We start from the raw sequence: 288,358 nt of genomic DNA on the forward strand, positions 1-288,358 counted from the left end.
CAGAGAAATGTGTTCATGTTAGTGAGTCATCTTAATATGCCTTTAAACACGGTTTATTTTACACAGACGTTAAACATTTGAACGCTGCGTGCATATTGGTTGCATTAACTACTTTGACTATGCATATTTTACACTTGTGAATTAAGTGCAGGACCGCGGTCCACACAACCACCATCCCTGGGAACTGAGGAGCGAACGATCATCTGGTTTGTGCTTTACACCAATCACACATCGCAGTCTTATTACCTCTGATCTTTTGGGTGATGACGTTGAAATTAGACAAAATTAGCTCTAATTAGTATAGAACACACAACCCTGGTCACATCTGAAACGAAACCGTGAAATCACTTTGGCGCACAATTTTGAGGATACATGAAGGTTATGAAATTAGACCCTATTTCTGGAACAGTCACCGTGAAGATATTTAAAATGTTTTGTATAGATTTAAAGCCACGCTTCAAGACACTGAACTGAGAAAATCAGAAATTGTATGCCATTAAAATACTAAGTTAACATAAGTTGTTAGGGTTAGGCCTGTTGCAGCTGCAGGTGTTATTATCCATCCATAGAAACAGAGGGAGAGTCAGTGCATGACCTCCAGCGGTTGTTTTTAATCATGTTTATAATGCTAGAATTGCAGTGAATGTCCGATCTTAAAGATAACGATATGTATAATAGAGGAGTTTTGATGTGACCTATGTATCCCGACCACAGCAGCCCGTCAAGTTCTAGTCCAACACATGACCACTTCATCATTTTATCCTGTTTCACTGTTACATCATCTAAATATGCATAAGAATTCTTCCATTATGTCCAGAATCTTTTTTGTCTTTGACCAGAATTTATCTCTAATATGAAATGTTATTAATCCCTGGGAGTTTGAAGAATACCAACAAGGCTATTAACCTGATTTAGATATTGTGTAGATGCGTATTTAACACTACTTGTAAATGGAATCAAATGTTTAGGATTATTTCTGACATATTAATATCCATTCTAATTGTTATAGTAAGCAATTATATAATGTATTGAACAAAACTAAAATAGGCTTTATTTGTCATTTTTAAATTTTATTTAATCAGAGCATGGTCCACTGAGCAAGTTATTACTCGACTATATCTAGTGCTGTTGTTATTAGTTATGCTTCCATCATTCATGTTCTGTACCTCTGTCATCCTGATGGACGGATCCGTATCAGTCTTTTGGGGTAAATCTTCCTGCTGATGAGGGTTCTGGGACAGAGGATGTTTTATCGGTACAGATTACATGGGTACACATCTTAATTGTGTACAATTTATACAAAATAAATAGAATATAATTAATACAATTTAAAGGTGTGTCTTGTAAGTGCTTTTTTAAAACGCATTCTACAAGCAGTTGACCTAATTCAGACATTTTTTAATTGAAATAATTTCACATCAGTTTTGTTTTTCCTGTTGAAGATATTTTTTATCTTTATTACAACAGCCACAAAGCAGCTTTAGGAATATTAATAACTCGGCCCGAGAAGCAATTCAACGCTGAGAGACTGAAAAAGAGAGAATAACATGATGGGCGACCCCTTCTCTCCAGCTGCCAAACATGTTTTTACTACAAGGAATTGTGGGTAATCAAGTTGTTTTTTTATTCAATCTTCTGGCTGTGCCACGTCGGACCCGGTTCCCTCTAGAACCGGATGGACAAGAGGGAGGAGCCCTGAGAACCTTCAGTGGGAGGAGTTCAGTGATTCAAAGAAACAGCTTGCTTTCATGCTAAAAATACATCCTCCCAAACCGCTCATCAAAAAAAACATGTCAAATTCCCCTCAAACATTCAGACATTTGGGATAAAACAAACCGCAGAGAAGCTGGACTTAATCATTACACTTAGTCAATGAAGTCCACCTCTGATATGATCATCTGGCAGGAATTAGGACCAAAATAGAAAAACTTAAATAATTAAAGCTCAGCTTATGGCGGCTTCAGTCCATCCTTCAGGCAATAACTGCCTCAACCAATAGGATCCCTCCACAGTCATGGGCCAGTCCCAGGCAACAAGACGGGATCGCTTCATTTCAGTCCTTAACCCCAGTCAGATAGTGATCAGACCCTTTTATTACATTTTCAAATCTTTTTTATAAAAAACAAAAATTACAAAATAAAAACACCCGGTGACGTAGCAACATGTACATGCAAAATAAACACCAGAAACAAATGTCTGATTAAAATAGATCCAATCAAAGACGTTGGAAAACACAGAAGATATTATGAAAAACATTTTGTTAGATTACAGTGCACTTTGTGTAAAAAAAAAACAGAACACCACACACACAGAAGATGAAGGCAACGCCAGCCGCCCAATGGTGACGGGCTGCGAGGTACAGAAAAGGATGATTAGGGTAAGACGAGGGGGTTCAAAGAGGCGATAACTATTTACATTTGTGTATCTACAGGATTTGAAAGAGACCCAAAGACGGCTGTACACAAACCAAGTCCAGACGCTAAGCTCAAAAAACAGAAAGGAACCAATGGAGTAACCAACCCGACCCGACCGAAAGGAACGAGGGGTTCTGACAGGGCCTTCGTGAGACATTTAGAGGAAATGTAGATGTGTAAATATGGCCGAAAGGTGACACCCCCCCCCTTTTGTCGTCCCTTATAGCCCAATTCGAAGCAACACATACAGAAGTTTTGTCCCGTTTGTTGATGGCAATGATTCATCCCAACAGCCTGAAATGTCCCCCATGTTTTATAAATACAGAACAATTCCAAACCAGTGGTGTGACAGACAGACAACAGGAGGCAAGTCATCCACCAGAGGCACTGCGACTCTACCCTGTAGGGGGCGAAGGGGGAGCCAGAGTCCCCCAGACACCACTCACACCAACCTCACATTGTGCACAAAACAAAAACTCAAACCCATGACAATGTTTGGCAGGTGTCCTTTTTGATAACCGTCATGCGCCCCCCCCCCCAAAAGAGAAAGATAAGAGGATGTGAAAATATACAACTGTAAGCTGGTGATAGGTGTATTATACGGATCCCATAAGGGCTTCTTCTGTTAAACGCTGCAAACTCGTACTTCACTTCTGTCGGGATCCAGAAGAAAGAGTAAAGGAGGCTTTAACAACACAAATAATAAATACAAGGCGGTCCCAGACCCCTCAGCTAGTGCTACACAGCGTTTCTATTAAATAGAAATGGGAGATCATCAGTGTGCTGCACTGACAACACGTTTAAAAAAAGGAAAAGCCATGTTCAACTTTCCTGTAGAGGTCCCCCAAAAGCACAGATGTCTGGAAAAATATGTTCATTCAAGTTGATAAAATTGTTTTGCACTTTCTTCCTTTGATGTGTGTGTGAACGTGTCGCGTTAACAGGAATAAGCAGTCTCACAACTCCTCCTCCTCCTCCTCCTCTTCTTCTTCCCCTCTCGGAGGTAGCACCTCATTTTCACAACCAAAGAGACCAGAAGCGGGACCTGAAAACCGGAGCCAGAGAGCGCCAGAGGGACGGTTCAACGCGGTCGGTCTGGGGGGGCTACATAGCAGAGCGGATCGGAGGAGAACTGGAATGTGAGCTGCTGGGTCCAGCCTTCAAGGCGTGAGGGGTTTACTCACAACATGAGTGGAGGGAGACCTGGACTGGATATGAAAACAGAGACCAAAAGTGAAACACGGGGCAACAAGAAAAAGATAGAAGGAGCAATATCACGGCTCCTTGCGCGTCGTCAGGTCCTCGGATGGGGGACGGATGTAAGGGTAGCAACGAGGTCCGTGAAGGAAAAACCTTTCTGAAGTTGATGAAGATGCCTCCTGCATGGTGGTCTAACGATGGAGGTGTGCGTGTGTGTGTGTGTGTGTGTGTGTATGAGGACCGTGTGGTTGATCACCAGGCCTCTGTGTACCGAACATCAACGTCTTTCAGGTTGGGCAGTTTGGCCTGTAGAGAGAGACGCATTGTTGAAATATAATGACTGAATGAATATTTAAAAGTTATAAATGATTCTTCAAAGCACAGTGTAGACAGCAGACATCTTATTGCAGTATTATGCAAGGGACATGTTTGCAGTTGGCTTGAGTTGCCTCTCCGTTTTACCTTGAGGTCCTGGTATGTGTCCGCTGTGAGCTTGGTGCTGTTCATATTCAGACTGCACAGGCTCTTCATGGCTGAAAGAGGCAAAACGTCACATTATCTGTGATTAACAGATACACATAGAAACAACACGCTCCCTCTGAGCTGGTCTTGAATTCTTGAGAATGTTTTTCTTAAGAACATGTTTACCAGCATTGTTCAATGTCTGAATATACCTCTTTCTGAAATGCTGCGGTTTAGCAAATCTCACTTTGACCCCCCTCTTGAGCACAATGTGCTCTGATTGGTTAAATGTTCACCATCGCAGAGGTAGTTCAAAGACGCTCTATAATTAAGCGCAGCCACTTCCTGTTTCCATGTGGTCATTGCCTTGTGTGTTTGAAAAGTGGCAAAAAGACGTTACGCTGGTTCCGGGGTTTCATTTAGTGACAGCATATGCGTTCACATTTCCCATTCGGGGTACTAAATGTGCCACTTGTCTCCTAACGGGGGGGGCAGCGGCAAGACCAATGTGACACCGCAGATGAACGCTTCGCGAGCCCCAGTGGTGCGGTGTTGTACACGCATGACTTAGGAGGGTGAGTTGAATCATACTGCAGTGAAATGACGATTCATTTTGTGTGTGTTTCCTTACAGCTGAGAGCGAGCAGACCGGCGTCTGTGACCGGAGTCTCACACAGGTTCAAAACCTGAAGACAGGCCAGATGCTCGGACAACAACCGTAACCCTGCATCACCAAACTACAAGAGGGAAACAGAATGGAGATGCATCAGACATGAGACCTTTAGTAAATCACGACTGGTTACTAGTGTGTGTGTGTGTGTGTGTGTGTGTGTGTGTACCTGTGTGGACCAGAGGTTGAGCTGTTTGAGTGAGGGCAGCTTGATGAGCTGCTCGGCACAGGCACTGGTGACGTTGGTGAAGGCTAAGCTCAGATTCTCCAAGTTCCCAAAAGAACCTGAACTCAACAGACGGGCCAGGTCTGCATCCTAAATATTACATCGAAACATTCAATATTGAAATAGCAAATGCAAAGTATATTCTAATGGATGTTGGCCAGGAAAGAAAGGGTTGTGTGTGAGCTGTGTCTCACCGTGGACTTCGAGGGCAGAGTCAGTCGGGTGGGGCCTCCTTTCCTTTGCTGAGAAGGAGACAGACAGAAAACTAAAAGATGGACAGTATGGTGTGTGTGTGTGTGTGTGTGTGTGTGTGTGTGTGTGTGTGTGTGTGCATGCTGCATTCGTATCATATGCAGGAAATCACACTAGATGATCATCTAGAAAATCTAGATGGTACTAGGAACATGACTTTTAAGTCCATTCACTAAAACTGAATGGTCATAGTTATTAATAAGATGTCCTCGTAATAAGGTGCTATATGGAAATCATATGCACACAGACACGGGGCCTTTAAATGGCTGAAGGGGGGCTCAAAGAGACCTAACCCTGAGCATACAGGTACAGGTACTGGGGCAGTTTGAGAATGATTATTTGTTTCACATAAGTAGTTATGCTTGCAATATTTTACAAAACCAAAATACAGGGCTGAACATGAAAACGTCCCCTTTAAAACATTTGACACCAGAGTTACTCCATGTTCCAAAAGACCAACGCACGTCACTTTATTAATTTCACCGGTTCCAAATCTTGGAAAAACAGAAATGATGGATTCAACCCCTGAGTCGTGAGCCAAAAATGTATAAAAAAAACCCAGAAATAACCGATCACAGGAGCTACTTCATCAAGATATCCGCCAGCAGATATCTTCTGTGGGAAGTTGCTGCTTAGGAACTGTGGCTTGATAAGTAATGAGTACGTGGTGATTGGCTTCCTCCTGTAGACGCCTCACTGCGACAGGGTGAACAGAGATGGAACGAACTCGAACAAGACGTTCTTGGTTCAGGCTCTACGAGAACTGCAGGGGTACCAGAGAGGACAGCACTGCGTTCTCTTCAGACCTTGCTGTACCGTGTGTGTGTGTGTGTGTGTGTGTGTGTGTGTGTGTGTGTGTGTGTGTGTGTGTGTGTGTGTGTGTGTGTGTGTGTGTGTGTGTGTGTGTGTGTGTGTGTGTGTGTGTGTGTTGAGGGGGAGAACTCACCAGCTCTTTGAGCTCTCTCTGTCGGTCGCAGAGCTGCTCGTACATGCGGAGGCCCACCTGGGTGCTCTCCAGAGTGGAGATGATCTGCAGCTGGGTGTCTTTGTTCTCGATGATGTTGTACTCCAGCATCAGACACAAGATCTGCACACAGGAGCCGAAAAACACATACACACACACACACTCACTATGAAGCGCACTATGGGGGCCAAGCCAGAGAAACATGTGGAAGATGTCAGGTCACAAGTCGAAGCCCTAGAGACGTCACTGTGCTTCCATCATGACAGGAAGCCAGCCGGTGTAATTCATTTGAATCATTCTAATCCCACTGTGTAAGCAGAAGCACTACTGAGACCAGAGCAGCAACAATTATGTAATAAGGTTTTATTTTTCTACAGAACTGACAAGCTGCTGTCCAGTGAAATGTCATGGTTGGTTTCTGTCAGAGATGGGGACTCGAGTTTGAGACTCGGACTCGAGTGCGACTCGAGTCGCACACACGCGTGACTTCCGACTCGACTCGGACTCGAGCTTTGGGACTCGTGAACAATGTTTCATTTTAGGAAAAATCTGATGAGCTCGCTATACCGCTCCCTCCGTTACCTGCCTACGTAACACGTACATCAACATCTATTGCTGGCTGCGCGCGCGCGGCCACACACGAGAAAGACAGCAGCCGCTGCTGAGTGGCGCTGACGGGGGGGGGGGGGCTGGGGCCGAGGGTCCGACCGACGGTTCGCTGACGTCGGGACGTATGCGTTTACTCTGCGATCTCCTTAAACTGTCTCTGCTCTGCTCACTGAAGCAAAACAATATGTGGACAAGAGCAGCGAGTGTTGTCACCTACTGCTGCTAACACATCCCGTCAGACCAGGCTTATTTATTTATATCCGTTAATGAACTTTTCTCCTCTTGTTACCCTGGTAACCGCTGTCATTAGAAGGTTGCGTCGATTCTTACTGTGAAAATCTACGTACTTCCGGTTTAGCGGCTACGCTTCGTATTTTCATTTTATGGGAAAAACCACAAAAAAACATTAAGTAAAGAGTAAAGGAGGAGTTAAACGTTGTTGGTATGTTGTTGTTTTTTTACGGTAAAAGGGACGTTGATAAGAGATGGGGACTCGAGTTTGAGACTCGGACTCGAGTGCGACTCGAGTCGCAAACACACGCGTGACTTCGGACTCGAGCTTTGGGACTCGTGAGCATCTCTGGTTTCTGTTAATCAGGTGAAGCTCTCGTACTCTCTGACTTCCTGACCTTCTTGAGAAATTAATGGGAAGATGTATCTTATAAAATGTTTGCTGATGTGGCTGCAACCACACCCACTTCTGTTCCAACTTCTACTACCACTTCCTAAACACAACATATGTCTTCTCTGTACCTCCACCATCGTCTGGTTCCCACGCAGGGCCAGCAGCATGCAGGGACCCAGCTTGTTTTCAGCCAGCGACAGCAGGAACTTCTTGGTTTTGTAGCAGGAACCCATCAAGATATGGACCTGGAGGGGAGGATGATGGGCTATTAGCAGCCCACACACTGATAGCTGAGGTTGACTTTGTGTGTAGGCGTGCGCTCACCATGCTAGCAAACAGCTCTCCATCGTCATCACAGGCCACACCCCCCGGACTGTAAAGCTGGAACCAGCCGTCTTTACCTGAGCGCACGCTGAGTAAGCAGGAATGTACCTGGAAAACAAGCACGCATGTTTCTATTGGTCAGACGACTTTGCTTGAGGCTGAAGCGGTGGGGAAGATGCAGAAGTAAGACCCACCTCCTGCCTCGGGTCCTCAGCAAACCTCTGAATGACATATTTCAGTTCCCTGTTCCGACACAAAGCATTAAGGCAGACATTAGCTTGTTGTCACACTGCAATCGTACTGAATCAGAGCAGGAGGCTGTGTTGTGTTGTTACTTACTTTGTGAATTTGGCATGTGCAAGGGCCCTACATCAAGAGGAAGAGAGAGATGTGAGAGGTCAGAGCCACACACACACTCAATGCAAGCTACACTGCCGTACGGCTCAGATTTTGAGTGTGTACCTAGGTACCCTAACCCTCAAACCTAAATCAAGCTGAGGACAACATGTGACCATACAGTTCATGCTTCAATCCGTCCAGACCTCATTTCAGCACATGTACACAACACACAAGCGTGTGAACATCTAGTAATTGTTTGTTACATTTGATGACAGTGGAATCATGTAATTGATCACAAAAGGACAAAATAACCAGCAACCCTGTCGTTTGTAATCCCTCACATAGTTTTTCTTCTAGTTCCGGGGCTTCCTGGGAGCTTCATAGTGTGCATTGAATGATGATGCCCTGTTTTTTCTGGTTGTACTAATATACCAGGAGAAATAAGTAAGTGTAACAGCATGGCTCAAACTTCTTTATTTGGCACGCCTGGAAACTTTAATTTCCACTGTATTGAGGTTACTGCCACGGCTTTGAAACCTTCTAAACGTCAAGGTTAACATTTACTACAGTACCAGTAAAGACTTTGGACACAATTTCTCATTTTCTTTAATGAGAAGTGTGTCCAAACTATTAATTGTATGTGAGAACACTAAATAAGAAGGCTGCCATCCTCACAAAAAGAGTTGAAATCTACTCTAAACTTCACTTCCACCAATCCTGTTCTCCAGCAACAAGCCCATCAGAGGCAGCGTAGTCTCCCCACAATTGGGGGGCCATCATCAAAAAGTCGTCCTTGAAAAACTGTAAAATGGTCTAACAAAACTTTCAAAATGGTCTAACAAGAAGACATGAGTCAACCAGTTACCTAGCAACAGATTTACAGAGTGGGTTTCTGCATGTGTGTGCGGGAGCTTGTGTTAGTGATTGTGTGCCTCGTACACTGATAGAAGTCATTATTTCCTCAGCTGCAGGGGAGTATTGTTGTCTTTCTTAATGATGTCTGAAGACATGAACCCTGCAACAGTGGCGCAGGTGAGCAGCAGGTGTGTTTTCTTTAACAGCAGGAACAACAAGTTTCTGCCAGCCATCAGCCCGCTAATGAAGCTCCGGATCAGCTGGCCAATTAGGAAAAAGAACCCGGCGCTGCTTACTGCCAATTATGGCGGCTTCTCTGGGGAAAAAGAGGCACCGTTCCTGAGCCCTAGAGAAGTGTTCAGGTACCTCACAGACGTCAGAAGCCAGGCCCCAGCAGGACCTCTCCCGCCACGAGGAAAGAGTGATGTAAGGAAAAGGATGAAAGTGAGGAAGGAGGGGGATGAGGGGCCGGTGGATGCCGAAGGTTACAGTATGTGTTCATGGCTGCTGCTTTGAATCCGCATTTCTCTGGTTCAGCGCTTCGGCCTTCAGGAGACACTAAAACGCGTTAGAGACACTAGAACTAGTTTACCGCAACATGTCAGTCTTCTTCTCCTTTACCTGCTACACTCAGTACCTTACAGTGATTGTGCCCTGACTTCAACGCATCCAGAGCTGCTGTCCTGTCAATGTGCTCATGTCACTAACGCAGGCTGTGCACACATCTGGTGTGTGTTCCACAGGCTGGCTGAGGCTCCTAATCAACACACAAGACACACACACAATATCTAATGTGTATCTGGGTCAGGTATAAATAGCATTGTGAGATACAATGCAATCAGCCACATTATCTGATTGATTAATAAGAGAGCCTTCCACCCCCACCCCCAAAAAACACTGGGGCGCCCTTTCATTTTTCCCCTTGGGTGGAATTTCCAGGATTTTATTGACTGTTTTGAAGTACCGGACAAAGATCAACGTTATGCAATAGTATATATGCATTTACACATGAAGGCTTCTCTGGTGTTCTGAGGAGACCACTGCCGAAGAAACCGGCAAACCGACATAATTAGTGTGGCTAATTGGGCAGTTAGTGTTTGTCAAATACTTAATTACTTTCTTGGGGAGTACTTACAAACAAGACATATGATGAGATCATGCAATGGTTACATTATCCAGTAGTACATAATGATGGTAAAATTAGCTCTACCTCAACCAGCCACAACACTAAATATGAAGAAAGACACACATACAAAATCACACGTCAGCTCTCTACTGTGGGATGAAGTGATAATGTAACTCCTAAGGACACTGCTATTACTGGAGGTCTTTAGTACAGTAGTTTCTTGATACTTCTCCCACAGGGATTTCCAGTGGCCTGGAGGAGAGACCACTCGAAATGAGGTGTGTATCTATGGATACTCACTCCTTAGGGAAGGGGATGGGCTGCAGCAGGCTGGCCAGAGCAGGTCTCCAGTCATCGTAGTCCGACCTGACAGACATTGACGGTTGTGGAAAGAGAAGGAAAGCAAAGAGAGATGAAGTTAGTCAGTGTGCCAATGTAAAGAGGAGGGTGCAGCCCGGGAACACAAAGATAAAGGAGTAACACGAGCTGAGGTGACGCAGGCCGCAGCTGGAGCAGCATCACATTTCTGAAGGTTGAGTAACACAGGATTCATTACAAACACACGGACACAGCACCGCTTTCTAGGCCATCTTGTTTAGCTGTGTGTTTACACACACACACACACACACACACACACACACACACACACACACACACACACACACACACACACACACACACACACACACACACACACACGCACACACGCACACACGCACACACGTAACCGCTGCTCTATTTTCACATTGTGAAAACAGCACCCAGATCATACGGACATTATCTGTTCTTCAGTCCTACACTCAATGGTGACCTTCACTAACTTTGTCTCACGGTCTTTCCATTTCAAGCCCATTCTACACATATGTCTCATTACAAAAATGAATAATACATCTTTAATACAAGGAGCCAGTCACACTAGTTAGGTCTGTATTCTTCAATCCTTTAATGTACATCTGTCAGAACTGTGGCTGGGCAAACATTTAAGTGTTAGCTCACCTGCCTCAGCTTTCATTCTTATATTTCAAAGAAATATTTATTGAGTGCAGTTTTTTCAACACTGTTGCAAAACTGCACTCAATAAATATTTCTTTGAAATATAAGAATGAAAGCTGAGGCAGGTGAGCTAACACTTAAATGTTTGCTCAGTACTCATGGAGACAGGGCAAAAAACAAACAGCATGATTGAGAGCTCTTACCAACCCACGTTCTTTTTTTGGCATGAATCTACAAATTATTTGTAGAAAACGTTTAATTCCTAAAGAAAGTAGCATCCACGTGCAAAATGCATCATGCAGTGTGATTATGTCAATAGTCCAGAACAACTAACCCAACACAGGCTTTGCATGTTTACGTCACCCAAAGGCCACCGTAGTTCTCCAGCACGCTCGTACACGTGAGCCACCGAGGGCTATTGCCATACACTGGCTAACCCTACACCTAAAGTGGTGGTGTTATGGAATGGAGGGCCTCTGACGGAGAAGAATGGCTTCCCCACCAGTTTGGAACAAGTGAGTGGAGGGGTATTTATTGCATTGTCAGCAGCTATACAGCTGGATGTCACATGACAATGCAGGGGGAGCTAATGGTTCCTTGGTTCGTCTCTGTATAGCACCTGGATTTACTTCTCATCTGACCATGTTCCATTAAACCTTAAACTCACAGCATCTTGAGGATGAGAGCGAAGCAGCCCAGGACGCGGTCGGCCTGCGCTGGCAGCTGGATGGACAGGGTGTTGGCGGCCGGGCTGACCAGCAGGCAGTCGATGAGGTTGGGCTCGCTGTCCACCCCCGACGGCCCGCCCTTCCGCCTGGCGTTGGCTGAGTTATTATTACGCTCCAGCTCCACCAGAATCTCGCTGGAGGTGACGACGCAGGAGGGGGAGGAGAAGGGAATGGACGTAGCAGGGTTTGGAGGTCCGGGGGGAGGTGGCTGAGGGGGGCTGGGGTTGACGATGGTGTTAGGCGGCGGAGGCTCGGGGCGCAGCAGTCGGAGTGGCATCGGGGGTTTCCGTTCGTTCTGCTGTTGACACCCGTTTCGGATCTCCTTCAGGCTTGGGGAGTTGTCCCGACTGCAGGGGAGGGGGGGAAGAAAGGTAATCGGAAAAGACCCAAATCTTATACTCAACACAGGAGCGTCACAGTACAAAAGTAATGACAGTTGGATTGTGAGCAAGAGCAGTGTATGCACACGCTCTAAACGCGCTGCAGGACTCGGGGTACATTTGTGGTCAATTCGCGTGTATCGGAGAGGGGGCGTGGCGTACCACCCTGAAACAGATCAACTTTTCGCCATTGTTTTCCCTCCGCATCAACCCTGGAAACACAGCGACATGGTACTTGTTGTGGAAGTCCTACTCACGTCGGACCTTCAAACGGAGTCGTATTTTTGTACCAAATAGAATCTGTAGGCGCAGACAGCTCGGTGAATCTCACCAACTTCTACAGAAACTGCGTGTGGATGACTGCCGCTTACAGCGGTCCATGGTGCTAGCCGTTACCCCGTTTGATAGCTCGTTGGCTCGGATCGGGCACGGGACTTCACCGCCTCCGCATAATACTTCCATGACGAGACACCGTGTGCTCAAGCACAACCAAACGGCTCTTTTAGAGCCACGCACACGTTACAATGGAGCAAACGTTAATATGACTTAATATTTAGTATCGGTGTGTCGTTAAACAATACAATTATCCTACACTTTATTGGACTATATTCAGCGCTGATAGGCTATCGCGCCGCAGCGTCACGGCGCTTTGTCGCCATGGATAGAATATTTCAACTTTGGCGTTTGACGCGACTCGACGCTAGAAACGCGCTGCTCAACCGCAGATTCGCGTCACCGCATCTGTGCATTGACTTTGTATGTAATCCTGTCGCAAAAAACGCTGGCGACGCGTTCGGTGTGAACGTACCATAAGGAACAATAGAAGTGACTAAGTATCCAGGAAACGTCACCAGAGTCACTGTTCCTCCGTGTCCTCTCTGGGATGAAGCTAGCTAAGGAGATGACGCCAAGGAGTCAAGTTAACACATCTTCAAGTCAACAAAAAGGCCCCACGGAGCACACTGCAAAGAAACAGAATGCACTGCAACGGCGTCCAATAAAGTTTGTGGTTTTACTTCTACCAAACATTTGGTTTCTAATGCAGTGGATCCCACACCTTTTCTGGTCAGGGCCCCCGTTTTAGGGCTCATTCTAAGACCCCCCCCCCCTAAACAGTGCAAAAACTTGTTCACACATTCAACAGGAAGTCTATCATTCCATTCTTTCTGTGTTGCACCGTGTCTCTCCATCTCAATCTCTCCCTCTCTCTGCTGCGCTTGTCCGTACCCTGAGCCGCACTGGAAGACGTGGTCAGAACACACTGTGCTGTCCTGTGAAAACTTCAGTCCGTCAGAAATCGACCATCTTGTCGATACTGCCACAGGCTCTTTGAGAATGGCACTGGACGGTATTGCTCCCCTCAAAAGAAGAATGGCAACAAGAAGGAAGTTCGCCCCTTGGTATAACTCTCAAACCCGGAACTTAAAGCAAACTGTGCGGAAACTTGAGCGGTTATGGCGTTCCACCAAATCAGAAGGATCTAGGCTAACTTGGCAAGACAGCGTTAAAACATCTAAGAAGGCTCTCCGTAACGCAAGAGCATCTTATTACTCATCATTAATCGAGAAAAATTAAAACAACTCCAGGTTTCTCTTCAGCACTGTAGCCAGACTGACAGAGAGTCACAGCGCTGTCGAGCCGTGTATTCCTGTGGACGTCAGTAGTAACGACTTTATGAACTTCTTCAATAATAAGATTCTGACTATCAAAGAGAAAATTGATGGTTTCCTGCCCCCAAACGGAGCCGACCCGTCCTCGGATGTAGGATCCTTGGATGCAGCCGTGGGCCCTGATACCTACTTGAATGGTTTCTCTTCCATCAACCTTGATCAACTGACTTCTACAATTTTGAAATCCAACTGTTCCGATTCCAACTAAGCTGCTTAAGGAAGTTTTTCCGTTAATTAGAACATCCCTACTGGATATTATGAATCTGTCTTTGTTGACAGGACATGTACCACAGTCCTTAAAGGTAGCTGTAATTAAACCTCTTCTTAAGAAACCTACTCTAGCTTCAGAGGTGTTGGCTAACTACAGACCCATCTCTCATCTTCCCTTCCTCGCTAAGATCCTTGAGAAATATGTCACAAATCAATTATGTGACTTTCTACAAAACAATGCTTTGTTCGAGGATTTCCAGTCAGGATTTCGAATGCATCATAGCACAGAAACGGCACTGGTGAAAATTACAAATGATCTTCTACTTGCATCGGACCAAGGACTTGTCTCTTTTCTTGTATTGCTCGACCTCAGTGCTGCATTTGACACCATCGATCACCGTATCCTGCTGCAGAGACTGGAACACTTGATTGGCATCAAAGGAACGGCACTCAGCTGGTTTAAATCTTATTTATCGGATCGATCCCAGTTTGTGTTTGTGAACGGTGAATCATCGAGGACCACCAATGTTGGTCACGGAGTTCCACAAGGTTCTGTGCTTGGACCGATTCTATTTACCCTGTACATGCTTCCTTTGGGTGACGTTATCAGAAAAAACAGCATAAACTTCCATTGTTATGCAGACGATACTCAACTGTATCTATCGATCAAGCCAGAAGACACCAACCAACTTGTTAGACTTCATGATTGTCTTGGAGACATCAAAACTTGGATGACCTGCAACTTCCTGATGTTAAACTTGGAAAAAACAGAAGTTATCATGATAGGCCCAGAGCGCCTTCGAAGTCAGCTGTCACGTGATACAGTCTCTATGGATGGAATTGCTCTGGTATCCAACAGCACCATTAGAAATCTTGGAGTTCTCTTCGACCAGGATATGTCCATCAACTCTCATATAAAGAAGACTTCAAGGACTGCCTTTTTTCATCTATGTAATATATCGAAAATCAGGAACTTCCTGTCTCAAAGTGATGCAGAAAAACTAGTTCATGCATTTGTTACTTCTAGACTGGATTACTGTAATTCTTTGTTATCAGGCTGCTCTTGTAAATCACTTAAACCTCTCCAGCTGATTCAGAATGCTGCAGCACGTGTATTAACAAGAAGTAAGAAATGGGATCATATAACTCGTGTATTAACTTCTCTGCACTGGCTTCCTGTTTAATCAAGAATAGAATTTAAGGTACTTCTCCTCACCTACAAGGCACTTGCTGGTGAGGCACTGTCTTATCTTAAAGAGCTTGTTACACCGTACTGTCCTACAAGGCATCTGCGCTCCGTAGATGCTGGGCTACTTGTGGTTCCTAGAGTTTTAAAAAGTAGGATGGGGGCCAGAGCCTTTAATTATCAAGCTCCTCTTTTGTGGAACCAGCTTCCACTTTCAGTCCGGGGGGCAGACTCGGTCAGTTCATTTAAGATAAAGCTTAAAACGTTCCTCTTTGATATTGCTTATAGTTAGGGCTGGCTCAGGTTAGCCTAGACCAGCCCTTAGTTAAGCTGCTCTAGGCTTAGACTGCCGGGGGACTTCTTAGGACACACCGAGCCCCTCTCTCACGCTCACACTCTCACCTTCCACAATCATCCATGTTTTATTAATGTACATCACTAATTAAGCTTCTTTCCGGGAGTTTTTTGTGCTTTCTCGCCTAGAAGGTCTCCGTGGATCATAGTTTCGTGCGGACCCCGGTTCTGACTCCTGGCATGGCTCTGCTGACACCTGCTGCTGCCATCATCATTACTTTAAATACGATTCATATTACTGTCATCATAAACCAACATCTTTCTGCTCTCCCTCCCCACAGAAGCTTCTGTGGATGGTGGTTCGACCTGATGGTGGTTGTCCCTGCAGTGGTTCTGCTACTTGCAATTACTTGTATCATTTCTGTTAGAGAAATTTAATGTATTGTACATCTTTTACATTGTTGATTCTGTACACATGACATCCATTGCAGTCCGTCCATCCCGGGAGAGGGATCCCTCCTCTGACGTTCTCCCTAAGGTTTCTTCCCTTTTTTTCCCCATTGAAGGGTTTTTTCATATTTTGGGGAGTTTTTCCTGTGCCGATGTGAGGGTTTCGGGACAGAGGATGTTGCATGTGTACAGACTGTAAAGCCCTCTGAGGCAAATTTGTAATTTGCGATTTTGGGCTATACAAAATAAAATAAAATGAATTAAATTGAACACACGCATGTCAAGTCCTCATGTCTGTTTCGCTTTGGTTTTTATTTATATTCTTTTTATATTCTTCTTTTTTTTTATACGGTGGCTGTGTGTTAGGGTTGCTGATAAAGTCGCAAACCCTGTCAGCTCACAGCGCCCACCCTGTGGGCCGTGACCCCTATTTTGGGAAGCACTGCTCTAATGTACCATGGTATATTTAGATTTATAAACAAAAAAATAATTAATAATAGACAAAGATTTCTTTTTTTGACTCATAGTTGAACCCTGTAGATGTGAACTTTGATCTCAGGCTTACAAATGCCACAACATTACAGTACAGTATTTGGTTTGCGTCGCCGCTCGCATCTGCAGATTAGAGCTTATGCCGCGTATTCCATATTAGTCCTCCAAAATGTGGAAAATTAACAAACAAGGACGAAGAAATGACCCTCCAACCAAACCAGTCGATGGTGGCGGTCCTTCTCATAGCAGCTACCTGCATTAACACGTCGTAGTTCCTGTATTTTTCTCTTCTCCGCCATGACAGCCAAATAGACAGCTTTTTCAGGTTTTTTTAACCCACGGCTTACAGTATCTACTCACACGAACAACTTCAGCTCGTTTCCCTACTTCAGAGTTGCTGGATTAAACACATCAGCTTGGACTTTACGTTTGACTGAGGTTCAGTGGAAAGCAAATCATCCTTCAATCAGAGGATCAGCGCTTCGCTCCTCGGCTGCGCTAGTCCAAATAACGCTCAAGAGGCATTACCCTAAATAGCTCCTGTAACTGTGACCACACCCTGTGAATGTTTGTGCAGGACAGGTGTCTCTGTGTGTGGCAGCTCCTGTCATCAGTGTGAATGGTTGAATATGATGACAAAAGAGTTAAACAGCTTTAAGGGCTTAGAAGACTAGAAAAGAGAAATACACGTAACAGTCCATTTAACTTTCAGGGATCAAATTTCGCTAGCTAGCAAAGCAAGCTAACGTCTGCGTTGCTGACGGGACGCAATGTTTCACAAATGATTGACAAACTGCTTCTTTCTGGACTTGTTTCATGGCATAATTCAAAAAATCTTTCTTCCAGGCTCCTTATCTACGTTATAAGCCTTTCTGTGACTAATAAATTCAGGGAAAATGGATGCTGACTTAGAGCACTCGGTGCGTCACCCATCATGCATTCAACGCAGGGAGTGTGTAGCATTTGTTAGCTATCAGCAGTTATCCAAAAGTATCAATAGAAGTTTTTTCCATCAATATTGCAAGAAACAATCCAGAAAGCAATCCAGCTGTCTATGTGGACATACACAGACAGTTTATGTGTGTGTGTGAGTGTGTACTGACTGACCTGTTGATGAACTCCTCGTAACAGGAGTAAATGGCGGCGAGACACACTGCCACCAGGTTTGGCAGGACACGCGGGTGAGGGCATTGCCCTGTTGGCCCGTGCATGCTACAACACACATGGGTGCAGGTTAGATACCATGGGAATCGCCTAGGCTCAGCATCGGTCACAGCCCACCATCACCTCATGCTGCTTTCAGTATGAGTAATGCAGATTCTATGTGCCGGTAGGAGGCTTTCGTCCCTGAGACAAATGCAGTTTGCGATACATATGTAATATACCAGCAGCCATTAACGTGTCTACATGTGACCCAACAGGAAATTGACCATCTTGTGTGACGCATTCACTCAGATATGTGCTGTTGGGAGGGACGTGGTTGCACCTGTGGACAAACTTCTTGACGACCTCCATCCCTGCATTCAGCTCGTTGAGAGCCAGGATGTACTCTTGAGTGAAGAGACGCAGTCGAGGACACTTTCCAAAATCCTGTCAGGAAAACGAGAAGAGATTTAGACAGACATACACCAGATTTTCTACTTTGGTATGAAGATTTTTATAGTTTATTTTATCAATATTCTTATTCATTTTTAATAATTTATTGCTGGGATGAAGTAAGTATATTAATATTTATATATATATATATATATATATATATATATATATATGAATGATCAAATATATCAGAAAAACTGAAGGCATTTATTGACTTAAAGAATGTCGCAACTTAATCATAAACAACTTAAAACATGAAATTGTTGCATTTTCATTAAGAGGTTAAATGGCAACTAATTCCTAGTCTCATGACAGTAGGCTCTGTGCAGCTTTCAGACACAGCCGTTCTCACCATGTTGTGTTTGAGGATTCTCTGAACCACAGGAGTGAACACTTCAATCACCACCATGGACCGTGGGCGCTCTCGACAGTGCTGCAACACACATCCATGACCATCACCAGGAAGCACAGTCAAACGCTTCAAACCCTTTCTCCCCATAAATATTCAACTTTCTTCTACTTTGACACATGTGCTCACCTTACAGAAGAATTCACACAGATCAGGTGGTGGGTGGTTGTTTTCCAGAAGAGGAGCAATGGCCTGAACACACACAGAGACTGATGAATATTTCCATGTTCTATCTCTTAGTTATCCTGGCTGGGAGCCAACAGTATTGATGTGAGCTATCAACTGCTGGACATTTGTAGAATAAAGTCCACAGGCGTCGTCATAGTCCCACGATAACATTGTCATGGCCTTGAGATAACATCACAATAGCACCATGATATTGTTACCATAGCTCCACGATAACACCGCTTATAGCCCCATGTTAACACCGCTTATAGCCCCGTGATAACACCGCTTATAGCCCCGTGATAACACTGCTTATAGCCCCGTGATAACACCGCTTGTAGCCCTGTGATAACACCGCTTGTAGCCCCGTTGTCACGGCCACTGCGACAACGTTGTCACGGCCACTGCGACAACGTTGTCACGGCCACTGCGACAACGTTGTCACGGCCACTGCGACAACGTTGTCACGGCCACTGCGACAACGTTGTCACGGCCACTGCGACAACGTTGTCACGGCCACTGCGATAACGTTGTCACGGCCACCGCGATAACGTTGTCACGGCCACCGCGATAACGTTGTCACGGCCACCGCGATAACGTTGTCACGGCCACCGCGATAACGTCACGGCCACTGCCATAACGTTGTCACGGCCACAGCGATAACGTTGTCACGGCCACTGCAATAACGTTGTCACGGCCTCTGCGATAACGTTGTCACGGCCACTGCCATAACGTTGTCACAGGCACTGCGATAACGTTGTCACGTTAATAACAATCAAAAATAAGTGTTAAAGTTTTACAAAACAAATATATGAAGATGTCGGTCTTGATTTTAAAGATCAAACAAGCACGCCTAAAGCATCCAAATTGTTAACTTCAGGTTGACAATAATATCAATTCATAGTGAAAACTCACCACAATGATGTTCTCATGATCCTGAGTGCTGAGATTAGAGTTCTGTGGGGAAGACCAAGACAAAAAACTACTGACTAATGGGAGGATTTGAAAAAACATTTGAGCCATGTTTGGGTAGCGTTAGCTTAGGTCGCTACTTTGTACTGCGTCGTCATTTGAACTGACACAGTGCCACGTCAACATCATAGAGAGAACGCATTGTCCAGAAAACTGGGCCTTAGAGGAGATGGCTGCACATCAAAGCAAACATAAAGACAAATCCCTACACCCCAACCACAGCGTGAGGTTTCAGTCAGAAAAGGCAGGCAAAAGTTGAATTAGATGAAAGCACAATTCAAATCTTTAGATTTTTTATGAGCAATACTCGCTCTAAAAGCACTACTTTCAGTAATTCAAAGCTTTTATAAAAAAACAAATCAAATATTTCTTAGTAGGCTGACATTACTGGCCACATTATCATGAAGCAGGCTGTATATTCATACGGTCTTAAGACTCAGTTGAACAACTGCGATTGCTTCTTTTTAGTGTATAAACAATAACATATTGGAGAAAGTAATGGTCCGAATGTAAAATCAGAAGAAAATGGTAGCTATATTTCTGAAATGACTGTAGGGGAGCAAAGCTGTTATGTTTTCCTTAATTGCTGTAAGTATAAAGCAACATGAGTGTGCTATGCTAAATTGATAAATGAGTAGTTGGAAATCAGGTAAACAAACCCTGGACTATGTGGAAATGGCTTGAAGTTGATGGAAAATGATTGACGGAGGCCTGGCATAAGCACACAAACCACACCTACGACTTTCAACGTGAATGTTGATCCACACCCGTCGGTGCTCTTCAGAGGGGGCCAGTCCTTTCCACAACCCGACCAGAAACAAGAGCAGAGACATAACAGAGTCCCAGGGGTGAAAGAACCTCAACAAAAGGGCATGGGCTTTTACAGGGCCTTGGAGGGAACACAGAATAACAAAGTGCCCATTTGCCTTAGACTAATTGGTGAAATAGGGTTTATTATTTGTAGTGGAATTTGGATTTGACAAAATTATGGAGACAGATTTGTACGTGAAAAAGATCAAAGGGGACCTCCAAATTGATTATGAATTACTAAAAAGGAAAGGAAAGTTCAGATGTTTTCTAGCAATAAATGAATTGATTCACAGCAAAACAAAGAGTTCACCTATCTTACTGTAGCATTAATGACCACGGTATTATAGACATTAAATACTATGAGGTCCATCATTAATGATGTCACCTATCTTACTGTAGCATTAATGACCACGGTATTATAGACATTAAATACTATGAGGTTCATCACTAATGATGTCGACCCAACGACACTGACGAAACGCTCCTACACCTGTAGGCTACTGTGAAGGAATAAACTGTAACTGTTATAATATAATTAATAGAGTAAGACCATGTCAGGATATACTGAAACTACCTGACCTGCGAGTGCTGCAGGAATGAGTAAGCGCACTTACATTTCCGGTTAGATGTCTGAAATAACATTTGTGGTTTAGTATGACATGAAAAGATTGAAACCTTTTGTTTGACGGTTTACAATAGATCAGAAATCCCCTACTTGTGAATTTAGAATCTTTTGCGTGTCTTAACAAAGTCGGTTGCTAACTAAGAGTCTAAATAAGACAACAAAATGTCATCGCTAGTGAAGTCATGTGACCATGGCGGAGCTTTTGTTGATTAGATTCTCATTTCAAAGATTGTCCTGCTGGATTATCAGGACTCTGAGTAACATTCAGGCCATTCAGGCCATTCACACCAGAAACACATCTACAACCTTGCTCTCCACTTAGCAACAAGGGAACCAGCTTCCTTTCATGTGTTCAGCGCTTTGTTGGAGAACGAGTCTCTTACGTCAAGGCTCATACTAGAGCCCGAACAATTATTAAGCATATAGCGGGAATGGGAGTGTTTTCCCACCTCAGCCAGCAGGGTGGAGATGATGTGCAGAGGAGCCTGGTAGATGGACTCGTCCTGCAGCGGTGAGGTCAGAGCCATGTCCACCAGTGCCCTGATCTCCTTGAGCACCACGTCCCAGCGACTCGGGTTGTTCAGGACTTTGCGATACTTGTAGATCTTTTTCTGTATGAAAAAAACCATGCAACAGCGCCCAGTGACAACAGGGAAACATATGACCCATCATGACTGTTCCCTGCGATGTCCTGTAGCAGAAACTAAAGTGTGAATATTCTTCTTGTCTTTTCTCTGCTTCCCCTGACCACACATCAAGGGATTATTTAAAATGGTGGAGGGAAAACACATGGACAGAAAATGCTTGTCAAGAGTCGGAGCTATCATAATACCTGGGCATCGCTGTCTATATAAGCTGTCTTATGCCATGGATAGCTTTAGATTATTCCTTAATTCGTACAAGGGTGTACAAGTAACTTGGAGAAGATTTCTAATGGAATCTGCTATGAATTTTAACACGTGTGTAGAAAGGAACAATACAGGATACAATAAAGGACGGGGATGATTCAACAGATCCATTAATAAATAAGAAAAAAAGAGAAACCTTACCTTCCACTGCAGGGAGTGAAACCACTGGTCTCTTAGGTAGCTGTTTGCAGCCTGTAGCAACACACACAAACCCTTTGTTACATGTGATCTCCAGTGTTAAGAAGCTAACACAAGGATTCCATGTTATTTGCCAGCAAGGAACAACAACATCCTGAAAGTGGCGGCGTCCCGTTTTGGAAGTCAAGATTAATTTTTTACCCTGCAGCTAATGTGCATTTAGAGTAGCAGATTAGCAGATGACTAGTGGCAGGGCTTTTGACTCCAGAATGCAACGCTATACTTTTAACTACGATTGATTAGTCCCAATCTCTTTTGGCTCAAACTGGCCCTTGGTATCTTCTGTGAATGCTTAACATCAGGCATGAATAAAAAAGGCAAAACTGTACTGCCAGTCAAACAAATATACACTCACCGGCCACTTTATTAGGTACACCTGTCCAACTGCTCGTTAACACTTAATTTCTAAGCAGCCAATCACATGGCGGCAACTCAGTGCATTTAGGCATGTAGACATTGTCAAGACAATCTCCTGCAGTTCAAACCGAGCATCAGTATGGGGAAGAAAGGTGATTTGAGTGACTTTGAACGTGGCATGATTGTTGGTGCCAGAAGGGCTGGTCTGAGTATTTCAGAAACTGCTAATCTACTGGGATTTTCACGCACAACCATCTCTAGGGTTTACAGAGAATGGTCCGAAAAAGAAAAAACATCCAGTGAGCGGCAGTTCTGTGGGCGGAAATGCCTTGTTGATGCCAGAGGTCAGAGGAGAATGGCCAGACTGGTTCGAGCTGATAGAAGGGCAACAGTGACTCAAATAACCACCCGTTACAACCAAGGTGGGCATAAGAGCATCTTTGAACGCACAGTATGTCGAACTTTGAGGCAGATGGGCTACAGCAGCAGAAGACCACACCGGGTGCCACTCCTTTCAGCTAAGAACAGGAAACTGAGGCTACAATTTGCACAAGCTCATCGAAATTGGACAATAGAAGATTGGAAAAACGTTGCCTGGTCTGATGAGTCTCGATTTCTGCTGCGACATTCGGATGGTAGGGTCAGAATTTGGCGTCTACAACATGAAAGCATGGATCCATCCTGCCTTGTATCAACGGTCCAGGCTGGTGGTGGTGGTGTCATGGTGTGGGGAATATTTTCTTGGCACTCTTTGGGCCCCTTGGTACCAATTGAGCATCGTTGCAACGCCACAGCCTACCTGAGGATTGTTGCTGACCATGTCCATCCCTTTATGACCACAATGTACCCAACTTCTGATGGCTACTTTCAGCAGGATAATGCGCCATGTCATAAAGCTGGAATCATCTCAGACTGGTTTCTTGAACATGACAATGAGTTCGCTGTACTCAAATGGCCTCCACAATCACCAGATCTCAATCCAATAGAGCATCTTTGGGATGTGGTGGAACGGGAGATTCGCATCATGGATGTGCAGCCGACAAATCTGCGGCAACTGTGTGATGCCATCATGTCAATATGGACCAAACTCCCTGAGGAATGCTTCCAGCACCTTGTTGAATCTATGCCACGAAGAATTGAGGCAGTTCTGAAGGCAAAAGGGGGTCCAACCCGTTACTAGCATGGGGTACCTAATAAAGTGGCCGGTGAGTGTATATATACAACAGACATGGTGAACTTCGATGGAGACATTAAACTGCACTGATCAATATTTTATATTTACATGGGTCAATACATAATGAACCCTAAAAATACATTTTTGTAAACTGGGATAATAACACCAAACCCTAAAGGGAAACAATAGAAGTCGAATTCCAGGATAAATAAGCTTCCTTAGCTAATATTTATAAAGATGCTTGATGTGGACTGTGTGGAAATGGCTTGAAGTTGATGGAAAATGATTGACGGAGGCCTGGCATAAGCACACAAACCACACCTACGACTTTCAACGTGAATGTTGATCCACACCCGTCGGTGCTCTTCAGAGGGGGCCAGTCCTTTCCACAACCCGACCAGAAACAAGAGCAGAGACATAACAGAGTCCCAGGGGTGAAAGAACCTCAACAAAAGGGCATGGGCTTTTACAGGGCCTTGGAGGGAACACAGAATAACAAAGTGCCCATTTGCCTTAGACTAATTGGTGAAATAGGGTTTATTATTTGTAGTGGAATTTGGATTTGACAAAATTATGGAGACAGATTTGTACGTGAAAAAGATCAAAGGGGACCTCCAAATTGATTATGAATTACTAAAAAGGAAAGGAAAGTTCAGATGTTTTCTAGCAATAAATGAATTGATTCACAGCAAAACAAAGAGTTCACCTATCTTACTGTAGCATTAATGACCACGGTATTATAGACATTAAATACTATGAGGTCCATCATTAATGATGTCACCTATCTTACTGTAGCATTAATGACCACGGTATTATAGACATTAAATACTATGAGGTTCATCACTAATGATGTCGACCCAACGACACTGACGAAACGCTCCTACACCTGTAGGCTACTGTGAAGGAATAAACTGTAACTGTTATAATATAATTAATAGAGTAAGACCATGTCAGGATATACTGAAACTACCTGACCTGCGAGTGCTGCAGGAATGAGTAAGCGCACTTACATTTCCGGTTAGATGTCTGAAATAACATTTGTGGTTTAGTATGACATGAAAAGATTGAAACCTTTTGTTTGACGGTTTACAATAGATCAGAAATCCCCTACTTGTGAATTTATAATCTTTTGCGTGTCTTAACAAAGTCAGTTGCTAACTAAGAGTCTAAATAAGACAACAAAATGTCATCGCTAGTGAAGTCATGTGACCATGGCGGAGCTTTTGTTGATTAGATTCTCATTTCAAAGATTGTCCTGCTGGATTATCAGGACTCTGAGTAACATTCAGGCCATTCAGGCCATTCACACCAGAAACACATCTACAACCTTGCTCTCCACTTAGCAACAAGGGAACCAGCTTCCTTTCATGTGTTCAGCGCTTTGTTGGAGAACGAGTCTCTTACGTCACTTCTTTAGTGAAAAAAAACGAACCCAACATTTCAAAGCTAGTACTAAAACTCCTACTGACTCAGTTCTGATATGAAATATATTGTATTGATTTTGACTTAGGTGACAGGTGACAGATGACAGGAAAAGGAAGCAACAACAATGAGCCAAGTCATCAACAATATAAAAAAATATATAATATATATAAAAATATATGTTGAATAACATTCATAATTGTATTGCTACCACATCCTACGCCATGCAGCTACACAGCTTGGTGGAACAAATTTTGGTCGCAGTCACTTACTATCTTACTTTGGTCACTTTTCCATGATCTCAAGATCCAACTCTCCAAGTTCTTCCACTAATGTAAAAAACACAGCAGGTTTACCTGGTTTCCCCCCTTTAGGAACGCTGAGTGGTCTCAGCCGAGGTCTTCCCTTCAAAGCACATACTGAATCTGTCTGGCAGCTGGCATGAGCAAACACAACTGATGAGGTGGGTATAGCCCCCCCCCCCCCCCCCCCCCCCCCCCCACTGATGATGGGCTGAGCAGTGTATCAGAGGTAATTGAGCTAATGGGTCACTGCTTAATGTGGTACCCCGGGAAAATAGAGCAGCCTCTCATAGTCCAGACGCTCTATGGTGGAAAATCTCCAACGCCATCTGCTTCTGTCCCAAACGAGTCCATCGGGATTGGTTGAAAGAAATCAAAGAAGTGTTTTCCCCTGCACCTTTGTTCAGTGTTGACACAGCGCTCTGGAGACTTCCACAAAGGAACCAAAGTTCCCACTACACCCTGCGCTTTCAAATCTCAGTACAATCATTCATCACAGCACACTGAGCATACAGTGCTCCACTTTGTTCCTGACATTCCATCTGTATATCGGGTCTTTGAGAAACATGACCGTAGTTACTAGTTTCATGAGCTAAAGAAATGCCAGACAGGGAGTGTCCTTTAATCACACACAAATATCCATCCATTAGTAAAGTTTAACATACATGAGCTAGTCATTTCATCATTAAAAATGTGTGAAGGGGAATATGCAGCTGCCGTTTTCGATTTAATGTAACTGAACAGGAATGTATCATTAAAACAAAAAAAACACTAACAAAGTTAGTTTTGTAAGAAACGTTTTTCATGTTGCACTTCATTTCTGTAGAGATATCAAACTCAACTGACTAATCCGTGGCTATTGCAAACACTATAAGCTATGCCTGCTCGCTGTCTAATGGAACTCCAGCCTCGATACCCTGGACCCACTACTGAGCTCCACCAGCTTCTCCTCCAGACGTTACCTGCAGCAGGACGGTGCCGCCGGGGAAGCTGAGCTGGACACAGTACTTGGGAGCGTTGTCCCATGAGAGCAGCTGCAGGTCCTCTATGGAGCTGTAGGACAGGGACGTCTCCATGTATCCGGTGGGCTGAGAGAGTAGAGAGAAAACACCAGAGGGTATTAGTCTGCCGCCGCCTAACATTTACAGGACATACTGTATATTTAGCCTGGGCCAGAGGAAAAAGAGCACTTATTTTACTGGCAGTTGGCCGGAAAGACAAAAGGAAACATATCCTAGGCTAACCTGCCCTAAGTAAACAGTAGAGGAAGCACACAGACTCCTCTTTATCAGCTGTGCTGTCATGAAGTGAATGATCATTGAATAATGAAAACAAGGTGGAAAAGCAATTTAGCAAAACCCATTAATCACACAAACACACAGACATCTGCAAGGAAAAGCATTGTTCGTGTAGCTTCAAGTTGACACACACACACACACACACACACACACACACACACACACGGTGTGATGGCAGATCTTAGTTGTGGGAGCTGGGAGCAGATGCAGCTGATAGGATGAGTCTGTAGAGACACACCACAGTGCATCTATAATAGAAATCTCTATTGTCGGACAGTAATGCAGAAGAATGGCAGAAGAGGGATCGCCAGTGGACTTCCCAGACATGGTCACTGAGTGACTTGTTAGCAGTCATTGATGACAGAAAAGCCTCCGTGGTGGTCCGTGCAGTGAGGGAGCCACCATTGGACCAGCAGAATGGAAACCGCACAGATCCAACCGATGACCTGCTCGCCTACCAGTCTCTGCTCTTCTCACTCCTGCTTCTCGTTCTGCTGTCGAAAGCTTGTTCGACCAATCTAGAATTGAATCTTCGTTCTCCAACCCCAGGAAACTCATCTTTTTCAACCGCTTTTATCCCCCCCAGTCCTCCGCCTCCCTCACCACTTGGATGGATGCATACGCTCCGAATTCTGTAATCCTCCCTCTGTGGCTACATTTCCATCCACTTCATCTTCATCACCTTGACTTTCCTCTTTGAAACCCTTGGTAACCTCCGCCAGTACAACAACCTGCCCCCCTGACCCCATCCTGTCAGTCTATTGCTCTTGACCTTCTTCCTTCACCCTCCCATCAGTTACCCTTATCAGTTCCCTGTCAACTGGCTGTTTCCCTAACTCTCCAAAGGAAACAAGTGTTTCTTCGGAGGGCGCCGAGGCGCTCCCCTTGTTCAATTATAGGGGAAACACTGCTGTCCTTATCCATCTCGACCTTTCTGCACCATTTGTCACAGTGAACCATTAGTTCCTTATTTCCTTCCTTCAGTAACTGGGTGTCCCAGGCTCTGCTCTCTCCCTTCTCTCCTCCTACCTCAATGGCTGCACTTACTGGGTAACTCGGATCAGTGTGTGAACTAGAGCTGCAAGATTAGTCGAGGTAATCGACAACGTTGATTGTGAAAAATCGTCGGCGCGGATTTCTATCGTCATTGTGTATAGATTCAGAGTTACCGGCAAACAGGACAACGCAGCATCTGCAGAACAGAGTTGTCGTTTCACAGCATCACCACGGCAACGCAGGAACATTTAACACGTGAGCGTGCTGGAGCCACCGCGTCTTTCCTCATGGGTAAGTTTAGTTAACTAAAGTAACGCTGGCCTTGTTAGCTTATCATAAGGTTTACACTTATATGTTGGAGAACAGGACGTCTCGTGGAGAATGCTTGCTAACGCTATTATGTTAAATGCAGTGTGGTAAACAACAAATTATTGTTGTCATTTTGTCCGTTCTGAATAGTCAACCTCCAGCTAGCACTCTTCAAACAAAAGATTGTGGAATATCAGTGGATTCCCACCTGACAATGACTTTGACAAGACTGAACTACCTTTTCCTTTCATTGAAAGACTCCCACCAACGGCCCGACCTTTGACAACTCCGTCCCGACCCCATCCTTGACTGCTAGGAACCTTGGTGTGACACTCACTGCCAACCTTACAGAAACAACACGTTGCTTTGGATAGAATCGGTCCTCTTCTACTGAATAGACGCTATATTTCACACTTGACTATTGTAACTCCCTCCCAGCAGGTCTACCTAATAGTGCCATTCAAGTACTATTAGTCCCATTAATCCCATTGAGACTGAGAAACTACTGAATGGTTGACATTGATATTATTAGATGACTCTGGTCCCATGTTGGTTTGGTTCCCTTCGTTACTGCTGGAGGTCGTCTTCTTGCACATTTGGTGGAGTCATTCCAATATATGGTCATGTGACAACAGATTTACACACGGCACAGAACAAAACCCTACCTTAAAAATAAAAAGGATTTGCCATACAGACTTCTATCCACAGAACATATTATTTGCTGCGTAAAGCCAGAAGTGTGAGGACAGAATTATTTTCTCTGTGTTCTTCTGCAGAGACTCAGTCAGCACATCTGAAAGTGGAAGCACACACAGATGAGTGAACATTCATCTTCACGGATTCCAGCAGTGTGTCTATCATGTGTGTTTTCTGTGGTGGTTCTCGACGAGGGGGAATGGGAGTTTAAGGCTGACTGTGACCATTAAAATTTAGACAAAAAAAGCAATGGAGTAATGTTGGATGATAAAGAAGATAAAAAGCGATGATCAATGTAGTCCTTGGTTATTATGATGGTTCATACGAAATCTGAAGAAATCGTCTTGTTAGTAACTATGATGCTCATATATATGTAGGATTGCAAAGGGGCAGAACTTTCCATGGGAAGTTAAGCTTGGCAATTTCGACATTTCATTTTTATACCAAGTTAATTTGTATACAGTAGTCTAACTTTTTACAGCAGTGAGAGTAAGGTGAATGTATGTCCACACTAAAGTGCTTTGATCATAGGGAACACACTATTTTATTCAAAATTGACGTTTTTCATTCAATAAAAGATTAGAGCTCTACTCACAGATGGACTAAATCAAAAATGTAATTTTAAAATTTATATTAGAAATGTTTGCATTTTTTAAAACAAAATGCTGTTTTGTCACATATGACAAGGTAGATACAGTAAAATTATCCCATAAATTACCCCAACATTTCCAGTTTAGTCCTGTTAATGCCTCTTAATTCCCATGTAAAGTTTCCAACTTTGAATATTGCTGGAACCCTATGAGACAAATGTAAACATGTCCATCACATCCAGACAATCATGATGAATGAACACAACACCTGCTTTTCCGAGTCCAACAGACAGGTGGTTGTCTTTATCTGCACACCCTCCCCCCGGATGGACCAACATCCTCTGACACACACACACACACTCTACAGGATTTTCATTACAGGCCACAACCGGGGCAAATATTGGTTCTGGGCGAGACGTCTCATTTCCTTGGAAAAGCAAACGTCAGCCCGTGGTCCCTGTCCGTCCTTCTGCCCCTCCGCCCTTACGTATCTCTGTTCTTCTCTTAATCCTTCTATCCGGCAAATAGTGCATCCTGGAGTTGGATTGCATATGTCACACGAATGAGTTGAAGCGTAACATGAAGAAGATGATATGAGACGGTGTTTTTAAAAGGCAGAGTAGCTCTCCCTCTGTGTGTGTGTGTGTACTGCTTCCCATCAGGGAGGAGAGTTGGAGTGGGCTACAGCTCTTGTCTCCTCATCGCTGTGTTGCCATAGAAACAAGGGGATGGAAATGCATGTTGTGTTGTTGTTGATGTTGGTTTTAGGGGCACAACAAAGAAGAGGAGAACAAGAAAATAAAGCATTGCAGTAGTCGGTTCAGCCAACCGGGGGGAGGAGGGGGGGGGGGGGGGGAGGCTGCAGTCATTTTGAATACTGCTCTATACTGAAAAGCATAGTGATATCACACATTTTATATCCATTGTCAGGCCCAATCTTATTCTGCGCTCTCATCTCATTTCCTCCATTGTCTCCCCAGTTCTTTGAATGATAAACATTTCTCTTCTCCCTACTCTAATTTAGTCTCATATTCATAATGGGACAGCAGGTTGAATATTTCAATCAGAATGTATTGTAACTACATTGATGTTTGTATGTGTTTAGTCAACATTGAGGTCTTCATTGGAAATGGGTGTCGCATAAAGCTGTTTGTTGTAGTGTGTGGCATAGCAGCATGAGCTGGGAGCAGGTACACAGGAGGACCATTATAATTCCAACAAAAACAACTGACAACAGTCAAAAAGACAGAGGAGGAGAAAAGGTAACTACACATTGTTGATAGTATTGTAAAAGCTGAAAACTCAATCATCGTATTCATATCTTCGCTATCTTTATGCCAGCCTTGTATAGAAGGGTCAATGCCTTATTAATAAACGGAGGTTACAAAACCCTGATGTCATTTATCTACATGGTTGCTCCACAGATGTGTAACAATGGCGCACGCACGCATTTCAGTTTCCTAGTCCTCCTTCCTCTCAAGCCGGGGATCAAATCACAGATCCTCCGATTGGCTGTGACCCTTCACCAAGCCACAGAGGATCCACTTCAAGGCCATACCAGTGTTTCCCCTATCGTTCTATCAGGAGGGCGCCCCTCTGAAATTTTCCCCTGGGCCCCCAAGAAAGTCTGTAATTTAAAAATTAGAATTTGGATGCACGCACATGCAATAAACAGCAACCACCTGAGTGGTGACCCCAATGCTGCGGGTCTGCAGGCTGTCTTCAACTGGAACCGCGATATGAGAGCAGTGCAGAGGACGTCCTGTCCACGTGCACACAGCACAGAGAAACTCAACTTCAGAGGAATAGTGATGGCTGTGAAAACATATACAATTACAATTCACCTCCAAAGACCTCAAAGTGACACAATTTGTGTGTTCTAGAGAAATAAAACCGCAGGATTCGGTCCTACGGGGGACTTATGTAGCGAACTACTTCTAGGCTGGTTGTATTCACATCCTCTTTTCCTGCCCATGTCTCATTGATTAATCTGCTTCTATAGGTTAAAGACCAAAGATAAAATGCCATCATCATAGATTTTAGGGTTTGGTAAATGTTCTTTTTATTTGTTTGGACTGAATCGGGAGAGCGGTTCCCCACAGTTTATTGGTTATAAGTTATGTAATAGACCTGTATGTCATCAGTCCAGAGAAAAAAAGCTGCCATTGGCATGAGAAAAACACAGATAATCTGATATACTGATTATGGATGAACCGTATTTCCTCTAGGTTTACAGCTAAGGGGTGGGAGGGGGTGCGGGAGGTCAATATAATGGTATGAGGAGGATAGAATACGCAAGAAGATGCACCAGTATCAAATGAAAATGTAATTTGTGCCAGTGTGTGCTATCTTGTTGACACAAGGTGAAACGGCTGTGACTAAATCATGCAAACTACTGGGCATAGTGCAACCAAGTGTCACTGCAGTCGGCTATATTTTGCTATAAATTGCTCAAAAATGACGTTTGAATATTTGCTTTAAAAAACACATATATTAAAATATATTGCGCATTAGGCACGTCAATAACAGGACAAATTAATACAACGAGACATAACTACTTGTATAGGTAATTTCTTTCATTTGACCAGGAGTTTTGTGCACAAAATTTAAGGTTGCGATTCTTGTCCCAAATATGGCAGTATCAATATTATTATTAACAGCCCTACTAGACACATACATATTTACGTACAGATTGGAATTTGGGGCGTTACAAAATAAAATGAAGGCTCCCCTCTCTCAGCTTGCTACTAGAACCAGCCCCCCATGCTCGCAGCATGACCACATTCCTTTCATCTTGGGCTTGAGTGAACAGGAAGTGCTTGCATGCAATTGTTCCCTTCTTACGCAGATGTGATGCATGTTACGTCTGTGACTTCAGTCGGCCAAAGGAGGGAGGAGTGAGTCACCAATTACTCTCACTACAATTATTATTTGGATGTTGACTCCTCCTTAAAATACAACTACCTTTAATAGAGTCATTTTCTACTCTAGAAGATCAACTGAAGCGGGCTTGGTGAGCTTCTTGTAACTGAAACAAGTGAAAGCCTCTGAGTTAACTAGGCTCACAAAGCTCCTCTTTCATAAATTGTTCTGAGTATTTGCCATGCGTGGGGATGATGTTGGAGACAATCAACATTCTTTGCCACCTTCTTGGAAGCCACCTCTGTTCGTAAGAGAGAGCTAAATTGTTTGGTATTGGTCATGGCTCCACATCAGCCAAACGTTGCTGCTCAGGAGATGCACATTCATGCTTTGCCTTGAAAACAAAAACCCTCTTCCTCATATTTCCGCCTTCACAGAGGCTGTGGTTCACCAGAGGATGCGTTATGATAGATGACACCATTTTGAGTGACGTGCATACTCTATGTCAACCCGTTATGTTGCGCTTATGGCATTCACATGATTGCTGAAGCAGCTGAGTGATTTGTTAGCATTACTCCCAGTCACAGGGTGCGTTACAGGATCACTCATGACAGCATTTGTGCCTGTACAACAAGGTCAAGCTATTAGGTCAGCACACACACACACTATACACTACAAATATATATATATATTTTTTACTTCAGATGTGTGTCCATCCCGGTCGGTTAACGTTCGATAGGAGAGACCGATTTTTCAAAATCCAGACATGAGATTTTGTGGTTAATGATTACAGTGTGTCTATTATTCCTACAGGATGGTCCATATACGTAGTCAATGATTTACAAGTGTAATGGTAAATGCACTGTCTGTGTATTCCTTCTTTCTAGTCTTTTGGCCACAAAATCGCTTTAACCCTAGTATGTCACCATTCAACCATTTACAACCATTGATACACTGATGGGAGGAGCTGCCATACCAGTGACACCTGACCATCAGGAACTAACATTCACACACTAGTCACAGCCAGCTACAGGAGCAATGTTTGGGTTAAGTATCTTGCCAAATAACACACGGACACGTGGATTAGCAGAAGATCAAACCGTCAAACAACTGGTTGGAGGACGACTGTGCTCTCCACTCACCCACAGTGATAGCTGCCCATCAGTAACTATCAATTCCACACCCTAGTCACAGCTACGGGAGCTATCTTGGATTAAGTGTCTTGCCTAACGATACACGGACATGTTGAGGACATGATCAGTAACGGAGGTGGGCATCAAACCGCCATCATCTGAGTTAAGGATGGCTGTGGTCTCCATAGAGCCAGTAAAAAAACATAGAATATTGTACCGTATGGGAAAAAATAGATCCCAATTCCTACAGAGGTTAATCTGCAATTCCTTTTGCAATGTTTGCTAATGCAGTAGCTAACAAGATTTACCCAGGCAGTTGCCCTAGCAACAGAATAGCAATGAAAAGGCCTGCCGCCTATATATTTCATGTGTGGCTGTTTAGAAATCTAAATCTCGGTGAAATCCCTCCTTCCTTCAAATGCATCAACTGCAGCCTCAATGATTCAGGTCACGAGTTCCAAGCGATGAAAGAATATTAACATACCTAGTGTGTCCACCTGCACCCCAGGGGGAGAGCGACAGGCCTGCAGGTCAAGAGTAGCACACGGAAGTGATGGAGAGGGGGCCCGGATACTATCAGCAGAACACAAAGGCCGTGAAAGAAGTGACAAGCAGCCTTCTTTTTAACTGCGTCAACAACAGACTGCTCATAACCTCGGTCTGCTACTTCCAGACAAGAAAAGACGAACACCAAAGCTGCCTGTGGAATGTGAAACGCTGCATATGACACGGTCTCACACACAGAGAGAGACAACGAAACAGAGAGAGACAAAGAAAGACAGGGTGGGAGAGAGAGACAAAGAGACAGAGAAAGACAAGAGAGAGCAGGGAGGCTGGAAGGAGACTCACGGTGGCCGAGGTGAGGCTGCTGTCCGCGAGGGTCAGGTGATGCGGCTCCCACCTCCGCAGGAACTTGGAGGTGAGGATCTTGCTGAGGAAGGTGCGCGGATGCTTGACCACGCACACCTGGATGTCTCCTTCGTGCAGCAGCTTGTATCGCATCCCGCCGCTGCTGCAGTGGTGCAGGGACCTCTTGCAGGGCCCTGCGCTCAGCTTGGTGTTGTTGTTGTTCCCCTCCGACATCTCCCCCAGCAGAGGCTTGTTCTCCTCGCACGGGTAGAACTGGTTGTTGTGCAGGTCGTTGGCCCCGCCGCTGCCGGTGAAATCCATCGCTCGGTAATCCACGGCTTTAATGTTTTCCAAACGGAACCGTGGGGGACGGGCGTGTCGAACCGGCCCGAGGATCCTACATGTACACGAATAAATACAAGTGGATGAGGTGGTTCGGATCGAGCTTGGGGGGAGGGGGGCTGCCTACCTACCAGCCGTAAAACACGACCTGAGTTTCCGCGGGCAGGGCCGAGGCTGGCACAGGGAGGACACGGTCCGGCTTTCACGAGATGATATCCAAGCTTTTTATGACACAAGTCAAATAATCCACCATTTTCCTCGCCACACAATGCCCCATAAACCGTCTCCGCGGTGCGCTTCTCGCCTCCACCACCACCGCCAGCAGAGAGCCGTTCAATAGGTCGGGACCATGGCCTTCTCCCTTCCGTCCACTCGGGGCCGAACCCAATAATCCACGGCGAGGAAGGCGACGGGAAGGAAGGGGACACGGACGGAGTGTCCGATGGCGGGGGCGCTAGTCTCCTCCGTGGGGGCTTGTGGTCATTACAGGCCAAGCGGCACGGCTTCCTCTTTATTCAGTCTCCACCCCCTCCGTCTCGGTGGAACAGGGAGCGAGCGCTCTCCGCCAGCGCCGCGCCGATTGGTCCCCGCTCGTTCATGTGATACCGGATTGACGTCAATGGGGAGGTGAGCGGATGAGCCGCGTGTCTTTTTTGCGCTGCACTTCTGCCGAGGGCACACGCGCACGAAACCAACCCCACCCTCTCCTCGCCTCACCCCCCTCTTTGGTGTTACAGAAAACATGGAGGCGGCTCCAAAGAGCCAGCGATGGCTTCGCTGGAGATGTCGATGCGAGTCATCTTCCCTATTCCCTCTTCTACATGGTTCATATCCACATGTTCGTTTATATAACTAAAACCCTCTTCTACATGGTTCATATCCACATGTTCGTTTATATAACTAACTAGAACTCTCTTCTACATGTACATGGTTTATTACCCATCCAGATGTTGTTTTACCTAATTAACAACAGCTCCCAAGACTCTAGACACAAACAACACATTTGTAATAATAAAGATATAAAAATGAACCTGGGTTTATTAAGTCAAACTTAAACAAAAACGAAGAATAAGCAGTCTTTCATCCGATCTGAAATGTAAAGGGCTCCCAGGAAGCATATTAAAATTCAATTAATTTGTATAGCCTAAAAACCAAAATTACAAATTCACCTCAAAGGGCTTTAGACCTTCTACAAAGAGAACTTTGCGTGCAGAGACTTTATCTGTGGTTTTCCAACCACTTGTTTCTCACCTGCTCCTCTTTGTTAACGTCAGTGTTGGGCAGTTAGGATTCGGATCATATTAGGCTCTCATAGCGTTGACTTTCTGTGCCTTCATTTCAGGTGTGAGTGGGTACGTTTGTTCAGGGAGTTGTTCTTTGTCTCACAGTGGAGCTTCACATGACCTCCTGTAATAATCGGCATGGGCTCTGCACATATGAGACACACTGGAGGAAGAGACAAAAGTCTGTCCATTCTAGCTTAAAGGCTCTGGTCTCTCTGACCACTTCTTGAGAAGTAACTTATATTCTCAGACTAGTCTTTCTCTGATGTGGTCTTACTCGAGTCAGGAAGCTTATCAGAATACACATATTTGACTGGCTGAGAGGCATCACATGATTGGTCTGTGAGTTTCCTGTCGCGCTGAATGAGGGCCGTAAAAGGAGCGCAAGTTGAAATAGAAGCACTGTGTCCAAATTTTATAATTCTCATTTACCTAATGAGTTCAGGTACAGATACAGCTGGGTTAGTGACCCCTATTACAAAAGATGGCACTGTGCTGGGTTCAGACAAACAAGGATATGATTTGATTGAGAACATTAAATAAACATCAAAGATCTTTTACATGCAAAGTTATGGGAACAACAGCGCAAGATGACATATTAAAAATGTAGGAAGGAAGTACAAAAGAACAATAGGACCCATCAGGACTTCAGTTTTATTTCCAAATGCTTCAATCCAAGAAGGTGACATTCTGAAAAGCAGAATCAGTGATGAAATATTCTAGAGCCTTAAGGAACCGTGTGTTGTGTTGAGGTAGTGCTGGTGTGAAAGGATTTCCGGAGGCTATTTCCCACCAACAGACACACTAAAGTCTTCTGCTCGATGGAAAGAAATCTCCAGATAAATTTCCAAAACCCCGTAACATCCACTGACATCTGGCTTTTGTCTTTAGTGGGAACCTGCACATATTCCCGGGAAAGATGACTGTGTCCAGGGAATCATACTCGTGTCTATTTATTCTGAACCAGCTCCTGTGTGATGCACACTAAACTGGTTGACGCGTCATTAAAACATAGTGTTACATGTTGAATGTAGAATACATAAAATTTGGAATTTAGATTTTGGATTTGGAAAATGAGTATAATTTAGTGATGTAATAAACATTAAGCCCTCCAGTCAGACAATAATAATTTTAACTCAGTAATCATCAAAGTAGACTTTATTCAAACTCAAGAGGAACACAACTCATCAAAACAGACCTTATTTTGTCACTTAGTCTTCCAAGAGTTTCAAAGAGTGACTGAATCAGAGACCAATGGAATAATCTAAATTCTGGCATGGTTTGCCGTGCAATGACAAAGGAATGTACCTTTAGAAGCACTTTATTCTGCAAAATAGTGTTATGCAGGTAGAAGAGATAATAATATTTTTATTCAGAAAGAGACAAGGGGAATGCGACACTTTGAAGCTTTATATAGTAGGCCGTAATTAGACAACCATCTTCACTAACTTTCTGTTGTCATCATAGTACCTTGTTACTATGGATATGGATATCCAGAGGTGCTGTGTTTGAATTCACCGAGGTGAACTAAAGCGCACTGAAGTTCTTTCCATTGACTTGGACTACTAAACTAGACTAACAGCTAGTTTAAAGTTCAAGGTTTGTGATTAGCACTTGCCAAGCAACAATTGAAAAAAGTATTGGCCGAACAGCAAAAAACGCTGACCTTGCAAAAAAGCCTGTGCATGGAGAAAAAATGTATGAAGTGTTTCATGAAGGCAATGTGTTTGCTGTCGATGACGGAAGAACGGCATGCGGTAAAACAGTTGTAACACAATATGGAATTGATTGTGATTTCTCACTGTAGACGTCTTCTATTTCTGTTTCCTAAACCATGGCATGTAAACAGAAAGCATGAGTAGTGCCAGTAAACTGAAGCTCAAGCAGCCTCTTGGAATTAAGCCGTCATTCATTTGATTATTTCCACCTGTAACAGGTCAAAATGTCTTCTCTGTTAGAAGGCGCAGCTTCCTCCACTGCCAATTATCATAATGAATTATGATAACTTGACTCAGATCTCAGGCCAAATATATATTATCCAAATATTATAAAAATGTTACTAAACTTTTGGTTTTATTTATGAAAAATGTGTGATATTCATTAAAAAAAACTTGCTTCCCCAATAAATATCAGTTTCACAGACTATTTGCTTGGAAAAACTGTGCGCTTCCAAGACAATTCTATTCACCTTCATTGCATTAAGGGTTCGACAGTAAACTCAAATAAGTAGATCAAAACCGTGACACGTGGAAAACAAAATTGGCATCTCTCAAGTACAAACATCAAAATGTAAGAGGCCCCGGGGGAAGCCCGTGGACAAGGTGGAGAGATTTTACCGTAACTCTGGTGTGGGTACACTTTTTTCCTCCCCCAGTCGCAGCTGGTGGATGTGACGCGAGAAAGGGAAGTTTGGGGTCCCATGCTGGAACTGTTGCCCCTGCAACCCGACTCCACAAATGCACTTAGAGTTGAGAGCCTGCATATTTATTCAAATTTGCTTGATTATTGTTTTATTTTTATTTCTCTTTCTTTTATTGATTCATTTGACTTCTGATTTTTCCAACAATTCATCTTTATCAAGGATTGAGGATTGAAATACAGAATAACAGGACTGCGGATAGGCCAAATACAAGTGGTGAGAAAAAGGATGGTAGTAATAGCAGACGATAATAGAAAGTTTATTTTATGTATGTTTTCTAGTTTTGGCATCAATTTTTGTAGGAAAACTAACAGTTTTAATTTTAGTTTTAGGTCACATTTTTTCCTGACATCTGAGTGATAATAACTGTTGGACTGTTTATTTCTCCTGCAACCAAATAAAACACTACCATTGTTTTATATATTTTATATTACAAAACTCTAACACTGTAAGATCAAAAGAGATATGCTATCTTTCTACATCGTCAAAATGATGATAGCTTTAACAGATCGTCATCATCGCCTGATGTGTGTGTGTTCTCACATCTGAATAAAAGAAACAGGAGAGGGGGAGTTGATCACATTGATGTTTTATTTCCTTTGGTGTGAATGAATGAGACGCATAGGCCCAATCCCAGTGGGCCCCCTAAACTCGAGACCCTGACCCCCAAGGGACATAACTGACGTCACCTGTCAGTCCCTGAAATGGTGTAAATAAGAATGGGACAGCACTTAGCTGCCACATGTCACGTCACCATAACATAAAAAATGCTTTACAATTGAGGGTATTTATGTTTGACTGATTTGAACTGAGAAGGTCATTTCTAAAAATGGTTTACTGTCTTTTGTGACATGTCATGAATAAATCAGTAAAAGGTTTTTCCATCTCTAGTGGTCTAATGGTAGGGATTGGGCCAGAGGCAACGTCCCACAGAACTTCCCCATGGATCAGTAACAAAAGAACAAACTAAAACACAGCTTTGCTTAAAGTCGGAGTCTTTTCAGTTTAGACTGATGTTTTCCGTTTACATCACACACCTCCAAGGAGTGTTCTTTAGTATAGAGAGCAGCGTGGGCTGTTTTAACTGTAAATGACTCCTCTCTGACTGACATTCATGGAATGTCAATGCAGAATGAGGAAGTAGTCCTCACAGCCTCAGCAGAACGGTCCGATTCTTTAGTTTCTGTTGGACTATTCTTCTTCTGCTGACAGGTTTGTAGGTTTGACACACAGCAATACGGACTAGTTAAGTCAATGATTTGTATGATCAGTTGTAAATGAACAGCAGAAAGTATGAACAAGTGAGACATATTTGTTGCCTAATGTTTTGTATAAACTGCAACAAGTGTTTATGTTCTGAGCGATAACTAGAAATATAACAATATCAAGTCAAATCCATCCGTAATGTGTAACTTTATTGTATGTTTAGCCTCTTTTTAGGAAATAACAGTCAGTAGTTTTGCTTTCACTTAGAACAGTTTCAGTAGTTCCAAGTTGAAATAAACATTGTCAGGGACGACTAAAGTGGCCTCATGCTTTTCTCTGATTTCTATAGACAACTTTTTTAGACTTGTGATACGAGTTACCAGTACTCTGTGTGCCAGTATGGTATGTTCACTGGTTTCTTTGCTGGACCCCATTGGTCCACAGCCCTGCTGGGGGTCACAGCAGTGAAGGCGCTGACATCAGCACAATACATCCACCCCACTGCTCTCCGATCCAGCTCACAAGGACTGAGCTGCAGTCAAGAAGGGACCCCAAGAAGCTGGCTGGCTCTCATGTCTCACCAGATGAGCTTACTGGTACGGGTTGCCTCTGTGAAAGGGTCCTGGTAGTGTAGGGGGGAGACACCCCGTTTTCAGTCAGGGAGGTAAACACTGCTGGTATTTTCTTTCCTTCTGGTTAGGTATGTTAGCATATCATTGTTTATTGTTTTGGGCCAGGCTCACCCTGACGCACTCTTCAAGCGTGGTTGTAAGCTTCAATAAACACAATGTTCAATCAGGTTCTTCTTGGGAGTGTGGGGGCGTGGGGGAGGGAGAGACCTGACGTATGCTGCGCTCAACTTCCCCTAGACCAGGAGGAACAGCAGTAACTAGCAAAAGCTTTCTTCCGCACGTTGGATTTGAAAAAAAAAGGGACAGTTCCCACCCAAATCCAAAATACATACTTTTATCAATCTAAATTGGTGTTGCAGCCATATGCCTTATCTCCAATAAAGTGGATTGTGGTGCGCAAAGTGCAAAAAACTGCATTTAAAATCATTAACTCAAGATAATTTGCAAAAACAAATCTGGAAAAATACGCAACTCTGATCAAAACAATCTAATTCAAATTGTGAATGTGAATAGCAGTACTGAGGAGAGTCTTTTCTTTAGGAGAGGGATTGGGCCATCTATCAGTTGAATTACTAAAAAGAGGAGTTTAGTATTTAACTGCTCATCCATGTTTAGATTTGTAACATTCTAGCAATATTCAACTAGGACTTGGGTATTATAGGTGGTAGTACACTATTTATAACCGACTTTAAAAGGCAACCTTTTCCTTTCAAATACTATTTGGTTTTAGCATGGATTGGTCAGGTACAGAATGTGTTTTAGGAGTTCTGCCGTTGTGATGTAACAAGAGGTCTGCCTGTCTGTATCAACACACAGCGTGCGTCTGTGCTGCTGCTGCTGAGCTGAGGATGGACAGCAGCAGCTGGAATGCACATAGAACAAATGGGGTCAAGGGATGCCAAAACTGCTGAGTGGAAAGCAGGTCAGAGGTTGCGGAGGCAGCATCTATTTGTGAAGAGGACTGGGCCACTTGCTCCAAAATAAAGAATTAACGTGTAGAGATGGACCCATTTTCCATCCGCAGATTACTTCACAATATGTGAAGTAATATCTATGAAGCAGATGTTTCGAGGAACAATTGTTGCACTAAAGAACCTTACACACTGTGTTATTTTGGTCTCTCAAGGAACAAACTCCCAACACGTGGTGTCAGTCCTTCAAATATAAGTACAAAACACAAATGATCCCACCACCTGACGCTCCAATCAGCAGGAAATTGTACAAACAGATCCTAAGTTGGGTCAATCCCTTTGTGAAGTGCATTTGATGTACATTTTATTGGACTGTTCGTTTCCCTCTTCTAATTTTTCAACTCCTCAAAGGGCTTTTACATTACATGTCATCATTCAGCCATTCACACAGGAACAAGAGGACATTGTACAGGACTTTAACTGACATTCATAGCATGCACACACCATAATCACAACTACAGGAGCTTGTAGTTTGGTCTTCAATGTCTTGGACCTCAGGTGGGTGTAATGCTAGAGACCTTAGGGAGTGCTTTGACCGACACATTGATATTAATAAACTTTGAATTAACCAGCTAGCAGTGCACTGTGGTGGTGGTGGGGGGAGGGAGGGGCCTCCAGGAATCTGCATCATGTCCTGAGTCCAGCATGACGTCCACAGCTCGCTGGCTGCAGTTAGCTTTGCAACCAGATGGTTTCAGTGGAATCTCCACAGCAGGACGCTTTGAGTAGAACTAGACACACTGAGCTGCTTCTGACTAAACAGCCGATGAGCGTTGGGGTAGAGTCAATTAGGTCATCAAATGTAAATATTGGTGAAAACCAGATTCATGGTAGACATTGAGCTCTTGCTTTGCCATTGAATGAGGAGAACTACAATGATGTAGTTCCTATAGGAATTAAGACTAATATTAATCTCCATTTTGACCACATCCACTGGAATCCAAACAAGAAGTAAAGGTAAGAAGGCTTGAATAAGTGCGACTCCAGCCCTGGGGATGAAAACTCAATAATGCGTGTAAAAGACGCTAGCAAAGACAGGCCGTGCAGACCCGGTGCACCGAACCAGAGGAAAACAATGCTTTGCTAGTAACACTAAGAACTTCCCCGCAAGCAAATAACCTCCACTAATAAAATCCATAATTTACTTAATAACCCCATCACTCTGCTTCCAGGAGACTGGCTCCAACATCTCATTTCCTACTAAAGATTTATGTAACTTAAGTATGTTCAACCCTTGACCTTCACAGCAGCTGCTGAAGATATCAGGATGATTGATAGTGTTGTCTTTGTCTTTTCATTCTACACATTACATCTTAAAATGCTATTTTCACACAGCAGTGTTTTTAAAATGTTAAAGATCCAGAAGTTATAAATCTCTCACCAAGCAACAAGACACTCCGAGTAAACATTACAAATGAGTAAAATTAATAAAAGAAGAAAAAAAATACCACGTTAAACGTAAAAATATACTGAAGTTTGGTCTTGTTGTCTAGCATCTAGACCTCTTAAGTGTTGATAAAATCCCCAAAGCCATACCTAGAACAGGTAGAAAGTCACACTCGGATCCGGAACAGGCCCTGGCTCAGCTGGAGGCGGAACAGTCGACAGTTGGCAATGCGCAGGGCGGCGCAGGCCGTTTTGGAGAGGTCGCTGGGCAACATGGGCTTGGTGTGATGCCACGTGCCAGTGCTGCGGCGAAACTCCCGGATGTAGTCGAAGCTGGTCCCTGTACAAGAAACATCCAGCTTGCATAATCAAAAGTGACCTCATCAGATGTTCCTTGTTGTTCTAGCTGGCTCTCTTACTGACCGGTGTCCAGGTCTCCCAACACATAGATGCTGGCTCCAATGGGCACGGCGCCGCAGACAAAGGACGAGCTGGTCTGGATGCACAGGTTCTGGTCATCCAGCAACATCCACCTGCACCCATCACAAAACAGCAGATACCATTGGTTCATGGAGGAATGCAGATAGAGTTTAACACTCACACTGTCCTTCAAAGAGAGAGCAACCTCGTAATTTTTGACCTACTGCTCTTACTTTCTTCTTTCGCTCCCTCACAGTCCTTCCCCTCCTACTCACAAGGCCGGAAACCAGCTTGACTACATCTTCAATCAGAGTAACTCCACTTCATGTCTCTGACCACTTCTTGGTCTCCCACTCTCTCAAGCTGACATCCGTAACACATCACCTGACTCTGTACTCATCTCTGTCTCCCTCCTCTGTCAGGCCTCCCTTCAATCGATTCCTTTTCTCTTATGCATCTTAACTATGCCACAGATGCTCTACTTTCCACCCTGTCTTCCTCTCATCCTTGATTCTCTCTGTCCTTTTACAACGCGGCGGGTCTGCAAGTCCTCTCCGGCTCCGTGGTGGTCCGACTGTCTCCAGCGACATGGTGGCTCATCTGATGAGCCAGTATGTGAGCAGCAGAAATGAAAGAGCACAAATCCAACCGCCCTGATGACCTGCTCACCTACCAGTCTCTTCTTTCCGCTCCTCTCTCTCTGCTTCTATTTCTGCTGTCACAAGCTTTTCTACCAAACTAGAATTCAATCCTTGTTGTCTAATCCCAACCTCCTTGCTTCTGACCTTCGTCTTTTTCTCTCCCACCTTATCAACACTTCCCTGGCTGTTTCCACAACTCTCTGAGACATTGAACCGTCTCCTGAAGAAACACAGGCCCGTCTCTCTTCTGCCCTTTCTTTGAGCTATCTTTAATAGACTATCTCTACCATAACAGCCTTCGTGACCCCCACCAGTGACGCAGGTTCAGGTCCAGGCTATGGTCATCTCACACCTTGAATATTATAACTCCCTCCTAGCAGGTCTACCTGCCAGCGGCATCTGACCTCTGCAGCTCACCCAGAATGCAGCAGCTCGACTGGCCTTTAAACAGAATTCCTGGACTCATTATTAGCACTTATGGCACTTATTTATAGTACTTCTTGATTCTAGTTGTTCTGGATCTGTATCCTGTTGGTTGAATGCACTGATTGGAAGTCGCTTCAGATAAAAGCGTCAGCTAAATTAAAAATGTAAATATGCATTTCTAGTGATTAAATGGTTATTGCTGGTATTTTGTTATTTCATTAGTTTCATCTGAAAATGGGTATTAACAAGTATTCTGTGTTCTGGTCACTGAAGAAGAATAGCCCACAGAACAGGAAACCACTTTTCGGTACTTGATAGGAATAAACGTTTAGGAAGGTCATGAGATAGGGTCAAAAGCTAAACTAAATGCTCCCTGTTTTTCAAGGTTAAGAATGATTGTAGACCCTCGTGGGAAAGTAAAACCCAAATAGCAGTAGCATTGATGTATGAAATCCATGGTATCTAGAAGGGCTGTTTGCAAGACGCTTCAAAAGAAGCAGCCTTTCCACACTGACCTCCTCATGTCGTCATGGTAGAACTCAGACTTGCAGGTCAGCATCTGTCTTTGCTCAGGGTTGTCCTGCTCCTTGCTTCTAACTCCGGCAAACACGTAGAGCTCCTGGCCAACGCCACATGCCACCGACCCAAACCTGACCGGGAAAACAAAGAATCGGGAACGGTTAGGCTTCAATAAACTGTCAGGATTGTCTATTATTGGCAAGCAAATTGGATTCTTTAATTTGCCAATTCCAAATCATGACATTTTGTCTCATAGATGCAAAAACCATAAAAGGACTAGAGTTCATGGTCATTAAGTAACCGGATTAGCTGAATGAAGTAACAACATTCAGCTACTGCTGTCTCCTTTCAAACTTTACTTACTCCTGCTCTGACTAATATGCACGCTGTGACTCAACATCGTCTCGTCAACATTTTGATATTGGAGCCATGAGTTCACTGAATTGAAGGGAATCAAACGGAAACTAGAAGTTACAGTCCAAGGATTTTGAGTTTGTGTTTACCGTCGCTCTTTCAGAGGACAAAGGCCCGTCCACTGCTGGATTTTTGGGTCAAAGCATTCCACAGAGTCATACAGCTTCCCGTAGGAGCCTCCGCCTATGGCATAGATCTTCTTGTTCATGGAGGCGTAGCAGGCGACCTGACAGAGAAGACAGACACAGCTTAACAAGTAGCAGCATGTTGGAAGAACTTTGCTGTGGAAAATGAATCACTCAGGGTCATATCCCAAGATGAAGTGTGTGTGTGTCCTGCGAAGACGGTCATGTGAGAGACAAAAAACAGCGACCAAATATGGATGCAGGTCTCTTTGTGTTGGTGATCTACCATACATCACAAGAAAGAAAGCATAGGATGGCATCGTAGTGGAGGCGGAGCACCCTCAATGAAACACTATTAACTCCGTCAAAAGTGTTTTCCCTAGGTTTACAACTTGTAAAGTTGGTGGGAGGGGGTAGAATTTTTCAGGGGGGGCGGGGTTAATTTCAGGGGGTGCGGCGCCAACCTGTTATAATGCTAGGGGAAACACTGGTCAGACCTCTTGTTGTTGCCGGTGCTGTTAGCACAGTTAGCTGCTAGCTGCCATGCCAATAAGATATAGGACAGAGTCTTGTTCATGACCTCATTATAATTAGCTTGGTTCAGTGTGACAATGGCTTGCCAGATTGAATTTAGCTGATGTTTGCTTACTTTTTGATATAAAATAGAATCAAATGTACAACATTACATGAACATGAACAATGAAGTTAGGATGTACCGGTCTTCAACTCTGTCAAAGTGACATATATTTACGTGTGCTGTTACCTTGCGGATCATGGTCATACTGGTCTGAGGTTTCCAGGTACTGAAGTGAGGGTCAAACACTTCGACGGTGATCAGCTCTGCTTCCTTATTCTCTCCTCCGAGAACGTAGATCAGACCCTCCAGCTCCACCACACCAAAGCTCTGACGAGCCTGGAGATGAGATAAGCCAACCACAGCAATGTCACACACACACTCCTCCATGTACACAAACAAGTTCAGTTATGAAACAAAGCTCGGCTTTCATGTCTCCAACTGCATTTCTGGAGTTTCACTTAAGGTTTGGGTTTGCATTATATGACTCAAACCACTACCATTAACATTGTTGAAACAGTTCACTGCTTAAGCGATCATGTGAATGACAACACTTTTAAACTGCTGACTGTGAAGCAGCTCTGCTGACATCCAGTGGCCATAAAGTAAAAGTGTAATATAGCTATAGAAATTTGCACAGTGAACAGATCATTAATTCTGCTTCAAAAACATGAAAAGCAGCAGATTCAAAAAGCAAACATGATCATCCAAGTGTGTATTTCATAGAAAATTGAGCTAGCTGGTAAAATGAATGTTTGTGTACTTGCATGTTTGAAAGTACATTTTATCTGCTGAAAAGGGGAAGTATACCTGTAGCATCGGGGGGATGGGACTCCAGCTGTTGGAGTCGGGGTCATATTTCTCTCCACTGTCCAGAACTTTGTTGTGTTCATCTGCTCCGCCCATCACAAACAGAAAACCCTCTAATGGACAGGAAACAATGTTATTACACGAATCTAAAACCTTAAACCCTTCGCTAAAGGATAATTCATGACAGGAGTTGACAGATGTGAGAGTATGTTTTTCCTGGCCTAGCTAGCACAGACCCGCGGCTACCACTCCGTGACAGATGCGAGCGACGCTCATTGGCTGCAGCTCGATCCAGGCCTGTCTGTTGGCGTCATAGAGCGGACACATGCAGCGCGTTACAGCAGTGGGCTTCCTGCTTCTGCAGGGTTATAACAAGCAAACACTGACGTCAAAGACTGTTAAAGTACCATTTCTAAAATAAAAATAGGGCAACGCATTATTACCTAAATCTTTGCATGTTTACTGGTCAATGTACTTTGATATTGTATCATTAATGAAGTAAGACATTAGCAGACACAGACAGTATGTGATTATAATAACAAGGATGATGTTATTGTGTATCAATGTACGATTTCTTCACAATAGGATTCCATTAACAGGCGATGAACATGGAAGATGGTGACTCACTTGCGATCCTCCCCTCCGGCGATGACAACACACTCTGAGTAACCTCGGGGTTTGAAGGCGGCAAGCATGGCCTCGCCCTGCAGCGGGCCATCAGCCAGCACCTGCTGACAGTACTCTCTGATCACCTCCCTCATCAGCGCCTCCCCCACAGCCTGATGGGATAGCATGCAGCACACGACTGCTGAGCTTGAATTCACTTCCCCATGTTGTGGAGTACATCTGGAAAGTCCTTCACAGCATCCCTACCTGCTCCCTCAGGTAGCTCACGTCCAGGCCCTGCAGCCACACTGCAGACATCACCTCTGTCATGTGGACCTGCCATAACATAACCATTGACATGCGTATTTAAGTCCAATCTAAATTCTCTTTGACAAACTACACACAAATAAATCAATTGAAAGACTATTTGAATTAAAGAGCCAATACCTGCTATATTAAAAAAATACTAGTGCTAAGCAGCAATTGGTTTCCTTTCATATTCATTCTTTAAAAAAATTGAAATTTCTGGGAGCATTACAGCAAACGATCATACATACATCGAGAAGCTAAGAGATGCTGAGGAGGAATATACGTCTCCAACACAACTTACTAAATGGTTTGAAACACAACAAAACACAGGTTTGATGCTGTCAGAGCTTCCCCAAAAATAGATGTTTAAATGTTGTGAATCTTAATGATCAAAGTTTGTAACTTCCATTGCAATGTTACCAATGTTGAATGCTACAACGTGTATTTTTAAATTCATAAAAGATCAACTTAGCAAATACAAAACTCCAATGAGCAATTAGTTGACTAGGTAGCAAAGCAAAGGCAAACCCATTTCATGGTGAACCCTTTATAACAATGACATTTACTCCAACAACGTATTGGTTCTGATTCTGATCAGTTGAACAAAAAATAAGATGCATAAGCCTTCTTATCTTCACGCTGAACTTGAAGCAGGCATCACCCACCTTGCGCTCCAGGGGGTCATGTGCGTACCACTGCAACACGGCGTTGAGCACATGCTTCTCGTTGCCCACGTTCAGCTTCTCCATCGCCAGCAGTTCACAGAGCCGGCTTGGGGGCAACTCCCTGAACTCCTCGGTACGCGCCACGTCGCTAAAGTGTGTCTGCAGGAACTCAGTGGCGGCGTGGTGGACGTGGTAAAGGCAGTAATGCAAAGAGAAGTGCCGGATGCCGATGCAGTTTTCTGCGGTGATGCAGCTCTTCAAGAACTGGCAGCACAGGTTCTTGAGGTCGGTCATGAGGAGCATGTCGGATGCCTGGACCATGTCCTGAATGGTCTCCTCACTCAAAGTGATCTGTGTGTAAAAGACAGGCCAACTGGATTATCCTCAAGAACAAATAGGGAGAGGGCACCACACAAATACCTCCCATGCTTAAAGACATCTATACTTACATCACCACTGAAGATGTAGTCTAGGATCTGCTTCATCGTGGCCATGGAGACCCCCTGTAGCTCGATTCTGTATGTAGACCCATCTTCCTTTGGGGGATTGTAGTTGAGCTTGGTCCTAACAGGAAGCCATTATCAGAAGTCAATCGGGACAGTGGACATGCTGCCTACGCATAGCAGACAGCAGCCTGCTGGGGCTGACCTGACGTAGAGGCTGCTGGGACTGACCTGACGTAGAGGCTTGTGGGACTGAGCTGACGTAGGGGCTGGTGGGACTGAGCTGACGTAGGGGCTGGTAGCACCGCCCTGACCTAGAAGCCCGTGGGACTGACATGACGTAATGGCAGGTGGGACTGACCTGACATAGTAGCTGGTGGGACTGACATGACGTAGCGGCAGGTGGGACTGACCTGACATAGTAGCTGGTGGGACTGACATGGCGTAGCGGCAGGTGGGACTGAGCTGACGTAGTAGCTGCTGGGACTGACCTGGCGTAGTAGCTGGTGGGACTGACCGGACGTAGTAGCTGCTTGGACTGAAGTTACGCAGTAGCTAGTGGGACTGAGATGACGAAGTAGCTGCTGACCTGACTTAGTAGCTAGTGGGACTGAGCTGACGTAGTAGCTGGTGTGACTCACCTGACGTAGTAGCTGCTGGGACTGAGCTGACGTAGTAGCTAGTGGGACTGAGCTGACGTAGTAGCTGCTGGGACTGAGCTGACATAGTAGCTTGTGGGACTGACCTGACGTAGTAGCTGCTGGGACTGAGCTGACGTAGTAGCTAGTGGGACTGAGCTGACGTAGTAGCTAGTGGGACTGAGCTGACGTAGTAGCTAGTGGGACTGAGCTGACATAGTAGCTGCTGGGACTGACCTGACGTAGTAGCTGCTGGGACTGAGCTGACGTAGTAGCTAGTGGGACTGAGCTGACGTAGTAGCTGCTGGGACTGACCTGACGTAGTAGCTAGTGGGACTGAGCTGACGTAGTAGCTAGTTGGACTGAGCTGACGTAGGGGCTGGTAGCACCGCCCTGACATAGTAGCTGGTGGGACTGACATGACGTAATGGCAGGTGGGACTGACCTGACATAGTAGCTGGTGGGACTGACATGACGTAGCGGCAGGTGGGACTGACCTGACGTAGTAGCTGGTGGGACTGACATGGCGTAGCGGCAGGTGGGACTGAGCTGACGTAGTAGCTGCTGGGACTGACCTGGCGTAGTAGCTGGTGGGACTGACCAGATGTAGTAGCTTGTGGGACTGACCAGACGTAGTAGCTTGTGGGACTGAGCTGACGTAGTAGCTGCTGGGACTGACCTGACGTAGGGGCTGGCAGCAGCCAGGATGTTCTTCTGGACAGCCAGCTCCTCTCCATCAACCACCAGCAGCGCGTCGTGGAAGCTTTGCTCGAGCCAGAAGGTGCGAAGGACCCGGAGGAGTTTCTGGGAATGTTGAGGGTCCGAAACCCTCGAACCGATTGCTGCCGAATCGGGCATGTCTCTATATCACTGTGCACAAAGGATTTAGGGCACACTCTTCAATTGGCCTTTCACAAAAGAAACGTTAGCATTCGCTAAGTGACAGTGAACAGACGTGCTGTGTGCGGCTAGGCTAGTAACTTAGCACAACAACAATTCCTTTGTATAACACGACGGAACGTCGCTTGCAACCCGTTTACAGGAAACCAGCGAAAGTGGTAACGTCAACGTGAGATAACTTTAGTCCTACTTGGTTATCAGAATCAAATAACTGTAAAATGGGAGACGTTAAGTGAGCTTCAAACAGATAGTGTATGGTTGAGCCCCAGCCCTGCAGATTCGCAGTGGACAAACTCGTTACTTCATGTTTTCCGTGTTGACAGTTCGAGGGTTAGGCTCTTTGCATCACGTGACCTACCTTAAAACTACGAAATAGGTTGTTGTGTCTTATTCGGACAGGCTGCACCTAGCTTGCTTCCTTTAGGACCACATGAATCACGCTGGGAGAGAATGTTGTGACTTCATGTCCGGAAATGGATCTTGCAGTAATGGTTAAAACAAAACACCGATTCAAATGGGCTAGCTTTCTATTAAAATACATGTAAAGAAGAAACAAAGAGGGCCGTGTGAGAAGTTAAAGATAACCAATTCGTTTAATTGCTTAAAGTACGTTGTGTCCAAACAGAAATTGTATTATCACAGCATAATGACTGTATAATTTTCTGGCACCTGAAGGCAGCATCAGTTTGACAGAAAGCGTGTAGTTAAACCCCGTTGCAATTCCTTAACGGCAATTTGTCAATGAACATAATTGCGGTGACAATAGATAGTACTTACATTTTGTGTATAAAATACATTTTAAAAATGTAAAGACAAAACGAAATATCTCTCAGAAATACTGTTTACATGTAAAATGGCTGAATCAAGTTTAAGGAAAAAGCTAAACGGAACGCGGCCATTAGTCCTAACTGCCAGAATAAAGCTACCAAAATAACGGAACCACCAGAATTTCCGGTTTGAATAAATGTGGTTAAACCGAGTAATATGGAGTTAGTACACCTTTTACCAATATAAATAGCTATATAAAATAAGCACCTGATGATAAATTCGGAAAAAATCAGTTATTTGTTTATAATCGTGTACCTATTGACATATTATAATACATAAAGAACATGTCTGCTTTTAATTTGAAAGGAAAACTCGTGTTCAAACTAGCCACTGACAATTTGCAACAACTCCCGCCGCCATAACTTTGGACAAACCTAGATATGATTATGCTATGTGCAGGAAGACACGGAGGAAATAGTGCTAACTAACGTTACGCGCAAATAGGCTACCATGACTCAGCGCTAGCTGAGAGAGAAGCATCCCGTACAGGTAAAAAAGGAAACGCTATTCTACATGGAGAAGGCTGGAGGATGCATGTGGGTACTAGGGCTTAAGGAAAGAGCAGGGTCAACTGACAACAGTTTCAAATATCGAGTTCTTCTCGATCTCCTGAGAATGTACAAGCTAAATATTTGTATTTAACAACGGCTCATAGATGTTTCTTATCCCCAGCCCCAGTGGTGATGCTGTGATGAAGGAACCAGTAAGCATCTAAACAGAACATAGCTGGGGACACAGTTTGGAACTCCAAGCATGCCTCCCTCCGCTTGGAGCAGACTGTCTCCATGGATAGAGAGTCTGATCCTCAGCTATGGCGGCCAGGAGGAGAGCCACAGCGGGCTGCTGAAGGCCAGGGTCATCGAGGTGGGGGATCTATCAAAGTCCCAGGATTTTGGCTCGGAGTGCCCCACAGGGCTCCTCTTCCTGTCGGACGGGCTGCTCCAGATCCCTGCCATTCTCACAAAGTCAGCTTGGGAACACCTTCAGCAGGAGGAGGACCGTGAATGTTTCACCAGCCTGGTCAACACCACGGTCTGCATCCATGACTATCAGCTTCAGTTCCACATGGCCATGGAAAAGACCAAATGCAGATTTGTCTTATCAATCCGGGAGCTGTCCACGACTGCCACGGGGCCGGTTAAAGGTAGCACGATTTGCAGCACAGCGCTGCCGTCCATCAGGAAGCAGATCTGTATGACACGCAAGGGCCTGCTTGGTCAGGAGACGCAGGACTCCCAGTGTGTGTTCGATCTGTCGGAGCTGCTGGGAGAGTGGCAGCAAGACTGCTTGGAGGCCGTGCTGGAGGACGTCAGGGAGAGGCTGATGGCAGCGAGCTCGCAGCCCTCCACGTCCACTTGGAACCAATTGGCAACCTACACAGACACAAGCTGGGGTGTCGACAGGGTCAGATATAAGGGAGTGAAAGCTTTCAATGTCCCCATGAAGTGTCTTCTCATCTCGGCGGAAGACGCTCAGCAGAATCAAACACCTCTGAATGTCCGAGGCAGTACAGCTAGTGAACTGTTTGTCCCCTCTGAGGACGGAGAGAGCGCAATGCCTCCACCTTCAGAGACCACGTCACCTTCTAATGACAACGCAGAGTGGAGAATAGCCATGCCCGAAGTGGTAGAAAGTGATGGAGATGCCAATGAGACTTTGCCGTGTCCGGTGGAGGACAGCATGCTACAAGACAACGCAATGGCCGACATGAATGATTGCGATTTATCCAACCCCTGGGATACTTTCCCTCCACCATGGGAAACTTTGTCATCCTCTGATGCGTCTCCGAGCAGATCGCTGGACCACCCCGCCACTACCAGATTCAGGTCCGAGCAACCTGTGATCCCTGTGTGTAGCTCCAGGGAATCCCAGCAGACATCCGAGCCCAGCAACCTCCCGCCGTACCAGAAACTCCAGCAATCAGCCGCTTCTCCGAGTTGTGTGAGTCTGCAGGAATCCCTCAGTAGACCGTCAGAGCCTTTCCCTTCCCCAGACCAAGGACGCACAGACTCTGCACCACCGCCTCCGCCTTCGGACCAAAAAAGATTTATTCTGGAAAAACCTGTGGAGGAGACCGCTGAGAGGGAGTATAGAAAGGTGAAGAGAAAGAGAAGTGAGCCGACCGGGTCGGCGGAGGAGGCGGAAGCTCAGATCAGTGGGAGCCCTCCCTCCTGGCTCTTTGACACTCAGGCAGGCTCCGGGGCCAACGAGGGCAGCAGTCCCCTGGAAACGGCCTTCGAGGTCTCCAGAAATAGAGCCACAGTCCACAGCGACGGCTGCCTGTTCTCTTACTCCTACCAGGTGTCGGGACAGAATTTGCAGGATTTCAGTCGATTCAAAGTGGCAGAGTCCTTTCTGCAGTGGGCAGTGAAATATCTTGTTGTTCCGAAGCAAACGGGTGAGCCGGCAGCCTCAGATCAAACGCTGTCAGACGAGCCGGCTGTCACCTCGCTTTAGGTTAAAATGTGGAAAGGTAAACCCTTCAGTCATTGTTTCCGTCATATTAGTCTCTTTTTGTCCACTCGTGTTAATGTTTTGCAAGGCAATGTTTATGGTATGTTTGAGGCAAAAAGTAAAATGTACGGATTGGAAAAATGATGGTACATGTTCACTGTGAAACTATTTAAACCCGTCCAGCTTAAATAAAATGAGCAAAAAAAGCTATTTTCTGTGTGAATTCAAGTAGATTAGTAGAGTTCTTCACTCCATCTTGCATTGTTTCTCAGCACATGAAGCTTCTGTGCACTGAACTTTGAATAATTTTTGGCAGCTAGTTGCAAACTTTGTCCGAAAGGGATTTAATAATCATGTGATGCAGTTGTTGACCATCATCTCATATCAGAGGAAGCAACGGAGACTGTATCAGAGGTTTCCATCATGTAGTGCAAGTATTCAGAGGAGAAAAAAGCTTTCCTCTGCCTGGCCTCCCTGTGATGACTTTACAAAAGATTTGCAACGTGACCCTGAGTTAAACATTCTGGACTTTACTTAAACTTGAACCTATTAACTTGAAAACACACAATACGTGTCAAAATTGTTACAAAGTGGTTTACCAATTAGTTACTTTCCCGAATTAGCATTACACGAGGCAAGTCTATTTGCATAGCACATTTCAACAGCGAGGCAGTTCAAAGTCCTTCACATAAAACTATTCAAAAACCATGAGGCATAAGAAAAGGAGATTTAAATACTTTTAAGGATAAAATAAAAGAGCACTGCAGTTAATTTAATAAACAGAAAAATCCTTCTCAAATCTGGTTCAAGTCTTCAGTCTTAATTTGATGTAGACCTGCATTAACATCAACATAAAGGAGATTTGACCTTGCAGGTCTTTTCTTTTGACCATTAACTTCAGTCCCAATTATTCTAATATAATAAATATTATGTACATCTAATATATTTTATTACTGTTGTTAAAATGCTATTATGTTAGAAAGTTTAAGACTTAGTAACTCAACCTGGAAATTGGGAACACTGGCTTGGTGCCGTCTCTTGTTTAAACTCTTGCAATGCATGCTGGGAGTGTGAATTGGGTTACTTCTCCACATCTTCTTCAAGCTTGGAAATAGGAGAGACTGGTAAGTTAGCGATCCGGCAAAAGTATTATGTTTTCTAGTTTTGTGAGGGAGTTTGGAATTAGCTGCGCTTTATGTTGCTTTAATGAAATACTATAAAAGCACGTGAAGTGTCTCAGCCTCTGACTGCTGATCTGCCACTATTTTCTGTGTCCTCTGGGCCTTCCTGTTGTAATATGTATGCTGAGTGAGGCACTTGTACATCCGTCCACTAGATGTCACTAAATACTTCTCATACATCAACTAATATTGTCAATGGAATGGCAAATTAGAGGTTTCAGAGGGCCATTTGCAAAGATGTGAAAACTGCAAGTCAATTGTTATCATAGTGGATAACATGTCAAAATTCCAACATTTTAAAAGTTGATTAAATACAACATTTAGCTGATACACACGTACACCAGTTGAATGGTTTAAGGGCACAGAGGTGCTTTAATTGTTAAAGTGCTTCTGTAAGTTTTGCTGAGGTGTTGCAGTGTCATGCCATTTTAATTATTGAAAAGGCGGGAAAAAGCTTAATTTAGGGATTGTCCTTTGTTTATTTCCTTGTTCAAACTCTTTGGTCAACATACCAAGACCGTAAAATTATCTTTTTTCAAAGACAATGAAAAGAGCTGTAACAGTTACTGGGCCGTCAATTATGTTATATAACAATTATGTGAAATTATGTCTCACACTGATCATGTGATGTTAATCATGCTGTACACTTGTAAGACGTATGCACTTGAATGTTAGTTCTTGTGCATCTGCAATGTCTATCTCACACAAACTGTTGTTTTTTTCTTGCGATGTCTAGTTCAGGGAGCATGTGATTCAATAATCCATTCAGAGTTATCTTCCACTCCTGGTGTGCTGTGCGGCCTCCAAGGAGCTTTGAAAGAGGTGACGCCCCACATCACATCACAGGCACGCAAGCAAACCCAAAAAGTTCTTTCAGGAGCAACAGGGAGCACCTGAGCGGACACATTGATAATGTAACGTCCACCATCACTTCTCCAGGTAGCTGTACGTAGAATCCAACACTATGTCCCAGCCTTCATTCAATAGCCCTGTTAAAGCACCTACTAATGAATCTGAAAATGATATTTCTCCTTTAACAGCGGTGTATTTTTTCTGGTTCTCAAGACATAACGGTAGTAAGATCTCTCCAGTAGGTGGCCCATTGAAGATGTCCCATCCGGCTTGCTCAGGGCTGGAAGCATCTGATGCTTGCATGTTAGTTTAGTTTAATTTGCTGATGAATCATAGTCTACTGAGAGAGAAACAGAGAAAAGACCAAACTTGTGAGTTCATCCTCTGAAAGCTCTGAACCCTTAATGTAAGCAGGAGCCAGCTGTGCACACTTGTAAAGTTGTTATAATCCTCCTTGACCTATAAACAGGAAAATACATAATATAAAGCATCATGCTCACATGTACAAATAACACTGTGCACGTTGTCCTTGTAAGGCAATACGGTCCGCAGAGTCTTCACTGTAGCTTTTCATGTAATTCACGCTGATTCAAATACAACATGCAACTTTATCCAATGAGCAGAGTCATTGTTTAAAAATTCCTCTCAATCAAGCTTTTCTATATTTTCTATATTCACGAAAAAACACAGATTAATAAGATATGGCTTGGATCACTGGCATGAATAATAATTGATACAGAATAATATTGTATTGTATTGCTTACTCAATGAGTTGTTCATTCAGTGTTCTGCTTTATAGACCTGCAGATGAAAATAAGCTTGACTGCATCATTATTGGAGGTGGAGCTCTCGCTAATAAAAGTGAATGAAGGACAAAGGCAGAAGTTATGGAGAATGCTATAATAGTTAAATAGTTTGTGTCTTTTGTCATAATTATAGTGACCTTGTTCTTTTGTATATCTTTTACTTGAACTAGGAGGGAAATACAAACATTAAATATGATCATTACAGTTCAAGTAAACTAGTTATATAAAAAATTATACAGAATTTTGCAGTTGTCAGCCATATGGATTAGTCTTCAACATATCAATGGGTGATTAATACCACCCATTCAAAGTCTATTTTTCTAAAAATTTGACTTTTTTAGGGAAAAAAAATAATGAAATAAAAAATGATAATATGGAGTTTCAGTTGCTGTAAAATATAACTTATTAGTTAAATACAAATATGACAAAATAGAGAATTTCATGTTGCATGATTAAACATGTCTCATAATGATTACATAAAGATAATGGCTGCAGGCCTGCAGCAGGAGGAATGTGATGATAGTATACTGTCAGTTATCCATCACGGTTCCTCTGTGGCCTGACACGACTTAGGAGACATTGTTTAAGTTCACTTCCCTCTTATACACTTTTATACACTTTGTTTTCACATGAGCAACTCCCAGAGAGGACCCGGCGGTGTTTGCTTGTTCTCTCTGTTTGAGCAGCTCAGTGTGGGGGGAGGGGAAGGGGGGGGGGGGGGGGGGCGTGATATTTCAAACAGCACATCAGTGCGTTTATGTATTGAGTGCCCGGAAATTTTTCCAAATAAACACAGCTTGATTCGACCTGGGTGGGCAGACTTATCAAGCGACTAATTCTATAAACAGATGAGGGAATAACCCGAAACCTCATTGGCTGTTGGGCAAAAAAAGTGTGTGTGGGGGGGTGGTTCAGCGCAATGAAATTTTAATTAATGTGGGTGGGCTGAGAACATCACCGACTGTTTATGATGGTCAATTTATTCCCCAGTGCAAAGTCAACATAACACAGCGAGAGTACAACAAGTATTAACATGTCCTGGGGCCCGGTGGGGCAGGGTGAGTCAGTCAGTGGCCGAGAGGAGCTCCGGGAGCAGGCTATACTTTCCCCGGGAGACACACTGCAGGGTCCCCGGCGTCATGACTCTCTACCACGGCCGTCTTGGGATGCCGCCCACGGCTTTGAGCCTCTCCGGCCCCCCTCTTATCTACCTGTATGGAGGGGACAGTCGAGGGGTCGTGCCCGCCGCCTTGAGCTTCGTGCCGGCCCGCCAGGAGAGTCCGCAAAAGCCCCCTTACAGCTACATCGCGCTCATCGCCATGGCCATCAAGAGCGCGCCGCAGCAGCGCGCAACACTCAGCGGCATCTACCAGTTCATCATGGACCAGTTCCCCTTCTACCACGATAACAAGCAGGGTTGGCAGAACTCCATCCGCCACAACCTGTCCCTGAACGACTGCTTCATCAAGGTGGCCCGAGAGAAGGGCCGGCCCGGCAAAGGCAGCTACTGGACGCTGGACACCAATTGCTTGGACATGTTCGAGAACGGCAACTACCGTCGGAGGAAGAGGAAGGCGAAGAGCCAGCAGGATGCTCTTGACCCCAAAGCCGCAGGACACAAGCGCACGAAGGTCCTGGGTCCTTCCAGGGACCACCGATCCTCTGTGGGGCATCCGGCTGGCTCGGTTATAGAGGCACCGGCGGGGCAGCACGCCGAGGCGGCGGAAACGCAACCGGACGCGAAGATGTACCACGCGGAACAGACTGCTCCCAGGTCTGAACTGTCCCCCAACCGAGACACACTTGCATCCATACGCGGGACATGTCCAGTGCCGAGTCGCGCCCCGCTCTGGACGGACGCTGTGCACGTCCAAGGCGCGCCCCCGCGCCGCGAGCCAGAGGACAGAACGTCAGCGGTCAGTGGAAGAGACAAGGAGAGAGGTCCCCTCTGCGCCGTCAGTTTCAGAAACACCAACTTGACCACGTTGGTGCACGACAGGCCGAAGGGACACGCGCTGAGCAGGGATAAATCCAAAAGTTTTAGCATCGACAGCATCTTATCGAGGAGCGAAGACGACATGCGCAGCAGCGTCCTCGGGTTGTCCGCGGAGACATTGGAGACATGCGCAGAGCGCAGTGCGCCCGCGGTCCTCGGCGCGTGGCCGCACCAGTTTTACCAGATGGGATTCCCACTGTGCTCCTACCCTTCCCTTACCCGGCTGCATTTTAAATGAGAACAGCTGAGACCCTCTTCTATTTTTCTCACAAATTGAATTGAAAACTCAGTCATTAGTTTTGAATGACGATAAAGTGTCGTACTCCTCTGATCTGTTCAGAACCTCCTCATCACCATCGCCATCCTCATCATCACAACCCATAGCAGAGAAGACGCTTTTAGATTCCCTTTTACGAATGCTTACTTTCCTCTGGTAATTCTTTGTGGTCAATATTCAAAAGCTGTTTCCAGCTAAAGTATGTATGAGGTCCATGTGTGCATTGAGTGAAAGCTCAGTGCTTCTCTCTTCATTAACTGAAAGCTGACAGCTTCTCTGCACATCCATGTGGAAAGAATCTTAGGTCTATAAAAAGAAAAAGATGTTCAAAGTTTCATTGAGCTCTCTGCGTGTGCAAAAAAGGTTTTGGGAGGAAAACAACATTATGATTTATTTAAAACCAAAACGTCAAAAAAGAAATTGTGTTGGAAGATTGTTTGAATGCAATGTCACTGAGGACTGAGGCATTCAGTGTTTCTGTCCTGTAAACTTGTTTTATTAAAATGTATTATTTATCCAACGTTTTTGGATAAAGATATTAGGAGTTTTCCTTAACATTTTCCAGTTCAATCAACTTCAATCTTTAAGAAACATCATCGAGGGAATAAAGATTAACATTGTCTCAATGACGCTATGATTTACCTTTTATATTTTGTATGTATGTATCATTTGAAATATAGAAAGTAAAGTTGAATAATACCTCAACAATATTAATCATCAGTTTTCAAATTGAACTGGGTGAATTATGAATAGTAGGTCATAAATAAAAAATAATCCAAATGATAAAATGAAATACTTTTAATACTTAAAATACCAACAGTAACAGATTGTGGGTCAGAGTGCTTTGTTGATGAACACTACAGCATGAAGGTAGGTTAACGGAATGAGCTTATTCTTTTGAATTTCTCATGTGGTAAATAAAAAAATAACAAAACTCACTCACGGTCCATTTGTTTATTTTTCACTTTGCTGTAACGACCATACGGCCGTCCTTGCAGATGGAGACAAAAAAACTCCATCATGCTGATGTTTAAGTTACAACCTCAGCCAAAAACTTTCTAAGTGTGAAAAAGCTGCAGTCCTGTCTCTCTCTGCTTACACCTACAGCTTCACAATGAGCGTATTTGAGTTCCATCTTGTGTTGCAGAGAGCTGCAGTCAAAGAGCCATTTCTAAATATAGGCCTGTGGCTTCGGCACACGTCGTCTGAAAGAAGCCGGAGCCTTGCAAATCAGGAATGTTTGTTAAAAAGAAATAAACTTCCTCACATTTTGGGGGGAGAACTAGCAATCACAAGCATTTCCTGTGTGTGGGATTTGTTCATAAATAAAGCACTTATTTATTTATGAAAGCTCTGAAGGGAGAGAATGGCAGAGAGGAAAGAGGTATCAGTCAAAGCTTTGTCTCTTTGGGACTTCCATATTAACTCATGAAGCCCTGTAACTCTGCTGGTTCTTTATCCCCAACCCAGTCTCCAAAAAAAGCGTGAAATGGCTACGTTGGTCCACCGTGATAAACGTAGTCATGTTACGTTTTCCCCCAAAATAACGTTACTATGTTACGTTTCTTTTGGCCCATTCATTTACATTGCTTTGCAAATAGGTCACGTGACTATCAAGTTTCCCGGTAGCGAAAAGAAAAACATGGCGGACGGTCAGCATAATCTCCGTGAAAAACACAATATTTTAAGAAAGCATCAGCATTTGTATGCATTTCGATGGCATTTCTAGCGAGAAGTATGCGTTATTCTTTCATAATCTTCTATCAGAGACTGTAGAAGACCTTCCGTTTATTCGTTTCTGCGAAGATTTGAGTGTCCCTTTGGCAAAGCGTGGCTACGCAACGCCTTTAACGGCGCATTATTAAAAAAACACTTCCAGTGGGGGCGTAAAGAGGCGTTCAGCCTTAAAGCCACTAATCGCCAAACAAAACAAACTCAAAGCACTCGAATCACATTATGACTTTTTAAACATAAATTCCGTTATTTTTATGAGTTTTCAATGAAAGAATGCATCATTTCCGGGGGTAGGCATGCCCGGGACATCCCGAATTATGGGCAATTTTGATTTGTCCAGCTTTTTGACAGCTCCAGTCCCGACTTCCAATCACAGCCTCCTAAATCAATGACGCGCCTAAAACTCTCGGTTCGAACATTACGTCTTGTTTACATGGGAAAGGGGGGCGGGGCTTCGCCCTCAGAGCGGAGCGTCATTTCTCGCTCCACACGTCTCCTCTTTTTACTGGCCAGGAAAACGGGCGATCTATCCCACGTGGGTCTGGCTCCATTCCATTGGCTCTGACGAATCCATAGAGAGGCGGGACTTATCATTTTCCCGGCAAACGGAGAGATTTGAGCTGCATTGCTTCCACTGTGCGTGAAGTGGCCGTGAGGCCTCCACTAAAGTCTCTCTCTATTTGTTCTGCTTTACTCAATAAAAGTAAAACCTTTACAGATATACTGTCCACACACTAGGCTAACATAATGGAGACTTCCAGGCTTCGTCCTTTATGTTTTATGGGGATAAAGCCCCTGTAAGTAGTTTTTTCCCAAGCAAATCTGAGTTTCTTCTTTTTTTGTGTGTCCCATACAAATATCAAAATATATATACTGATTTTCACATCCAAACACACTCACTTATGTTCCCTTTTATCATGACAACAAGAAATTTCAAGATATACCTTTTGCTTTCATAAATATGACAGTTTTAGTGTGTAAATGCCCAGCAGTGTACGGTCCGGGGGCCCCTATCGGGCCACTTGTTAGATGGTTCGATTAGTCTATCACTACTATACTTTGATCTGACGACTAATTTGCACATCATGCTCGTACCGGCATGGCTTCGCCCTTCCCAGGCATAGTTCATCATCTTCCGGGGTCCTATAGCCAGTGTTGGGAAAGTTTACTTTCTACATTAACTAGTTCAAAGTTTAGTTTACAAATTTTAAAAAGGAACTAGTTCAGTTCATAATTCAAAATATTTGAACTAAGTTCACGGTTCCAAAAAATGAACTAGTTCAGTTCTTTTTTTCCATACGTTGCTGCGAGCTATTTTTTTTTTAAATTATTGCCACAGCCCAGAACCACAGACAGCAATTATTTTATCAGTTTTAACACTGAAGCGATGCATCAGATTTAATCTTCTTATCCAATTTGAATCCTTATCCAACCAGGGTTTACATTAGCATTGAGGGGACAGCATTTCCCTAATGATTCTTTGATGCTATGTTGCTGTCTATTCACTCCACACTAGCAGCAGTTGCAGAGTTTACCCCTACACTACATTCTCAAACACATGCTGCTTAAATGGTCTTTTTTAAATAAGGAATTATTAAAAGAAAAACAGGACAGTAATCATTAAGGTGCAAATGTTTGCAAAGAAAGGTCAGATTCCTCCCATCCTCACCGACCTTGTCAGTAACTTCATAAACTCTTTAAAATTATTATACGCCGCCTCTTTGCTACACTTATTAATGCGCGTTTATGGTGTGTTTTCTATAGAAATCTGGTACCCCATTGAACGATGTTAAGCTGAACGAACGCGCCGTTCATAGACACCAGAATGAACGAGAACAGTGACGTTCATCGGGCATTAATACAGTACGTTGAGTTCACGTTCGCCCAAAATATCAACAAGTTTATGAACGCGTTCAGGCACAACACTGTCCCAAAAGGGCCGGGATCGCACCTCACCCAGCATGCCTCGGCCTTCACTTTTTTCACTACAGAGTTTTGTTGCACCCTGTGACTCCGGCGTTAGACTCCTTCGACTGAGTTTTAAGATGGGTTGGATGGGTTACTGACTAAAATTTATGCCCCCACCCCCTAACTGCCTCAGGGAAACTTGTAAATATAATAAGTCAAATAAGTCAAACAAGCAAGTTGTATCTGGTTTAACCCTTTTATTCCTGTAGGCGTTTTTTAGGTCTCATGCTGGAAATTGCATTTACACACTAAAACTAGGATAACGCATGTCTGATGATAGTGACAGTGAGTCTGTCGATCAAGATGAGGATGGAGACATAGTAGAGGTTGAAAATCCTCCTTGTTGAACACCCCACAATACATTCTGTGCTCCCTCTGGCATAACATTTCTAATGATATCATGTCCCCCCCTTCAGTATTTTAAGACATTCTTCAGGTTATTGTAGGCCAGTTGAATGTGTATGCCATAAAATTTGACACAAACAAGCCCTTTAAGTTTACATGTTTTGTATGTGGATTTTGTACATACAGTGTTGGTCATTTCATTTCTTTGTTTAATATTTTTGAATTTATGTTTGAATCCATTTGTGGTTAATGTGCTCAAAATGCACTACTTTCTTAATGATTACATTGCTTGTTTGACTTATTATATTTACAAGTTACCCTGAGGCAACAGACCTAAATCAAGTTAGGGGGTGGGGGCATATATTTTAGTCGGTAACCCATCAAACCCATCTAACAAGTGGCCCGATAGGGGCCCTCGGACCGTACACTGCTGGGCATTTACACACTAAAACTGTATGATTTATGAAAGCAAAAGGTATATCTTGAAATTTCTTGTTGTCATGATAAAAGGGAACATAAGTGAGTGTGTTTGGATGTGAAAATCAGTATATATATTTTGATATTTGTATGGGACACACAAAAAAAGAAGAAACTCAGATTTGCTTGGGAAAAAACTACTTACAGGGGCTTTATCCCCATAAAACATAAAGGACGAAGCCTGGAAGTCTCCATTATGTTAGCCTAGTGTGTGGACAGTATATCTGTAAAGGTTTTACTTTTATTGAGTAAAGCAGAACAAATAGAGAGAGACTTTAGTGGAGGCCTCACGGCCACTTCACGCACAGTGGAAGCAATGCAGCTCAAATCTCTCCGTTTGCCGGGAAAATGATAAGTCCCGCCTCTCTATGGATTCGTCAGAGCCAATGGAATGGAGCCAGACCCACGTGGGATAGATCGCCCGTTTTCCTGGCCAGTAAAAAGAGGAGACGTGTGGAGCGAGAAATGACGCTCCGCTCTGAGGGCGAAGCCCCGCCCCCCTTTCCCATGTAAACAAGACGTAATGTTCGAACCGAGAGTTTTAGGCGCGTCATTGATTTAGGAGGCTGTGATTGGAAGTCGGGACTGGAGCTGTCAAAAAGCTGGACAAATCAAAATTGCCCATAATTCGGGATGTCCCGGGCATGCCTACCCCCGGAAATGATGCATTCTTTCATTGAAAACTCATAAAAATAACGGAATTTATGTTTAAAAAGTCATAATGTGATTCGAGTGCTTTGAGTTTGTTTTGTTTGGCGATTAGTGGCTTTAAGGCTGAACGCCTCTTTACGCCCCCACTGGAAGTGTTTTTTTAATAATGCGCCGTTAAAGGCGTTGCGTAGCCACGCTTTGCCAAAGGGACACTCAAATCTTCGCAGAAACGAATAAACGGAAGGTCTTCTACAGTCTCTGATAGAAGATTATGAAAGAATAACGCATACTTCTCGCTAGAAATGCCATCGAAATGCATACAAATGCTGATGCTTTCTTAAAATATTGTGTTTTTCACGGAGATTATGCTGACCGTCCGCCATGTTTTTCTTTTCGCTACCGGGAAACTTGATAGTCACGTGACCTATTTGCAAAGCAATGTAAATGAATGGGCCAAAAGAAACGTAACATAGTAACGTTATTTTGGGGGAAAACGTAACATGACTACGTTTATCACGGTGGACCAACGTAGCCATTTCACGCTTTTTTTGGAGACTGGGTTGTTATCCCTCAGTCATCTGGGAAGTCCTCTAAAAGCAGGGTGGATTCATCCATGTTAGTTATCTGATGGTTGATGTTTGATCAGTAAAAGATCCTAAGAAAACAGTCCTTTCAACATGATCCCCCTTTATATTAGAATGCAATTCATTCTAAAATACAACACAGCTACAACCCATTTGGGGAGGGGGACCTTCAATGTTTCTATATAATCAAAGGGAGGCTCGACAGAAAACCTTTGGGAACCACTGCTTTAAAAACAGATGTTTAGGTTAGATGACAAAACAAGGAAAAGTTAGATTTAAGGTAACAAAAACACTGCCTGGTTGGTGACAAATTTGCCCCCCCCCCCCCAAGGCAACAAACTACAAAATTAGATTAAGGCAACAAACCACAAAGTTGGATTAAGGCAACAAACCACCAACAAGGCAACAGTTGTATCAGCCGTCGGCCGGATCGTCAGCACCACCCCTCCCAATGATTTTAATGGTCTTGCCCGGTGTTGATCCAAGTGGTTACTTTTTTAAATGAGTTTGACCCTCCTGGATTAGAGCAACAAACCACAGACCCTCCCCCCCTAATGGCATTATAATATATAAACTCTATAAAAATAGGTACATTTCACTTTACCTTTACGTTTAAGAGCTTTATTACATTAGGTAAACTTATTTTCAAGTAAACTCTTAATTAACATTAAAAAATATCTCCCCTCTTTCTCTCTCTCTCTCTCTCTCTCTCTCTCCCTCTCTCCTTTTCTCTCTCTGTGGTTCCGACACAGCTCATGTCAAATCCCCATGTCGGTTTCGCCTTTTTACTGTCGTGGACTTGTGTTTGGGTTGGTGATAAAGCCGCGCCCCCCGTCGGCCCACCACGCCTCTCCATGGGTCTCTCAACCCAGTTTGGGAACCACTGGATGAAGGCAACAAACCACCAACAGAAGCATTCTTTTCTTTTCAAATTGAACCCTTTGTTTTTTTGTGTCACCTGTTCTCACGGTGTTGGGAAAAACAACATAACTATCTTTGAAGCCATCAGTAAAATCTATTTTCCTTTCTCTCCTCTGCCATTGAGGTCACAACTGCTCCTTCTCTACAATCCAAACAAGCCAGAAAGACACACTCATCACTTCCTGTTTGACAGGATTCTTCCCAGGAATAGTCCCATAAGACTGATTGTGTGTGTTTGTGTGTGTGTGTGTGTGTGTGTGGTTGGAACATCAGATGTAGAAGCTTTCATCAGGTTGAAGGACTGTCTGCATGTCTCAGCTGGGGTTGGGCCAGGACCTAAGAAGCAGGTTAGCCAATTACTGATTTACTTTGGCGGAGGAACTAGAGGTAAAATAGCTGGACCCAGATCAGCCTGACCTCACAATTAGACTGGTGTGAAAGAGAAGCTTCTGTAGAGACCGCCACACCCGGAAGGTTTGGCTAGCTAGATGTAGTCTTTTTAAATCAACAGGGACAGAATCCAACATGGACAGACATGTGAGTAAGGGACATGAAGCACAAAAATAAGAGAGCACAAGAACACCAGGACACAGATAGATGACTCAGTCAAGCTGGACATGTTGGGGAAAGTTAACATTGGTACACAGCTGCACGACGGACACAGGCTCACGGGGAGGAAACACAACAAGGACGTGGATGGAAATAGGCACATCTTATTCGGAACAATTCATTGCGTGAAGCTTGTGGGGCTTTGGAGTTGGTCTTTTGTCAACACACTGATAGGGGGTTTCAAACTAGGTTCATTGGGGCATCCTAATATATACAGTATATACATGTATATTTAGAAAATGTATGATATGCTATCTATTGCATATATTGAATACTATTATTATTTTTAATATATATATATATATATGTTAATTAATATACTGAATTGTATGAATAAGATGTCCTTATTATGTTACTGGTGGAATACATGTTAAAAATGTAACTGCAAAGTAATAATACGTGTTTATTTTTGCCATTGAATTGAACTGATTCGATTGCCAAACCAAAATAAAATTCCAGCAACCACTAATGGATTAAAGTAAACAAACTATTGGTTTGAACACACTCTAAATGTGAATGGCCTGTTCCTGTCAGCCTGTCAATCAGGGAGTGAGAGCATTCACTAAACACAGGTTTTATTTCTTCTAGACAAATTAGTTTACAGGTGAGTGATGCCCTCTTGGTTTTATTTGTTAGGATTTATTTCTTCTGCCTCAATAACCGAGTTTTGCTTAGTAATATTTAAAATAATAGTGATATTTAATAATAACTACAAATACCAAATAATCTTTTTCCCCTTTTGAAATTGTCATGGAGACAACCAGTGTATATCAGAGTTTATCTTTCGGTCCGTCTGTGGACATATTTTTTTGTGAGTCACAGTGAGTCACAACCGTGCAAGATGCAGTCACAGAACTTACGGGTCTATCATTAAGCTTAAAATTTGTTAAATACTCCCAAATACCTGCAGAAGAAATGGCATCCATTCAATAGCATTAATGATATAGTGCAAGCGTTGTTTGTATTGCATTTATACTGGATTACATGTGATTGGCAAATTATTTTTACTTTTTAACTAGTTGTTTAGCAAGTGACTAAGCTGAAACTACTTTTCACATTTTGTGATGCAAAAAGAGAGAGAGCTGCAACTGTGGAAAGAGTCATTTGCTTGTGTAAAATCTAGTCCAAGCTCTACGCTAAATCACACGGTTTAAAGCCGGCTGGTTCAAAAAGGATTCTATCCTAGTGTTTATTATATTTTTTCACTCTTTACGTAAACCGACTACACTTGTCCAAATACACACTCAGCACCGGGGGGGGTTGATGGAGATTGATGGGCTTGGTTCAGGCCACATTAGCTGCTAATCAAGTTAGGTTTCCTGGCACACATCATTATGTGCCTCAGATGTCTTCCAGATCACGCCTGATGCTGTTTGCATGCAGAGAGATCACATAGATCACATAGCACCAACATGAACTCCTGATCAATGGCGTGCAGTCAAATACCTCAACCTGCAGGACAACTTCACTGGAATGTTTAAAATGTGTTGTTTCCAAGGCCATATCATATATTTACCTTCCTAATGTATTACCAAAATGCAGGGTACAGTTGGCTTTCAGGAGGTCTTATAAACCCTTTATTTAAAGGGCCAGTGGAACATGCTATATAAGTTATCATGTTCTTCAAGTCCTTTGGCTTCAATACCTAATACTGATAACTAATACCTAATACTGATAACTAATACCTAATACATTACATTACATTACATGTCATTAAGCTGACGCTTTTATCCAAAGCGACGTACAATAAGTGCAATACTAATAATAATACTGATTATGGAATCGGTTTCAACTTCAATTTCAATAGAGTGGGAAAAACATTACGGAATGTAAACACAAATTGGGAAATTAGAGTGGTACAAATTTAACAAATAATATGTTAAAAAATAATTCAAAGGCAACTTAAATGCGTATAAGTTTGATTTATTTTAGGCGTATTTTAGTATGCTTTCACATTCCTCAAAATATTTTTTTCATTCTGATTTTATTCAGTGTTTAACTGATCTATCCATTGAAGTTAACACACACTGGTATTTTACATAATTGTATAAATATAGAAATTCACCTTTTGACCAGTGCTCTTTTCTCATCATTAAAAACTCCATCATTGGTACTGACTGTTACTTAATCCCATCACTGCATTAAAAGAGGTGCCTCATCGACTGTCCATTGGAATTATTTTTGTCCGGACTCCTGAGTATATAAAAACCAAATAGAATGCATTATATAACTATTTCCCAACCTGCAATGATTTTGGGAAGGAGGGTTGGATCACCAAACCGGGTTACAAGATAAATCCAAATGCCGCGCAAGGGTGGACAAAAGAGCGAGACCACACACAGAGATGTGACTAAAAAATGTTTATTTGACACAACTAAAAAGGAGGAAGTGAAAACAAACAAGCAGGAAGCGAGGGGAGGGAGGAATACTGGCTGACTGCCACCAGTCTATAGTCTAGACAGGTAGCTGAATCTGAAACAACCAGACTCCGCTCACAAAAGCTCCTGTCCAGACAAGGTCGTCACAATGAGTTCACTTTCTTGGACTTATCTCTACGTTGGCTGTTTTCTTACTTCAGTCTGTGGTTGAAGAGTTCACAGCTCATGTTCATATGCATCCAGAGATCACTTTGCCTCTACCTCAGACTGGCCAATCACCACAGCAATTACGGTAGATATACTTTATTAGGTACATTAGATGTAGGGAACATTCCTCAGAGGTTTTGGTCCATATTGACATGATAGCATCACCCAGTTGCTGCAGATTTGATTCTATAACACAAATCACCCATTCCACCACATCTCAAAGGTGCTCTATTGGATTGAGATGTGAATATGTATATTAATAGAATGTTCACACTTTTTGTTCTGCATATTTGATACACTAGGACATAGTAGTTTTGTAAGTAGTTTACTTCATGATAAACATGTGTTGGCTGCAGGAGTGTTTCAAACCCTGCAGACGATGGCGTCATTCAGAGCTTTACTAACGAGAAATCTTGCTCTCCTCAAACTTTTCAACATTTCTACAGCTTTGCTTTCATGAATTGTAAATAAATACCCACGGCCCCATGAGGCTTGTGTGTATATGTATATGTGCGTGTGTATACGGATACTGGCAGGAAGACTTGTACACAGCAGCAGGATTACCACCGCCAGACTGGGACCACCCTGACTCTGATTTAACACTTAATCCAGGAGGAAGTGGAGCTGTATCACCACCTCATTTAGGAGCACCCAACCCCCCACCGAAAAACACACGCACACATACTATGTGTAAGAATTATGTTGCAATGCGACACACATATGCAAACATTACAGACACTTCATTTGGACGTCCAAGCAAAACAAACCACTTCACATATACAGCACAGCTGGTCATATGCAAATGAATGTGTTGTCAGACTTTGCCTGTGAATGCATCATAGTTATGTTTGTATGTACAGAGGGTTGTAGAATGGCAATATGTGTCTACTGTCAAACATATCAGTGAACCCCATGTGTGGGCTCTCAGCAGTTCCAGCATAAATATCATTGACTTTGTGTATGTTTGTGTTTGTGCATGCACAAATGTCCCTTACCACTACAAATAAAGAGCCCCCATTTCCCTCTCTCCTTCTGTATGACTCCATGTCTCTTTAATGCACATCACAAACTCTGCTTCTTCCACTGCGTTTTTGTGCTTTTCTCTCCTAGCAGGTTTCCATAGATCATGGTTATATCTGGACCCTGTTCCTGCCTCCTTCCATGGCCCTGCGGACACTGGCTGCTACTATTGTTATTATTTGTCACATTACTATTACGGTCATCATAAACTGACGTTACTGACTTTGCTTCTTCCCTGAAATACATCTGGTTAGATCTGATGATTATCTTTGATGGTGGTGCTACCTGATGGTGGTTGTTCCTGCAGTGGTCCTGCTTGACATCCACTGTTAGTTTTATCACTAGTAGTAGTCACATTATTATTGGGGGGTTCATCTCTATTGAACCGTTAGCTACAGCCATTGGTCAAAACACTTAATATCCATTACAAGATTAGCCTCTATGCAGATGATATACTGTTTTTCGTCCAAAACCCTAACTCAACTCTCCAAGTAATTATCAAAGGTATTGAAACATTCTCTAATATCTTAGACTACTCCATTAACTGGAATAAAACATTCATCCTTCCATTAGACGGTAATAAATAATGCACCACCTCTCCCTTTTTGCACTGGTGCCATTACGTATTTACGAATAAATACTTCCTCCAGGTTGTCAGAAATCTTCACACTAAACTTCACTCCGCTACTTAATTCAATAACTAACGACCTCCTCCGCTGAAACTACCACTTTCATATATGGGTGGAAATTCCACAAAATTACAAATATGTTGCTCCTTTGACCAGCTTTAATTTGATCACAGTCTGACAATAGACATCATCTATCATCAACCATACATCAATCAAATGGGAGTTAGACCCCATTGATGATGCTGACTTTCGGACTCAAATCTGCAATGAAATGCGCTTCATGACTAGAAATGCAAATTTGCAAATAATACTGTTTAAAATTCTTCACCGAATTCAATAATAATGGGCAAAAATGGTTTAAAATGGGATTCACGTAAGACATTAATGCACACTGCACTAATATAGTCCAGATAGCTGTATTCATGCCACTTGGTACTGCACACCAGTTCGAAACTTTTGGGTAAAAATAAGTGGGTCATTATCTGGTCTCCTGAGCTGCCTCGTCCCATTATCTCCCCGCACTATCCTCATTAACTGGAAATCAAGGAATAATACACATATCGCAGGGGAAAAACATAACACAATTGTTATTTAACTTGGCTTGGGCACACACACCTATATGCATATACACATACCATGTTTGTTGGTTTGTGGTTCATTAAAATGAAATAGAAAAAAAAGTGCAGGATGTACAGTTGAAAAACAACAAAAAAATGTGCTCATAACTGCACAAGCAGATTTTTAAAAAAGGCATGGAGTCACAAGCAGAGAGGTGACAAAAGGTGACCACCATGTTGCACGGCTGTGTTGTGTGTGTTGAGGTCTGGTACTAATTACATGGAAGAGGGTGTTCATGGTGTGACACTGCTGACTGGCCCGTCACAGCTCATTAGGTGCTGTCCAATCCGAGAGCATCAAGTGTGACTGCGGTTTGTTTATACGGAGAGCTGGACATAGCGGAGTGTGGGCAGCACATTGGCCTGCTACAGAGACGCCCAATCACAGGCTCACACCCACTCCGACATATACACGCTCTCTTACACACACACGCACACACAAAGGCATAGGTAGGCAGTTTATTTAAAGGCTTTTCTTTGGTCTTTGCTGCTGCAAAAACATCTTCCAAAAGGTCAGCATAGTCACATTGCTTCAGATATCAATATTATAGCAGTATTACACACACATTTGATATTTAATGATTTCATACATTCTCTTCCATAATTTCAGAAAAACCTTTCTAAAGGCTTTAACACAGATCCAAGAAATTTCACAAAAAGAAAAATGTATTCAGCAATTTAAATAATCGCTTAAATGATCACTAGTAACTCCAAAACTAATTTTTACCCTGAGCGGTTTCAAGTTTATATTTAACAAGTGAAGACTAGTGACAATTAAACCAATAGAGAAGTGGGAGTGAGCCACTCCTTAAGACACACCCACATTTAACCATCGGTAGCTAGTCTTTTTGGTTAATTTGGTTTGTAAGTATTTTTTGCCAAAGAACAAGGGAGTCATGACACTGAGTGACAATTTAATGATGAAGAATAAAAAGTTTTGTCTGTGCATGGAACCCCAAAACTAACCAGCAGCTCGGGACACAGATTTGAGACTCAGTGTACTTCTTTATTAATGACACGGTCTTTTCATCCAGGATATGGAGAACATCTAACAGAGGTTCTGGAGACAGAAGATGCACCAGCCATGCAGAACAAATATAAAAGGTTACCACAAAGGCACACCCGATAGAACGTATAGCGAGACCTTTATGTTCCTCACGGATATGACCATCCCAATTACATCAGACGTTTATACATTTACAAAGTACAATTCACAAGCAGCAGCACATAATCAATTCTTCCAACACAGAGGAATATGTACAGTATTTTCAAAATGAAAAGACAACACATTAAAATACATTATGGATCTGAAATTAGATTCCACCTGCCAGAAAGTGCACGTCCCAGCATTTGTGTGTAGAAGTCCCCATTTAAAAAAACCACATTAATCAAATTGCTAGATTAAAGCTTAACAGGACAGTTTGAGTTCAGGAATCTCTCAGCCCTTTGAATGGAGAACACAAGGCTCCCCCAAGTGGCAGGGTGAAGTAACACAATGAGGAGATCACTCATTTCACAGCTTGATGCACTCTGCTGATGCTAGGAACAGGAACTAATGTGTACGTTGGGATGGTCTGTTGTCTGGGCAACACTCTCAGCTATGCATCTGTTATTAAAGCGCAACTAAAGGAGGAAAATACTACCGTTATTAAAAAGGTGTCTGAAACACAGAAGCACTAACTGCATTCACTTGCCAAGGCTAATGTTGGCTTTATTGAGCAGGGAACATGAGCGAATGATCAGACTCTGCATTAATGTTCAGTTCAGCAGGCACTTGGGCTAGATAAATATTCAATGATGTTCCAGAGGTTATTAAAATGTCTGATCGAGAAACTTAGAAGAAATAGCGCTACATTTTGAATGGGATTGAAAGAAGACTTCACTTTTTGTTCTTTTTGAGAGAATGAGAAAAATGCAGACTGGAAGCAGGGGTCTGCAGCGGTAAAACGCCCACCTACAAGCATGGCCGGATGATGAGACAATGGGCTCACTGGAGCGACACACTATATGGTTGTTTAGTCTTACACAAACACCTTAACAAAGATTAAGTCTCTTTTCTTTGTTACTGGATGTTTCTTAATCATTTCTTATCACCATTTCTTATTTTTTTGTTTTGGTATTCTTTCTATTTAGTGACTCTGGATCTGAGGGCCCCTAGGACCTCTGCAGCTCACTAATTCAAACTTTTGAGACCTTTGGGTAGAGCCAGTAAAGCGGTTTCCCTGTTTGAAGGCTTTATGCTAAGCCAATAAACCATCTCCTCACTGCAGCTTCCTCGTTAGCACACAGACACCAGTGGTATAATCTTTTTATAACATAAGAGAATTCCTGTCAAACCAATTCTTCATTAAGAGGATGGATACCGTTTCTGAATGTTAAATGCCAGAGATAATGTTGTATGTTACACATGTCTGTAGTTTTTCCTTTGTATTGCCCAAAAGGATACTACAGTGTTCAGTACAAGTATTCAGTCATTAACGTCAGTGACTGAGTAGCGACTGGATATCACCCAAATAGCACATAAAGCCCACGAGTTATCATAGTCTGTTTTGAACTATCTGCAGACATGCATGTTCCATAGTTTGAATCTTTCACCAGATGCTGTAGACTGGTTTCACCAATATGGAATAAATGTGGCTGCCTAGGGATTGCTGAGAAAAAAAGCATCACGGGTAGATCCTATTCACACCATGTGGAGATCTTGTGACACCATACAAAGATGCCTCTCGTCAGATACCAGCTGATTTATTTTTAGTGCTGATACAGGACAGGGTGCAGAGGAGCACCATGTTAGTTGAACAGGGTTTGCTACATGTATGGAACAGTACAGTTGGTTGGGTTTTGTTTCTCAGCAGTGCACCACACAAATACAGTCAAGCAGATGGTCAGTCACATCGACATCAATTGCAAAGGAATAGCTGATGTCAGTCTATGTTATGACTTTAAAAGGTATCAAACTCACTCTGTCGCCATTTTCTCTATGTGGTCACTCAGAAGCTTGTACTGTTCTGCAAAGGGGTCACACACAAGCACACACTCTTTTTAGCGATGTTCAAATAAGTTATAACAAACACCTTTGTCAAGGATGCAATGTTGGACAGGTAATAGAGGTGCAGCTAAACTGGAGCTGAAACTCTAAGGTTGTGCAAAGCATATCAAATGAATGTGCTGAGAGCAGAGTGTGTCTTTAATGCATTACCTTCCTTCAGGTTCCCAATGGTTGCCTGCTTTTTCAGGAAGTCATTGCAGAGCTTCTTACTGAGCCCAAACGCCAGCATGTTGTGAGTGAATGTCCTGAAAACACACACTACAAATCAGTACTAACGGGAATTTTATCATTAACCATTTACAACAAAACCTGTACAGCACATGTCTAGTCTTCCGACCACTCAGAGCTCTTTAACCCTGCATGAGATCATTCACCCATTCATAATTTAATGACAGGAGCTACCATACACAGCACCACCTGCCCATCAGTAACTAGCACTCACAACTAAGGCATCTTGCTCAAGGACACATTGACTAGCAGAGCCAGGGTTTACACTGTGGTCCAATAATAATTTAATATGACTTACTTATTGATTTTTGTCTTTATATTCTGCTCCATGCTCAATCTATTCATTTAGGATTCATCTATACGAGGACCGATGTTAGACGTATTCCATAAAAAAAAAAAAAAGATTTCACGGGGGTGGAGTACGAATTTTTCTAATCCATATATATATATATATATATATATATATGGCTTCAGCATATTGACAACAAATTGCACTGTTTAGAAACTCTCAATTTTGTAAAATAATCTTTTCAGGTCATTAGTTACATCTAATAACCGACACATTACAGATACACATTTCCATCATAAACTTAGAACTGAACAGAAACCAATATCGCAATGGTCAAAAAGAGCCTAAACTTAACTTATTTACAAATCTACTACGAATATTTTATCGGTGCACTCAAGTCATGCACTAAATTGAGGCCTATCATTTTTTAAAGTAGTACTACTATCATCAGTCCACAAATGTAATGTCAAATCATAATGTGATATCTGGTCTAGGAATATATTCTCAGCTAATGTGGTTATGTTCCTGGTTCACAACAACACTGACAGCTTCCTCACCCCAGCTGGCCGAAGGCAATGTTCTCATCCATTTTGGAGCTGTCGTCCCTCTCCTCCTGGGTCATGTGACACCACTTCTCCCTGTAGCAAAGGCACAGTTAGTCAGGCCCCGTTCTGCCAAGGCCAGGAGTGGGTGTCAACATAAATAATAAATTCTGACTCTCAGCATTAGTCAACAATTGTTGGACAACACTTGGCAGTATTAAAGCTTCTAAAGAATGTATTGTATTATTCTAACCTAAAAAAACAGAATTTCCATTCAACATAAAACAAAATAATACAAAAAAATATTAGTCAGCCAAATGATTTATTCACAAAGAATCATTATTAACAAATGGATGAGAGGCGTCGAACAGAACAAAAATAAACCGGGTTCAGGGAGGATGTGGTTGTATTGTAATTATGCCACAAATTACAACAGATATTTGTGAAATTATTAAGCAATAAAAGTAATTACTAGTATCCCTCTCTTACTATACTGAGATAATCTACCTGCCCCTTTAGTAACTAGATATCTTTCCAGGAAGTGAAGACCAACCTTAAACTGATTTATTTGATGGACACAAACACAACTCTGCGTCTACTGTTGAGGAAACGTTAGCTACCCCGTTTAGCTTAGAGAGGAGACGCGCATGCACGTGCTTCCTTATATGTAAAAAAATACAAGACAAACATAAACAACTCTAACCATTTGACTCCTTCAGATCCAACCTCAAAGCATCTGCCCTTTGTCTCCTTTCCACCTGAGTTTAGTTTAGTATTTAGGGCAGTGCACACAAAGCAGGACAGACCTCTCGTCTTTCTCTCCATCCTGCGTTCCCCTGCCCGGCAGCAAGAACAAGGAGACATAGGGTTAAAGTCAACATGCAGAAAGAGGGTGAACAACTGCAGCTGGAGAACAAAACAAACACCCTCCCCTGGCTCAGGTCCAAGGTCTGAAACTCCTTGGACTTTCACCCCCCTTCCTCCACTCCACCAGGCAGTGGGTGCTGCCTGATAAAAAAAAATAAAAAAACACACCTGTCACCCACGCAGCCCAGTTCACCTGTGCAGATGAGGCCTTTTCATATAGGACAAAGTATTCTGCAATCAATGAACATCCTTTTGAGGGGTGCATAGGTAGACACAATATGAGCATGATCAAGACGGGAGGACCCGAGGACCCCGGCAGAGAGACCACCGAGTCGACCACTCGACTTGCACGGGCTCAATAGCCAAGCTATATAGTTGACCGGAAATGAGACAACCCTGTGTACAGGGGTTGAACGACTCAGACCCACCCCAGCCTCGAACATAGTAGCCACCGCTGATTTTTTAATTAAGAACTAAGAACGACTGAGTGTGATTGTTACTGATGAGCAGCTGTCACTTTGTATGGGAGTTCCTGTCAGGTGTGTATGAACCATTAAAACTGTACACAAACCAGCCATAAAAAAGTGACCAAACCAAAAGCTGTGGAGAAAAAGAAAAGTGTGATCCATCCTGCCAAAGGTGCTTCCGCGTTCTAATTGCCGCGCTGACTGAAAACATGGACGGACGAGCCGGAAAAACACCGACACTCCGCTGCATTAGAGAAAGTCCCTTCAAAATAAAATCTCAATTTTTAAAATTTTTTTTTAAAACTTTTTATTTTCCATGCAATGGCCCGCGACCCACTACAAACGGGTCCGCGACCCACTAGTGGGTCGGGACCCACCAGTTGAGAAACACTGCTCTAGAACGCACTTAATAGTCCATACAGGGGAGGGCCACCTCTGCATGGACTATTGTAAGCTCTGAAACACTGGTTCTCTGAAGCAAATCTGTCATTTGTGATTTTAGGCTATTTATAATAAAATGAATCTCTCCTGAACAGCTGCCTTGAGCTCAGCAGTGTGGCGGTAGCGGAAAACACTAACATTTCCAACCCCCACTACAGCAGGGGTCTCAAACTCCGGCCCGCGGGCCAAATCTGGCTTGCCGGGAGCCCAAAACCGATACAAAAAAACATAAGTCTCTCGTCTGTTAGAAGCAATTGCGGATTTCCTCCCCCCCCAGTCAATGGAAGGGATTGCCTGCGTTGGTGAACCCTCTGTGTACCGGGCAGAGGTCGGTTATCAAAACATTGGCTAAATAACCGGTTTTAGGCTTTATAATACGGTTACCAACAACATTATGAATAGTAAGTAAATCACTGCCTTTCAGCACAAAATAGTTTGAGCCACCAGACGTTGTGTATCAGTGTAGAGAAAAAAATTGTCCGCGTACGTGCATGTAAACAACATTGGGTCTGGGATCTGATTGCAGTGGACATTGTAGGAACAGCGGCTACTTGTATAGAAATGAAATTTGTATCCAAGTCATCCAGCGGTCCACACTGGACCCCATCGGTAAGCCGGAAACATGCTAAATATTGAAAGAAGGGAACCTCAAACAGTAGGATATTAGAAATAAATTGCCGACCCGGTTCATTAATTAACTATGAATAATATGCATTGAGTGTACACCAGAATACAACCATGATTCTGGAAATACGTATTCAGTCAAGTAATGAGAATATTGAAAAACCACTGTAATTTTTAAACTGTAATCAATAGAATACAAGCTATGACACAGCTATGATTGTAATGTAACCAACAGAAATGCATGTAATACTTGATAGCAATACAGCTGATAGACTGAGAGACATTCAGAATCCTTGTTACAGTGAACGCAGCATTCAGTGTAATACCTCATTACACCACTTATCTATGGAAAACTCAATCTTTGAACGCACCTGAAGACGTCATGTGCCCAGAGGCGTGGACACTGCCTACCGCACCAACTCTAACCCAATCACCACAGTAGAACTTAGGTAGACCAATAGGATAGTTAGCACACGTTTTTGATTGTCTATATATGTACATGTATGTCCCCTTGTTCGGGATTCGTGGGTGGAACCGGAACACAGTGAACTACGTTGTAGTCAAGGGACTCGCTGTATTCTGTGGATCAGAGAAGCCTGCGGATGCTCGGTCGAGGTGTTTTTAGCGCAATTCTTATTCTTTATTAAATTCTTTTGCAAAGACGAGTCGGCCTACATTAGGAGATTTTGGACGTGGTGTCTTGGCGCACAAACAACACCCTGGCCCTCAGCACCTAACTGCTTATTGTGAATTTCAAAAGGATCAAAGGCACATACCCCATCCATATCAACTGAACAGAGGTGGAGCATGTCACCAGCTTTACGTTTCTGGGTGTCCACATTACAGAGGACCTCTCTTGGTCCCTCAACACCACAATCCAGGTCAAAAAGGCACCGGAGTGTTTCTTCACCCCGAGGAGACAATGAGAATAATTACCTCTCCTCCAATCACAGTGAACTTCCACTGCTTCACGATTATGAGCATTCTTACAAACTGCATCACAGTTTGGTATGGCAAGCACTCTGCCTCAGCACTGCAGAGTGCTCGTCACCAGTACTCCACTCCCTGACAGTTCACCACATGCATTGTCCCGATTCACCTCCCACCCCGACCATAGACCGCTTGTCCTCCTGACCTCAGAGAGTGGCTACAGGGAATCTCCGTTCCAGAACCAGCAGGCTTAGTGACACCTTCTTACTAAACCAGTCAAATACCAGTTCACTGGAAATGCAGAGAAGAAAAGACAGGAGAGTAGAAGAGAGGTGTGGGACATCAAACGCTTATCAGGCTGAAACATACTCTAGAACGTTGGGACATTTTTCTTTAGATAGTTTTTTTTCAACAGTATATAGCTACAGGATCTTCAACCTTCATCTAAATTTAGTCTGAAAGAGAGTGACCCTGGAACACATACATGTTTTAGAATATGCTGCATTATCCAAGCACAATCCATAACTGCAGGATTCCTTTCCACACCGACCTTGTGGTTGGTGATCTCTTCTTCCTCTCACAATGGACAGCATCGAAAAATGAAGCATTCCAAAACCTCAGTGTGTGCCTGGAAGAGAAATGGATGACATGTTGCAGGTTACTTGCCTGACCTACTTTACTAAGTACTGAACACGACAGCCGGTAGTTGAGTCACCAAAATGTGACTGATGTGGCCAGTCAGCTCTATGAAATGATATAATTCTTCAGTGGTTCACAACAAAAACATGTTATCAGATCACAGTAGATGTCAACAAAGTGTCAACCGAAGCTCAGTGCATCATAACAAACGTGGTCTTAAAGCTTGTCTTTGTTGACTATCATACAGTTTAGTTCTTCATTTTCCTCCTGGTTAAGGGGATTTGGAGCTAGTTATGGTTAAATGTGACTACTACTACTACTACTACTACTAAATGTGACCTTTAGAGGTTAGATGGAGAGATAGACATCTAAAACTTTACGTTTCTACTAGGGCTGTCAAATGATTAAAAATGTTAATCAAATTTTTCAGTGGATTAATCAGGATTAATCACTATTTGCAATTACACCTTAATCCTAACCATTTTTTCTTTCTGAAATGCATACCAAAGATAAATAACACGACACAGATACATAATTATTATTATCATCATTATTATTTTTTACATAAATACATGTTATTGATATTTGACTTTGTTTAATTCATTCCAGAAAATAATCAAATCAATGTTATTTGATAAGTTACAGACTGATTTCCCTGCATGGGTCTTGAGCCTCTGCAGTTTATTCCACTCTGCTGCGGTCGGCAAAACGAGTTTGTGCTCCTGATGGTCCAGGGCTGCGATGACCAGACATGTCAACCCTCCGGGAGACTCCAGAATTTCAAAGCCCCTCCCGAAAATTTCCCGGACCGACCTTTCTCCCGATTTCCACCGGACAATAATAAAAGTTACACCTTGAAGTCGAGCGGCAATTAGAACGGAAAAAGATGAGACTGCAAGGAGCTGCAAGGAAAACCGCTAGCACCCCCCCCCCCCCAACCCCTCCTCGTTGATCGCCAGCACCCCCCCACGTTGACCACTACCACCCGCACCCCCCCGGTCCTTTTGAATTGGCAAGTATGGCGATGACGGCCTCTTTATTTCTGCTCACGCGCTTGACCATTTCCAGCGTCAAATTCCAACGTGTTGGAACATTTTGCTATTGAGCTGGTCAAATGATCTGAGGTTGATTTTGTTAATGGCCTGCGAACATTCAGCGTGGACTGGCGCAAACGACTTGCTGAACCTGACGGCCTGACATATGCCTACAGGTGGCAGTAATGTGCTGTATAGGATGAAGTGCATTCTCTAGAGGAAGAGGTAACCTTTATTATTGTTCTGTCTGAAACGGCACGCCCAGTAACGGATGGTGGAGAAAGGTCGGTCCAGGAGATTTTCGGGAGGGGCTTTGAAATTCGTGATTCTCCCGTAAATATCGCGAGGGTTGACATGTCTGGTCATCGCAGCTCTGGACCATCAGGAGCACAAACTCGTTTTGCCGACCGCAGCAGAGTGGAATAAACTGCAGAGGCTCGAGACCCATGCAGGGAAATCAGTCTGTAACTTATCAAATAACATTGCTTTGATTATTTTCTGGAATGAATTAAACCAAGTCAAATATCAATAACATGTATTTATGTAAAAAATAATAATAATAATTATGTATCTGTGTCCTGTTATCCATCTTTGGTATGCATTTCAGAAAGAAAAAATTGTTAGGATTCAGGTGTAATTGCAAATAGTGATTAATCCTGATTAATCCACTGAAAATTCTGATTAACATTTTTAATCATTTGACAGCCCTAATATTTATACAATAACAAAACAGCAATATTACATTAACACCGTGGTGGTGAATAAAATTGAGCACAACTTACCAGATGGGTTGCTGCTTCAGGTGAGTGTATAGGTATACCTTCTCTCCTTTCTTTTCCATCGAAGCCTCAGACACTGGAATGGAGAAAACATGGCAGGTTGCTAAATCAAATTATATAAAATCTTAGTGGAGCATGTCAAAGTGCATTTTAATAACTGCAGAATTATTAGAAAATGATGGTGCACCGTACCTGACGATTTGGGCTTTGTCTCAAATGGGATTTCCTCTTCCCTAGAAATGAGAATGCGGTTAAGACCAAGAGAAAGAGATGACCACTCTAAATGGCCAGGTCAATGAAAGGACTTAGAGATGCATCTACTCACTCTGTTTGGGGAGCCATCGAGCCTCTCAGCTTGCCTGCAAAGAATCCTTTGGCATCAGTCTTGGATGAGGTTTTCAGGAGGCGCTCAGCGGCATCCTTCTTCATGGACAGCCACGAGTTAGCTTTGTAGATGTACGTGTCCAGACCAGCTGGAGGACCACCGCCATCCAGTAACTCAGAGGGAGAGGGCCGGGACTTCCCTAAACAATACAGGAACCCAGTGAGAAAAATGAGCCATATGGGTTTTAGATGTTGAAATGCCCTACGTCTGATATTTGATGACCTTCATCATGCAGCCAACTGCAACTGAGTGAGCTTAACCTGAAAACTGTGTTTATCGGCTCTGGAAATGGAGTGAGATCAATTTACTAATTTATTTTATGAACCTGTGCATACAATCTGTTGGCCATGGTCTAATTTCACTGAATTGGTGAGTCAGGTTTTGAGACTCCCTTAACCTTTCCATGAATTATTTGAAGAAAAATGTCCCAAAAAAATAATGTTCTTTCAGTCAAGAGGATATCGCTAAAGAATCTCCAACAGTCATCAATATTTTGTCAGATACAGTGACCCCGGACAAGGTTCACCGTATCTGCACATTAGTAGCACATGTCACAGGAGGGATACAGATAAGAGAAATGCAGAACAATCTACACCACTTTGATGAAGGGAAATAGAAATGTGGGGGCAGAACAAACAGATTTGTTTTATCATTCATGGATTTTGGGATGCATTAAAAAGCATTTGTGAAGAAAGTAAATTATGTTCAAATCATAATATATAAAAAACATGTATTTATTTAAGGTAGTATGAATCGTACCTTGTGAATTCATTACTATTGACACTGATCAGATCCCATATTCGAACGGATGATTTAACGTTCATAGACTTCTATCCTTACATAACAAAGAATTGTAAACTTGCAGTGTCACGTCATTTGGATTCAGTATGTTCCTTTGAAGTTTTCGATTTACAAAGAGACCTTTTGTAACCATTCCGACCAAACACAGTGCAGAATTGCATACCGTGCAGGTCTACCTTTTATGTCAAAATATTGACTGCAGGAGGATGTTGAAAGGTTACTGCATAAGTGTCTGTGGTGGTGCTGCAAAAGAAACCACAGGACCAACATGTAGTGATAACACTCGCAGGATTAGCACTGGGGGAGGAATATGTTAAGTTTTTCTTTGCAATCAAGTCTTTTGATTTCTGTTTAAATGTGTGCAATAAAATGCTCAAAGGGTTATGTGAACAAGTTTGAAAAGAAAAGTCACTCTAATACATGCAGTTTGAATAAGACCATACCACTGTAGTAGTATGTGAAGCACATAGTCATGAGGTTCTTGGCCGGGCTGTAGTCGTCCATCTGGTAACATCTGTGAACAGAGCATTTCTTTAAAGAGGATCCTATGATGACCTTACTGGTATAATTATTGTAATTTAACTAAAAAAGGTTGAGAAGATGGTATATTGTTCAACATCCAATGAAAAACGCAAGCCACATTGAGTTATTATCCCTCTGTGCCATAGAGCATGTGTGATATTGCATTATTTATTTAGGTTATTATTATACTGGACCTTGATGACTTTTAATTGAATTCCTCAAATGAGGATTAATCCAACACTAACAAAATAGCCCCGTAACATTTCCCTTTTATGTTGTTTTGCATTTTTTTCTTTTTAGGGGAAAAACATAGTAAATGTCTCAACTATCACATTATACACTCACTCAAACAGAACCACTGCAAAAGACTGCACCAGTCTGTAGAAGGTGGCTTCACTCACACATTTGGAGTGGCAGCGCTGTGAACACAGAGGGACAGAGTTAAAACACCTCGACAACCATCAGCTAAGTAAAAAAAAAAACAGGTGACTACAATAGAGCTTCTTTTACGAGGTATTTGGGTTTGATTTAATCTTTTCTCACTTGAATTATGCCACTGAGTTCATGCATGTAGGCGGTACAACAAAAACCTGTAAATCTTTGGCATTTGAATATGGAATAGTTCAGTTATTTCTACTTAAAAAAATGTCAAGTTTTTTCATCATTTCACTTACCTGTGCGCTGACGTATTTTGCAAACCACTCCCTGCCTTTAGCGTTTTCCCCACTGCATAGCTCTCCAAAACGAGCCTTCTCTTCCTGGTCAAAGTCCTCCCTGTAAAAACAACTTGACGATAGCCTTGATTGACACAAAGATGTTTCTTTTTTCCTCGCTTTTGCTAGCATAGGGGCTTAAGGTTTGCGGTATTTGACAGAGACAAGTGTCTCTAAATGTGTCAAGACGGACAAAAAAAAAAAAGAAAAATTCTGCGGTTCTCATGGCAAAACATCCATTATTTTAGACAAGATGGATAAATTCCTTACCATCTGGAAGCCACTGACCAAATAGGTCAGAGGTTGACGAATAGCAAATTACATGAGAGAGAACCAAAACAACTGAGTGAGCACTTGTGCAAGATGGAGAGGGTGAGGACAGAAATATTTCCAGAAGGTTTGCAGATAAACTTGAGTTAATTCCTTTCCAGGACGCGACTGAACCTAAGCGTTAAATCTCATATATCCAGTGCAGAGCTACAGACATTTGCATTTTGGGCCGTAGAGATGGGGTATGTAGCTCGGACATCAGGAGGGAACTTTGAGGTGAGGAGTTACTCCTTTGTGTCCAAGCGAATCAGCTGAGGGTTTGGGCAACTAACAAGGATGCCTCTAGGACACCTGCCACTGGAGGTTTTACAGTGAAGCCCAACTAGTAGGAGCCCCAGGACACGCGTAAGGGATCATATCTCCAGATGGCCTGGGAAGGCTTAGGGTCCCCCAGAAGGAGATGGAAAATGTTGGTGGTTAAAGGATAGTCAGGGCCAACCGCAATTATAATAGATCTGCAGAAACATTAGCAGTATTGACAATAATAACATTACAGTTGTAAAACGACATATCCATGAAAAAAGGTTTAATTTATCTGGAACTACTTTGAGTGTTCCGATGTGAAATATGTGAAAAAACAATCACTTACAGGTTCCCTTACACCTATAGCACATGGAGATACCAGGGAAAACACACATCTAACTCTTAGTATTTGTGGTTTTACTTTGATAGTGTAAAGCAGAACAACTCTAGAGAAGCTTTAGTATACAGACCAGAGAAACTGGAGTGAAAATCTGTATTGTCCTGCTATGATTGGCGTTTGACTCGTCAGGGCCTATTAGATCCAAGAAGCCCCAGGTTGAGAGGAGTGTCAGGTCCCTTAGACACTCAGAGGCCAAAATGCATATAGCGTAAAATGGTGCTTGACACTGATATTTGGTATGTCTGAGTGAAATGTTAGAGATATCGCCTACATATAACAATTTTTCCTTACCGTCCATTAAACACCTTCTCCACATAAGCCTTCATGAACCGCCTCCTCTCCCCTGTCTCACTGTCGCCATCCTCTCCACTGTGAGAGGACGAAGATGACGACCCCCTCCTGTGAAAGGGCGAGTCCATGTCGTTTTCGCTGTCTGCCGACTCTGTAGCATCGCTGTCATTGTTCCCTTTCTTTGGGCTGAGGTGGGGCGAGCAGGGCTTGGTTTGTGCCATTGGCTCTGGCAGTAACGGCTGCTGGTGGAGTCCCATGGAGGGTGCCTGCTCTGGGGAGAAAATGGCAGTGTGGTCCTGGTGTTGGCCTCCATCTATGCAGAGAGCTGGGGCCTTAGAGGGCAGGTCAAACTCGGTGTCTGCTTCTACGGCTTCCATGTTGGCAGCAGGTGCCTTCCGGGGTCCGATAAGGCTGCTAGTCGAAGGTCCCGACTGCCGTTATGGGGTTTTACTTGTCGAGACCTCCCCACCCCAACCGTGAAGGTGTGAACCTCAAGTGGACTCACAAACTCAACGTATCTGTGAACAACGGAAAGAAAAACGAAAAAGCGATTTTCTTGTTATCACAGTTTACATTTACAATTAAAAATTGTCTTTAAATGACAAAAGCACTCTGCATTGAATTGTTAAATGGTCCTAGCAGTGATGTCAGGAACGCGTTAGTTTGTTGTACACTGTGTGGTGGTGGCGACAAAGTGCTATCAAGCAAGTGTTTCCCCTACCATTATAACAGCGGGTGTGTTTGCGCAAATGTCCGTATATGCGCACACCAGCGGACAGACACCCGCCAAGCCGCCAGAGTGCGTCCGGCCCCCCAGGTGATGAAGTGAGTGGCATAACCAGATGTCATTTTTATGTTGAGGCGGCGGATGGTCTCGGCTGCTGCTGAATGTAACTAATAAAGTAACTTGTAATCTAACTTGGTTACTTTTAATACCAAGTAATCTGTAACTAAGTTACTTTTTAAAGAAGTTATTCGTCATCGGATTACTTTTTCAAAGTAACTGTGGCAACACTGTTGGTAAGTCACAGTTTAGCCCAGAGTCGCTGTACTCCAGCAAGTCACAAAGGATAACTGGCACCAAAATGACAACTCCCACTGTTTGGACCGTGAGTTTCTGCGCTTTCCTTTTAGACAGAGGTATATACACTCACCGGCCACTTTATTAGGTACCCCATGCTAGTAACGGGTTGGACCCCCTTTTGCCTTCAGAACTGCCTCAATTCTTCGTGGCATAGATTCAACAAGGTGCTGGAAGCATTCCTCAGAGAGTTTGGTCCATATTGACATGATGGCATCACACAGTTGCCGCAGATTTGTCGGCTGCACATCCATGATGCGAATCTCCCGTTCCACCACATCCCAAAGATGCTCTATTGGATTGAGATCTGGTGATTGTGGAGGCCATTTGAGTACAGCGAACTCATTGTCATGTTCAAGAAACCAGTCTGAGATGATTCCAGCTTTATGACATGGCGCTTTATCCTGCTGAAAGTAGCCATCAGAAGTTGGGTACATTGTGGTCATAAAGGGATGGACATGGTCAGCAACAATACTCAGGTAGGCTGTGGCGTTGCAACGATGCTCAATTGGTACCAAGGGGACCAAAGAGTGCCAAGAAAATATTCCCCACACCATGAGACCACCACCACCAGCCTGAACCGTTGATACAAGGCAGGATGGATCCATGCTTTCATGTTGTAGACGCCAAATTCTGACCCTACCATCCGAATGTCGCAGCAGAAATCGAGACTCATCAGACCAGGCAACGTTTTTCCAATCTTCTATTGTCCAATTTCGATGAGCTTGTGCAAATTGTAGCCTCAGTTTCCTGTTCTTAGCTGAAAGGAGTGGCACCCGGTGTGGTCTTCTGCTGCTGTAGCCCATCTGCCTCAAAGTTCGACGTACTGTGCGTTCAGAGATTCTCTTATGCCCACCTTGGTTGTAACGGGTGGTTATTTGAGTCACTGTTGCCCTTCTATCAGCTCGAACCAGTCTGGCCATTCTCCTCTGACCTCTGGCATCAACAAGGCATTTCCGCCCACAGAACTGCCGCTCACTGGATATTTTTTCTTTTTCGGATCATTCTCTGTAAACCCTAGAGATGGTTGTGCGTGAAAATCCCAGTAGATTAGCAGTTTCTGAAATACTCAGACCAGCCCTTCTGGCACCAACAATCATGCCACGTTCAAAGTCACTCAAATCACCTTTCTTCCCCATACTGATGCTCGGTTTGAACTGCAGGAGATTGTCTTGACAATGTCTACATGCCTAAATGCACTGAGTTGCCGCCATGTGATTGGCTGCTTAGAAATTAAGTGTTAACGAGCAGTTGGACAGGTGTACCTAATAAAGTGGCCGGTGAGTGTAGTCACATGGTATTGGACAAAGTGCTATAAACAGCTTTGTTGCAGCACCCATCACGCAGGTCAACAAAAAATAGCAACAGTAGACGCAGATGCTATAGAAACAGAAGAAGCTTTTGAATTTATTTTACTTATTTATTTTACTTAGTGGTTTACTGATTTAAAGCCTTTGGTAGTTTTATCACGTTTGTGTCTCGCCTTCTACTGCAAAACAAGTGTACCTAGGGTTAGTTAAAGTAACTAGGAAACGTCTAGGCTGATTATTCAATGCTTCCTGAGGTTCTATAAATTAAGCTTCATTAGTCAATATCATTCATGTTTGCCATTAAATGATTAAAGAAAAATTTACAGTATTAATGTAATCGTTAGTTGCAGACCAGCCTGACTCCTGTTGGACTCAGTGAAATCATGTGGGCAGTAATTGAAAGATGTGGAACTTCTTTTTCTTATAGTACTTCTTACCTTTTTCTGACACAAAAAGTATCATTTGTTAATCCCCATGGGAAATTATTACATGCATTTCAGCCATCCCAATCAGTGTGGTGCCGTTAAGGCACCAGGGGAGCAGTTGGGAGTGCTGAGGGACACTTCGACATGGCAAATGGTGCATGAAGCAACTGGGATTCAAACCACCAACCCTGTGTTTACCGGCACTCCCTCTAGTCAATGCGCGATGGTTGCCCCTAATGACCCTCAACCCAACAGACAATAAGAAAAGTTGAAGCAGGGAAACATAGGTGCAATCTACATTCTGACTCATTACACAGCAACAAGAGGGGTACTCTTCTTTTAAATGAGTTTGGTGTTAAATTACATGTTTTGTGTCAAATTCTCTGAAAACTTCCCCAAACCGCTATGTTTCCCTAATCAGAGGTTTCTAGAAGGTAAGCACTTCCATTTATAACAAGGAAGAGGACTACTTCATATAAATTTCTATTCCACAGAGGAAAACAGAAATGAAGGAGAGAGCATTTTGAAGAGAACCCATCCAAGAAGTAGATACACGATCAGGCCCAAAACATCGACAGACTGCACAAAGATACATCTCCAAGTTGTCTGCCAGAGGCTGCATTGTTCCTGCCTTGTTGAAAAATAGAAACCCCAATCACACACCCCTCCTCCTACGAATGACAGAACGGAGGGAAGTGCTTCTCTCGAGATGGAGGTCACTGAACAGATAGGGAGAAGTTTGAGTGATTTGGTGCAGAAGACCTATGCTTACTGCTATTGGCTGTGCAGCACACACAACAATCAAAGTCAATTATCACAGAAACACTATAAATCACAAATCCCACCAGATAATACTATTCATAATATGGAGAGTGTGTCAACTTTAAGTAAGATAAGTAAAATATCTTCATAACGGTTCATATAAAAGGTCAGTCACCATTAGCACTACAATGCCAGAGTGTTACAGCTGAACTTCATTCCCTCACACATCACAGGTTTGTGACAAGCTGAGGTAGCTGATGGCAGATGTATCAAGTGTAGGCTCTCAGCTGAGGGGAATGATGTAATCGGTATGTGTTGTCGTCCCCCCCCAACAAGCAACACTAAATCTGTTTTTAGAAACGAGTTAGGCATCTAGAGACAGAAAAACAATAGCATCCAACTCCACCACCAAGTCAGCAAACATAGAGTAGGGTGAACCCTATGTCTACGACGTCTCCCATTAATAAACTAACTAACTAAAATAGGTTTAGATATCAAGGGCACAAAATTCCAACCACCACATCCACTTCCCGCGGGAGCCTACTGAACAAGAGGGGTACTCAGAGCGCAACATGCAAAGAAGATGGAGAGAGAACAGTCGCAGAACAATGAGTTTGTGTGCGTTTCATATATATATATATATATATATATATATATATATATAAAAATCATGACTAATCACATTTATGTCATAGTTAACTCAAAATTAATCGCACATTTGTATCCATTTTAAATGTCCCTTCATTATAACGCTTAACATGGAAAAGTGTATTGGCTTGATTTAAGCAAATGTATTATTTTACTGAAAAACAACATAAAAAGGTAAAAAAAAAAAAAACATTGCTTTATATTAGGGCCGGGACTTTAGCGCGTTAATTACGATTAATTAATTACAATGTGAATTAAGATTAATTAATTACACAAAAAATCACACACTAAACATACGCATTTTTACACTTATTTTTTGCACCGCGGAACGTTTCTCACTGGATGAGTTTCGGCGGACCAATTATACTGGAGCACCAACTAGCGTTCATGACTTCAGACAACAACAAACCACAGTGAACATGAACGAAGAAGCTGACGAGACCGTGTCGGTTGGCTCCGTGAATGGGAAATCTTATTATAAAAAACAAACGGATGGAAGCGTCGATAAGAGCATGGTTGTGTGCAAGCTATGCAACAAGGAGTTCACACATCGAGCCTCAAGTATCACCTCAACGCAATACAATTAGCAGCTAGCGTGGACGTTAGCCCGACTCCGAGTACAAGGACCCACACCCAACCCACACTGCACCAGATGACTGGTTTAAGGACCAGGGTAACTAAGTCCACGTCTGAAAAAATAACCAATGTTCTGAATGTACTTGAAAGTATTGGTCTACTAAAAAAACATAGTTTACAGAAGGTCTACTTAACTATAGGCTACCTGAATTTCTGAAAGTACTATATTTCTAAATATGCTATTGCTACACTTGTCTGCTGGAATTGGTTGAACAAAAATAAAAATCCATGTGGAAAAAATGACTTCTCACTGTTCTCAGGTCAAATATTTATGCAATTAAAATGCGATTAATTTCGATTAATTAATTACAAAGCCTCTAATTAATTAGATTAATATTTTTAATCGAGTCCCAGCCCTACTCTTTATATAAAAAGACACACACACACACATTTTACTTGCTGGCTGCTATAAATATGTTGATCATGCTATTATTAATTAATAATTAAGGTTTACCATTGCTTTGTGATGTTTATTCATAACCAATAAGCCAAGTAGCTGATTCAATTTTGAATTTGCATGAAGTAACCTAACTGAGTTTATTGAGGGGAAATTGTCTTGCTCCTTTCCTACTGTCATCAAAGCAGCTCATTTCCAATCGGAGGAAACGTGTATCATGTACTATCAATAATCGGCTTATATGAGAGTTTTTCTATACGGAAATAAAACGTCACGCCGGACCCAGTTGAAACACTTTGATAGTTGCATAATCCATTATTTCCCAGAGAGCAAGTTGTGAGGAGATAGCTTGATGAAGTATCAGGTATAAAAACATTTGGATAATACAGTCACCGACTGTAAAAGCCTCGATTCAGTAACAATCGCTATGTGCCCCACTTCATGGGGCAGGTGAAGTTTTAAATACGGCAGTTCGTCTTCCATTGCAACATTACTGAATGTTGTTGGGTTTGCCGCTGTCTCCGTTGAGGACTACCAGCTGTAGAGAAGCAACGTTAACTAAGACACGAGGAGTTGAACACACGCACACACGGTAGAAAGAGGCCCCGGGACTCGAACCCGCGCTGAGAAAGGAAGCACTGAACAAACACACCGCGAGGCGGATGTTTCCTGGACCGATACGCTCTGGCATTTGAAGGAAAACGGGAATACGCAACCAAATAGTCTGCACATTCAAAGACGATTTGAACTCAAACAACATCACATACATTATGTCTACGCTCTGTGACCACGTTCAATCCAAACGCACACAAAGAATTCATGCAACACTGGCGTTAACGAGTCGTAGGAGGATGAATGAGATCCATATTTCACGGGACCGCGTCAGAAGACACAGCTGTACCTACGTGAAGCGTCTCCCGCCGGCTCGTCTCAGCTCTGTGTGCGGCGGAGGGTCTTACTCAAGTTGGTCTTGATGCAGGAAGAGCGCACGCGCGTGGAGAGGCGGATCACGACAAGGGGGGAACCTAATGACGTCGGCAAGCGGCGCAGCCAATGAGCCGCATGAATCATACCGGATACATACTACACAATAAAAGTGCCGTTGCAAGACACAACAACACGTTTTGAGCGTTCAAGTCCTTCCACCGTCATCCCTTTATCTGTTTGTCTAAAATGAAAGATACTATATAGTTCTTATTGTAACTCAATATAATTAAACGTACCCTAAATTAAACAATGTCAAACAAAACTTTTCAATTGTAGGCTACTGTTTGTAGTTATTTTGATAGAAAATACATTTTCAGTGCAAACAAAAATATTTTTGCAGTAAAACAAAAAAAGTTACTTTTGCTATTGTTTGTCCTTTTATAGATCCTTTTTCTTTATATGGCCACATGATAATGCTTGATGGCGAGTATATTTCTATGTCATTCATTTTGCAGGTTCTTTTGAATATATGTGAAGTGAGTTTAATTAGCTAATTGAAATGTCAGACTCACCTTTATGATTTCAAACTGCATATAGGAACCATGCCATCATTATATGTTCAATCAATAAACACATTTTCTATCTTTGCAATGAAAGGGTTCTTTAATGACAGCTATATTACAAAATGTCAAAAGAGACACTTGGAAGGAATTAAAAGACTTGCTAAAGAAAACCAGTAAATCATTTCTAAACATGGGTGTGCGCCGAGATTGACATTCAGACTTCAGTGAAGAGGCATAAAACATGGCGCTTAGAGATCAGTCGCCAGCTTTGGCTGCTGCTACTGCTGCTGCTGCTGCTGCTGCTAACTGTTCCAGCTTCTGAGGCAGGATGACAGTAGCAAAATGGACCCGGTCCTCCCTCAGTTTCTGTCTCACTGTCTGCGTCTTGCCGAGCTCCAAGTACTCCTGCTTCTTTCTGTCATACGGGGGCCAGACATTGAGTCCAGGGCCGTTGGGAGAGCTGCAGACACAAACAAACATGTCACTATAGGAATTAGGAAATGTTCAGGCAGGCCTTGGTACCTCCTACTTCCTGCTACACACATTAGGCACAGTATAAAAGCGGCTCATAATGAAGCTGCTGTCAGTGTGTCCTCTTTTGCTGTCAGAATGTGGCTTGACAATCCAGTGAGCTGGTAGGTGTTTTCAATCTCAGTTCATAGGTAAATGATTTGGCCATTGGTGATCGTTCTTGTTTGTGCCACAGATCCAGCTCCTCAGGGAGGCCCGGAAAAGGTGTGATGGGGAGGCAAAGTCCAGGCCTGTTTTGTTCTGCCATTTTATTTCTGTTCTGTGTTTCTTTATTTTGGTAATTGTTTAGTTAGATTACCTTTTTGTTTGTATTAGTTCCCTGTGTTTTAGCTAAACTGTAATTTTCCCAGAGAAAATTACTTTTCATTAAATTGCAATTGTTAAGTTTGATTCTTTGCTTCTATTTAGGAGTGCTTCGGCCCTGCCCTGACGGGGAGGGCTCTGGTGACCGAGCCTCTCACCTGCTCCTCACATCCGCAGTTGTGTGTTCGCCAGTATTTGCTCTTGCTGTATGTTTTTCTCAGTATTTGCATGCTTCTGGATTTGATTTACATTGGTCAATGAGTGAGTGTGTGCTGCATCAGAGCTGGAACGGAGAACACGTATTTTTGATATGTTTGCGTATCAAAAAATGAGATTCGCCCATTCCCCCAGTTGGCTGGTCTGTGTAACATTTATATCCCTGCGTAAGCAAAGCAGTAAACCTAGGCGAGTGTTAGGGATTTAAGCAGAAGAGCATGCAAATTATAATATGTGTGATCATGACTAGTATTAGAATTGTAGTGATGTAATATTTATAGAAGTCATTAAATTGCTGTACACGTGACAGTCAGCCACAACGTAATGTGAAAGATGCTTAAACCTTCCTCGATGGATTTATTCCATATTTTCTCCCCAATAATTTTTTGGGGAAGTTTTTTCATAAGGTTTCTTTGTGAAAACACATTAAGCGCAGCTCTAATGATATTGTTGTCCTTGCCTACTCACCCAGTCCGTATGAAACTGCCCCAGTATGACATCGTGGTCCTGCAGAGTCTCTCATCCTCCGTGGTGATGTTGCCTGAAAAAGATGTCTTTGATTTTTTCCACCCTTCCCAGAAGTTAGGCAAGCGGCCATGCCTGTTAATATTACTATAACCCTCACATGTTTGCAATGACACAAGATGTCTAACCCACCTGTGATTTGTATATGTCCACTCCAGAAACATGCACCAAACACAAAGCCGACATCATCTGCATGATCTGCCTTCACAAAGCTGGGTCTGTTGTTTTTGTGAATGTCAGCACTGTACACAAACTCATACATGTAAACCGGAACGCCTGCATCTGAATACATGGAGGAGAAAGTATCTATAAGATCATCTTAGAGGTATGTATGACCACTGAGGCTTCCCTCGTGCGATTCCAAAAGCATTAATTCATCTCCAGACAGAACGTGGATGTCTGTGCACTCTCCAGATGAGCTCTCTGACCTAAGTGGTATCCAGCCACCATGAGAACAGGCAGCGTCATCAGCAGGTCTCCCACCATCTCTGTGAAGACATCTCTGATGTCTTCTGGTGTTTGGGCATCTTTCATGTACTCGTCAGCGATGAGATTGTTAGCAGCGGAAGCCTGGAGGAGGGAGGAGGGTTTGATCACAAGGTTTCGCTTCTGCTGGTGTAGCTGCTCAATAGGCCTGGCCTGTTCCCTGTATAGATACTTTTTAGGTCCAATGGGATGAACATGTGATGAATGCGTTTGCCCGACGACTTTGTTGGTCAAAGGTCTGCTGCATGATTAGGAGACACTAAGTGTCAATAGGTTGAAAAACGAACTCTCCTCTTTATAAGCCATATTTTTTGTCAGACTAAAAAGCTTATTTTGCTTCTGGTTTCTTCTGGCTACTGAAGTTTGACCCGAGTATGAACAAGAAGGGCTTCAGGACCAAAATTTACTCTTCAAAATCCTGCTCCATAAGTGTAATTTGGTAACTTCAATATGCATATAGCAAGAAAGAGCTTTTCAATGTTGTGGGAGGAAACTTGTTTAGTTCAGTTTAGTTGTTAAACTTTGCACTTAACCAAACCAATTTTTCCATGATGAAGACTGAGATCATTTTTAACTACGTGATTACCTGCTATCCAAATTTTAACTTATTTTTATCCCATGAAACCTAAAAAGGAGGATGGTCCGTGTTTACAGTGGGGTTGTGTTGAAAGCTGTGTACGACCAGGTTGGACCACACGTTTTCCAGTTTACAAACTAATTCTAAATTAGATCAATAAAAATATTGAATCGTTATCATTGACAGCTGGTGGCTTCCTAGTCTGCACCTCAGCCAATGCATTCCACATCTTTAGCTCCCCACACGTACTGTTAACCTCAATCAAAGGCACATTGATACACATTCTAGATATACAATTTGTTTATGAAAATACTTGTTTACCTCAAGTTTTCCCCGTGAAGCATGAATTAACATTTGACAACTGAATTACACTTTACTTTTGATGCTTCCATCCTGTTTTAAATAAATAGCTAAATAAAAAATCGTATTAATGGAAATAGAAAACAACTTCTTATTCAGGTGAAATTATTAGGTGAAATTATTAAAAAAACAACTCCTCTGCTTCAATTCAAATTAATTGATCATCAGCGCTCAAAGATCTCACCCCTGTAGGGTTGAACATGTTCATCACTGTCAGCACAGACTCTCTGTTCATGCCGTTCTCCCAGCCAGGTGGGGCGAAGCTCTGATGGGACAATGTTCCATAGTTCAATATAAAGTACAAATAACTTAACACAAGGAAACCAGGTACTGGAGTTGTCGAAGAGGCTGTGTTAAGTGTCTAATGCCCGAATGGTGAAAGAGAAAGCATTGACTACTATGACCTGAGGCAGGATCCATCCAAACTCATGGTTGGTTATTCCCATCATCACTGGAACCCTCAACACTTCACTTCTCTTGAGCAGCTCTGCCGCTGTGTCAGTGAGAAACACTCCGTCCACCACGGCTCCCAGGAAGATTCTCATCTAAACATACAACACAACTTACTGATATCCAGCCAAATGTGTTCACAGACTGACACCTTCTGGCTAAGGTTAGTGACAACGCTTCAAATACACAGAACCCGGATAAAATGAAATATTTTTAGGTAAGTTTTATATTAGTTTGTTCAACCTCTGTGTTATGTCAGATGGTTTCTTTGGCAAACATACACCTTTTCCTTACACTTTTAGTAATCCACCATTTAGAAATGTTCTTTCATCTGATACACACTAAGAAACTAGATCAAGACGGCTTTCTGATTGGTGCTGGCATCCTAATCACTCTAATGACAGCAGGATTCTTTAAATGCAATAAAGCACCCAATCAAATCACAGCTAAATACTTTTCAATAACTTGTGGTCACATAAGACTGTTTACCTTTTTAGTTGCATCAACCAGCTCCTCTTCACTTTTCCCCCTCATACACACAACCAGTTCCTCTGTGCTGCTGAAGTTGCATCCACTAAGGTTGGCAACAATCTAGGTATAAGAAAGAGAGCCATAAAAAACATAAATTTACAAGTACTTCCACATGTGTCCTGATACAAATATTTATTTTAACCCAGTAGGTATGAAAGCACTAGCAGTTAGCAAGTTGATGCAGAATACTAGTACTTTGCTGAAATGCCTCACACTCACCTTAACTATAATGTCTAACCCATTACACTATTTTAGTACATGGCTAGCAATTCTACTTGATCTCTGATCCATTTATTTTGAAAACTTGTCCTGAGAGGTCTGGTCCTCCAATGGGAGGTACATTCCCATCCAGAAGAACCACAACTCCCAGTTGGCAAGGCAGCTGGGCCCCAGGCAGCTGCCCAGCTGAAGAAAATGATGCCGATTACCCTGATGGGGGTTCGGGGTGGTTGGAAAGGAGAAAAGGACAGGAGTGGGGAGTTAAGCAGGCAACGTTACCGAGGAGGAACATGAAAGACAGAAGAGTTTTTGTTGATTTTGGAGCGTTTTTTATCGGATTTAAGTTGACCTTTTTTTGGAATGAATACAAGACATTTAGTTTGGAATCTTTGTTGGTCTTTATTTTGTATGCACCCACGCCTCACCTCATGGTCCCGACCTCTCAGACATAACACTGTGCTGATATAAATGTAAATAATTACAGTCATAAAAAATATGTAATTTAACTTAGGTAACAGGTAACATAAGCTATTTTAATGCAAGTCCCCTTCATCTCTACGAAGCTGCTTAGTATACTGGGCATGTTATAACACTTTTCCTGTCTTCCAAGTAGATTAGCGGAGCCAGGGATTTAACTGCTGATATTCTTTTTCAAGGACAGCCCTTTTCTACCACTGAGCCACAGTCGGCCCTGACTGTGCAGATTATGGCCCTTATTTGTTTTTCTTTCGCGGAACTCTGCTCTAATCGACCTTTAAGTGAGTTCTGATGAAACCACTGCAAGGCAAGGGAATTTATTTGTATAGCACATTTCAACAACCAGGCAATTCAAAGTACTACATAAAACCATCCAAACATAAGGTGAAAGAAGGACATTTAAGTTGGACTGCAGTTAATGAAACAGCAAGAATCTGGTTCAATTAAAAGCAGCAGCAAACAGAAACGCCTTCAGACTTAATTTGAAGAGTCTCAAGCTTTCTGGGAGCTTGTTCCAGATACAGTATGTGAAGTAGAAGAATTAAAGCTGCTTCTCCGTGTTTGGTTCTGACTGGAACAGAAAGGAGACCAGCCCCTGATGACCTAGGGGGTTGGGATGGTTCATAAGGTAGCAGCAGGTCGGGCATGTATTTTGGTCCCAAATCATTCAGTGCTTTATAAACCAACTGCAGGATTTTAGTCAGTTTTTTGGATAGGACGACAGTGTAAAGACCTCAGAGCTAAAGTGATGTTAGTGAGGACTCAAGCTGCAGCATTCTGACTGATTGACTTTTACTGAGACCCGTGAACACACTGTTACGGTAGTAAAGTTTACGGAAGATGAATGCATGGACGAGTTTGAAATATATATATTCTCCAGGTGATTTTGTAATTGTCTGTGTATGGCTACACCTACATTTCTGACTTTTTCAATCATCCTATTTGGCCCCAAAAACAATTACTACTGTTTATCTTTGTTTAATTAACGAAGCTTCTGGCACATCCAGTTGTTTATCTGTTTAATACATTTACCCAGCCCTTGTAGGGGATTATAGTTCCCTGGGGATGAAGGTGTGGATTTGACAAACAACAACAGTTCAGCAAATAGTCTTGCTCAGTTACATATCACAGTACCTGGGCATGACCCAAGGGAAGTTTTGTAGTGTAAGTGCCAAGTGTTGCCACTCCACTTTGAAAAATTGCCCTCTGAAACAGTCCTCTTGCTTCTGGAGAGAGAGTCTGTTCATAAGGAATGACACCTATGCATTAACATGATTGAGCAACGCTGTTCAAAATTTGAAATGTATGTCTCTATAAATGTTTCTTTTCTTCTGATGACTGATTTTCCTACCAATATTGATGCACTGATTCCTCCTGCGGATTCTCCAGCCACTGTGACAGTTTGTGGATCACCGCCAAAGGCCTCAATGTTTTCCTGCACCCATCTCAGTGCTGCTAGCTGATCCATGAACCCCCAGTTGCCCTGTGCGTGCTCGTCTCCAGTGCTTTGAATAAGGAAAATCTTTTCAGCAAGTAAAGTCTGGAAATGGTCATTGTGATACTTTAAAGGTGTTCCCTTTATTGGAGACAGTCAGAAATGTGAAGAGCAACACAAACTTACCTGAAGAATCCTAGGATGCCGAGGCGATACTGAATAATAACCACCACTATGTTTTCATATGCAGCCAATGAAGCGCCTTCATACTGAGAAGCTGCACCCATTGACAGCCCTCCTCCATGGATCCACACCATTACCTAACACACAAGACAGGAGCCTGCTGGTCACAGCTGATCTCAGAAAGTACAGAAGGAGCTTCTTGATGCATTACAAACAAAATACTTTATAGGCAGGATTACTATAAGGTGAATGTAATGTTTACAAAACTGTATTGTTTATAGTTGCTTAAGGAATATTCATTAAACAACGCAAACTATGTGTCACGGTTTGGTTCTCCTTCCTGTTTTTTTGCAGTTTCATGTCTCATGTGTCCCTGGGTTAGCTTCACTTCCTGCCTTGTCCTGTGATTGCCTGATTGTTTCCACCTGTGTCCAATCACCTGCACCTCCCTAGTGTATTTAAGCCCTGTGTGCCTGTTGTCCCCTGTCGCGTAATTGTTAATGTCAGCCTACCTGCTGTTGGAGCACCGCTCTAGTTTTGGAATAAAGAGCACCTTTTGGAAACCTTGAAACTCTGCGTATGAGGCCTGCCTCCCTCCGCACCAGCAGCACATACCCTGACACTATGAGTGATTGCATAGCATCATTGGTCATATCCACACTTTTCAAAGATTAGGAACCTGTGACCCTCAGTCAGGTCAGAAAAAAACCCAGTTGTTGGTGCCAAAGAGCCACTGGGAAAATATGGCTACATGGGAAACTTTTATATTTGGGAAACCACCCGACCATCCGGAGGGCGCGTTGGCGCCCTGTGCCATTAATAGAGGTCCATTTCACCAGAGTGCACACTGATATCTCTTTGTGTTAGTCCTAGTGCATTACGCAACGCGATACCCCAAGGCAGTGCATTCCTGCAAGTGTCACACAGGCTCTGTTATAGGTCATCTCCCAGGTCGGGATCCCGAAAGAAATTCTGACTGACCAGGGCGCCTCGTTCATGTTGTGGCAACTATGAGGTGGTGCGGTCTGACAGGTGTGGAGATACGCAGATTTACCACCTCAACCTCTTAAAGTATAGAGGGAGGCAGAGTCTGTTCCTCTGGTGTACACGGTATCTGAGAGAGAGGAGTTGTCCCCTAGGCCCTTGTAATCCTTGCTGGATCCTTTGGGAGGCGTATCTCTCCGGAAACCAGAGCACTCTGACGACACTGACGTGAAAATAATGACAAATATGTTTTCTTAACGTGTGTAAATTTGCTTATTTTAGTAGAACCTACTCAACAGATGCAGCATTGTAATTTTTCTCAGTAGGTGTATCTTCAATTTGAATCCAGGGGGAATTAGGACAGAAAGGTGTGACTGTAAACCACTTACCCCTGTGTACCCCTCCCCCCCCCCTCAACACCGACACCGCTAGCACCCCCCCCCCGTTGACTGATCGATTTGGGTCGCGGCTCGTCATTAAGGGGTGATGGTGGGTCCTGGAGCCAGACCAGTTAAGAACCACTGGTTTAAATATCTGCTGTAGTAGTTTTACCTCTTTTAAATCGCCCAATCATTATTATTACTATTAACTCTATAGTGCCATTGAGACACTTGGATGGTACAATTGAACACAAAATGAAAGCTGAAATGAAACAGTTCTATACTCAGGATAAAGAAAGATGTAGACAACGGTAACATGACTATCTTACTCTAGAATCCCATCAAGTCCTTCAACTATCATGTTTACAAGATTACATTTCTACTGAGACGAGATTCTGTCTTGTCCACACCTACATGCTGTCTGTTTAACCCACCGGCAATTTGTCCCCTTTTGTTGCCTCAGCTGGAGTGTGAATGTTCAGATACAGACAGTCCTCTGAAACCTCTGGTGGGGTGTATTGCATTGACATGGTCCTAGAAACGCTAACAACCGTTTCTCGGTCTTGGATGCACCTGAATGAGAAAGAGGATGAAGTGAGGGTTATCCAGAAAGAAAATAATGTCACTTTAATGGACATTTCAGTGTTGAGCTGGTCTTACATGGGAGGCTGGCAAGTGCAATCTTTCTCCCCCTCCCAGGGTTCTGTATCCTGGGGAGCAGAAAAGCGGAGGGGTCCAATAGGTGGCCGGGAAAAGGGGAGTCCCAGGTATTGCGCCACCCTCCTCCCTGAGCCTTTCACCATCACGTATTGCCCTCTGATTCTGCCATTTTTTAGAGAGACCACAGGGTCATCGCTCCCTGTTGAAGATATAAGTATGATTTTTGTGTTTAAGGGTCAAATGTTTGTGCTGGGTTACAATGAATGTCAATTCTGTAATCAATCACTAATTGTGTTTTTTGTGTATAGAGGAGTGACGGACAACAGGCTGTTGGGAGACACATAAAAATAAAAACCTTGATACACATTCGTAACAAGTAACTTCTTGTGATTACGCTCCGAAAGAGCTGTCCCGGCATAGGTTGGAGCGATGGAGAATGGAGAGCAACAGCCAGAATGAGGGCCTAGCAGTTCATGGTATTGGGGCAGATACACAGCAAGATATGTATCTGTGTAAACACTACAAGACAGTAATTCTGTTGGTTATTGATCGGTATTATGAGATGGCTCACTTCACCCCCCTGAATAAATTACCCTGCGCCAAGGAAAGGGCGTAGGTTCTCCTGTCTAATGTGTTTTGTGCCTGGGTACAACACCCAGTCAAACCGATAGACCAGAAGCTACAACCAGGAGGAGGCGGCTGGACTCTATAGCATCTAATTAGGGGGAATGAATTATGCTCATAACTCCTTGCCTGTTTCTGCCACAGATCAGAAACACTTCACAAAAACACTAATCAACAAAACGTTAGTATGCCTTGGAGAAGGGTCAACAGAAATGTGGTCCGTCTGAAGAATACATTTATTGTGAACAATAGGTTGAATTTATTTCTCAATACTACACTTTAACTTAAAAGACCATGGATATCTCATTTCTTTGTCATAAATCAACATACCCTTTTTACATTTTACAGGTCAAATGTCAATATCGTCAGTCTTATCTACTGCAATTTATTTGTGTTAGATTATGTGTTAGACCTTTTGGGCAAATAGGAAATAAAAAAAATGAAGCTGAGCATTTGTCATAGTGACCAGAGAATCAGAACGCCATGTCCTAATATGAGGTAAAACAAAGCATTTTCTTACCTGGTGCTGACTGTGCTATCACTGTCAGCACAGGAAGGAGATACACAAGCAATAGAGCCGCCCTCATCCTGACCGGGCTCGAGGGAAACACAGAGAGGACTACAGTGAGCTTTTCAGAAACGAAGCCCTCTGGCCCTGTGTCAGTTCTTCTGGGGTGGGGAATGGGGGCGGGGTGGTGGTGTGTGTGTGTGTCTGTGTGCGTGCGTGGGGGGAGGAGGGGGAAGGGTTCGGAGTGGTACTAAAGTTTATGCACTCTCAAATTCAAACATCACAACAGTTCAACATGATTTCTCTTGTTACACCAAGCACACAATGTTCTTTTTCTGCGAAGCGCTAAACAACAAGCTTAAATTAAACAACACATAATGTTTTTTTATGTTTGATTCAGAACTTACTTTAAGCTGATTCACTTTGGCCAGTTATGGTCATTTACATGTACAAAGTAAAGTTATGTATTTAAAAAACTCTTCCAGTCAAATATATTTTTGGAGATTTTTTATTATTTACTGCAGTGCAGACTCCTACTGCTGTATGATCCCCGAATATTTTGACAGCTGGGTGACATTCTTCTCGCACTTTGTCCTTAACTCAGAAGAGAAGATAGATGGAAACTCCTCTGCCTTAATACTGCATTATTACTTTTAGCTGAAATTGATTTCATTTGAATTAAAAATAAGAAAAAGGCAAACTGTGCTTTTTCGTGTCATGCATATTGTGAGGTTTGAACCTCTCTGAACAAGGAAGGGTTCTCTAACCGGCCCGGAAGGGGACGAGAAGTCAAGAGTCAACTGGCTCGAGTTTAAAAATTAAAAAATAAATAACCAGTTAATAACCAGTTCATTGAATTAAATATAAAAAATATCAGATCAATTATATCTGTATGTATGTACAAAGGAGGGGAGATCTGAGGAGGATGCTAGGGAAATCAAGGTGCTTTCACACTGAACACAACGCGGGGGGAGTGGGGGACAGCGTGTACATCACAATTTGATTGTGTTTACCGAAGCTTCTGTGTCTGACCGGAAAGTAGTCTGCGATCTATCATTAGTGGCTAGCAAATACCGGCCATAGCATCGTACATTATATTTATTAGATTGAAGTGCGGAACAAGGTGAGCTACAAAGGAGAGATTGTGCTTGCAACTCTGCTTGATGGTGAAGGTGAGAACATTTAGAACATCTGCAGTGTTTAGTCTAGGAACATGTTGGTAACACAGACAGTTTGACCATCCTGACTCCCAACCTTGCTTTCAATACCATATTAGATACCAAGAGGCCACCTGTCAGGGTTTGACTCGTCTCAATGGATGTCTTTGTTTCTTCCTCTGCTATCTTACTATGCTGACCTTGGAAAGTGAATTGTGTGGGAGGTGTTTCTGTATCTGTTACATTGGACAATACTGTTTTCTAGTTAGTTACTTGTTATGCACTGTCTGCAGTCTGTACGACCATTGAATCTTCTTTGCAAGGCAAAAAGCTTTAAAAGATTAATTTTGTTCTGTGGCGTGGATATCTTTTCTGTGTTATGTGGAAATTGATAATATCTTTTCCACCACAGTTTCTAACAATGAGACTTAATTGCTTTATTTACACTTGTTTTAAAGTTCAAAGTCAGTTAAGCCTAAGCCTAACAGTACATTACATTTTATTTAGTTAACGCATTTATCCAAAGCAACTAGGACTAAGTGCATTCAACCATGAGGGTACGAACCAAGAATCAATAACGCATGATTTCTTCAAGAAAGCCAAATAGTGCTATAAGTAGGAGCAAAAGTTCTACTGAAATGAAGTTATTAAGTGTTTAGCTCAATAGACAGATGCAGAGCGGAGTGAGCGGACACAAAGGTAAGGCTTAATCATGTTCTGGATGTAGACTGAGGCTGAGCTGAGGCTAGAGGCTGAGGAGGTAGCTGGAGAGCAGTGGCCGGGGCCTCTTACCCATGGCAGGACAGAGAACTCTTTTAATAAAACGGCTTGATGAAACAGTGAGCAGACCCTGTCAATCTTCAACTGTATAGGTCAGCTTTGGCAACACTGTTTACTTTCTATAATCAGTAAAGACACTGCATGTTTTATCAGGCTAAACAAACATGACAAGCTCTGTGAACTTGAGGCAAAAGCTACAAGGCCATACTGTTGTGAGAATAATAATAATAATAATTCATAATGAATATGCATATATTTTTCCCTTTTAGTGTTATTATAATTACGTGGAAGGAAGACATTGCAACATAAAAAATCAACTGTACAAACTAACTTAGCTGTAAAAGCGTACTGTAAAAAAAATCTGTTTAAAATACGGTGAAATATTTTAAACTTGTTGACAGTAATTTGCGTTAAAACACCGTACCTGTTGAAAATACGGTATAACACCGTACTGAGAAATGACAGATAAGACATTACGGTATTGTGTTTTGGCCACTGTAAAAGAAAGGTGTATTGTAGAGCTGTAAGTCAACCTCAAGGTGGTGTATTCTTCACACAGAGTGTGACATTGCAGGGGAGGGGACAGACTCGGCAAGAGACACAAACCATTTAAAGTCACAGCCACACTAGAGTGACCAACTAACCTAATCGTCAGAGAGTGGATCACCAAAGGTTTTGCAGTAAAACACTATTATTTTACAGATTTGTTCTGTAACACATTGTCAATTCTCATGAAATATAAGCTTTTCATAAATCGACACTATTTTCAATTAGAGTAGGGGTTGGAAACTTTCATCCATCTTCAAACCACTTATGCTGGACACAGGGTCGCAGGGGGGCTGGAGTAGCCAACTTCAGGTGAGAGAAGGGGTACACCTTAGATTGGTTGCAGGGCAGACAAACAACCATTCACACCCACACACCTACAGGCAATTTAGAGTCACCATTTAACCTAATCCCCAGAGCATGTCTTTGGACTGTGGGAGGAAGCCATGTGTGTTTCTCTGTAAAATTGTTAAGGAAAATTCCTGTAAATTTATGGTTTTTCGCACTTCATTAGAATTAAGTTATTTGACCTTAACTTTACGGTTTTTGTTTAGCAGCAGCTGCTGCCAGTCATTTGACCTTCTTTTTACCAGTTTTCTTTTACTGTGTACTATCCTAAACCATTTTAGTAATTCGAAAGATAAACTTGCTTAAACTATAGCCTGTCTGTCATCTTGAGCTGACCACTAGAAAATAAGATAAAAATATACCCGATAGATTAACTTGAAGATATGATGTCATGGTCCCAATAATTAATGACCAGTTTTTCAGTAAGCCACACAATTGTCTGAAACACTACTCAATGCTGGAAAGAAAAATAACACTGTAATCCAACAAGTGTTATGCAGCTTGACATTTCAGTAAATATGTTGCATCTGTATCCATGTAAGTAAAAATGAGCACTTAATTCATCCAGATGCTTTCATACAGGTTTGAAAAAGATGCTTCAGTCCAAACAGTCTCAAGTCTTCTGCAGATTGTGTGCTCTTCAAGGATGGCCCTGTATTTGGTTCCATCCATCTTCCCCTCAGTCTGACTAGTTCACAGCTTCTTCCTTATGTTTGCTGTGTTTCCCACATGGCTTGTGGCAAACTCCAAACGTGATTTATCTTGGTTTACTTTGAACAGTGGCTTTCTTATAGCCACTATTCCATAGTGGCCAGATTTGTGGAGCACATGGTTAATAGTTGTCCTCTAGACAGATTCTCCCCCCTGAGCTAAGGATCTTTGCATCCCCCCCAGAGTTCCCATGGGCCTCTTGGTCGCTTTTCTGATTCATTTTCTCTTTTTCTGGCTGGTCAGTTTGGGTGGACAGCCTTTTCTTGGTAGGTTTGTGGTTGTGCCATATTCTTTCGATTCCTTGATGATGGATTTTATGGTACCCTGTGAAAAATTTCAAAGCTTTGGATATTCTTTTATAACCTAACCCTGCTTCATACTTAGCTACAACTTTATCCCTGAGCTGTTTGGTGAGCACCTCGGTCTTCATGGTGCTCTTTGTTCAGTAATGCTCTTTTACAAACTCAGGCCTTCACAGAACATATGTTTTTATACTGAAATTAAATTGCATTTACTAATCATGTAACTTGAAAATGTGACTTTGTACCATTATCATTAACTGGTAAATCATCCTCAAAAGATTCATCTTCTCCAACTCTCAAATCATTTCAACCCTGCTGGTGTTGTACTGCCCTGTTTAGGTGCACTGAGCATAGCGAATGGGATTTGTCTCACCAATAAACTCTCTCAAAAGTCATTTGAAAGATGGCCACTAGATGGCACAAGTGACTTTAGCTAGTGAGGAGCCAGCATCGATCTCCTCTGGGTGTTGGTTGAACAATGTGTTCGTGGGTGAATAGAGAGCACGGTTGTCCTCCATTTAGAGGATTGGCAGATCGATCCAAAGGTCCCGCTGAGCCACATGCCTGTGTGTCCTTGGGCAAGACACTTAACCCTAACATTGCTCCTTTAGCTGTGACTCAAGTGTGTGAAGGATGTGATTGCTAGTTACTGATGGCCAGATGGCACTGTGAACCCTGATAAAGCATTTTGAGGGGATGCAAAACTAGTAAAGCACTACTACTACTACTACTACTACCACCGTGTGCTGGCCATTTACAACGTAATAGCTTTTTTGACAGAGCAAGCGTCTGACCCAAAAGGTTGTTGATTTGCCAGGTTTCCTTAGTTGTTCACTGATGTGGTGTTTGTTCCTTTGCAAATGATATATGAGATATTGTCATATTGTGCTCATATTGATATACACAAATCCTTTCAACAATATAAAATCAATTTCTGAAATGGTACAAAATCTATTTCTTGAAGAATATATAATTTCCCTGCAATATAAAAATTATGTTATCAAAATGCTCAAGGAGCATCTTGATTAAGTGTATGATTAATCATCAAGAGAACACTACACACATTTTTCCTCTGCTGTTTATAAAGCAGTATTTATAGTGTGTGTCCTCATCAAACCACTAATTTACAGCATAGCCCAATGCTACTTTACTGTGCTACTTACTTTCAATCTGAGTCATTCAAGCAGGAAACTAAAGCAGTCTGTCGTCAGCCCTAAAGGAAATGCTGGATAATCTTATGTCTGTATCACATTTCAACAGGAATCAAAGAACAGTACAATGAGAGCAAAACCATGTACTTTTCACTTTATTAAATAGGACATTTTAAAATGATACCAAGTTATGTGCGGTGACACAGTGGTCTAGTAAATTACTTTAATTAAGGTGTGAAAAAAACAGTTATCTGACATTAAACAAATCCCTTCTTTTTCACCTTGCACCCTAAAAAAGGGATATGGGTTTATGAATTAATCTTTAAAGATTTCTTTCCACAGTGCCTGTTAAGATACATAACGTATACCTAACTTCCGTAAAAATATGTACTACTACGTCAATGTATCAATCACATGGTTTATGTTATGTAGTTCAAATATCGTGCAGTAAAACTACGAGTATAATGAGTATTTTGTTGTTGTTGTGATCAATCAAAAATGTCCTGCTCCACGTATCATAATGTTGATCCAATAGGTGATGAGTGCGGTGCTGACGTCAGACGTAAGGGGCGTTCCAGGGCGCGTGCCCTCCTCGGTAGTAAACGGAGGTGACTGGAGCTCTATGGAAAGTGGCTCCCCTGTTCAGTGACGTTCCAGGGGACCAAACTTGGCAGAAACAGCCGCAGCCGCTGCGCTCAACGCCGGGCAGCCGCAAGCGTTTATCAGGCAGGATATCTGTGTCCGCTAACAGACGCGCGGGGGAACGTGGCGGTGGTTTGCCGGGCGAAAGGAATAACGTTAGCTGGGGAACGGCGAGAAAGGTGAGGTGAAGGCATTCGTGTGAAGAACAGAACCGGAGGACAGTGACGAATAAGCGGACTGAGCCACAGGTTGGCCCCGCGTTAGCTGTCGTGGCAGAAGATACCAAAGTGCAGGCGGGTCATGCGGATCTCTCCGCTCGCTGGTCGGAGCGCCGCGTCGCAGCAGTGAACCGCGGGGGACGAGAGCACAAGCCCGAAGAAGCCGACCACTTCTCTGCCGCTTCTTCGGAGAGAAGAGCCAACATGTCCCGGAGGAAGCAGAGCAAACCCCGGCAGATAAAGCGTAAGGATGAAACCGGCTCCTCTCCTAATGTTGTTGTTGTTGCTAGTTACAGTGCGTGCAGAGCCACGCGCTCCCTGGAAAGGAAGCGCATGTTTTGTGCGCCCCTTCTGTTGCGTCCACACTAAAGTTAACAAGTAACCTTAGTAGAGAACTCAAGTGTGCCTGCTGTAGTGTAATGACAGAATGTGTTTGTACAATACCGGCACACAACTTTGACGGCAGTTTGTATTTGATAATATGAGATAATTGAACCTTAAAGTGCAAGTTCAATTGAGTTGACATCCAGCATTTCGTCCCAGTGACGCAGACTACACTTTGTGCAAACGGCGTCAGAAAGTCGCTATCTCCACTGCGCGAAGAGCTATACAAATAAAAGTTGTCGTTTATTAGCCTGTAGAGAATGCTTTGTCCACCAGCAGCTCGAGCCGTAGCTGTGTCTTCCTGTTGAGTTCTGTTGTGGAAACGTCAGTGTTCTCTGAAAAGGCCGATGTGAGCAGAGATAGAGCAGCGATCCGATGTGAGCCCAGATACAAGATGAAAATTGGATCTCTTTTTATTTGTTTTCTGTCTGAGGCCGCCGTTGCATTTCCCCCTGGCTTTTCACTTCTCTCCCCCAGAGATGGGGCGTCAGATTGGCCGCCTGGCTGATCTCCTCTGCTGATAGCTGCTTACAATTGGATCTCCTCTTTTCTTTTTTCATCCATCCCTTTAACTCAATAATGCATCTTGGGGCCGCTTGAAAGGCCGTTTTCTCGCATGCTCTCCGTGCTTGACGAGCTCTTCCTGTTCATAAAACGTGTGAAGGTTTATCACTGAAAGGCTGAATTGCTGTTAGGCGTTTGATTTTTAGAAAAAGTCAAGATCAAATGCAAACCTCTTTCCTAAGATCATGAGGTCAAGTAAGCACGAAGGCTTGTGGTTCTAAATTGCCTTAAAGGTGCAACCTGTACCCCACGGCCAATGTCTCAGATCGCTGTGGGAGGTTCTAATCAGTGGATAGTACTTGAGATTCTGCTACTTGAAGTTAACTCCATGAGTTGCTGGAACTACGACATTGAAGTGTTAATTGTTGTCTGGTCAATATGCTGCTTTCTGTATTGTACTGTAGGGTGTTGCAACACACATGATCTTGATTCCATCACTCCGATAGAAGCTGCATGGATGACGCATATTCAAAGGCCCACACTGGCTTCCTTGACATTAATCCAATGGGATATCCTTCTGATGAATTATGGTGGACAAATAATCTCTGTGGCCAACAAATATTTTATTCTGACACATTTTGTTCTGCAAGATGATCTTGTGATGAACAAATGTGCATTGCTAAAGTGTGAAATCAATCAATTATATATAAGTAATTTAAACTCTTAAGACCACGTCTGTGTTCTTGAGACTCCTGCAGCACTGTCTATCAACAGCTACTTAAGTTAGCCAGTAACTTTATGTTGTACTTCAAGGTTGTTACCCTAGCCATTTGATCAGCACCAATAGCCGCTGTCCTTAACTTGTCATGTTGTTGGTTGCTCTTTGCAGGTGTGGAGTTTTTGAGTAGATAAGTTATTTTTAGATGCTCACTTTCTTCCACATGTTGAGGCTAATAGCACTTTGACACCATCTATTCACGATTGAGACATATCCGCTGGGTTGCCATTAAGGATTCTTCTACTGTGCCTTGTCAAGTAGTCTATAGTCTGTAACTTCTTTTTTTTCATATGTTTCCAAAGAGGTCTACCATCTGTGGACTCCCAGCAGGCACGTACAGTAAAGCCAGCCTCGAGGCCTGGAGGCCTGGAGATGCATCCCAGACCCAGAGGCTGATAAACACAGGCTAGACGAGAGGGAGGGGGGGAGAGAGAGGGAGAGAAGGAGAGAGAGGGAGAGGGTGAGAGAGTGTCTGTCCGTCTCGGGGCGTTAGGGCCGCCTTTATCAGTACTTCTGGTCCACTATGGCTCCCTTTGCACTAGGCCCCTGCTGCGTGTGGTTGGGGCCAGGCTCTCAGCCCTGTGACTCTCTTATGATTTGGTCGACATTTAGATAGGAAAGACTGAGGAGTGATAACAACTCTGTTCTGATAAGGTGTGTGTGGGCGGGGATAGTCGTGGTATTACTTTACCTATGCAGTGTGTCCACCACGTTGTTTGACACATTCTGCTTGCTGTCACTGAAATGCTCCAGTCAGACCCAGGTGTTGTCAGGTGGAGTTTCATTCAGTAGTACTCACTTCCTTTTTTTTTAAAAAGGACTCATAACTGCCCATGCTTAAAAGTGTTGTGTCATGCAGCCTGTTGGTTAGCATGTGGGATCTATGGCAGCGTATCCAGAAAACAGCCTTCTAGTCTTGTTAGGACAGCACAGCCTCCAATGGACCAATGGCAGAGCATTTCATTGAACGATTTCTCTGCATTTTTTACACAAATGGTCCTATAGGCCAGATCAGAACCTTTGGTGCCCCTCTGACTGTATGTCTGATATCCCTCATAGGTAGAAAAAATCCCACAATTTTTGGGGAAAAAGTAATATCACTATGATAAAGTGAAGGCTACATCTGTAACCTCCAGTTCATCACCAAGGCAAACAAGTGATAAGGGCTGAGTGTTTACCAAAGGGTGTCTGCACCACTGTGTATCAGAAACAGTCATATACTGGAGGATCGAACGTGTGGTCAAAATTCTCATCTTGTTGACTTATTCTTTGGTCTGAAAGTTCATGATTTCAGTTTGTTATTCTCTAACCGAAACATTTCATCCCACTTTTTCTGACCGGTTTAGTAAAATACCCCAGAGGAGCAACTATTGACACACACAAACACACACACACACACACACAGTGGCGACCATAAGATAACACAGCATGGATATTCCCCTAGCAACCATGGATTAGGTCTGGGGTCTTCTGTGGGCCCAAGTCAAAAAGTGGGTGTTGGTGTAGCAGATAGATATTTGTCTGTGTCTCTTTGTGCGTCATCCTCCCCAACGGTTAGCGATCTTTCAGCCGGATAAGGCTCCCCTCCTCGATGGGGAGATAGGATACGGGCAGGCGGCCCACTGAGGCTGGATCCCTGGGCTTATATTCTGGCGGTTGAGATGGGAGACGTGATAAAACTTGGCGGCGATTGCTGTTGCTGATATCGCAGAAAATGCAGGAGAAAGAAAGAAGGAGGGTTGGACAGATGGAAGGCGAGATGGAGAGATGCAGTGCATGTTGTAATTACATCTGGCTGGTGCATGCCATTTTCCCAGCGTTGTTGCACTGTTGTGGCAGGTTTTGTTTGTCATTGGCTGGGCGAGGGTCTCTGGATAATTAAAAGAAGAGATGGGGGAAAATAAGTGTGGCAATATGAGGTAGGAGAAAAAGTAGATTGTGGAAAGAAAGTGTGTGGAATACATAGCTGCTGTAAGAATGCGTTGTGGTGTGTTTTTAATGGCAGCCGTGCAGGATCTGCTGCTCCCCCCATCTGTCAAAGATGTTTGGGGCTGATAAGGAGGACCCACCGATGGTAGATGGATAACAGCCTGCTGATCTGTCTGTGTGTGTGTGTGTGTGTGTGTGTGTGTGTGTGTGTGTGTGTGTGTGTGTGTGTGTGTGTGTGTGTGTGTGTGTGTGTGTGTGTGTGTGTGTGTGTGTGTGTGTGTGTGTGTGTGTGTGTGTGTGTGTGTGTGTGTGTGTGTGTGTGTGTGTGTGTGTGTGTGAGAGATGACGGACGGACGGACGGATAGGGCCTGGTTCCTATGACATCAGTGCTAGAGCTCAGAGGTCAGCATGAATAATGCGCCGCCAACCAGGACGCCTGCACAGCCCAGACAAGGAAACCACCGCTCTGACCTCAACCTTTCCTTCTACTCAGGAAAGACGGGTGGAACTCCTCAGCTGAAAGAAAAGATGCTTTCTGAAATGACTTCAGATAGGTGCCAGTTGAGTGTGGCAGCTAATCTGACAAGGCTCATGTTATATGGACGCACCATTGATGGATTAATTCATTCTTTGTGAGCCAAAGTGACATAAAACACTCAAGCAACATTCCAAGCGTGCGCGCGCGCACACACGCACGCACGCATGCACGCACGCACGCACGCACGCACGCACGCACGCACACACACACACACACACACACACACACACACACACACACACACACACACAGAGAAGACTCATGCAGCGCCTTGGTGGCTTTCCCTTTTGTGTGTGTTTTGTTCTTTGTTCTGCTTTTAGCTAGATGTGAACTTTTGATAAGCCGTAGGGCCCGATCTCCGGTGCAGATAGAGATGGGCAGGCATGATTAGAGTTGTTATCAGGCCGGAGCAGGCAGGAGCTGAGGCTCCGCCGCAATAACAACAGGCCCAAGCAGCAGCAGCTGGGGTCCGGACCCTGGCAATCAGTTCCAGCCCTAATGGGATTAATGTTGTTGTATAATTAGATGATAGGTGTGAATGCATTTCTTTTTCCCCTCAATCTTTTCTCACTCATTCAACCTCGCACCCCGTTCCTCTTTTTTCCTCCCTCGTCTCTTCCCTGTCTCTCCTCCTTAACAAGCATAGTCATTGATTAATTTAATTAAAATTAATACCACGTATTACTCATTCCAGATCTCTTGTACGATAGCGCATGTTGGGAAATTTTGGCGTTCATTGATGATTATCACCAGGGGAGGGTTCTTTCTAATCTTTCTTTTAAACAGCCTTTTCCGTTGAAGAGCGTCAAGAGTTGAAAAGTGAACTGTAAGCGGGGGAAGAGAAAAGCAACAGCATCAGCAGGATGACTGCATATGGCTGATTCTACTGATAGATATTAATATGGCTAGATGGTGACGGATTAGGTCACCAACGTTTATCATGCTCACATGGTTTGGTGGGAAGGTTGCATATGACTGCACTCTCACCCACATATGCATGCACAAATAGTACCTTAGGAGGTTAGGGAGGGGTTTAAATTACATCGCGAGTTTGAACACGTCTGCTAGAATGGCTTTACTTCTCAGAAAGTGTTGAAGGAGCTGAAAATGTACTTTTTATAATGGATCTTTTTCGTGTCGATTTGAATTAATACATTATTATTATTATATAACAATTTAACTTGGCTCATAAAAGCACCTGTTTTCTAAATGTATGCATTGTGACCATGTGAATAACGTTGACGGAGAGTGTGTGTTCATGGTCAGATACGGCAAAGGGGAAGTTGACTGGGTTATAGAGGAAACGCGGTTTGTGCTCGGTGTGGATGAGTTATTACCCCTTCCTGCTATTTACCCAGGAGGCAGCCTCCTGGTGAATTATGGCCAGCTGACGACTTTGTAGTGGAGGGGAGGAGAGAAAACATCCCCCCGGCCAACAGTAGCGTGATCAAGGTCCAAACTGTTTTCTCTAGGAGTAATAACCCCCATATGCCAGCTCTTCACAGGGAGCTTTGCAAGGGCTTAAATCTCGTTTGAGGTGCTTCCTGTTTAAGAGGGTGGATGTTGAACAGAGTGATCAAAGAACCCAGCCCCCATGAATGAGATATAATACAACAGCGTGAATATCGGTGATTAAATGGTCGAGATGACCATTCAAGTCACACGTTCTTCAGCTCTTTTGTATTCAATTGACTCTGTATTGCCCAAAAATGACAGATTTGCCTTAAAGGCCATGACAATCTGTCACATTGGCATAGCCCCCTAACTTTAATTTCTGTGCGCACAGAAAATATTTGATATCAATTAAGTTCAGTTGTGTCAATCAGGGTCCAGACTAGACCTGTTGGATGCCCTATGTCAATGTAACAAACCCCTTGTGCTTTGTAAAACGAGACCTGCATCAAGCCCATGCAAATCCACTACTACAGACTTGTGAGTTGGGTTCTCGGACTCATCTCCCCGATTGACATGACAACAATATGCATCTTTGATGCTGATAATTTCATGGCCCATTGTCCTTCCAGCGAGGCAAAAGCACACCTTTTGTTTGACCGTTGTTTCCCGTAACCCTCAAGGCCAGAGCTCAGTCTGGTCAGTGAGAATCAACAGCTTTATGAGCTTCTGTCTTCAGTGCGCACTGACTAAAACTCACCCAATATGTCATCAAAGTTCATACTTTTGCCGTGAACATTCAAATGGGTGCATCGTAGTTAATGGAGATACATTAACATTAATCATGGCTGTCAAGAATTAGTGGAAGAATCCAAGGCTCTGTTTATCGGTGATTTAGTATAGTGTGTTGAGTAGTTGGTAGATGCACTTTTTAGTTTAGTCAATTTTAGTGTGAGGGGTAGCTTTGGGCCACGTGGCTCTGATCTCTGGTCAGAATGACACTGGCCACTTGAACTGTGTGTTTGTGTGTGTGTGTGTGCTGGTACGACGGTGTTGTGACAAGCCCCCCCACAGGCAGTGATAAGACAGACCATTTGCTCCTACTGTGCTGAGCGCTCTGTTCCAGGGTGTTAAGGCAACCTGGGCAAACAACACCGCCTGACCTGCTTTTACTGCCATGAACACACTCTCACACACACACACACACACACACACACACACACACACACACACACACTCTCACTTTCTAACTGCTCTTGTACTGAACGGCCAACAATAAATGCACCTGTAGCTTAAAGCTGGTGAGCTGAATTCCCAAATCCCCAATATGGAATCAGACAAATGGTTAAGAGGTCAAAGGTCACAGCATGAGGAGATCGAAAAATGCTCCGTGGATCATAAAGTGCTTTAGACACCCACAATCTTCTGTCTGACCTTTTCACCCTGTGTGCACCTGCTCTTTCTGCGCCCATCAAGTGGTAGAGAAACCTCATTAACAACGTTTTTAGAATTCACATCATTTGACTGTATTCATTATATTTTATTGATTTGGGGTTTATGGGCAGAATAGGAGGTGGCAGAATGATCTAGTAGCATTTCATATACTTTGCCTAATTTTCACAATAAGTGTGACATTAAGGGCATATTATATTCTTAATGTCACACTTATTGTTTTGCATTTCTAGGTAAAATAATAAAAACTCATACCCAGAAAAAAGTTGTCACACACATCTTATCACATCACTAACTTTTAAACGTGGTTGGCATGCCGGCAAACAGGCATTAGCTTCTGAAAAGTGACTGTTGGTACCAAAAGGCCAATTCCACAAAACAATAGCCCTTACTTTAGAGCCATGTAATCTTTATTACTCTTATCTTTGATTTACAACATTTTCATGACTAAGAAAGTATCATTTCTAAAGGAGGCGTGTCATTGCTAGGGTTTTAAAGACAACTAAGACCACTATGCTGGTTATGAAAATTAAAGAATAAAAGCAAAAAGAGGAGTCTGATGGAAAAGGGGGTGAAGATGAGAGACACACCAAGAGGAGGAAGACAGCGATGAAGAAGAGGGAACAGTGCGCCAGAGCAGGGTTAGAATGAGGAAGAATGGGAGTGGATAAGGGGCCACTCGCTGTCCGAGACAATGCAAGTAGAAAGAGCAGATGCTGGAGGAGCCTACTTAACAGAGGAGGTCTAGACCAGTGGTTCGACAGACTGTCTGTGCGGCAGGGTTTTTGTGTTGCAGTTCCCTCTGGCTGCCAATAGAGGATGATACAAGTCATTGGTGGCTGGTGCTACGTCCTTTAGGGTGGAGAGGCTGCTCCTGTTGGTGGGCCAAGAGTAACACAACGTCGCTGTGTGTCTCTCTGTCTCCCTCCATGTCTCTCTGTGGCTCCCTTTGCTCCCTGCCCCCCAGTGTCTCTCACCCTCTCTTGTCTCTGTGTGTACATTATGAGTCATGTGAGCCGGTAAAGCGGCAGTGATCCAGCCTTTGGATTGCTTTGTGCTTGTGTAAACCATCGTGCTGCGGCTCCCGACTGATAAGTGAGCTGCCAATCGCGTGTGTGTGTGTGTCTTTTTGTGCGTGTGCGGAATGTGCCACAGGTGAAAAGATGTCACATTTGATATAAAACGGTTACTGTAAAAACATTGATATAAACAGACATGCATGTTATATGAAAGCACTCCCCACTGATGATTATCATTGCTCTCTTAATTATAGCTCCCGGTGTTCAGCAGTGGGCTGGTGAAGACTATATTGTCTTTACTTTGACTGTGACATTGAGGCACTGCTAAACAGCATACAGACATCGGACCACCGCACACTATGATGATCACCAGGATAGGGGATTCCCCTTTTACATTTCAAAATGCTGGTTAGTTATCCCCCTCAGGCCTCTAAAACAAGAAGACAAGGTCAGGACGTGGGCCCAAGAAGTCACCAGTTAACATCTTTAAAGGCCACACATACTTTTACTTTTGTCTAATTATCATTAGGTCTTTAAACTTTCAAATGATTGCCATGAATCTTCACAGGGTGCAAATTGAAGTGTTCTAAACTATTACATTCAGTTTAGATTGATGTAAAACAGAGAAAAGTGACATCACACTACAGGCTGTTTGCTAAAATAATAAAACCCAGCTTTATTCTTAAATTCTTAAATGTTGCAGCTCAAAAATGGCAAATGAAAATGGACTGGTTCTGATGTGGCAGCCCAATGACGTGCATCATTAATGAAAAGGCCACGTCAGACTCATCAGAGGCTTCATGGTTTGATTGAGGAATAAACGTTTCTTATTTTCTCGCTCAATAGAGACTGGTATAGGCATCGAGTGTCCCACACTGTACAACTAACTGCATGTAATCTTCCTGATTAATGAAACCCTGTTGTGACATCATTTATTAGGGGGGCGTGGCTCTAATATAACTTAACAGCCAGGAGAGACTAGAAGTCCGGAAGTAAACACCCTCTAGCACAAAGTCAGGCCAGTATTTGGCGGAACATCCAAGCGGGAATACTTCCTTGAAAGTCTGTTCAGATGGACCGAACCGTCTCTCCTTCCCCTCCCTCGCCACTTTTTAAATAATCTCCTCTTTTTGTTTATTTTTAAACCACCCCCTCAATCTGTACCTCTTTCACCTCCCCTTCTTCAACCCCCCCCCCCCCCCCCCCCTCCCCTCAGTCTTGAGTCAGACCCCTATCCTGGGCACACCAGGTCTTGGCGGTATGATAATGTGGAAAGTTGAACTGGCCCCATTACAGTGAGGCTGATGGCAGGGCGGATAAGGCCGTTGATAATGGGTCCAGATAGCGCTGACACAGCGGTCCAATAGCCTAGACCCTCTCCCTCCTCCCTCTCTCACCCCATCACTGCCCCCCCCCCCACCCCCCATTATCATTCCTGCCCACCGATGGGCTCCCAGAACGCTATCTCCTCTCCATTTCCACTCCTGCGACAGATAAGAATGGAAATACTGACTTCATAGCTGACTGATTAAAGTGTCTGCCTTTCTTGATAATACACAGATAAATTATGTTTTTTTTCTTCTTTTTCTCTCCCTCTCCCTCTCTCTAGAAAAGGGTGGGGTACAGCAGAAGGAAGAAAAACCCTCTCCTTAATTCATTTCACTTTTGTGAAGCTTTTTTATTTTTTGGTAGGAGGAGGGAGATGAAGTGGAGAAAGAGGGCGGGTGTATGTAGTGGTCTCACCATTGGGCGGAGAGTATTGAGATGTGGAGTGTATCTTATTTGCTCATCCTGAAGGCAGTATAGATGCTAAGAACCTGTACACAACAGGCCATAGCCTGAGTACAACGGTAACTCGTATTGCCGGCTCTCCGGGTCATTCTAAAGGTAACAAGAGTAGCACGGAGGGGGCGGGGGGGCATAGAGATGGAGAGGTGGAGGGAGAAGGGGTAGACTGGCCATTTGCATCCCACTGAACTCCCACTGCAGCTACAAACGTTGCCAGGTTGAGTTTTTTTTTTTATCACGGATCGCTCCAGTTTGATACCAGGAGAGATCACGGATGGATATGCTCCCTGCATCCAAATCCTCTAACCCATTTGCTTTTTATCACCCAACACACACACACACACACACACACACACACACACACACACACACACACACACACACACACACACACACACACACACACACACACACACACACACACACACACACACACACACACACACACACACACCACAAAGCAACCTCTATCTCCTTCCCTCTCTTATCTTTGGCTCTCCAGCTCTCTGTGTCCAACTGAACTTGTGTCCTCCTCTCATACTCTCAACTCTTCCTCTCTCCTTCTCTACGAGGAGAAACTCCACATCAGCGCCATCACTCCTTCTACCCTCGATGCAGAAAGGTAATGCAGCTGAGGGTTTCCATTCAAGTTTTTGGACTTATTCTACTAAATGCTAAATGATGGTCTAATGCTATTTTCCCTTTGGAAAGTGCCTCAAAAAATTGCCTCTGTAAAAGTACATTCTTAGACCTACTTAGTACGTTTGATTATGCTTATGTAGAGATGAGAAGGAAGAAAGATGGCTGACTCCTTGGCGAATTCCACCATCAATCTCAAAGGATCTACAATTCTAGCCATATTGGATATTCAGCATATCAAAAGAGTAAGAATTCTTACTGTCACCACCATCAAAATGTCTGTTTGTCATGTTCGGTTATCTGGATTGACAGCAGAATGAGGACCGTTTCAGAAACAACAGGTGGTTCAATGTAACAAGTCGTTGTGCTAATGGTGACTTCCAGCCCAATAAACACATGGTTGCCCATAGTAACGTTTTGGTTGCAAAAAAAACACTTTAATGGGGTCACTAACACGTTCTGTTGGGGTCTTCACCAACTAACCCTAACCCACAGTAGTCAGATCAGAGGATCAGAGGTTCGATCCCTGACTCCGATAGTCCGATAGTCCACTTAGTCATGTCCTTGGGACACTTATCCTTATCTGCGAGTGACTATTGTGTGTGAATGTTGTGTGATTGTTAGTTACTAATGGGCAGGTGGCACCGTGTATGGTAGCTCCTGACGTCCTGTCATCAGTGTATGAATGGGTTTGAAATGGTGAATGATCTTTGAGTGTGTCAGAACAATAGAAAGTCTGTTTGACCCTAACCCTTTAACAAAGGCGGAGGAACTCAATGTTTTTTTTTTAGATAAATGTTTTGTCTTAATCAGGTCAGAGACCTCTCAGACCCTCTTGATTTAACCTTAAAACCGCTGAATAAGACTCCAATTAGAGTTGATTTAATTCCTCTATTTTTGGTGTTTTATAAAGGTAATAAAAGTAGAGACTGATAATGCCTCTTTATAATAAAATCACATACAAGGGATGCAATAGAAATGGGTCATCATAGACCAGGTAGACTGCGTTCAGTGCACTTATCCATTCATCACTAGAACATAAGAAGTCGGGTCAGCTTGTCATACATAGCATCCCCCCGGTAAGTCAGCCACACGTTGTGTTCTTCAGCAGAGACAGAACAACACGCTGTTTGTCCGGGCCTCACTTGCTGACCTTGATAGATTAGACCCAGAGAACCTTTTCTGTCTGACACAGAGCAACGATAAGTCTGTGTGTTAAATATGTTTTCCTCTTCTCAGAAATGATGTGTGTGACTTTGTGTCAGTCTTCTACCAACAAATATTCTGTTGGCTATATCTGTGGCTGCTAATAAGCAATAAACCCTTTTCTCGTATCTAAATATTTTTTATTTTTACAGCTCACAGTCTGACCCGATCTGTCATTTGAACTGTACTTAGTATCATTGCCTTTCACACATTAACCAGAAAGACGAAGCAGAGAATCAGCATTAAGGTTGATTTGAAACCAAAATCTGACTTTAGTTTTTTAAGGCTATGCTCCTCTTTTTTTGTCCTTAGTGCACAAAGAATGAGGAGTGGCTTAGACAGAAAGAAAGAAAAAAGAAGAAAAACGAAACTGTGATAAAAAGCCCAGATTAGAGAATGAGTGTGTTGTGTAGGAGTTTGATATCAATGTTATCTATCTGTCTTTCTTCCACTCTGCAAGCCCTTCTGTTGTTTTTTAGCCCTTATCTTGCTGCACCAAAATGCCAGGAACAAAAAGGGGAGAAAGAAAGAAATTACCGTGTAGATTATTCATGGGGTTTGGCTGATAAAATGTTGATGCCAGAATTAGGACCAATGCACATACACATACACATGTACTTTTTTGCAAGTCTTTTTATTAATGATATTTGTGCTTTTAGATTTGTGTGTGTGTATAAAGGTTTTTGCGTTTTGTGCAAGCTGTGCGTTGATAATTTCTTGCCGTTGCTTGTTATTAGCAGATTAGACCCCATTTAACTCTTTATGCCCTCCCTGACACCAATTCATTGCACGCACACCCTCAGTCTTCACACACACACACACACACACATTCTGGTGGGCCTAGATAAGCAGTCCTCAATCTGTCCCTAATAGAGAGGCACCAACCGACAGGGGACAGGTTTGAGTTCCCACAATGACAGGGCTGTAAAGGCTGTCGACCGGAATGGGTCCTGCTATTGGCCGCTTGGTGCCTTGGAGCTGTCCGATGCCGTCCCAAGTGGAGACACAAAGACAGGGAAAGTCAGCAGCTTGACCCCACTTTACATATGAATCCCTAATTGCTCCTGTGCTTATTACAACAGCTCCGTATTCCCTGCTGACTCGCCCCGTGCTAGTTCTCATATGGGTGCAGTCCATATGGCTTACATTAGTTTGAAACATAGATGTGTAAAATCCACCTGACCTGTCCGACTCAAAGTCGCTTCACACACAGGCATGGATTTTTGTTAAAACATTTGCGTGGAAATTCATGAAAATGAATGAAGATGGAAAAATGTTTTTTATGACTGCTTTCACACCCTCAGACCAATGAAATCCTGATCATTAAAACGTTGCTGTCGCCGTCATTCTCCAAAATAATGATCAAGTCACGACTACATAAAGAACAAAAAAAAAAAAAAGAATACCATAGTTTGAGATAGCCCAAAAGATGGGATATGATCACAATGGTTAGGTTTTAGTGTGTATGTAGGTAATGTCGGACCCTTGAGACCTGCAGAGAAGAGCCGGCTCTAGCCGATTGGCTGCCTGCCCTAGGCGGTATAAAGATTTGTGCCCCCCCCACCTACCACCTACGGCCACTTTGAACCACATCCATTCCATTGTATCATTCTGATAAACATTCTAGGTACACTATGTTGTATGTATTGTACATTCATATTTGATAAATGTAATACAAGCAAATATAATGATCTCAGAACATTTACATTTTTAGTAACTTTGGAACTTTACAAACTCCAACAATTGAATTATCTATCTGCAGCGGTGGGGACTCGAGTCATGAATTTGATGACTTGAGACTCGACTCGACAAAACGTACAAAGACTTGCAACTCGACTTGGACTTTAACATCGATGACTCGTGACTTGACTTGGACTCAAGCCTTTTGATTCGAGAAGACTTGCTACTTCCCATGAAAACTGTGCGCCACCTGTATGCAGAGTGCGCGCGCTGCCTGCACGACATCCAATCACTGCAGTCCATTTGACCGTATCAACGAGACAGCTCGTTCATGGTTACAAAAATCGGGATTTTTGAACCCGGATTCATACTCCGATGGAAATCCTCGCCAACATTATGTCAACGTCTGTTTTAAAGTACTGTAATGAGCTGAGTTAAGGTTATTAGTTAATCAGTTATGCAGATGTTGCATGTGTTCACGTTATGCTCTGTTACCAGCTGTAGTTACGCGAGACAACCCGAGTTTTGGGGGGCCGTGTATGCGGAAGTGTTCGTTCGGCGTGGTGACGGCCAACAGTGACCGAAGTTGAGTTGTTTTATATAAATAAATGCACCGGAGTTGCAAGCCAGTCATCGCCTCCTTATTTACGCTGCAGCATTGGGGTGAGCGTTACAGTACTATAACACAGTCACAGTCGATCCACCATTACCCTTCCCTTCGTAGTCTAGGTCTGTGAGGCAGCGCACCATCACCCAGGGTTCCCCGTCCCCACTATAATAAGAGGACTTGAAATGACTCGAAACTAAAATGTTAAGATTTTGGACTCGACTCGAGACCTGGGACTTGCCCCATCTTTGACTCGACTTGACTCGGGACTCGAGGGCAACGACTTGAGACTTACTTGTGACTTGCATAACAATGACTTTGTCCCACCTCTGGCTATCTGGCTTTATGCGCCCCTCGTTTATACATTCTGCGCTGTTGCTGCCAAATAAATACAAATGCGATACTACCACCAATAACTAGTAAATAACATCTTTCAAGGTTCAGAGAGAGGTGAACCTGTGGGATCAGGTGTGCTTTCTTTAGGAGGTGTTGGTCTCTGCAAATGTTTCTGGAGTGCATCTGGACATTTCAAAATATAAAAAAATATTAGCGTTCCATAACACCAGATTCCACATTTATTCACATGTAATTACAATTTACATTACCATAAATACAATCTAGACAACATAATGTGTGGAATGCATAAATATACCAGATTGTACATTAAGATAGAATACCATTTGTCAGCAAAATCCTTCAGTGATAATAATAATGATGATAATTAATACATTTTATTTATATAGCGCTTTACATGGCACTTTAAAGTCAAACCAGATAACAGATAGGCAATAAAACCAACAGATAAACCAGGCATAATAAATTCAATTAAAAACAATAAAAAACAGTTACAGTTACTATCGGGTGAAAAATGTCAAATGGTATGTGGAAAGCTAATCTGAAGAGAATGGCTCGACATTAACAATTTGAGGCACTTTGGACAAGTAACGTTAAGTTAACGTTCACTTGTCTATGAACAAAAGTCATTAATCATTTTCATTTATTTAGACACGTTTCCCTTTGACAACAAAGATGAGTTATAATATTGTGCAAATAATATAGGTAACAAGGTGTGTGTAAACATTTACACAATTTCTGATATTTAAGTACCTAACATTAAATTAAACCGTTATAAATTATGCTAATAATGGCTTGCTTGCAAGGTACGAAGCTGCTGATGCTAGCTAACGTCACCTGTGAAAAACGCTAGCTAACATTAGCTAATGTCAATTGGGAAAAAATTATTTGTTTCAAATCGGTAAAATAAAATCGTTATAATAGAGGTAATGAGTGTCCTGGACAAGTCTCAATGTCGTGCCTGGAAGACGTGTATTTTGATTAGTGATAATGTGTCACCATCACTATGCTAGCTGGAAGGCTCCTTAAGTCTTAAAGCAGTTTGGCTAACATTATCTGTGTAAACGATCACAGTGTTAATCTAAAGCATCCAATATGTGACATGAAATGACTTGTCTGAGATGGAAATACATAACGTTACCTCTTTACAGGGCTTTCTTGTACCTGCTGCTGCTTTTCTTCGTTTTCGTCCCTTTGCACCAGAGAGTGTGGACTGATTTTATGTTAGCTTGATCCGAGTGTGCCCGTTGCCTTGCAACGCACGCAACCATAAGCTCCGCTGGGCGTGAAAGCTGGAGCCATTGAAAAAAATGGAACACGGCAATAATTTGCATCAGAAAGCGTAAGATGCTGCACATTCCTCTCACGCTGGCAGGAAGGTGCGGTCAGGGGAGGAAGGAGAGGCAACAAATGATGAGAAAATGAATATTTATCATGAGTTCTGTACTATAAATGTAATTTCTTAAACATTTCAAGCACATCAAAACTGCTGAATTTGTGCAACAGGAGATTGTGAGGTGAGGCAGAGACGAGTTGAGCCTCAGATTGAACAGACTCCCAGACCGGTTGCCTTTTAGCTTTCTCCTTGTTTGCTCATTCGCAGGAGCAGTGCATAACATTTAATAGTTATTTAGGATAATAATGGCTCACCCCTTTTTTTCTCACCATGGATCGCACCTGTAGAAATAGGCTTGAAAAAACTGTAAATTAAATGAGAAAGATATGCAGTAAATGAATAAAACAAAGTACTGAATGATAAACCATTAATTTAATTTCTTGGAAAGACATTTGATGAGGTTCTAGTCCTAATTTTCTGAGGTTAGATTTGATGAGGTTATCGGAGATTAGATCTCTTCGAGAAAGGGATTTTATTAAGCAGTAAACCGTCTATCTTGGGGAGTGAGAGAGAGAGAGGGAGAGAGAGGTCCCTTTGTTTCGCACTCAACCTTTTTTTTCCACTGTAGGTCACCTGGCAACTTACCCATGGCCCCCACTTCTAGCTCAGGTTACCTGCGTAAGTGCACACATTTATTTTTAGAAATCAGCATTTCACAGACTTAATGAATAACTACACAGTATTTTGTCTACAATTCACATCATGAGTTTGATTATGAATTGTTTGAACTTATGTGGCATAAAACCACACACAACATTCGTATTCGTACCGTTTATTCCCACAAATGACTGGAGGCAGGATAACGGCATATCGGACATGGTCTGTAATTTCCTGCTGTTCATCTTGGCTTCCTTGCCCCCAACTCGTCTTTGCCCCCCTCCCCTTCCATCACAGCGAGTCCTCTTGTCTGTGTATTAGTATTAGCAGCGGCAGTAGTGTCCCCTGAAGTAAAACAATCTGCTGTAATCTATCAGCGCGTTATCGGCCCTATCGGAGAGCCCAGAAAGCTGGGGCCGGGGCTGTGGCGCCGCTCTCCGGAGCTGATAAAGTTTCAGAGTTCAGCGATGATGAATGTTAAGAAACTACACCCTTGTTACCGACTTGGCAAAGCAGAGCGACGGGGAAGGCAAGAAGAGGAGGGTGGCAGTGGTGATGGGGAGGGGAAACAAGGTCTTCTTTGCTTTATCGTTGGTGGAGGGGTTGGCCTCCCTTTCTTCCTCTATACCTCCTTTAGTTGAGCCTCTGTGTCAGTTATATTTGAGCCCAAGCCTAAGAAATTATCTATCTATCTATCCCCCACCCTCACCCGGCTGAAGGCCTAACTGTGTTGCGTCGGTATCAAAGTTCTCATCGTCCGCCAACTCTGCAGTACGTTTGTCCCCGTGAACACATCGACAGCTTCTATCTTGCAGCCATCACTCTCCGGCCTCAAAGTCCCCCCCCTCCAGATTACGATGCAGGTGATAAGAGAGGCTGTTCACAAAAGCAACGGTATAAATACCTGATAAAGCATTAGCTAGTTGGTCCACTAATGATTAGAGGGCCATATCATTTTACACCCCAGCTCTTTTTAACTACGTGGGACATCTTGATCTGACGCCGGTATGCATTTGCACAAACCAGGTGCTGTTGGGTTGTCGGTCTGCTGGCAGTTTGACATGGGATTGACAAGGAGGCAACTTTTGAGCAACCCTTGGGCTAAAAATAGCTTGGAAACAAAGCAGCATCTGGGGAGAAGCTACTTAATGACTGGTATTCATGACCGTGTCATTCTGGATCGGGTGTGTCAAATGCTCGTATTGAACTCTTCAGATCCAGCAGCCGCGCTGCGCCGGAGATCCAGGGGTTGGGGGCTGGACAGAAACAGTCAGAGATTGAGAAGTGGATGCCACTCTGGTATCAGCCTTTGGAGGCCACATTTAGTTACGTTGTATTTTGAGCAATTGAGATAAATTAACATAAAAATAATATAAAATAGTAAAAGCATTATAACAAGAACCGAACACCAACTATAGTATCATTTATTTTGGGCTATACAAAATAAAATGAATTGAATTGAATCTATGTTTTTATAGGTCAGACCTGTCCTTGCCTTATACCTGCGGTCAGCCCCGCGATTTGAAGGTCCTCATGTATAACAAGCTGGACCGGCCACATTTGACATCTGGGATGATTTCTACTTGTGTGTGGCTCTCATCTTAATAAACAAAGACTTTCCCAAAGACCTTTTAGCAAATGTTACACAAACAAAAAGAACCACTAAAGATTGTGTGTGGGGGATTAAATCAAAATATACTACAGTGTTTGTGTGTGCGTGTTTTTTTTATTTTTATAGTTTTGTCGACAGCAGGAAAAATACAACAATATTAAATATTATATCGGCTGGTGGGAGCGTGCCCACATGTGTGTAGAGAGCAGTCGAGAATTGAAAACGTAAAAATCTGCCGCCTGAGAGACTGGGGGGGGGAGACACTGGGCTGTACTGGAAAGCTCTCAGTGGGTATCCCTGTGAAGCACCAAAACAATGATAGAGCTCAGTCAGTCCCCTTGACTTGTGACAGATAGCTGTTTTGTTTGTGCAGTACATCATCTTCTACACACACGATGCAGGCATTTCACAAAGAGAAAGCAATGTGCTTATTAGTTCTTCAGCTCCCAAAGGCAGACTAAAAATGTGCATGAGGAAGAATGAGGCGAACCATTGTGATTGTGACAAAGTTCATGAGCGTATAATAGCAGTTAATGCGTGGCGGGGAGCGGGCAGCTTTGTTCGTCAAAGCTTAGAGCTCTTAATAGAATCTGATAGATAGACGCCTGTCTCCTCAGGCCTGTTAGGGGGGCGTTGGGCTGGGTTCCACTCATCAAGCCAATAGTCTCTCCCGCCTCTCTCACTGGGCTTCTGGTCTTACTTGTCATTCTATAAAGGAATAATTTGTCAATAATTGTCCGTGTCATTCTCGTCGAGGCGGTCTGATAAAACGCTGTCTCTTTGGGGGCCAGAGAATATCTCCGGAAAAAGGGGGGAAGCGGGGAAAAAGGCAGCATGTGGCAGCAGATCTGAGGTGGTGATAGGCCCATTAAGCGCTTTAGAAGTATTTTAGCTGAATTCACACAAAGCAAAAATAGATGAATAAATAATGAAAGAGGGAAAAAGTGGAACATCAACTGTCAGGGAAGCGATATAGACTTTAAGAAATCATTTGGGAGGGTGAAAGATAAAAGATTATCCCTCTTTTCTGCCAACTTATTGCCTCCTCAGCCATTGCTGAGGCTAATTCGCTTACTCAAGCAATCATGCAGTGTGTGTGTGTGTGTGTGTGCGTGTGTGCGCGTGCGTGCATGCTTTTTTCTGCTTTCAAATGCTGAGTAGTACATACCCAACAAAGAAGTTGACCATAAGTATAGATATAGTGTCCCCCTTCAAGAGAGCCTTTTAGCCATATGCTTTTTGATGTCATTGATTATTGCAGTTCATATGTTCATAAGTTTAATATGTGAAGATTTTATACCATTTGTAGCCAAGTCTTGTAATGTGGTATTCACACACTCTGAAAGGATGACCCAGGGGGGGTCTATAGGTGACCCTGCGACAGATGCTCCCCTGATTTATATTTAAAAAAATGTTGGCGTCCTAGGCTCCGTAAACCCACGCTAACCTTTCAACTGCTCCTGCTTTGCATAACTACTTGCCATTTCCCTGCTATTCAAATAGGGGGGATACAGCTCAGGCTTCCTGGGGGGAGGGTCTTGACCTTGGGGCTTCAGTAGAGGGCACTGTAGAAAGAGTGATGATTAACTGGGTTGTTGAACTTGATATTAAAGTTAATAAAAATATGAAAGCACCAAAGGACTGTTTATCAGCGGTGTGAAAGGGGGAACTACACAAACATTGGTCAGAAAACCACAGAGTACCTTCTAAGGACCTGGGCTTGACCATTGGACAGTAGAGTGGGCAGTGCTACTGCTACTGTCCATACACACCAGGTGCAGTTTAAAAAATGTTTTGACCAACACGCTAGGCATCAATCTGAAAAATAGGAAATTGTTACCTTTTAAAATTGCCACGTAATATAATGATGACCTGTTACGTATCCAGAAGACAAGAGTTCCCTAACATGAATTCAAAATAAATGGGTAGGTTTTTCTGATTATTCCGATTTACAAGTCAAATTTCCCTTTGCTTTTGGCGTTGGTTTGTCTCCAACAAGTCTTTTCTGACTCTGGCTTGTAAATTTCTCCTTTAGCTTGTTGCTAACCTGTAGCAAATGATCAAGAAATCAACAAGCAAGTATCGAGTATAGTGAGTATATGACCTTTTTGAGGTGTAAACTGCAGACTAGAAAACCAAAACAAGGGGCTACAGGAGGCTGAAAGGCCCCATAGAGCTGACAAGAGGTCCCTTACAAATAGTCAAATAGATGACACTTGTTGGCTAATGCTGTGTACGGTGTGGGTGTCTGGTTCTGGAGGAAGGCACTGGACACCAGGGTAACACGTTTCCAATTTATCTTTATTGAGTACAGCTCACCGGCGTCCTGCTCGCTCGTTCGCACTCTCTCCCGGTCGCTCGCCTCACTGTTTTTAAATAGGGAGGAGAGGACACACACACACGCCAATTCACACCAGCTGAATACAAGACGTTCTCACCTGGCACTGTTCCCCGAGCCACTCCCCCTCTCTCCCACACCTGCAGCCGAGCTGAAACCACGCCCGCCGCCACATGCTGTAATTCAGATTAAAACTCATCACCAAACTAGCAGATTATGTTTTAGTGTTTACGGTGAATAAATTCATAATGCAATAAATATATACTGCTGACAAACAACATTAAGATCATTTAGAAAGTTCTGTGAGCTAAATGAAACAGGCTCATCATGAGGTTGATTATCTTGCTTCTATAACACATTTATTTCTTCTCTGTGGGTTGTAAGGAGCAAGCATATGATATAGGAAGGGAAGACTGATGTAAATGCCATGTTTTATTTCAGTTTGGGCCTTTTGTAGACACCGCGGCCTCCTAAAGGCCAGTAATCATGTGTTTTTTGATGTAACTAAAGTTTGTTTTCAAAAGAATGATTGTTTTGCGTCCTGCGTCCTATCTTCCACACAGACCTACAGTTCTCAGTAGATTATGATGTAGAATGAGTTTTCTTTTAGAAAGCGCTTCACGATATTCACACATCTCCACATTGATTTATTTTCCTGGAGGATCAAGAACTACACTGGGTTTCTTTCCTCCTGCCTGCCACTCTAAAACCACAGTGAGGAGGAGGTAACCCTGGAATCCAGCATTCATTATTCATAGCACTTCCCCAGCGTGGCCCCTCAGAATGTAAGGGCCACAGTGCAGGGCAGAAGGCAACATTAACATTACCTGTCCTCAGAGATGTCCATCGCTCTCATCCTGCTGCTTTTATTTCACTTTCAGCTCCTCTTCAGTTTCCATTATTCACCACAAAAAGGCAAGCCAAGCCTTTTCACTGTGACTCTTTGACACTGATGGGCCTCTCCTCCTCCTCCTCCGCGTGCACACACACACACACACACACACATCTCAGAGGACCATGTGGAGGACTATTATTAATCATGCTCCTATCAGCTCCTTGCATCTTTGGTGCTATTTGCTGTTTAATCACTAAAATAATACAGAGGGGAGGGCAGTTTGTTGCCAGGGTGGGGGTGTCAGGTTGCCATGGTGACCAAATGGAAAAAGGTCAGGCGTAGTTTATCTTATCGGTGAAGGAATGGTTACTAATTACAGATAGCTACTAGCAGCGCTCCGTCCACCGGGCCCTGCCTTAAAACACTATCAGCAATCCATACCAGCCTGATATTAAAATTATCTCTGAAGTCATCCACACGCATACACACACGCACACACACTATAGTTGGACTAAACCACCAGACCAGACTGGCTGAGGGTGATCCAGGTGAAGAAAGACAAGGCGTGATGTTATCCGTGGAGTGGCCTAGTGACCAGATACAGACTTCACAAGAGTAAAAGTCATGATTCCAGGTTCAAACCTCTTACACAGCCAAGGAGCTTCTGAGCAAGACACTCGACTCCAACAAATTCCAATTATGACCTCTGACCTCTAAACATGGATATCATGGGAAATACCCCTAATCCTTTTCCAAGCATAATACTTCTGCTTCATTTCATAAACATGGATCCTCATCAGCTGCAGCCGTCTCTTGATTTGTGTCCTTACATGCATCGGGAGAACAATAAGTTGACTGGAAGCAAAGGTGTCAGCATTCTACCCTGCAGTGATTGAGCTGAAAGATGAGTGGATGAATTGGTTTGTCGCACGATTGAAAATAGTTTAAGCATTTCTTGGTTGCAGCCTTATGATTTTAGTAAACTACCAATCTATCAAAAGCATCCGTGGCAGTGGGTACAGTAACTGTGCTGACACAAACAGCCATTGATCGTTCTTCTGTAACCTTTGGAAATATGTGTTTCAAACAGGAACTAGTCCATAGTATGTCTATGCGCTATCTCAAAGCATGAGGCCTTCTCTGTTCCCTCCTTTGATTTCTGTAGTAAGCTGACAAGCTCTTTTTAATCTACTGGCACCAATGTATTGGTCTGTTAGTTTCCAACTAACTTTGTGTCCAGTCTAACTATTAAACAAAGAAACTTATTTGTCAATTGAAGTGGTGGAAATCATTTCAAATAATTCTTTGATTTTCCACTTTTCTCTGAATTGTCAAATTGTGGACCAAACATCTCTTGCGGTGGATAATTGTTAGTTACTGATGGGCAGATGTCACTGTGTGGTAGCTCCTCCAATCAAAGTATGAACGAATGTGAATGAGTAATGAGAGAAATACAACATTTAAGCTTGGATTCTGTGAGTTTGGATAGATGGCTCAAACATGAGTGACAGCTGCAGCCCTGTTGTGAGCTGTGTTTATTTGCATGTGTGTTGTTATGAGAACAAATGAGGAAGAGTATTTTGTGTGTGTGTGTGTGTGTGTGTGTGTGTGAGTGAGGGATCTGGTCTTGGAACCCTTCCATTTATCATCTTTGACATTTGGCTGTACTCCCCCTCTATCTGACCATCATCTGAGGAAAGCACATTTTTCCCATCAGAAATCCCGTTGTGACTTTTTTGCGTGATGGGGGCGGGGTCGCTGATACTTCTTTTGGCAAGGCGAGGAGATACATAGATGTGCTGCTTGTGTGTGTGTGTATGTGTGTGTCTTTCTCTATCAGTGTGCAAAAGTAATTGTGTGTGTGTGTTTGGGAGGATAGTTATGGATATGTCTTTTTGCACATACACACAGACTCACTCTTAACATGGATGTTATCAGGGCAGTGAGGGCTCCAGTGATGCCCTGCCTCTTGAAAGTACCCCCTTTCTTCTGCAGCGGGTTATATTTAACCAGCTATCTGGTCCACATCCCCCCTCCCTGCTCCATGGGGCTATCGCACCGACACTGCTGCCATCATCGCACTTTATTTTTATTTTTATTTTAAGCCTTGTGACAGGAGGCGGAGATAAGAGATGCAAAGCCAAGTTGTGAGTGGCGTACCCCCCCCCCCCCCTCCTCCTCCACACACACACACACACACACACACACACACATCTTCTCTATTTTTGCTTCCTCGCCAATCCTCCTTCCATCTCTCTTTTCCCTTGTTTTTTTCTTTTGCTTTGCTTGTCTGTCTCTTTATCTTTATCACTTCGCTGTCCTTTTATCTCCCCCCCCCCCCCCCCCCCCCCCCGCCCCCCCTGTCTCTGGTGGTATTTCTCTTTACTTCTCAGACAGGGTTTCCTGGTAAGAGCTTCCTCTTTTTGGCAGATGTTCAGCGCAGTAGGCAGCTGGAGATCACACAGATGTACAACACTGGGACTCTGTCATGTGGAACCATGCTGGATTGAATATTTGTGCGGCCTGCTTGGTTCATATTTATACATGCAATACAAACCGTTTAAATGTAGCCATCTATCCTTCCAATATAAATGTAAGACATACCATTGTACACCTGCTCACAGCGACATACAGTATATTGGCTGCAAGGAGTTCATTTATGATATTTCACCCTCTGTGTATCTGTCTGCCATTAAATAACAAGAATATACTGGAAGCCAATCCTTTAGAAATTGATTGATCATCAGATATTCTTCTAGCTTTACACTGTAAATGTCCTGACTCCTGCTAACTTAGTGTCTTGGTCTTCAAGCAATCTGTAGACAGATCTGTGTATGTTCTACTATGACTATTCTATGCCATTATTATCAAGCTATTTTCATCATAATTTGAATACAATCCAGCATGTGCAGTCATTGCTTACTTACTGTGTACAGTAAGTAAGCAATGACTTCTCAAAAATAGATCATTAATGTCACTTAATTGATAGAAACACATAATGCCGCTCGGAGGTATTTTGAAGACTTGAAATCAGAAGAGCAACGAATCTGCAGTAATGCACAAGTCATGGAGTGTCATTGTTTGATTGTGTTGATTAAATCATACATTCTTTACCTCTAACGCATGTGAAATCAGCAGAGGCCATCTGTTGAAGGATTTTGTAATTGAGCCAGTTCATCCTTGGTTTGCAGTCCCCTGTAGCTGATACTTTGATCCACTTTCATTTTCATGTCCATAAAATGCTTTTCCCACTTCCTTTTGGACCACAACAAGCAACCTCAGCCTCCTCAAAGAAGATGGTATAATAGTATAGTGACAAACAATAGTTGTGATCAATTTCACTGTAGATGAATCAATTCAAACTGCACAACAGCCCATGTGGTTAGTTTCTCAGTCACTCCCTCCCTGTGTGTTTAGTCTCTGGGACCAGCAGAAACATCTGTGTGTGTGTGTGTGTGTTTTGGTTCCTTTGTCTATTCTATAATAAAGATGAATAAGTAGGAAGATAAGTTGGTTAGATTGGTTCAAGAAAACCATTTGCATAGATTTAAAAACCTGGTCAGTTGAAAATGTTGTCTTCTGCAGTGCTGACAAAAAGCTTTCCCTCAGCATCCGTAGTATGGCCGTGACGGAAACTGGGCTGGTTCATGTCAAAGATGTGGAGTTGGGTGTGGGAGGAGGGGGGGGGGGGAAGGGGGTCACTCCATCTCTCCTTCCTCTTGCATACCATCCAAATCTCACATCTGCCTCTCCTCTTTATTCAGGGTTGAGATCAAGGAGGAGGGATCGCAATCAGGCTCATTATATCCTACACACACACACACAGCACAGGCCAATCACACAGCAGGTACACACATTCTGCCACACACCCCGCACACTGTGAGAAAGGTCTCTCTGATCCACTTGGATGGGATCTTGCTGTAGTCTTCAGCTGTTCCCTCTTGTTCTCAGTTCAGATGACACAAACTCCTCTATTAACCAATGACGGATGCAGCTTAGATCGACTCGCCTCATTCTTATTTGTTGTCACATTTCAAAGACAGTTCCTATCTGGCATCGGGAATCTTTTGTTGAGCATCGTTATTTGTAGTGCAGTCCGGGTCATATGTTTTCTTTGTTTGTTGCTGGTTTACAACACTCCAGGCTAACTTATATCACTATCAATATTTTAATCATTTTAACTGACCTGAATGCATACGGCCATTTGCATGAAAACACATAATTGGTAAATCAATTATTGTATTTTAAATTAGACAGTTGCTTGTTAACATAAATTGTGTTATTAATATTTCTAAGGAACTACATTTCATAAGAATACATTTTAACAAATCATGATATGGTTTTATTTTTGCTTCAACCAATAACCCTGCAGGTGTGTACTAGACCTGGAACATTTTGTTTAACAACACCACCACACTATAAAACAAGTCTTGTCATGCACCTTGATGTCATTTACTAACAAACAGTGAAGTATGGAATCCTTGAAAAGAGAGCGGCGTACATACATCTATTTGTGGTGTATTTTTCCATGTGTGACATGGCGCAGTCCGACTACTCCGCTATGTGAGAATCTGAGCATGAGCCTCAGCAGTGTACACCTCGTGAATAGATTTCCCAGCCTAACCATGTGGAATACAAGAACAACCTTATTTTACCAAACTCTGTGTGTGTGCGTGTGTGTGTCTGCGCGTGTGGATGTACGTGTGTTTTTATGTAGAAGTGTGTGAAAATTCTCACCATTGTAGTCGAGGCCAAATCTCTTTGTCAACGGAGAGCAGCAGCGATATGGAAAGAAACTCTGTCCCTGATGTGATTTGATGATGAAACGATTCTGGTTAGACTTCACATGATGTTTGACCTTGTTTGTGTGTCTGTGGCAACCCAGTTGTTCTTCACCCTCCTTTGACCCCTCCAATAAACAAAAAGCCTTTTGGTTGTATTAACTCTTAGGATTCGGCATTAGGTGATTAGATCATGCTGTTTGTCTGTGTGTGTGTGTGTGTGTGTTTTGAGTTCACCACAGTGTCTAGAGGACTTGTGGAATGTCTGAGCAGTGGGAACCCTGCTGCTGGTGTGTATTTGTATGTTTCAACCTTGTATCCCCGCTCCACCCGTGGCCTTGCCTGGGTGTAGGGAGGGGGGGCTTGTTGGAGATAGGAAGAGATTCAATAAGTAGTTGATTCAACCCCTCCCCCCCTGTGGATCTTAGGATGGTGGGAAAGTTCAAATCTGCTGCTATTTTCTATCTTTTATCAGGCAGGCTTATCGGCTGGCTTTCTCGTCTGCATGCCTGGCTTCAATAGTCCAGGGTCTCAGCGCTCTATCTCCCTCCCTACTAACTCCTCCTTTCTTTCTTTTTTCCTTTTGAAACACCACCTGTTCCGACTCCCTTTTCTCCCGACTTTTTATCATTACCAGTCTGTTGAAAAGAGGATATTTGGTATCAGCCGTTCCTGTTTTGGAGGTTGTTGGTCATCTAATAGGTCCTGTAAATAATGCAAACACATTGCAACCTGCGCGTTGGTTCCCCATGTGAAACCAGAAGTCCATGTTTGTCTTACTTCCGTCATTGTTTTAACCCAAACAACCATATTGTCCTAAACCCAGCCAAGTTGTTTTGTCGCTTTAACCCAACGACCTATTTCACAACACACACACACACACACACACACACACACACACACACACACACACACACCATCTTCTGGATTTTATATCAAAATTTCCAACAATGAGTCCAGACCCATACACTGTATCTTGACTTGGACCCATTGGATAACTGAAAGGTATTTGGAAGGAGCGCTTCTATTTTAACATTCAGCACAAAAGGAAACTCACCGACCAATCACATGTGATGTAAATCCTATCACGTGATGCTACACAGCCAATCAAATATACGTATTCTGATAAGCTTCCTGACTCGAGTGAGATTTACAACCACAGGAGAGACAGACTGAGAAGTTTGAAAGAGAGACCAGAGCCTTTAAGCTAGAATGGACAGACTTTTGTCTCTTCTCCAGTGTGTCTCATATGTGCAGAGCCCATGCCGATTATTACAGGAGGTCATGTGAAGCTCCACTGTGAGACAAAGAACAACTCCCTGAACAAACGTACCCACTCACACCTGAAATGAAGGCACAGAAAGTCAACGCTATGAGAGCCTAATATGATCCGAATCCTAACTGCCCAACACTGACGTTAACAAAGAGGAGCAGGTGAGAAACAAGTGGTTGGAAAACCACAGATAAAGTCTCTGCACGCAAAGTTCTCTTTGTAGAAGGTCACAATAATATAATATTGTGTCTTTTCTGATTGACACCACTTCACCCTGAAGGAACTGAATTTAAAGCTGTGGGACAATTCAGTTGAATTAATTTTTGATATCATAAAGTAGTACCGTAATGCACATTTTCTAAAAAGCTTTCTATTATGCGTTGCATTAGAATGAGAGAATAATTTGTAGTTATTATTAGAACCTGCATTATTTATTATAATTCATCCAGTTCAGTTGAAAACCGACGATAATAAATATTGCTGAGGTATTATTCAACTGAACCTTCTATATTTTAAATATACAGACGTTAATACAACTACGAGGCTACTTCAATATATATATATATATATATATATGGGCTTAGTCATAGCAAAAGTAATCATAAACATTTAGATATTTAGATGTTCCGGACCTTCCTCTCTGGATGGACCTCGATGAATTTGAATACCCCTGATGTATATGGACAGTGTTTCATGTGTTCAAAACAATGGCAATTCTTGAAGTTGTATCTTACTAATTTTTAGACCCCCTTTGTTCAGAAAATAAAATACAAAAAGAAACAATAATCAGTATTGAAAGGGTCAGAGAGTTAACAGTTTAGTAACATCCAGTGTGTTGAAAGACAAATTGCATTTAGCTGTTGAGGTAGAAGGACATCGGTTTATTTGTTTTTGACGCTTATTTATTTGTCATTCATCTCGAAAGGTATCTACAAGATGTCTGTACATGTCTGTAATAGTCATTTCAACAAGTGTTTCAACACGCACTTGTTCCTTTCCTTTACATGTGTGTAGCTGATCTAACGGAGTCAACACCTGAATTGATGTTCCACATGTGTCAAGCTGTGAATATTGCACTGCGATTAAACCTGGGATTTACACCCTCAGTACCTTGGTGGCAATAACACAACACGGGAAACAGAGGATATTGATCGGATAAAATTTGCATCGGAGACATGGGTGCTGGTTGTTTTTTCTTCTTGGTGGCTTTACGTGCTTATCACAACGCACACATGGTCCTTTAGTATTAGTCATTTCTTGGGATCCCAGCCCTCCCTTTGACTGTGTTTAAACTGTAGCCTGCTAGTCCACTGTGATGCATGTGGGAGTGAGGCGTCCTTGAGCGGCATCAAGCAGTCCGCCAGGGTGTGCGTGTGCGTGTGTGTGTGTGTGTGTGTGTGTGTGTGTGTGTGAAGTGCTGCCAGAGAAGAAATGGTTGTAAAACACAGAAAGAAAAGATCCGGCACATCATCAGGCGCCGCAGTCAACATGCAGGCGATGCCTTCCCATTTGTTGGCGTGCCGTGTTTATTATAAAGTGCATTCCTCTATGACATGGGGAGCATTAGTGCTGTATAACAAACAAACAAACAAGATAGTCGGAGCTAATGGAGAGCCTGATGCCATCCCCCTGTCAAAGGTGATGAAATCTGCTGAAATGTGTTACCGCACAATGCATGCTTGTGTTCCGTTGTGACACACTATTGTGTGTTCTTCCGGGTCGCTCTCTATCCTTCCACGCCTTTTTATTGTGCGCACGCTGTTCCTTGAGGAAACCCTACAATGATGTGAAGTCTGTCATGGGGACACGTAGCATTAAACTCCCCCCCAATGCATCTGAGATGGCTGATATGATGTGCAGTTTATTGATGCATGATGAGGTAAAACGCTGATAAGGACAATCTTATAATATCTGATATTATTACACTTTCTAAAACTATATCACTGTAGAGCATTTGTGATTTATCCAGTTGGTACTTTGTATCAACCAAGTCTTAATGTCAAGTTGAGTAACATTTTGTAAAAAGCACAGGCTCTGCTGGTCTAAGTCTTTTTTTCCTGACTGTGATGTTGATGATGGTAATGGACACCAGCCTTATCTGCCAAACTAGGAACTGATTATGTGAACATTTAAGCATGTCAACAAGTCACAGGCTCCTGACAGGAATTTCTTTCCTGACCTGAGAACCGTGTGTGTGTGTGTGTGTACAGTATTGGGCTGGCTGCAGCTGTAACACGACGGGACTGCTATCAGGTCTGAAGCAACACGCTGTTCCAACATGGAAAGCAGCAGCAGGAGATTTATTTTCATGGACTGAGGCCGCTGAATAGTTCTCCTGAGAGGCGGCGGACCATCAGATAGGCCCGCTGTGAAGAGGCTGCTGATCCCCTCCTCCAGGGCTAGTTTTTTTTCTCTCAGGGGGAGCCAGGGGGCACCCTACCACTGGACCGTCCATCACAGCTGATGCAAGGCACTCTGGGTACTGGTGATGCTACAAATATCTGCTCCTCAGAGGAGGGGGAACGTCTCTCCGTCCACTGGTCGACTCTCTAAGTCCCTCTCCCAAGGTTCAGCCAGGGTACCCCCCGCCCTCCCTCTCCCTGCCATCTCCCCAGGACCTTTATCGGGGAGAAGGCTCTGCTCATTAAGGAGTTAATTTTCTCGCTCCTATCTCTGATTAGTATAGTCAACCTAAAGCACTGTGAATTCTTCAAATTTTCTTCCTTGTTATCAAAAAGGCAGACGGAGGAAAAAGATGGGAATGGGGGGGATATTTAATCGGTTAAGTAGTCTTCCAGGGGAACTAGATTTCTCTCTCTCTCTCTCTCTCTCTCTCTCTCTCTCTCTCTCTCTCTCTCTCTCTCTCTCTCTCTCTCTCTCTCTTCCCAGCAATGTAAAGAAATCTCTCTGAAAGCCGGTCCAGCTCAGTAATTCAGTTTTTAAAGCATGCGGATAGAAAGAAAAAAAGGAGGCGGAGGGGTGTGTGCGGGGCGCACGGGGGAGACAGTGGCGGTGGGGAGAGGGAGGGAAGAGAGAGAAGGAGAAAAAAACGACTTGATGAAATTCCGCTATCAGCACCGAACCAATATGCAAAATATCTCGCTGGAAATCAAATAGCTATTATGTTTTCATTTCCACGTCGGCGTATTTGCTTAATGAAGAGGAGACAGATCAGACCGGCAGAGAGAGTCTGCAGGAGGCGATAACCGCCAACGGCTCCCAGCTATCCGCACACAGTGACGCTCCCAGGCACCACGCTTCTTCACAGGGAGGGAGGGATGGAGGGGAGGGGGAGGGAGGGAAGGTGATAGAGTATAAGGGATAGAGAGAGCTTGAGTAATACTGAAAGGGGACAGAGAAGAAGAAAAAGAGGTGGTGGTGGCCGTGTTGGCGGTGGGGGTTTGGGCAAAGGAGGATAAGGGGATGAGGAACGGAGAGATATCGACAGAAAGAGAGGAGCAAGGATAAAGAGAGGAGGGTTTGCTGAGAAAATCTGCAGACTAAAAGTCAAACAATGCCTCGGATTCTTTTCAACTCAAGGCCTTTAAAGGTCTCACTTGAATCCCTTCAAGGACGTTTGGAGGTCTCAAATACGTCCCAGTGTGATCCAAACTGCGCTGTACGGTGTCATGTTCACCAGTCTGTCAGCGCAGTGCCATCACTCGTTATCATTAGCCTCAGAACTCGGAACTGCTAGTGTTTCTTTCCCTCTCTGGGGGGGGGGGGGGGTCGTCACTTTAAAATATTATGTTTATAATTTTCCTGTGAGTACATGATTCAAATTGATGCAGTCAAGTGTGTTGATACTGAAGGGAGATATAAGTATGCCAATAATTGACAATTGTGGAATCTAAAATAAAGGTCCATTTGTTTCATCTGCTTAGTATTGCATCTTCATCATCATTGGTTTGATCATTGCAGCAGCAATTATAATTTGTGTTGACTTGTGTCCTACCTTTTAGAAATAATAATAGAACCTATTGCAGTGAAATTGATTTTTTTTTAGTGTTGATTTGGCATCCCTTTTTCTTTGAAAATGGACTACAGTTTCCCATTGTTTGATAAATGGCTTTAACTCTCGATGAGTTAATCGGCCATTCCTCAAAGCTACAGCTACAGTTATGTTCCTGTCTGTGATGCACATTTTGCAGTATTTTTAGATTACATCCTGGGCTCCTGTGTATAATAAGAAATTATTCATAACTAAGTTGCAATCTTTTAAGATTTCAGTCCTGGTGTGATTGAGAATTTCCACTTTCCAGAATTGTATATTTATTATAATTATTTCCTGTTCAATGGAGATACATAATACAGTATGTTTTCCAGCGATGTCAACACAGCTTGTCATACTGTGTATCATATATATATATATATATATATATATATATATATATATATATATATATTATGAGTGTCTGAGCAATGTTGCAGAGGACTCCGTATCATGGGCACATGATGTGAAGATGTGTGGATCTGTCGAGTTGGCCTTGCATCCCCAGAGGAATCAATGGGCTGTCTGAGGAAAGAAAGCATTATTATTGAGGCTGACCCTGACAGATGTAAGGATGGTTCCTCTTGTGTGTGGCTTGGTGGTATGGGGCAGTGATGAATGCTAAGAGTGGATTAAAAGTGCTTTTTCTCTTGGCTCTGATCAATAAGTGGCTCCTCTCCAGTGTGTGACTCTGTGTCAGGTACCTTGGTTTCTCCCTGGAGAGCTCACACCTCCTCCTCCTCCTCCTCCTTTAATGTTGCTCCTCTGTGATTTTCTCTCCCTCTCTTGCTTTCAGGTCTGATGTGTTTTCCGGTGTGGCGGGTTATTGAGGCTTGAGTCCGTTTAATCAGGCTTGTTGAGCATGCGGGTTTGATGTGAGTTTAATCAGCAAGCTGCTCGCTGTAGGTTTGATGTGGACAGAGAGTTAATAAAGCAGTATCTTTTGCGCCTTCATCAACCGCAGCACTTTGTTCTGAGACAGACAGCTGGAGCTCAAGTGTTCCCGTGGTAGCACATCTGTTCGCTCTCATCTCGTCCTCCACCTACTTTGACTCCTCATTTTATTTCAATGACAAACTTCTCTCATTTTGTCTTACAGTCGTTGCCTTGACAATCAAACATACGCTTGCTGTCGATGGTCACTAAACCCAAGTCTTAGTTTGGAACCTGAGTACATTAGATTTACATTTCTTTCCTCATTTTTTGGGGAGGGTTTTGGGACAGAGGATGTTAAATGTGTACAGACTGTAAAGCACTTTGAGGAAAAATTGTAATTTGTAAAATGAATTGAATTGAATTCAAGCTTAACAATTTGATTATTCAAAGAGCTATCGATTATTTTTCTCTGGAATGTATGCCCATATGATTGATTTCATATCAATCAAAAACCAAACTCGTTTCTTTAAGTTGGTGTGATCACATTATTTTTCCTTTTGACCCATTATTATTTTTGTGCAACAATCTTTGCTATTAGTTGACCTTATTTATCCTCCTATATTTCTATATCAAAAACATATTTCTAACTTTAAACTGAACCAAACTAAGAACTGTATTCATAAGTTATTTATAAAAACTATGAATGGATATAATAATCAATTTGCAGCTTTAGTCTTTAATGTATGTAATATATGTGTAAGGCATATGGCCTGGCTGGCTTTACTGGTGACCTCATGCAGCCACATGTCATCCGTTCTCTGTCATCAGGACATAGGTCTTCCGCCACTGACTCCCTAAAGCAGAACTGTCCTCTGTGTTTCAAACTTTATTTGCCCTCAAGTTTGGTAATATAATATGAATAAATGTGAGCTCCCGCTTTTAGTTCACCGCTTTTAGTTCTCAGTGGCGCTGCTGGATAAGTCTCCACTTAATTGATGTCCCTCCCACAGAGATACACATGTGGGCTATGTCTTTCTATTATTTCTCCATCTCTGGAAACAAGTTCAGTCCAATTTTCATGTGGGTATCACGCTGTAACAATTAATAAGGGTTTAACTTTTAAACTGGCAAATGAATTGGAATGTGGCAAACTTATCAGCCGAGCCCACTATCCTTCCTGCCAACTATCCCGAGCAGGACGAGGAGGAGGAGAGAGAATATTTCTCCTTGGATAAAAGTGCAGCTGAAACTTTTCCGCACCATTTGATGTCTGAAAGCAGTGATGCAGCGATTGATTCATTAAACCAGAGCTGTAATGAGGAAAGAAATCATAATTCAAACTCTCATTTTAAACAGAAATATAATTGGAATTTTATACAGAGAGGTCCCTTTGTACAATTATGATTAAAGGAAAATTAATTGTATGAAAATGTCCTTATAGATAGTGAAAATTAGATCTAGCAAAGCTTGTGTGACATTCTAAAAATATTGTGTACAGGATCGATCTTTTTTTTCCTCTCTTTCTCCTCTGCTTTTTTTTTAATGAAGGTCCAAATCTAGCTGTGTAAATTTTATCTGAAATTAGAGTGAACCATGCAGGCGTGGAAGTTGAAATTAGCCTAAAGATGTTTCATTTACAAAGACAGAAACACTTTGTCAGCCAGCGATTGTTTCCCAGTATTATCTCTGCCTGCTTTTAATTGCTTTGGAAGTGAAATTAACAGAATTAGAAAAATTGCCTCTCCCTTTTTCTACAAGCTTCTTTATTCATGGGTATTGTTGTGTGCTTTGTATAGATTATAGACTCCTTTTGTTCCGGTATTGTAAATATATACGCCCCCAGTCATGGCTTTAGCTCTGAAACAATCCCTCCGTTCGTTAAACACAACCTAATGAAAATTAATTTACAACCTGTCTAGAAAGGCACCAAATGAAAAAAAAGATCTTCTCTTGGCTTTAATTTCACTCTGACTCAGACACAAAAAGAAAAACCTGCCAACCTTCCCAGACTTTCTACATGCGAGAGTTGGTGTCTTCATTAGCAGTGTGTAACCAGTTCTGCTTCACTTTCTAATCCTCTTAAGAAAATGGGCACCCTGAATGAATAATTCTCTCGTGGTATTCTCTTGGGACGGGGGGAAGGAAGTGTGTCATCCAACGCACGTGAACATAATGGAAACATCCTTTCACAATCAGCTTTGTCTTTAGATACAAAAGAACAAAGAGTTAGTGAATAGGACTTTATTTTAAAGTTTGGAGCTCTTAATGCACCATTAAAGAAGCATGGTAGATTCATTGTATAGAAGTTGTATTATTAATGAAGCAAATTCAAAAAGTCACATTAAATCCCAAATTTTTGGGGGGGATGTAATCTTCAAATAGGCTAAAATAGATCAAAAGTACTGTATAATTACTATGGTCAATAGGGATTATGAAACCGTAATTGATACAGATCAGCCCTGCACTAATCACTCTTTTAGGTACAATTTTAGGTATACTGCAATTTGGCTTTGAGCTCCCCCATGGCTTTTTGCTATTAATCTTCTGGATTAGACTTTTCCGCTTGTCCAGTTCTGGAAACCCTTTTTTAGAATGAGTCCAGTTAAGAAGACCATGTGTGTTTGTGGTATTTTCCCTCACTTTAGTGGCACATAAGTAGCTTGTACAGCAATTTATTTGTCACCAGTGTGTTTAGACTTCAGGCCCTTCCTTCTCCTTCTATAGAAAAAAAGTGTCATATCATTGTCCTTTGTTAGAGGGGATTCTCTTATTATTCCTGTGCATTCTGTGGATGTTCTTCATCTCTATTTAAATGGTAATTGATGTCTCCCTCCAGATGTTTCTGCTTCTTCTCTGGTGTCAGGTGTAGTTCTTTGGATGTCACAGGTTCTCCTTTCCCTAACAGGAAGTAGGAAACAGTAGGTCTGGTGGTTCATTCTTCCTCCTTCTTCCTCTTTCAGGTTCCCTCGGTGATCTGGGCAACGAGGAGGAAAATACACCGGATAACCTCAGCCTATCAGGAGAGGATGGAGGAGCCTCGGACCTCGATGACTCAGCAGAAGGGGACAGCTCCAGCCCCCGGGCACACGCGTCGTTGTACATCCGAGGTAAGAGGAGGACCGAGGCCAGTATTAGGCTGCTTTTAGTACTGCAAGTGTCAGTTGAATCAGAGGCTCTTCCTGTTTTTCTTATAGAAGTCTATGTGATATCCAAAAGGCCTTCACTGGTCACCATTTTCACTGGAACTTCTCTCAATCAAATCTTTTGACCGTGTTCCCGTCAAAATCTGTATGCATTTCTAAGCTCATACTCAAACCAGGAGCACATCTGCCCTGGTTTCTCTGCGTTTTTTATAATTCTACTGACAGCACACACCTCATTTGGTAAAATAAGCCAGATGTCAAGTTTACTGGCAGTTATTAGTGGTTCTTACCACCTGTATCTCCTCATTGTCTTTCTTTCATCTACCTGTTATCTGTCAGTAGACGGTTAACGTCACCCAGAGACAACCGAAGCAGACTGAGGAACCATCACGAGGCTGCAGCTTTCCACATGTATCTCTCCTTTATCTCCACTGTGTCAATAAATGAATACAAAAATTCTTTGGGTTGAATCTTGGCTCCAGTGAACCTGCCCCCCCATGCACCTCTTATCCCGAGTCCCTGTCCCCTTCCCCTGCACTGTGTGATAGCAGAGTTTTCAGTCATATTCTTTTGACTTATTCAAGATTTCTTGAGCTGTGTTTTTTTTTTATCTTAAAAATTCCTGCTCTTGTGAAATTTTAGGGCTTGGAGTGATAAGCGTCTGTTCGTTGGCTTGGTTTGATAAACCCATGGAAATTCTGTCAGGTGCTAATCGAGACGAGATTAGAGATTAGCTATAGGGGTGTGCGTGTGTGCGAGTGTGAGGATTTGATTATGTGTGTATTAGATAGAGGATGAGAGAACTCAAGCAGACTGCACGGGTGCCAGCTTTTGTCCGTTGATGACAAACTGACTGTGTCTATGTGTGTGTCTTAGCTTTATGCGCCCCCCCCCCCTCCCAACACACAAACACACACACACACACACACACACACACACACACAACCCTCCCTTCACACTGTTGATTTACTTCTCCCTCTCTCTCCCTCTTCTCCGGGGTTCCTCTGTTGCCCAGCACTGTCATTATCAGTCCTCTGTAAATCAGCCATGTTTGACGAACCTGCTCTTTCAACCTGGGATCAATACCAGGTCTTTATCTGGCCAGAGCTGGCTAATAAAGGCAAGGCCTCTTATCCACCATCTGGAAGAGAGAGAAAGAGAGCGAGAAACACACACACATACACACATGGCCCCTGGAGATAACCGCCCTGATAACTTTAGCAACAGCACAGAAAAAGCCCACATTCTAGCAGTAACAGGACTGAGTTCTTCGTCTCTCCATCACACTGACCTCCTCCACCTGATGGAGAGACACAGTATATTAGTGTTGATACAATTGGCGGACACACACATGCACGTGCACACAGCCTCACAAAGGAAGAGTAAAGCATCTGTTCCGTACGTCTCTCCCTCTCCGTTGTGGTTTTTTTTTTCTCCACTCTTTTCTCAGAATTGCTCTACAGTTGCTGCAAAGTCTCAGTACTTTTATTTCCTGAAACAAGACAATCATGCATACATCACAGGAAGTTTGATAGAATCCACTTGTGGCCTGAGTCAGAATGTTGTCTTTTTCTTCACCTCTAATTGTCTTGCTTTCTATTGGACCAATCACAATGATTTTTGTAATGTTTTTTTTCTCAGAATCTGATCAGTGGTGACAGAGAAAGTGTGTGTGTGTGTTGAAAATGCTGATGCATATGCAGAACTATTGTTTCAATATTTATCAAGGGATCATATACAGCGTCTTTACCGCAGAAACCCAGTGGGATGAGCCTCCATTTTCTCTACAGGTCATTCCACAGCCATCCAACGTATAAGAAGTACATATAAATCTGTAAAAATAGTGATACTGCATCGTGATAGATGGCAGGCATGGTTTTTGGGGGGTTATGGTAGATACACATTAATTGTGTATTTACATGAGCTTTGACACACCGTTGACACTGACTGGGCACGGAGGACTTAAACCTCCTCCTCGCAAGCTGCAGCATTAAGAGAGAGAGAGAGAGGAAAGGTGGGCATTGATGGAGGTACAATGCAAAGCTGTTGGAGGACTGATGGATGTAAGTAAGTAAAGATTCAGTGTAACTTCAGAGAGAGCGAGAGGCTGTAGAAGTTGTAGAGGAAGATGGTTGGGTGACTTTGCCCTGCAGGTGTGACAGGGGAAGTTCAGCTTATCAGATTGATGGAGACTGTCTCGCTACAGGGGGAGGGGAGGGAAGGGAGGGAGGGAGACAGTAAGAGAGAGAGGAGAGGGTCTGCCAGAAAAGTGTCTGTCGACTCCTCCTGATACCTGCCTCCATGTCTGAGATGATATGGGAGATAATATTGATGATATTAAACGCAATAACTGTGTCTCCAGCTCCCCTCCCTCGCTTCAGCCCTGCAGGATAAAATCAATGTGCCATTCAATGTGATTTATAGCTGAAAATAATGGCACTATTTAGGCAAAGCTGTGTGTGTGTGTGTGTGTGTGTGTGTGTGTGTGTGTGTGTGTGTGTGTGTGTGTGTGTGTCGGTCTGCTTGCTTTTTTGTGTGGACAGTATGTTGCTGTGTGTTTGCACGGGGATGAAGTTGAGAGGTGGACGTGACGGGGAGACAGATGATGTGTGTGTGGGTTTGTCTTGATTTATTTTCCGATGCAGATCCAATCTCTCAACGGTTACATTAATAACTGCAGACTGTGAGGGCGTCATGTGGTCGCGAGGCGTTTATGGCTGGTATCGATCGGCTGCTATCACTGTTTATCGGAGAGGGAATGCAAGGGTAAACATGGCCTTTGTGCAGACACCTGAGGTGTTATCGAGAGAGGGGAGGCCCGAGGGTGGGTGGGAGAGAGAGAATTGAGTGTTTTAATAGAGGAAGTTATAATAATGTACTTCTTCAAACAAACCTGGAGGTTTTTCTGCATTATGGGTTCTTACTGCAGATATAATAATCCATGTTTTCCCCAGCAGCATTTGTGACTTTGATATTTCTGTGAGCCACACCCTGGAACTTAATGCCATGAGCTAGAGATTTAAGCATTACTATAGTCAGTACTAACTAATTTGTACATTTTACCTCCCCATAGCCCCCCAATTGAGGAGTCTTTTACAATGAACTAATTACAAAGTCATATTTGATGTTGCACATCCATGGATTTGTAGCTTAACAGCTAGCCTACTTTAGGAAAAACACAGAAATTACATCTCTAAAGAAAGACGACAGCCCGCAGATTCAAAAGATATGCTGCCCACCCCTCTCCATTAAAATCCGCAGTGTACCTGAGCCAAAGAAAATCAATAAGAGAAAACGTTTGCCAACCTTCGCTTCCACTGAAGCTGCTCTTCTGATCCTGGTTGGCTAACAGTGCTGTCAGGCTGGATTCAAATTGTCAAATTTGCTTAGGTTCCTAAGTGAAATGACCCAGAAGTAGTGTAAGTTGCCACCATGATAAGATCTGTCTGAATTCTCTATGGTAAAATACATAGAAGTCTAGGTTAATTAAAAGAGAAGCCCTACAACCTATGAATTAAATGTATTGAACACTATTACTGATATACAAGTGAAATAAATAGTTTGGTACATGACACAATTGCCAAATTTCAGAAAAAAATGTCAGTAAAACAATCGTTAAAATGTTTGGCACCATTTGGCGCATTATTTCATGCATTTAGAGAGGGATCTGAGCCACGAAACGATCATTGAGGTTGTTAGTGAAGTGTTTGTGACACTGGTCACTTGATGACATTGTCATCAGGTGGCGTGTTAGGCCTAACACGTGGCCTGATGACCATGTAGCAAGACCAATGAAGAAGAAGAAAGAGATCCTTCAGATAGCCGGAGTTGCGGTGATGCAACTATTAATCTAATCTGACTGATCAGAGGTCCTGCTAATATCGAGGGACCCAGCATTGTGATGGACCTGCTGATAGCAGCTGCACGGGCAAAGTTCACCACTCAGGAGTATGCGTGTTGGGTACGCATCACACACAAGCAGGCACTCACACACATTTTCCATCCACGTGCAGAGTAATACACATGCATCTCTTTCATCAGCGCAGCGCAGAGGAGAGGGGAGAGGGGAGGGGTGTCTGCTCGACACCCCTCCCCTCTTTGCCTGAGAGCCTCCTCTGCCGCCCCTCGTCTTTCTCTTCAGGTGGGGGACCTTAAAGCCCACCCTACCCTCCTCCATCTCCTCCTCATTGTCGGAGACGCCCATCCCGCCATCGAGTGACCCCCGAGCTCCTTTACAGTCGCTCTCACGACTCATCCCACTCGTCCCCTCTTTCACTCTGTCACACACGAGACTCACCCACTGGGCTACATTCACTTCTCCATTCACTCCTACACTCACTCCCTCACCCACCTGACCGACCGGCTGGGCCACACTCACTCCCTCACCCACCCCCTCACCCACCTGACCGACCGGCTGGGCCACACCCATCCCCACACTTACCCCCTCACCCACCTCACAGACCGGCTGGGCCCCACTCACCCCTTCACCCATCTGACCGACCGGCCGGGCCTCACTCACCCCCTCACCTAACTCTCCAACGACCTCCTGGGCTTCCCCAGCCCCCTCTTCCTCCCCGGCGCCCCCAGCACCCTCCCGGTTCTGCTCCTGAGAGGAGGACTTCACTGGACAGCTCGCCGAGCAGCGCATCGTCCGGTACGAACGGCGGAACGTTCGAGACCGTGACTCTGACCGCCGGCTCGGCGAGAGGCAGCACGGGCACGAGGGTGCCGCGCACCACCACGCCGCTCGCCACCACCTCGCGCGTCTTCTCCACGCTGTCCACGAAGATGACCACCGCGTGGTTCATCCGTGCAGCGGACTTAACGCTACCGTGACCCACCAACCCCCCCACGGCCACAGTCCTCCACGGAACACGCGAAGCACGGCGCAAGCTTCAAGCCGTGCTTCCGTGTTAGCCCCGTGAGGTCCATCTGTGCGTGCAGCTCGCCGATCGGACAGACAGAAACCAAAATCACACGTACACACAACCACACATTCACACTAAAAGATCCGAAAATAAACGAAATTACAGCTAGAAATCACTACCAAACAATTCACCTCACGCCACGCTCCGTTCACTCCGCACTCCTTCCACTCAGAGAGAGAGAGAGAGAGAGAGAGAGAGAGATATTCATCATCATTCATTTCATCACTGCCTTTGATTATCAGACAGGAACACACACACTGGTTTCATTTCATGTGAGGTTTGGAAGGTTAATACGTGTGGTACGGGATGTAGGAATGTGTTTGAGTGTGACTGGTGACTGTGTTGTCTGTCCAGAGCCCAGGACGCAGGACTCAGGAAGAGGCCCTGATGAGGAAAACGAGGACATGCAGGAGCCAGGTCTGTCACACAGTGGCGAGGAGGAGGAGGAGGAGGAGGAGGAGGAGGAGGAGGTGTCGCAGTGGAGGGGTCCAGGTCAGTGCTCTCACATTCATTTGCTCAAAAATACACAAAGTATTCCCTGATTTCAGTTCTGATTTCATTCCAAAAGTGGCATTTATACTAAATTATATGACAACCTTTAGTGCTTTGTCCCCGATAATGAAATCGTGACGTAGTCACATTCTGTGGTTCATAATACTTACCTCCCAAACCCACAGAACATGAGCATTCTGCAAAACCCATAATAACATGTTTTTTTATTTATTTTGTAAATATGGTCGTGGACACTGTTGGGTACGCTTGAATTTAACAAACTAAAACAGTCCTTGATGACTGAACATTAGTGGACTTTTGAAAATTCAAAAGTCAACTTCCCCATAAGTCCTTTAGCGTGCTGCTATCATCTCCTCATTTCCTTTCCAGTGGACCCACAGCCTTGGATTTGCTGTCTTGGTGTGTTCATGTGTTTCCTGGAGACACTGCTATGTGTCGCCTTGTCTGTCCCACTGTCCCCATGTGGCAGATGTGACAGGTCTGGAGAAAATGTATTCAAGTTGTAACAAACACACAAGGCTAAGAGAAGATAACAAGTAAATCGACCATAATTTCATTATTTATTTCCTCTCTTATCGAGGTTTGTTTGGTTATTTATTTCTCTCTGTCTGTTGTCTTCAATGAGTTAAACAATGCAAGAAGATTACCGCACTATCTCACATTATTTCCTTTATAAGCTGTGCACGTTTTATGTGTGTGTGTGTGTGTGTGTGTATGTGTGTGGTGGGCAGGATGTGTTCATTATCGTCCCGTCCCAGCCTCGTCCCTTTAACAGTAATTGGAGCGATATTAATTGCTGTGCTCCGGCTGGTTGATGGTAGCACCATGATGCTGCACTGATAGTGCTGTCCGCTTTTTTGTGTTTTGTTTTTTTCCCTCCCCCTTCCTCTACTCACAAACTAACTGCTGGGTGAGCGAGTCGGAGGCATGGAGGAGTGGGGGAGGGTGTAAGGGAGAGAGATAGCCCCTCTATCAGCTCCGGAGCAGGCGCTGTCTTTATCAGGAGCACGATTGGCAAAAAGGAAACTTTGACCGGTCTGAATTTTTCTCTTATCGTTGAGCCCCCCCCCACACACACACATCCACCTTCTCCTCCTTCGGTCTCTCCATCACCACTAACAACCCCACTAACAGGCCTCCTCCTCTCCACCCACCAAAACACCAAAAGCAGAGGTTTCTCCTGTTCTTTCCCTTCCTATTGTTTTCTCTTCTTCCTTGTACTTTACCACGTGAGTGTCGCAGCAGACTGACTAATGTGTTCTCATTATTAATACACATTTGCCATAAATACATGAGGGGATAGGTCTATTAGCTGGAGCACTGGCGTTTCTCTGGTTTCTCTCTGCTGGTGCCTCTTGGACTCCCCAGCGTTGAGTCCAGTGGAGGGCTACAGTTCAACACAGAAATTGTTTTCACTCTTTTCACTCCTCTGTCAGAAATCTTGCGAGGAGCACCTGGTCGAAACAAATTTATGGTGAAATGATTGTCTTTCCACTTCCGTATTATGGCCCCAACAGTGCTCACTGGAACATCCAGACGCTTAGAAATGCACCTATTTTCAATGCCATCATTGTGTTTTGCAACAATTAGGTGGTGAAGGTCTTGAGACAGCGCTTTGCTTTTACCCTTCATGGGATGTGTCTTGTGTGACACTTTGGCAATGAGACCTTTTTGTAGGCCATCAGTTGGGACTGAACCAGCTGATATTATTTTGCACTGACAAAGGTCTGGATTGCTTTTTAATAACAGACTTTTCAATACTTTTCCCCTGTGTCATTTCACATTATTACACATAACTTTATTTGGAGAAACCCCATCCGTGAAGAAACCCTTCAAAATATAGATAGAAATGAAACTGAAAATTGTTTAAAATATATTTATTTACATTATTTTGTGATATTATTATTAGATAATGCAATGACATCTACATCCAACATGCTTGCCTTTGACAGCTTAACAGTAACCTAGCAACATTTTAAGGAACATCAACTGCACTTTGCAAACTTATAGGTGAAACTCGAAAAATTTGAATATTGTGCAAAAGTTCATTTATTTCAGTAATTCAACTCGACCGACTACCAAGACATTTTAGAGCACTTCATGCTTCCTTCAGCAGACAAGCTTTATGGAGATGCTGACTTCATTTTCCAGCAGGCCTTGGCACCTGCCCACACTGCCAAAAGTGTTCTGAGATTTTGAATGTGGGGTTTTCATAAGCTGTATGACATAATCATCCAAAATGATATTGAATAAAGGCTTGAAATATCTTTGTCACGCACCACAGGAGACCAGAGTGGACCCAAGCGCAGAGCGCAGTTTTATTAACGAGGTACAGACGTCAGGCGTGGTAGTGTCCGGTGAACAGGCAGGGGTCGAAAAGCCAAGCAAGCACAGAGGTCGGCAGAGGTACCGTCAGGGAGCAGGCGAGGTCGGAGCTGGGGGTCAGGCGAGGGGTCGAGAGCCGGGAGCGCAGAGGTACCGTCGGGGGTCAGGCAGGCGTGAACGAGTTCTGGGACAAAGGAGAGGTCAAATAGCAGGTAGGCAGAAACAGGATATCAATAGAACGCTCGGACTGTGATGGCAACATGCACAAGACTTCGCACCGGCCTCTGAGGCTTCGGCAGCTTAAATGCCCAGCCTCTCCTGATTAGAGACGAGCCACAGGTGCGTAGGTGGGAGTGGCGGTGCCGGCTCAGTGGGCTGACCCTGAGTGGCACAAACCACTATAACATGCAGCAGAGGGGTGACTGAGATCCCGAGGTTCGGACCTTAATATTCCGGAGACGGGGAACGTCTGTTTGTGACAATCTTACTTTGCTTGTAATGAGTCTATATAATATATTATTTTCACCTTTTAAGTTGAATTACTGAAATAAATGAACTTTTGCATGATATTCTAATTTTTCGAGTTTCACCTGTATATGTTGTCAACATTGGCGCTGTAACAACCAAACGTTGATAAACAGCTGTTTTGTCAATGCGCTGGTTGGTGTGGGTATCCTACTTATTTCAGTTTGGATTGGATTGTTCCAAAATGGGCACACTGGACTTCTAATTCTAATCATCATTTAGAATCACCAATGATCCTAATCCCAGAGCATGTCTTCGGACCGTGGGAGGCAGCGTGAGTACCTGGAGAGACATGCAGACACAGGGAGAACAGACCCAGCACAGAAAGGTGCTGAGGGGTTAGAACCCAGGACCTCTTTTCAGTCTGACTTTGGCCCTTTTTAAGTCCTGATTTGAACCTGGGACCTCTTCCCCTTCTCTTCATGTCTTTTGTGCTATCTAATTAATCTAATTCAATTCATTTTGCATAGCCCAAAATTAGAAATCACAGTCTGTACACATGCAACATCCTCTGTTCCAGAACTGTCACAAATTACATATCTTATACTTCCATGCTGTCTTAAGTGTATGAAAATTAAATTATTATTAATCTATTTAATTATGTTTAAAAAAAACTGAAAAATATATATTTTATTATATATATATATGATATATTATTGTCTATTTTGAAATACAATAATTACTAGATATCACCATTTAATGTCCCTTCTTGTGCACGGTTTGTGTTGTAACCATATGATAATAATTTCTTAAAATACTGAATTCAAATGATTCTTAGTAGCCGTCATTATTGTTCAAAAGGACTAATATTAACATAAAACTGAGAAAAGCAGACAACATTGTAATTAAATTAAATTCTTTAATCTACATATTGAACCCCAACTCCTCAGTAAGTAATGACATCTTGTTTACATGTTGGCCACAATTAATTTGTTAGTCATAGATGACAGTCAACGCTATTCTGTTTTCCTTCGACAGCAGTAATCAAAACATTTGCTTTGTAGCCTCAGTTGATGTGACAGAAAAATACAAATGAAAGAGATGAAACTTGAAATGGATGAGAGGCTCCAGCACTTTCTTTTTTTGTCGATTTATTTAAAATAATCTGCGTGTGTGTGTGTCTGTGTGTATATGTAACATGGTTTGATATGGTGTCTAGTCAAGTCTAGGTGGGAGCTGGTCCCTCTCAGGCATTGCATGATATGCCAAAGCCACCATTTTAATCTACAGTGTGTCCACATTGCATGATATGCTAAATAAACTGTGAACGGAGGAGAAAAAAATCTTTTGATTGACCTTGCAGACCGGAGGGTTCAATATTTCCCCTCTCGCTGCCTAAAATGTGTGATATGCAAATTAGTGTGACAGTAATCCCTCGTTTTGGCAAGCTGGCGGTCTCTGGAAACCCGTCACTGACCATCACTTAACATACATATACTGTACATCGATTAATAAAGAGAAACCAGGCCTGTTGATGACATATGTGCATTCTATGTACAAACACTAATATTCATCAGTTTAATATTACACAAACTGTAAATTTGTTGTAAATATTGTGCATAAAAGTGATTTGAGAGTCACATCCTCAGAAGTAGTCCATTTATTTTACAGAAAGTGAATATTGAATTATTTTATTTTATTTTACTATCTATTAATCACTCGTTATTTTTCAAGGAAAGGTTATGTTCAATTATCCTTATTTCAGCTTCTCCATTATGACGATTTGCTGTTTTTTCTTTATTTTATGTGATTTTATTTTTAAAGAAAAGGAATTAGTCTAATTCCTTACCTTTCATGTTTTGCATAATATAGTCCAATCAATCAATTGATTAAAAAGATTAATAGAAATCTATTAACAGTGAATTTGGATATTACATTGTCCAAATATATTTGAGCTTCCCACCTTCAGTAAGAACAGAGCACAGGTTGCAGGGGAGCCCCCCATCATAGAGGAGGTGTGACCCAGTCCAATCCCACACCTTGTGTTCTCCAGGAAACCTTGCATTTCTGCTGGCCCAGCACTTCTCGCTCCTTATCATCCATAGCAGAATTATTTAAATTACCTCAAATAAAGCGTGGTAATGGCAGGCATAATAATGGTTATTTATTATTATTTACCAGGGTGTGTGTGTGTGTGTACAGACTGGGTGTCGGGTTATCATACAGTAGTTAATTATAATGGCGCACGAAGGCATGCTATCACCGCTGAGAGTCTAATTTATTTGGGTTGGGGAATGAGAGATGTTGGCCACGTTATATTTGCATATTGTGCGTGGCACCTTTCCCTCCTATTGAAATGGGCATGGACGTCACAAGGTGCACCCTCATCACTTTGTTCACGTGTGATAAGACCTTTGTTTCTCCGTTTGATCCATCTTGTTTCGGGTGGCTGAATGTGTCTACTGGAGGATAAGATGTTTGTGTAAAAGCTTCCAGTTTTCTGCACCGTCTGCTCGTCTCTTTGTAAAGCTAGTAAGGCAGATTCAGGACCTTCTGATATCTCACATACCATCGTCGCTCTTATCGTAATTATAAATATATATGTATATATATACAACCAAATTAAGTAGTTTCGATATTTATGAAAGTGTTTGTACGCACTGTTACCTCTTCAGAGGAGATGCTATCAAGCCAATAAAGGAAGTGAGCTCTGGGAGAGGTGCAAATCAGATAGTGAGGGGGAAGGTTGAGGGAGGTAGAATACTAAGAAATGACCATTGGGCTAAAGTTCTCAAGGCATAAAGGTTTGACTTGGTTTGGATGTTCTCCCTAACAGTCACTGTAGCTCCTGCATGAACCTTTTTGTATTATTATCTTAGCTTTCTGATTCTTTTTTATGAAAGTTGTATTCGGCTGGTGCAGCTTACTTTGGATGTGTGTAAATGCCTCAGCAAGGAGTAGTTCAGATAATTGAAAATAATTGAACATATTCATATTTTAGTGTTATGCCACAGCATCAGTGCCTAATGAATTAATGAAAGGTTACATGGAACGGTTATATAAATAAATGAACTAGGGCTGTAAATAGATTTTTTTTAAATAACTACCTAAACGCACATTTCAACCTCCATTAGCAAACCGGAAGTAAACAAAGGTACGTTAACTACATTCAAACATATTGTTGCATTAATCTCAGCCACATTAATCGCATAGATTAACGTGTTTTAGTTGACAGCCCTAAAATGAAGTCCAAACAAGATATATTTGTGATTTTTCTTTTTTTTCAAACTGACTTTCGGTTAAGCGGAGTGAGGCCAAAGTGGTGACCAAGCCGTACCAATGTTCTCTGAGCATTAGGTACATTTTCTGGGGAAGCAAGATGGTCTCCTGTTGTAATGAAATGGCTCAGATTAATCACATGAGAAGATTTTAAAACTTCAATTCGGAGAAGCCAATTGTTCAGCATCTAATATCTAGCCCTGTATATTGTTCCACATCGACTGTGAGCTGCTTGAGAGCTGGGCTGACCTCCCCACCCAACCATCGCTCATACACCTCCACATGCTGTACTCTAACCTTCCTCCATATCTTCAGTCAACAGACTGCCATGTCTCTCAGAAGGGGGGGTCCCTGCAAGCACCTTGTCAACTCCACCCATCAATCAAAACGCTGTGAGATGTTGATTGGTAGCCATGTGTCCAGAGGGCTTGTCGCGTCAGAGTGGAGTCTACGGTGGAGTCAAACTTTTGAATATGGGTCGGCAGCAGGCATGCACGTTAGACTTCCCGGACAAAGAGCGATTGCCTTGGTCTGCAGCAAGCAGAGGCTTCTGGTGCTGAGGAGTGAAGCCAACGCGAAAGTGGAAAAAAACGCTGTTCAAGTGGCCACTTGAGCTCAATAAGTGAACAAACAAACACATCTGCAGCATGGTACAAAATCATTGTGGTCTTTATATATTTTTGAATGAAGACCAGACAGGTAGGGAATCTTTACAAAACTTGGTTTCTAATTTTCAGCTCCACCAATGATGGTTACCACTACAACTCTCACAGTAAATCCCACTGCTGACACTGTACAGGGTCAAGGTAGATATGGTTACTTGCATGCGTCAGTAGGACCACGGCACAAGAAAGAGAGACACCGGAGAGAAAATTGTTGTGGATGAATGTCAGATCAAGAACTGAGTCTGTTAAAACTGTGATAAAGCAGCTAATTCTCACATTTCAGACTACGCATACAGACTATTTGACATTTCTACCCCTTTATTACCTTAAACATTTATATATATATATATATATATATATATATATATATATATATATATATATATATATATATATATAATGATTTAATAAATGCTTCAGCAGTATGAGAGATATATGACTGCTTCTCTAACCTTTATTAAGCTCAGTAGTATTGGTAGTAAAGAAGTGATACTCATGTAGAAATCCGGTTGCATAATCAGCCTTGTTTACTGCACGTGTGGTAAGAAATATTTACTCGAGTCTGAAGAGGATGACTCGTACCAGCATCGCCCTCTTTCTCCATCACCCATTCCTGCTCTACTTGCGTTTTCTGACACAGAGACACACACACTCCATCCACTCTTCTGTATCTTTGCCCTCTTCCATCCCTGATGATGGATTGGTGCAAGGCCGTAATCTAAAGCAACATTTCTCGGCGCTGTCTGGCTGCTATCCGCCCAGCAGCTCCCCTAAACTCAACATGCGAGCCTTGGATGGCCAGGTACTGCTGGCGGGACTGGACATCAGCATCAGATCAGATTCTGCTTCACACCTTCCTCTCACACAGTGAGAATGTTAAGCTCTCTTGGTCTGTCACCCATCTCCTGCCTCAATGAAATATATTAGGAAGATTCAGTGGCTTGTTTTAATTTACGTTAATAGTCTTTAATTTAAGATATATAGACTTCATAGAAGAAGACCTTCCTTTGTGTTTGAGTAAATATTTGTGTGTCTGGCGACTAATGGTTCTCAGTGGTCAGGCTATGATTGACTGTGATGAGACGCATGATAACAGTAGCTGAGGTACAACCACCAAAGCTTAATTATCAATTACTGAACATTTAGTAAAACTGTTTGTTTGAACTAAAAAACTAAGACCAGGCACTAATTTTTTTATAATGCATTTAATGTAAATGATAAGTGCAAGACCTGACCCCGGACTGATCCACTGCAGCAGTCTGGACCTTTTTCTCGATAGAACTCAAAGAAGACTAAACTAGCACACTCGTTTTCCCCATGTTCATATCTCTTTCTTATCGTGGTCTGTCTATTTCTCTGTGTCCTCTACAGTATCTCTCACTCACCAGTTTCCTTCCTCTCGTAGACAACAATCTCTTGTTTTCCCAAGAGTTAAAGGACTTTGTGTGTCTACAGCAGCACTAGAGGTCATTTTGGCAATAAAGTCAACTGTTAACTACGCAAAAAGGTATTTTACTTTTGATGAACAAACCTTTCACCATTTTACAAACCCTGTGTCTTGTGGAATTGAATTGATCTGTTCCTTTACAAACTCTTTCTTCACTTTTCCCTTCAGTTGGCACCATGAAACAAGTATTGGCCAGGAAGGTACTTTAGTGAACAATATTTGTGTATTCCTTTTAGATATGGACGGTCTGTGTTTCACAGTTTGTTCGCTTCACTCACTGCGCTCTTGCTCTTGTCTTTTGAATTGATGAACCTCCAAATGACCCTGAATGTGTCAAGCAAGCCTATCACTCTTTCACTTTTCCATGTCTCCTTCTGTGAACTGCGCTGCCGATACTGCTCTGATTGAAATATCCTTTTTCTGCGGGAAGCCAGAAGGAGTTGTTAAAGCAGACACAAATTCATGATTGAATTAATTATCAGAGTCGCATACCGTACAATTAATTTGGTGGCTTTGCCTCAGTCTTTTTCCCCTCTTCCCATCTGTGTGAAGAGAATGTCAAGAAACATTTTCTAATTAATTAATGTGTGATTATCAGGGGTAGTTTCTGGAATGTCTCCCACTTTCAATTTGGGACAAGCAACAAGGAGGGAAAATGGGGAGTGTGCATTCATTTTGAATCCAGGGAGAAAGGGTATGGGTCAAATGAACCTTTTACACCTAAAATGTGTGCTAGACCACTCTTTAACTGGTATACCACCTCAACCAGGGTGGAAGGACATCTATTTGGTCTGTCACCTCCCCAGAAGTGAGCTTAGGGACCTACCTCCTGTTCTAGATCTTCCTTGCTCTATAGCCTGGTCTGCCACCTTTTAAGTAGCAACACTCCAGGTCTGAAAGAGTTCCTGTGTTTGTTCCTTCTCTCTGTCTAAGCTGTGTAATGCTAAAATGCTAGATATACGTTCTGCTGCACTTCTGTTCTGTTCAGCACGTCGTCTGTATTTCATTGGGTATGTATAAGATTCTGCCCCATGGTCCAATAATAAAGTCCCAGACCTCTGAATAGTCACCTGCATCTCAGGAGTTGTGGTATCAATGTGCAATGTGAAAACGCCTGGAGTTGTGCTGATTAATAGCCTTTTCTAATTGGTTAGTTAAACAGCTGATCAAAAAGAGCTTTGTATGGGGACGGCATTGTTATGTAGCTACAGTTCACAAATGAAAAAATGCATGTCGTTGGTCCGGACTAAACCACAAAAACTTACTTTAACATCTTTCTTTGATCGTTGAGAAATTCATGGAATGAATTGCCCTAGGAACCCTTACCATTTGTTATCTTCCAAATGAAAATGGCATTTGTGATACATCATATATGTAATGATTTGTATTATTAGGTCACACTACTTTTTGGGGACTTTTCACCAATATCAAACAATATCTATCTAATATGATAAAAGCGTTCATGTGGATTCTGCTTCTTTGGCAGTCTTGTTAGAATCCTCTCTTAAAGGTAAAAATCTGGTTTCAATGTTACAATTATTGGTCAATGCATAAATGTGGCACAGTCACAACATGTTTTCTTGTATAGTGAAATGGAGAATTGTAGTATTGTGCAATTTAGAACTACACAACTGTGGTTAAAATACTGATATGTACCCAATTAACAGAGGTTTCATTAAGTTTATTTATTTATTCAATTCAAATTGCTTGGTATAATCTAAAATGTACAATCTGTACACATACAACATGCTCCGTCCCAGAACGCCCCCCCTAAAAAGCCTTTAACAGGGAGAAAAAAGGATGAACCCTTAGTGGGAGCAGCAGAGGAGGATCCCTCTATTAGGGAGGACAGAAGTGTACCAGGTGTTGTGTGTACAAAATGTTTTCAAAGCATCTGACATAAATTACTCAGATAATTGGTAAGAGAAATAAAGACGTAAAAAGCAGTGGATATAGTCTAATAGCAATGATAAAAAAGCAGTACATGTGTCAGTAATGGTAATGTGACTATGATTGTAGCAACAAATATCATATATAACCATCCAAGGAAAGCTGTGAGGAGAGCCAGTCGACTGTTTAAGGAACATAATACAGGACAAGGCTGGAGGAAAACCTGAGGTGAGAATAATTCTGACGCATTTACGCTCTTCTACGCAAAAATTAGGTCAAGGTAAATGTTAAATTATCTGCTGCTGTGTTCAAATGTAGTTTTACACTTGAATAAATTCGGAAGAAGGTGTTTTTCACAGCAATACAAACAAGATATTAGAGGGATTTTTACTTTTTTTAAATCTAAGGCACAGGGATCGGATCAATTCTCAAACTTAGGTATCCAAATGTGTTTCGAAAAGAAATAAGGGCATTGGATCATCTGAGATGATTCTCTTGGTTACACACAGTGGGACTAGTGCCTCATTGGGCCGCAGCCTGTGGTCACCTACACTACCAGCCATTCAAGGCTGTGCATGGTGGTCATTACCATGAAATGTGTGTATCTGCTTGGGAGAGTGCGAGCCTACTGTGTTAGATGATAGATACGGTGTGTATGACATGAACATTTAAAACACCTTAAAGCAGTATGCTGGATGAACACCTGGATGATTGTCTCCATCTGTCTTGTGACTGGTTGGACTACGCTGGACTCGCGTTCTCACACACATGCATGCATACAGAAGCACATTTCTTATCAGTGATAAATAAAACAACCCACCAGCAGTCGGGTGATTGAACGGCCAAATGCAGATTTTGCATGTGAATGTCAGCATTCTTTGCATTTGAGTGCGGATTGAGGAGGAGGAGGGGGCGTAGTGCTCATCTCATCAACAGTAGCCCTGTCGCTTGTTCTGTTCTCACCCCGTTGGTCCTCTGAGCAGAAAAAAAAGGCTTCCGTTTTCACCACCTCATTTTATCTTTCCTCGCATATTTGTGAATTTGCATGTTTGCTTCTTGCTCTTTTCTCGTGGTGTATGTATTTTGTAGATAAAAGTTCAGCAGTGCAGTTAAGAGAAATTAGTTGGGTAAACAGTGGTAAATGTCAATGATAAAGTTCTGTTGGAAGCTCATCTGATTAGCGGGGCTACGCAGGTGTCTTATCTTGCCTGTGCAACAGAGGGTAAAATGGAAATGATTGCGTGGTCCTGTGCAGAAGATGCCTATCCTAGAAATGTCTATCTGCCACTGAACCGAGCCTGCCGGACTCCAGGGACCCATGGGTGCTGCGTGGAAGATCACGACGAGAGAGAGGAGACGCAGTCAGGTCTTGGCTGTTGTTAGATTGTGGCCTTATTTCAGACAACTTTATAAATTGAAGCTTTATAAATAAAGGGAATTGTTAATATTGTGAAAAGCTGAGTATAATTCCTAAATGCACATTTTTTTTACCAAAATAACAATACAGTTGAAGATTGATCGCAAAGGTTGTTGGACTATCCAAATTATCAGGGTAATGAGGACAGCACTGAATTAATTATTTAGTCTAATGAGGTCTTAATTAATTGATGCCAAGTCATCCATATTTTGTATTTGTAACACTTAAACCTTTCATCTTTTTGTGAAAAACCATATGCATTTTACTGTGTGTTCAATCATTTTGATATACAAAGTACAATGAACGGTTTAGAAGACATCTATCTGACCAGTGTCATGTTGAAGGGGTTGCTCACCACAACCCGACTTATGTTACACACAGGCATTGTCTTGGTGATTGGTGTAATGTAAGAATACAATAGAATAAAATAAGCTAAAACTATTCAGGAAAAATGGACATTATAAAGAAATAACTATGTTAAAACACAATGGTATGTACACACATCATGGTGAGAATCCACCGGTCAGATGTGGTGGGGATGTAATGGTGGGTCAGTTTATGAGACTGATGAGGAAAGAAACTGTTAGTGACTGAAGAAACTCAGAGTAACAAAGCAATAAAGCAAAACCTACTTCAAACCAGTGAGATGAGCACAGAATCCATGTACACAAACAATAAAACATGTTACGGTTGATAGGACACATAACCCTACGTTCGTCGACAGTATTTGTTGTGTTCGAGTCGAGCACCAGAGAGGCGTCTGCAACGGGAGGCTTTGGGATTTGTCATTCAGCAGAGGTTACACCCCACCTATTAGAGCGGGGTCGGAGTAGCACCCAGATAAAGATTTTCTGTTGTGTGGTGTCAAAAAATCAATGTGCCTCGATGTGCTCATTTGATATCAACAATAGTCTTTTGAGAAATCAATTAGGCCGGATAGAGGAGGACATCAGTGTTGGGTTACACCTTTATGCCTCACTGATAGCCAACCAGACACAGAGTCGAGGCTGCTGGTGTCTATTGGATGACCAGGTACGACGAACTTATGCACACTTCCGGCTTCTGTGACCCCTGGCACATCAAACTTGTGGCCATCACACATTAAGACTTAAATAACTTGTGAAAGTTTTCTAATGATGTCACTTTGACAATAAAACTCATTTGTGAGAACGTTTTGACTTTTGCTATAATAAAGATAGAATTAATTTATTTAGCTTCTGTCGCAGCTCATGAACACAGTGTATCTGTGTTTTTATATATGTTTAATATACAGCACAGGTCAAGGTATAGCCATTTCCATGCATACAGTAGGTATTATGCTACTCCAGTGTGCCTGACATCTCTTTTAACAGCTAATGGCTAATTAAGCCTTCAATAATGGATTTACATGGCTAATAAACATAATGTGTCAAGACAAACAACTCATAGTATGGTACAGAGCCAAAAGTCTGCCACCTCCAGCTCAGTACCCCCCTCTGTAACACACACCCATCAGTTAATTGCGTTAGTCATTGCATTAATGGCGGACTGATTGTTTTATTGTGTTGGCTCGTCAAAGAGGCCTGGACGCCCCAGTGGCTGCCGAAGCGTCTGTATCGATAAGCCTTTGTGTCTCTTTGTGTGTGTAGCTAGTGACAAGGGGTGTATATTGGTGTGATTCCATGTGCATGGATGGTGTATTTTGTACCTTGTGGATCTCTGTGTGTGCCTGTGTGTGTCTGTTTGTGCGTTTTGTTGTGAACATAAATCTTTTTACGCATATTGTGGGGACTAGCCTTCCTTATGACAACAAATCCAAATTCTTCTAACATAAATAATCATATTCTAGGTTAGGCCAGATCGACAGGAAATTAATGTAAATCAATGTTTTACAATGCAGTGTAAAACATTTGGCAGAAACAGGATTTGGTGTGTTTTTATTTGTTTGCTGCTGTGTGTGTCAAAGCAGTTTTAGGAATGGGCCATCAAGCAGCAGTAAGACTGGTGTGTGTGCAGTACTGAAGAGTATCAATAAAGAGCGCTGGGTTATTATGCAGGTCTATGGTGGTCGGGAGGTAATTAACAGGGATTAGGATTGTTGGAGGCCTCATGTGACCGCAGTGAACACTGCGGACCTGCAGGGATTAGCAAGCAGTGTTCATTAGCGGAGGTGCAAGGATAGCATTTATGAGGGTCGTGTTTTTATCAAACCGACACTCAGACAAACTTAACTTAACAGTCTTTGACGATGCCTATAATTAACTAGTAAAATGCTTATCTGTTTAATTTACATGTACGTAATCTTTTTTACATTTAGAAACTAAGAGTCTGCAATGTCCGAGGCTGGGTTAAATGCCAATGTCAGCACGCTCACTATTACACTGAGCTTAGATAAACACAAAGGGCAGTAAAGGATATAACAATCCTTCATTGTGTTGAAGAATTTACATGGACTTTAAGTCAAAAGTTTGGACACACCTTCTCAGTCAATGGTTTTTTCTTTATTGTATTTGTTTTTTATATTATAGATTGATATTGAAGACATCAAAACTATGAAAGAACACATATGGAATTATGTAATAAACAAAATATGCAGAGAAACCAGAATATGTTTTATATTTTCAACTGTTTGCTTTGATGACAGTGTTGCACACTAACTTTCCTTCAACCAGCAGATGCGCCAAAGAAAAATAAATAAATAAAACTCACTGAATGAAAGGGAGTGTCCAAACTGTATGTGGTGTCTAAACTTAAAGATGGACAGGTGACTTCAGAGTTGCTTTTGCACTAAATGTACAGTTGGCTTCAAGCCCATTTTACAAAGCCACTCACCTTTTCCACGTTGTTCCTGTCTGGTATTGAACCTGAAATCTCAAATGTTCAACATTACTCAATAACCACCTCCCTTGGCATAACCAAACAGCTGTATCAGTTTTCAATAGATTACAGGGAAAGCAACAGGACAGAGTGACGACTTAGAAACATTCAATTTCAACAGCATTTATGAAATGCACCTCAAATTGTGAAATAGAAATGTTTATCCAAGAGGTCAGCGTTTCCTGCTTCAGTGGGTTTTTAGTGTTAAACCAGTGCTTGTACACTTTGGAAGATTCCATGACACATTTGCACATGGATCTGTGTAAGATGCAAACAGGAAAGGAATGTGATAGCATGGGTTCAGCCTTAATATCTAACAAACTAATACTTATGTTAGGCTGGTTTATAAGATCATTATATGTGTTGGCTCACTGAGGTTAAATCCTTCCTCCGTTTCACAATGAGGGTCAGTTGAGCTGGTCAGGCCGATAAGAGCACCATGTGATGAAGATTGGCCAATGGTACAGAGGCAGCCCGGACATTGATGGAGTGGCGAGATAAGGAGGGTCATAGGCCCAATGGGACAGGCGTTAGCACACTGCCTGGACCGATGCAGGACTTTGGACTCTGTAGCATGCAGGTTAAAGTTCATGCTTAACCTGGGACTGAAATTTGAACCTGGAACATTTATGTCCAAAACCCAAGAATTTTTCAGGGGCATGCACCGCAAAACACCAGTGTTTTTAATTTGGTGTATTCTACAAAAAAGTGAGAAAAAGTTGTCGGACAAGTGTCACTGGTCATTGTCATTGGTAGCTCGTCGGTTTATGAAAGGGTGTGAATGGGTGAATGACATGTAGCGTTAATGAGCATTGGGTGGTCAACATAATAGAAAAGAGAAGTACAAGTAGAGTCTATTTTCATATATGTATATACATTTTTTTGTGAAAAAATGAGGCACTGAGGCAAAATAGACATAACAGACACCAAGACTGGAAAACAAAGTGTAGAGGCAGCTGTTTTAAAATAGGATATTGACAGTTCCTAATTGGACCCCATAAAGTGATTCTTATGAAACAGATACTATCAGGTCAACTAGTTCCATAAAAGGTGATCCTTATGGGAGCAGTGTATCATTCTTTAAACTGTGCAGATATAAGTTACATTGCAACTTTGAGCTGTTATGGGAACATGTCACCTCCTGTGTAACTTTACCACAACAGAAGAACAATGTTTTTAACCGATTTTTGGCTTGAAAGAGCTGTGTTTTCGAATTAATGTCTACCCCTCGCTGTCCCTCCTACTTTCTCCCCTCAAGCCACACTCCATCCTGCTCCCTCTCCTTTCCATAGCTCCCCCAACCACCACCACCTCCTTTTCCTCCGCCCCATCCCCGGCTGTGGGAAAGCCATTTTATCAGCGGCTGTCCGTTGTTCTCTGGTGGGGATAGATACAGAGAAGATAGATGAGTGTTTTGACATGGAGAGTGTTAGACAAACACTCTTATCAGGTCCGCCACTTTAGACCGACCCCTAAAACAGTTGCCTGAACCATGGGCGAGATGAGGAGGGGAGAGGGTTGGTTTGTGAGGAGGCAAGGCCCATTTTAAATGTGTTTCAATCAGAGGAAGAGAGGCTGGCAGTCATATGGAGAAAGCTTCCCAGTGCGACTCTCACTGCTGTCTACTGCTCGTAGTTCCGTCCATGTGCACTGAGAGCTGTCTTAAGTTTTTAAAACAGATGGATCGGCCTTCATGCCTCCCCGCAAACAGTCTATCAGGGCTACGACAGGCTCAGACCACAGGCGGCACTGCCATCCTTGTGCCGTTATCAGTTGGAGGAAGTAAACGAGAAGTTTCCCCTGTTTGAACCGTGCCAGAACAGAAAGCCCCCCCTGCTGTTGAGCCGTTGACAGTTTCTGCTGTAAGGGTTCAGGTCAAGTTCAAGCCACATGCTACTTCTCCTGCTGTTTTTTTTTTGGTCTTCGTGAGCCTGTCATGTGGTTTCTGCTAAATGTCCTGTCTCAACTAGCGAGGGTTTTGAAGGCTAAGAGCAATATTTTGATCAGTAATTTCTGCCCATAAGTACTATCTTATAATTTTATAATTGGTATGTTGCGATATTGATGCTCTAAGCATTCCTGAAATGGAAGAATGCCAAAACTTCCTAAAAGCTTTAGCATTAGGCTTTTATTGATTAAAGTGAAATATAAATAAAAGATTATGTGAATTTTCAAAAGTGCTAATATAAAGATTACAGTGATACTGTTCACGGAGGGCATTAATGACTACTAGCTTAAAGATGAATTCAATATTGCTTTCCACATGAACATTTTTGTATATTTGGCTCATTTCAACGCTCCTCTCTTCTCTCCTTCCTCTAGATGTCCTGGAGTTCAGTGGAGAAAGTGGGGACAACAGGGTGGTAGCTGGCAGGGACCTCCATCCAGACACAACTTGGGGCCCGTACACAGGTGTCCTCCAATCAGAGGGCGGAACAGACAATCAGGAGACAAAGGTAAGAGCTTTGATGCCGTCACTGTCCAGTAATCAGAGCCAAAGATGCTGTCACCATTACTGACAGTGAGAAATAACTGCATATGGATTATTATATTTTATAATACAGGTAGATGAAATCCAGCATTCTGATTGGTTGAGTCACAGGGTGTACATTATTGAGCGATAATGTACAGTACCTTGTTCATATTGGGTTACTCAAAGTAACAGGTTAGATTTTGTGTGACCATTGACATTTAAGCTTTTAACTTGGTGGCGATCACTGAAAAAAGATTGGAAACACCACAAATGATCGGTTTTGCGCAATGCGAGCTTTTACAACCGGACGATTAAGGTGAACGTCATGAGTGATGTGATTCAATGAGATGGTGCGAGATCTTGCAAGGAGACCCAATGCTGTTTACATGCACATACAGAGACTATTTTTCTCTAGGCCTTTCTTTGGTGACTACTACCATTTTGAGCTGAAAGGCAGCTATTTACTTACTATTTCGAATTTATCTGGTAACTGTATCAGAAAAAAATAAGGCACTTAAGGGAGTACTTTATCTTAAATAATGTAACAGTTAGAGGATTGCCGGCCTGACGCGCAAACACCCCCGAACTGTTACATTTTTGGACAATAAAGTACAACCTCTCAACACATCATTATGAACAGGTATAAGTTTACTTTTACACAAGATTAGGATCTTATGATCGCTTTTCCAATCAATAAAACAAGTTGAGTTGAATTTCTAAATTTGAGATTTTTTGCAGATTCAATGGCCTTTTGTTCACAAAAGTATTAAATGTAAACCACTAGATGATTACAAAAGAAAATACAGTCAATAATATTTGCAACTTTAAAAACCAGTGAATTCTAAATAAGATCAACCAAGCCTTCTAAATTGTTGCAGAAAATGTATCAACACCAATATAGGGCAATGGGTGGCGAAAGACACCTAACCCCTAATTTCTCCCCAGGCAAAATGTAAGGCATGGGTTATAATGCAATGTAAGTCGCTTTGCATAAAAGCGTAATAATGTAATATTTTCATTTATGAAGTGACATTGCCTGTTTCCAGCTGCTGAAGCGTTCTGCTTTTAACTTAGCAATTATTACCTATAGACCTGAAGTAAGATACCAATAAATGCAATTAGAGTAAACCTTTGGGTAATTTATATACTGAAGAGAGACCTCAAGCTAGCTGAAGCCTTCTGGACAGGTCAAAGGTCACAGGTCAGATAATAAGAGAATAAACACCTTATCTCACATCTGTGTGATTGTCGATGCAAATAAACAGCTCTGTGTGTGTGTGTGTGTGTGTGTGTGTGTGTGTTTGAAACAGTGTGGGACCGGATGAACCCCTATCAGAGCCTGGGTTTGGCCATCTAATCATATGATACTGATGCTGGGAGAGGCTTCCTGGCACGGAGAACAAATTCAAACACACACACATGCAGGACCATTCATTTTTTTATTGATCTACGTTGCCATAACTCGCTGTTGCATCTCCAGTTGTTTTCAGTTGTTTGTCTCCAAACGTCTTAGGGTTTGAACCAGATTCACAAGAAGCTCCAAAAAAAAAAACTGCGATTGCGTTTTATTGACACACACCTACCCCAACAATCCTCCATCCTCTTCTCTTCTGTTTACCTCTCCACACCACTCTTTTTCCTTCCCCTTCATTCCTCCCCTCCCTTCTCTTCTCTCCTCCTGTGTCTCCTCTTCCCTGCTATTCTCTCCTCTGCCCTCCTGTCCTCTCCTTTCCTCCTCCCCCTGTCCTCTCCTCCCAGCTCTCCCCAGACGTCCGCCTGTCTTTTATCTCCACATGGCGCCATCCTCCTGGACAACAAACCCCAGTGATTGATTCCTGCTTGATAGGCTCTCATTTCTAAGATTTCATTTATTATCAGTGGGGTGTACAGCAATGTGTGTGTGTGTGTGTGTGTTGTGTTTGCGCGCGCACACACATACACAAACACGACACACACACTCAGCCATAACTTTTTGCTCTTCCCCTCCCATCCGCTACACATGCTGTCCTATTCTTCCTCTGAACTGTAAAGTGAGTTTCTATTCTTTTGAGGGCTTTACATTCGTATGGAAAGCATCTCATTCGGACTCTTACTACCCATTTTCTCTCTTCTTCCTCATTTTCTGCCCCTCCTATCTGTGGACTGGAGAAGTGAGCAGACGGACCTTCAGTATCTGCTGGAGATAGTGGCCGTAATCTCACATTCCTCCTGTGTTTCTCCCCCTGTCACTCCACATCCTCCCCCTCGTCCATCTATCGCTCCAACCCTCCGTGCCGCCCTCCCTCGTGGGTCAGCGGAGGTCAGGGCCCTCGTTTTCAGCGTGTTAGAGAGAGGGAAATTGCTCATCTCCTGCGGCGCCGGTAAAGCCTGAGCCATCGCACTGCAATTCCTTGATTGGTTATTTCAAATGTTTTATTCCACAGAGAGGGGATGAACTAACATTTTTTAAATAATATTTTCTATGTCGAAAGGTAATGATTCCATCTAGTATAATATAAGAAGCATCCAATGCTGCAGTGCAGCAAAAGAGACATTTAGTTGCTCAGTGTTGTGGCTGTGCATTTCAAGCACAGTCAGATCTTCCAGCTGTCAACATTTGCTTTCAGTTTTGAAGACACAATCAGACCCCCCTAGATGATTGTCCTGTGTTTGACTGACCCATCCACCTCCATCTCCGCCAGCCCTGTGTCCTATCTTACACTTAATGCTACTTCAGTCAATCTGAGCATGTAAAAAGGATGTGAGTGTGTTTTAATTGGATTTAGGTGAGCTAGTATTATGGAATGGGTGTAATTATGGTTAATGAAAAAAGATAATGTCAATTGCTGTTGTGAAATGGGACAGTCAAAGGTCCATTTGAAAAATGTAGTATAATAATATATTTCACAGTGCCTTGCATAGGTATTCACCCCCCTTGGACTTTATTACATTTTGTCATGGTATAACCACACATTCAAAAGTTTAAATGGATTTCAAAATGATTTACAAAAAGTGTTGAGTGCATATGTATTCACTTGGTAAAGCCCCTAACAAAGATCTGGTGCAATCAATTGCCTTCACAAGTGACATCTTCAAGTCACATAATTAGTAAAAAACATGTGTTCTGTGAAGGCCTCGTTTTGTAAAAGAACATTATTGAACAAAGAGCATCATGAAAACCAAGGAGCTCACCAAACAGCTCGGGGATAAGGTTGTAGTTAAGTATGAAGCAGGGTTAGGTTATAAATAAATATCCCAAGCTTTGAATATTTCACAGAGTACCATAAAATCCATCATCAAGTAATGAAAAGAACATGGCACGAGCACAACTACCAAAAAAAGGCTGTCTGTCACGACCGGACAATGGCCCTGAACCAAATGCACGACTCCTGAGACGAGGTTCAGGAAAACAAATCAAAATTACTCTCAGCAGATGAAAAAACCTTATACTAAACCTAAGAACACAAAAGATGAATCTAGAAATTACACGCTAGGCTGACAAAGGAATGAACAGATTCCTGATTCCTGAATGAACAGAAAACGAGCCTGAACAAAGACCAAAAAAACGTAACAAGACCTTTTAACGGACATGGGTAACATCAAGACAAACTGGCACAGCACAAAGGGAGACGCAGACAATATATACACACCGTAAGGACACAGGGCAGACCGTCGGACCGACATACAGGGGGAAGGAGCAAGTGGCCTGAAAGAAGAAGAAGGTTCATTTTTAAAACAAAACAGGAAATCACAAGACAACCAAATTAGCACCGCTTCTTGAACATGATACCATCCACCTAAACTGACCGGCCAAACTGTGGGAAACACAGCAAACATGTGGAAGAAGCTGTGTGGAGGAAACCCAACACTTTCCATCACCATGCTGTGGGGATGCTTCTCTTCAGCAGCTACAGGAAAACTAGTCAGATCGAGGGAAAGATGGAGCCAAATACAGAGAAATCCTTGAAGAACACATGATGCAGTCTGCAAAAGACTTGACACTGGGACAGAGGTTCATCTTCCAGCAGCACAATGACCCTAAACACAGAGCCTACAATGAAAGAATGAATGAAAAATATGTGTGTCTGGCAAAAGATAGATGTATAGGGGTAAAGTGACATTGGCATGAGCTCAGGAACTTTAAGTTCAGAAGTCCTGAGGCCCGTAATGGGCAGCTCTGTGCATCAGACCCAGATGCTGAAAATATGTTAGACTGGATAAGAATAGAAGCCAGAGCATTTGGTATGGAAGATAGTTTGTTCAGTGAACTTTGAACTAGCTCTTTTGAAATGTGAACGTATAGTAAGTTCTTAAAGTAAGTAACTTATGTCAGTAGAAAGATCTCTTGGGTCCGTCCATTTATCATTCATCTCCCTGCTTTGGACATGCTCTTACATGTTCACTGCTATATTTATGTATGAGCTTTAACCCCCCGCTAGGTGTCTAGAAGTTCTCTGTCCATTTCTATCTGACTTCTACCACCTTCTTCAGTCTTCCTCAGTCCTTGTCCTCACCGTGTCTCACTCTGTGTCCTTCCCCTCCCAGCATGCCCCTCTCTCTCTCAACTTGTCTCTTGATAAATTTGCTTCCTATTGGGCTCCGACTGATAAGCCATCCATATAAAGCCTCGGGAGAAACACAACCACATTGGGAAGCATTCCGACCTAAGTAACACATAAAGAAACATATCATGTGCAATAACTTTATTTACGGCAATATACATTTCCGTTGACGTTATCTTCTATCTATGTGTGTTCTTTAAGTCGAGCAAAGAGAGCAAGAAGACAGGCAAAGAGAAGCAAGAAGATCCAGTTGTCCCTCTCCTCCCACAGATCTCCTTCATTAGATTGGTGGCGCGTCAACTCGTCTGTCATATGGAAATCATGCCATTTCCGTCTCTTGAGAAAGGCATGAAACCATTTATCTATTTAAATATATTCTGCCTGATATGGCTGTTGGACTGTTAGAACATGGTATAATAATGTTTACTGATTAGTTGATCAGCGGTTTTGGATGACTGACCAAACGGGTCCTCGTCGGCAAGCGCACCACTTCTGCTATTCCGATTGGATCGCACATGACAAATCTGATATTATATCTACTCTCTTTCTGATTGGATCCTGCTTTAATTAACTGATAGTGGGAGTGCGTGGGATTGGAGCGAAGTTGCAGGATTGTTGTGAAATCTTCAGCTCAGTTGGAGTGAGAGTGAAAGGGTGGGGTGTTTAAGTGTACGCAAAGCTAGAGGCGGTTGCATCTGTTGCATCCTCCCAAAGGAAAGATGGCCGACGTGAAGTATGTGTCCCTATTGTTCTCCCTCCTTCAGCAGCACCCAGCAACTCAACCCCACCCCAATCTAGTCTTTCGTTGAAAGGCTCCCTAAAGGCAGGATCCTAGAAGGAGCAGAGTAGGGGAGTTCAAAGCGTTATCATGCGCCGAACGTCTTTTCATCATGTTTTAGAAACAAGCGTTCGCACTAATCCCCCAATAATCTCTCCAGGAGAACTGGGGCGATAAGGCGCGCCACCCACGGCTTTTCAAACACTTTTTGGGTAGTCTCTTCTCACTCCCTATCTCTCTTACCCTCTAACTCCTCAACTACCTCTCCACTCCTCCACTTCCTCCTCCTCTCGCTCCCCTGGAAGGACGTGTGAAGGTGATCACCATCTCCTCCTTATTCCCTCTTGAGCTGTTTGCTTCTTCCTTTTTTGCGTCGACTGCCAGCTGGTTTGTTTACACCCAGATTTTGATCTTTTTTTATCTGGACTCATCAACAGTGTTTCTCTGCCTGTGTTTCTCTCTCTCTTCTCCTCCACCCATCAAATTAGAATGTTAATTAAAATGGTGCTCCTTCAGTAGATGACAAATCAATGATTACAGTGAGTGTTGAGATACCTTCTGCGGTGCCCCCCCCCAAAAAAACGCAATACACAAGGAGCGTTCTTAAAAGAAACCAGAGAGCAGGGAAAGCGTTTCTATGTGTAAATAGGCACAATAAAATAAAAAAGGCCCAAAAAATAAAAACTAATTGGCTCATGGTTGTGTTTGCAATGTTTGTAGGTGTACACTGCTTGAAATTTGAATTCGGAATTGATTTTCATCTTCCTTTCAAATTCTGTTTTTAAGAGTTTAGTGGAGGGATACTTGCGCGGACGCAACAATGCAGGTGCCAGGGGGTGGGGTGCAGAGCCGGGGTGTAGCAGGTGGCCGTGGTGGTGTCACGCACAGCACTACCATATGAAACACCTGTATGTATATATATATATTTGAGCTATTCATAACAGATTGGATTTAATACTCTAAAAAACATTTGAGTTAAATTGAGAGATTTGTAACTGTAGCTGTATCTAAAACTCTTGTTTTGGTTTTCTGACACGTATTACTTCATCTTTACAACACTCATTTTAAGACCTCACATTACAGAGGCTAAGGATGCAATTACTTCTATCTCACTACTGCGGCTTTTGAAGAAAACCCACACCCGAGTGACGTATTGCCGTATTGCCTTAAAAATGTTAACCCTGTGCATCATGGCCTTGAGGAGAGTGATCTGTGGATATTGAATCAGTGTGCTCCACCTGCTAGCTGTCGTATGACTTGCCCACATTGTGACGATTGTGAGAGAGAGAGAGAGAGAGAGAGAGAGAGAAAAGAAACAAATGCCAAATAAGATAAAATACTGATAGACAGTCATGCAGCCAGCCAGCCCAGAGAGGAAGGGAAACAAAAGAGGCCCAAAGAGAAAGGCGGGAAAGGTCTGTCCACTAAAACAAAGCAGGGGAGATAATAGAAAATATGAGTGAAAAAGTGATCCGCAAGAGAGGCAAGGCAAACACGGGAGAGGAGGGTTAAATGAAGAGGGGGAGGAGGTGTTCATCACTCAGAGGCAATGACTGGCTGGTATCTGCATCTCCCTGTCATCTGCACTGGCTTCTGCGGGGTGGAGGAGGTAGGAAAGAGGAGGAGGTTTAAGAGACGAGAAGAGGAGAGGGAAAACCTCTATCTCTGAGCCTCATCTCCGGCAGTTCAGGAGCCTGCTTTCCAGGAGTGCCTCATTTTCAAATCTCTTATCTCAGCCCCCATTTTAAGTATCGCAGTTTTATATTTTTACATGTCATTTGCATGCAGTTCATCAAACCTGGCTCCCTCTATTTTTTCCTATTTCCTTTTCTGAGTCTCAGAATTGTGCGCCGAAATGAGCACATGGAGAAAAGCTTACAATCCGCCACTGAGGCACAACCATACACGCTATTTGTACCACAGGAGAGGAATATAGCATGTTAAAAACAATCCTGTGTCTGTTGTGTGAGAAATGTATGAGAAATGCTTTGCATGAGTGAAACAGAGGTAATGTGTGAGCATGTGTGTGTTTGTGTGAGAAGGCAGGATGAGAGTAGGTTTTCAGATTTTTATCTGCCTTCCTTTTCTTCTTTGTATTTTTGGAAGATTCAGACAGTGACCTCTTTGTTCTGGACAGTAAGTATACCCCTCCAACCCCCTGGATCGGGAAAGAAACCATTTCCTGTTTCCAAGAGATAGAATGAGAGAGAGGGAGAGGAAAGAGAGATAGGACGAGGGGAACAGAATGATAGGAATGAGAGTTGGGGAGAGGAGGAGAATCGGAGAAAGGAAGAAAGATGTGTGTAAGTGGAACAAGGCTGTGCGGTGGAGGCGGTGAACGAGGAGAAGGGAGAAAGAGGGTGAATTGAATGATTGAATGAACAAATTTATGAGGACTGAATGAATTAACGATGGTTGAAAAGGTCAAGAGAGCAGCAGGGTGGCTTGTTAAATTGCCTGATAGAGGAGCACAGCATCTTTGAAACAATAATAAAACCTACATCTTATCTTGCGCCATGAACTGTAAAATCAGTAGACTTTAGTTTTTTAACTGTAACACAAACACTTTTTTCTTCTAAGAAGAGAAGAGTGCTTGACATTGATGTATCAAAGCATATTGGCTTTCACTGGTGTTCTTCTACTGGCCCTTACGTTTGAATCCATGTTCCACCAGTGATGAGGGAGGCTTTCCTATTATTGATTATTCTGAATATGTTTTAGGTTTAGTTTATTAATTGTAAATGTAATTGTAAATTGTAAATTTGCTGTTGCAGAGGAGAACCCTAAACATGCAACTATGTCCCTGATTTAATAAAATCAGTTTGTTTTAATTAAAGAGCAACTTATAGACTTGTTCTATAACACATATGTCAAATTCGCACCCCCCCTATTCGATCGAAGTGGGCATTATCTGGCCCAAACATGAAATTAGTTTGACACCCCTGTTAGAAGAGGTAACCTTAAACAACTTGTGTTGTGATCTGGCTCTTTATAGCAAACTAAATGGATCAAAGAAATGAACCTGACCTCCCAGGCACCCCCCTAATCTAATGGTAGGGGAAACACTGCTCTTCCACTGTAGCACTGAAAACTCTTAGTTGTACATTTTCGAGCACTTACAATCTTTGATATCTTCGTCTTTTCCTACGGAGGCACTTGGAGTAAGCCAGTTTGGACAAAACCAATTGGATGTAAAGATACTGTATAATGGTTGCTATGCTACTGTTTGTGTGCCCCACAATGAAACAAGAGGAATCTGTTTCTTGGTCCTTTAGAAAAGGACTTTCTGTTATATATTTTTTTGTTAACCAGGAGAAATTGACAAATGTATTTTTTCAGTAAAATGCCCTTCTTATTAGATACAATTAATGTAAAAAGTCTACACACCCAGGTTTTTGTCAAAAGACCGAGAGAAATTATGTGAAAATCAGTATATATATTTTGATATTTGTATGGGACACACAAAAAAAAGAAGAAACTCAGTTTCGCTTGGGAAAAAACTACTTACACGGGCTTTATCCCCATAAAACATAAAGGACGAAGCCTGGAAGTCTCTGTTGTGTTAGCCTAGTGTGTGGACAGTATATCTGTAAAGGTTTTACTTTACTTGAGTAAAGCAGAACAAATAGAGACCTCACGGCCACTTCACACACATGGCGGGCAATGCAGCTCATATCTCACCGTTTGCCGGCAAAATTATAAGTCCCGCCTCTCTATGGAATCGTCAGAGCCAATGGAATCGACCCAGACCCACGTGGGATAGATCGCCCGTTTTCCTGGCCAGTAAAAGTAGGAGACGTGTGGAAGGCGAGAAATGACGCTCCCCTCTGAGGGTGAAGCCCCGCCCCCCTTTCCCATGTAAACAAGACGTAATGTTTTGAAAGAGACACACACACGCGCTAAGCGTTTAGCATTCGAGCCCCCGGGTAGGGTTGCCAACTCTCCCGACCCCATATCAGGGCGAATAAACGGAAGGTCTTCTACGGAAGGTCTTCTACAGTCTCTGATAGAAAATTATGAAAGAATACGCATACTATGCCATCGAAATGCGTACAAATGCTGATGCTTTCTTAAAATATTGTGTTTTTCACAGATAATATGCTGACCGTCCGCCATGTTTTTCTTTTCGCTAACGGGAAACTTGATAGTCCCGTGACCTATTTGCAAAGCAATGTAAATGAATGGGCCAAAAGAAACGTAACATAGTAACGTTATTTTGGGGAAAAACGTAACATGACTACGTTTATTATGGTGGACCAACGTAGCCATTTCACGCTTTTTTTGGAGACTGGGTTGTATAATGACGTTGACAAAGAAACTTATATTTGAAGTTCCTGGTAGGATGCCGTAGAATGCCGTTAGAGCGTAAGACACAATGTGTTATCACTGACCTCATAGCAGTGCCGCTAAGGCATTTAAGACTTTTTTGGGGTTGGGGGGGGGATTTATGCTTTTCATTGTCATGTGGAACTTTTGTAGCCTCTACAGCCTACTCTCACTGAGACTGGAGCAGGTGATCTATAAACCAGGCCTGATCCTTTGATAGAAGGCTAAACTGTAGTATCAGTCCGACTGCACTAATATGGACTTTACATTTAATGATCGCGAGGCAGTTCAGGCTGTAACAGAGATTCGAGACAAAGATGTGCTAGATGTACCAGTTATGATTTGCATATACAAACATACTCCCCCGGGAAGCAGTAAAGCTGCCGTTGACAGCTGTGCAGGGAAATCTCATTTTCTCATCTGCACAGGAGTGTGCTAGTGGTGGTGCAGGCTCATATATAAAAGACTTTGGGGTTAGTTGAAGGGAAGTTTTCTTCTGCCCATCCCCATCACTGCCATCATCATCATCATCGTCATTCTCACTCACCAGAGAGAGACGGAGAGAGAGAGAGGGCAAGCAAGCAAAGAGCCTCTCTGATACTGAACAAGGGAATAGAGGAAGAAAATGAAGAAACAAAATCAGCCTGGCATCATTTGCATTCAAGTATTATCTGTGTGGAGAGGGCGTTTTTTGTCCTGATAAGGAGAGGGCGTCGCAGACTGCGCTGGAGGTGGAGGGGGGTTGGTGGAAGTGTGTGTGTGTGTGTGTGTGTGTGTGTGTGTGTGTTTGGATGAATGGTAAATGAATGTTTTTAAATGTGAACTGACTTGGCAAAAGAGGTGGCTCTGGTGTTCAGCCGGTGTTTGTTTGCACAACCGAATGTTACAGCATGCATAGTGAGGACAGGGCATTGGAAGCTGGAGTGGTGTGCATATGGGGGGGTTAATATCAGACCAAATAATTAGATTCGCTATCGTGTCAGTGGCAGCAGTGCAGGGATCAGGCAGATTAAAGCCTGGAGAGTTGGGTGGATAGTTAGGGTGAGACGAGAGGAGGAGATGGAGAGTTGGGTGGATAGTTAGGGTGAGAGAAGAGAAGGATATGGAGAGTTGGGTGGATAGTTAGGGTGAGACGAGAGGAGGAGATGGAGAGTTGGGTGGATAGTTAGGGTGAGAGAAGAGAAGGATATGGAGAGTTGGGTGGATAGTTATGGTGAGACAAGAGAAGGAGATGGAGGGTTGGGTGGATAGTTATGGTGAGAGAAGAAAAGGAGATGGAGGGTTGGGTGGATAGTTAGGGTGAGAGGAGAGAAGGAGATGGAGAGTTGGGTGGATAGTTTGGGTGAGAGAAGAGAAGGAGATGGAGGGTTGGGTGGATAGTTAGGGTGAGAGAAGAGAAGGAGATCGAGAGTTGGGGGGATAGTTAGGGTGAGAGAAGAGAAGGAGATGGAGGGTTGGGTTGATAGTAATAGTGAAAATATTGAATTGCAAATTTACACAAAACTGTACGTAAATCATAGTCTTCCAAGCGCTTAAATGGCTTTAGAGTCCATGCAATTGTCCACCCATTAACAAACACGCATTCATACAGTGTCCATAGAAGGTGCCAGCAGGATGTAATCTAATGCTCGTTCGAACACACAGCACACCGATGCCCTTAGGGAATGGCTTAAGACACTTTGACAAGAGGAGTCTGGAATCAAACCGCTGAACATTGGTTTAGTGGACAGCTGTCTCTCTGGTACCTTTTGAGCCTAATAAGAACCTAAATGAGATATATTGCAGAGAAATGTGCAAAAAACAAACAGGAAAACCTGAGCAGTCACTTTGAAATCGTTTTCTCCTTTTATTATTCCACTGTTCACAGTTGGATGGAGATTACATCAGTGCTGGGCCTCTGTCTGTGGGTGGGGGCCTAGTCGGTGAGGCCTCAGCTTGTGTTTTGAACTTGTTGATGGGGGTGGGGCCGGTCCTAGTAGTGAAGACAACTCACTTTTGAAACAATGTGATTAAGTTAACTGGTCTTATGGGTGTAATTTGCCTTTGATAGTGAACAATGTGTGTCTCTCAGTGGCCAGGTCCACTCTTTGTCGGTCCAGACACGTTTCTCAAGTGACGCTTGGCTGTTTGAGCCAATGAGATCGGCAACATACCAACAGAAGCGAAAAGGGGCATTGATAACAACCGAAATTTCTCCATTCTCCTTAACCTTCCTCCAACATCTTTAACATCTGCATTCTCTACTAGCCTGGCTAATTACACAAACCCACACACACACACACACACAGCCAAAGTAGGATCTGGCCCTGTGCCTTTCTGATTCTCATTATCTCATTTGAGGCAGTGTTCTGTGTGTGTATTTTTAAAGCAGCACGCTTTTGGTGTTGCAGGTTGACGTTGAAGATAATGTAATATTTGAATCTGTGGTTATGTGGCCGTTTATAGTGACATTTAGTTTAACCCTCAGAGTAAAACTTGCAGCTTGTGAAGGATGATTGATGAGTGTCTTGGTGAAGTCCAGTTTAAAGACAATTATGGATTATTAACTTTCCCAAAGATAGCACAGATTATGTTTCTTTTGTCTTAGAGGACAGTACAGATCTCACTCTGCCATAATAGAAAATGTAGCTGAGGTCAGAAATAGAGTAGATTTACTTTTACTAAACGTGTTATTAATTATCAATTAATAAAATACCAAGCACATTTAGAGTCAGTAGTTACTTAATTTTTTTTCGGGTATTTGTTTCTCATTTCTCTTTCTATGTATATATTTGTGTGTGTGTGTGTTTTCCATGACTGAGCTTTCTGCATTGCCCTATCATGGCCAATTCCACAGCCGTGGCCGTGATGAATTAGTCTGAAGCAAATTAGCAGTACTTACAGCTCAGATGGCTCCAGCATTGGGTTACAAATTAAAACAAAAGAAGCAGTATCTCCTCATCAGCGCAAGTTCCCCATGAAATCCAATACGCTCTGCCTCGATCTGCAGACTGAGAGGCTTCCTTCCTTCTGTCCTTTTCACGGTCTTCCCGAGCTGTGCCACAGACAACATTCATCCTCTGCAGGTATTTAAAGACTTAACTCTGGCTCTGAGGTCTGATAATATTACCCCAAGAACAATTCAACACTTCGTCACATCGTTTGAGCAATGCTCCCCTTTAAAAATAATTTCAATTGAACATTTTGACTTTTAAAGTCCTCAAGAATTAACACTCCCGTTTTCACTAATTTAAAAAAAAATGGAGCAAAAGTGAGCACATTTTCTGTTTTCCTTCCTAAGTGTTGTCCCGAAGCTGAAATTGGGAAACAGAGTGTTGTCTGGGCTCTTGAGCTTTGTACTTCTCTGCTGAAGGGCGTTTAGGTAAGGTGCGAGTGAATGGAAACCAATGTGCAATTTGGTTTGAATATAAACAAACAGACAATGTTTTTACTTACATTAAAACATTCATGTTTTCTGAAATAGTATGTTTAAATATGCAAACAAGTCGTTATCTATTTGTAACTTTCGGTGAATTTAGGAGAAATCAACTAATGTAAATAGACAAAGTACAGTTCATGTCTTAATCATGTCAACTTTAAACTTAAACTGAAGCTGCTTGTCTGGTTTGAGTCCTCGTGTCCGGCACTGAGGTGGTGCTTCCTCCTGGTGGAGACTGATGAGTACTGCATCACAAATCAAACATTTAATTTCATTGTTGAAATTCAATTTAAATTATTCATTATTTTCCCCCCTTTTAAATTGTTGGAAAAACCAAAGAATTGCTGAGTAAAGCACACATTTAATTTCCTTTCATCTTGTCAGTTTGAAGTTAGAATACTAGCCCATCACAGCCACCTTGATAACCATGTCTGTTATCTGCAGGCCAGGGAGGGGGAACTTTCAGGAACTTTCACCCCAGCTGTGATGGTATTTATTGTGCATTTCTTAAAGAAATGTTTACTGTCTCCTATTGTCTACCACACTGTTCTTTTCATGGATTTTGTTATTTACACATGTTCACATTAATCATCACTTCATTTCAGAGTTAATGATAATTTTTGTCCATAGTCCCATAGGCAGGTGATTGCAATGTAGCGGCCTAATATTACAATATTAATATTATAAGATCATTCAATAGCAAACGCAATGAACACTGTAAAGCACAATGTAACACAACAGAATACATGAATACCATTCATAAAAAGAATGACAACGTATGAAGCCTGAAAGCCTGAAATTAGCGGTATTATGACTACTAGTGATGCATTGACTTAGTATGAGCTTGTATGTTCATCTGAATTTGTGGTGCAGAAATTGTGGATGACAGAGAAGTGTATCTGTGCGTGTGAGTGGCATGGTTTCATGGAGACATGGGATCAGCCTGGAGACCTGGGAGGGAATGTTCCTGGAGCCTTGCAATAACAAAGACAATATTGTACTTGGGACACACGTGAGTGTGACGTGTTCTCTCTCCCTCATACCTGCACACATACACAAACTAAATGTTGTTCGCTGTATTCACCGTGGATATAATTATGGGAGCTGCCTGAATAGCAGCCTGCCGACCACATCCGATCTTTTTCTCTTCCTTTTCATCTCTGACTCTTCGTCTTTTATCCCTTTCTTCTCATTTTGTCTCTCTCTTCTCCTTCATTTCCCTTATGGCTTTGTTCAGCCTTTGCTTCCCCCATTTCCTCCTTTCCTCCTTTCCTCCTTTGGTTGTAATCAACCTCTGCTTGCAGGCGTTATATTTATTTTTATAAACTCCTGTTTTCAACTGGCCACGAGCTGGACGGTAACGCAGGACTGTGTATTCCCAATGGACTGCAATTTACCAAGTGACAAGGTTATTTTTGTTAAAAATCTCCTTTCTGTGTGTGTGTGTGTGTGTGTTTGTATTTGTGTGCAGAAATCCGGGTTGACTCTGGTGTGTGAAGATCCAGACTGCTGGATTAGTCTGCTCACTCTGACATGTGACATCTCCGCTGCCAACTGTACAATCTACAGCCAAGGTGACAACATCTCAAGCATCATCTCCTCCTCATTACGGCCCTATGTGCGGCACACAGTGTATTCTTGTGAATCAGTCATAATGCGTGCTGACTGCCTTCTATGTCTGCCACGTCTGTGTTCCCAATAACCAGTATAAACCCAGTCTGACACCGGGAGGCTCTGACCAACTCCACCACACTTGCTTTGGCGATGCCTTGCTTTATTCTAGGCAATAGTCAATAGATTTTAAAAAATGAACTTATTAATCGCACAAATTCAATAATCTCGAATAATGGTGGTTAATAAATGTTGTTGCTGTTACAATGTTGGTTTTTAATGAATGTTTGTTTTTCTCTCACAAATCTCACAAGTAAGATTTAGAAAACATGTATTTTAGACACTGTTGTTTAAATGTTAATGTTATTACACAAAACTACACACTTTCATCTTGGAGGCAGAATTCTACCGGGTGGAACATGTTGAACTAGTGACTCTTCCAGCTAGCTGGAATATTAATCATTAATCTTAACCACATAAATTGCATTGACGGTTGTCAAAATATTGCATTTATTTTGACAACCGTACTTTATGCGTATTTGGGTTTAAATAACCAAATGTTCCTTGTTCACTTCTCTTTATTTATATTATTACAGTTTTTATAATATATAAGCAATACTAGTGTATTTTCCTTTTGGAACATGTGCTTCTTCAAAGCAGGCCAATTGCTTGACGAGAACCAATTGTTGCACAAAGACTCCACAGAAGTGGAAGTTTGTAAAGTTATTGCTACATGCATGAGGAGGCAGCAAAAGGGAGTTAGGCCGATATAAGCAGTCATTGTACGGCATGCTCAACTCAGTCTACATGGACCAGAAGCCGCGCCCCCGCAGTTGTGATTTATGTTTAGTTCAAATAAATAAATTGAAAGCCGCCCTCATATTCTCACCAAATATAAATTGATTTGATGGATGGTTCTTGTTTATGTAAAGGACACATACAGATTCCTGGATGTATTGGTAAACATGTACATTCAATAAATTGTTTGCATCATATCACAGTGGATTGGCATTTAATGCCATAAGCAAAACGTTCCAGTTTTCTTGGTGACTTCTCTCATTCGTAACCAGTAAGAATTTATTGAATTGCATTATTTCAGGGCAGACATTCTGACATTCAATCAGTGGCTTCATTCCATTCGAGTGTGTCACTTCCAAGTTTTGTCTACTGTGAATGTACACAGTATCGTTTTCTGCTAATAAGTCCAAATGTCTCCAATCTCTAAACAATCACCATACAAAATAACGCATCTCACTGTACTGCTGTGTAAACTTTATTTGACCATATCTTGGAAATGTCCTTTATCACTTTACGATTGTGACCACAGCTGTTGTGTTTTCAGGTGAGCAGTTGTTTTGCAAGGTGAGCAGAGAGCTGATGGCTGGTGAAGGGCTCCTGGCTTTCCTGTCCCCTTCTCTGAGCTCCTACTCTTCCTCACCGCTGACTCAGCTCTCTCCTCCGCTCAGCCTGGTCACCCAGAAACAACCTGTGGTGAAAGACGAGACGCTGTACTCGCCGGATCTGCGCTCAGAAATTCAGCTACTCCCACAGCAGGCTGGCATGGCCGCCATCTTGGCTACTGCCGTTGTCAATAGTGAGTGTTGTATTTAATTGTCATTCATTTATGTAGATACACGGTACAAAGTATACGTGTATATATATAAATATAAATATATTTATAAGTGTATTAAATATACTAGAAACACAAGCAACAGAATAAATGCAAAGGAGAACATATTTCTTAACAATATGTATTTCAAATGTAGGACAAATACAATCAACTAAGATATTTGGCCTTCAGAGTATAACGTCCTGAACAGTTTCCCATTCCAATCTTTTAAGCTTCACATGTTTTGTCCTGTCAGCCTTTACATATTTATTCATTATTTCCATCATTGCCATAAAAGCCGGTCATGTCATTATTAAGCAGAGTTGTTTTAATTTTCAATGATTTCTTTGGCCACAAGATGACACTACAGCTGTTCCACTCTCCTGCCCCCTGACTCAATGCAATTGGCTAGTACTGTGCTAATGTCCGTAGCTGTGGCAAACTATTTAAACTATTAAACACCCAGATGATAAGATGTATTATAGATATTGTTACAGTGTGTTGCTTTTGTGCGTGCACGTCAAAAAGCTGGGATACATGCACATAAGTTAGGTCTTTGTAATAAGTGTGCAAATGAAGACTAACCATTAAACTTAAAATCAGCACTTCAGGTTCTTGAAGTTTGACATTCATATCATGTATGCATGTGTCTTACAGGTGTCTATTTGATCAAATGTACCTTTCATCAAGTTTGAGTGTGCAAATGACAGTCAACTAACTCTAAATGTTTGTTCTTGCGTTTTCTTATTAGAGGACATTTTCCCATGCAAGGACTGTGGGATCTGGTACCGCAGTGAGAGGAACCTGCAGGCCCACCTTATGTACTACTGTGCCAGCCGGCAAAAGCAGCAGCCGCCAGCCGCCTCATCCCCGCCACAAGACAAACCTAAGGAGTCCTACCCTAATGAACGCATCTGCCCCTTTCCACATTGCAACAAGAGCTGCCCCAGTGCCAGTTCACTGGAGATCCACATGCGCACACACAGTGGTGAGAGCAAGACTTAGGCTGCGTCTCATTTCTCTGTCTTACCCCTTCCCCTTCCCCTACCCCTTCGTCTGTGTCTTCCCCTTGCCCCTCGATACCGAGAGAAAGGGGGTAGGGGTGAGAACGTTCCTCTAAGAAATGAGACACCACTCGATAACTGGTTGCGTCATCATCCCTTGCCGCTAGCTGGCTGCTACGTCAACAGAGGCGACAAGTGTTGACATAAACGAAGATGCCGTCGTCTCAGGTCGTGATATCGATTGCCTGGGCTCTCTTTATCTTTGCACGCTTGGGTGCCATCAGTCAAAGACATAGAAGAAGCTAGCTAGCGGTTTACTACCGATTCAAAACAAAAACATTACAATTAAAACCACTTGAACATTTTATTAAAAGGATCATAAAACACGAGTGTCATAATTATAATATCAATTAAACTGCTGAAAATACTTACATTTGTGCAACTCCTTCACAGTTCGACGTTCAGCCATAAAAAAAACTTGATGCCGGCACTTTTGAGAAATTCCTACGTTGTTAACTGTTACCCCTCTGTTTCAAGTGTGGTCCTCCGCAAACTTCGTTTCAAGGGCTATGTAGCCCTACGCCTTGGCCCTAGCCCTTAATCAAAATGAGAATTGAGACACCACTTCCCCTCACATGAACGCGCAAAACCGAGGGGGAGGGGTAAGGGGAAGGGGTAAGACAGAGAAATGAGACGCAGCCTTATTGTATACAGTGTTTCCCTTACCATTAGATCAGGTCTACATGAACTAAAAAGCCTGATGTTTTTAATCTTATATCATTTCTGTCTTGACATGGTTGCACGTTTAGAATTCTTCTCTGCGCTTAGAATCGCTCAGAGTTTTACCCTGATGCACACACATAAACATGTGCGCAAACACACAGGTGATCGCAGCCAAAAAGAGGAAAAATGCACATTAGAAAATGTATCCGTGCAACCCCCCGTGCCATACCTAAAGCTGTAAACCTGGTGGAAACACTGTATCTATGCCACTGGCATACAGAGCCTTGAGCGGTGCACTTTCATCAACCAGTTCATTAGATTAACTGGAAGCTGGCACTCACTGTGTGCTCTTTTAACATACTGTCCGTCTCTGTCCTTCCATAGGTGAACGGCCGTTTGTCTGTCTCATCTGTCTGTCAGCCTTCACCACTAAAGCAAACTGTGAGCGCCACCTTAAAGTCCACACGGACACGCTGAACGGCGTGTGTCATGGCTGCGGTTTCGTCTCCACCACAAGAGACATCCTCTACAGCCATCTGGTCACCAGCCACATGGTGTGCCAACCTGGATCTCATAGTGAGGTCTATTCCCCAGGGCCAGGCCTTCCCAAGCTGCCCATGTCCACTGGTAAGTCATCCAATCCTGACTGTGACTGTTGGTGGATATACTTGCATTTAAACCAGTCGTGTTTTTTGAAATCTTGGCATTTCAAAGGTTTTTAAGTGTATTGTTACCTAATCTTGACTCTCTCCTTCAGGTCTCAGTCCAGGAGACTCTGGTGTAGTTTTGAAGTGTCAAGTGTGTGGCCACAACTCTGACTCCCCAGCCCAGCTTCAGCAGCATGTGCGAACCCACCTAGAGGTTATGGTCCCAACTGAAAGGAGCCCCACTCCCCGGCAAAGTACCCCAGCATCAGTTGACCATCCTCAGCTGTCTCCCCATGAGAGGGAGCCTCTTGGCAGTGTCCCTACACCGGACTCATCCAGTCCTGGTGCAAATGGCGGCTCAGCCCCACCTCGAGACTCCAGTCCTCAGAATGCACAAATTACTGACTTAAAGATCAAAGAGGAGCCTCATTCAGACTCTGACACAGAAGAGCAGCAAATGGAGATTGCGGAGGACGGAGAGAAAGATGAGTTTAGTGGACAGGAGGGACATCAAGAAATAAGAATCAAGACAAACGAGAAGCGAATCACCACATCCTCCAGTGCAGCATCAACTTCTCCAAAGAGTCCAGCCACCACAATTGTAAAAGCAGAACCAACCAGTCCCACCCCTGGTTCTAGCCCTGCGCACGAGGGAGGCACAGGGTCAGTTCTCCCTGGTGGAGCAATGTTTTTGCCTCAGTACATGTTTAATCCTGAGGCAGCCATTTTGCCTCAGGCTTCTGAGATACTGGCTAAAATGTCAGAGATGCACAGCCGACTGAAACAGGGCCAGACAGTTCCTCAAAACAATCCAGCGACCTTCTTTACCCCTGGACAGACTGCACCAACAGCTGCAGCCACTCCCCCTCATAAAGGAGCAACCTGCTTTGAGTGTGATATCACATTCAACAACATCAACAACTTTTATGCACATAAGAGGCTGTACTGCTCCAGTAGGCACCACGGAGAAGGTGCAACCTCCGCTTCAGGTCCTGGATTGACAAGAGATGCAACCTCTGCTACGATGCCCCGTGGCTCTTCCACATCTCCTCAGGGTGGAGCAGCAAGTAGAGCAGCCTCTGCTTCTCCTACTGAGTCCGACCCTCCAGCAGGGAGTGGAGCAACAGAACCCAAGAGGGTGGTGGAAATAAAGACAGAAACCTCCAGAGAGGGAATATCATCCTCTTCTGAAGGGGAAGGTGGAAGTGTGGGAGGAGGCGGTGGAGGAGGAGAAAGAGCAAGCGAAGGCAGCCAGAGTCCCGCTAGTGGTTCTGCAGAGGACCAAGAAGACGATCCAAATAGAACCTTCTGCCAGGCCTGCAACATCCGCTTTAGTCGTCATGAAAACTACACTGTACACAAACGCTTCTACTGCGCTTCACGCCATGACCCATCTAACCACAGAGCCGTACACATGGCCAAGGCAAACACACCAGCAGCCTTCCTTCCCCAGCCCATCCGCAAACGCAAGAGGAAGAAGATGTACGAGATTCATATGGCCAGAACTGAGGCCTTAGCCAACGCTGCTGCTGCAGCTGCTGCTGCCGCCGCTGCTGTGGCTGCTACTGCACCATCTCCCTCTGTCCTGGGCTTGGCAGTGAAGCAAGAGGTTTCTCCCAGCGAGGAAGGCAGCTCTAGCCCAGAAGGAGATGGCCCGATTGACCTCAGCAAGAGGCCCCGCCTGAGGGTGGTTCCACGCCATAGCAGCAGCAGTATTCTCCCTGCCCTGCCTCTTACAGACTACCACAAGTGCACGGCTTGCAGTATCAGCTTCAACAGCATCGAGAACTATCTGGCCCATAAAACCTACTATTGCCCCGCTACCACCCTCCAGCCCCATACCTTGGAGCAGCTTCACCGGCTTAATAATTCGGCCTCTACCTCTCCCAAAAGCAGACCTCCGCCGGAGCGCACGGATCATCTGCACCCTGTGGAGGCTAAAGCTCTGCCTGCTGAGTGGGTGTCCCAGGCTCAAGTCACATCCTCTAGTCCTCACCCCTCTGCCTTACCTTCCTCCGAGGCCACATCTCATCCCCATACAACCAACACACTTGCAGTGACCCCAGGGGCTGGAGCCAAAGGCACAGGTGCCAGATCCCCTCAGGTGGTGTGCCCATACTGCCCGAACAGGCTCATGACCTGTGACTTGATGGAGCACTTCAAGACCACCCACGGCCTTGTTGTAACCGTTCAGCCACCTCAGCCCGGCAGTGAAGTCAGCCGCAGCCCCAACCTAAGTCCAAGGGATGGAACTGCTGCAACCACCTCCGCCACCACGATGAGCTATTCTAGATTGGTCTCTCAAGTTCACAGAGACAGCATCAATGGGCAGGCGAGGAGCGGTACAACTTCTCCCATCTCCCCGCTGGTAAACGGCAGCCCTTCAGCTGGGGGTGGATCACCTTTGGCCGTCTCACCTCTGCCCCCGTCTCCCTCACGGGCTCCTTCTCTGACTTTGTCACCTGTGCCTGAGGTCTTGAGGGAGACTGTGGGCTTGTCTTCAGACAACGCTGTCCCGACTATGACCATCGCCACAGCCCCGCCTGCCCCAATCCCCGGCCCCAAATCTACAGTGATCTCCCCGGTCCTTAACGGTAATTCCCGCTTCTGTCGGCTTTGCAACATCAAGTTCAGCAGTCTCTCCACTTTCATAGCTCACAAAAAATACTACTGCTCCTCCCACAGCGCCGAACATGTCAAGTGAGCTCAGTATTTTTTTTGCTCCTCTTTCTGTTCCCTTGTCTTTTTGAGTGGATGCTTTCCTTCACCATGTTCCAGGAAACTCAGTTGCCCCTCCTCCTCTGCCAGTTGTCGTGCAAAGGGGGCCAAAATGGCTTGACCATGAGTGACAATAAATGACTGTTACTCACCTGTCAGGGTCTGATCTCCAACTGCTCAAAAGCAGAATTTACAGGTGGTGTTACTAACATAATTACTGATATTCTCCTGCAATGGGTCAAAGTTTGTGGCCCATCAAGAGCCGATGCTACCTGCACACATGGTCCACTAAATCACTCTCGGTCTTCGCCCAAGTCACTAATCTGCCACTCCCAGGCCTCACATTATGTTGGATTATTATATATGTTAAAAACAGTGTCTGTAATTAGATTCTGACTGATGGAGGCATTTGTGACTCATGACAATACAGTAATAATGAGATTATGATGAATCATCAAGCTTTTCTTGAGCTCTTAATGTTTCAGACCTAAACAGAGGAATTGTTTTTCCTGTTTGGAAAAGACTTGATCATTGTTAATGTTTTTAATAGCTGTGCATAGTGTATGATGTCTGAAAAAAAAAAAAATATATAATGCTTTTGGTTTCAACACTGGCTCTTTTTCTCACTAAACTAGCTGAAGCAATTTAGCTGAAAAACAAATATGTGGTCCCAATGTTACTAATTACTGAAGGATAATATTTTCAAAATGGATGGAATTCTGTTCCTTTCTTGCACACATTTGTATTTTCTCCTTAAAATGCAAGGGAAGAAAAACATGTGATATATTTATCTTTTAGTCCTTACTGATTTCATGTCAACAGAAAACTACCTACATATTGCCTGAGAGTTCTTGTATTTTTTATTTGTATATTTTTCATACTGTTGCAAGGAACTTTTTGGATTTGGGTGTGTTGAAGTGCATTTTCTAAGTGTAGATATGTAATATCTTCTCACAGTAATCACTTGGATCACGCAAGACCTTGTTATCACGTTAGCATTTAGTATTTTGTTTATGCAGTCTTTAATTGATGGCGAGGTCAAGACCAGCGCTGTTTATTTTTAGCCCCTCTTGATGAGCTACATGATTAGATCAGAAGAGTTTCCTTACTCACAGATCCTCACAAGAGAAAGTTGAACGGAGCACTATGATGTAGCCACAAATTTTAGGGTGTATAAAATACAAATTTTGAATCAAAATGTTATCTTGAGTTACCAGCCTACATACCATGCAAAATATGACCAAGACAGAGACAGCTTTTGTTGGACTGTCAAATCGTACTAAGAAATACTCAAACATAAAATAAAATGCTTGGTTGCCTAATACACATCTCAAAAGATGTTATGTGTCTTATTAATGATTGTGTTTCTTTCCGGGAATGAAGGCATAGCAGGAAATAGTCACATTGTATTACAAGGCCTCACATAGTAGAGTAAGCACCTATTTAATCATTGTGGCCGATGAGTGTGTGTGAGCAAGTCCTTTTCCTCTCTCTCTATTGCTCTCTCACTCATGCACACTTTCTTGCCATGCACCCATGCTGCTGTAGCAGCTGCAATACAGTATTAGCTAGAACTGTGAAATGCTTTTTATTTTTGAAATATGGGTGCATTTTTATTTTCTTTGAGGGCCAGACTTCATTTTTAATTTGAGATGTAAATGGAGACTATTGCATCCAGATTCTGGGTTTGTTGTTTGTCTTTTATCACCCCAAATTTCTAAAGATGTATAAAATAAAAAGAAGTATAAAATCCCCTGGATTTAATTTACCACAGCCTCTAAGACACAATTGGAGCTTTATTGTACACTAGAAATACTGAGTATGGAAAATATCATTGGGGGTTAGCATGTCCCTGGCCAGCAGGGGTTCACATACAGCAGCTGTTAGACTTTCTTGCTAAAATACTAACATCAGTCAAACTGTAAACCTACTCTCCAGCTTGTGGCTGGCTGCTGTTGACCCGTCTTTTCAGTGGTCAGCATGTTCCCATTCAAAATAGTTTCTCTCGTCAGTGGTTCAGGGGATAGGTCTTTTTCGATTACTAATTAGGAACAACAGAACAAGCTGTAAAGTTATCGTGAATTTTGCAATGTGATCTCATTAGTTATTGATGATCACCCCATTGTCCATTTGTTAACGCATGTAAAAGTGAGGGATTTTCAAAAACATAATTCAGAATCCCTGGTTTATTATGCAACTGTTCTCTGTGGTGGTTTGAAGCAGAACTGTACAAGGCCCAACTGGGGCCCAAGTGTTTACAATTGTGCTGGTCGGTCTTTATCAGTCCAACTTGAAAGAGAGCTGAAGAAGAAAGTCACAGAGAAAGGTCAACTTACCACAAATTGAATAACTGGGTGCTGTAAAATCATCCTTTGAACTTTGAACCCCTTTTAATTGCACTGTGTTGTAGAAAAATGTGCTGAGTGTTTTAGTTTTAGGGACTTTTTGTATTGTATTTATCTTATACAGAACTTTTCCCTGTCCAAAGTGCGTTACCATGAAGGACTTGAAGGCCTAAAAAACATTTCTTATAGTTGTAAACATGTTTTGTTAATGATTCCTATGATGTCTATAATAGAAAAAAATCACAATAAATGTCAAAGCTTTTATCTCCATATTTTCTTTTCAGTTCTATTCAATTTTTGTCCAAACTATGCATGGGAAATAAAAAAAAAGTTCTGAGACACTGATGGATTATGTCACTGCACTTCTATTAGTGTCGATCTTTCATTTTTGTATAAACGCCTACGCACAACTCTGTTCATGAACTTGAGTGGGAGTCCATGACATTTCTAGGTCCTTGATTCACCGTGGCTTGTTTGAAGAAGAAAGTTCTCAGTTCACAGTTTCTGCTTGACCTCAATAAAGGCAGAGTGAATCATCAGCTTTCCATTTGATGAACAACAGCATTCAAAATGTGTGCCCATTCAGAGCTCAAGGATGCTCCGATCAATAGCAAAGATAAACCAAAACAAAGATAAACTGATGCATATTTTCATCACAACTTTCTCACCGTCTGTTTATCCTTCAGTTATGGGATGTGAATGTGAACTGTTGTATTCAGTTACTGTGTACTACCTTGTGATGTGGAAACGTTTTGGCTGCCATTAAACCATTTATAATAGTTAGCAATTATCTGATTCCAAAATAACCACGACCATTCCTGAGAATGTAGGCAGTTGTTCATTTTCCCCAAATGTACCTTAGCTGGAATGTAGCACTGAGATGCTGTATAATGGTACAGGCACCAATAAACTACGAGTGACGTTAACCAGAATGTAATTAGATTGATCCTTTTCCAAAAAATGCAAAATAGATTTGGGTAGGACCTTTTGTCTTCTTACACTACATGCCATTCTCCTGTTAATCCAAACAGGGGCTACTAGTCTGCCCAACATCAATAACTATTAATTCACACAAACCCAATAGTAAGGAGAAACCTGTGGCTAAATGCCTCTTTGTATTTTGATGAGGTGAAGACCGCTATTGAAGCCCCAAAATTAGATTTGTTAAATTGGAAAGCATTGTTTAGTTATTTGAAACAGTGTGTAATTTTATTATTTTGAGCCCGAAAGATTGAAGAATTTTGTTGAAGCTATGGGAGTACTACACATAGAGGCAATGGGAGACCGTTAATATTTGTTTGGCTAGGTGGAAATCTTAAAGGATTAGTTTTCAGTATAAACAAGAACTAAAAAAGAGAGTCCAGAAGAGGCGCTCACTCTGTGCTTGTAGAAATTGAAAACAAAGGTTACAATATTGTATCCTTTGTTTTCTTGCAGCCGACCATAAGGCTGGATTGTGGAATGCTGTTTGCAGGAATGTTAGTGAATACTGTAGGATATTAACAAATAAATTGACGACCAGGTTCATACATTAACTATAGATAAAATGAATTTAGTGTACAACAAAATACAACCATGATTCTGGTGTTTGGAGAGATGTATCTCTTCGATAAAATAATGGGAATGTTGTAAAACTACTGTAATTTTGAAACTGTAACCAATAGAATAATACCAATCTACAGTTATGATTGTATTCAATGTAATGTAATCTACAGAAATGCATTCATGTAATACTTGATAACACCACAACTGATATTGACTCAGGCCTTCAACAGCCGAGCTACATTGAACTCACCAGGAGACCACTCCCAAGGGGTGTGGCCACCACTCCCAAGGGGTGTGGCCACCACTCCCAGGGGGCGTGGCCATCGACTTTCACTGATCGGTATAAATACTTGTAGGCAGCCATTGTTCTCGAGTTCGTTGGTTGTAAACAACAGTCATGGTCTAGGGATGGTCGAGAGACTGTCCTGTGGAGACCAGCGGCTCTTCATCTGAGATGTCCTTTTTAGCACAACACCCTTTCATTTATTAAATACTTTTGATTTTAATGTCACATAAAGGACCTCCTTCTCTGCTGTTGACCTGTCTGTGCTCCCATCAACAAGGACGCTGATAAATCTGTAAGCCAATCCTTGTTTCTAACCGCAAGCTGTATTTATTTCGCGATGAACTGGGTAAAAACTCTTGCTTGTTTGGGGTTAATGTAGGCATCTTCCAAATCAACTCCATTCCGCTATCCATTGATGGATAATAATAAAATGGCTTCTCATGTTAGGGAATATGGTAAGACATTTGAAACAGCTTGACCATTTTGGGGAACGGTGTCTTTTGCATCAGATTAAAAGCTTCCACAATTGGCTCCCTGTTGTGGAGCCGATTACTCCATGCTTCTGTAAAAACAAAGAACAAAACATTAACCCCCAGCCAACTGCAGTCTCAACTAATTTGACCCAAATAGAGGATTTGCTGTTAACAACAAGATGGCAGTAACTCATGAGAGGGGAAACATCTCACTGCACTCTGTCTAACGTTATCTAACATTAGCTAGCTAGCAAGCCTTCGTAGCTTCTTTAAATGGTTAAAGGATTCTTTTTCAGAATAGCACATTCTGATCTCAGTTGGGTATTTAGCAACATGCAAAGTCCATGTAACGTTAAGAGTATCTTCATGACCATTGGTGCTCTCTGTCCGTTATTATATTATGTATATACGTTTAAAATATTGGCCAAATGACCCGTTTCAGACTGAGCAAATATAGAATCCTTTTGTGTTTAAAAGGGACACTTTAAAGTTACATGGACTTTGCATGTTGTTAAATACCCAACTGAGATCAGCTTGTGCCATTCTAACAAAGGATCCCAACACCAACCACCTGAATAACCGACCCAACCCGCCGCTTTGACAAAGGAACCTGCCGATCTGAAAAAGGAACCTTCCGCAGACTTTTCGCACTCGGCGTCACTCTAAACAATTTCTAAATAATGAATACTTAGTTATCACTTACCATAGGCGATGGCGTGTTGCTTGGTCCCCTTGTGACGAAATGCAGCGTATTTCTCCATGTATTCGCTGCCTTTGATGAAGTCGTTGTCCGCAAGTTCGACCTGCTTTGCAAAAACTGTGGGTTGTTCGGTTTTTGAATATTTTACATTTTCCAATGGTCAATGGGTACGTGGTCTTTTTGTAACCTGCGATTGGGATGGTGACTGAGACACGCACAGGCCTGCTCAAGAAGCACTTCATTTTCTTTTTAAGAACGTTTGATTTTTCCGCACACTCAACATCAGTCAAGGCGAGAAAACATCCTATGGCAACTGGACCGGGTCATAAAGGCCATGATGTTTAAAAAACAAATTAAAAAGTTAAGAAATCCGCATACTGGTTTCCACCTGCTTTAAAGAGGCGGTGAATTTTCACTGCAAAATAGCGGCAGAGGTGTGCTTCCACTGGCGGTTTCTGTACATACCGCAGAATAGGCGCAATATACACATCCCCTACCATCTCTGTATGGGAAACTCCCACTTTTCCCTTGACCCTCCCATGAAGAACAAGTTCCAGTCCAGTGTTCTTCGTTGAGTATTCAAGATCTTTAGTCCAGACATGTTCAATGTACATAGGTTTGTAAGAGGATACAGGAAGGACCAAGAACAGGACGCTTATCCCTTAAATTTGCATTGTCTTCAAAATGGAGAAAAGGTGATCTTTCCAATAAGAATCAAAAGGCCATAGTTATAAGAGCTTGAGGACAAAGCTTCAAACGACAAGGATGTGGTGTGGCAACCAAACACGATTTGCTGAATGTGAAGATCAAGATGGACCCAACTTCATTTGTATGATAGATTAGTTCACTTTTTGGATGATACTATACTCTCAAAAACCTAGGAGGCATGTCGCGGCGTACTCCCCTGTTCACTCACCTTTCTCACCCCTTTTGTGTTTGCAGTTATGTAAATGTAGTGGCTAGTTAGGACCTTAAATTTCAGTTCTGAAAGTTAAATTACAACTTTAAGAAAATGTTCACATCTAACTAAAACAGCCCAAAAAGTTGTGATTGAGAGACACTTAAACCAATGTGTTTTATTGACTGTCAAGTTTCGTGTGATTTTCGGATTGACCACGGCTCTGCCCAAACTGAAAAGAGCTTTCTCTCCGGTGGACACAAAGGACAACTCGAGAACTGTCGATTTTATGATCTTTTATTTCTCTTAAGGGTGGATCAGACAGAACAGAGCAGGTTGAACCTTTCAAACACAAAGCAAACCCCATGAATTAGTCAAATACATTTCGATAATCACTTTCTTAGTAATAGTAATAACAAATAAATACGGCTGAAATAATTCTGATAAACCTAGGATAAGTCTCCATTACTTAATTTAAATGACACATTTCACTAAGTAAAGCATGAACAAACAATAAATCATACTGTCCTACCAGTTGCGTCGCTAAGAGATTAGGAGCTGTGGTCACAGTGTCCTTTTCCTCAGGACCGAGTGAGAGGGCCATCTGATCTCTCCACAAACATTTTATGCCATGCGCTTCCTGTTGGTACGCAGGCCCTTCCTGTGGGTGGAATCAACATTAGCCGCATCGTCACCCCCTGCAGTCTGGGAGCGCTCCGACTGTCCGGGGTGAATACGGGCCTTGAGTGCTCCGTGCGGCTTGTGACCGAGGTTGACACAACATGGACTTTTGCCAAAATCCTGAAAGAAAGCCACCGCAATGCACATACAATCACAGCCAATCATCAGACCGCATTACATATCTATGAAAACATTAACCAAAACATCATCTTTCAGCAGAAAAAAAACTGTGTAAATTTAACACAAAATTCATTGTTACAGACAAACTAGCAGTTCTCCAGGGTTACACACACACCAGCAGGTTCAAGTAAGATTTTCAACGCTGCAACCAGACATTTCACACACAATTATCCTTTATAATAACAATTCACTTTTTTTTTTACAGACAACAAGTCTACCCCACTTTTGTCATACAATTCTACAATTCTTCTAGAATGTTTCATCATGTCAATATCATGCAGTTCTGTAGGAAAAGAAAGCGGTTATTCAAGCGTTTTCTAATGTTGATGATGATAACATTGATCATTTAATGTACTTTAAATGTACACAGTTTAATCAACGGATCTGTATTTTAGATTATCTGGCTTAATGCTAAAAAAAAAAGCAATGCCAAATTTAGACTCTTACAAAGGAAGAATAAGCCTCCAATAAGACATAGCATGTCCCATTCAAAGGATTGAGATTTCAACAAAGGAAAAATGATTAAATTTAATAGTTTTGTCATTTGTTTTTACACTTTAAATTAAAATAGAGCTTTCAAATCTATAGATATTGGTTACACAGAAATGTACAGGTACTCCTGCTTATCGTGTGTTGTAAGTCTGTCTGCTAAATGAACTGCACTTTAATTTAATGAAGGTAAAAACAACTACTCATTACCAGATGGCGTTGAATAAGCTGGACCCAGACCACAGCCAGTAGCTTGACCATTATCAATGAGATGGCCAACTTTGTTGCCATTGGCTGTTGCTATCTCATTTTCACCACTTCTGTTCTGCTTTGTAGTCATATCAGTCGCAGTATTCAATGGCTCTCTCCTCGCATTTTCATTTGTTCTATTGCTATTGGCTTGAGAAGCTGGGGGGTCACGAATCGTGCCAACGCCCATCCAGATCATTGACAGTTGATCAAAACTAAAGTCTGGAAAGGCATCCACAGTAGAGCAAAAAGGATCAACACTAGTGCCAGCATATTTGTTACCTGTTGTGGAGAAAGAGAGACCCAACCCATTAAAACCATATTAAACAGACTGGTGAACAACGTCTATGACATCACATTAAAAGTTATCAGAATCAGAATCGACTTTATTATAGACTTTATTATAGATTCGTTATAGTATAGTTATATCTCATATATAACAGCTACGTAGACGTGAAAACCAGCGGAGCGTTTCACAGAAGACTTGACAAAAACAGGCTGATCACTATGGAATGCCGTTTTATTCAAAATTAAATAAATTAATAAATACATAAATAAATGAAATATGCATTTGAAATACATTGTGAAATAAATAAATACATAAATATTAAATACATCTAATCATTTCATGGTACTTTTATAAGTACACATTTTTTCATTTCATAATGGCACTTTTTTGAGGGTTTTTTGGAAATACTAGGGCTTGCGGTTCCCACTTCGGCAGCTCTAGGTGGTGTTTGGTTGTAGGTGGTGGTGGTGGTTTCTATCCCATCGAGGCGGTCGGCAGCCGCTTTCAATAAGTCTGAGATACTTTTCTTTACATTGTAATGAATGAACCAGTACCTTATCTGCTACTACAACCATAGACAGTAGCTATATAAGAAGGCTACAACTAACCTAGCCTATTTCTAGCCCTTTCACTGTCAGCCTTTTTTTGCTGTCTGTTCTGAATGTGAGAGATAGCCACGCCCCCTGATTTGCATATAAGAACGTGAAATGAAATACAGTGCCATTATGAAATAAAGTGGCATTATGAAATAAAAGTGCCATTTTGAAATTAAAAAATGTGTACTTATGAAATAAAAGTACCATGAAATGATTAAATGTATTTAATATTTATGTATTTATTGCCTCATTTATTTATTTCACGATGTATTTCAAGTGCATATTTCATTTATTTATGTATTTATTCATTTATTTAATTTTGAATAAAACGGCATTCCATACTTTACGGGCTGAGATGAGCTGACGGGGTCTGACGGTCCCGTTAACAACACCTCACATCTCAGACATCCATACTTGACAACCTTGAGACCTCAGAATTAGGGAGATATTCACAATGACCGGACTTAACTTTTTACCCTCGGTCGTTATTGCCTGTTACTGAGGTGAAATGCATTCTGGGGTATTTGGTTCTCACAAGAACAGACGACCCTGCTCCGATGCATGTCCAGTAAAATGGGCGGTGCGAGTCACATCCGGGTATTATGACCGTTCTCGGACTTTAGAAATGGAACAATACTCGGGCTGCGACTGATGACGTCGCGAGAAGTCCACGAGAACAAAAGTCCACACAAGAACGCATATTGAGAAAGGGCATGAGATACGGCCGATCTCAGATCGGCCCTTGTTCATTTCCTGCGCGGTTTTTTCCTCCTGGGTTGTCGTATGTTGATGACGTTGATGTAATGGCCGCTCTCGCTGTGGCGTGAGGATTGTATTATTTTCTCCAACAGAGCTGTTAAATTAACCCGTCAGATATTTGTGTAGACTGTATAAATATATATTAGAGGGGAGAGTGCCGCTCCCAACGCAGCAGTGCTGTCTACAAAGAGCTCCGGGTCGACAAGGTGAAGGAAAAATGTATGTTTGTTAGCCGCGAGCCGAGTGTAGCTGAGCTTTTAGCTTATAGTTAGCTACACGGATGGCTGTATTGTTTAGTGAAAGACCAAGTAAGCTTCAATGTCCGCCGATGGGTACAGCTGCGTTGTCGTGTTACTTTTGCAGCAAGGACGAGCTGTTCAATTGTTTATATTCTTCTCGGTGTATTTGCTGTTCGTTCTGGGCATTGTACTCGTTGGTTAGCAAGCTGTCCGCGTTGACGTTGTGGGCCTTTTTGCCATCCAGCTATACGTGTAATAACACTCACTTTACGAACTTGCAGACGTTTGAGTGTGTGTACGTTAGGCAAATTAGAACTTTACCATGGAGCCCTTCCTAGGTATTTGCAATACGGTTTTATGAATTGCTTAGCTCCTACCATCGGCAGATAATGTTAATGCTAGTAGTTAGCTAGCTTGCTGTAGCTAATATGTGGGTCTTTGATGTTGAATGAGCTGCACTGGAAACTTTTTCATTAAATGTCATATTCTAATCACATTATGTTTTTTTTACCTGTATTATGGCTTTTTCTCATATGGACGTTTTTTTTTCTTCTGTCCTTTAAATTGATAACATTACAGTTTGTCTAAGCTCAAATGACAAAGCACTCAAATTCAAATTGCTTACTGTTGTACATTTCAGTGTGTTATTTAGTGCATAGGTTGGTTTACTTTATTATTTGACTTATGCTAATCAAAAATCTGATTTGTCTAATTGGATATATACAATATCACAAAATCAATTTACTGAAGATTTTTCCATCCCAACAAACTGTTGCGACTTGCTGTTAGAAAATAATTTAACTAATTAATATGTTTTTAATAACTATTGGTTAGTTAATGTTCTGTTGTGTATTATGACGACTACATAGAAATGCAAAAGTTAACTGTCAAAACTGTGCTCAGTTAGGATATTACTGTTTTCTACAGACTTCTTTTGTTCTGTTTACAGCAAAATATTCTCCGATGGAAACTCCTGAAAGCCCCACCCAGTCCCCTCAGTCTCCTGGGGAGGAGGAGGAGGAGGAGGAGGAGGAGGAGATGAGGGGCCTTTCTGACAGTGAGCTGCTTGATTCTCCTGATGAAGATGAGGACGGCGTCATATCTAATAATGAGCTAGTCCACGAACAGGATGATGGGGTGCTTGAGGAAGAAGAAGAAGAAGAAGAGATGGTGTTGAAGAACCAAGGAAGAGATTTGGAATTAGAGGAGGAGAGGGAAGAAGACGATGAAGTTGTCCCTGACTTTGTCTCTGACCCAGAGGATGAGGAACCTGTAGGAGAAACAGAAGGGATTGGACAGGATGAAGGTACCATTGTATTGATGGAGGGGGATGAAGACGGTCCGGAGGAGGAACAGTTGGATGAGAAGGAAGGAGAGGATCAAGACGATGGAGTCATTGACACCCCACAATCTCCAGACTCAGAACAGGGCCAGAGCTTAAATCCTGAAGAGGATGGAGAAGACATGGATGAAGGATACAGGGACTATGTAAATAGTGTCTCAGCAGATCCCGAGACAGCTGAGGTGGACGACGACGACGATGATGATGAGGGGGAGGAAGACCTGACAAAGTCTGAGGAGGAAGAGGATGACAGAGGGATGAGAGCAGAGCAAGAGCAGAGGAGGAGAGCCGTCATGGTGAGGGAGATGAAGGATGACCCAGCGTCTGTTTCCCGGGAGCTGGATGAGCATGAGCTTGATTACGATGAGGAGGTTCCAGAGGAGCCTAGTATCCCTGTACACGATGAAGAAGAAGATGAGGATGACACAAAAGCGGAAGGAGAAGAGGAAGAAGAAATTGGTGACAAAAGCAATAAAAAGAAGGAGAAGAAACCAATCCTTCCCCCATCGCCTACAAACAGTGAATTCAAGAGGTCAGGCGAATGCAAAGAGCCTGAAAGGATGCATAGAGACTCCTTGAGAGACAAGAAGAAGGATGAGGACGATGGGGAGATTGATGAAGGAGAGATTGATGTAAGTGATCATAGTTTGGATTCTATACTTTCGCCTAGGTTTACAACCTTTCACGCACGTGTGGGGGCTGAGCCGCCACCCGCAGCAAGGAGTGGACAATTGTAGGAACCCCCAGGGCATCCCCCTTGTTCAATGGTAGAGAAAATCATTGGCTGGGTGCCAGTAAAGTGGGTAAAAAATGGCCTTCTATATTAAGAAGTTTTGATTGATTTTCTCTTGTGTGGAATTATCTTTTGTGTGTTATGTTTAATACAATATATTAAAAAATGTTAGCATTTAAATGTACAAGATGGCAGGTATGGCTTGATAATAGAAATGTTCAAAACCACTCAAGTTGCAACACTGCTCTGCAGTTTATAGTGTGTGTTAAAACGACAATGGTTGGGGAGATGGCGATAACGCAAGCTCTCAAAAATGTTTTATATATTTTATATACTTATGTATATTTTACATATTAATTTTTCAACTTTTAATAGAAATATTATGGGGTTTGGTGCAAATCTGCTGACCAATAATGAAACAATTGGGTGACTGAATTTTGAACCCACACTGCAAATCTAGGTAGACTAAACAACAAGAGATATAGTCAAGAAATATGTTAATTTCATGTTTTCCTTAGTACTGCTATTATTGCTACTGGCTAGTCTGACATCCTGCACGATTGGATCGCATACGCAAACCATATTCAGCTCTTCTCAAATGTTGACTAGTAGATTGAGCAGAGATAGTTTTTTTCCAATATGCTTTCATATAATTACTCTGCCTATGGTGTTGTAGACCCACATTGAACCTGTAACACCGCATAGTTGCCTACTGCTGTTTTCTGATTTAAAGATTCAGGCTGTCACATTGGGTCGTTTCTGGAACGCCTTTGCTCATACATTTTCAGGTTGAATATAATAATAATAAATTATATTTATATAGCGCTTTATAGTAGTCTCAAAGACGCTTTAACATATATATATGGATAAATGCATCGCAACCAAACCATGTAACAGGTTGTTCCATCATCATCTCCCTTGTATGTGGGCAGGATGATGACCTGGAGGAGGGGGAGGTCAAAGATCCCTCGGACAGGAAGATCAGACCACGTCCCATTTGCAGGTTCTTCATCAAAGGTAGGTGAGCAGTTCTCACCCAGCTCAGTGGGGTGGAATTCCAATGCGCGCAGGGATCAGTGCGGAATTGTAAACAAAAAAAAAAAACATTTAGAGTTTTTAAGGTGTGCTATCTGTTACGCTGATGAACATATAGGCTTCAGACAGTAGCCTATACGTTTTACTTAGACGTATATTATTATTATTATGCAAGGAGATCTACAGAAGGGGGAGCCTTTGTACTTTAGATTTTCATGTTCTTAACTACGTGTTGTGTATTGACTAAGAAATATATTGCATTGTAGCTCCAGTCATTAGTGTATGAATGGGTGAATCATGATGGGTTAAAGAGCTTTGAGTGGTCTGAAGACTAGAAAAGAGAAATACAAGTACAGTTTATTTATTATATTGTGTCTTAACCCAAGGTAGTAGCACAAATAATGTTTTCTCCTCACTGCGTAAAAGAAATTGTTTAATACTGCTACACGTTGTCTTCTCTAGGAAATTGCACCTGGGGTATGAACTGTAGGTTTATCCACCCTGGAGTCAATGACAAAGGTAACTATTCCCTCATCACTAAACCGGATCCCTTCTCCCCTAACGGAGCACCTCCTGGAGGACCTCACCCGCTCATACCCAATAATCCCTGGGTAGGTTGTTTTCTTTTGTTAAACAGTAAAGACTGTCTATAATATCGGAAATTTTGAATTGTACACACAGACACACACTGGTTTAACATAGTGACAGTACATGAATGTAGATAAATGAGCAAAACAAATTATAAAGTCATTGGTACCACTGGGCCTCTGCAGCGTATATGTGCGTCATATAGAGAATCAAGTGGATTTATTTGTGATTTGTGATTAAATTGTGTGTGTCTTAGGTTGGACCTGCAGTGGAGGAGCTCCCTCCACCACCACCTCCGGTGGAGCCTCCTGTGGAGAGTGCCTGGGAGCGAGGTCTAAGGCATGCGAAAGAGGTAAATACTTATAATGCATTCGAACCAGACAAAAATGAATGAACAGCTGTCATGCTGCTGATCAAATTGCAACGCAAGAATTTGGAAAACTAATTGCTAATGCTGCGTTCACACCAAAAGCAAAGCAAATTATTCGCACGAGTAGATGAACAGACGCTGTAGTGCCTTCCAATCGGGTCACTTCGGACGCCTCAGGGGTTTCAATAGGCTTGTTCATTTATTCCAGTGTTTCTTTCACGTATAATAACAAAAATAAACTGTCACTAAACTTATAAATAAACCAACAAATTAACAAGCAAAAACTAACAACAACAATTGAAAAACCATATGCCTGCTGGCGTCCACGTCTTCCCACCACTCAACACCGAAGCAAAAAAGACAACTTCCAGGATCGTTTGTCTTCCTGTCCACTAATTGCCACAGGTGTGCAACTTCGACCAGCAGGCGTCACCCAATTAACTTTGCTTCAAAAATGGCTCCTACAGACGCGTTTAGTCGCGAATGAGGCCTATTTTAAACGGGCGGCGCAAAAGACATGGCGCGTTTGATGCAAAAAGAGCGAAGGCACTAAATCGGTTAAAAATTCGCCCGACGCTGTCGCAAAAGACAATCAGCGTTTGAGATGCTCCGCTCGTCATCACCCCCGTCCTGCTGTGCAGCGTGAATACACTTTATGAAACAGCCACTCAGCAGAGACACAGGCAGCTGAGACTGAACACCTAATAAGTTAGTTTGTGTCTTAAGCCTAGTTTATGCTTCTGCGTTTTCAGAGAAACGCAAAAGCGGCGGTCATCCAGACGTACTTCCAGGAGGAGTTGGTGAAATTAAAGCTGTGTGCAACGACGGTTGATATCATGAACCCGAACACAACACCGTTTGCGGCCCCAACGTTTGTGTAATTCACACAACAAATAAAGAGCAGAAATAGTGGTTATTTATTCCATGGTGGATAGTGGAAACGATAACAAAAAAATACGGAAATAAGCCACGCATCCTTTCATGCACGAAATGAAGCGGGAAAAAATAGGACGCGAATGAGGCAAAATAAATACCTTTACTCGAAAATTTGCTTCGCTTTTGGTTTGAACGCAGCATAAGGCTATTTTAAGCCAAATGGGTTTTGATTGCTTCCCTGTAAAACAAGGATTTCATGTGAAAAATAGTGTGTGTGTGTATAATGTTTACCATATTCCATGTTGCATTTTTATTTTGATGTTCTGTGACCCACAGGTGCTTAAGAAGGCCACCATCCGTAAGGAGCAAGAGCCCGACTTTGAAGAGAAGCGCTTTAACGTGACCATTGGAGAGGACGACAGAGAATTTGATAAAGAGAATGACTTCTTCAGAGAACGCAACTACCGCATCATCAGAGAGTAATGCCTTCTTACATCAAACACGTGCATAATGCAAAGCTTTTACAACGGACACCTTTCAAGGGTTTAAATCCAATCCAACAAAAAACACAACTTGTGATATTTTAAACTGGGTGACCTTCATGACACTGTATTCTGAGATCAATGTTTGCATTAAAGAAGTTGAAAGATAAATCCAATCGACAAAATCAACATTTAACAATGCAAAGTAAAAATGTCAATAGCGAAGTCAGTTCCACATACAGTTCTTATTATCAAGTGTTCTTTCCTCCAGGAAATGCAAAACAGGTTTGTTCAAGTCTAACACCACTAACCAATGGTAAAACAAAAATAATGGTGAAACACCATGTGTTTCACTATTATTACACAACTGCTCCATTAAACAATATCTTTCAGAGAAATAATTTAATCAAAACTAAACCTTAATCAGGTATTATTCCTGCCATTTTAATTTTTTTAAATATTTTTTTGCCATTTTAATTACATTTTTAAATGTACAAACAAAAACTCCTGCATACGCATACTCCCAATTAATGTGTAGCATCTGTACCTGATATGATATGTGTATGATGATTTATCATATTTATATAAATGTTTTCTTCTTTTAGTGAAATGGACTTCAGAGAACCTGTTTATGGGTAAGTATAGACATACTAACATAGTTATTATTATGATGCCCCTTGTGTAGGTAGATGTAACTTGAGTAGCCAGAGGGTTGTCTTATGAGTTACTTGTACTTTACTGAAGTATTTCATTTTTCTGTAGCTTTATACCGGCATATTAGTTGCTACTTAGGTTAAATTGTAATATCAGAGTTTTAATACAAATAATTTTACTAGAATGAGGGCTGACAATAGATTTAAAGAAACAAATTAATTGCACATTTTGACATTCATTACATCTACTAGTAATGAATAATCACAACGCGTGTTTTTTAGAGACTTTTGTATAATTGTATTTTACCACAAAACTCCACACATGTGATCATCTTGGAATGTTGGACTAGCAACTCTTCCTGCTGTCCTTGTGTGCTTTGCTGTGCTCTCAACTCTCCAGCATCTAGCAACGGCAATGAAGTGCCAACAATCTCCCCACATTTGGCCAGGACGTTTTAAAACCACTTGAGATGGAAGTAGCTTTGCTGACTCCAGCTAGTGATGGTTTTGTTTCCTGGGTCAAGCTGTATTAACAGCATTAAAATATTTTATTGCATTAATCTCGGCCACATTAATTACGTAGGTTAACAGGTTCATTTTGACCTCCCATATATGTATGTGTATTTTTATATATATACTGTATACACTCACCGGCCACTTTATTAGGTACCCCATGCTAGTAACGGGTTGGACCCCCTTTCGCCTTCAGAACTGCCTCAATTCTTCGTGGCATAGATTCAACAAGGTGCTGGAAGCATTCCTCAGGGAGTTTGGTCCATATTGACATGATGGCATCACACAGTTGCCGCAGATTTGTCGGCTGCACATCCATGATGCGAATCTCCCGTTCCACCACATCCCAAAGATGCTCTATTGGATTGAGATCTGGTGATTGTGGAGGCCATTTGAGTACAGCGAACTCATTGTCATGTTCAAGAAACCAGTCTGAGATGATTCCAGCTTTATGACATGGCGCATTATCCTGCTGAAAGTAGCCATCAGAAGTTGGGTACATTGTGGTCATAAAGGGATGGACATGGTCAGCAACAATCCTCAGGTAGGCTGTGGCGTTGCAACGATGCTCAATTGGTACCAAGGGGCCCAAAGAGTGCCAAGAAAATATTCCCCACACCATGACACCACCACCACCAGCCTGAACCGTTGATACAAGGCAGGATGGATCCATGCTTTCATGTTGTAGACGCCAAATTCTGACCCTACCATCCGAATGTCGCAGCAGAAATCGAGACTCATCAGACCAGGCAACGTTTTTCCAATCTTCTATTGTCCAATTTCGATGAGCTTGTGCAAATTGTAGCCTCAGTTTCCTGTTCTTAGCTGAAAGGAGTGGCACCCGGTGTGGTCTTCTGCTGCTGTAGCCCATCTGCCTCAAAGTTCGACGTACTGTGCGTTCAGAGATGCTCTTATGCCCACCTTGGTTGTAACGGGTGGTTATTTGAGTCACTGTTGCCCTTCTATCAGCTCGAACCAGTCTGGCCATTCTCCTCTGACCTCTGGCATCAACAAGGCATTTCCGCCCACAGAACTGCCGCTCACTGGATGTTTTTTCTTTTTCGGACCATTCTCTGTAAACCCTAGAGATGGTTGTGCGTGAAAATCCCAGTAGATTAGCAGTTTCTGAAATACTCAGACCAGCCCTTCTGGCACCAACAATCATGCCACGTTCAAAGTCACTCAAATCACCTTTCTTCCCCATACTGATGCTCGGTTTGAACTGCAGGATATTGTCTTGACAATGTCTACATGCCTAAATGCACTGAGTTGCCGCCATGTGATTGGCTGCTTAGAAATTAAGTGTTAACGAGCAGTTGGACAGGTGTACCTAATAAAGTGGCCGGTGGGTGTATATTAGGGCTGTCAAATGATTAAAAATTTGAATCAAATTATTCAGAATTTTCAGTGGATTAATCATGATTAATCACTATTTGCAATTACATCTTAATCCTAACCATTTTCTCTTTCTGAAATGCATACTAAAGATAAATAACAGGACACAGATACATAATTATCATTATTATTATTATCATCATTATTATTTTTTACATAAATACATGTTATTGATATTTGACTTGGTTTAATTCATCCCAGAAAATAATCAAATCAATGTTATTTGATAAGTTACAGACTGCCACTCTGCTGCGGCAAAACGAGTTTGTGCTCCTGATGGTCCAGGGCTGCGATGACCAGACATGTCAACCCTCCCGAATTTCAAAGCCCCTCCCGAAAATCTCCCGGACCGACCTTTCTCCCGAATTTCTCCTGATTTCCACCCGAACAACAATATTGCTGCACCATCCGTCACTGGGCGCGCCGTTTCAGACCGAATATTAATAAAAGTTACACCTTGAAGTTGAGCGCGGCAATTAGAACGGAAAACGATGAGACTGGCGCTGCAAAGAAAACCTAGCACCCCCCCCCCCCCCCTGCCTGCAGGTGGCAGTAATGTGCATTCCCTAAAGGAAGAGGTTCTTTCCGGACCGGAATAATTTGTCACACTGCGCATGCGTGAAATGTGTTAAAAAAATTGACGTAATTAACGACGAACAACTAATTAACGTCGTTAACGCGCTATTTTTGACAGCCCTAATATACATATATATATATATATATTCAAAATATTTTCCCCCTCTACACTCGTACACACACACACAGGGGCAATCTTTTATTGTGTGCGCTCAAGATTTACTAGCTGCGATATGAACTGTTAAGGTTCGGAAAGCCCTCGAGGGAGATCGCACTAACATGAATCAAAAGACTCCCCTAGCTTGGATTTAAAATTCTAAAAGTATTTAATAACCAAACAAAGTGATAAGGAATACAATTTACATATATATATATGTATATATATATTTCGCAAAATAGAGAATCCTCAGACTAAGTGAAATATGACTTATCAAAGCGGCTGATGGAAAATTCTCCCGTTCTGGTCCTTTGAAAACCCCACGGGGCGGGGGGGGGGGGGTTGTCTTTTGGGTGCATTTAAATGTCATTGGCTTCTCCTTCAACTGTGTCTCCTCCTGGTTCATCCTCTTCACATCCAAGTATGAATCTGCTGCGGTAACCTGAAACCTGTCTTATCTTTCCCTCACATTCCATGTAGATACATTTGGCTTTATGCCTCAATGAGTGACTATAACATAGCATACATAGTTTGTCTTAGTTTGAACCTCCTCAGCGCATTCAGACATTTTGAATGGAAGTGGGAAGAGAATACAAAACATTTTTCCCTCTGTGTTTAATCAACATCAAAGTATTTTTTAATGAGGTATTGTTATTCAAATGTGTTTTCCTCCACAGTGACCAATACGCAGATCCATACTATGACTATGAAATGGAGGCCCTCTGGAGAGGTGGTCAGTATGAAAACTTCAGAGTGCAGTACACAGAAGCTCCTCTTCCTTACCACTACACTGTAAGTATCCTTCATAGTGGGCTCAGAATGCTCTTTAACATCAATGTTTTCAAACCGGGAACAAATCATGAACGGAACAGTGGACATGATGACATTTATAAAGACCATTTTATAAAAAAGGTCCAATAAAGAATTCCATATCTACTGTTATTGGAGTTACCCTGGCTAAAAATGGTATTTTCCTAGTTTTTGGTTCTAATTACAAATAAACAGGGACTCTATACATGTAGAATAAGAATGGAATTGGAATAAATGAATTGGCACAGACAAAAATGAACATATCCATCTCAACAGGAGCGTGAACGTGAGCGAGACCCCCGAGAGCGGCCCCGCGACAGAGAGAGAGAAAGAGATCAACGGGAGAGGGAGCGCCGGCAGAGGGAGAGAGAGCGGGAGCGTGAGAAGGAGAGAATGCGGCGAAAAGAAGAGTGGGAAAGGGATCGAATGAAGCGGGATGAGAAGGAGAGGCCGAAGATGCGTCCCCCTCGAGACCCCAGAGAGAAAAAAGAGGAGGACAAACTGAAGCCACGCTCTCCCCTCAGCCTGCCACCAAAGTGAGTGGATTTCTCTTACTCTATGTCTCAATATACCAGGAAAGATTTATGTGTCATGTTTTTGTGGTTATTGTGTGTGTTGGATGTAGACAGGTATGCGTTAATATTACTGGTGTCCATCTCTGATGGTTAACAAATTGGTTTTGTTTGGAGATACATTAGTTGCTATGCAAAATAATTTGCAGTTGTAACGAGTGGTTATTTAACTTACTTTCGCCTTTGTATCATCTCGAACCAGTCTGTCCATTCTTCTCTCCTCACATAAACTAGGGCTGCAACTAACGATTATTTTTTGGATTAATCGAGGAATCTGATAACTTTATTTCCAACTCTTTATTCTAAAACAGAACTGCATTACATTACATGTCATTCGCTGGCGCTTTTATCCAAAGCGACTTACAATAAGTGCATTTCCACATAGAGATACAAACTCAGAAGAACAAGTAATAAGAAAGTAAAATTTTGATCAAATAAGCAGTTTCAAAATGTGTTATAGAAAAGTGCCATTATAAGTACAATTTAAGTGCTACCATTTGTTAGTGCTACGGTTTGCTAGTGTTTTAGTCAAAGTAGAGTCTAAAGAGGTGTGTCTTGAGTTTTCGGCAGAAGATGTGAAGGCTCTCTGCAGTCCTGATGTCATCAGAGAGCTCATTCCACCATCTGGGAGCCAGGACAGCAAAGAGTCGCGATCTCGACAAGTGTTTTTCTCTCAGTGAGGGAGGAACAAGCAGCTTGGCAGATTGTGCAGGTTGGGATGTAGGTTTTGACAATGTCCTGGATGTAGACTGGACCCGATCCATTCACAGTATGTGAGAACCAAAGTTTTGAACTGGATGCAGGCGGCCACTGGTAACCAGTGAACAGAACGGAGAAGTGGTGTGGCGTGAGAGTATTTCGGAAGGTTGAAGACCAGTCGAGCTGCTGTTACTCCACCTATTGTTCTGGTGGGGAATAGCTTTGCAACACGTGCAAGCCTTGAACCATGAATTGAAAAAAATTGAAAGTCCGTTGACTCTGAAGCATGCGCCAGCCTTAACATCATCTACCGTATAACCCACAATATAATGCCAGTGCACTAGACTACCGTATATGGCAGCATTACAATTAACACATACAAATATATTTGTCAACAATAATAGAAAATGCACGAAGCATGAAATGGTGACAATTGACAACCAATTGAAAAATGAATGGTCCAAAAAAGGCGAGTAAATAAAAACGTGTCATGCGAACTGCTTTGCTGCTGTTATTAGCGAGCTGACGCTAGCTTGATCAGCTGGATGATGAGTAAACAGCAGAAGAGCTGCTGGAGGCTCCTTGCGTTCCTCACGTCAAAACGGGTGGTGCTCCAGACGTCTTTGCCTGCATCATATGACTCACAACAACTCCCGGCTGCCGTTTCGTCTACACAACGAATCGATAATGTAATTTGTTGCCTTTTAATAAGCTATTTCATCGATTCGTTGTTTATGAACAAGGCTACAGGACCAATGCTGGGATTACGTGTCTTGCCCAAGGACACATCGACAGGCAGGTTAGCCAGGCCTGGGATCAGATCGCCAACCCTCTGATTGCTACAGTCGCCCCCGTTCAAAGTCACTTAAACAAATTGTAGCACTTAAATTGTACTTTTAATGGCTCTTATCTTTAACAAGTTGTTGTAATTGGAAAAAGTGAAGACTGTGAACTGCGTAAAAATATTTTATTGCACTCATCTCGGCCACGTTAATCACATAGGGCTGTCCAAATGAACGTGTTCTAATATATAGAAGGGCTGACGTAAGCCAGCCCAAAGCATATGTCTTATCAAATCGTCTTAAGCCATGCTTTATAACGCAGCATATTAACTGCCTAGCAAGCACAACCTTACATTTTTTATATTCTCAGCAGGCCAATGGAGCCTCCCTCCAAGAAGGAGGACGTTCCAGTAATGAGACGACCAGATGAGTGGAAGGATCCCTGGCGTCGGTCCAAATCTCCCAGGAGACGTCCTGGTATTGATTCCCCACCCCGAGGGCGGCGCCGACATCGGCCTTCAGGCTCCTCAGTCTCTTTGTCCAACTCCTCCAGGTAGGAATTCCTCTTTCAAGTCTGGCTATCCTGTCTTATGTAAAGGAAAGTAGTTTTCAAGTGTTGAAACTCAAGCAACATTTATCAACATTTATGCTGAAAAAAGCCTTGGCGTCGGGGAGGTACAGATGGACAGACTTTTCAATTGATGTGTCTAGTGTATTAAATAGAGGATATGCAGACATTTTCCTTGGAGTGCAGGTCGGCTAGACTCCTCCTTGCTCACTTCAGGGTCCTTGAAGCGAGCAAGTCTTCTAGGGACGACAGATCTCTGCAGAGTGGATGACACGCTGCAGCCTGCCCTTGTTCTTTGCTGTGGCTGCAGTGTACCAGACAGTGAGTCCACCCTCTGCTCCTCCATCAATGATGGCCGTGTAGAAGTTCCCCTTTATTGTCTTCAGCTGCCTCAGAAGGTGCGCGAGCATTTTGAATTACCGTATTTTCGCGACAATAAGGCACACTTAAAATCCTTTTTTTTTAAATCAAAAAACGACAGTGCGCCTTATAATCCGGAGCGCCATATATATGGATCAATTGGTTGATCCATACTGGTTAACGAGGATCCATTGGAGGGAAACTCTGGTGCCAGCAGCCGCGGTAATTTCAGCTCCAATAGCGTATATTAAAGCTGCTGTAGTTAAAAAGCTCGTATTTGGATCTCGGGGTCGAGCTGACTGTCCGCCGCGAGGCGCCACCGTCTGTTCCAGCCGCTGCCTCTCGGTGCAAGATGGACAAAAGCATTTGCCAAGAATGTTTTCATTAATCAAGAACGAAAGTTGGAGGTTCAGAGATATTGTTAATATCCACATTAACGTTTGAACAACATTACCATGGGAGTGAAGCGTATTCAGAACGCTTAATAAAGTTTGATTTAGCACAGCCCGATCTAGTGGAGGCATAACGCAACCCCAGTCAAACATTTTACTGCAGTATCTTTTATTCTATGCGCCTTATAATCCAGTGCGCCTTATAGTCGCGAAAATACGGTAACTTTAAAAAGTGCGTCAATGGCATAATATGCGTCAACGTAACCTGGCACGAGAGCACCACGTTGTCCCGTTTTGACGTGAGAAACCTAAAGAGCCTCCAGCTCTTCTGCTGTTTACTCGTCATCCAGCTGATCAAGCTAGCGTTAGCTCGCTAATAACAGCAGTAAAGCAGTTAGCAAGACTAAAGACACGTTCTTATTTACTCGCCTTTTTTGGACAATTCATTTTTCAATCGGTTGTCTTGTATATATTTCGTGCTTCGTCACATGTTGGTTATTGTTGACAAATATATTTCTATGTGTTGTACTTTTTAATGCTGTCATATACGGTAGTCTAGTTCGCTTGCGCATCTATTGTGGGTTGTACGGTAGTTGATGTTATGCCTGTAAAGGGAGAGACACGGAGATCCATTAAACCAGCGCGGCTAGCCAAGAAGTCTCTAATGCATTTATTTTAGGGCTGTCAAATGATTACAAATTTTAATCAATTTTCAGTGGATTAATCGGTATTAATCACTATTTGCAATTACACCTTAATCCTAACCATTTTTTCTTTCTGAAATGCATACCAAAGATAAATAACAGGACACAGATACATAATTATCATTATTATTATTATCATCATTATTATTTTTTACATAAATAGATGTTATTGATATTTGACTTGGTTTAATTCATCCCAGAAAATAATCAAATCAATGTTATTAGATAAGTTACAGACTGATTTCCCTGCATGGCTCTAGAAGGGTCTCGAGCCTCTGCAGTTTATCCCACTCTGCTGCGGTCGGCACAACGAGTTTGTGCTCCTGATGGTCCAGGGCTGCGATGACCAGACATGTCAACCCTCCGATATTTCCGGGAGACTACCGAATTTCAAAGCCCCTCCCGAAAATGCCATTTTAAATTCATCTTACAGCACTTGGTTATTCTTAAGCTGTATTTAGATGTGGTGTATAAATTTACTTAACTTGCAATGATGGTAATAATTGATACTGATAATAATTGAATTTATACTTAAGCTTCAAGTAAACTTCATGTGTGTCTGAGTGTGCATCTGAGTGTAGTATAGAGAAGTTCTGAAGTTGAAACAAATCCTGCAAAATTTTTATATTTATATTTTTCTTTATTTAAAAAAAAATCTTCAGGAGGAGCGACCTGTACTTTCTGAAGTATTTTTGCAATGTGAATTTTTGGTTCTTTTTTAGAATAACGGGTTGGAAACTAAAGCTTTTTAATGGTGTTTTTTTATCCGATTCATTCAATGTATTACGCATATTACGCTGGGCTCTTGTTAGCAATTGTGTGCTCTTCTAGCGACAGAAGGTACTAGAGAATTTACTTTTTATATAACTTTATATGTAAATGATTGAACTAGAAGTATAAAGACAAAATACATTTGTGTCTCCTGTGTGCATTCATTAATACTGAGACGGATCGGACCCGAAAATTTGTATTTTTCCGTACAATTTTGTAATGTTATTTGAAGTGCCTGTGGTCTATCAGGAAACGTTTTCTGCCATTATGTTAGATATACATGGAATTTGACTTGGCGGTTGGTGCATGACGGAAGACAGTACAATAATGACATAGTGCAGCAATAAGATAAAAATATAATAAAATATATGCTATGGGTTAGTACGCTAAAGCTATGGGTTAGTAAGTTGAGAAATAAAGAGAGTGCACCAGCTAAACAGCAAGTGACAAGTGAAAGGGACAAAGTGAATATACATGGGAGTGCGTGTCAGTCAGGGGGGGACCCGGGCTCTGTTGATGAGCCTGACTGCCAAAGGGAAGAAACTGTTAGTGTTGCGGGTGTCAGGGGGGCTAGGGCCACAAGGACCTGGAATCAAAAGCAGACTCGACGCAAGGCAGATAAATTCAAGTCGGCAGGCAAAGTTTTACGGGAAGGCACACTGGAGGAGATCGCTGCTAAGCTCATGGGAAACGAGACAAACTGGCACAGAACAATTCGTCGGCAAGGGCTAAATACACTGGGGAACGAGACACAGGTGCAAACAATAAGGGTGGGGCTTGTAATCATGGGGGCAGCGGCACACAGGTAGGCGGTGTCTGAAACGAGAGGGAAGGGTGATTGACAGAAGACACACAGAAAATCACTTCGTGACCAAAATCCCCAGTCTGGGTGTTACAGCGGGAGCTCTTAGTCCTGATGGACCTCGGCCTCCTGCCGGATGGAAGGGGCACAAACAGCTACAATCTTTCTAGCCTGCTTCGAGGTCCTGGAAGCAAACAAGTCCTGGAGAGACGGCCGATTGCGGCCAATTACCCTCTCTGCAGATGACACGCTGCAGTTGTTGGTGTACAGGGAGAAGAGCAGAGGGGAAAGAACTGAGCCTTGGGGGGAATCGGTGCTGATGGACCGAGAGGCAGACGTGTTTCCCCAGCTTGGCGTTCTGCTTCCTGTCGGACAGGAAGTCAGTGATCCACTTGCAGGTGGAGTCGGGCACGTGCAGCTGAGAGTTTGTCCTGCAGCAGAGACGGGATGATGGTGTTGAAGGCAGTACGGAAGTCCACAAACAAGATCCTGCCGTAGGTTCCTGGGGAGTCCAGATGCTGGAGGATGAAGTGGAGGGCCATGTTGACAGCATTGTCTACAGACCTGTTGGCTCTGTAGGCGAACTGCAGGGAGTCCAGGAGGGGGTCGGTGAGGGTCTTCAGGTGGGACAGGACCAGCCGTTCAAAGGACTTCATGACTACAGAGGTCAGGGTGACGGGCCTGTAGTCACTCAGTCCTGTGATCCTGAGCTTCTTGGGAACCGTGATGATGGTGGAAGCCTTGAAGCAGGCTGTAACGTGGCATGTTGTCAAGGAGGTGGTGAAGATGGTGGTGAACACAGCACAATGCTTCAGGGTGTGGGGCGAGACTGAGTCCGGTCCGGCTGCTTTACGGGGGTTCTGTCCTTTGAAAAGCTTGTTACTATACATTATTAACAAACCTATTCATGTAAGATTTGTCATTTTCTGTTTTAAAAAAAAGTCCTTATCTTTACTCCTTGTGCTTTGTATGTTTTTCCTCAGGTCTTCCTCTCGCTCTTCATCCTATACCGGTTCTGGGTCGTCTCGCTCCCGTAGCCGCTCCTCATCCTTCAGCTCCTACTCCACCCACTCATCCCAGCGCAGCTCATTCAGTGGCAGCCGCTCTAGGTACCCATGTCTTTTTATGTCTGTGTATTTTTGTACACTCCTCAAAACGTTTGTGCAAGCACACTTATATATTCCTGGCTATGCTAGATGATGTCAGTGTTACTGATGGCAGGTGTCTCTGTGTGGTAGCTCCTGTGTGTAAATTGGCAAATTAAGTGATGTAAGGTTAAAGAGCTTTGAGCGGTCTGAAGACTAGAAAATAGAAATACAAGTACAGTCCCTTTACCTGTGAGATTTCATAAACTGTGCTCATCTCATTTAAATGTATTTAAAAAAAATATTCAATCTTATTTAGAATAAAATATATAGAAGATCTGTTGTTTCTGAAGGTCTTAGTGCAGTATTATGAAACCATTTGAAACTAGTATGTGATCTAATCTTGAAATTAAACTGCATAATTCCATTTTTCTTGCTACGATTTGTAGATCTCGATCATTTTCCACATCCCCTTCGCCGAGTCCAGCAGCACAGAAGAATGCAAAGAACAAGCCAGATCTCCCCCAAGTGTTAGCTAAAGGGTAAAGTTTAAGTGCTTACATTATTTTGATCCATTGTCAGCCATATATTCTACCATCCTTGTAAATAATGTCATACTTTGAAATATCGATGATGTCTCTTGTTTTGACTCTCCAGCAACTTTCATTTTTCATTAGCTAGAGCACTGCATGTGCATTGTAGTTGCTGTCACATGTTTGCCTATCACTGTGTGTGTGTGTGTGTGTGCTTGAAGAAGTGCCCTTTCCATCCCCAAGCATGTCGATGAAGCCGGGTGCCATGCCCCCTCCTCGCAGGGAGAAGCCTCCCATGAAGAAAGCTCCTAGTCCTCCTTCCCCTGGTGGACTGCAGGGCAGACCCTCCAAACCTCTTGCAGAAGGAGGGAAGCCTAGCACCAATCCCCGGGAACCTGGGAGCGCAAGTGGCGGGGCGGCGAGCAGTGCAGCAGGGAGGCCCCCACCTCCAAGGGAACCCGGGAAAACGCCCAACCCGAGAGAAGACAGGCGTAAAGAACGGCAGCAGCATCCTCCACGGAGGTAGGTGTCTCTCCCTCCACTTATTTTGAGGCAACGGTGGTGATGTTAGGGTAAGTGATGTTCAAAAAGCTAATGCATCAATGAATGACACTACATTGTCGGCTATGGTGTCAGATTTGACTAACGCTCATTTGATCAACGGTAGGAATCTGTAAAAGTTCTGCTCTAGTTGGTCTATTCAAACTGCTCGAGTTGTTGTTGCTCACCTTGTCGACATTTTTTGGGGGGCTAAGATAGCTGATAGGGTGGATAGATTTCGAGGGGGGGCTGGGGGAAAGAAGTAGATTTAGAAAGGGGGGTCGGGGGTTATCTGTTAGGGTTGACGGGAGAGAGATGGGAAGAGACTGAGAGTGATTAAGAATGGGGAGGGGTCAGGGTGGAGGGGGGCAAGCGAGGGGTTTCATAATGTTGGTCTGTTGACAGAAAGCATAGCTGCGTCATGTGACTCCACTAATGAGCTAATATGGTTCCGCTGTGTGAGACAGCCACAGCAACGGCGCAGCTGGGTTCATTAACGCGCTGATCAAAGGGCTATGAGTATAACAGCGATTTACACAGAATCCACACCTCAAACAAGTGTCCTTTTTTGCAAAACTATACAGTTATCCAAAAAATACGGTGACCCAAGACTCTACCGACTATGTGGTTAGTATGTCTGTCCGGTCATAAATACGCTCTAATGGTAGTTGACGAAACGTGTACCTTATGTTTTTTGTTTTTAAATATGTCACCAGATATGTATTGGAGCCTATGGGGCTTGAGGCAGATGTCGTCTGACTCTCAAAAGTAAATGTCTGTGGGATTCCATAGCCACATGAGTACAACAATCACTAGCACGCCATTATTTTTCTCCAAAATTAAGCCTGAAGAGTGAATATTTTGGCTATAAGGACAAACTACAAATAGATCCTGATGCTGGTCTACCCTCTAGATCCCTCCAACATTCCAATGCCTCACTCCAGTTTTCTACATAGAAACCCGTGTAACAGACTGAAAAACTAATGAAACATGAACAGTGATTATGAAGAAAGTTAAATAGATGTCAACAAGCAGTTTTTAAAAATAGTTTTTGTCAAGATTTTAAAGTTAAAATGGTGGCTGTAGCTGTAAGATTGATGGAGCAGATATACACTCACCGGCCACTTTATTAGGTACCCCATGCTAGTAACGGGTTGGACCCCCTTTTGCCTTCAGAACTGCCTCAATTCTTCGTGGCATAGATTCAACAAGGTGCTGGAAGCATTCCTCAGGAAGTTTGGTCCATATTGACATGATGGCATCACACAGTTGCCGCAGATTTGTCGGCTGCACATCCATGATGCGAATCTCCCGTTCCACCACATCCCAAAGATGCTCTATTGGATTGAGATCTGGTGATTGTGGAGGCCATTTGAGTACAGCGAACTCATTGTCATGTTCAAGAAACCAGTCTGAGATGATTCCAGCTTTATGACATGGCGCTTTATCCTGCTGAAAGTAGCCATCAGAAGTTGGGCACATTGTGGTCATAAAGGGATGGACATGGTCAGCAACAATACTCAGGTAGGCTGTGGCGTTGCAACGATGCTCAATTGGTACCAAGGGGCCCAAAGAGTGCCAAGAAAATATTCCCCACACCATGACACCACCACCACCAGCCTGAACCGTTGATACAAGGCAGGATGGATCCATGCTTTCATGTTGTAGACGCCAAATTCTGACCCTACCATCCGAATGTCGCAGCAGAAATCGAGACTCATCAGACCAGGCAACGTTTTTCCAATCTTCTATTGTCCAATTTCGATGAGCTTGTGCAAATTGTAGCCTCAGTTTCCTGTTCTTAGCTGAAAGGAGTGGCACCCGGTGTGGTCTTCTGCTGCTGTAGCCCATCTGCCTCAAAGTTCGACGTACTGTGCGTTCAGAGATGCTCTTATGCCCACCTTGGTTGTAACGGGTGGTTATTTGAGTCACTGTTGCCCTTCTATCAGCTCGAACCAGTCTGGCCATTCTCCTCTGACCTCTGGCATCAACAAGGCATTTCCGCCCACAGAACTGCCGCTCACTGGATGTTTTTTCTTTTTCGGACCATTCTCTGTAAACCCTAGAGATGGTTGTGCGTGAAAATCCCAGTAGATTAGCAGTTTCTGAAATACTCAGACCAGCCCTTCTGGCACCAACAATCATGCCACGTTCAAAGTCACTCAAATCACCTTTCTTCCCCATACTGATGCTCGGTTTGAACTGCAGGAGATTGTCTTGACAATGTCTACATGCCTAAATGCACTGAGTTGCCGCCATGTGATTGGCTGCTTAGAAATTAAGTGTTAACGAGCAGTTGGACAGGTGTACCTAATAAAGTGGCCGGTGAGTGTATGAGTTATATATAAGTTTAAGAGGATTTGAGAGAAAACTGCATTGGAAAACCATGTTAAAAATAAATGATTATTGATTTAAATGAATTCAAGCATAAGAAGTAGAAAGCTGAAAAGTCATAGCAGGAAATGTCCTTAAGGAGCTAGATATTTTAATATTTTAACGGTTTCAATAACTGAAAGTTTAAAGGAGGAGAAGCAGATCAAAATATGTATGGTAGAAATGGAAAGAAAAGAATAAAGCTTAACACTTTTTGCAATGCCTAACAGTTTGCTTAACAGCATTCCAACAACTAGCTTTAGCACGTCAATGCTGGGCTTGCTACTGAAGTTATACTGAATATAAACACACTTTTACTCTTAACTAAATTGTAACAGTGGATGAAAACGTACCTATACATTTCCTTTCATGTAGTGCTTGACATTTTCCGATCTGCAAGCTTTATCTTTTATACTTCATTGTTTCACATCATGGATATATCAGTCAAACCAAGTAGGATTCTGACTGTGTACTGTGTATGCACTTACTACCGGGAGATCAAAAAAGGCCCTGTCCCTGAAGTCTCAGCTATGACCTTTCATTGTATCTTGCGCATTGGATTAAAAAGCTTGTTCTGATCCTTTTAAAATGGTTTGTGGTCATAGCGTGGGCATACAGGGAAACCATCTGGATGCACATGGAAGGGACGTTGGCACGTTTTGTTTACCCATCTCAAATTTGCAAGGAAGTTTGTCCACAGTTGATCGCATTATAACTGATACTTTTACAATAAGCAGAACTGTGTTTAACAATACTTCCACATTTGCATATTTCTGTTTGTGTGCGGTATGAAGTAATACCACATTCTAGGGGAAGACCATGAAGATTGGATGTGAGCAAGAGCTTGGGTGGATGGCTCTCTTTTTCAGAGAGAGAGAGAAAGCTGAGGGCTTGTGATGCTGTTTCCAGGTGGGTGGATGGGTGTGTAGGCAGAATGGATCCCACTGTGGAATTTATCCTGGAAAACCAGTTCAACCCTGTTTGCTATTCAGATTACCAGAGATATAGGCTGCTGATACTGACAATGGCAGTGGGATGACATTCCGACGTGTCACAGACGACACCTCTGTAGCTTCATCAGGTGCTATGAAAACAAAATACCGGGCAAAGGTTGTATCGAGGAAATAACAGCTGTTGACGTTCTTAAGAAACTGCATTTTGAATAATATAGGAGAACATGCTGCCAGACTGTGCATCACAAGGTACAAGAGGCTGGCCAACAGTTTGAGGGTGTTGTTGTTGCTGCAACCCTCAAACTGTTATTGTTATTTATCTTCATTATTGAAGATAAATAACTTGTGCTTTTCAGCACAAAATAGTTGTAGCCACCAAACGTGTATCGAATTTCAGTAGTCTATTAAAAAATGGTCTCCGTACTTGCATGTAATCAGCTTTGGGTCTCGCACCATCTCATTCGATCTCCTCGCTCATGACGTTGTCCACCTTAATTGTCTGGTTGTGACAGCTCGAATTGCCCAAAACCGATCATTTGCATTACTGAATTTGATCTACCTACATTATAATGTTGCATAAGGGTGACACAACTACTAATGTGACCAGCCATGTAATACATGCAATTCAGTATAACTTTTGTCATTTACAGAGCAGCCATGTATTCCATGAGCTAACCTCAGTTTCTGTTTCTGCTTTCATTGACTATCAACACTTTGTACTTCCTTATAAAACATCAATGTCTCTCGTTCATACATACAAAGAGCCCCAGTTTGTGTGTTTCATTCACATTCTTTGATTTATTCTGTTTTGAGGGAACTTGGGTGTGGAGGGATAGATCGATCATTGCCCTATTTCCCTGGTGATGACGCATTAAGGAGCAGGTGTTTCATTCCTTTAACATACCGGGGTGTCACATTCCTTCCATGATCTTCGCCCCCGCAACTATGCGTGGACAGGTGCAGCGATGCCTGTGGCATGTAGCGGTGTTATGGATGATTATTCTACGGTAGATACTAGGTGATAATGGCTGACGCATGTGTGTTTTGGAGATTTCATAATGACGTGTTTTGATGTTTTGAAAGTAAGAATGTAGCAAGACGAAGGACCATTAGATGACTGAAAAGTATATATTCTATTCTTGAGTTGAGATTGCGTTCTTTGTGATCTGTTGTGTTTGAATAATCTTTTTTCCATCAGTAAAGTGAGGTTGATTTCTAATCTTAGTTTAAGGCTTTAGATTAGTATGTGTCCTAAGACCTTTGTTGGCCTCTCGCTCTGGCTTTTATGTATTAGTTTTAGATATTGGCCAGACACCCCTGATAATATAACACAAGGATATTATTCAATGTCAAATCAGCCCCCCTCCCCCCCATATATAATGGAGGGGGAAACACTGAGTACCCCCCAAAGCACAGTAAGACAAAAAAATGTCTACGGGGCTTTTCAAGGTTGGGTTACCGGGGGTCCCAATTTGGAGGGGATGCCACTAGGGATGAGTATCGTTTGGGTTTTTTTCCGATACTGGTGCCTAAACATTTTTTTTTTTTTTTTTAAAGGACAAAACAATAATTAAAATGCCAAGGCAAAAATGTCTCTTCAAATTGAACAATAGATTAACTGTTTAAACAATACTGCAAATTTAAATAAATAAACACTTGGCTTCAAACTACGGCTTTGAACTTTTAAACTTCAAACTATAAAGAATATATTAATGGTTTGTAACTTGGTGTTTCCCCTCTATATTATTTCCTTAGAATTTGGGGCATATTAATCATATCATTTAATTTTAGATTCATGCTCATTGTGAGGAAATGTCACGTGTCTGCGTCTCAATGCGGCTTATAGGCTGGAACATGGTTCTGCGTTCTTGTGTCGACGGACTCGTTTCATTTCATGGTTCAAAAAGGCTTGCGCGTGTTGCAAAGCAATTCACCGCCAGCAAAAAGTTTTTTGTTGAAGACGACCTAGAGAGTGATGTATTTGTGTGTGGAAGTTGTTGGTTTGTTTACCAGAGACTTTTTTGCCTCGTGCATCACCACTGCTGCTTTTCATTGCATTTTTTTTGCGGACATATTTGTCCCGTATTTCCCTCCACAACTTTGTTCGGCAAACCGACGTTTGCGGAGATCTGCGTCCACTATAAGGACGCCATCCGCGCGCCCTTATTGGCCGCCATGACGGGTTGTATCAGTGGTCCTATTTACGGGGGTTTTCTGACAAAAACTCTTCAAACTGATTCATTCTCTCATAAAAAAATCTTTGTTTTAATAATGGAGGAATTATGCTATGAAACCGGAAATGTGAGACTCACAGCCTTGTGGGTTGCGCAAGCTCGCATAGCTCTTGACGCAAGTTTAGAAAAATGGGTCGACGCACACAAGAGAAGGTGAAAAGGCAGCAAGGGGCTCTGTGTCTGCGTGTTCTTGCGTTTCTCTGAAAACGCAGAAAGAACGCTGTGAAAGAACGGTCAAACTTTAATAACAGAGGGAAACACTGACTTAAGTAAATAGAAATAGAAGGTAGATGGCTAGCTAGCCGCTGTAGCGTTAGCTGCTGTGAGGATGGTGTCATCACAGTGTGTAGATAAAGTGTTTCAGAAACCGAAATCAAGCACCGAAATCTCCGTTGCGTTTCGGTACGGCAGGTACCGGTCTTGTAGGAACCTGTGCTATGTTGGTACCGGTTCTCGGTACCCAACCCTACTTGTGGGACCTGTGCATTTCCACATACCGCGTTGTGCGGCCACCTCTAGGTGGACCTTGAAAAGGCCGGGGAGAAAGTGGAGCTTACCCTCTCGCTGTCGGGAAGAACGGGTCTGGATTGCCGCCCTTTCACTCACAGAATTCTACATCCACTGTTTTCTCTGGACTCTGTATGAGAGTATCAGGGTTGGACATTAGCACTAGCCAAATGCTGGTAAAATGTGGCTGTACAAGTGACTCTCTCAGTGGGCAGGAAAACAATGGTAATCTAATGAGTGGTCGCAGTGGCAGGAGGCCATATCTCTGGCTGGATCATATCTGTTACACCCTCTTTGAGTTTTCCATTGCTGTAGCAGCTGGTGACTCCAGGTGTTGCGGAGGGGCCCAGTGTTTTCCCAAGGCCACAGAGCAGAGACCAGCAATGGTTGATTAATCTATTACTCCTACGTATTTTTCCATTTCAAAATGTGCCCATTTATGTGTTGATTGCTGAACAAGGAGCGTGGTAGTACACTTTTTTTTTTTTTTTAAAAGCACTTCCTTTTGTGTTCTCACTTGTGTGTCTGTCTCTTCCAGGCGAACTGTGAGTGGGGGTGTTAGTGGAAGTGGTAGCAGTTATACTGGTTCTAGCTCCAGATCCTCGTCCAACTCCCTCTCGCGCTCACGGTCACGCTCTGGATCCAGAAAATCCAGGTACTCGCCACGAACACCATCATTGCCATTAGAACTGCCGTTTACCAAAAGGTTCTTGACCATATATTGCATTTTGCGGGGCATTTATTGTTGTAAATGTCCTTTTGTGGACAAGCGGATCAAAGCAGGCAGGATTTCTAATACCCTATATCAACAACAGAGCTGTGAAAAGGTATATTCCCTCGAGTAAGTATTCGAGCACCCAAGTACTTAAAAATGCATTTTTCAAGGGAAAAAAGCTGAAATGCTTTGATTAGCGTTGGGAAAACAATTTCACTCGCAATACGATCACATAAATGGAACCGGTTGGCCAAAGTGAATTCGGGGAAAAGATCTCAGAAGGAAAGAAATGTGATATAAAGAAGTTAGAGCGAAAAATAACAGTCACACATGGTGGCGGCAGTGTGATCGTCTGGGGCTGCATAATTGATGGAACCATGAATTCTGCTCGGTACCAGAAAATCCTGAAGGAGAATGTCCGGCCAGCAGTTTCTGACCTTAAAGTCAGGCGCACGGGTTCTGCAGCAGGACAATGATCCCGAACACCAGCAGGTCCACCTATCAATGGCTCAGAAGAAGCTAGAATTTTTTTTTTTTTTTTTCTTCTCCCTGTGTGTACCCCTGTGCCTGTGACCAGGCATGTAAAATGAAATAATAATTGCAAACAAATAGTAACTGTCTGAAACATTTAAGTGTAAGCCAGAAGGCCAAAAAGACAGATAAGCTAAAAAGACGAAACCAGGAAGGTGAAAAATAATCTTTCACAGCACTGTTTGATTGGCTGCTTTTAGGTCTTGGTACTATAATTATTGCATCTTAAGTATCTTTTGCGTTCATTGTAAGTAAACATGTAAATATTCAGTATTTATCGTGTGCAGTGGCTGTTGAAAGCATGCCTGTTGAGGACGGATGGACGGGTTGACCACGGTGTTGCTGCTTGAGGCGTTTTGACGACACTGCTGCCGTGGCACTAAAGTCTCCTCCTGCTCCAAACAGTGGAGTACAAGTAGAGCTTTGAGTTGAATATCTGCTTGTGTTGACTCCGAGGAGGGAAGAAGGGTCCCTTTTCTTCAGTTAGTATATCCAGTAATGCAGATCCCTTAAGCCCTTGCTAATGAACAGCGCGCTTTATTCCAAGTTTGTCGATATTGAATGTATCTAAATTGCACAAAATTTAACAAAGCAATACAGCCGCCAAATGTGTAAATATGAGGCCGGACGGACGGGCAGACTCACAGACTCACACACAGACATGCAGACAGACTGTGTGTGTGTGTGTGTGTGTGTGTGTGCGTGTGCGTGTGCGCGTGCGCCTACCTAACTGGCGTCTGTTGTGTCTGCATACTAGTGGGCCTGTGGCTTCGTGCGCAGGGATGACAGCGCCCAGTCAGCAGTGCCTCAGTTATTTTCAGCAGCTGTTGTCTCCTTTGCCACAGGTCACTGAGCGTGAGCAGCGTGTCGTCGGTGTCATCAGCGTCATCCAGCGGCAGCTCAGTGCGTAGCGCTGACTCAGACGACATGTATGCTGACCTGGCCAGCCCGGTGTCCTCCGCCAGCTCCCGCTCGCCCACACCAAATCAGCCTCGAAAGGAGCGAGGGCCCGCGCGGGACCGCCCCCCCCACGGCAGAGACAAGAACAGGGGTTAGTGGGCACCAAAAGACCCAATACAGCAACCCAAATTTCAAATGAAGGCTTTGATACAAAATATGGAAAGGGTAGAATGATGAATATGGGGTATTCTGCTTACAGTTGTGGTCAAAAGTTTACATATACTTGTAAAGAACATAATGTCATGGCTCTCTTGAGTTTCCCGTTATTTCTACAACTCTGATGGTTCACTGATGGAGTGATTGGAACAGATGCGTCTTTGTCACAAAAAACATTCATGAAGTTTGGTTCTTTTATGACTTTATTATGGGTTAACAGAAAAGTGATCAAATCTGCTGGGTAAAAAACATACAGCAACATGAACTAGCACTTTTGGTGAAGTTGTGTCAATGAAATTAGCTTCATAGCATGGCCTCTGAACCTCTTGTGAGTGATGATGAGGGACTACAGCTGGTGACGTCTCTGAGGCTCATTGGATACAAACGCCCACAAACGCTACAATGGAAAAGTCAAAGGAGCTCAGCATGGATCTGATAAAACGAATCATTGACTTGAACAAGTCAGGAAAGTCAATTGGATCCATTTCAAAGCAGCTCCCAAGAGCAACAGTGCAAACAATTGTAAATATAAAGTGCATGGCACTGTTTTGTCACTGCCGCGATCGGGAAGAAAATGCAAGCAATCACCTGCTGCTGAGATAAAATTGGTCATATCTTGGTCATAAATTGGTCAGGAGGGTGATGAATTGACCAAGAAACACCAAAAAGCAGATCTCGCAAGAAGATGCTTTTTGATGCTTGAACACGGGTGTCACTGTCCAAAGTCAAGCGTGTTTTGCATCTCCATGGACTGAGAGGCTGCCGTGCAAGAAGGAAGCCCTTGCTCCAAAAGCAGCACCTTGAGGCTCGACTAAAGTTTGCTGCTGATCACATGGACAAAGATAAGACCTTCTGATGGAAAGTTTTGTGGTCAGATGAAACAAAAATCAAGCTGTTTGGCCACACTGCCCAGCAATATGTTTGGGGGAGAAAAGGTAAGGCCTTTAACCCCAAGAACACCAGGCCTACCGTGAAGCACGGTGGTGGTAGTATTATGCTGTGGGGATGTTTTGCGGCCAATAGAACTGGTGCTTTACAGAGAGTAAATGGGATAATGAAGAAGGAGGATTACCTTCAAATTTTTCAAGATAATCTAAAATCATCAGCCCCAAGGTTGGGTCTTGGGCGCAGTTGGGTGTTCAGGACAATGACCCCAAACACACATTAAAAGTGGTAATAGAATGGCTGAATCAGGCTAGAATTGGGGTTTTAGAATGGCCTTCCCAACGTCCTGATTTAAATCCCATTGAGAACATGTGGACAATGCTGAAGACGCATGTCCATGTCAGAAAGCTATCAAATTTAACTGAACTGCACCAATTCTGTCAAGAAGAGTGGTCCAAGATTCAACGAGAAGCTTGCCAGAAGCTTGTGGATGGCTACCAAATGGCCTAATTGAAGTGAAAATGGCCATGGGACATGTAACCAAATATTAGCACTGCTGTATGTAGATTTTTGACCCAGCAGATTTTATCACTTTGTTACCCCATAATAAAGTCATAAAAGAACCAAACTTCATGAATGTTTTTTGTGACAAAGACGCATCTGTTCCAATCACTCCATCAGTGAACCATCAGAGTTGTAGAAATAACGGGAAACTCAAGAGAGCCATGACATTATGCTCTTTACAAGTATATGTAAACTTTTGACCACAACTGTAATTCAGCTGCATATTGCTCAGGTCTGTGCTGCTTCTCATTCTAAAACAATACCTACCCTCTTTAGAAATGTTTTCCTATTCCTTTTTTTGGATCGTTGTAGAGTGCTCTTAATTTAGTTCCTGAAAATGTTTCAAAGTAACAGCGTAACAGAAAGGGTAGGGATTAAAAATGAAGAGATGAAGACATTTTAAGACAATCCTTTCAAATTTTATCGAATGCTCATCAGTTCTTGTGTTTTTTTCTGTCTGGATCATAGAAAGACCATCAAAGAAAGATGAACCCTTTAGAGAGGACCGCAGGAAGATCAATCCCACCTGTGCCCCACCCAGGGGAGGCAACCCAATGCCCAGATCTGGACCTGGTAGCAGGGGTGGTCACCTTGTACATCCCCCACCAGGTATCATGGGCCCCCCAGGAAGCTACGGAGGTTCTGGATCCCACAAAGACATTAAACTCACCCTGCTTAATAAGGTTACTATTTATGCTGTTCACATTTTTACAGGGCAAGACACTGCTCCCAGCCAAAAGAAAAATCAGCCCACAATACCCTGTTTTTGTTTGCCTTTTTACTAAAATGTTTCCCTCAACTCAGACATTTGTGTTCCATACTTGCTAGAAAGACAGACATTTTCTCTTCACATAAAAATGGGATTATGGAGGTTGGAAGATATTATTGCACTTTACAGATTTTGTTTACTATTTTTTTTGCACATTTGGATTGAAATCCTTCTGTCTTTGCTTTTGCTTTCGTTGCCTGACTCCACGTGTCCTCTCACTCTGCAGCAGCAGGCAGATAAGTGCAACAGAAAGAGGTATCTGCCCGCAGACAAAGACAGGCCCGGCTCCCCCCTCAGCAAGAGAGTGGCCATGTCTCCAGACAGAGGTGAGAAGCTAGCTGACACAGACCTGGAATAATACTAGCTTTATATTAATAATCAGGAAAACTGGCCACCTTTTTATCAGCGTTGATGGTAAATGTACTCAACTGATGCAATACATTCCATTGTTAGAGAAAGTTCAGTCTTCCTGTGCTGGCACATTGTGCATTGTAAGTGACCATATTCTCTATACATAGCCTCTATGTAGAATGTCTCTGGCTGTATACTCCAATTAATCATTCAGAATATCAGAGTCCGTTCTTGTTCTCCTGATTTGTAAGTACTGGGTTATCTTTTCTTTCCGATTTCTATTACAAGCCAACATGCCCTAATTTATATTAGAGATCTCAAGATGAATCTGAAGATCTTTTCCCGCCGTAAGTTAGCCACATCGTTGATACTAACAGAAGAGCAGTAATTTGTTTTTTTAATGCATGTATTCACCATGAACTATGATGTTTTCCAGGCCGGGATAAGAGGATTCCTGGCCGACCCATACTCCCCCCTCGAATGGATCGGCCCAGAGGCCAAGGGCCCCGACCCATGCCCCCCCAGGGAGACAGGTCAGTGCATTCTTCACTATGTCGTTGCTGGGAAAGGTTATTAATTTTTGAGCGCGATGCAACTTTTCAAGCATTACTTTTTTTTCGGTTAGCTCCCAACATGGTGGTTATAGACCACTCTCTCACACATATAAATGAAGGTGCTGTCCTGTATTGTGAGTAATTTCATGTAATGTCACACACATTTGAGTCTGCATAAAAAAAATAGTTTTGAGTCCAAAAGTAATTGTATATGTTTTAGTGTAGCTAGCAGTGGCGTTCTTTACGATGCATTGCAGGTCTCTTACTATTAATGCTTTTTTCTCTTAATTCACTCTACGAAGCAGTATTCTGTATTTCCGTCATGACCAACTAGGTTCTATTGTGTCTCTCGGTACTTACTTACTACCCTCCCCTTCGGTTCGAAGCAACAAGCTCATTGATTCCTATTGAATCATGTGATTTGTACAGTTTACATACTTAGGGCACAGAGTGGAGTTGAAACAAGCAATAGGTAAATGCCTCACCAGGTTCTGGTTTCACTATTAATGCCTTTTAAACTTGGGATTAAGGCTTTGAATCATGTGTAAATCAGTTGCTTTAATTATAGATAAATTTAGCCATTCTGATCATTTATCGTCTGCCTGAATGAACTGACAGTAGGTCAACTTTGACCGTAACTTTTGCCCCTATTCCCTAGGAAACGTCCTCTGTCACCACCTGCCAAGTCATCTGGAAAAGGCCTGGCGGCGCCGTTGGGCAGGCCGCCTGCCCCAGGCTCCACTTCTGCTGCTGGCTCAGCCTCCAGCTCGGGCACCAACAAACCCAGCAACACGCTGTCCCGCCGCGAGGAGCTTCTGAAGCAGCTGAAGGCCGTGGAGGACGCCATCGCCCGAAAACGGGCCAAGATCCCCACCAAATAAATATAAGCCTGCTCTTCCACCCGTTGGCCCGCCTGCCCGTATCCCTGTGCGGCCGCATGGGCTGAAACAAAAGTGAGGGCTTTGAGGGATTGACTGTTTTGTTTTTTGTTTTGTTTTTTCCCCCATGCTTTCAATGGACGTGTAATAATGTTGTATGGTTCATATATAAAGGATATTGTGTAAGTAAACAAGAAGTGGTTTGGCTCTGCTTCCATATGCCTGACTTTAGCCCCCATGATTGGATCAACACGGAATGGGATGAGGCGTGGTGGCATTTGGTGAGGCAAAGACATCTCAGCCATGGGTAGACTTTTACAGTACAGATCCAGAAGAGCAGTGCTATATCTGTTCCCACATTTATACACATTGAATCGTCCTTCTCTACCCCCTATGTCTTTCTCTCATCTTTTCTTAAGTTCCCTCTACGGGGGCTTGACAGTACTTCATTGTTTAGATCTACACATCCTCAAGCCTCCATATTGTGCTCACACTTTGGTCAGAGCAGGGCCGTGTTTAGCTAATAGCGTGTCAGTGTTCTGTGTTTTTAGGGCAGTGTTTACGGTCTCACCTTGTACAAAAACAATAAGTCATCAAAATCGTTCAAGTGTACAACAACAACAATGATGTGTATTGCTTTTTTTTCATTGCTTTTTTTAAATCTGACAGCTTTGTTTTCTTCTAAGCTCTTAATAAACCAATGTTTTATTTGTGTAACACTTAGTTGGGAGTGTGAGAAGTGGAATGGGGACATTTAGAGACATTGCTTTTGTGACAAAAGCCTTCTAAATAAACTATTTTGATAAAGAGTCAATTGCCATGTTATCTGCTGTTGATCAAGACAAAAGTGGCTGTTTGTCTCTGTTAAAGCCTTATTCAGCATAATGAGGGTAATTCAAAATATAGAGCAACTCTTAGCCATTGTAAGGGTTTGTTAATCCATAAACGGATATTTCCTCAACAAGTGTTAGCATGTGAACATATTAAATATCACGTCTCTTGAGTATATTCATTTACCTTTCTCTCACAGGCTGGTAGTTGGGTTTTTTTACCGGTCAACTGACATTTTAAGTGCTCTGAATTGTTTGAGTTGTGCTTGTTCACACCTAATCCAAAACTTATCAAATCATATAATATATATGCTTAGTATTGTAGTTCATTTCAATCTCCAACCAATCATCAGCTTCCATCACCAGGTCTCAAATGTCCAGTACATTTTGACTGAAGTATCTTCAAAACAAGTTAATACCTTGGGATTCATACACGTTTATGGCTCTGCTCCCTGATCAGTAAACGTCTCATAATCATGGAAAATTCCTCGAGGCAATTCTACCCGGTTCGGTGAGTGAAGGCAGTAAAAGAATCTCAAAATAAAAAAGATTGGTGAAAGCCTCAAAGACGAAAACCATTAGAGACTTTCCTCCCAAGGGAAACAGCAGCACGAGTCGTAACCGTCTTATTCAGTTCATTATCAAAAGTCCTTCAGTGAGTACATCTAACTCCTGTCCATCAAAAGCAAAGGAGGAAGTTGTGTCACAGAGCCACAAAGTCCACTGGAGGAAGTTGAGATGCTGTTTCCTCATCATTCAGTTGTGTGGGATGCTAGTGAATTTTCAGATGGTGCTTTTTAGGCCAAGAGGAACTGCATTGTTGCCTGCAGCCATTTCCTGCCTCGGATGTTGAGGATTTTATGGAACAGGTGGCATTGCAAGTCATTTTAACAATGGAGGAATTAATGTGTTTATGGGATATGCATTTGCAACAGTGGGGTTTTTTGGGGTGCTTTGCCCAAGGACACCCCGACATCATGATCAACTGAGCTAGTGATCAAACTGCCGATCCTCTGATTGGACAAACTCGCTCTTCACTAAACCATAGTTGCCCATTAATTCTATGTGCAAATTGAATTTCTGGGATATACGAGGTTAATACAAAGTTGCGCATAAAATACATTTGCAGAATTTTGCATTAGGCCTACCAGTCTAGAGATTCCTCTGCTGTCTGCTGGCCTCCAGAGCTCTGTGGTACCGCCTATTCATACAAAGGCCCGAGGAAACTATGCTTATAGATCTATACAGTATTAATCCCCAGGGGGAGGTGTGTGTGTAGCAGTAGAAATATTCAATACAGTAGTTACAATTAAAATGCACAATGTATACAAAATACAAATATTAGCAGTACATGTTACATTTGAGAATTAAATCGAAAAAAAGAAAAGAAGTACACACAAGTATATACAGTGTATGTGAGTTTTAAATTAAATTAGAAAATTAAATTAAAACAGTAGTGCCATGGTTATTGGTATTACATTAAGACAGGAGTGGAGTAGTTATTAGTAAAGTTCAATTGAACGATGATTTAGCCAGAGGTGATTTGTTGTACAGTCTTATTGCAGTTGGCAGGAATGTTTTTCTGTATCTGTCCCTGTGACAGCACAGCTGGATCATCATGTTGGAGAAGGTGCTCCGCTGTCCCTGCAGTTTTTTCAGTGTCCTCCTCCACCACCAGTTCTGGATTTGCCTGTTCGCAACCAATGATGGAGCTGGTGTCACCAATTAAGTCTGTTGTCGATGGAGACACCCAAGTGACAAGTGAAGTCCACCACCGCACAGGAATAGCACAACCCTAATTAATCCAAATTTAGTTAAAAAAAAAAAACATTTATAAAGTTGTCTAGCTGTAGTCTCGCAGGACCAAACAAAGCATGAAGACCAGCAGCTAGGAAAGCAGTTCTTCTGCATCTGTTCTAGATTTGTGTAGAATTTAGGCACACAGGTTTGGGAGGATGCAGTGTTTGTAAATGAGGCCAAACTATTTTGAGACGGGATGGTCTTCATAAACTTATGTGTAGACGTCTAGTTTACCCTCAGTAGCTAATATAGCACAACTACTGAATTATGTGCTAATGCAGTTTGTTGCTGTTAGTTCCACTGGTTTTAGTGTAGAATCGCAAGGAAATACAAACCTTCCAACCTCACGAAATGCACAAGAAAATAATAAGTAGCCAGAAAATAAGCATTGAGTGTATGAAACAGGACTGCAGGGTTGTGGTTGAATCTATGCTATGATGAAAAAGGTTCAATTAACCTTGTTCACACTTCTACAGAGGTCTTTCTTATACTGGCAGACTGTGGTGAACTGATTTTTGGGTTACTGGGGCATTTTTTTCTGGAATAAGAGTAGCCCCCGGGCAAAGTATGAAGCCAGCCTGAGGCACCACATGCAGTTGATTTGATACATCCATACATCCATGATACTAATTCTCTATGGGATAATCACTAGCAGGAGCACCTTTCATATTACATGTCAGTTATCACAATATTACTATTGATGCCAGGGTTCGAAATGAGGGGGATCTGGGGGGGTCCCGGACCCCCTATAAGTCATTGGGGACCCCCTATAAGAATTTATTTTTAGATTTTGGGGGGTCCCCGACAAATATTTTTAACATTAAAAATGATTGTGAAAAGGTCTTTAGTGACGTTTTATATTTATAAAAATGATTAATTTATTTCCTAGCGCGATTGGGCAGCAATCAGGGCAGCTAATAGCATCACAGATTGTTGTTGTGGTCCTCCGGCGTAAACAGTACAGTCTATGGCGCAGACACGTAGGTTTTTGTTGAGCGCGGCAAAGCCTCACAAAGAGTGAAATCCCTAATGAAAATGCTGTAAGTGCTTCGATTATGTTTATATCTCCATAATAATTGCTTATTCTAGTAAAATATTTGGAGTTGGTGTTCCTATATCAAGAGTTCCATTAACATCACCTTTAAAATATATCAATATAATTTTGCCTGCAGTATATAGTGTAGCAAGGTAGTCTTCAGTATTTTTTATAGTTACATTTTAGGGGACCCCCCAAGAGTCCTAAGTCACTTCGAACCCTGATTGATGCAAAGGAATGCATTAATGCAGCCTGACACTGTGGAGACATATAACGGAATCACAGCAAATGTATACAAAGACAATAAGGGAGACTTTTTTGTGTCCTAGAGATATAATGGTTAGAACTGACACACATGGCATGAATTTGCCTGTGTAGGATTTCGCTTGGCTCATTTTCTCATGATAATTGATTGTATTTCTAACAAATAAACAAACAAATAGACAAAGTGTAATTTTAATTCTTATTGTTCAGATATAAATATATCAAAGTGAAATAACTGAATCACAAGCATATCTCATATCATATAACATATCTCTACGTGCTCTGACACAAGGTAATACGTTCTGAATTTGTTGTCTATTTTTCTAAGACACTTAACCTCATCATTGCTCCTGTAGCTCTGACTGCAGTGTGTGAATGTTAGTTACTGCTGTGCAGGTGGGACTGTTTGTGGTAGCTCCTGTCATGAGTGTGTGAATGGGTGAATGAGTGGTTGGAAGACTAGAAAAGCTCTGTATAAGTACGGTCCATTAAATATTTAATGCGAATTTGTCCTCAAACAAAAAATGCATAAATAATAAATCCTGTTCAATGGCTAAATAAATGAATAAAGACCTATCGAAATATCAACATTGATAAGAGTATTATTAACCTTACTCAAACCAATGTATTGGACAATACAATAAACATACGTGACACATTCAGACACATACACTTAAAAAAACAAAGGCACTCATACATAAATGTTAAAATAAAAGGAACGATTTAATTGGTAAAAATAGTTGCCTTACTCAGTAAATGGGTTATGTATAGATTTTTTTTTATACTGGAAGATTTTATAAATACATGTAAAAGCAATGAAAGCCGTGGGTTGGATGTTGTGATTATGGCATCACATGGCCGCTCTTAAAATAGATTGAGCTTTCATCAGCAGCAGTTTCTGGTTTCATCACATTGTTTTTGCTCGGCAGCATATTTACAAGGTGACGTCAGCTTCCCTGCGCTCAAGTGGTCGTGTGAGTGTGTGTGTGTGCGTGCGTGCGTGTGTGCGGAGAAAATTCCTCGGCCGCCCTCATACCTAACTGTTGCAGGCTCCTTTCACTTAGGAAACAGGAAGTACACTAACTAAATGGCCTTTCCATTTCCTCATGCTGGTTTTTCCCACCTGTGCACCGGCTCCATAAATAGCAGACAGGTGAGGATGGATGCAGGTAAAATATCCTTTAACAGTCAGCCAGAAGAGAGGCACACATGATGGACATGAAGCAGGTGAGAGGGACACACGCACGGCTCCTATTGGCTGCATGCATTGCAGCTGTCAGTCTGATTGACTGTTTCTGACTGTCGGCCTGTCTGCCCCTCCACAGATTCTCATCTTTGGACTTTGTCTCATGCCCGTTTGGACGTGCAGGATGAACCGGTGCTACGATGTCCACGAGCTGCACCGGGCAGCGGAGAGGAAGCTGAGGAGCCACTACCCACAGCCTCAGGAGTCCTTTGCCGCGGCGATGTCCAACTCCTCGGCCTCTTGCCCTGTGGCGCTTTTCCCGCAGCAGCCGCCTCAGCACATCCGAGACAGGTCCCTGTCCCCGTGGAGATACGTGTATGTATCACCTTTTCAAACCGTTTTTACATGCACACCATGGATGACGCCAGTGAACTGCTTAGTTGGACGCAATGACCCGATGGAGAACATTTGACAATACAGCTTTTAGCCTGCCCCTGGGATTGGTTTTCTGTTGTGATGGAATTCCAGTTAGACTGAAAAAACTCAATGAGAAATCTAAACTGTTGCTCCATCAGAAGGAGTCACAGTTCAAGATCGGCTGGAGGAAGTTGCGAGGGCAACTTCCAAAATATCAAATAATGTCCGGTTAAAATATGGAGAACCCTCTTTTTTTAGCATGTGATTGAAATATGGAGCGATAAATATTTAATAGTAGATGGCAAGTTGCTCTGGAAGTGAATTTCATATTTGCACAATATTTGCTCATCCCCGTGACCTGTTCGTGGGCGTGCCGTGGCACACCCTGCGCGTGGATGACGCCGTCGCTCGCTACAGAGAAGGAAAGTCCCCTCTTGATGCCACTGCTGTGCTGGCACATATCTACTGGGAATGACGTAAATTGCGTCACTGAGTAAACCCCGCAGTCCCTAATCCATGGCACCCTATCGACAGGCTGTTTTCGGAGTGGGGATTTTTACTCTGGTTTCCGAAGCTTTCTTCAGGTGATCATTGATCAGCTGTGTGTTGTTATTGATATAAAACTAGGTGATCCGTGGCCGCTTTGTTCCCCCTGTGTGCGTCGTGTGTCAAAAACAAAGCAGTTGGTTTATATTCCGTGTGACCCAGAAAGCAAACTGTATGCTACATGCTTAATGTTCTCATTAAAACATTTCAATCTTAGCTGGGGCCATGATGAGAAGTCCACTTCAAAAGAAAAGAAACATCTGCACGCTTTTGTTATATTCAAATCGAGGTAGTCCAACCGAATCTCTTAAAAACGTACCTTTGATGTATATTTACAGTACTGTGTAGAAACATGAAATGAAAAGCAGTTTTAGTCTTATTGGATGTAAGCTAATCAGACTCATCTCATTCTTTTCCAGACGTGTCACAAAGGAGGATCACTTTCCTTCCAGCTACTCCGAGGCTCAGTGCTTGTGTTCCGGGTGCGTCCTCATCCAGGACAACAGGCCTCCGGTGGAGAGCCACGACTACAACTCATACCCTGTGACACAGAGCAGGGTGTTCCTAAAGAGAGAGCTCTGCGACGACGGGAGGAGGTATTACCTGAAGCCGGTCACTGTGAAAGTAGCTGTTGGTTGCACCTGCACTCGAGCAAAGAGCTACAACTAACTAGCTGCCTCCACTGTCCATATTGTGTTTGTTCTAAAATGCACCAAGTCCCCTGGAAAGTCTGAACTAGGGGTGTCGGCTCTGATCAATTCATTTTGTATAGCCCAAACCAAAAATTACAAATCCCTCAGAGGGTTTTAAAGTCTTTACACATGCGACATCCCCTGTCCAGAAATCCTCACATCTACAAGATAGAGTTCCACAAAAATGGAAGACGGAGGAACACTCTCCCTGGACAGAATACAATAGATATCATGTGCACAGAATGAACAACGTAAAAGATGTAAAATATATTTGATTCCTATAACAGAAATATTGCGAATAGTAATCCAGGTGTAGGGAAGGACCACAGCAGGGACAACCACCAGAAGATAGAACTACCACCATAAGATAACTCCAAGAAAAACAAAACTATATCAGCAGTCATGTGACTTTCAAGCCACACTGGGGCTACTAAAATAACTTGATTTCTCTGGAGTTTAATATCAGTAAATCCTCCCAAGTTTTGATGTCCTTAAGACTTGTTTCAAGTCTAATGAGCTGGCTGGTCTCATCTGGGTTGATTGATAGAAACAGAGTTGATACATCTGATTAGTGAGCAGACATTGGACAGCTGAGGGAATTTTGGTCCAGCATGCTGTCCGATGGAGGTTTGGCACAACCGACACCCCTGGGATTATTTCACGCCAGCCACTTTTTTATTGGCCTTTTCATTTTCATAATAATGAATTATATACATCTTTACGTATTGATGCCGTTATCATCGGAGAAAATAGCTATTGTATAGTTTTGTAAAATAATTATTTAACCATGGATAATATCTGAATCTATTTATTTTGGCTGTTTGAGCAATGGAAATATTTAAAATGCTGATTAATGAGTGCATCAAGAAGACATTGTATGAACATATGTTGAATATGTTTAAGGTTTTGTCCCAATGGGACAAGTCTGAAAAAGACAAAAGGTTCAGCTTCTTTGAAGCAAAATAAAAGGAAAATCTATTTGAAAGAGAAGTAATTGTTTTGCTTGCAAATTCAAAGATGACGGTTGCTAGGCGGGATTACCAACCTGACACGGTGTAAAAGTCCCAGTTATCACCGGGTTTCGGTTATTTCCAGTTAGAGAAGCATGACTTTCCCTGGGGTTTGACACAAGAGCTGGGAATTCAATATATTATTCAGGCTTTTTAGCCGTCCTGTCCAACGTAGGGTTTGGTGTATAAAAAAAAGGAAATCCAAATCATACACAAATACAAAAAAGTACATGGATTGATAATATCCAAAAGCTTTAATACTAAATTAACGGCACATTGTGGCGCAGTTCTGTAGATGTGGCTAAACCCTGAAGTTGTTGACTTTTTATTGGGGTTAAACATGAACACACTTCCTCTATGTGGCAAACTTCTTCTGGCGAACAGGAGCAGGCAGCTGAGAAATGATGTCCAGCAGGGGGCGCTCCACCACTACCAGAGAATGGTCCTCCAACAGACTCACACACAGGAGGTGCTGAAAATCAGGAGAACAAACTAAATCAGAAAAATGTTACTGAGTGTTGTTAATTTAAAGAAGTTGGTTTTAGGCATACAAATATAAAATATATATTATCCCTATATTATCTTTTACGCTAACTTTGACAGTTGATTATTATACAGGTCTTTCCTATGTATAGATTATATACATACACACACACATATAAAAGCACTGTTTCACAAGGTCAGGTGTTCACGAAGATATAATATGGCAAGGAACTCAAGATGCTGATTGGTCGGCAGAACAAAAACACAAGTGCAGAATCTACTGGTGTTACAATGCATGTTGTTAAAATGAGAAATTAAGCATTAATTTGAGCTTTGATTTAGTCCATTTCCCAAGACTGAAGAATTTGTACACATGATTCGTATAAGGACGGTCAGAAAGTAGATAATCTGACAATAATGTCCTTTTTGAAAGCTTCTGCCTTTGTGCTGCACTGGGTCAGAATCATTGAAACCGAGAGCCACTGTGCGCAGGGTAACCTACCTGGAAATCTTTGCTTATCTTAAAGCCATGGCTGTGTATGACCCTATCTGGCTCAGGCAGACTCCTCAGTGTCATTTGATTGTAGAGCACATTCTTAGCTTCAGGGAGGGGCTGCATGTTAAAACAGAACACAGAAATACAGCAGCATCACCACCGAGAAATTTGAAAGACATAACAGCATAAAGCAGCACTTTTGTTTCATAGACATACCAGACTCTGGTCGATGATACAGAACATAAACATGTCGTGCACAATGATGTGAGCTGGATTTTTAGGATTGAAGGCGACGTTGGTGATGGGAGTGTCCCTCTCCAGCCACAAGGGGTGCAGTCCTTGTTTCTGCAGCCTACGACTCCATTCTGTGTACTCCTTCTTCACCAGAGAGTACTCAAAGATCTACACACGCACGCACACACGCACGCACACACGTTAGCTTTGACAGACCTTTTGTCGTACTCTTCTCATAAAAGGGAGAGCGGACGCTGAAAGAGTGGGATGCCGTGTTTACCTGCTGGTCAGCATGCACCACTACCAGGTGGCTGGTTGTAGGGTGGATGGCCATGGCAGTGGGACACGAGCCGTACACGGGGACTGTGCAATGAAGCTAAAGACAGGGGGAGACATGGTCTGTTGTTGCTTTGGCTAAATATTCAGATTTGGCTGAGAGAGTTCAAACTGACCTTGAGCTTGTCGAGGTTGTAGACATGGACCTCACAGTCGGTGTTAGCTGTAGCGAGCCATTTGCCGTCATCACTGGCAGACAGCAGGTGGACCGGCTGTCTGGAGCCTGCAAAACACACACAAAGCATCGGTTAAACTCTGGAAGACGGAGCTGGAGGGGACTGGGTTTAGGGACTTAGCACGTGATGCAAAGAGATTCATTGTAGTACATGTACATTTGTGAAAAAGCTTGCTTAAGCGATTCCTTAACAATGGGACTTGCCCAGACTGTACAACCCAGAAACAATGAAGGGACTGAACATATCAGGAAAGTGATCAACTTGGACAACTGCACAGGCATTCATGTTTTATGCTTGTTATACAGTTTACATGAACGTGAAAAAATGACTATTGTGGCCGAGATTAATGCAATGAAATATTTTAATGCAGTTAACGCAACCTTGTTTCCTTCCAGTGTGCGCTGACCCCTGAAACCACTGCAGTCAGTTAGAACAGAGAAACTGAGATAGTAGTTAAAAGATGGAGATCATTTTGCAACTAAACAACTGTGTCTAAAATACAATTTCTAGTAAAGTGATTACTTTAGACTTCTAATCGTGAATAATGAGTTTCAAAATGTGAGATTTAATCTATTGACAGACATCGTAGAAAGTGATGACTTTTCTTGACCTTGTCAAATGAGATACTAATGACTCTGCACTATCACAGATGGGACTCATCTCACCGTAATTGGCGCCGAGGGTACCGAGGTATTTGCACTGCGGCTCATTAAGGGAAACAAGAACGACGGAGGAATTGCTGGAGGACGCAAACAATTTGGAGGAGTCGGTGGAGAAGCACAGCTGGTGGGCAGAACGTAGGTCCTTTGGTAGTTTGGATACCTGGAGGGAGGAAGGACACAGAGCTTCATCGTGGCCCTTATAACTGGACTTTTTTTTCATGCTCAACTGACATTGGAAATGAGTAATCCAGAGAGTAGAAGAAGGGTGATGAGGCACCCACCTTGCTGATGCAAATGCTGCCATTCTGTAGTCTGTAGAGACGGAAACTGGTGACAGTAGAGTATGCCAGCCAGCCACCGCAAGGAGACAAAGCACTGCAGCAGATGTGATCCTCTCCCTGCAGAGACCAGCACAGTCAGTGCCCTGCGTCCACATGCTCACAACTCCAGGAGGAAATATCGCAGGCACATACAACCAAGGAGAGCTGGATGTACATAATGTCTCTTGTTGAAGTAGAATAATGTGAAAATCTTATCACACAACGTCAACCGTGTGAGAAAGCCAATTAGTTTGTCTCATCTGCAGCACTATTTTACTGAAAACAGGAGTAAATGGTTGCTAGTGCATATATTACACACCAAAGTATGAACAGCTGAGTGTTGTTTTGCCCTCATTCTGTGGTGTTGCTGGAAACGGTTCTTGAGTTGAGTAATTAGATTAGAATATAAATATGATGGAATACATTTGGTTTGGTTAAAGCACATCGCCATATTGACACAGCACTAGTTAGTGCGACATAGCGGATTAACAATGAACACACCTTCCTCTTTAGCTGGATCAGTTTCTCTGGTCCCCTCTTCACAGGAAGACTGCCGCCAGGCTTTCCTGTCATCAGATAGAATTAGTGAGGCAATAAGGTACGAGAGGCTGTACTTTATCGTACAATAATGTAACAGTTTGACGGTGTAGTTAGGCCCGACGCGCAGTGGCAACCCTCGAGTCAGCACCAAATAGTTGTAGCCAACAAACGTTTTGAATCACATTTCATCAGTAATTCAACAAATCCCTCCCCGTCCCCGTACCCGTACGTGCATGTAAACAACATTGGGTCCCGCAACGTCTCATTCATTCACATCGCTCATGACCTCCACTATAATTGTCCGGTTGCGAAAGCTCACATCGCCTCAAAACCGATCATTGGTGGGATTTCCGGGGGGTTTCCGGCGATCGCCACCGAGCTAAAAGCTAAAATGTCAACTAACGGTCGCGCAAAATCTAACGTCAAACTTTGAGTGCGCAGTGATATGGAACAATGGGTCAATGTGGACAGCAGCCATACATTATCGCTGAATAATGCACCCCGCGTAGCTCACTCTTGACCAATCAGAACGCTAGATTTAATCTACCTGTGTTATAATAGTCTATAACAACTGTACAGCTTTTTACAAAAACTTCCTTTAGTCAACACCCCGTTTACAGGCCTTGCACTCTACATGGTGGAGCTGTGGGCGCGTAGTGAGCGAGAGAATGTGCCCCCCCTCTCTCTCCAAGCTAGGCAAACACTGCTATGGATGTGGGTGTGCATGTTTTACTCACCATATCCATCACTTTCCCCTAGTCTCCACAGCTCTAAATGATCAGGGAACTGGAAGAGCAGTAGTCCGGCTTTCTTTGCACAACAGACCAGGCTTCTCTACAGGAACACAGGCAGAAGAAAGCCAGTCAACACTGAAGCAGCCCTGACCTAGCTCTGTTCACACTCTGTAGTGATTCAACAGGAACGTGCTCTTTTGTGGGCTATTCTACCAAAGAAATTAACAGAAGAATAAAAGGAACAACAAGAATCAGCAAAGACACACACAGCATGGCCAAAAGGATGTTCCACGTCAGACATGCCCCTTTGCCAGTGGCAGATTCTCACCTGTGCCCTGTTGCAAACCTACCTGTTTAAACGTTACCTAGATTAGCAGTGTTACTGTTAGTACCGTTAGCCACTTGTTATAGGCCCGAGTTATACTCTGTAATGATAGTTGCAGACATGATGGGAAGGGGGGACCTTTTTAAGTCAATATACATGGGATACTCTTAACTATGTTCTCCATCAACATGAAACCCCACCACTTATATAATCCTGTTCAGATGTCAACATAAAATTGATCACAAAAAGCGGGAGTTTGTACTCACGTGTGGAAAAGACACTTTGCGCATGGCCGACTCCCGCGTGTTCTTCTCCACCTTGTCCAACAGGGGGCGCACAACCAGCTGGGTATCCATACCTGACAGGATACAAAACATAATTATCTTATACGAGTTTATCGTGCATTAAAATAATATTGAATAATTTATGCCTTCATCCATCCATTAAGACACGGTGCGACACCTGATCATGTCGACCAGTGTGTCAACAAATCTGGATGCCTCAGTTTGTTTACGTTGTTGTTCCCAGAAAGTGGTCTCATAGCACCTCAGTCATGACCACGTCACACAGGCTGTGATGGAAAGCAAGCTATGATCGGTCAAGTCTCTCGGCCCAGTCAACACAACAGAGTTTAACAGGGTTCATACACATTTTGACCAATGGATTTCCATGACTTCAAACTATATTTTCATGACCAAAAATGTTATGAAATCTTGTTGTATACATAAAAAAGTGAGAAAATATTTAAACAATGACAATTCCAAAGGCATACACAGTGTTTCCCCTACATTCAATTTTATGTTTATCCACTATGTATGAGCGTTTTCCTGATACCAGTGCTAAAACAATACTTTTAAAACATGCCAGTGCATGAACAAACACTTTTTTTTACTTCAAATTATGGACAATATATGAACTGTTAACAGTATATTACAGATTCTCTAAGAGCTGGAAGTGCATGTATTACTTAATTGGAATTTTAGTAATATTATTGCTCATTGTGCAGGAACTAAAGATATGTTACATATATTGAAAGCATTTATGTTGGATTGGCGCTCCTTCTGGTGGTTCGAAGAGAGAAGTGCTGCTCTGCGTAGTAGCGTCGCTAGCAGTCGCCCTCTGATGGGGTTCCTGTAGTAGCTTCGCTAGCAGTCGCCCTGTGATGGGGTTCCTGTAGTAGCTTCGCTAGCAGTCGCCCTGTGATGGGGTTCCTGTAGTAGCTTCGCTAGCAGTCGCCCTGTGATGGGGTTCCTGTAGTAGCTTCGCTAGCAGCGGACTGATGTCTGCTTTTAGCACGGCTCGTTAATGCCGCTCTCCCATGTTTGAAATATTAAATATTTTGCCTCCACATTACTTGTATTCTGCTCGTCCGGAGTCTTTGTTTGTTATAACTCATGACATGAACGTTCCCATATAACCACAGTTAAATCTACACTTCCACTGGCACAGTATTCTTGAGCTACTGTTTTTACAGCCATCAAACTTTTCATTTAAGGTGCGTTCACACAACCACGGGGCGAACTATTTGCGCTGCGGCGAGAGAGTCCTGCTCATATTTTAAGCTTCTCTCTTTAAAACCATATTAATTGTTTGAAACGCATCTTAAATGAACCATATGAAAATATGAATATAACAAATTTCCATGACTTTTCCAAGCCTGGAAATGAGCATTTTAGAATTCCATGACTTTTACAGTTTTTCATGACCGTACGAACCCTGTAAAAATCATACACCAAAAGCAGTTTTGATACTCACCTCCAGACACCACAGCAGTTTCAGTATGGGCGAGTGCCCTGACATCATGTGAGTGGTTTTTAAAGGTCCTTGTTCGGACCCAATCTTTATCCTGCCGGTCCACAGTAGAGGAGATGAACTGAAACTGGACGACTGTGCCCTCTGACGTTCCAGCTACCAGGCTACTCTCATCCTGTTCAATATTAAACAAGTCTGATTCTCTGGGGATGGGTACTTTAAACTGCCCTTAAGCCATTGGTCACGTAATGTTTCCGAATACCAATACTTGGTTGCACACTTACCTGGGAAACAGAAAGAGTGAGAACGTCCCACTTGGTAATCAGGTGAGTTCTGATCAGAGTTCCTTTGAGCCCATCCCAGATCTGGACCTTTCCTGCAGAGTCACTGCTAATGATGGTGTTGTTAGAAAGGAAGGCAAGGCTCCAAACCACCACCTCTTTGCTCTTAGATGCTGCTGCACCTCTGTCCACCAGCAGCCTGTGTGTGGCGTGGCCTAAAGTCCACCAGAGCACACCAGCATTAACACAAGTTTACTAATAGCCGAGGATCAAGTAACGTCTACTTACCCGTCTCAGCATCAAAGATTCGGATCATGTCCATCATGCCCGCAGCAATCAGCGTACCAGACGGATGCCAGGAGAGAGATATAATGCGACCTAGACACATAAAAAAATAATGCGCCCTCTCCCTACACAGCAGAGTATCAACAAGGAAAGCACATGCATGAAAAGCAGCTCAGCCACTCACCTTTTTGCCTTTCAAGGTTTCTCTGAAACTGAATCCTCTCCTTCAATACTTCAAACATCTTCACTGTCCCATCCTCACAACCCACCTGACAAGTAAAACATCAATTCAACAAATAATAAAGCTGAATGAGGCTCGTTGCCTCAATTTCCTCTATTTGAGCATAAACCACAGAATAAATGAAAGATCCCCATAGTCAGAACTGACCGCTAACAGTGTTCCCTGGTTGTTGACGCCTATGGTCCAGATGGGTCCCCCATAGCCCTCCACTGTATACCTGGGCCTCAGGTTCTCCAGGTCGTACTCTGTGATCTCTCCATTCAATCCAGCACTGAATAGACGTGGGCCTACCCAACACAGAGCCTCCACAGCCCTGCCGTCCTGACCCGGGAGGACCTGTGCATCAGAAGCACAGTCAGCTGTGGGGCTTATAGATGAATGAATGATGAATGACTTAATTCACCCCCAGGGCCTCACACACAGCTCTGGCCTTCAGAAGAAAGCAACGCTCGATGGACAAATCAAGGCGTTTACAAAAGGACATTCAAGGGAGAATGCGAATTGAGATTTTAGCAGTGAAGGTACCGACGCTTTACCAGTAAGTGACAGTCATTTTACCATTCAATCAGTTTGTATAGACCATAATCACAATGTGTACACATGTAACGTACGGTCTCTCAAAGATGACACAGTGTACGTGAAGGGGTCCTTACGTCACCTTTTCTTGGAAGTAGTTGTCAGAGAAGTTGAAGATCTCCAGAGCACCGTCAGCCCGGGCCAGCGCGAGCCGTTCCGTGCGCGTGCTGAATGCCATGGCTCTGATGGCCGAGGGCATGTAGTCGAAGAAGCGGACTCGGTGCACTTTAAACTCACCCATTTGGACTATGAAGAGGAACACGAGCCGGAGGGTTGTTAACGTTAACTCTTTAGACTCCAACAAAGTGATCAAACAGTGCACCGGACGGGGGATAGTCTGCCTTCAACGGCACACGTTGGAAAACATCAGCGGCCACGTTGAGAACCTTTGAACCGGTAATGAATCACCAAACATGGAAAAGAAGCGGAAATGCGTCATCGCACTGCGACGACTGGGACTGCGCGGGAAATACCTGCGCAGTGCGCGCACTGTGTGCCGGTGGTTCCGTGCTGCTGGTCTGTGCTGCCGTCAGTTAACGTCTGCTGACGGGACAATGGTGCAAATATTCATACGGTAAGATATTTGCGTTGACTTCAGCCTTCATACATAAGGAAACCGATACGGATTATAGCTCTTCGGGGTGTCGATACTTTATACAAATATCTTCAACTATACATACGTCTTCATTATCACATAATAATGCACATCATTTATATTTCAAAATACTTTACTGATGTGATGTATTTTGGCCTATGTGTATAGAATGTTGCTCCATATGTTGCACCCTTTCTTATAACCAATGAAGATTCATCGTTGCTGTTCGTTATTATTACGCAATACACTCTAAAACAATTCAGGAAAAACCGTCAACATATAACGTTAATATATTTTATTTTTTTAAATTCCGCGGTGAAAATATGGTTAAATAACTGGATTAAGCAGTGTAAACTGAAAAGGGGTTTTGTAATCTAATGTTGCCATCTAATGTTGTTTTCTAAATGAAGAACGGTTTCTCAGTTGATTGGGGCGGGGTCTCTCTGCTCCTCAGGGGCAGTGCGGATGGCACCAGTCCTCCTGAATGGCTTATGGTGGAGCTGCAGGGAGAAATGGTTTCCAGACATGACTCCGGTCTGGCAGGCAATGTAATGGGAGACCTGCTCTACACCAACGAGGTGAGCTACCTTTCCTATTTCTAGCTTTAGTGACATTTAAATTGAACGTGCACAGGCTTTTGTTTTAGAGTTTTATGCTAATAGGTTGTTTGGTAGTGGGCTGAAATGATCTTGGAGAAGATCAAACGTCCTTTCATTCTGAAATGTATTCTTTCCATAGGGGGCATTGCTATTCATTTTTTCTATAACACTATTTTTGATGGTTTTGTGCTGCAATTGACCAATGGCTATTTTGGCAATCAAGTCAAAGCTAATCTGTTTATTCATTTGTGGATTAAACCTTTGGTTGTATCAGATGACAGGAAATAGAAACCTTCTCCATAGGAGAGTCAGGATGTTATATCTCACATTTTGGTCAACCAACAAATATCCAAAGATATTAAATCAGAAAAATAATAAAAGCAAAGGGACATGCAAAATCCTAACAATAGAGAATTGTTGTTCATTTTGCCAATAAATCAATCAATTCACTGTTTTGTTCATAGTGTTTTCACTCATTTAGAATAGGGTATAGCAACCCTTTCTAACGGCCAACTGTTCATATGTATTCTCTAAAGACCCTAGATATGTACAAAGAGAAACGTCGTCAGTCCAAGGATACCTGCAATTCACCGGTTGACTGCGTCGTGGGACTAGCTCAGCTACAAATGTACAAGCGGGCCAAAGTCCTGCTCACGGCTCTGAACACCAACCAGCCAACAATGCTAATACTATACCTGCCAAAATGTTACGATACTCGATACGATACCACAAATAAGATACTGGAACATTTATCTACGATTGTAGTAAATAAAACATATGTAAGGTTCCCATTTTCACCAGCTTGTTCCTGCCCTGCTTTTTAAACTCTTAACAGATGTCATTCATATTAGTATTAACCCACAGCAAGATATTAATGAAAACGACCTGGTAAAATCATAGCATTGATTATACACGGCTATATACCTATTTGTCCGTATCTGACTATATGACTACGTCGTTATTCCATGAGTATGAATTACATCATTTTACAGATGTGTTTGAGGTGGAAAAAAAAACCTAAAGCTATGTGGGTTGGGTACATTAAAGATGGACACATAATTAAAGTGCAATTTCCCCCCTTTATTGAAAAACGACAATGAAAATTGCATAGTGTGTGTATTATTTTGTACAATCTTGTGTGCATTCTGACCTCATGATCACATAGGCACCACATGAGTGAAATTGTAGGTGATTTTGCATGTTTATATTTCTGCTGGATTATTCAGTAACTTATTTGCCATCTTGCTTTGTCTTGAGTTGCACTTGCTTGATGTTTGACTGTTAGGAAAGTTGTTGTCAAACTAGCCAACACCGCTATAGGCTGCCATCTCTCACGGTTTCCCCGTGTAACACACGCTTTTGCATGTTTTCACACGCACTCAAGGCACACATCCAATGTCTCACACACAAAAAAAAAAAATCCACGTTGGTTCATCTCCAATCTTCCTGTCAAGCTTCAGCACATCAGGAGATAATGGAGTCTTAACAACTTTGCTCACAGATTTACCTGCAATTACATTTCATGACGTTGCAAGACTGGTGGAGGAAAACTCTGTCACAAAAAAAGAACAAAATGAATATATGGTACACATTTTTCCATGAGGAATTTGTCCATCAGTATCAAGTTTACTTAAGTGAGAGCGATCAGGCTAACTGTTAGCTACTGAACTGTTAGCTAGAATGACAAATCATTAGCGTTTCCACTTAGACATAATGTATGTAGAGGATATAGAATGCCTTACTAAAGCATTATAGTCTGCTTTTAATGAAGCATTATGGTATCAATTTGTTCTGTATGCTTGTCCAAGTGAACGTCTTGTGTGTAGCGACAATAATGTTAGCCCAATACAGATTTACAGATGTTTTTGGCACTGCTTAAACACAGGCTCCCTTTTCGTTTTAGCGGTGAAATCGTTCCAAGGAAAAAGGCTCAGGGAGTCAGGGAGAGTTGACTGTCAAGTGTCATGCTGAGGTTCCTAGTAGTCAAAGTGGGCGTTAACACAGAGTTGCCAAAGTTAACAGTCAGGTCCTGGATGGGAGGGTCTTTTTCAGGGAAGAGAAGAAGTTCAGTCTTGTCGGGCTTGATCTTCAGGTGGTGATTAGACATCCACTGGGAGATGTCAGTCAGACAGGTAGAGATCCATGCCGCCACCTGAGTGTCCGAGTGAGGGAAGAAGAGAATTAGTTGGGTGTCATCGGCATAGCTGTAGGAGAAGCCATGCGAGCGAATGACGACGGAAAAGGAAAGATTTCTATTGGCCCTAAACTGGCGTTGAGGAGGAGCAGGTCCTCTCGCCGCAACACAAGATCCAATCACATCCAATGTGTGGTCTCCTAACGTTAATGTAAACATAAGGAACAAAGCATGAGTATGGTGCTTGGTGTGTCTCTAACTCTCATCCTTATCAGATAAGCGTCTGCCTGGTTTGGTACTTTCTGTTTTTGTCCTCTGACCTTGCACTCCTCAACCAGGACCAAGACGGTGACTCCCTAATTGAGCACTATGAACACAACATTTTGATTATCAGTCCTGACCCCATCCCTGGAATTTTGTTTGACACTCAGTGTTTCCCCTACCATTATAACAGGGGCGTGACTATTGTAACTCCCACATAAAAGGTCTACCTGTTTGTGCCATTCAACCTCTGCATGAATGCAGCAGCTGCACCGGTCTTTTAACCTGAATTAACCTGTTTTCTGTCCTGACTTCTAAATGGTGAAATGAGGGGGACAGCGGAAAGGTTAGACTACTTCTGACGCAAACTGCCACTCGCACCTCTACCGATCTATACCTGGACTAGTACTTTGTAGTTTGGCTTTATTGTTCTGGTACTGTTCCCTCTTGATTGAAGGTCATTTAATGGACCAGGAAAATAACCATGGATTATGCAAATAATAGTTTGATTTAGTCCTACATGTTGCAGCCTTTTTTAATTGCCAACTGTTTTCAGGGCTCAATATGTATGTTTATTTAGCTCTAAAGTCAGCAGAACTTGAAGTCCTTAATGACTTCATGTCAGTTCTTATCATTTGTGTCTTTGTCTTTCCTTCAGGGGACGCCAGTTCTTATAGTTGGACATCATATTCTCTACGGAAAGCAGCTCAAACTGGAGAAACCCCTTGCAATCCTCACCAAGCATTCCAGCCATTTGCAGGATAGCCTAGGCAGCCATGACAACGGCAATAGCAGCAGGGATGTCACACACGTAGCTATGGAAACGAACCAGCAGGGACCCACCTCCACTTCCTACACTGTGTCCGCCCTCATCAAACGAAAGCTGATCTTTAAGACACGCCCCAAACCCATCATCACCAATGTACCAAAGAAGGTGTAGCTTGACAGGGTTTCCTCACTAGGTCAGACAAACTGATCCCTCTCAGCTGCTGCAAGTTTACTTCAGCTACTGTTACCCCTGATTTGCAGCATCAGACATTTGTTTTTCAATTAGTAAATACAACACATCTTGTTCGTTGTTACAGCCAAACTTTGGCCTGAACTGATTCCCAGAGGGACTTTGATACGGCTATGGATGAATTTATTGTATTGTTTTCCTGAGATTTGTATAAATAGTTAAAAACCCTATGAGAGTCTACATGCTGTTTTAACCTGGTGAATAAATCAGAACACTGATTTTTTTTGTTAAAACTAAATTATATTATTAATATTCTGAATCCGCAGCTTCAATCCATAAGTATCCAACCAGTTCCACAAGATAGCAACGTTATAATTTACACTGGGACATGCTTTCCAGAAGAACTCTAAGTAAATATGTACAATGTAAATCGGGACTCTTTAGTAATTCCCATATGATTACAAGAGATTTCTTTACGTGGAAAGTTTTCATTTGATATCAGATATTTACACACGTCAACTGGTACTATTTCCTAATCCATGGATCATAAATTATTTTTTGTATGTCTGTTTGGAATGATGAAGTGGCACGTTGTTTGTCTCAAGTTATGGGAATATTTTGACATAAACTTTAAACTCCCATATTAGTTTTACTGCTTTGAAGCAGTATAAGTTTTAATATATCCCACAATTCACCCTTTTCTACTGTGCTGTGTTTGTGGCAATGTACCTCAGCTGATTTGAAGAGTGATAAGTTTTAAAGGATTGTTACGCCCTCCTCTAAAGCGAGGATACCGTAACACGTGAGCTGGCCACAAGGTGGGTGAGGTGAAAAAAAACAGTGGGCGCACAAGCAGGACCAACAAAACACTGTACCGTTCAAACAAGGTTTATTTGACCTATAATACGGTGGTGGGGGAAAAGGGGCTGAGCGGAACCAAAGCAAAGAAATTAACCAATGAAAAAGACCCCTAATCTAGTCTAAACACAACCTGATAAACTCTCTGAAAAATGGGGTGGTCTGTCCAGATCTTACCTAGTGTGTATAGACAGAGGTTCATTTACGGGCAGTATGTAAACCCCAGGGTCTCTTACCTACACACTCCCATTGTGCGGTCCCCTTTTCCCTGGGCCAACCGAAGAAACAAAAAACTGAGTAGTACAAACAACGTGATAACAACAGACAGAATAACAAAAATAACTTAAGCTTAACCAGTTCAAACGACCAAATACATAAGTACACAAAATAAAAGTCACTTGAACAGAGCTCTGCTCAAAACAATAGTTCGTTCCCAAAAGTTCTGTTTCACGACAGTCCTTCCGCTCTCTCTCCAACAGCTCTCCCTCTTGTCTCTCCGACCTCCTTTTAAGCCACGGCATCCTGCAGTTGATTGGCTGGGGGTGAGGGTGATGAGTGGCTGCAGGTGGGAGCTGGCAGTGGAGATTATTAGATGGTGGGTGTGTCAGAACACCTGTGGGAACACAAATCAAAACATACACACACACACCCTCCCACAAGCAGGCCGAGGCACAAACTCCCCAAAAAATGAAAAAACCCTTCAATGGGGAAAAAAGGGAAGAAACCTTAGGGAGAACGTCAGAGGAGGGATCCCTCTCCCGGGATGGACAGACTGCAATGGATGTCATGTGTACAGAGTCAACAATGTAAAAGATGTACAATAGATTCAATTCCTCTAACAGAAATGATACAAGTAATTGCAAGTAGCAGGACAAGTGTACGGCAGGACAACCACCATCAGATAGAACCACCATCCACAGAGACTTCTGTGGGGAGGGAGAGCATAAAGATGTTGGTTTATGATGACAGTAATATGAATCATATTTAAAGTAATGATGATGGCAGCAGCAGGTGTCAGCAGAGCCATGCCAGGAGTCAGAACCAGGGGCCGCACGGAACTATGATCCACGGAGATCTGCTTGGCGAGAAAGCACAAAGAACTCCCGGAAAGAAGCTAAATTAGTGATGTACATTGATAAAACATGGATTATTGTGGAAGGTGAGAGTGAGTGTGAGAGAGGGGCTCGGTGTGTCCTAAGAAGTCCCCTGGCAGTCTAAGCCTGCCGGTTTCTAGACCCCGGTCTTGTCTTCCCTGCTAACCAAACCGCTTATTATTAGTCACATTACTATTACTTTCATCCGAAACACACTACTGCTACTACTTTGCTTCCCCTCTGGAGTTTTTGTGCTTTCCCTTCTTACAGATTTCTGTGGAGGGTGGTTACATCTGATGGTTGTTAAATGTGATGGTGGTTGTATTTGATAGAAGTTTCATCTGATGATTGTTGTATCTGATGGTGGTTGTTCCCCCAGTGGTCTTGCCTTACACCTGACCTACTAACCAATATTTCATTTCCTTCATATGCATTGAATGTATCGTACATCCTTTATCTTTTGTACGCATGACATCATTCTCTCCATCCTGTCGATCCATTCTCTGCTGATTTTTTAATTGTTGAAGATTTTTTTTTCTTCTCACAGATTAAATCACCAGCTGCATCTTATGTAACCTTAGTGATGTATTGCTCCATTTCTGATGCAAAACTTGAAATTGTCAAATGACCATAAAAAAAGCACAAATATTTACAGCTGTCAATTGCTTTACTCATTTTTTAAAATGATGATCATCAATCTAGTTTACTCCAGTAGAAATTGACTGGTAAATCTCCACATTTATACATAACCCTACCCCTAACCCATCAAAAAGGGTACACCTTTTTGCACTTAAAGTTGAAAGACCAATTCATTCATTTGAAGCAAGCTAAAAAACTAAATTTCTACATCACCCAATAGACACTTGTTTCTTTTTAAATCCACAGCTCCTGTTTGTAATGCAAGAGAATATACATTTTATTTTCTGCAATCCCAAACTTAAAGATGCTTTGGAAGCATTCCAAATATTGTTCTTCTAATCTTTACTTTCTCTCTTCCTCCCTCTCTTTCTCTAGTTTTCTCTCCCCCCAATCCCATAATTTCAAAATAAACCCACCATGGAGGGAATTCTTACTGTAATGTTTGATGAGGCTCCCGTAGGAATCATAGGAACCATCCTACAGTTAGCCGGATGGGACTTTAAGTTTACCAACGCAGACTAACCCAAAAATAAAATTGAAATTGCAATGTGTTTAATAAATTCGATTCTATCCCAAATATTATTGTTGGACTCCATTGATGCATTCAAATATTCAAATACAGCTGTGATACAGCTGTGATCGGTGAGTCTGTTGCGTCACTTTCTGTCGACAGCGTGTTTGATGTCATTGAACTTTTTCAAAGCTCTAGCGATACCAAGTTGATTCTGTCATGATATTGTCTGTACAAGCGGCGAATTATCTACGTGCCTCACCGTCCAGCACTTTGTCGTTCTAACGAATAGTTGCTTAGACGTTGTTTAGCGTTAACGCTACCTTTTTTAGCATTAGCTTAGTAGCTAACCTTGTGATGTCTTCCCTCCCTACCTCCCCTGCTCTTTCTTGCTCGGTGTGTCACATGTTTAGCTATTCCTCTGCCTCCCTTACGGATAATGGTACATGTAAGAAGTATAGTCGGTGCGGACCACATAGACGTATTGTAACGCTCACCCCAATGCTGTAGCGTAAAATAAGGAGGCGATGACTGGCTTGCAACTCCGGTGCATTTATTTATAAGAAAAACAACTTCGGTCTCTGTTGCCGTTTTCACTCCCAACGAACACTCCCGCATTCCCGGCCCCCCCCAAAACTCGGGTTGTCTCGCATAACTACAGCTGGTCAGTGCATAACATGAACGCATGCAACATCTGATAACTGATAACATGAACTCAGCTCATTACAGTATCATTTGCTCCTGCTAACCGTCCCCCGGCAACCCCCGAGCGGAGTAAGCATTAGTCTAAGGTAGCTCCATTCTGAGGAACGTGAAGTTGGCGAAACCAGGGGCCATAGTTACTTGTATACCCGGGGCCAGAGCGGGCGACATTGAGTGTTGGAGCCATTCTGAATACTACAATGGGGTGGCGCTGTTTCTGCCACAAGCCTATTTAACACCAGGGCTAATTAGTGCAGGTGTGGCGCACAGCGAGGCAGATGACTTTTGACCGTGAGCCATGGCGGATTGTGGACCGAATTGGTTGTTATTTTTGTTACATAAATAAATGGATTGACATATCCGATGTTAAGTTCAGAAGTAAGTTATTTTTATTTTAAGCCATATCCGATGTTTAAGTTCAGAAGTAAGTTATTTTTATTTTAAGCCACAAACAGCACGCCGGAAAACACGAGTACAAAACAACTTAAATGTGCGCAAACATTGAGTCTTATCTTAAACTGATGGCTAAGGATAAATGTAAATACAGTAAGATTATAATTCACGTCGGCAGTTACGCCACTTGGAAGTCACAAAAGTTAACGTGGAATTGGTGTGTACATATGCTAAAACAATGTCGAACACATTCGTTTTCTCTGGCCCCCTCCCAAACTTGATTAGTGACGACATGTATAGCCGCATGTCGTCATTCCGCCGCTGGTTGTCGAGGTGGTGCCCAGTAAATAATGTGGGCTTTGTTGATCACTGGAAGACGTTTTTGGGAGTGCCTGGTCTGATTAGGAGGGATGGCATCATTCCAACTTTGGATGGAGCTCAACTCATTTCTAAGAACCTGACCCAGTTTCTTAATGGACTTAATCCATGACCCAGAGTTCAGACCTGGAAGCAGAGTCGCAGTCTTACACACTTCTCTGCGCTTCCATCCGAGCAGTCACTCAGCCATAGCATAATTAACTCTATAGAAACTGTTTCTGCCCCACAGACACTGATAAAGTTATTAAATATAACTTCTCGGTTGTTTACCTTTAACTTAAATAACTAAGTTAAAAGTAATAATACAACAGTGCAACACAGGGTTCGAAATGACTTAGGACTCTTGGTACACTATATACTGCAGGCAAAATTATATTGATATATTTTGAAGGTGGGATAATGGTCTTGGGATGTTTTTCATGGTTTGGGCTAGTCCCAGTATTGTAGTGGTGTCTGGAGAAGTGGATTGGCTATAATCAAACAGGTAACCCTCTAATTCTGGAGCAACAAAGTTACAGCACCTTATATAAATCCCTGACATGAAGGTGGATAACAGGTAATTCTTTCCTTGAGCAAGGAAGTTAACTAAGTTACCTAAATCCACCAGGTGTACTCATTACAGCAGCACCATGCACCTTCAAAGGGTTTAATGAAATACAACTGGCGTTTCTCATCCCTTATGTTAATGGAATTTGTAAAACAACTAGCCGCTGGATTGAATAACAATGATGTCCATAAAGACTGTTCCTGGCATCTAAATAAGGCACCGAAATCAGAGTTGCTCTTCGGTCCGGAAGATAGCGGCGGTTAAGACACCGGTACCACAGAGGACATCCTGTAAATCTTCTTAGCTCACTGCGTAGAGAAGTGGGCTCGTTGGCTACAGGATGTTTTGACCCACAGGTTTGAATCCCGATCATTCCGATATTTTCTTGACTACATGTTTTCATACGTGGTTGTGATGTAGTTCTCACTTATACAATCGTGAACGCTGCAATGGATTTGTGATTCGTCACAGGCCGGCTCATAGCCTGTGGCAAGAATGAGGGGACACAAACACCAAGTATAGGCCAATCAAAAAAAGAGTTTATTATAAATCAAAAACTAGTAACTTTAAACAAAGAAAAGGAATGAGGTGTGCAAATGTCATAGTGTAAGGTGTATGTAAGGTGCATGGTTGAGTGAATCTGTGTGTAAACATGACTGAGTGTGAACAACGTAAAACCTTCAAAAGGCACAAACAAACAGGATCATACCTGGAGGAGCAGAGAGGGAGAGAGAAGTGGTTAGAGGCCTTCTTATACGTGGAGCCCAGGTGGCTCCAATCACTAAAGACCCTCCTCTGCCTGCAGGAGGAACCGCCCCTGCAAGGCAGAGGAGGAGCCGTGACACTTTGTAGATTTTCAGGAATATGTTTGTGAATGTGCTGCTGTTAGCTGGCAGGTTGTTTGGCTTCATACACGTACAGCTTTAAGAAACGTTGACAAACACACTCTTCTAATCATTATGTTACACTGGGTATCTAAGTTAGTTAATGCAACTTTTGATATAGGAACACCAACTCCAAATATTTTACTAGAATAAGCAATTATGGAGATATAAACATAATCGAAGCACTTACAGCATTTTCATTAGGGATTTCACTCTTTGTGAGGCTTCGTTTTTGCCGCGTTCAACAATAACCTACGTGTCTGCGCCATAGACTGTACTGTTTCAATCAGGTGAGACTCGTTCTGCAAATAGACCCCTTTATTACGTATGAAACAGAATTATAGTTTTTGGCGATTTGGACTCCATCCTCGAACAGGATAATCGGGGGAGGCGATACAGTACGGCTCCTCCAGAATTCCCCCCCTAGAGTCCAGACACTGGTGGTGGTGGTGGTGGTCGTGACGCCAGGAAGTTATAGTGGCCGATGCTGCCTGTTGTTAGACCGGAGGTGCCTGGGGTGGAGGAGGGTTGCGTCTGGTCCGACCTGAAATGACAGCTGACAGGACCCGCTAAGATCACTCCTTAAAAAGTTTGACAGCAATGCTATGATTGGTCACCCGACCCAACATGTTTGTTACTGGTGGAAACCACCCTCCCCCGCCCCCTTCGCTGTTTGCAAACAGCTAAGGCGCCAGCCACACCTATTGACCCACCGTGAAAGGGGAGTCTTCCTTCCAGATCGCCTTAAGCTTTACTTACGCTGGAGGACCACAACAACAATCTGTGACGCTATTAGCTGCCCAATCACGCTAGGAAATAAATTAATTATTTTTATAAATATAAAACGTCACTAAAGACCTTTTCACAATCATTTTTAATGTTAAAAATATTTGTCGGCTGTTCAACACCCACAGCACTGTCGTTCCTTCAAAAGTCATGAAAACAATGAACTCACTCAACGCCAAGTGCACGGCTCCATACACATGCAAACCTCAATGTTACGTCCACAATATAGAACAATAACCAACAACCAAATTTCTCTGAGTCAAAGTGCCATTCAGGACAAGTTTTATTTACAGACAATTTATAAGTGTGGCGGAGGTAGAGACAGGATAGTTGTGCCAAATAAACAAAAGTAACAAACCAAAACTAGGCCTAACTAACTCTCTTTAGAAAACAAAACAAACAAAAGGCTGGCTGGGATCTCAAAAAACCACCGTTCACAAAACGTACAGGGACTGGCACCAACCACTAAACCTAGTGTGTCTAGACATGACAAAAAGACCCTACGTGCAAAAGTGTACAGGGTACCCCAGACTTACCTATTGCCTTCTACCTCCTTGCCACACAAACAACTTGATGACTCTGGAAAAGGTGTCTCCCCTTCAGACATCAATCCTCAATGATACAGCCCCCACACCAAGAGCCCAGAGTGCTTCTCTTTTGTAGGCAGCCCACAACAGCGATTGGCTGGATGGAACAATTGTGAGCCACTCAGCAGCTGGCAACTCCGCACAGGTGGACTCCAGTCACCTCAACTAACGCCGGATCCTGGAGGCACCTGCAAGACATGGTGGAGGGAAGAACACCGCACAAGGAAGCTCTGCAGGCCTGTCTGGCCCTGCTGGCACGCAACGGCAACTTGTATCTCCCCTCTAAACGAGACAGCAGCACTTAACCAAAGAACATACACTCCGTTAACAGTTAACAATGACAATTTACGTGGTGAGTAAAGTTTGATAATATGGAGGACAAAAAATGACTTAAGTATAAATACATTCAGGATTAAATAAATCTAAGATAAATGTAAATAAATCAATGTGAAGATAAATAAATAAATGCTGAAATAAATATAGAAATTAATGTAAATGTAAATGAATGTAACCATAAATAAATAAAAGGTGGGGGGGGGGGACGTTGGGACGTATGCACTCCAGTGGCTGACCGTTTACTCTGCGATCTCCTTAAACAGTCTCTGCTCTGCTCACTGAAGCAAAACAATACGTGGACTGCCAACACTTCCCGTCAGACCAGGATTATTTATTTATATCCGTTAATGAACTTTTCTCCTGTTGTTACCCTGGTAACCGCTGTCATTACAGACGGTTCCGTCAATTCATGAAAATCTACGTACTTCCGGTTTAGCGGCTACGCTTCATATTTTCATTTGATTTCAGCTGAGTTTTCATCCGTTTTGTCAGTCTCCATCATTCTTGTTTAGCGCGTTCGTTCTCCCGCTCATCAATCAATCAGTGCAGTAACGTTTCCTGGGCGAGATTTTTTTTTCTTTGCATTTTTTTACTTGGTAACGGATATGATTTAAAATGTAGCGAAGTACAATACTTACAAAAAATACTTGAATAAAAGTAAAATTACAGATTAAAAAAGATACTTTAAAAAGTAGAAGCACAAAAAAACTACTCAATTACAGTAACGCGAGTAAATGTAATTAGTTACTTTCCACCTCTGATCAAATGATATGGAGTGATGAATGAAGCAAGGAGAAGGGACGGTTTCTCGCCACCAGTAGTTTTTTTTTTATTTGCCAAGGTTGACTTCAGTCAAGATGCATCGTCTGTGTGCTGCAGAGTGAGATCACAAAGAAATAGCAATTAGTGGCAGGTAATTGACAATGGTCAATCCACACAAGTTGGGCAAGACAAATTAACAAAGAGATAAATTCACTAATCCCAATTTAACCGACGTAAGAACATGGATCAAACAATCTTCCCACATGGCTCATGGCACATGTCTGACAACAAACAAAGCAATCAATTAACAATACATCTGTTAACAGCCTGCCAGTAAATCATAAAGACAATTAAATTCATAAACTGACTCACGTTAATTCACGTAGACGCACACAGTACACATCAGAGTGCTGGGAGAGAGTGCAAAGAACGAGGCAAAGGGTTCACAATCAATTTATAGGCCACAGGTGAGGCGGGCGTCGTCAGGTGGCGAATATCTCTAAAAGAGCGAAATGGAGTAGAATGGAAACGGAATAGGAGGAGTCTTTTCACTATATATTAATTCATCGGCTCTCTGAGATTGTAATCCATCTCTTTCTGTTGTCATAGCTGTTTATATTCATCCAGAATCCAATGAAGTTATAAAACCAGTGATATTTACAACAAGGTTCTAAAATCAAAGTAACTAACTGAAAATGACTCAGCTCTGTAGAAATGTTGACCATTAGAACTTAAACTTTTGGCTGAACAGACCCTTTATCCTGAGCCCTTTTAACTGCAGGTCCACATGGAGGTTGGACTTGACTGGACCGTGTGGTCATCGTCAGCCTGGAGTTCGGGTCCCTGAAGTTCAGCTGCAATGCTGAAGGCCCCCTGTCCAATGTGTTGGATGTCTTTGTACAAACTCAGACATTCTCCAGTAAATGCTTTTGTCACCATGCAGCTGCATGATGCAGGGGAAGTTAAATAAATTCTTTATTAAGAATAGATCTTAAATCAGTGTTGAATTGCATTCTTATTTCCCAAACTCATTTCTGTTTGCTAATACTAATGACAGCACTGCACACACACACACACACACACACACACACACACACACACACACACACACACACACACACGTATATGTATATATACATATACATACATGATGTATATATATATATATATACATACACACGTATATCACACGCATGTATACACACGCATATACATACGCGTGTATACATGCGCGTATGTATACATGTGTATCCATGTGTATACATGTGTATGCACATACACGCATATACATACACATGTACACATACACGGGTACACATAGGCGTATACACATACGCCCGTATGTATACGCGTGTATACGTACAGTGCATACGGAAAGCATTCACAGCGCTTCACTTTTTCCACATTTTGTTATGTTACAGCCTTATTCCCAAATGGATTAAATTCATTGTAACATGATTGTAAAATGTGGAAAAAGTGAAGAGCTGTGAATACTTTCCAGATGCACTGTATATGTCTAGTTAATTGAATAGTGTCTCGTGGTAAACTATACTGTCTCAAACTTTGGCAACACTTTACAGTGTATAAAAATGACCATACACTAAATCTCTCAATCACCAAATGAAACCATGGACAACTGGTGACTTAAACTGAAAAATTGACCACAATGTACATGTCAATGTCAATGTCAATAAGTCACACGTTTGATACTGCACCAAAGAACAAACACCCCCTCCAAATAAAGCAATAACCTGGTGTCAAATATTCGAAAATGCTACTCTTGTCAAAACAACCTGCTTGTTGATATTTTATATATATAGATATCGATATAACAGCACGCATAAAGTTGGAGAGTATGCAAACTGTACAGTTTGGTGGTTGGGAGGTGACACACTTTCTTTCACACACAATGCAAGGTATTGGTGAATTTTGAGGTGTTTACGAGGCATTCTGGCCTCAGTAACACACCTAATGTAATACACTTATTTTTCTGCTCAGTATAGGATTTGAAAAGGTAAGTCCCTGAAGAGATATTACTTTATGGCCATTGGGAGATTACAGCAACCAACTCTTTGAAACATGCCTAACATATTTATTTGACAAAATCCTAACCTATGCATTATGGTGTGCCCCTGCTACAACTTTAAAAAGTTAATATTTATTGTTTAACAACATTAGAAGAGATGATTTAAGTGTTTTGAAACAGGGTTCTATGAGGTACTTAGTCACAGAACAAATCTCATTCCCAAAAAGTTGATACAAATAGTGAATAAAAAAGGAAGGCAATAATTTACAAATCTCATAAACCTATATTTTATTCACAACAAAATATAGGTAACATATCAAATGTTGAAAGTCAGAAATTTTGAAATGTAATTCCAAATATCGGCTGATATTTGGATTTCATGAGAGCTACACACTCCAAAAAACTTCAGGGACAAGTAGCAATAAGAGGCCGAAAAAGTTAAATGTACATATAAGGAACAGCTGAAGGACCAATTTGCAACTTATTAGGTCAATTGGCAACATGCTTGGCTATAAAAAGAGCAAGAGTCAAGATGGACAGAGGATCACCAATTCTCACAATAATAATATAATATCACCAAAGATTCAGAGAATCCATCCAGGAATGCTACTGTAATGGAAATCACAACATGGGCTCAGGAATACTTCCAGAAAACATACTGCACCAATTACAACATCATGGATGTGTAGAAGAAGGATCCGGGTTCTGAAGTGGCCAGTCTGCAGTCCAGATCTGTCACCCATAGAAACATTTGGTGCATTATAAAGGGGAAGATGTGACAAAGAAGACCGAAGACAGTTGAGCAACTAGAAGCCTGTATTAGACAAGAATGGGACAACATTCCTTTTCGTAAACTTGAGTAACTTGTCTCCTCAGTCCCCAGACGTGTGCAGACTGTTATAAAAAGAGGGGATGCCACACAGTGGTAAATATGGCCTTGTCCCAACTTTTTAGAGATGTGTTAATGCCATGAAATTTAAAATCTGTCACGGTTTGGGTCCTCTTCCGGTCTTATTTTGTAGTTTTCTTGTCTCTCGTGTCTCTGGGTGAGCTTCACGTCCTGTCCTGTGATTGCCTGATTGCTTCCACTTGTGTCCAATCACCTGCACCTCCCTTCTGTATTTAAGCCCCGTGTGCCTGTTGTCCCTTGTCGCGTCATTGTCTTTGTCAGTCGTCGGAGCACGCCTCTGGTCCTGTTGTGTTTAATAAAGAACACATTCTGTACGAATCCTGCGCCTGGGTCCTATTTCCTGTTCCGCCTGCAACAGGGAACCCCAGCCTGACAGAAGGCTGAGACTGGGGTACTGGGGCCGGTTCGGGGGGAGACGGGGGTCCTGGGGCGATGGTGTCGTACGTGGCCTGGATGTGGGCGGCCAGCACCTGCTCCCAACGTGCGCTGAGGACTTCCCAAAATGGATCTTTAACGTCGAACCCTGCTGAGTCCTTCGGTGGTCGCGTCATTCTGTCAGGCTGGGGTTCGCTGGTGCAGGCGGAACAGGAAGTAGGACCCAGGCGCAGGATTCGTACGGAATGTGTTCTTTATTAAACACAACAGGAACAGAGGCGTGCTCCGACGACTGACAAAGACAATGACGCACACGGGGCTAAAATACACAAGGGAGGTGCAGGTGATTGGACACAAGTGGAAGCAATCAGGCAATCACAGGACAGGACGTGAAGCTCACCCAGAGACACGAGAGACAAGAAAACTACAAAATAAGACAGGAAGAGGACCCAAACGGTGACAAAATCAACTTATTCTTCCCTTAAAATGATTTATTTTCTCAGTTTAAACATTTGATATGTCATCTATATGTTGTATTCTGAATAAAATATATAGAAATTTGAATCTTCGACATCATTGCATTCTGTTTTTATTCACAATTTGGAACTTTTTTGGAATCAGGTTTGTAAATGTATGAGGTCAACATTCTTTGGATGACTGTTGGCTCGCCCCTAGTTTAGAGAAATGACCAAGAATATTGAAGTAAGAGCAAAGTAATATCCTGCTGTGGACAGGGGCAGCAGCAAAACGCTTTAACCACCTAAAGTTAAGGCCCACCGTAAAAAAATGAATCTCTGTTTAAGTGTATTCTACAGATCGCCTTATTGATTGCTGGCGTGACGACTACTATTTAACTGAAGGGTAACACACTAACAATGGATTAACTCATATAACCCGACTTAAAAACACCTTTTTTATACACAATCTGTACAAATGTACGCTGTAGGTCACTAAGAACTCAACGTGCACAACAGTGTTTGTGTCATTAAACTTATGTTCTTTTTCTCTTAATCCTGGGTACTCTCTAGCTTCGTATTTTTATAAAGAGTGGCGATGAATGGAGTATTACCTTCAAGATTAAACATTTTTAACTTTCTCCTATGTAGTTTGTGCCATCTAGAGCAAATTGGCATGTATCATGTATTGTACATCTTTTACATTGTTTATTCTGTACACATGACATCCATTGCAGTCTGTCCATCCCGGGAGAGGGATCCCTCCTCTGACGTTCTCCCTAAGGTTTCTTCCCTTTTTTCTCCATCGAAGGGTTTTTCATTTTTTGGGGAGTTTTTCCTGTGCCGATGTGAGGGTTTCGGGACAGGATGTTGCATGTGTACAGACTGTAAAGCCCTCTGAGGCTAATTTGTAATTTGCGATTTTGGGCTATGCAAAAAATAAAAAGAATTTAATTTAATCATGCCCAGTCAGTTCCCTTAATTGGCTCTGGCATTGCACCACATTCAACACACACTTCTGTCTTATGTCTAAATGCAACCACTGTGCCCTCATCTTTTCTGATTTAGAAGTGCTTGGACTAGAGAATTACCTTGCTATCTATAGTTAATTTTACATGTTTAGTTCTGTCACATTTGACCCCATTTCATCTCTATTAAAATGATGGACACAAAAATCATTGTAATCATTGTAAATCATTGTAATATCATTGGATCAGTTGGTTTGGTTTGGTTTTTTAGTGTTAAGCACCGTTGTGCACATTGTGCTCTCTGGATCCTCTCATCACTGAGTCTCCCCCAAGAGGAATGGATTCCTGTCCCAGATTTCAGATTCAAACCTTTTCAACATCAATGATGATTTGTTTGTGTTTGTGATTCCCAGTTCATCAGTTTAGCACTTCAGAGGTCCAGAGTCATTGCTGGAGTCCCACTGCACCCAGTGTGAATGTCCTTCCTGGAGGCAGGTTTATGCTTCTGCATATGGCAGTTGAAATTGCTCTTCCCGCTTGTTACAACGTTTGGCTACGATTGCCAGGTAAAGAACCAGCAGAATGAGCCAGTAGCAGGCATAGAGTATTGCCCCTGCTATCAACAAGGCTTTCTCTCTCTCACTAAATGGCTCCTGTGTTTCACAGTAGATTGTATACACCACCCCCCCAAACAGGACCATAGCCCACACTGTGACAGGCACAGCGCCAATGAAATTTACCACAATCTTCCTGCGGCCTGAAGTTCCCCATCCAGCCTTGTTGATGGTGAGCAGGGCAAATATTTTAGCAGGGAGCAGGCTGGACATGTAAAGCAGAGAGTATAGGGACATGAAGATCATCACCAGGCTGCCACGCAGGAAACAGGCGTAGGTGGCCTTCACCATCCCGACCAGTTGGACTGTTAATAAGAAAAGCAGGATGTTCCAAAGCCTTCCACGGTAGAAGAGATGGATGACGGTGGCAACCAAGAAGAAAGGGAAGAAACCTGTGACCACAGACTCATAGGTCATCCAGAGGCTGTGCTTGTGGAACCACAGGGCGTTATACAGCCACTCGCGGAAATAAGACTTGCTCCATCGAGTCTGCTGGTTGAGCCACCGCAGATACTGGGTCGGTGTCTCAGTCTGGCAATGTGATCGTGCAGTGAATTTAGTCTTGTAGCCAAAGCTCAGCACCCGATTGGTGAGGTGGCGGTCATCACCAAAGCTACACTTAGAGCCTAGGAACGTCTGGTGATACCAGGGCTCCAGGAAGCGCTGGAGCAAAGAGTTCCTGTACATCCCCAGAGGGCCGCTGATACACTGGACGCACCCAAAGTAGGACTGGCAGGCCCGCTCGATGTTGAAGGCCATCCAGTAGCGTACGCTACTTAGGAAGGAGATCCAGGAGTCGTACTTGTTAAGAATCTGGAGGACAGAAAATGCAGAGAATGTAGATCAACAAAGGACGAAAAGAAAAATGTAGTATCATAACAGTGATGAAGTGAGCTTGCAAACACCTCCCTTGGCAGCCAAAGATATTTTAAGTTAACTTTCAAATAAAACATTCATATTGGTATGGTCTTCATCGTTGCATTGTATTTTACCTGCACGTCTCCACCAACCCCTCCCACCATAGGATCTTCCTCAAGGATCTTCAGCATTTCTATGGTGCATGCTGGGTCTAGAACTGTGTCCGAGTCACACACCTGAAAAAGGACACAACAAACACATGTTTTCAATAATCAGAGAGTCACAGACTCAGAGATATACATTCATTGGACAAGCTAAGGCTGCAGGTGTTGCATAACACTGAGGGAAATTCATTAGAGAAATGAGAAGGTGCTGACAGATCCCAGCAGGTTCATTCTAACTACACTGACCGTGGTCAGCTGTTGAAATGACCGTTGACCCACAGCAAGGGCAAAATAGTGCATGGACAGATCCCCAAATGACTTGCAATGTGGAGCAGATGAGTATAAATTGTCCTCTTTTCAGCTCTAAACTTAAAATAAATTGGGATATGGTACCAATCAAACATGCATACTATTTTCAGTGTACCTTACCTGCAAATAATCCACACTGTCCCCAAGTGCTTTAAAGGCAGTGTACATCACCTCTCTTTTCCCTCCCCACTCCTGCATGATACAGGAGTAGCGGCAGCCTCTGACCAGCCGAGCCACTCGTGCTGCCTCCTCCATGTGCACTGTGCTCCTCACTCCACCTCCTACTCCTCCACCTCCACTCCCGTCACTGTGGTAGTTTCCCTTCCACACCATCCTGCCAGCCTGGTCAGCCCCACCCATAACCTCTAGGAAAATGTCATTCATGTAGCTGTCCTCTGGCCGGTTCCCATCCACAACCAACACCACCTTCAGACCAGGGAAGGAGATTCGGCGGACGCTACGAAGGCATTTCCTCAGGTAGTCTGGGTCCTCCTGGTAAGCAGCAATGCAGAGAGCCACAGATCTTCGGAGGTGCTGTGGCAGGGAGGGGCTCCTCATCCGCCGATGCTCCAGGAAGGCAAAGAGGCTCTGAAGGAGGAGATGGAGGGAAAGGAAGGCCCCATAGAGGCCAAAGGAGAGATGGTGCTGCTCAGTGTGGATGAACTGATAGCCTTTATAAGGAAAAAACCCATTGAAGACAAAACACAAAAAAACATCACTTGTTATAATCATCATCATCATGGCCATCGCTTGTTTTGATTATCGTGTACATGCTTCTCTATGTGTATAATATTAACAGTTAACCTGTGACATAGGCAAGCAGGATGGTAAAGAGAACCACTGCAGCAAAAAGGGTGGTGACCACAATGTTCAGCGCATTCCTGCAGCGAGAGGGCATCTGGAGGTGGAGAATGTGGGGCATGAGTAGGAGAACAGAAATGAGACGGAGGCAAAAGGTTCATCATATAGAAAGGATGATATAGTAAAGTGAATGAGAAAGCATTGTACGTGGGAAAAGAGAAAAGATTAAACTGCAAGTGAGTAAACTGCCTTTGAATAGACTTTCACAGAAAGAAATAGATACATTTACAGTAGTTGCAACAAAATGTGCTACTTACATACGCATGTGTGGACACATGCTTGAGGAACCTGAGCAGTTTATTCAATACGTGAAAGTGTACAAGTCAGGTGAGACCATCTAAATTGTCCTGTTCCTTCTGTGAAACAGTTTTTTTGACCAGCTAAAAGGTACCGGCATCAGCCATTGACATCATGGTCACATGATGCCAGAAGCAAAAGAGAATTGTCCAGTGTAGCAGTTGATTAGAGCTACCATTAGTAAAAGGAACCACTACTAAGCCGTTAGCACAACTACTACTTAACTCCTCCCGATTCTTGGACTGCTAATTAACACACTACTTATATCAACTATTGTTGTATTACAACAGTAGTTGAGCTGAAGGCTTTAACTGGAGACGGTTTTTGGTATAGAGCTCTACTGAATCAGGTATATAGGCATAACTATTTACTTTTCCATCCGTCTGCTACAATGTGTGTGGTCTAAAATGGGTATTGGTAACTAATTAATAATATGGGAATAAAAACAAAAGGCAGAAGAAGTAGGTGTAATAGTCCCTAGCGGAAATAATCGCTCATCGAGTTATTTGTAGATGGCTTATCAGTTCTTTTAAAACGGCTCTCAAACCATACCTGATATTAGCATGTGTAAACAGAGTAACAGCACAATGCAATTGATCTCTTTCACTTCAACATAACCACATAACAGTCTATTGAACAGAACACTTACTTTACCCACACAAGTAAGGTATCTATTCTATTATCATTAGCTACAGTTGAACTTTCAAATATTACAGATATTTAGCAAGCTATGTTAGAAGATTGATACTGAAAAAGTAATGCCCTATTATATATTTTCCTATTGGAATAACTCTTGATAAAGACGTTCAATTATCAATCATGACATGTAACAGACTTTGGGTTTTTCAGTTCAGCTCTATTTGCTGTAAAACACAACAATTAATCTCACTATGCAATGACAACTTTGATCCACATAAACCTGAAATGTCCAGTGTTGGGGTACTATTACTTATTATTGTTGCTAACATGTTACCCAAACTAGGCCTGCATTTCTTCATACACTGTAACAGGCCTACATCCCCCAAACAGAACTTCAGTTTACTTATTCTCTTTTGTTATGTCTATAACACGCTAGTATTGGAGAATCACGACCAATGCAGTACATAATTACATCTCCTCCCAAGCCTCTAGCTCAGACCATTTCCCTAACTTCACACCACGTTCCCCTCTGGCACTCCTTTCTTCCCGGGTTGATAAAGGCTAGGCTGGGTTGGGCCAGTGCTTGGAACAGTTCTCCCTTTTCATTCATGAAATTACCTTCTGGCCCCTCTCAACATCCACCCCAAACCCACCTGGCCAGGCCAAGGCAAGAATGACAGATATTTATATCTCAGTCAGCTCTCTAGGACACAATGGCACAGACAGATTTATCCATCTCTCTCTGAGTGGGTGTATATATTTACATCCTGGCGTCCTAGAGAGACACTCTATCTGATGTCTAAGTTCTGACAGAAGGGGAGTTTTGGAAATAAAGGTTTTGGAAAACATACAAAAGATTTTCATCATCATCATTTAGAGGTTCTTTCCACTGACAGTACCATTCCTCTAAAATCTCCATTCTCTCCTTTTCGGTTCTCTTTGTCTCTTTCTTATTCTGGCACTCTTGACTGTTTGGGTTTGTAAAAATGTTCCCACCCAATTACATATAATGTAATGGGGTTACAAGGTTACAGGGTTCATTTATTGTTATTGTACAAAAGGGTTTGGCAATTTATTGCAGCTATTTTTAGCTCCAAAAGGGAAAAAAGGATGAATTTAAGGACAGAAGCGGCAGGAGGGAGGTGTTTTCTGTATTTCTTTTCAGATGGGAGTGGCTGAGGTAGATATTGTCATTTAATATTCCTTCAACACCCACTTCTAAACCTTAGTTTTTGGACCTCTGCATTCCTGAAATGCTTCATTATGGGTATGACTGAAGAACCAGTTTCTTAAAGCACTTTATTACAATAGGTGGGAGTGCTATGGACACTGCACGATTTTTAGGTACAAAAATAAAATGATTTCACCCAAATTACAATTTCAGATTGTTTTAATTTTCACATCTTTTGACATATTGTTTTTCTTGGTCAATTAAACAGGTAGACGTCAAATCAGTTAAAATCTGTAATCCTTTTTACTTAAACTGTGTCCTTGTTAGTCTGGATGAAGACTCTGTGAGAAAGGGGTAGATAGAGGGACACTAGGTCAAATATTGCATTTACTAGTAATTATTCAATTTGTACATGGATCCTGCTTCTGCTAAAGAGGGTGGATTACACCAACAGGCTGAGGCAGTCTTAACGTCCCGGGGCTACAGGCCAGTTGAAAAGCAGAGAGGTTCAAGGGCCTTAGTTACCAAAGGGCCATGTTGGAAGGTGGGGGAGCTGCGATTAGCCCGCTGGCTATGTGGTGGAGGAGGGCGGGGCAGGTACAATTAACCATACGTATCGTGATTGCTGCTACTTGTTTTTTTGGGATGAATACATTCATCCATCAATCTTCAAACTACTCAGGGTCGCAGAGAGGGTGGAGTCTATCCCAGCCAACTTAGGGCGAGAGACAGGGTACACCCTGGATTGGTCGCCAGCCAATTGCAGGCAACACAGAGACAAACAACCATTCACACTCACACTGGCAATTTAGAGTTGCCAATCAATCTAGTCCCTAGAGCATGTCTTTGGACTGTGGGAGGAAGCTGGAGAACCCGGACAGAACCCACACAGACACATGGAGAACATGCAGACTCCACACAGGCCACTGGGTGGAGTTGAACCCAGGACCTTCTTGCTGTGAGGCGACAGTGCACCACACCACCGTGCCACCCTCCAAGTCACCAGTTCACAAATAATCCTGGGTGCAGATAATTCCAAATGTCAGAATTAAGAACATTAGGTGGAGGTAAAAAGGCTTCTCAAAAGATGATCAACATTTCAAACAAAAAATCATATTCAATTTAATGGTGACACTCCAGAGGGGAGGTTGGGGTATTACTAAGTAATGATTTTGGCTTTGGGTGAAAATAACAATTATTGGAAATAAGATGTCCCCGAAATATCCAGAACTAAGAGTATTTGTCCCGGGTCCAAAATTTACTAAACCAGAGCTGTGATTAGTTATAGTCTAATAAAAAATCAACAGGTCACTGTTGTCTGTAGCCTACATACATTATGATGTATTTTGGTGTACAAAAGTATTATATTCAATGGCTTATTGTAGAAAGACTACACATAGCGGCCACACAATCATGCTGTTGGGGTTGAATGACAACAGGTACAGAGGAAAGTGCATCGCTTACATGAGACTTTCCTACCAGTACTTAAATATCTAAAACATTACTGCAGCATTATATACCATTGAAGCATTGCTGCCTTATGACAGCCAAACAAAGGCTCATCATCTCAACACTTCTACGATTTGGTGATCACAGTGATCAAGGTTTTTGGACATTACTCAATAATTCGTATGCATAGTTATGAGAATTTCCCTTAGAAGTCTAATTTCCGAAAATGATGACGATAAACTTCTTTTGCTTTATTGTTACTTGGAAATAATACGTTTTTTGGTGAACTATGCATTATTTTAAGTATTTTCTTAAATTTATATTTTCTCAAGAGTTAAAAATGATCTGTCTCGGCTGAACGTTCACCAGCTACTAAATTAACTTAAAAACATCATTCAAAGTGATGCAAAAAAACTTGGTCATGTGTTTGTTACTTCTAGACTTCTAAACTAGATTACTACTATTCTTTATTATCAGGCTGCTCTACAGTTGATTCATAATGCTGCAGCGTGTTATAACATGAACTCTGCATTGGCTTCTTGTTAAATCAAGAATAGAATTTAAGGTACTTTTCCTCACCTACAAATTCACTTCCTGGTCAAGGACGGTCTTATCTTAAGGAGCTTATAATACCATATTGCCCTACTAGAGAGCAGCGCTTCATAAATGCTGGATTACTCACTGAGTTCTCTATGAGTTCATGTGCCATTAATGCACATCACCATATCAGCTTCTACCATGAGTATTTGTGCTTTCTTGCCTCACAGGTTTCATAGATTGAGGTTAATCTGGTCCCTTGGTATGCCTCCAGACATGCCCCTCCTGACTGCTGCTATCCTCATTGTTATTAGTCACATTACTAGAACTGTCATCATAAACCAACAACACTGAATTTGCTTATGTCCTTATGAAAGTCTTTGGGCTTTCCCTCCCCACAGATTTCTGTTGATGGTGGTTCTATCTGATGGGGGTTACATCTGATGGAGGTTACATCTGATGGTGGTTACATCGGATGGCGCTTATATTTGATGGGGGTTACATCTGATGCCATAATTTTTACCATTTGGTTCTAAACTTTTATTCTCTAAAACCTTCAGCAATGCTGTCTACCATCTTTAATTCAATTCCTCCTGAATCCTGTCATTGGGTTGCCAAACCAAGGAGCATCTGCGCTTTGTCGTTTACGGCATAGTTCTAGTCTGGCATAGTCTGCCATTTAAAATTGTTTGTGCAATCTCATGTCATGCGAGGAAACATTCAGTCTGCTACATTTTAACTAGTCCACCTTCTATTATCAACCAACCATGACGGTACCAAAATAAATGACCAGGCACAACTTTTGCTGATGAAGATGGTAGCCTGATCTCATCTTATCTTATCTTATTTACTTGAGAAAAAGTAATTATCCATAATTCTTAAATATCCCATGACATGTTATACACTTATTTTGGAACCCTTTAAAGAGCTATGGATGTACCAGGAGGGTGGGAAAGGAGGTGCATGGCTCCAAGAAACATAATTTATTAATAGATTTCAGGCAGGAGACCAGATATGGGACCCAATATGCCAGTGTTGATGTTTTTGCCCGTAACATGCATACCTTTGTAACTGCACTTTTGTACTTCCTTCCTAACCTGAACAACAGTCTTTTTTTATAAGCCATCAGTTGTTTCGTGTCCTAAAACTGCATTTTATTTAGAAAAGACTGGGCAAAAATTGTGGCTGGTTCTGAAAGAAATGCATGGAAGGGAGAAATACCTTTAAGTAAGAAATCATACAAACCATTGTATGAGGACACGCTGCACCTGGTAACAGTAAACATACAAATAATCATACTTGTTATTCTTCTGGATGTAATGAAATCTGTGACTTGTTATTCTTCTAGATGTAATTAAATCTGTGGCAAAATAAATTAGAATGTAACAAAGTGATAAAGAATCTGCCTTTTTGACAGGAGCATAGTGTCTATCTAATTAATTCACCTCAGGCCTAATAGGTAGCGTGTAAGAAAAAGCCAGCAGGTCCGGCATGGCAGTGATGCCACGGAAAATCAAACAGGCCAGCGTTTTCTTTGGAGAAGGCAGAAGTTTCTGTCCACTGTTTCCTAAGGGTCACCGTCTGGGAGAAAGTAGCGCATGTACATGCAAGAAGGCAGCACAAACACACACAGACACACAGTTATGCTTCAGCTATCACTCAGTCATTTTACAACTTCCCCGAGCAGTTGAAGCAAAAATTAGCAGCAGCTAATGGATTTTGTCATGTCAAACTGATTGGCTGACTAACTCACTCACACATAGCAGAAACAATATTTTCTCTACTGCAAACAGACTCACCACACATATCAGAACACACTCAAGTCTTTGTGTTGCATTTTATGAACTTCACTTAATCATTTATATGTTTCTAAAACTTCCATTTAGTTTATTGAACATGTTTGATCATCTCACCCCAGTACTTCATTCATTCTTTTCTAAGACCTTAACAACTATTGCCGCGTGATTTAAACCTTTTCCCTATCAAATCCTATCAAATTTGAATCCTAAACCCAAATGTAATTGCATAGGGAAGGATGTGTCTTATCCTTCTGTTTTCCTAATCAGCAATTTAGTCTCTTAGTGCAAAACATATTTTAAAATATTACCTTTCCGATCCAGTGGATCTTCTGAATCTTTGTCTCCCACCAAGGACTCCCCCAGATCTCCGTCCGTTGAGCCGGGATGTCCAGCCTCTGCTCTCCTCAGCACAGCACTCTCCTTGTTCTGTACCCCTCCTTCTACTAGCTCACACTATATCTTTATTCTAGCCTGCTCGCTTAATTCAGGAGATCCCACATCCAAAAATACAGCAAGCAGCTGAAACCACCCTCCAACACTTCTTTGAGCAAGCCTCCCCCCTGCCAGCACCTCCCCCTCCTCTTCTTCCTCCCCCACCGCCTCCCTCTATCTCCCAGGACTGTCCCAGGGCATGAAGCCCCCCAGCTGAGATGTGATCAGAGGTGCTCAGCAAGCAGCTGATGCTGGTGTAGTCTTACGGCTGTAGCACACAGGATGGGGGTTTGTAGTCCGGGCTCTGCCTCTGCTGTTCTGCATCCTTGCGAACTGATTTGCACCATCAGCATGGGGCCAAAGCAAGGATGAAGGTGAAGATTGCGGGCCAAGGGGGGAGTCTTCAGCTTGGCTTCGTCCTGAAGTCGGATTTTGTCTTCGTGCCCTGCAAAAAATAATTTGCAGACTTCCTCACCTCCCCCCTCTTCTTCCTCTGTCGGTGCTGCAGTATTAACTCTTCTCTGCATCCCGTTTCCAAAAGAGCGCAAATGATCTTTCCTCCTCTTGTCCGCTGTCCCCGTACTGTCCCGACACTGCTGAGCTTCTCCTCTACATCTACCCTCTCCGTCTCCTATAACCCCCCTTTCCCTGCCTCACCCCTCCCTTCCTTGGACACCCCCAGCTAGCTCCCTATCCCTCTGCAATGCAGCCAGCAGTCTCCGACAAGCCTGGGGACTGTTTGACCGGGGCCCCCTCTCTTCTCCACCTCTCCGCCTGACTCAAAGCATCCTTTATGGTCTTATTTATTTACCCTCCCTCCCTCTCCTCTCCAGCTCTGAAGCCGAGGTGCTGACGCCCTGCATGTTCCATGGCAGGGCTGGCAGCCTCACACACACTGCACTAGGCAACTGAGAATCGTTACATCAAACAGCATTTCATTTATGTTAGTTCGTAGAATGCATACACAGGCTAAATTGTTTCACACTATCACTTTAAAAATGGAGCATACCTTACAATACATTCTCCTTTCTGGCTCCCTGACTGTATACCTGACTGTAACAGTACCTACTGTTTAGTCCTTATGTTTTATCAGTCAAAATGGGCCTTTGCTTCAGCACTGCCTGAAAAGGAATTGAATTATGCTTCTGCTGAGATAAACCTTCCTTTTTCTTTACAATGAGGTTTACTACAGGGCATGACATCTTTTGGGAATGAGCAGTAATATCCCAGTATAGCTAGAAGGATCACAAATGGTATCTATAAGTGATCCTATTTGTCCCCATATCTAGGGGGAAAAATATATTTCTATGGTTTTGTGTGTGTTCTTTAATGTAACGTGATGCATTGTTGGTCTTCTACCTCTGCCTCTATCAGGGCGCATGGCAGGTTGTTGAACGCCGTCTGACATTGCTCCATCCAGGAAAAATCTCTGTCCTTCTGCAGCAGCTGAAACAGAACCTTGTACAAACCTCCTGTAGTACGAGGCCAGGCCATGAAAACTCTTCAACTATTTCTAGCTGGTGGGGGTGGGCCAATCTGCGACCGCCTGCACCTTTTCTTGCATCGTGCAAATACCTTCGCTGCCTACCCGGTGCCCCAAAAACGACACCTCTCTCTGCATGTCGCTGCATGAGGCACTTCTTCACTTCTTGTCCAGCACCAACCGCAGCGACGCCAGGGCTTGCTTGAATGATCTACTGTGAAGCAAGATGTCGTCCAGGTAGACCAGGCTGACGGGGGACTCCATGCAGTACTTACCAAGTGGCAGGTTCATTACAAAGTCCAAAGCTGCGCACCATTACCTGCTATAGCCTCCATCCGGTGGAGAAAGCAGTCTTGGGACGGGCCTCCGGAGCCAGCGGCAGCTGATAATATCCATTGCGGAGGTCCGAGGAAGAGAACCAAGACCAAGTCTAGGAACTCGTTGATGCGGGGCAGTGGATATGAATTCTTCTTGGTCACCCCATTTACTATCCCTGCGAATTATTAGCCTGTAATAATTCTCACAGCTGCATATCTTCTTCAGGACCATGACAACTGCTGCTGACAAGGGGCAACATCATGCTGGTGACGGCATCATCACAAGCCTGTTGGGGAGCCAGCAGGAGGCAGCATGGGCGGCACTTGAAACAACGCGCGTCCCCGGTGTCAATTTCATGCTGCACTAGATTAGTTTGCCACACTTCGTCCTCGCTCTTGATGAAACTGCCTTGGAAGTCCAGCAGAAGCTGCCACAGCTTCTTCTGCTGCTGCTGGGGCGGTTGGCCGCCACAGTTCTTGCTCCACACCTCCATTATCGCCGCCAGCGACCCCTCCTCCTTTGCATAGCTCAAGGGCCCAGGATGAGGCGAGATGGAGCGGGCAGGCGAGCGAGAGTTGCAGGGCACCGTCTCTACCGTACTCGCTGCTGGTGGAGGTGCTGGGGAAAGCAGCGACGGGTTGTGAGTGGCAATCAACGTGACACCACGCCCTCCTTGGAGACTCACTATGCCTTGTTGCAAGTCTAAATGGCAGCTGTGGCCCTCAAAAAGTCCAAACCCAGAATACATGGGTCCTCCACTGCAGCTATCCACGCCGAGTGATAAAAGGTCAGCCCCCCCCCCACCAAGATAGTCAGCAGACCTCTGTATTTCATGGGTTCTAGCTCCACGGTGACAAGGTGGGGTCCAGCCGAGTCCAGTCTGTGACCATATCTGGTCTCACCAGTTACTGACACCCTGTGTCCACTTGCACCAAACAGGGCACCCCTTCCACAGTAACAGGGACATAGCACGAGTCACCCTTCGCAATGCGCCCCACTGCAACAATAGGCTCCATGCTTGCGTTGTCATTCGTTCCGGGGGATGAGGAGCCTGGCTTCCCCGGCTTTGCTGTGCTGTGCTGCATGCCCTAATCAGTTCAGTAACTTGATTCACCCACAGTGGTCTCTCTGCTTCTGCGGGTCTCGTCATTGCTGCTCTTACCACAGGTGGTCCCACCCAATGGTATTTTCCAGTTGCTGCACCCCACACAGGGTTCGAAATGAGAGGGGTCTGGGGGGGTCCCTAGGACATAAGTCATTAGGGACACCTTATAAGAATTTATTTTTAGATTTTGGGGGGTCCCCGACAAATATTTTTATCATTAAAAATGATTGTGAAAAGGTTTTTAGTGACGTTTTATATTTATAAAAATAATTAATTCATTTCCTAGCGCGATTGGGCAGCAATCAGGGCAGCTAATAGCATCACAGATTGTTGTTGTGGTCCTCCGGCGTAAACAGTACAGTCTATGGCGCAGACACGTAGGTTTTTGTTGAACGCGGCAAAAACGAAGCCTCACAAAGAGTGAAATCCCTAATGAAAATGCTGTAAGTGCTTCGATTATGTTTATATCTCCATAATAATTGCTTATTCTAGTAAAATATTTGGAGTTGGTGTCAAGAAAATATCGGAATGATCGGAATTCGAACCCGTGGGTCAAAACATCCTATAGCCAACGAGCCCACTTCTCTACGCAGTGAGCAAAGAAGATTTACAGGATGTCCTCTGTGGTACAGGTGTCTTAACCGCCGTTATCTTCCGGACCGAAGAGCAACTCTGATTTCGGTGCCTTATTTAGATGCCAGGAACAGTCTTTATAGACATCATTATTATTCAATCCAGTGGCTAGTTGTTTTACAAATTCCATTAACATAAGGGATGAGAAACGCCAGTTGTATTTCATCAAACCCTTTGAAGGTGCATGGTACTGCCATAATGAGTACACCTAGTGGATTTAGGTAACTTAGTTAACTTCCTTGCTCAAGGGTATACAAATGCTTAACAAGATCCTAGATAAAACAATGGTGATAACGTATTTATTTAGTATAATAAAAATTCAGAACAACCGGTTTATAACATTTTTTTATTTGGACTGTTGGTCGGAGAGTAGAACATGAAAACGGTTACGTTTTAACTTCGGAAGCTGCCGGTCGTTTTAGCTTCTGTGCGTCCATAGTCCACGTCACATGGAGGCAGAACTAGTGCAGCAAACTATGTCCAAACTGTGCATGGGTTATAAAGGAGATAAAGTCCTATGGCAGGACAATAATCTTCTTCTGCAGTGTCTGCTCAGGGAAGATGAACCTCCTCATTATGTCATCCATCTCCTCCAGAGCCAGCTGGGCATGGAGCATAGTAACATCATCTGGGTCAGAGCGCACCACCCACTTCAGGGCTCGGTACATGTCCAACAACACATCACTGAGAACCTGGAGGTGGGACAGAAACAGACATGACGTTGTTGAAAACATTTTAGACAAGTCTGCAAACCACTGGACCGTCAGATGTTACAGGTTCATTTTAGACCGGTCTGCAGACCAATAGACCATTGGTTGATACTGGTGGTGTTTTTTTACCCAAGGAAGTTTGGCAACTCCTTTGTAAACTATTAATAGAATTGCTGGGCCTAACGTCTAAGATAAGACGCAAAATCGTACGGAACTGAGAAAGTAAGACAACAAAAGAAACCTGCTGTTTGCCAATGATGTGTCAAGGTAAAAATGGGTGTTGAGTGTCCAACACACACATTTACAATCACTTTGCCCTTAAACCGAGCACAGATGTGTTTTTTCATCTACCCATCTGGCTGTTTGATTAAGCAGTTTGTGGGCCAGCCATATATAGAAAGGTGGGGGTTCAGGGTGGAGAGACAAAAGGTTTTATCATAACCTCCTAGGGTACATGGAAGGCAGAGGGAGAGGGGGCGGATCATTGGATCCCCTTATGCTGTGCTTGCGCTACCTGATGGCCCACGCTCTCACAACTCATGGGTGCCTAGAGGGGGGGGGGGGGGGCACCTGTTCTCATTGCACTCAACCATTAGCCATATACAGATGGTGTTACCCTTCCAGCTGTTCCAGTAATGACAGGGCGTGGCCTGGGAACAGCAGCCGGACAGCTCACATGTAGGCATTTTCAAACATTGTGTTTGGAGGGAGCCTCCTTCCGACATTTGACCAAAGGAAGATAGGACTAGATTACAGGACTCTCTAATAGCAGCCTCTCACTCCCCAAGAAACGCCACACAATTGAGCCTGCTGACCGCCTGGGAAGGTGCACAAGAAAACAGACCACTCGCTGTGTTGATACAATGACAGTGAATGCACAGATCTATCTGCACATGCTCTAATCTTCCATTCAGTCCTAGATACTGACCAAACAGTGGGTTCAATAGCAGCTTATAGAAAGCAGCAGTGAAATCAGAGGTTTGTTTATATATGTTGAGTATTCTCTCCATTAAAAAGGCATATTGTAGATTTTGTCAAAAAGCAAATGACAAAAAGACAATGTATGTATGTATAAAATAAATGATAGTCTTGTTATTAATTCACTTGAAAGCTTATAATGTAGAGGCCTTTTTTGAGTGAAACTGATCATCTGGTTAGTCTCCACTGAATGATAGCAGCGCGCGTGTGTGTGTGTGCGTGTGTCTGTGTATACCTGGGTGGCTTTGTCGCTGAGGCCTCGGAGCAGCAGGGTGATAACATGGACGGCAGCTCTCCTCACCTCTGCCACTTTCTCAGTTTTTATCAGCGCGGTCAGACAGGAGCAGAGCTGCACACATAAACACAAAGGTAGTTATATGAACATGGAGGACTTTTTTCAAACAGATTAGTGCATATTGTAGCCAATGTTTTGCACGGTCTAAAGCATTAATGTATTCACTCGTGTTGAGTACACAATATTCCTGTTCGGAGTTGCTTCTGCTTGGTTCGGAACCCAAATGGGAGAACCTCGAGTGTAGCAAGGGGATCACAAGAGGAGTTTCCTCCCATGAACCCAATGAAGAGTCATAGCACTAATGTGGACATGTATTGTTCAAACAGCTTAGCAAGCCTCACTTGTGTCCACTCTGTCAAAGGTACAAGCCTGTTTCCTTGGCGAGCAGTGAGTCACCTGACCCACCTTGTGTCACCTGGCTCACGTCAAATTCATACTTACTATTTACCTTTAGGAAAAGAATATATTAATTTGCTTCCAGTCCATCTAGAATACATCAACAACTTATATTATTTACTTATTATATACTTATGATATTTTTTTTTGAGCAGATAGGTAGTTCATCACATGAAGATACAAAACGTTTTGTCAATTTTGAGATTTGTATTTGTTCCTAACATGTAACCCATGTGTCCGTTATTGGCATCTGTGTGCATATCTGTAGAGCAGGTCCGTCCTTCAATTAGAGGCTCAGTGATTTGATGCCCGGCTGTTAGACAGCATGTCCATGTGTCCTTGTGCAGGACACTCATATCTCTGTATGGTAGCTTCTTTCATTAGGGGGTGAACGGGTAATGCCGGTAATGTTTTGTCATTTTAAAACAACTATTGAAGGCCCACCTCAGGCCATTAACAGTTTTCCATTGCTTTTGCACTGCTCCATCTAAGAAAACTTAAGGTGTACTGGACAATATACATCCTAGTCCTCAACCGCGGTAGGTATCTGACTATATTATTGGTTGTTATTAAGATAGTTGATGTCATCTATGTGTATTATGTTCTAAAGGAGAGCCTCTACATCTTCCGCTGAAAACTAGACGCACCTCTTCAGACTAAACCTTGACTAAAACAAACTAACAAATTGTAGCACTTACAATGTAACATGTTGCGAAATGTCTTATTTGTAAGTCACTTTGGATAAAAGCGTCAGCTAAATGACATGTAATGTAAATGTTTTGTGTATTACTTTTTGTCCTCTCAGTGGACCTCAGGAAGATTAGCGGCTGGTAAGGTGTCAGTTAATGAGGATCCAGTAAATAAACAAATGGGTGAATGATGATATCAAGTGTTAAGTGGTACGAAGACTAGAAAAGAGACAAGTACATTCTGTTTATCATTCATGTACTGGTACTAGGTCTTCTATGTGTTGTGTGGCTACTTATAACTTTCATTGTTTCACTTTTCAAATAGAAAAGAAATAAAATACTACTGTAATGTACAATAGAGATAATAGTAGCTAAAAAGCATAAGCATTTCCGCAGGTCACTTAAGTACTTAGTTAACCTTATCTTAGAAGTACAATATACAATAGCTGAAGATGTCTTTTAGCCCTCTAATTGAATACTGTCGTTATGACATGAAATGCTTTTGTAAAAGGTGAAAGCTGAGTGTTTGACCTCTAGATCTCAGAAAGTATTTGCATCAGAAACAATGCAAATACTTTTAAGGCATTTGTAGATTTTTCTTTTCTCTTTGAAGTACATATTGTGCAAACAAAACGTCTTCAATCTATCCATGATTTTCAAACAATTTAGTCAGTTTATGAAGAGTAAAGCACACAATAATAATAATAATTGTTTTCTGTCAGAGTGTAAACAAACCAACTCATTGTTTTAACCACACGCTCGACTTGGTTCTTGTGTATGGTATTGTGATAGAACATTTAACAATCTTTCCACAGAACCCTCTCCTGTCGGACCATTGTCTGATAACCTTTGAATTTCTACTACCAGAATCTCCTCCTCCTGCCAAGGGCTTCTACAGTCAATGTTTATTGGATACCGCTGTAGCCTCATTTAAAGAAGCCATTCCCAAGTTCAGTGTCCTGTCTCAAGATATCAGAAGACTCCTGTGAAAACTTCAGTCTGTCACAAATCGACCATCTTGTCGATACTGCCACAGGCTCTTTGAGAATGGCGCTGGACAGTATTGCTCCTCTAAAAAGAAGAATGGCAACAAGGAAGTTCGCCCCTTGGTATAACTCTCAAACCCGGAACTTAAAGAAAACTGTGCAGAAACTTGAAACGGTTATGGCGTTCCACCAAAGGAGGATCTAGGCTAGTTTGGCAAGACAGCATTAAAACATCTAAGAAGGCTCTCTGTAACGCAAGAGCATCTTAATACTCATCATTAATCGAGAAAAATAAAAACAACTCCAGGTTTCTCTTCAGCACTGTAGCCAGACTGACAAGAGAGTCACAGCGCTGTCGAGCCGTGTATTCCTGTGGACCTCAGTAGTAACGACTTTATGAACTTCTTCAATGATAAGATTCTGACTATCAAAGAGAAAATTGATGGTCTCCTGCCCCCAACCGGAGCCGACCCGTCCTCGGATGTAGGAACCTTGGATGCAGCTGTGGGCCCGGATACCTACTTGAATGGTTTCTCTTCCATCAACCTTGACCAACTGACTTCTACAATTTTGAAATCCAACTCTTCCACTTCCACTCTCCCGATTCCAACTAAGCTGCTTAAGGAAGTTTTTCCATTAATTAGCACATCTTTACTGGATATAATGAATCTGTCTTTGTTGACAGGACATGTACCACAGTCCTTCAAGGTAGCTGTAATTAAACCTCTTCTTAAGAAACCTACTCTAGCTCCAGAGGTGTTGGCTAACTACAGACCCATCTCTAATCTTCCCTTCCTCGCTCCTTGAGAAATCTGTCACAAATCAACTAGGTGACTTTCTACAAAACAATGCTTTGTTCGAGGATTTCGAGTGCATCACAGCACAGAAATAGCACTGGTGAAAATTACAAATGATCTTCTACTTGCATCGGACCAAGGACTTGTCTCTTTTCTTGTCCTGCTGGACCTCAGTGCTGCATTTGACATCATCAATCACTGTATCCTGCTGCAGAGACTGGAACACTTTATTGGCATCAAAGGAACTGCACTCAGCTGGTTTAAATCTTATTTATTGGATCGATCCCAGTTTGTATTTGTGAATGTTGAATCCTCGAGAACCACCAATGTTGGTCACTGAGTCCCACAAGGTTCTGTGCTTGGACCGATTTTATTTACCCTGTACATGCTTCCTTTGGGCGAAGTTATCAGAAAACACCGCATAAACTTCCATTGTTATGCAGACGATACTCAAGTGTATCTATTGATCAAGCCAGAAGACACCAACCAGCTTGTTAGACTTCAAGAATGTCTTGGAGACATCAAAACCTATCATGTTCAGTCAGCTGTCACGTGATACGGTTTCTATGGATGGAATTGCTCTGGTATCCAACAGCACCGTCAAGAATCTTGGAGTTCTCTTTGACGAGGATATGTCCTTCAACTCTCAAATAAAGAGGGCACCAAGGACTGACTTCTTTCATCTACGTAATACATCGAAGATCAGGAACTTCCTGTTTCAAAGTGATAAACTAGTTCATGCATTTGTTACTTCTAGACTGGATTACTGTAATTCTTTGTTATCAGGCTGCTCTTGTAAATCTCTTAAACCTCTCCAGTTGATTCAGAATGCTGCAGCATGTGTATTAACAAGAACTAAGAAATGGGATCATATAACCCCTGTATTAACTTCTCTGCACTGGCTTCCTGTTAAATCAAGAATAGAATTTAAGGTACTTCTCCTCACCTACAAGGCACTTGCTGGTGAGGCACCGTCTTATCTTAAAGAGCTTGTTACACCGTATTGCCCAACAAGGCATCTGCGCTCCGTAGATGCTGGGCTACTTGTGGTTCCTAGAGTTTTAAAAAGTAGGATGGGGGCGAGGGCCTTCAGTTATCAAGCTCCTCTTTTATGGAACCATCATCACTTTCAGTCCGGGAGGCAGACTCGGTCAGCTCATTTAAGATAAAGCTTAAAACTTTTCTCTTTGATATTGCTTATAGTTAGGGAAAAAGTTTGCAGCAGAAAGTGGCACAGACTGCACAACACATGTGCAATGATGTTCGAGGCAACAAGGACAGTGATAGATGCAAATCCAACGGTTCTGATATGCTGCTGTATGCATTTGACCAATGCAAAAATGTTCACCCTTAAATCCAGGCATTTCTGGAGGAAACACCAATAAAATAATGATGTTATAATACAAAATATGATATACTGCCTCTTCACTGTATCATAACGCCGAATTCCTACAAGAATTCGGCCCCCAAGAACCAGTTAATCCAAGGATTTCATGTTGGCTTGCTCCCCCTCACCTCTTGGGCCAGAGTTCCCAGGGTATAGTCCAGTCTTGGACAGAGCTCCCCCAAGTTGGACAGACTGCTGGCCCGGACGCTTTGGTCTGGGTCCCTGGTTCCTTGCAGGAAGACGCTAATCAGAGGATGGCCAAGGTGGGTCGCCAGTTCCCCTGGAGAAGGAGGAGAGTGTAAGAAGAGTGAGTGGACAGGTCAGTTGAAAATCTATGATGTATTCACAGTAATCAAATACATATTTATACGGTTAAAGGCTCTCTAGCTGACAGCAGCCTGCATCTTCTATGGAAACCCCCCGAATATCAGAAAACACCCAAATAGCATATAACCTAATAAAAATCGAACGATGTGAACAAAGTTATAATACAAATTCATATTTGGGTGGATGTGAACCTTCCTGTGAAAATAGTGTTTCTAAAAAAACTACCGGTGTATGTTCTCATTTTACTTCAGCAGATTCCGACAGTCTGCCCCACACAAACCTGGTTCTGGTGGTCCCTTCCAGGCCCCAGCTTTGTTAGTCTATGTCTTTTGGTAACAAACTAAGCCCCAGAGATAGGAGTAGGGTAAAAGATGTACTGTTTCTTTGTTTTATTATTCCTGTAATTTGAGCACCCTGTGGAAACTGAGTGTGCTCCTTCCGGTTTCCAAACGTCTGGTGCCTGCATAGTGTCGTCTGGGGCTTACGGGGACGCTGTATATAGGTGGGGTCGTGCTTGGAGTGATCTGCACCAACCATCGAGATGCAGGCGGCGACACTACACGTCCCCTTAAGGGTGGTCAGAGAGAGAGGGACTTAGATCATCTCTGTATTTCAGACCAGCTGTTTGCCGGAACGACCAAACCACCCAGTTTGTCCCAGATTACACTGTTAGAATGCTAAGTACCCCTCTGAATAACAAGACAGATGCTCCAAAATGTGTTTTATCTATACAATTCCCTACCCATTTATGTTAACATTATGTCTCATAATTTGGAGCATTTTCTGGCCATCATTGCACACCAGGGGCGTTCACATGACTTTCCAAAGGCTTCTGGATATTCTACCAGGCAACCAAGCTTCTTATTTAAAAATGACAGACTGGCAAAAAGAAAATCTCTGTCTGTCTTGTACCCCCCTCCGGAGTTGCTGAGGCTGAAGAACTGACAGATGACACTCACCCATAGCCCTGCTCGCCCTCATCAGAACCTCTCCCACTTTGAGGCGGAATTCCAGGGAGTGCTCCTTGTTGGATGTGGTGCGGGAGGGTCCATGCTGAAAGTCTTTTAGGAGCCTTTCCAGAACCCTGTCAGGGTATGAATCAGCCAATGCAGACAGACCTAAAGACACACCCAATCAGACCATTTATATACTTTAAAGCAGTGATTCTCAACTAGTGGGTCGCGGACCCGTTTTTAGTGAGTCGCGGGTCATTGCATGGGAAAATAAAAATTAGAAAAATAAAATAAAAATCATCCTGTGATTTTATTTTGAAGGGACTTTTTTAATGCAGCGGAGTGTCATGTTTTTTGCCGGCTCGTCCGTCCATGTTTTCAGCAGCGTGTGCCAGGTTGGGTCAAACCATTTTGATATGGGGGAGACATTGGGTTTTTAGGATAATTAAACATCCTGAATATATAATTCAGCTTATGAACTTGATTTTGAATAAATTTGAGATGTTGAGAATGTTCCTCGATTTGGGTCGCGGCTTGTCATTAAGGGGTTGATGGTGGGTCCCGGAGCAAGACCAGTTGAGAACCACTGCTTTAAAGAGTTATGGATCCATGCTTCAGCTTTATAGTTGATAGTATCAATGTGATGGAATCATCATAACAGCACATTTGGCCAAGCTTGTTCATCATATTACCTTGAATGGCTGACAGGTAGATGAATGAGTCTTCATGCTCTAGGTTTTCTAAGAAAAGCTGAAAAAGATTGTAAAGAGACTTTTATAAAAGGACATAATCTGGCAACCGTGGTTCCTCTGATTGAAGGACAATCCACTCTACTACTGAGCCACGGTTACATCCAAAAACAGATCAGCATGATCAATCACAACAGACAGGACATTTCGGAATCACTCTACTGGAAATAATTGCATTTAAACTATCTAAAATGTCACCAATATGGATTTTTCCAGGAGTAAAAAAAAATTTGTATTTCACTGAATTTATTAAATACCCCAACCGCCAAAGGGGAATAATCCTAAAACTTTAAGAATACCTGGGAAATGGAAAAACAAAGACAACATGGAAAGAATGGGTTAGAGTTTCAACAAAATATTTTTCTTTTCTTCTAGGTGGGGTTGGTTTTTTGGGGGGGGGGGAAACAAAAACAATAGAAATATTTAAATGCATATTACTGTATTCTGTGTTAGTCAATATTTCCGAATAACAAACATTACGATTTTAGGGAGGATATAAGAAACGTATAAAGATGTAAAACGCACAATGCTAGAGAACTCAACCAAAGCACTAAAGGAAAAGAAAAAGAAAAAAAAAAAATCAATAAAGGGGGTCCGTGCTGTAACAAGGGAGTGGGTGGGGGGGATGGACTCTGATTACAGAGAATTATAAATGAGTTCTTATCCTTTCTTGTCTATGCCGCTTTAATAAGGCCCTAGAGCGCACAATAGGACCCTCTGGCTCATTCATTATACATGTCTGCTCATGTCCCAGGAGACAATTAACACTACAACCTACCTGCGCCTGATGCCCACATACTGTGGATGAAACAATAGAACCAGGATCTCAGGATCCCAGCATCTGTTTTAACTAAGCAGGATCCAACACGGCATGACCCATTTTAAAATACCAAGTCAATACGTTTCCCCAGAGGTCAGCCAGCGTTTAGTCCAAGAACAGCCTTGAGATTTTTTAAAAACCTACATGAGATTGCATCAGCACACTGTTAGCGAGCAATAGGGGCTAAGATAACACAATAATCCTGAGACTCTAATCAGGCTGCACAGCGCTTTAAAGTACCAAGTGCATTTGGCATCTCATCCAAAACCATTTCAAGTTGCACCAGGTGGCCTCGGCTCTGCGATTCCTGCCGAACGCTCTGGACTCAATGAACTACAGCCTTAACCTGCAGTGCCGTCCAAACATGCCAAACGGCGCGCTCGCATTCGCCTTCCAATAAGCAAGTTCAGCCCTGATACAGGGTAAGTGGCAACGGTTAGAATGTGCACATCTTCTGGAACTTTTAGAGAACCAATAAATGTCTTTTCATTTTTCAGTCATGTGTCCGAGGTCCACTATAAAAAGGATAACCTTAATGTCTATAGTCAGTAACAGACAAACAGCACTCACATTTATTATTAATGTATAATGTGGATTTCTAATAAACGGTGACACTTTCATTAGGCAACAACCTTATGAAGATGTTTGTGTAACACTGATGGATATATTCACCAGAAAACTATTTTTTTCTCAGTAACTCATGCCCCAATTGTTGCTCAGTCTACACTTCTTAATACAGTGCATTTTGTAGTACAAGAAATGTTGTGTAGAGAAGTAAACTATAGCCAATATTTTTGTGTACACACAAGAAAGGCCAAACCTTGTATTGCTAAGAACCAAACCAAACAAAATTGGCATAGTTTTAATACTAGTTTAACTTACACCTTTCTTAGGATATATGACTCACTATAAACGGAAGTGAAAAGAAATAATTTAAATGTCACATTTAGGTCAACGACCCCATTACAATTAATCTACTTTTTACTGGTTAACGAGGATCCATTGGAGGGCAAGTCTGGTGCCAGCAGCCGCGGTAATTCCAGCTCCAATAGCGTATATTAAAGTTGCTGTAGTTAAAAAGCTCGTAGTTGGATCTCGGGATAGAGCTGACGGTCCGTCGCAAGGCGTGCCACAGTCTGTCCTAGCCCCTGCCTCTCGGCGCCCCCTCAATGCTCTTGACTGAGTGTCCCGCCGGGGCCCGAAGCGTTTACTTTTAGAATTAGAGTGTTCAAAGCAGGCCCGGTCGCCTGAATACCGCAGCTAGGATTAATGGAATAGGATTCAGTTTCTATTTTGTGGGTTTGCTCCTCTGAACTGAAGCCATCATTAAGAGAGCCGCACGCCCGGGGGCATTTGTATTGTGCCGCTAGAGGTGAAATTCTTGGACCGGCGCAAGACTGACGAAAGCGAAAGCATTTGCCAAGAATGTTTTCATTAATCAAGAACAAAAGTTCAGAGGTTCAGAGTTAAAATGCACATTAACGTTTGAACAACGTTACCATGGGAGTGAACAGAGTTGTCGGAACGCTTAATAAAGTTTGACTTGGCACAGCTCTATCTAGTGGATCCATAACGCAGCCCCAGTCAAACGTTTGACCGCAGTATCTTTTATTCTATGTGCCTTATAATCCGGTGCGCCCTGTATATGAAAACAGTTCTAAAATAAGCCATTCATTAAAGGTGCGCCTTATAGTGCGGAAAAAACTGTCAATGTTTCAGTGCATCATCACAGACAAGAATAGAATAACTAAAGTGAAGTTTTATACAAAGCAACCAACCATCAGGAGCGTCTCCTGGTTGTGGGCAGCCTCCGAGTTTCCTCTCTGCACCATCTGAGTGAAGACCCTCAGGGCGAACGCTTTGGTTGGCACATCCGGGTCACAAGCTTCTAGCAGCCAATCGGAAAAGGGCTTGGTAGGAGGGTGAAGGGTACTGGTTCCAGAAGTCCTGCCTTCTGGACTTTCTTTCGCTGCAGACATTCCAAAGGACTCTGGAGGTCTATTGCTTGGGAGGTTTCTGTCTGGTGGGGATGAATGAGGACTAGTTTGGGGGTTATTAGTTTCGATTTGAGTGTTCTTCACTGTCATTTTAGGCTTCATGGAGCCCGGAGCGACAGCGGGGAGGGTTTCAGGCTGGAAGGCCCCATGAGTGGCAATGACAGCTCTGAGGTCAGATGCCAGCTGCTGGATGAGAACATCAGGGTGCTTCTGAAACAGCAACTCCAATGGTGGGAGCAGTCTCCACATAGAAGAGTAGTCTTCTGTACTAAGCTTAAAAGGGGAAAGGTTGTTGGGGAGAGAGTTTAGAAAACTGTGAAGAACATATATCATGAACTTAAGATGCATGTACAGCATGGCTTATGACAGAATATATCCGCAACTGAAAATAAACCAGGGATTCAGAATTAGGAGCATCGAGGACTCTGTTTGCATTGTGATGCTTGGTGCTCAAACATTCACACTTTGCGGGCCACAGAACTACATGCTTTCAATTTTATTACTGGAGCAAAAAAACATATCTATGATATTTCAGTTAAACAGCAGATAGTGACTTAAAACAATAAAAGTATAATAGCTTACTTTATAACATGTGAACTACCCCCCCCCCCCCCAGTCACACTATGTATCATGTACAAGTTGCTATTATTTCATATTATTATTATGAAAAATGCAGCTCAATTCTTATGTCCATTTTATTCCTTTCATTTCACAATTTAAAATGTCCACTTTAAACATTCCTGCAACTCGGAAACTCTATTGAAGAGTCTGCATCTCCCCTTTGCAACATATCGGTTTCTCGTTTATACTGTGTTATGTAATGTATGTACACTCATTTTAAATGAATGGCAGTGTCTTGGCATGAATGTCTTGGCTGAATGGCATTATGCTTCAAATTGATTAGCAGGTGGAATACCTTGCTACAACTTGTCTCGGTGATGTGAAATTAGAATTGTTGTTGAAAAAGATGTATAGAAAATCAGATATCACTTAGTAGTTACTATAGGTTACTAAATACTTGATTTGATTAATGGTGGTGAAGTGAATAATCCAGGCAACACAGGAAACATTGATAATAGTGTCAGATTTGCATATTTTTTAACAAGGGAGGAAATGCATTCAACACATAATTATAATGTAAATGTACTTGAGAGTAAGGGAGGATGTAGTTAACGCTGATGTAGTCAAGTAACTTATTGGTTTGTGATGTTTTGAGGTGTGACTACCTTAGGTCCTGACAGCAGCGTAGCCACAACGCCAATCGCGAAGCGCAGCGTCTCGCTCTCTACTGGGCTTCCAAGACCTGGACCAGAGGCCTGATCCAGACCCACGCAGGCCCTCTGAAGCAGAGACATTAAGAAGTCCACCACCTGGAGAGAAGACAAGCAGAATCATGGGCACAAATCATCAAATATGCTCAATATTAAAGTGAAATCACGTAAAACGTCAAAGGACAATTGAGACAGTGGCTCTTCCTTCAGATGATCTTTGTGTTAGAGTATTTAATGATGAATGTGCATGAGGAAGGCAGTGGTACAAGTGAAAGGGAAGAAGTAAAGCTCCTTCAGAGTACATCATACACATACAGGTAAAACTCGAAAAATTAGATTATCGTGCAAAAGTTAATTCATTTCAGTAATTCAACTTAAAAGGTGAAATAATATATTGTATAGACTCGTTACAAGCAAAGTAAGATATTTCAAGCCTTTATTCGATATCATTTTGGATGATTATGGCATACAGCTTATGAAAACCCCACATTTTAAATCTCAGAAAATTAAGATTACTACATAAAATCAATTTTTAAAAAAGGATTCTAAATACAGAAATGTCAGCCCTCTGAAAAGTACAATCATGCATATGTACTCAGTACTTGGTTTGGGCCCCTTTTGCATTAATTACTGCCTCAATGCGGCGTGGCATGGATGCTATCAGCCTGTGGCACTGTTGAGGTGTTATGGAAGAGCAAGATGCTTCAATAGCAGCCTTCAGCTCTTCTGCATTGTTTGGTCTCATGTCTCATGTCATCTTTCTCTTGGCAATGCCCCATAGATTCTCTATGAGGTTTAGGTCAGGCAAGTTTGCTGGCCAATCAAGCACAGTAATACCATGGTCATTGAACCAGGTTTTGGTACTTTTGGCAGTGTGGGCAGGTGCAAAGTCCTGCTGGAAAATGAAGTCAGCATCTCCATAAAGCTTGTCTGCTGAAGGATGCATGAAGTGCTCTAAAATGTCCTGGTAGATGGCTGCGTTGACTCTGCACTTAATAAAGCACAGTGGACCAACACCAGCCGATGACATGGCTCCCCAAACCAACATAGACTGGGGAAACTTCACACTGGACTTCAAGCATCTTGGATTGTGTGCCTCTCCATTCTTTCTCCAGACTCTGAGACCTTGGTTTCCAAATGAGATGCAATTTGCTCTCATCAGAAAAGAGGACTTTGGACCACTGAGCAACAGACCAGTTGGTTTTTTCCTTTAGCCGAGGTAAGACACTTCTGACGTTGTTTGTTGTTCAGGAGCGGCTTGACAAGAGGAATACGACATTTGAAGCTCATGTCCAGGACCCGTCTGTGTGTGGTGGCTCTTGATGCAGTAACTCCAGCTTCAGTCCAATCATCTCCAGGCTACGGTCATCCTTGCTGCTTGTGCACCTTTTTCTTCCACACTGTTCCCTTCCACTTAACTTTCTATTAATGTGCTTTGATACAGCACTTTGAGAACATCCAACTTCTTTTGAGGCTTTCCCTCCTTGTGGAGGGCGTCAATGATGGTTTTCTGCACAACTGTCAGGTCAGCAGCCTTCCCCATGATTGTGAATTCAACGGAACCAGACTGAAAGACCATTTAAAGGCTCAGCAACCCTTTGCAGGTGTTTTGGATTAATTAGCTGAGCCTACAATAATGAACCTTTTCACAATATTCAAATTTTCTGAGATTTTGAATTTGGGGTTTTCGTAAGCTGTATGCCATAATCATCAAATAAAGGCTTGAAATATCTCACTTTGCATGTAATGAGTCTATATAATATATTAGTGTCACCTTTTTAAGTTGAATTACTGAAATAAATGAACTTTTGCACGATATTCTAATTTTCGAGTTTCACCCGTATGCGTCTAAATTCTCTACGTATCGGGGGTGGAGGACAGAAATGCTGCCTGTGAAGGCAACAGACATAAAAAGTGCACCTCTTGTTTACATCATCAACTAGAATTAATACTAGCAGAGCTATGGAGAGAGCACTATATTTTCACTATCCACACCAAGAGAATGTTTTGATTGCCCAGAAGTGAAGTGAAGATGGAGATATGGGCTCCACTTATTTTAGTTTCTAATTGATCTTTTGGCAGTGTTGTAAATATAACCCTCTATTTGACATCCTGACATCCTATGCATATTGAATTCATAATATTATAAAACATTTTCTAACCACATTGGAATAGTGAGGTTCCTGTGATAACCACCTCTACAAAGTATTGCTTTTAATCGTACCTTGAAGAGTAAGTCTGTATTAATTACCCACCCGAAACATAATAAATCCTTTAGAGCAGGGGTGTCAAACTCATTTCAGCTGACGACCCGTATTAAACAAAGCCATATAAAGATGCAGAAGCAACCGTGCATGCGTGAGGACCTTTCTGTAACTCTCACAGTAGAAAAGTCTCCGACTCTGGCAGCGGGCCAAACAATTTATTTTTTCCGTGGGGAAAAGGAGGGACCCCTATCAGTGTTTAGATGTGTAAAAATCAGTTTATATAAGTTACTGGTGAAGAAATAAATTGATATAACACAAAAAAACCTTTTTGTGAATTGCGTGAAATAAAAAAAAACTAACAGCCCTATAAAACATGGAGACACTAGGCTAAGACCACATCTGCATTGATAGAGGCAGGATTACTACTCGAGAGGCAGCTTTTGTGACCCAAAATCAGGAGCAAAATGTGCAAGCCCAGTAGGCCAATTGCCCCTTTTAACCACTTTTTCAAATTGTCTTGAGTGGGGATTGGCTGAAAAACTGATCAATGGTAAGGGGCATGTTTCAAATGTCGGTTGTTCGGGGGTCATTTTGTAGTGGTTTTGGCAAGGTTTGTCTGAGCGTCTTCAGCGTCGTCAGTATGCTCTTCTCTTTGTTTGCTACCTGCTTTGCAAAGGAACAAATTGCATTTCATATTTTATAACTCGTTGAGTTGTGTTTGGAGTATTTTCAAACAGATTAGTGCATATTGTGGCAGAGACTCTAAAGTCTACAAACTGTGTGAAGCATTCATATTTTCACTGAGTACATAATATACCTGTCTAAAGTTGATTCTGCTCGGTTTTGAACTAAAATGTGAGGATCTTTAGTGTAACAGAACCCTCTCTTGTTGGACCATCTAATAACCTTTGAATTCATACTACTGGAATGTGCTCCTCTCAGCAAAGGCTTCTACAGTTGGTGCTTCTGTAATAGCGCTGTAGCCACATTTAAAGAGGTGATTCCTTCTGCTGTAAGTTTAGTATTGTATCTCAAGCTATCAGAGGAATCTTGTGAAGACTTTAGTCCATCCTAGATTGATCCTCTGAAGACTTTAGTCTGTCCCAGATCAATCATCTTGTTAAAACTGCTACAGGCTCTTTGAGAGTTGAGCAGAGAGTGGCACTGGCGGGTATATGGTTGATGGTGGTTGTTCCTGCAGTGGTCCTGCCTTACACATATCTAACGGCTTACAGTATTTGAATAATTTCTGTCACATACATTGAATATATTCTATATCTTTCAGGTTGTTCATTCTGTACACATGATATCTATTGCAGTCTGTCCATCCCGGGAGAGGATTTTTTTTTCCTTTTTGGAGGGAGTTTTTCCTGTGCCAAAGTGAGGGTTTAAGGATAAAGGATGTCGAATGTGTACAGATTGTGAAGCCCTCTGAGGCCAATTTGTAGTTTTGGACTAAAGGAGTTAAAGGAATGTATGTATCCGTAGTGTCCCCCCGTAGTCTAGGAGTTCCTCCTACTGAATCTCTCTCCACTGACCTGTGAGGCTTTTCTTAGCAGCACAGTATGCTGCACACAATCAACTATCACAGCCAACACCTGAAGCAGAGCCAGTCTCCGGCTTTGCTTTGCAGATGGAGCCAGCAGCCGCTGCTCCACCTCCACAAGTGTCATGGTGGATATGTCAAGCTCTAGGTTATCTTCCTTTTCTCCAACTGCTGCAGCTTCCCAGCTGGCCATCTCCTATAGGAGAAGTCAAAGATAGAATGTATACAGATGTTACAGTATCCTCCAAGTGAAAAAACAAATATCTGAAGCACCACACAATAGAATACAATGGCCACAGATGCCAAAACCTCTCTGCCACTATGAAAAAATAAATACAATGATTTGTTTATCACAATGAATTGAATAATCTTTTACCGATGTGTACAAGCTACCTGCAGCAGATCAAGGAAGAAGTCTCCAGGCAAGTCACAGTGTTTGAGTTCAGCCAATAGCTGCATAAGACATTCCAGCCTCCACTGCTCTTCTGACAGCTTCTCATACAGAGCATCGTCCTCCTCACTGGGAAACAACAAGAAAGACGAGAGGAGTGACACTGAGAAACAAAGAGCCTAGTAATATTCATACTTTCTAACTCATGAGGAGTGAAAAAGGTGACAACGTGGGGCAAGGGGGGCCCTCAACATGCACCTCAGGATTTCTTTTCTCCAAGAAGTCAAGAAGTGAGCCAAAGTAGAATAATCTACGAGACAAATAGTCTTAATGAAATTTCACATTGCGGACACACCACAGCCAAGTGTGATGAACCCTCAAGCTTTTATGATTACTGTGTTTTGATTGCTCTGACCAAAGTCCTTAATTTATCTGATTAAGATCATAGATTGCCACGGTAATAACAATCATAATCCAGTATTGGAGGCAATTTAAATGTAAAGTTAAAGGGTGAAAAGTTTGAGGGGAAATCAAGACGCTGCAGACATCTTAACACTGATTAGACGCAAAAAAAAAAACTTTTCGGATCTACACAATTTAAGTGGATGACATTTTAATGTAAAATGACAAACAGCCACCATAGCTGTGACGGGGGTTGAAATAAACCGAGGGTATCTCTTTTTATTGTTGCCGAATGGCACAAACACGTTGATCATATCCTGGGTTTGGGGAGGCTATGTGCATCCTGTGTTTCTGCAGATCATTCACCTGGATATCTCCCTTGAGCTCAGACAGGCTCCTCCATCACTGCCCGGGGTGAAGTGGAACTTTGCCGCTACCTTGTTTTTTGGGTTCTGCAGACCCGAAAGCTGTCTAAGTGCTGACTGGGCCGCAGACGTCTCAGCATGGCTCAAGTACCACATCAGGATCTCCTCACAGGGGGCGCTATGGAGCAGGGGGAGCACACACAGCCTATTGTCAGTTTCCTATGTTAGAACACATTCAATACAATTCATGTATTTTTCACATTTATGCGAATTATTTACCATATAACAGATTTGTGTGGAAAAAGCTGGGAAAGTCTAACATTTATTGGCTGTTTTAAAGGATAGGACTGGCTGTTCTCTTTTTCTATGACTAGCAAAAAGACCAAAAACAATCATGTGTTAGTCCAGCTTTTGAGGCTTTGATGTTTGGGATGTTCTACCAGTCGGTTGCGTCGGCTCTGTACTTCTACATAGTCTGCTGGAGAAGCAGCATCGAATCAGGAGATCCCAACAAACTTGAACTCGTTAGGAAGGCCGGTTCCATTATCAGATTAAATTGTATATTGGACAACCAGAACCACCCTCTCCACCCACTACTTGTAACCAGGACCACTATCGTCATCACCTAGGGAGAGCGATAGGACTTTTGCCCACTGGAATAAGAAAAAAAAACATCTGGCCACTGAGTTTGAACATGGTAACGTCTACTATATTTAGTTTGAAGAGGAGTAACATTGCAGCTAAAACATTACCGTAGGTGGCAGACGTTCTGCTTGGTGAAACAAAAGAGTGTGAAGATAACAGGGAGAACTTTTTCCAGAGCTCCAAGAAGAGAAGCTGATGGACTGTTTCCAACCACCCAGATCTAAAAAAAACGAGAAACCACTAAAATGATTAGATACAGACAGAGAGAGAGAGAGAGAGATGTGTGGCTGGTGTAAAGTATAAATCAGATGATCTGCTAGTCTGAAAGGCGACCCGACCACCACAAAAAAAAGAAGAAGGTTAAAGTATGAAACTACGGTCAAGAGAGACCCTACAATATTGTTTGCACGGAAATGAAAATAGTGAAGAAAGGTATATTTGTTGTTTGAGTTTATATATTATAATGAAAGTATTTCAAGTGCTTCTCTGGACTACAGATGAAAAATAGCCTTTTAGCCAACTAATA

At 42.7% G+C, this 288,358-nt stretch overlaps 13 protein-coding genes across 31 annotated transcripts in view; 6 read left to right on the forward strand and 7 right to left on the reverse strand.

Annotated features, from left to right (window-relative positions):
* Positions 1 to 1,600: 1,600 nt before the first annotated feature.
* On the reverse strand, positions 1,601 to 35,128 carry cmip (c-Maf inducing protein). Of its 2 annotated transcripts, XM_037450735.2 has the most exons (22): positions 34,614 to 35,128; positions 34,141 to 34,537; positions 26,370 to 26,495; positions 22,096 to 22,146; positions 21,496 to 21,657; positions 19,555 to 19,596; positions 18,604 to 18,666; positions 18,418 to 18,498; positions 17,956 to 18,059; positions 17,577 to 17,681; positions 11,727 to 12,134; positions 10,367 to 10,432; positions 8,086 to 8,112; positions 7,941 to 7,989; positions 7,747 to 7,854; positions 7,551 to 7,667; positions 6,171 to 6,311; positions 5,167 to 5,214; positions 4,916 to 5,062; positions 4,708 to 4,813; positions 4,077 to 4,147; positions 1,601 to 3,920 (listed from the first exon to the last, which is right to left on the reverse strand). In XM_037450735.2, exons 2-22 carry the CDS (start codon positions 34,459 to 34,461, stop codon positions 3,867 to 3,869), a joined length of 2,397 nt encoding a protein of 798 aa, XP_037306632.1. In that variant the 5' UTR covers positions 34,462 to 34,537; positions 34,614 to 35,128; the 3' UTR covers positions 1,601 to 3,866. The 2 variants fall into 2 exon arrangements, with proteins under 2 accessions (XP_037306632.1, XP_037306631.1); XM_037450734.2 differs by having other exon boundaries at positions 34,141 to 35,128.
* A 1,777-nt stretch (positions 35,129 to 36,905) lies between these two features.
* gan (gigaxonin) lies at positions 36,906 to 50,768 on the reverse strand. 2 transcript variants are annotated; one of them, XM_037450736.2, is made up of 14 exons: positions 50,647 to 50,768; positions 50,228 to 50,396; positions 49,649 to 49,839; positions 48,338 to 48,452; positions 47,889 to 48,239; positions 47,182 to 47,250; positions 46,936 to 47,087; positions 46,545 to 46,666; positions 46,309 to 46,421; positions 45,688 to 45,837; positions 44,889 to 45,025; positions 44,382 to 44,516; positions 42,803 to 42,912; positions 36,906 to 42,719 (listed from the first exon to the last, which is right to left on the reverse strand). In XM_037450736.2, the coding sequence occupies exons 3-14, from the start codon at positions 49,825 to 49,827 to the stop codon at positions 42,547 to 42,549; spliced, it is 1,806 nt and encodes a 601-aa protein (XP_037306633.1). In that variant the 5' UTR covers positions 49,828 to 49,839; positions 50,228 to 50,396; positions 50,647 to 50,768; the 3' UTR covers positions 36,906 to 42,546. The 2 variants fall into 2 exon arrangements, with proteins under 2 accessions (XP_037306633.1, XP_037306634.1); XM_037450737.2 differs by having other exon boundaries at positions 50,228 to 50,348; positions 50,647 to 50,767.
* acd (ACD shelterin complex subunit and telomerase recruitment factor) lies at positions 49,612 to 53,361 on the forward strand. 6 transcript variants are annotated; one of them, XM_037450743.1, is made up of 2 exons: positions 49,612 to 49,750; positions 51,376 to 53,361. In XM_037450743.1, exon 2 carries the CDS (start codon positions 51,451 to 51,453, stop codon positions 53,152 to 53,154), a length of 1,704 nt encoding a protein of 567 aa, XP_037306640.1. In that variant the 5' UTR covers positions 49,612 to 49,750; positions 51,376 to 51,450; the 3' UTR covers positions 53,155 to 53,361. The 6 variants fall into 6 exon arrangements, with proteins under 6 accessions (XP_037306640.1, XP_037306638.1, XP_037306641.1 ...); XM_037450741.1 differs by having other exon boundaries at positions 49,633 to 49,750; positions 51,370 to 53,361; XM_037450744.2 differs by lacking the exon at positions 49,612 to 49,750 and adding an exon at positions 49,979 to 50,038 and having other exon boundaries at positions 51,370 to 53,361.
* Positions 53,362 to 56,765: 3,404 nt separating this feature from the next.
* foxl1 (forkhead box L1) lies at positions 56,766 to 59,210 on the forward strand. Its single transcript, XM_037451549.2, has one exon. It carries the CDS (start codon positions 57,130 to 57,132, stop codon positions 58,222 to 58,224), a length of 1,095 nt encoding a protein of 364 aa, XP_037307446.1. The 5' UTR covers positions 56,766 to 57,129; the 3' UTR covers positions 58,225 to 59,210.
* An 11,638-nt stretch (positions 59,211 to 70,848) lies between these two features.
* Positions 70,849 to 90,252, reverse strand: kiaa0513 (KIAA0513 ortholog). 5 transcript variants are annotated; one of them, XM_037451545.2, is made up of 13 exons: positions 90,142 to 90,252; positions 83,978 to 84,495; positions 82,675 to 82,774; positions 82,346 to 82,419; positions 81,922 to 81,992; positions 80,618 to 80,816; positions 80,485 to 80,525; positions 80,296 to 80,368; positions 78,391 to 78,468; positions 75,318 to 75,347; positions 74,527 to 74,607; positions 73,603 to 73,697; positions 70,849 to 73,411 (listed from the first exon to the last, which is right to left on the reverse strand). In XM_037451545.2, the coding sequence occupies exons 2-13, from the start codon at positions 84,352 to 84,354 to the stop codon at positions 73,362 to 73,364; spliced, it is 1,269 nt and encodes a 422-aa protein (XP_037307442.2). In that variant the 5' UTR covers positions 84,355 to 84,495; positions 90,142 to 90,252; the 3' UTR covers positions 70,849 to 73,361. The 5 variants fall into 5 exon arrangements, 3 of the variants coding, with proteins under 3 accessions (XP_037307442.2, XP_037307443.2, XP_037307445.2); XM_037451546.2 differs by having other exon boundaries at positions 90,138 to 90,209; XM_037451548.2 differs by lacking the exon at positions 75,318 to 75,347.
* Positions 90,253 to 90,799: 547 nt separating this feature from the next.
* Positions 90,800 to 100,333, reverse strand: LOC119196397 (carboxylesterase 5A-like). The gene is made up of 13 exons (XM_037452051.2): positions 100,188 to 100,333; positions 99,044 to 99,242; positions 98,818 to 98,956; positions 97,023 to 97,156; positions 96,753 to 96,906; positions 96,536 to 96,640; positions 94,664 to 94,765; positions 94,129 to 94,269; positions 93,909 to 93,989; positions 92,730 to 92,871; positions 92,434 to 92,583; positions 92,245 to 92,317; positions 90,800 to 91,186 (listed from the first exon to the last, which is right to left on the reverse strand). Exons 1-13 carry the CDS (start codon positions 100,252 to 100,254, stop codon positions 90,982 to 90,984), a joined length of 1,692 nt encoding a protein of 563 aa, XP_037307948.2. The 5' UTR covers positions 100,255 to 100,333; the 3' UTR covers positions 90,800 to 90,981.
* A 5,404-nt stretch (positions 100,334 to 105,737) lies between these two features.
* On the forward strand, positions 105,738 to 188,033 carry zfpm1 (zinc finger protein, FOG family member 1). Its single transcript, XM_037450841.2, has 9 exons — positions 105,738 to 106,274; positions 140,960 to 141,106; positions 146,425 to 146,562; positions 163,250 to 163,383; positions 177,935 to 178,037; positions 179,417 to 179,668; positions 180,435 to 180,671; positions 181,795 to 182,037; positions 182,168 to 188,033. The coding sequence occupies exons 1-9, from the start codon at positions 106,235 to 106,237 to the stop codon at positions 184,759 to 184,761; spliced, it is 3,888 nt and encodes a 1,295-aa protein (XP_037306738.2). The 5' UTR covers positions 105,738 to 106,234; the 3' UTR covers positions 184,762 to 188,033.
* Positions 188,034 to 194,148: 6,115 nt separating this feature from the next.
* Positions 194,149 to 225,081, forward strand: zc3h18 (zinc finger CCCH-type containing 18). 5 transcript variants are annotated; one of them, XM_037450937.2, is made up of 19 exons: positions 194,149 to 194,471; positions 195,454 to 196,478; positions 197,512 to 197,596; positions 198,077 to 198,225; positions 198,459 to 198,554; positions 199,785 to 199,927; positions 200,536 to 200,565; positions 203,902 to 204,016; positions 204,311 to 204,570; positions 206,458 to 206,640; positions 210,668 to 210,793; positions 211,219 to 211,311; positions 211,546 to 211,824; positions 218,448 to 218,564; positions 220,001 to 220,206; positions 222,189 to 222,403; positions 222,719 to 222,815; positions 223,277 to 223,373; positions 224,053 to 225,081. In XM_037450937.2, exons 2-19 carry the CDS (start codon positions 195,468 to 195,470, stop codon positions 224,273 to 224,275), a joined length of 3,525 nt encoding a protein of 1,174 aa, XP_037306834.2. In that variant the 5' UTR covers positions 194,149 to 194,471; positions 195,454 to 195,467; the 3' UTR covers positions 224,276 to 225,081. The 5 variants fall into 5 exon arrangements, with proteins under 5 accessions (XP_037306834.2, XP_037306832.2, XP_037306831.2 ...); XM_037450935.2 differs by having other exon boundaries at positions 194,150 to 194,484; positions 222,716 to 222,815; XM_037450934.2 differs by having other exon boundaries at positions 194,150 to 194,471; positions 222,716 to 222,815.
* Positions 225,082 to 229,246: 4,165 nt separating this feature from the next.
* Positions 229,247 to 231,596, forward strand: il17c (interleukin 17c). Its single transcript, XM_037450807.2, has 3 exons — positions 229,247 to 229,429; positions 229,528 to 229,763; positions 230,771 to 231,596. The coding sequence occupies exons 1-3, from the start codon at positions 229,412 to 229,414 to the stop codon at positions 231,018 to 231,020; spliced, it is 504 nt and encodes a 167-aa protein (XP_037306704.1). The 5' UTR covers positions 229,247 to 229,411; the 3' UTR covers positions 231,021 to 231,596.
* A 559-nt stretch (positions 231,597 to 232,155) lies between these two features.
* On the reverse strand, positions 232,156 to 239,739 carry utp4 (UTP4 small subunit processome component). Its single transcript, XM_037450805.2, has 16 exons — positions 239,577 to 239,739; positions 239,066 to 239,254; positions 238,862 to 238,946; positions 238,681 to 238,770; positions 238,396 to 238,607; positions 238,115 to 238,286; positions 236,626 to 236,717; positions 236,038 to 236,134; positions 235,262 to 235,326; positions 234,722 to 234,838; positions 234,444 to 234,600; positions 233,719 to 233,825; positions 233,547 to 233,642; positions 233,249 to 233,434; positions 233,039 to 233,149; positions 232,156 to 232,525 (listed from the first exon to the last, which is right to left on the reverse strand). The coding sequence occupies exons 1-16, from the start codon at positions 239,733 to 239,735 to the stop codon at positions 232,409 to 232,411; spliced, it is 2,052 nt and encodes a 683-aa protein (XP_037306702.1). The 5' UTR covers positions 239,736 to 239,739; the 3' UTR covers positions 232,156 to 232,408.
* A 145-nt stretch (positions 239,740 to 239,884) lies between these two features.
* chtf8 (CTF8, chromosome transmission fidelity factor 8 homolog (S. cerevisiae)) lies at positions 239,885 to 244,741 on the forward strand. 2 transcript variants are annotated; one of them, XM_037450806.2, is made up of 3 exons: positions 239,885 to 240,068; positions 240,544 to 240,667; positions 243,742 to 244,741. In XM_037450806.2, exons 1-3 carry the CDS (start codon positions 239,908 to 239,910, stop codon positions 244,021 to 244,023), a joined length of 567 nt encoding a protein of 188 aa, XP_037306703.1. In that variant the 5' UTR covers positions 239,885 to 239,907; the 3' UTR covers positions 244,024 to 244,741. The 2 variants fall into 2 exon arrangements, with proteins under 2 accessions (XP_037306703.1, XP_062418764.1); XM_062562780.1 differs by lacking the exon at positions 243,742 to 244,741 and adding an exon at positions 241,225 to 243,735.
* Positions 244,742 to 255,778: 11,037 nt separating this feature from the next.
* Positions 255,779 to 267,184, reverse strand: has3 (hyaluronan synthase 3). Of its 2 annotated transcripts, XM_037452557.2 has the most exons (5): positions 266,259 to 267,184; positions 260,002 to 260,095; positions 259,318 to 259,868; positions 258,859 to 258,960; positions 255,779 to 258,679 (listed from the first exon to the last, which is right to left on the reverse strand). In XM_037452557.2, exons 2-5 carry the CDS (start codon positions 260,093 to 260,095, stop codon positions 257,750 to 257,752), a joined length of 1,677 nt encoding a protein of 558 aa, XP_037308454.1. In that variant the 5' UTR covers positions 266,259 to 267,184; the 3' UTR covers positions 255,779 to 257,749. The 2 variants fall into 2 exon arrangements, with proteins under 2 accessions (XP_037308454.1, XP_037308453.1); XM_037452556.2 differs by lacking the exon at positions 266,259 to 267,184 and having other exon boundaries at positions 260,002 to 260,417.
* Positions 267,185 to 270,250: 3,066 nt separating this feature from the next.
* tango6 (transport and golgi organization 6 homolog (Drosophila)) overlaps positions 270,251 to 288,358 on the reverse strand; it is a 25,879-nt gene continuing 7,771 nt past the window's right edge. For both annotated transcript variants that reach the window (XM_062562843.1, XM_037451249.2), the window contains exons 8-18: positions 287,940 to 288,052; positions 287,189 to 287,365; positions 286,423 to 286,549; positions 286,022 to 286,225; positions 282,232 to 282,375; positions 280,787 to 281,278; positions 278,132 to 278,189; positions 277,446 to 277,604; positions 276,288 to 276,439; positions 271,845 to 271,958; positions 270,251 to 270,613 (exon numbers count right to left, since the gene is read on the reverse strand). In XM_062562843.1, the coding sequence (XP_062418827.1) occupies positions 270,437 to 270,613; positions 271,845 to 271,958; positions 276,288 to 276,439; positions 277,446 to 277,604; positions 278,132 to 278,189; positions 280,787 to 281,278; positions 282,232 to 282,375; positions 286,022 to 286,225; positions 286,423 to 286,549; positions 287,189 to 287,365; positions 287,940 to 288,052 (1,917 nt within the window). In that variant the 3' untranslated portion in view covers positions 270,251 to 270,436. The remainder of the gene's footprint in view (positions 270,614 to 271,844; positions 271,959 to 276,287; positions 276,440 to 277,445; positions 277,605 to 278,131; positions 278,190 to 280,786; positions 281,279 to 282,231; positions 282,376 to 286,021; positions 286,226 to 286,422; positions 286,550 to 287,188; positions 287,366 to 287,939; positions 288,053 to 288,358) is intronic.

This window comes from Pungitius pungitius, chromosome 6, assembly GCF_949316345.1.
Source record: "Pungitius pungitius chromosome 6, fPunPun2.1, whole genome shotgun sequence".
NCBI classification, from domain to species: domain Eukaryota; kingdom Metazoa; phylum Chordata; class Actinopteri; order Perciformes; family Gasterosteidae; genus Pungitius; species Pungitius pungitius.

Coding starts and splice junctions, on each gene's coding strand:
- cmip (XM_037450735.2), bottom strand. CDS start 34,461: ATGGATTTCACCGGCAGCGGCGGGGCCAACGACCTGCACAACAACCAG. Junction 22,147..26,369: donor GCGGCACCGTCCTGCTGCAG/GTAACGTCTGGA, acceptor GTGTTGCTACAG/GCTGCAAACAGCTACCTAAG. Junction 5,215..6,170: donor AGAGAGAGCTCAAAGAGCTG/GTGAGTTCTCCC, acceptor TCTCCTTCTCAG/CAAAGGAAAGGAGGCCCCAC.
- gan (XM_037450736.2), bottom strand. CDS start 49,827: ATGCCCGATTCGGCAGCAATCGGTTCGAGGGTTTCGGACCCTCAACAT. Junction 46,667..46,935: donor GCCGGAGGGGAGGATCGCAA/GTGAGTCACCAT, acceptor ATAACCCTGCAG/AAGCAGGAAGCCCACTGCTG. Junction 44,517..44,888: donor TGTCCTCTGAAAGAGCGACG/GTAAACACAAAC, acceptor TTTCCCGGTCAG/GTTTGGGTCGGTGGCATGTG.
- acd (XM_037450743.1), top strand. CDS start 51,451: ATGCCTCCCTCCGCTTGGAGCAGACTGTCTCCATGGATAGAGAGTCTG.
- foxl1 (XM_037451549.2), top strand. CDS start 57,130: ATGACTCTCTACCACGGCCGTCTTGGGATGCCGCCCACGGCTTTGAGC.
- kiaa0513 (XM_037451545.2), bottom strand. CDS start 84,354: ATGGAAGCCGTAGAAGCAGACACCGAGTTTGACCTGCCCTCTAAGGCC. Junction 78,469..80,295: donor CTGAAGCAGCAACCCATCTG/GTAAGTTGTGCT, acceptor TTTCTCTTCCAG/GCACACACTGAGGTTTTGGA. Junction 73,698..74,526: donor ATTGCCTTCGGCCAGCTGGG/GTGAGGAAGCTG, acceptor GTGTGTTTTCAG/GACATTCACTCACAACATGC.
- LOC119196397 (XM_037452051.2), bottom strand. CDS start 100,254: ATGAGGGCGGCTCTATTGCTTGTGTATCTCCTTCCTGTGCTGACAGTG. Junction 99,243..100,187: donor GATAGCACAGTCAGCACCAG/GTAAGAAAATGC, acceptor TATCTTCAACAG/GGAGCGATGACCCTGTGGTC. Junction 92,872..93,908: donor ACATGTTCAACCCTACAGGG/GTGAGATCTTTG, acceptor TCCCTCCTCCAG/GCTTCCGCTGCTAACAATCT.
- zfpm1 (XM_037450841.2), top strand. CDS start 106,235: ATGTCCCGGAGGAAGCAGAGCAAACCCCGGCAGATAAAGC. Junction 141,107..146,424: donor CGCGTCGTTGTACATCCGAG/GTAAGAGGAGGA, acceptor TTGTCTGTCCAG/AGCCCAGGACGCAGGACTCA. Junction 179,669..180,434: donor GGCTACTGCCGTTGTCAATA/GTGAGTGTTGTA, acceptor TTTTCTTATTAG/AGGACATTTTCCCATGCAAG.
- zc3h18 (XM_037450935.2), top strand. CDS start 195,468: ATGGAAACTCCTGAAAGCCCCACCCAGTCCCCTCAGTCTCCTGGGGAG. Junction 200,566..203,901: donor TTCAGAGAACCTGTTTATGG/GTAAGTATAGAC, acceptor TTTCCTCCACAG/TGACCAATACGCAGATCCAT. Junction 222,816..223,276: donor GGCCATGTCTCCAGACAGAG/GTGAGAAGCTAG, acceptor GATGTTTTCCAG/GCCGGGATAAGAGGATTCCT.
- il17c (XM_037450807.2), top strand. Junction 229,764..230,770: donor CTGTCCCCGTGGAGATACGT/GTATGTATCACC, acceptor ATTCTTTTCCAG/ACGTGTCACAAAGGAGGATC.
- utp4 (XM_037450805.2), bottom strand. CDS start 239,735: ATGGGTGAGTTTAAAGTGCACCGAGTCCGCTTCTTCGACTACATGCCC. Junction 239,255..239,576: donor ACAACTACTTCCAAGAAAAG/GTGACGTAAGGA, acceptor TCTGATGCACAG/GTCCTCCCGGGTCAGGACGG. Junction 236,135..236,625: donor GCAAAGTGTCTTTTCCACAC/GTGAGTACAAAC, acceptor GTGTTCCTGTAG/AGAAGCCTGGTCTGTTGTGC.
- chtf8 (XM_062562780.1), top strand. CDS start 239,908: ATGGAAAAGAAGCGGAAATGCGTCATCGCACTGCGACGACTGGGACTG. Junction 240,069..240,543: donor ATGGTGCAAATATTCATACG/GTAAGATATTTG, acceptor TCTGCTCCTCAG/GGGCAGTGCGGATGGCACCA. Junction 240,668..241,224: donor ACCTGCTCTACACCAACGAG/GTGAGCTACCTT, acceptor TATTCTCTAAAG/ACCCTAGATATGTACAAAGA.
- has3 (XM_037452556.2), bottom strand. CDS start 260,119: ATGCCCCACATTCTCCACCTCCAGATGCCCTCTCGCTGCAGGAATGCG. Junction 259,869..260,001: donor CCTGCTTGCCTATGTCACAG/GTTAACTGTTAA, acceptor TTCCTTATAAAG/GCTATCAGTTCATCCACACT. Junction 258,680..258,858: donor GGGTTGGTGGAGACGTGCAG/GTAAAATACAAT, acceptor TCTGTCCTCCAG/ATTCTTAACAAGTACGACTC.